Source organism: Equus quagga, chromosome 13 (genome assembly GCF_021613505.1).
Source record: "Equus quagga isolate Etosha38 chromosome 13, UCLA_HA_Equagga_1.0, whole genome shotgun sequence".
NCBI classification, from domain to species: domain Eukaryota; kingdom Metazoa; phylum Chordata; class Mammalia; order Perissodactyla; family Equidae; genus Equus; species Equus quagga.
The window spans coordinates 13,995,440-14,261,463 of NC_060279.1; the positions used below are offsets into that span (position 1 = coordinate 13,995,440).

Below are 266,024 nucleotides of genomic sequence, written 5' to 3' on the forward strand. Positions count from 1 at the left end.
TCTTTTCTGAAATGAATTTCCAGCTCTGCCTTTAAGGCATTTGGTCACTGAAACTGCTGTTCCCAAGAAATTGGCAATGGTGTTTGTGCCTTTCTTGTGAGAAAAGCCAGCTCACTCCTGCAGGTGATGGTGGACGTCCTGCTGGTGGCTGGACCTCTCCTGTGACTTGGGCCATGTGGAAGACTGGAAGCAAAGATTTTAAACTTCTGAGCCTTAAAATTAAGGAGGTTACCAGGAAGAGCCTTACGATTTTGATTTATGTCAAACCGTAATTTCCTCATTTAATCTTGTTTGGAGTTCTGAACCCATGATGTCGTATTGTTCTTCATCTGTTAGCATTCTCAAATTTCAGGTTGCTAAAACACAGGCTTAGTTCTGTGTTCTGGCAAAGCGATTTTGACATGTAAGCAGTTGCAGTAAAATATAGGGCCAGAGGACAGGCCTGGTGTGCTCGCTCCCTGTGCACTCAGAGTTGTGTGCTGCTCTCCTGCATCTTGTCTGGGTGCTCTTCCAGTTTTGTACTTATGTCAAGCAGAGACTAATATTTAAACAGTGTGGTTGAACAAATTTAATGCCAGCCATTGGAGACCAGTTTTAGGGAACCACCCTTTCAAAAACAGTTTAGAATTTATGCCCCAGTTTCCTCATATTGAAAAATAACTTAGTAACCTGTAAACTACTTTAAAATAGCATAAAATTAGGATACTTTTGTACTTCATGTGTGCATTTTGAGATGTACACAAGAATGGGCTGAGTTATAAAAAATGGTATTGAATTTAAGAAGACAGATAATTAGCACAAAACACTGAAAGAGTGTTAACAAAAGGAGGCGTTGATTCCAATTTTAAGAACACTTACTGTGTGCATCCAGGGAAACTCACAGTTGAGCTTGAGAATACCTTGGGGAGTGCTCACCCCAAAGCATCAGAGGACTGGCTGGAGGGAGACGGTGGGAAGGGTGCCAGCACTGCTCTCCTTGGTAACTGTTAGTTGAACTGAGTTATGGATTAGTGTTCTTTCAAACCCATGATACGTTTAGTATGTCAGAGTGAAATGAATAAAAACCGTTCTCAAACTGGGAACTTTATTCGTAATGTTGAAGGCAGAATATTCTGCTAAGGAAGACAGCAGGAGGGAAAGCTTTGAAAATCTCTCATCCTTTTTTCAAAAATTGCAGAAAATATATAATTTCATTCTCTTTCCCTACTATTTTAAAATTTATGATCTTAAAACATATTCAGATCTATAGTGGTTAAAGTTAGAATTATGTTAACAGAATGGTGTGACATGACACTTAGAATATAAATTTATGTTCTAAATCAGGAGTCAATTAAGCTGGAAAAGTATGTTTAGGGGAATCTTGGAAAAACACAAACATAAACTTATAGCCCTAAAATTCACAAACACTAAATTATGTTTGAAAAAAAGAGGTAGATATCTTTTTTTAGAGCTTTGTAACAATGTCCTCTTTGTGGTTTATTCATTAGAGTCTAGCACTATTATAATCAACAAGTCATTGGAAAGGTTTTTGGTCAGCTGTAAGTTGGGTGTGCCTCGCTAACATTTAAAGGTAGACATGGATACAGTTTAATATGAAACTAAGAAAATCAGAGCTGACTGCCATTTCCTGCCCACCTTCTTCCACTTCTTATATATGTTTATTCCAGAGTGGGGAAATATGGGTACAGAGGTTTCATCCTAAAATTGTTCTTTAATATGAGTCTATATTGTGGGTTTGGGCCTAAATAATTTTCTGTGCAGAACAAATAATGGACAGTATCTGATTTGCTCAGAGTACTGTTTGATAATATATTAATAAGGCATTTATGCCTGTTTGCACTCAGGATTAATATGTCAAATTAAATTTAAGGAGGAAATGGGCAATTCAGGTACATCCATTGCATATTCTTTTGGGAAAGATGAATCCTATATATGGCAGTTTTTCAATGTCACCCGAAGGCAATGTGTTCTCCCAAAGAGATCCGTCTTTTCTGGTTAAAAAAAAAAAAAAAAGGCTTTTGACCTTCCCTTTTCATCTATCATATGCCTTCAACCTCCCTTCTCGACGGTCCCTATGTTTTTGTTTGACCAGTAAATGACCACAGCTCAATGATGGCGAAACAGCATCTGTCAGTCAGCTGTCTCGTATGAGTCATCTTGTGAGCTTGAGCTTCAGGAAGCATGAGTAAAGCTATATGTATGTATATAGTCATATATGTATTCTGACAAGAAAGAAAGTATTTATTTTGACACAGGGAAACACTGATTTATGTTGAAGAACCTGAAGCTAGTAAAAGGTTCTCTTCTCAGTCTCTGAGAGTGGACCCTCAATGATGTAAGACATTCAGCAGACTCCTAGCCGCTCTGGTGTGCCCGCGCTGGCTGGGCGCACAAGGGGGGCAGGTGGACCCGACTTTGTGAGACTGTTGTACGGGAGAAGGCCAGATTCTCTCCCTGAGAGTCTTCACTTCTGGGTTGAAAAGGTAGGGGCTGGGTACTATACTGCCACAGGTGTTTAAGGAGCTAAGGTGTTAGAAATACCAAATGTTGGGGGGACCGGGAATAACCTACTGGGAAGCTGATTTATTTGCTTAAAAGGGAGGTGTAGGAACCACTACCCTCTGTCTTGATCTGCCAAGGATTTCCTCTCAGAGCTGTTGCACAAATAGAGGTTGTGCTTGGTAAGACACCAAACGAGACAAGATATGCACCTAAATTTCTAATGTGTTCTCTGGGTTTCAATTCTGAAAAACAAGAAAATGAATAAAGATTTTAATAAGTATTGATGTATCACCTTTTCCTCTTGTTTTTTCTCCCGTTTTCAGGATCCTTCCATCATTTTCTATTCCAGTTTCCTATCTGTTTTGTTAGGGGACGGAGATGCTTGCATCTCCTGCACCGACTTAACCTTCCACAGGGACTGTTCGCAGAGTCTGAGGGATGAGGCCTCACATTCCCTCCCTAGTCTTCAGCAGGCCCGTCCTAGCTTGTGACTGTACCAGAATTTCCATGGGGTAATTCTTAGGTGCTTTTTGTGTGTTTAGTAAGTTAACTCCATAGCTTCTTTAGAGGTAAAGAATTATGAATCCTAAAGAACTTGTTGTCAGCGCAATGCCATAGAGGCATGGAAGAGAAGAGCAGTTGCCCTGATTATAATTCTTAGGACACCCAGATTGTTAGCTTTTGAAATGGAAATCAGCATCGTAAACCTCAGCCAGACAACTGAGCAGAGTTCTTAAGATTTTTTACTTCATTTGCGGCATTTTTGCTTGTCCAGTTTTTGTCATTTGTACTTGAATACCGGCAGGAGGCTGAAGCCTGGTACATGTTCCTCTCTGACTCTCCACGGTCAGTCCTTTTCCAGGTGAGATTTCAGGCTCTGTTTGCTTCTCAAGCATATCAGAAGACGGGTACTAAAGCTTGAGACAGGCAGCTGGGAGTAGGGAAGGCATGGTCTGTTATGAGCTAATTTTACCCAGCATATTTGCCTATAAAAACTGATTTTTAGCAGCCTTCATTTTGTACAATAGAGATAAGAATGGTCATAACCACTGAGTTCGCATGGTGAGTTTTGTAAGGTAAGTTGCTATATAAATCCCTGGAAATAATAGTGTTGATTCACTTTGTAAAGTATCTGGTCTTTCTTCAGTAGACATTTGGGCATCGTGCTGTGAGCTGTGGATGCCATTGAGATGGTGATGACCTTCCCTCCCCTCAAAGAGCCAGTAGTCCCAGCAGAAGAGAACGGCTTGTGGAGTACTAATGCCTCAGGAATGCTGGAAATTAATTCCAGTGGAGATAAGGAGCAGGGAAGAATCATGGGGTGGGGAGGGGGAGAGGAGGGCGGGACCTGCAGTGAAGAAGGGGAGATTGAGCCGGGCTTGACCTGCGGTGTGTGGAACTCCTGCCCCCAGAGATGCAGAGCTGCAGGTTCAGAAGATGCAGCGCCGCTTGCACCTGCTCTCTGTTTGCAGTACGTGGCTCACCAGGAATATCCCTCTGGGGGTGTCCCGTGGCTTTCATCGGGTGTGCCCTGTCTCTTGAGGACAGTCTCAGTCCACTGATGCTTCCGTTGTTCTGTGACACAGATGTTAAACAAAGGAGCCACTGGTGGATTGATGAGCTGTGGAACATTCAGATTGTTTTCAGAGTTGGCTTTTTACATGCCAAGTTTATCTGGAGATAAAGACTTGATTTTTACCCAAAGATTGTTTTCAAGGCAGATGGTATTCTGACTGCTTTCAGCAGGACCTTGCAAAGCTAGGTCCCATTCAGATGACCCCAATAAAGGTGTGTTGTGCCCATTTTCTCTTAGAAAGACTTTGTTAAAATGCAGATCTTGATTGAATAGGTTTGAGGCCTGAGATTCTGCATTTCTAACAAGCTCCTGGGTGATGCCAGTGCCCCCTGTCCTTGGACCACACTCGGGGAGCCCTGATAGGGGTTTGCTTGCGGACTCATAGCTGCCTGTAGTTCTCACAGCAGCCTCTAGATGTCCCCGTCGTCCATGAGATTTTGCTGCCAGAGTTAAGCAGCAGCCTCCCAGCCCTGAGAATGCAGTGTTAGCAGCTTACTGAAACTAGAGGCTTATCTAAAAACCAGTGTTTGGATTCATTGTTTCTATGTGGGACTGACTCTGGTGACAAAAATGTTTACCTCTAATCTTTGAGGAAAAAATGTCTTCTTGAAATTAAGTGGTTTGTCCAACAACTTCCCTGCTACCTATTTTATTTACCATGAAATGCTAAATCCACATCGAAACATCCCAGAAATGAGCAGTGAGCCCTCCATGGAAGTTACAAGTAGAGGATTATTTCCATAGTCTTAAAACTTGGGTTTCTAAAAGAAACTAGTGTTAAGCTAATAATTTTATCACCACAAATTCACCTATAAACTTCACTAGTATAAATAAAACCATCCAAGGCTCCTGGTAGACATCCAGAGCCGCCTCCAGGGCGAGGCACATAAGATAATAGGAGTTAACGGGGTAACTGAATTAGCTCCTTAACCCTCATAACATCCCTAGGGAGTGACTGTTTTATTATGCCCATTTTATAGGTGGGGAAACTGAGGCCTGGGGCAGTTAAGTAACATCCAAGGTCACACACAAAATGGTAGGGGCCAGTGAGTTAATCACTATACTAGATAACCATTCATGCCCAAACTACATTTACTGAATGAGTTAATGTTTTCAATTTCCGAATAGGCATAACGGCACGTTCCTTGTTAACTGTCCTCTGAAGGGCTTCATGAGCTTGATTGCACATGCAGCACAGGTGTACTGGCCACTGCTCCCTGGAAGGTTTGGGTTCTATTTTGCCATCATGCTGAGTGGCTGAGACATACAGTATACATATACGACATTACTTTTCAATTTAACTCTCGTAGTATCCTAACTAAGGAGCTCGTCTGATTTCTGTAGCTGTTTGAACGAAAGGCAGGAGTGAATTTGATGAGCTGTTGAGGGAGGATTAGACCTGGCAGATAACAGATGAATCCATTTGCCTGTGGCATTTGTGACACATGGTACTGGAATTCACCTTACTATCTGAGCCCGACCTCAAAGCCACTGAGCCTCTGACAATCAAGTCCTATGATCTCTAGACCCCAGAAACTCAGGTGATTTTGGAAAATGTGTTAAACTCTTCTGACATCTAACAGCCTTGTTGCGAGCTCCTGCTGTGGAGAAGGGAGCCCCGAGGAAGGAGGCCCTCAGGTCTTTGGCCAGTGGTGCTCAGTCACAAGCACTTGAAAGCTGCAAACACAGTCAAGAAGGTGCACACGCTACTTAGCCGAACTTCTTTTTAGTGAGAGATGATTACCTTAACGTGAGACCTTATGATTTTCCCGTGACTTGGAGTTTCCAAAACCTAAATATCACCAGACTGGAGTCCAACAGCTTCCTCTTGCTGTTGGTAGACTCCCAGCTGTGGAAACCTGCTCGTTGCTTAATGCTGTGTTTCATTTCCCTGTGTAGAGGCGCCAGGCCCGTTCTTCTCATGGCCTCGTCCCCACTCCGCTGACTTCACTCGGCCGGCTCCCCTGGCCAACTCGCGCTCCTGGGGGAGATGGCTGCCTGCTTTCCTAACAGCTTGGTAGGAAGTTGATCTGTAGATACGGGGCAGGGCACAAATGAGTGCCCTTATTTGGTAGGCCTCAGATGGGCCACCAGAGCTGCCCGAAAGCACTAGCAGGGTGATTGACAGTGGCCGTTTCATAGCCTGACTTCACCTTCTTTGCAACCACAGTCACCCCGGAACAGTCTGCTGTCAGGAAGCGAGCCCTGGTTGGTAGGCAGCGCCCGCATCGGCCTGGGGATGCTCTCCAGGGCCCCAGCCTGGGTTTCGGTTCCCTGCGAGCGCTGGGCCGGCTCTGGGTCACGTGGGAGACGAGCTCTGCCCGCCTGCGGTTGCCGTGGCAACGCCAGTCCCCGGCCTACCCGGGCCGCGGCAGTGCCGGCGCCCACCCCGGGCTTGGAAGAGCCGGGCCGGCCATGCTTCGCCGTCCGCGGAGCCCGCTCCGCCTCCGCCTCTGCCTCTGCGTCCTGCTGCTGCTGCCGCTGCTGGGCGCGCCGGGACACGGCGGCGACGCGGGGCCGGGGCCGGAGGCCGAGAAGACGGGCTCCAGATGGGCCTGGCCGGCCTTCCAGGGCCTGCAGGAGCGGCTGAGGGCGGCCGGGACCCTCTCCAGACGGTACTGGGCGCTCTTCAGCTGCCGCGTGTGGCCCGAGCACTGCGAGGAGGACGAGGAGGCGCCGGCAGGGCCCCTGGGTAAGACCCGGTCGCCGGGGCCCCGCCTGCCCGCGCCCTGTGCGGTGGCACCGGGGCTGGGGCGCCGCTGTAATCAGGACCCCAGGGCAGGTGGCTTAGCAGCCAGCTTTGCTGCTCCGCCCAACTAATGGCGCAGGCTGAGGGCAGCGGAAACCCCATCGCTGCCCCGCAGCACCCACCTCCGCACCCCTACCCCCCGGGCGGAGCCCCTTTACGCAGTCAGATTGGCCTGGCTGCTCTCCCCCATGTCGCCTGTTCTTGACTCCTGCAGACAGCTCACACTTCCTTGCGGTCTCCCAGTCCACCCTGGCATTATTCAAGGAGCTGCTCTTTCTCACCTTCTTGATGGCTTTAAGGAAAGGCCCCGGTTGGACACAGCCGCAGTACCTTCTCTTCCTCTGCGCTTGCGGAGGCAGAGCCTGAGCTCGGAGTCCCGGACCCCGTCATCCTGGGTCCTGTAATAGCACTGTAAGGGTGATCCTGTAATGGTGCTATATACATCTTTCATTTAAATCAAAAGATTTCTAAATCCCAGTGAGTGATTTTTGTTTTGTTTTTGCTAATGCTGGGTATATTCAAATTGACATTTGACAAAACAATTTGGAGGCCCTTGGAGTTGGCCAAGATCAGATAATTTTGGAAGCCAGAGCAAGCAGGAAGAATAATAATCACCAGCTACTGTTTGTCTCCCTACTAGACTGCAGACTCCTTACAGGCAGGGTCTGGGTTTCTGCTTCTGGCACGCGGTCTCTTAAGGCGTATTTGTTGAGTAAATTGAGGCTTTGCTGGGGTTGCACCTTTAGCAAGGCCATCTACTTCCTCAAAGGTAGGAAGTGCCCACTCCTGCCCATTCCCTGGCAGGGCACAAGGCAGGCCCAGAGGAGAGCAGTAAGGGGTGGCCCTGGAGAGAGGACGAAGGAAGAGAAGAAGAACCGCTCTGCTCCATACGTCATGTGAAGTGGGCAACACAAGTTGCGCAGGGAGGCGGTGCCCAGCTCCCTCTCTGCCCTCTGCTCTGCCCCTGACCACAGCTCCTCCTTTTCCAGCCTGGGGCCGTGCCCTGCTGGGCCAGCAGTACCTGGATATCCTGACCACGTGGTACTGCAGCTTCCAGGATTGCTGTGACAGTGGGGACTGCAGGATCTCCAACAACTTCACAGGTTGGACTTCGCATGGCCCTAAGGGGCTAGGGATCTGTGGGGAGGGAGGCAGTTCAGGAGAAGTGGCTAGGGTGCAAAGGATATTTCCTCATCCTGCCCACAGCTGGCAGCATACCCTCCCTGTCTCCACTGTGGCTCCCAGGAGCCCCAGTCTCCCAACTCGGAATCTTGTGGGGGGAGAAAGTGAGGCCTCAGAGGACTTTACACACACTAGCTGCTCTCCACAGGTGTTCGCTGAACCGAATGAAAATGAGAGTATGTCCATAAAATATTTAGGGGGTCCTGAAACTTCTGGGTGGGAGCAATCTGACAGGTGTGGGGGGGTGGGGTACCTCCACCAGACAGGCTCTGCCAAGCAGTCTGGGATGTCTTCAGAAAGGATGATTCCATCCTCTCCCTAAATTCAATCTTAATTTCTCAAACTCTTCAGAAAATAGTCTTGAATCCCTTCTGCTGCAAGGTCTACCCGTGGCTTCTGAGGTCAAACAGGATGGATAAGTGATCCCACTTCAGAGATGTTCAGAGTTGCCCATTTCCCGCCCGTTGCCTGGAGGGGACCGTGTCTGTGTGCATCTCTCACCGGGGCCTCCTCTTTCCTGCCTCTAGGCCTAAAATCTGACCTGAGTGTGCGACTGCATGGCCAGCATCTGGCCCAGGAGCTGGTCCTGAGAACAGTGAGGGGATATTTAGAGCTGCCCCGGCCAGACAAGGCCCTGGTTCTGTCATTCCACGGCTGGTCTGGCACAGGCAAGAACTTCGTGGCAAGGATACTGGCAGAGAACCTCTACCGGGACGGACTGAGGAGCGACTGTGTGAAGGTGTTCATCGCCATGTTCCACTTTCCTCACCCCACGTCTGTGGACTTGTACAAGGTGAGGCCAGACAGTGCTGGGGGGCTCCGCCAGCGGGGCTGGGGCTGGAATGAGGCTTCGACAGCCCGAGGAGCAGGCCTCTGTGCCGGTAAGGAGGCCCTGAACCAGGCCTTCCTTGCGAGGGGGTGGGCCCTGGAGAAGCCTGGGTGTGGGAGTTAGAGGACAGGCCACCTTCGCGACATAACCTGTCATTCACAGAGACAGCCCTCCACACAGATGAGGCCCTGAACGTGTGGAGGGAAGACTCGTGTTCCAAAGGAGCTCTGTCTCCTTCAGCCAAACATGAGAGGCTGGCCACCGAGTTTAAACAGAGAACCCGGGGTTCCTTTTCCTCTTAGAGAAGTAGTGGACATGTCGCAGGAAATGTGCAACAGAGAAAAGCAAAAACTATCATAATCTCCCCACAGATTCAGCCACAGTTAGCATTTTGGTGTACTTCCTTTAAGCCTTTCCCCATGCTGTTTTACATCATTGTAATTACATTGGACACAAAGGTGCATATCCTGCTATTTTCTTAGAGAGGTATGTCATATCATAAGTGATCTTCCATGTCTTCCTGAAACCGCTCATTATATGCCAACAAGTGGATGGACAAAAATTGTCTTTGCTGCTCTGCTATTCTTCCATTGAGACATGTAACATTGAAAATAAGCCAGACGATGACCAAAACCCCCATGCAGCAGGACAGAAATGCCTGCGTCTCTCTGTGGCTTTCAGGTCCAGTTTGGGTGTGTGCTAACCTGTGATGCCCCGATTGCCTGAGTCATCTGGCAGTCTCAGTGCAGGCTTGGAGGGCAGCAGGAGGGTGAACTGTCCTAAGGGCAGGCGGCTGTCAGCCAGGCCTTTCCAGAGAGACCGAGCTGGCTTCCACTGTGGCGGAACTGCTGTGGATCTCAGCCTCCCCGCTGTGAAAACTGACGTGTACACACACCTCTCACACCACCCGCACAGCCTCTCACACACACGCTTGGGTGACGGGGCAGAAGTCAGAATCCAGGGAGGCTAGAGGTGGACAGTGAGAGGGGGTTCTGCTAAAACACACCCCCCCCCCCCCCCGGGGGTGGGAGTTGGCCCTGTTCTCCTGGTGAATGCTGCAAAGCAGCATCTTTTCAATTGAGGGCTTACCATTGTGCCTGAAATGGGGAACCCCAGTTGTGAGTTGGCTAGGCCCCCCAGGCTTCTCGCCTGAAGTCTCAGGCCAGCCTGATGCCAGTGAGCACTCTGCTCCTGGGAGTTCGAGACAGGGACTGTGGCTGCCTCTGGGCACTTGAGCCCGCCTCTGCCTGTCCCCCTGTATTAGACCTGACTCCCACCCCCTGGGAAGAGTAGGTTGGCTGTTAGTTCTGGGGTGGGGTCTCATCCTGGAGAGGAGGGAGCAGGTTGGCTCGGGGGCCTGGTCCCAAGGGCAGGCAGGCAAGCCCTGTCCCTCTCGTCGGGCTGGCTTCACCTAGTTGGCTTCCAAACCTCAGGATGCAGAAGAATCACCTGGGACCCCCCCTCTTCGGGTGCACGTCCCCCCAGTCCCACCCCCAGAGGTTTGGATTTGATAGTTGTAGGGTGGAACTCAGCAGCAGGTGATCCACTGCAGATGCCCTGGGGAAACCGGCCTCCTCAGGGGCCTCCTGGCTGGAGGGTGGGGAATGTGCCTCCCAGCCAGCGCTCCCCAGCAGCTCCCTGTACTCTGTGCAGGAGCAGCTGACAGGCCAGATCAGGAAGACGCAGGAGCGCTGCCACCAGACCCTGTTCATTTTCGATGAGGCCGAGAAGCTGCACCCAGGACTGCTGGAGGCCCTCAGGCCACACCTGGGCCGCCAGGCCCCCGAGAACCACAGGGCCCAGTCCCCGAGAACCATCTTTCTTTTTCTCAGGTGAGGTCTGAGGAACAAGACTGGAGGGTTGGGCGTGGGAGGAAGGGCCCTCCATCCAGGCGCTGCGTGCGAAGGCTCAGGAGCTGTAAGCCGGCAGTGAGCGGGCAGCACAGGGCTTCCACGCTCCGGGCTGCAGAGCCATTTCCACAAGGGCGACCAACCCAAACTCCAGGAGAGAAGACAGAAGGCTGGCTGCTTGGGGAACCTAAGGCTCCCCGCTCCTGCCCCAGTCCCACCTCCAAGGCCCTTGTGAAGAACTCTGACCCGCCTCGGCACAGGGCGCCTAAGGTCCTCCTGGGACCGCCCGGGGAAAAGCAGCTGTCCCTCACGCAGCCTCCCCCCAGCTCTCGTAGGATGATGGGGAGGCTCCCCTCAGACTCCCCAGTTAGTACACAGCCTCCTCAGGGGGGGACCACTCACATTGGGAGTCCCCTCTAGAAGGGCATTATGTTTTTTGTTTGTATTGAGGTACTATTGACATGTAACATTAAATTAGTTTCAGGTGTACATGATCCGATACTTGTATATATTGTGAAATGATCACAATAAGTCTAACAGCCGTCACCATATGTAGTTACAGAACTTTTTGTGTGATGAGAACTTTTAAGATCTGCTATCAGCAACTTTCAAATACACAGTACAGTATTATTAACTGTAGTCACCATGCTGTACGGACATCCCAGGACTTAGTTATTTTATAAGTGGAAGTTTGTACCTTTTGATTCCCTTTGCCCATTTCGCCCACCCCCCCCACCCCCGCCTCTGGCAACCACCATTCTGTTCTCTGTATCTATGAGCTTGGTTTTTTTGCTTTTAGATTCCACATAGAAGTGACATCCCAGGGCATTTGTCTTTCCCTGTCTGACTTATTTCACTTAGCATAATGCCCTCACGGTCCATCTGTTGTCACAAATGGCAAGATTGCCTTCTTTCTCATGGATGAATAATATCCCATTGTGTGTCTATATATATGTCTATACACATTTCTTTATCTTCCACACCAAAAAAAAGCACACCATTCTAACAGGTGTGAGGTGATACCTCATTGAGGTTTTGATTGGCATTTCCCTGATGACTAGTGATGAGCATCTTGAAGTATGAGCATCTTGAAGTGATGAGCATCTTGGCCAATCTGTATGTCTTCCTTGGAAAAATGTTTATTCAGCTCCTCTGCCCATTTTTAATGAGATTGGTTTTTTGCTATTGAGTTCTATGAGTTCTTTATATATTTTGGATATTAACCCCTCAGATAATATGATTTGCAAATATTTTCTCCCATTCCGGTGGGTGTCGTTTCATTTGTTGATGGTTTCCTCTGCTGTGCAGAAGCTTTTTAGTTTGACGTAGTCCCAGTTGTTTACCTCTGCTTTTGTTGCCTTTGCTTTTGGTATCAAATCCAAAAAAATCATTACAAAGACTAACGTCAAAGAGCTTACCGCCTGTGTCTTCTTCTAGGAGTTTTATGGTTTCTAGTCTTATATTTGAGTCTTTAATCCGTTTTGAGTTAAATTTTGTGTATGGTGTAAGATAGTGATCCAGTTTCATTCTTTTGCATGTGGCTGTCCAGTTTTCCCAACAGCATTTATTGAAGAGATCATCCTTTCCCTTTTGTATATTCTTGGCTCCTTTGTCGTAAATTAATTGACCATATATGCTTGGGTTTGTTCTGTTCCATTGATCTGTATGTCTGTTTTTATGCCAATACCATACTGCTTTGATTACTATGCTTTGTAATATAGATTAAAATGTAACTCACACACCAGGAGTCCCCTGTTAGACAGGCATTAAGTTTTCAAGTCAGCAAATTAGTTGAAAATCAAATACAAACTATAATTTCCCCTTAAATCCAAAATGGCCAGTTCTTTCTCCAACCTTGGAAGGTCTCTTTCTTCCCAGATCATAGAGGAAGTCACTGGCTTGAAATTCAGGATATAATGTGTCGAATGAAAAGCTCTCGCTGGCTCCCACCACAAGACTTGCAGCACCACCATGCAGGACTCGCTAACCACTGAACTGCAATTCCTGTTTTGTTCTGAGTGCCCCAGGCTCTGGATATGGCTTTGCAAAAAGCAAACTTAGAGATCAACTTGTCCAACCCTCTTTTTTTATGGAGGCTCTAACTGGGAATGTCTTGCCTAAGGTCTGTTTAAAAGTCAACTTTGAGTCCCTGTTGGCCCAACTTGAACACTTCACAAGCAGCTTCTTGCACTCAGAGTGGAAGCCAAACCGATTGCTCCCTCCCGTGCCGCCCTGGCCCCCTTGCCCTCACAGGCCAGTCCATGCTTGCTAGGAGATTTCCCCCAGCTTCAGGGTGGAGAAGTAGGGTGCCCAGTTTCTCGTCCAGGCTTGTAGAGTGTGAAGGAGCCACAGGACAAGAAGGAACCCATTTAAACTGTTGCCAGGTTGTGATTTCAGTGTGTTGCTGGCATGTCCTTGGGACACTAGAGTGCGTTGTGAAGGAGGGCAGGGGGCCATCATAAGGTGATTTTAAGAGAAAAGCAAAGAGTTTCTGATATGATCAGAGGGATCAGAAGCAGGTGGCGGGATGGTCAATTCGGCCCACTGACTCTCCTCCTGGGCTCCGTCCTGTTTGCTGCCTGCAGAGGCAGCCGAGGCGCAGGTCTCTTCTGTTGCACTGACTCAGGTGGGGGCTCCAAGAGGCAGAGGAGGCCGAGAAAGGAATCACCTTAGTTCCCTGAGGCTTCCCCACCTCCTCCCTGCCAGGGGGCGGGGGCTGCCAGGAGTAGGGGTCCAGGGGACCCCCAGAGCCACTGCTGCGGACACGAGTCCTTCCCACTGAGTGGAAGGGAGCCTGGTGAGCAGCGAACTCAGGCCTCCCTTTGGCTTTGGCAGGAATCCTGTGACTGCAGAGCTCCTTCCGCTCCTCTGCCCATTGCTCCTCCTTCCTCCAGCCAGGCCCAACCTGCTTCTGCCTCAGGGCCGCCCGACCTTTCCCCTACTTGGGCCCAAGTCGGCCGCCTCCAAGGCGCTGACTTTCCCACCCGGGTCTCAGCTTGGAAAACCCACACCCTCACTGCTGCCAGGATTTCCTAATGCGACCCAGGTGACCCCACTGTCTCCAGGCAAATGTTTGCCTTTGTAGTATTTTGCTCACTAACCCACAGCAGTGCCTCGACCCCTCCACCCCTGCCCTTTCCCCCAGTGACCCAGCCTTTGTGCCCTTTCCAGGGCCCTGAGGTCATGGGCGAAGGGACAGACAGCTGGGGTGGAGGCAGGGCCTGGGGAGACAGTCACCAGGGGAGAAGCCACCACGTGGGCCTACCCTAGCTGGCAGACGGGGAGGCTGCGCTGGCACAAGGAGTCTTTGAACCTTCAGGGAGGAGGACAGGGACACGAGCATGTGGCCTCCAGTTCCAGTGGCCTGTGCCCAGCCTGGGAGGGCCAGTGGTCCTCAACAGGCCTGGGCGCCCTGAGCCTGCAGGCCAGCCAGGCTGACCGTCCCCACCCTGCTCCAGGCCAGAGCATCCAGAAACGGCACTTCTAAACCCCAAAGGTTTTCAGGTTGTTAAAAAACACAAGTCAGCTGAGTAAATGTGAAGATCTAATTGGCTTTATTAAGTGATTCATGAACTGGGCAGGATCCCTTCTAGGATCTAGAAGGCCAGGGGGATGGTTGTACAAAATGGAAGGTTTTTATAAGGAGGAGGGCGGGGCAAGTGAGCTATCAGCAACAGAAAAATCACCGCTCGTGGGATTTGGGGGGAAGGGAAGGGCATGGGTTTTAGCATGCAGCGCCTTCACTGGTGCACCCCCGGAAACGTCAGATTGACTGTTGGAAGGTCACATTCCTGGGAGGGCTGGAACTGTAATTGAGTCTTGGTTTGCCGTCAAGGGGGCCATTTTTGGGCCTGTTATTTCTTTTTGTAAACAAACTATTCCACTGATGGGCGGGGGAAGATGGTATATTTGAGTGTCTGGACTTGATTTCTACAGTGACCTCCTGTGAGTAGAAAGGACTGTTGTGTTTGAAAGAAAAGCAGAGCCGATTCAAACTTCTCGTGTGAGCAAGTCACTCTAGTCTAAGGCCAGCAGCTTAATCCTAAAAAATATCCCGAACCTACTGCGTGAAGTAAGGTGCTGGTGGCTTTGCTGGCCTGCCCTGTGGTGGCATCTGATGGCAGAAGGGAGGAGGTGGCAGCTGGAGCAGGGAGTGTAGTGTGTGGGGCTGGAGCGCCCCAGCCTTTAGAGCGGAGGCTTCATCCCGGCTGGAGGAATTCAGGGCCCCCTGGCCGGGCACCGGAAAACTAACATTGACTACTTTTGCCCCTTTCTACCAAGTGAAGAAGGCTCCAGGGATGGGGTCACAGGGTGGGACAGAAGCATGGAACCCTGCAGATCAGAGCCGGGTCCTCTTCTCAGTGAAACCGTAAGTGAAGAGAGTGATTAGTAATGCCTGTTCTCTTTGGGCTGTTGTCAGGAAAAGAAGAGAAAAAGGACTTTGAAAAATTAAAAGAAGTTTACAAATGTAAATTGTTCAAGAAATCAAAGGCCTTGTATCCCAGCACATAGAAAATGCTTGTAGAAATGTGTAAACATTGACTGACCCCTGATCTAAGGTGACCTAAGGAGGGCATCTTAAAACGTCTGGTCCTCTTCTCTCGTCTTGCAAACGAGGAAACTAAGGCTCAGAGAGATTAATGGCTGAGTCCATTTGTATCTTCTTTAGGAAAGACTTGGCAGTTAGGGTTGGGGTCTGTTATCAGAGCTCCGGAGAGGCCTTTGAGTCTCCTTCCTTTGGGGTCTGGGGGCTCAGGGCTGGGGGGATTACATGTGGTCCTGCCCCAGAGCCAGGGAGAGGGCTAGTCTGTAGAGGTGCCTTTTGTCCCTTGGTCCCTTCAGGCCTCCCAGGCAGCAGGTGACCTGGGAGGATGTGGGAGAGAACCGAGGTGCTCCAGGAAGGCAACATCTGTCCAGAGGTGTGATGTCGGGGCCAGAGTGGCCGTCCCTGAGGAGCTGAGGACTAGGCGAGCGGTAGGGAACAGAGAAGGGGCCCAGGTTATGTCTTGGTGGGGGAGATAGAGCCCGTAACATGGAGGAAGAGCGTCATTGGCTGTGGGACAAAACCAGAGGAGAAATTCAGAAAGCAGGAGGAGCTAGTGTAGACAAAGGTGCAGGAATGTCCATTTATTTAGTAAACATTTATTGAGCCCCTGAGGCGCACGAGGCGCTGGCGTGACGTAAACAAATGGGCTAAGCCCTGCTCTCAAGCGCGGACACGGGGAAGGCAGCGGGCCTCTCCCGGGCTGCTGAGTGAGCCGCTCTCGCCGCCCCCTCGCCTGGACGCCTGCCCTCGCCCCGCGGGGACGGCGAGCCCAGGCCTTGCCTCAGCTGGCGCAGCTGTGCGTGAGCAGGTGCCCTGCCCGGCGGGCCTTCCTGCCGCGGGGGACGGGCAGCCGCCGGCCCAGTGCGGGCGTCGGGAACCCAGCTGAGCAGCCGAGCTCGAGCCCGGGCGCGGCTCACGGCCCCTGGGAGCTTCTGGCAGAGCGCTCACCGGCCCCCACCACGAGGCGGCGTGCCATCAGTTGGCCGCCCCGGTTCCCTGCTGGGCAGGGCAGGACGCCTGCGCCAGCCTGTCCTTTCCCGTCTGTGCAGGCAGGCCCGGCGAGAGCCGCTCGGCACCTCCCGTGCCCCGGAGCCCCGCGTGGAGCCGGCAGACGGGCGAGCTCGAGCACCTGGGAGGCGGAGCCGGCCTTCGGGGGCGAAGGGCGGGTTCGGGTCCCCACCCCTCCGCTCGCCCGCCTCTCCCCTCCTTCACTCGCACCCCTGCCCTGCGGGGCCTGAGGGAGCTGAGGAGTGTAACGCCAAGCTGTCCGCCCCACCCCGCCCCTAGGCTGCCCTTCTGTGAGGGGTGGGCAGCCGGCAGCTCCGGGCAAACGCTCGTGGTCTTTGTTGACCTCCTTTCTCTCACTTGTCACAGCCTTCAGTTGCAGGGTCCGGTCAGTTGTGCCTCCTAAACTAATTTTAAATCCTTCTCCTCCTCTCCATCGTCTCTAAACAGGGACTATTGCAAAAAGCGTCCTGACCAGCTTTCTGCGACCACCCCTGCCTCTTCAGTCCACCCCCCGTGGCCCTCGAGTGACCTTCCTAGGAAGTGAGGCCGATCACTCGCACGCGGCAGACGGGGCCCCAGCGCGCCTCGGCCCGCACCCCCCGCCCCGCCCCCCCAGGCTGGCAGCCCCCGCCCCCACAGGCCCTCTGGTCGTCCCTGCCTCCCGCCCGACCACTGCCTGTCTGCGTTTGCTCGGAAGCCTCCTCCCTGGGCCCGAGTCGCTCCTCCGTGACCCGGGCCGCGCGCGCCGCCCCTTCCACACACGCGTCGGGGAGAACCGCGTCCCAGCCCCGCCGCTGCCCGCGCCCGGCACAGGCTCAGGGTTCGTCAGAGGGGGCTGGCAGGGAGGGAAGCGGCAAAGCAGGACGGCGTCTTTTCTGTCCAGACCTTTGGGTTGTGACAGGATCTCCTGGGGGGTCGGGGGAGGCCCAGGCCCCTCAACCTCTATTCTAGTCACCAATGCAATGGCTTCGGCGGTCAGGTTCCCCACTTGGAAGCTAAACAGAAAAAGAGTCTGTTAACAAGCTCTTGTCTCTTCCAGTAACCTGGGGGGCAGTGTCATCAACGAGGTGGTCCTGCGTCTGCTTAAGGCTGGGCGGCCGCGGGAAGACGTGGCGCTGGGAGACTTGCAGCCCCGCCTCCGGGCCGCGGTGGGCGAGGCCCCAGGTAACTGACCCCGGCGCCGCAGACGCCTCGGGGAGCCGCGGGGCAGCGGGTGTGGGCCGGAAGGCGCGCCGCTGAGGTGGCCGGGATCCTCAGGGCCACAGAGGACACTGTCTGATCAGCTTGTCCACTTCAGGTAGACACAAGAAAAGTGCCAGGAAAGCTGAACTCTCTGTCTGAAATGCTTTGAAGAGACTAGTTTGCCGCAGCCGCGGAAATAGAGGCCATGGTCTGTGAGGCCCAGGAACCCTGAGGAAGCGTCTCCCTGGAGAACCTCAGAGGTTCGGGTTCCAGTCGTAGGCGGGGTCGCTCCCCCTTCTGCTTCCTGCCATTAGATGACACCGTAAAGCTGGCGGGGGCCCCCTCCCTCCCCCGCAGCACACATCCATAGTTAACCAGGGCTCTGTCCCCAAAGGGGACGCAGCTGCAGAGTCCCGCTGCAAACTTCAGACAGCCCTCCTGGAGCTGGCAGATGAGATCAGACCTAGCCAGGCCTTAGGGTTGGGGACACCTTAAAACCCCAAGTGGCTTCAGCCCCAGACTCCACGTAGCTTTGGTCTTGATTTCAGACAGTGGCTTTGGCCACAGCTGTCTTGTGAAGGAAAACCTGATTGACTTCTTCGTCCCCTTCCTGCCACTGGAGTACCGGCACGTGAGGCTGTGTGCACGCGATGCTTTCCTGAGCCAGAAGCTCCTGTATACAGAAGAGCTGCTGGATGAAATTGCCAAGATGATGGTGTATGTCCCCAAGGAGGAACAACTCTTCTCTTCTCAGGGATGCAAATCTATTTCCCAGAGAATTAACTATTTTCTGCCTTAAGACCTTGATGAACACTTCCTGAAGCTGCCTTCCTTCCACCAACAGGACCCTGGGGCCTGCCAGCACGCCGTCTGGGACTGTAAGGAGTGGGAGGGGCAGGCTGGCATCCAGCAGTCACTAACTAACACACAGTGGTGTGTAAAAGGAAGGCCTTAAATCAGAAGCAGAGCCAATTCTTAAAATCCCTTGGTGCCTTAAAGAGCCATGTCCCAAAATGTGGGCCAGGTGGTTGGAGGAAGCCACGTGGGAAATAAACAAATCCCAGGGCATATCGGCATCTCCGCTCTGGCCTGCAGATGCCTGGACTTGGGTGTTAGGCCTGAAGCTGCAGGAACCTCGGTGACAAGGAAGGGAAAAATGAACTTCTGCTTACCAGTGGCAGGGAGTCCACCTCAGCTGTGAAGGCGGGGTGGCTCAGCTTTCAAGTTGTTATTCCCAGAGGGAAGCTGAGTAGCTTCTGGGAGCAGAAGATCAGCAGAGAGCCTCAGGCTAAGGGGAAAAGTGCACAAAGGAAGAATTAAAAAAATAAAAAATCATGTCAGGGTAGGCTAAGACTTGGGGTCTGCTCTGCAGATTTAAAAAAAAAAAAATTTAAGTTAGGGGCCTTGACATGACTGTCATATGTAAAGATTAAAATTCGTATTTTTCTAAAACTCTCAGCCTACTTTCGTACTGAGACCTAGTAATTGTGCTCACTCAGCAAAATTCCAAATGCCAGGCAAAACCGATGGGGACTGGTGGAGACCAGGGCGGACGCTGGCACTCAGAGCTGACAGGGTGACTGCCTGGCCTGCCAATTTACTTCATTTGCTCTGAGATCACATCAGCTGAGCTGGGTTATTTCAACCTCTACTGAAGAGGCTTCCACAGCATATTGCTCTTATATATGAAAACGTCACTCCCGTGCTTCCAGCTTGAAAAAGTCATTTTTAAGGATTGAATGGCTACATGTACATTGTGCCTCTAGGTACACAGGAGGCGCGCAGAATGTGTTTTTCCCCTTCTCTCGGTTCTTCCCTCCTACCACACTTCTGGAATTACACACAGGGTCTTTTCTCTTATAGCTGTCATCACCTCGTGTCCCCGTATTCAAAGCCCTCCCCAGCCCTCTCACCATTAGCTCTGGTAAAATGGACACTTCCATCTCTCCCCCATGTAACACTTGATTGCACTCATTTACACAAATCACTACCTCAAGGTTGGAGAGTACCTAGCCCGAGCCACATCAGATACCCAACAAATACTCAGATGAATTAAAGGAACTTAGTTTCACAGCACTCCTGGGACAAAAGTAAGCTTGGTCTAACTGCACAATAAAATGAAGCTAGTTTTAGCTTCTGGCTCACTGTCTCAGTCCAGAGCATCTCGGGAAGACTAGGCAGGCCATCCAATCCCATGACATACCCAGCTCTACCCTCTGTAAATACACTCTTTACAAGGGACGTTCTATATCTTTAGGTCTCATAGCCACAGAACAGCTGACATCCTTCTAACACTGGGAGCATGTCTGATGACATAAATATAGGGTCTGAACCTCTTACATCTCGCGAACCAAGACAAGCAGCAGGACGTGATGGTCCAAAACACTGCTCTGGAGCTAGACTGCCCGGCTGGGGTGCCATGGCTCGGCCCCCTACCACCAAGACCACGGGAAAGCTATCAACCTCAGCTGACACTTGGTTTCCACTTTTGTGAAACTGTACTTACCTCACAGGGTTGTCGTGAAGATTAAGTGAGTTAATCTTTATAAAGTACTCAGGACACACAGCTTCAGGTGTTTAATAATAAAACAATAATCTAGTAAAACTGCTGTCAGTTTTGGCACCATACTAAAAGCCAAGGCTGGGCTGTTCCCTCCTTCTGGCTCCTGGAATCCTGGTTGGCTGAGGGTTGTTTTAGGTAACAGTTGGGAACTTACTACGTGCCCGCCCTGTGCTGAGCACTTTATAGCCGTTATCTCCTGTAATCTTGAACACTACGATGTAGGTACCCATTTCATCATCATTTAATAAATGAGAAAACGGCTCTGAGAGGCTCCATATCTTGTGCAAAGTCACAAAGCTAGTCAGTGGAGGAGGGGTCCACCCAGGCAGTCTGACTCCAGCTCGCATGCTTTAATAACTTGTTTCTACAATGGATTTCCTCAGCCAATGCCATCGCCTCAGGTGTGGAAAATGTTACAATACAAAGAGGGTGAAGATCACAATGGGAAGTTCTGCTCAGAAGACTTTAAAAAAGACTTCTAAACTAAACCAAAAATGGGTGGGAGACAAGGATTAAAGGTCAAGTGTCAGGAGGGGGACGAGCTGATGCTCAATTACCATTCTAATTGCACCTCACTTGGGCACCACTTGAAATATCCTACTCATACCTAAGTAAAACATTACTTCTAAAAGCAATGAATCCTTTTTTTAAAAAATTGAAGACTACGCCAAACAAGAATAGAGTGCTCCCTGTGAGCTTCTACACATGCCCTGTCAATACTTTGGCTCAAAACAATTTTAGAACTTATCTGGTTGTCCTCAGAATGGACTTTGAGAGAATCTCATTTTACAGTCACCTCGTGCTGGACAGATGGAAGGACACACACACACTACCCACCTCATGGACCAGCTGGACTCCAGATGCTGCCTTTGGCCATTTCCAAAACTGTAATCCATCAGGGGGTGAGTATTCACCCTCACAGAGGACATTCTAAGAAATGTGCCAGAGGGATGCTTGCTAAAATCAGCTTCTTTAACGTATAGACATCTATTTTATGTAGAGGGAGATAAACTGCTTAGTTTCCCTGTCAGTTTAAACTACGGGAGAAACACTCCAATCACAAGCCTATTTTGCCAATAAAATATTGCAACCTTTATTTAAAATAAAACACAAATTGGCAAGCCTTGTGAGACAACAGGCAGACAGCATTCCCCTTTCAGGGCCTCATTTATTTACATCAAGTTTAACACTGTTAGCAGTTCACAGTCAGACAACAAGGTGAGAGAATTAAATTAGAAAAACAAACACCGGAAAATATATTACAATAACAATTAAGAACAAATACCCGACAACACTGGTAGTGTGACCCATGATTGATGTGTTTTCAATTAAATCCCACTCTGTCTGTCCCTTAGCCCTCCAGACCTCCCCCTCTGTGCACCCACCGCGCACACACCTGCAGAGCGTGACCTTTGGTATAAACGTTAAACAAGTTTTAAAGAATCTGAATCATATGTTTTAGGACAAAGTTCTGTCAACCACCATGAAACATTCAAACTTATTTTTGCCAAGCGAGCATAAAAACTGGGGTTTCTCCACTGATAGTCATTACAGAATCAGACTGCAAAGAAGGAAAAGTGTGGGGTCTACCCAGGAGATGGAGTTCTGAGCATGCGTTAACAGCTCAGCCAGCCTGTTCATGGCAAACACACCAACCAGGGCACAGCCTCCATTCACCACAGGGAAAGATCTGATTAACTCCTCCTTCACTCACTCCCCTTTCTTAGTGAGCACAACAACAGTGTATGTACATAAGGTGGACATAATGTGTACCCTCTAGATCTGAGACGTGAGGGTTTTCAAACACATGCCCTAAAGAACTGTAAGATGAGTACCTCATTGTCCTTTTTAATTTCTGAATACTAGTTTCTCTGAAGGACAATCAGCCTAATCAAGGTGATTTCTCAAGATCTCAGAAAATTTCTCTCATAATGGAGTCCCAAGAACAGTGGCCACAGTGAAAAACGGCTTGTCAAAATGGAGGAAGACTGGTTTATCTGGTCCTCATCTACCAGAAGCATCTGTCTCTTGGCATTCTTGCCACTCACGACACATGGTATGGTACCTCTGAATTGTACTAAACAGTATTTCAGATTCACCACTCATGACCCTAAAGCATCAGAGGATCCTGCAATACCTTCTCAATCAAGCATAAATTTATTTGGCATACCTGTGTTATTACTGTGTTATAACAGCTGAAAATTAAGTATCCTTATATGTGAAAATTTTATAACCAGAAGTCCCATTCTTCAACCAAAGTTTATGGTGCTTAATTACATGATTTAAAACTCCTATCCTGAGGCTCAGAAGCAAATCTAAGCAAGTCCCAAACATGCAAACTCTCCGTATTTCCTTTTTTATAGCCTGCTAGCATTTGACAGTTTGCCTCCACTGTGTCCTAAAGAATTAACTATACTGCTCTGAGACCTCACGCCATGTGGACAGCTCAGTAGCTTGGAGTGACATGCAGGCCCAGAAACTTGCTGCTTCAAGTACCATGAAGAACAAAGAACTCACAGAACAGACACAGAGCGTGTGTACATGGTGTGGTCTGAGGACAATGCTGGGCCTAGCCTTTCGACTAAAAGGAGACATTCTTTCCCTTAGATGATCTGCAGCTCTGAAGACCTGTGCACACACCACCTGTGACCTCAGGCTGAGTTAACAGGGCCTTGCTACTGTGTTCAGGGCACGCAGCAATGGGGAGGTTAAGGGATAAAATTTTTCTAGGAGAGGTAAACAATTTCAAATTTATCATTGTACATAGGAGCAAAGAAGGAGAAGCGGGAAGGTCCAGTTAGAGCGTCCTTCCCCAGCTGAGCGAGTGGGATGGAGAATGGTGCAGCATCTGCAAACCAGCACCCCATGTGGGGAGAACGTTGCACGTGTGGCACTCTTGCTGGGGGCCTCTGAGCCACTGCCACCCATAAAGCTCATTTCTACTCCATTCTACAGAGCTCAGTTCTAGCTCCGTAATCGTGCAACATCAACCCAGCCGACAAGTCTTTCCCTTTGCAAGACGCACGAACCCATCTTTGAGGGTACAGCCCTCCAGGAGTGACCTCTCCCACTCCACATCGGCCTAGAATCAAGACGAGCTGCCTAGGCCTCCTCACCTGGGGACAAGCATGGGATCTTCTTCCCCCCGATGATCACGGGGTGAAGCCTTCCCTAATCTCCTGTCCTTTGGCTCTGGGATACTGAGTCAGAAATGAGGGAACTATTGCCTTGCTCACATGTTATCTCAACGTAGAACATACACCTTTTCACGCAGCAGCCCCAGAGCACAAACTTCTCCTTTTGGACACCATGGTAAACTTCACAGAAGACAGGCTGGAGCTCAGACCGTCACCAGGGTAGGTGCTCTGCAGCAGAGTGCAGCCCACTCCAAGGGCCTGAAAGCCACCCAGCTTCCCTGGTGACACAGGAGGGCAGGGACGGCAGTGACCTTCTGGCTGGAACAGAGCTGTAACAGTAATTGTTACTCCAGGCACTACTGACTTGTCAAAAAAAAAGCAAGTCTTGCATTGGGTTTTTTAAAGCCTGTAGTTGGAAAACTGGAACTCTATCCAAAGGATATAAATATCCTGACTGTTAAGAGTGGGACAAGTTTTAGAATGAGCCCAAGGCCTCTCCTACAGAGGCTGCAGCTAGCAGCAATTTCCCTGGGTTGTGACATGGAAGGTACAGGTGCCTTTGCCTGCCGTTGTCATAAAGGTAAAGGCTCCCTGGGAGCTGCCTTTTTCTGTCTGTCTCCTGCTCCCACATATCCCATACTGAAGCAGGCATTCACAAAAGAACTGAGCTACTGGCTGGATAGAAGCTAAGACAGAGATACAGACAGCTGGAATCTATTAACATGTAAGAAGAAACTTTCGTGCAGAGACCCACCTACATAAAGAAGACTCGTCATAACAGATGCTTAGGGCACAGAGACAGACCCCAAATCCAGGTGGTACAAGTTAATGCAAGCAAGATGATGAAACCCCCAAATCATCAAGAACAAAACACAGACAACCCTGTCAGCCCAGTGTGCCTCCTGTAGGGGCAGAGCCTGATAGTAACGATGACATCAGTAGCAAAAATGGAAGGAAGTGGGAGAGGTCAGAAGGCAGGGTAGCCATAACTCCAAAGTGGCCACCGATGCAATTTACTCTTGAGCATTTTATAATCTAATAGGTGAGTTATGTTCAGCTACTACTCTTAGAAAAAACTAAACATGGACAATGAATGTCAAGCTCATTTATAACTGGTAGGAAATCCTAGGAAAGTAATTCCCAAAGTGCACCAGTTCTACGGCCATGCAATCTCCCCCTCCACCCCCCAAAAAACAACAAAACCACGCAGGACATAGGTTTAAAAAGACACTGTCAACATCAACAGGCAATAAGTCTGCTCCCACCATATTTAGAATCCTAAATGGCTGCACATGTAGTGGATAAGTCAAGGGTAAGAGGGCCTCATTCCTCTTGAGTCAAGGTCCCTGGAAGAGCTTCTTTGTTCTGGAGTGAGTACACATTCCTACTTTTTGAAGATTATAATTAAACCAGAAGTTGGTCCCTACTTTTCTGAAGTTATCCAACATTGAGCTACAATTTTAGCAAAATGTTTACTATACCTGCACATATTCCTTTAGCAGGTTCATATTTATAAATGTGATAAATTACACAGGTGATTGTTCATATATCTGCATTTTCAGGTCCCCCACAGGTAAAAGCCTATAAGTCAATCAGCATCTAATCAACTGTTTTATCTTCTAAATAGACATTAATAATACTTTATAGTTATATTACATTTGATACTTTTCTCAAAGTGCTTTCATATACATTGTTTCATAGTCACTAAAATGATATGGAATAAAGTTTTTTTTTTAAGAAGAAGGAATGTAGGACTAGGTTTTTTAAAAACAAGTTGGTATTTCTTCATTACAAAGTGCGGACTGCCGTGTTGCTGAGGTCTGTCCAAAAGAATGACCCCGTGTGTAATAGTACGCTTTAAATTACTGAGCGCTACCAAATGCCCGCTTTGCTAGTGTTGCCATTCTCGACATTCAAGCCCCTTAAGGTCAGAGCGTGTGCTTTAGAAAGTGTGCAGCACCGTGCAGACTGATTGTCTATCTGAGCCACTTCTCTTGCAGTGTCTCACAAGGCAGCAGGAATGGGGGAAAGACTCCGCAACCAGAAAGTCAAGAGACGAGAACTCTAGCCTTGGCTCTGCCACTAACTAACTGCTCTGAGATAATGGGCAGGTAACTTAACCATCCTCTCTTCCAATTTCTTAAGCTGTAAAGAAAAGGACTCGGTAGTGACAGTGTTCAGACAGTGTCGGCTGACAGTGTTCAGACAGTGTCGGCTGTCTGAAACACCTGGAGGGATTCTTGGAAAACGCACGAAGACCCCACCCTTTTGGGAATTCTGATCTGGGGTGAGGCCGATGGAAATGGTTTTTTTGTGTTTTTTTTAAACTCCAGGAGATTTTGTTGTGCATCCCTGGCTAAGACTCACTGGACTAAGTTTAATAATAGCAGTAGTTGACACTTATGGAGTGCTCATTATGTGCTAGGCACTCAAGCTAAGTAGCTCACATACATTATCTCATTTCATCCTTACAACAACCCTGAGGTAGTCACTACTATTATCCCTGTTTTCCAATGAGGAAACTAAGGCCCAGGAAGGTTAAAATGCCTCAACTTCTAGACTGGCTTTAGAGTCTGAACTCCTAATTGCTGTCCATACCGTGTCCTTTAAACTCAAAAGCCCCATGACTTTAAATATGGGCTATGCCTTAGCAAAGTCAGCATGTTTTATTAACTGGGCACTATTTTACTAGCCAACTTTCAACTGAATTGTAAGAAAATTCTGATTTAAACCCCAAAATGCAGCTGGGAAAGGGTCTCCACTAATGACCTCAATGCACAGAGGTTATCTCAAAAAACACTGAATGAATTTCTTAGGGCCAATTTTTTTTAAGGCTGTATCTCTGAAAATCACAATGTCAGTCTGTAGGAAAATATACACATTCTAATTTTACACAAAGCCTTTTAAGAAAATATTTCATGTAAAGTACAATCAAGATGTATTCTACAAAAAACACTGCATTTTAAGGTAGGAAATCTAACCTGAAATCATAGATCTGTACATGAAAGGATTCAGCCATGGCAGTCCAAAGGTCTGCATACATATAACCACTTTAGAAAGTTTCCAACACCTTGTAGAAGGGCTTTTGCTCCTGCTACCTGCTTTGCTTTTAAACTAGATAGAATTAAACTTCTAGAAGCAGTTTTCTCTGCTTTGAATTCAAACTTTTAAATTTACATAAGGTTATTTTTTTCACTCTGGTCCTTTTCAAGTAGAAAAAGGAAAAGCCTAAGTTCTACTTTTACAGTAAGTTGACAGTGTCTCTTTAACCTGAGCCCTGAGCCCGCACCTCCTGAAGTTACGCGGTTCAAGCATCACGTGGATGGAGTGTGCCACGACAGCCAAGGCTATTCGACAGTGCTGAGGAAAATCAGCTCTCCATGACCTCACTGAGCACCTAACGCAGGCGAGACAGAGCCAGGTGCGGCCCCTGAGTAAGACACAGCCCCCACCCTCCAGACTGTTCTTCAGTGAGAAGACCAGGGAGCTGAAATACACTCAGTAGTGTTCCTCCAAGGCTTATTTTCAGAGCTCTCAAGGAAAGATCCCTTGATTTAAAAAAAAAAAAAAAAAAAAAAAAAAAAAAATCCCCTGAAAGTCAATTATAATCCCTCAACTTGCATCCCACAATGACAGGGATAAACTTAAAAAGCAGCATAGTAATATTCTAAAGTTTTAGCTTTCCCTGTCCCACCCTTAAAAGGCTAATCGCTAAAACGATTTCAAGTTTATGGAAGTGTATGATGCAGGGAAGTGGCAAAGAAGAAAGGAGGACTGTCGGTTTCTAACGCAAGTTACAGGGAGCTCTATCTTCTCCTTCAGCTGCAAGGAGATGAACGAGAGCACTAGCTGCCTGTGCTGCCTCTGTGAGTGATGGACAGACAGGGATCACCCAGCCCCCAGGAGTGCCCAGTACCGTCTCCTCCCTTCTTAGCCTTCTCTTGGCCTGGGCCTCCTCTGGAGCAGCTATGATAAGAATCAAGTTTTCCTTTCTTTTTAATGAAAACTAAATTTCCTCCTTGGTCAAAGATGCCAAACTCTGTCCAAAACATAGTTTCCCCGCCTAGTACTCTAGCCCAGTTAATGCAATCTCAGCAGTTCTAAATTTCATTGTCTACTACTGAGCAAAGAAGAGATGAAAAACCATTCAACATAACAACACTGCACTCAAGAGCTTTCTAGAGATGCTCTCAAAGGGATAGCTATACACTTATTTGGAAAACACCCTTGAGAACATGTATCATTACCTTCATTTAATAGATTAAGAGATGGAGCTGTGGCTTGACAGTGGATCGATGACAGAGCCAGGAAGAAAACTCACTGTTCATCAATGCTGAACTCCTATCTTCCTAAGTTAATATTCCTTCGGGAGGAAAAAATAATGGATTTATTTTTTTCTATTGGGTTCTTCCTGGGGGGGGCAGGTCATAAAACTTTAAAAAGAGAATAAAGTGGTAACTGGAATGAGATCTGATATCAAGAATATTAATAATATCTTACCAATTCGATTCATTTCCATGCAATCCTAATTAGCTTCCATAGTTATAACTGAATAGGGATGGAAAAGGCCTATTTTTCAAGGGCAAAATGTATTTGAGCGTTAAGTCATTAGGTTTCCAGGATCTAATTGGTGTTCTCTGGTGATGACCTGCTCCTTCAATTACACATTTTTAAAACAGAGGTGAAATGACAAAATAAATATCAAAGATTATTTCCAATATGATCTTTACAAACAAGCACAACAATGGGGCAAGGATAAGTGAGAGGAGAAAAGCATACAGGAATAATTTGGGGTAATTCATTTAAAATCCATAGAGAGTAAGAGAATGCTTCTCCCTACTCTCTACCTACACTGGGTCTCAGGTGATAAGGGAGAGGGAAGGGACAGAGCAACAACCATCAGGACCCAAGCCAGCTTCTCTCAGTCACACGCCTCTGGGCCTGGCCGTTGGGTTTCAAGAAGAGACCCTCGCCTTGGTGTTTTAGTTGATGAAGAAATACACAGCTGCTCAAGTTCTTGGCCAGTATGTCAGTGTGCAGGGGCACTGTGTCAGAAAAGGATTCTCCTGTGAGAACCTGTATATGACCACTATTTTCAAAATCAATGTTGGTTAATGCCCTGAATGCTGCCAGGAATAAGAGAAGACAGCCTGCCCAGCAAAGGGCAGCAAAGAACCGCTAAGGAGACCCCTAAGCCTATGGTTTACAGATAGGCACCAAGAAGCAGAAAGCTGATCCTGGCCCATCAGGAAATAATACACTAGACTGGGAGAACTGACTTCTGCTAATCAATGTAAGATTTTAGGAGGAGTTTTCAATCCCCCCGACTACTTCCTAGCATTCTTTACTTCCTGCACCAATGGAAAACAGGACAGGAGCATAGAGAAGGGCCACGTTTCCCAGTTTTGTATTCTAGCAAACTGATCTGCAGTTTTTGCTGTAGCAGTGACCTTGTCGAAGCAAGGCTAACAGCTGCTTCTAAGAGCCTTAAACAAAACTTCCCCTGGTACGTTCCCAGCTTTCCTTTCTTCTGCCCCACCAAATTCGTTAGGTGAGTTCGAGCATAATCACCATTAGTACCTACAGGAGCCCCGGTCAATTCCGTTCGATGGTGCAGCATGAGTGCCGCAGCCACTCCACTGTCTGGGCACGGTCACTGTGGCCCTGCCAAGAGCAGCCCCGTCTAACCACTTCCCATCATTCCAGGTAAGAACGGGCTCGATTTGGTTCTTCATGGCACGACATACCCGTCTCCTGATGTCCCAGTGCAGCTTCTAATCCTGGCCACGACCGCCCTGCCCCCATCTCATTTCCCTCTCCTATGTGTTTTGCTTTTTGTTATTTCTGAGATGAACCTGTAAACGTGAGAACTCAGAGATCTGAGGTACTTCACATAAACACACTCAAGTATCAGTCTTTCATTTTTTGAAAACAAGAACACAGGAAAACAAGTCCCTTCCATCTCCCCTCAGAAATGTGTGCATCTTCCCACCAGGCTGACAGTGGCTACCTCTGTACCACATCACTGATTTCCTGTACACATGACAATAAGTTATTAAGGACAGGGTTTGCCCCGGGCACACCGGCAGCTGCTGAAGACACCTGCAGCTCCTGCAGGCTGAGTTCCAGTTTGCTCACAGCCTCTCGGAAGGCAAATTTGTTGCGAGTTTGAGGGATGCAGTCCACGTAGCCTGAGCAGTAGTCGAGCAGCTGGTGTCCAGTGTCCACCAGTTGGCTGTTGGGCACAGGTTCCGTGATTGCACTGGACAGTAGGTCAGCACATTCTAGTAGGGCCTCTTTGCTGATTTTGTCTGCCGAGATTTTCTCGGCCGCCTGTTTGGTTTTCCTCAGAGCTACTTTAGTACCTGCTGTGCCATTGGCCATTTTCACTGGCGAGATGGAAGATGTGGGCAGAGGCACTTGAGGTGGAGGCATCACAGGCCTCCCAGCTTTCCCACTGACGGGCGCTGCCCCCGGAGCCGCCTTTTTCCCTCCTTCCTGTGTTTCTGACGTGGGCTGTCCTGTAGTCGGGGCAGTCGGCTCTTCCGTGGGGTCTGAGCATATGGACGGATTCTGCAGTAGTCTCATCACTGGTGGTGGGGGTGGGGCACACTTTGGTTTTACCCGTCGGGGTCGGTCCTTGTCTCCAGAGGATGTGACCTGATGCTCAGATAAGAGCTTGAATTTATTCCCCTGAGAGTCTGTGCCAATGAGCTGCACGTCAGCTGGAGTGTGCTTCAGAGTGGGTGAGATAAGGACTGGCACTTTGTGGTTGTGAGTGGTGGGGAGGGCTGCCGCAGCCTTGGCTGGAGAAGACCAGCCTGTCTGCTCGCCATCCTCTGGGACTCCAGCCATGCCAAGTCGTGCCCCACCATTCCTCTCCTTGGTCTTTGGGGCAGCTGCCACTCCAGCCACCCCCACCCCTGGAGAGTCTTTCTCTGCAATGGCTGGATCCCCAGAGGGCGTTCTCAGAGGAAGAGCTGTGGCTCCTCTGGGCAAAAGTTTGGCTTTTGGTCTCTCCCTGGTTGGAGCACCCTCCTCTGATTTTTTTGGAAGAATGTCATTGGCCCTGTCCACATTCTCTTCTGGCTGAGAAGAGGTGGACACTGTTCTTTCCAGCTGGAGTTTGGACCTCTGGCAGTTCCTGGGAAGGGTCATTGCCATCCTATCCTGCTCTGGAAGCCCTGAGGACATGGAAGATGTAGAGTTTGACCTTGGAAAAGGCTTGGAAGTGTCATCACTGGCTGTGGGTTTACCCGCTCGTAAGCCCAGTGTCTTTTTGATTAAGCGTGGTGTAAAGAAGCCTGTGATGCCAGACCACCCACCCCCAGCAGTGCCACTGCCCCCACCCCCACCACTGTCGTCATTACAGAGATTCCTCTGTGCAAAGCTCCCCCCATAGCACTTGGGTGGCACCAGATTCGCCTCTTGCTGGGCAGGAGTGAAAGAGAACCCATCAGCATGCTGTAGAGAAGCAACAGATGAGAAGTTACCCGTGAGTTCATATTTCTTGTGGGGCTGATTCTCCATTTCTCGGAAGGAGCTGCTGCGTTTTGGGGGTGTGGGAGCATTTCTCTTTTTCATGAAGGAGCTGAAGAAGCCTCCCTTCCTATCCCTGGTGAAGCATGTCTCTTTGGCGTCTTCCAAGAGGCTGCTGGGCGACTTGTCTCTCTGCTTTCGAGGCAGTGCTGGGGAACCGCTGGGGACCTGTGCACTTCTAATGAACCCTGAAGAGAAAGGGCCGATCAGTGATGTCAAAGACAAGAAGAGACTCCATTACACTGAGGGACTAAGGCTGGATTTAAGAGATCTTTTAAATGTCAGCTGTTAGCAGGACTCAGAGGAAACTAATAAATACATTGTCATTTCAATGGATTAATGTGCCAAATGCAATGCAGAGTATGAAAGGGAAGAAATAACCTGCTGGTTTTTACCTTGGCACTCATCTTTTCTCTAAAAACTGCAGCACAACTTGGCCTCATCTGTAAGGCTCAATGAAGAAGTTTTTGCCAAAAGTGTAAAAACAGTAACTGTTTGGAAATCAGGAGTTGAGGAAATGGAGTGGGAGGCAGGGTTGTACGGTGGACAGATAGATCAGGACTACTACCACCGGCAACGCAGAGCAAGGACTAGAGTGGCAGGTAAGACAGACACCAGCCATCCTTTCCCCAGGGATGACGGGCAGGAGGTGGAAATAAAAGCATCACACCCCATGGTTCTTAAAACAAGGCAGTCTCATTCCACCTGCCTAGGGACCATACCTGGTGCTGAACTGGAAGCAGAATTTTCTGTGGCATCTTGTGCCCCTTCGATGTTCTCCTTGTTCTCCATCTGTTTCTTCAGCGTCCGGGTCTTAGAAGGAAGTATAGGTAATCGGGGCAAGTATGGAACAACAGACGAGGACGAGGCGGCTCTCCCAAGCTCCTCAGCTACCTCTGTGAGGAAGACAAGGGGTCTGATAAAAACAGCAATTTCATGACAGAGCAAAGGAGTTTTTCTTTTCAGAAAAGGCATACAACTGAGAAAAAACTGGAGAAGAGAGTACTAAAATATATAAATGAAATCACAGAATATGTACTCTTTTATGTCTGGCTTTCTTTGCTCAGCATTATGTCTGTAGCTTCATCCACGTTGCATGTGGCAGATTTTTCCTCATTGCTATATATTGTTCAAATGTGTGAATATACCAAAATTCATCCATTCTCCTCTTGAGGGATATTTAAGTTGTTCCCAGTCTTGGGCTATTATGAATATGTTGCTAGGAACATCCTGCTACGTGTCTTTTGCTTCATAATTGTATGCACATCTGCTGGGTCACAGGGAACATGTAAATTCAGCTTTGTTGGGTCCTACCAAACTGTCTCCCAAAACAGCTGTACCAATCTACACTCCCACTAGCATTGTAAAAAACTTCTAGTTACTCTGCATGCTTGCCAATGTTATCAAGTTTTTTTGTTTGATTTTAATTTAAGCCATTCAGGGGTAGGTGCAGTGGGTTCTCGTTGTTTCATTTTGTACTTCTCTGATGAAAAGCGAGGTGGAGCATGGTCTCACATGCATATTGGTCATTTGGATACACCCATTTAAAAAGTGCTTGTTCAGAGGCTGAACGAAGCAAAAAGATGTCAGCAGATAGCTTTATTTTTAGGTTGTACTTGGCACTAAAAAGGAGGGAAGATACAATCCATTCCATTTCATGCACATAAAGCAAATGAGGCTCCTGAAAACTTATTCACACCATTAGAAAGCCTTGGCTGACTATACTTGGCCATGGGTTTTGTGGCTTTTACCAAGGCAAAGACATACTTTGCTATTCATTCCCAAACAAAAGAGCAGTATGATCAATTCAATTGTGAAATTTTTAAATTATTTTATAACTTCTCTTGATAATTATTTAAAGAAATTAACTCCCCACAAGAGGGGGTACATGGCACATAACCCAAGCCATGCCAATGAGATTCCTTTCTTCCACTGCTATACACAGCAACTGGGAGACAGACATGAGCTATAAAGATAGGACTTCGAGGATGCCAGCAACTATGTCCCATGCCACTTGGAGGATTCTGAAGATGAGATCAGTGTAGAAGCAAAAGTAAAGAGAAATTAGGTGGGAGTGGGTGTGGGAAGGAGAGAGAGGGAAAGGAGGAAGAGCTGAATTACTTGAGTCTGTGGCTTCAACTGACCCTGAGGTTAGCACCATGCCTGCTTTTCCATGGTTTGGTTATGAGCCAATACATTTTCCTCTTATTGCCTACAAAAGTTTGGGTTAGGTATCTTTAATTTACAACTGACTAAAAAACACACATTTTAAGGTAGGAACTATGTCTTATCTCTTTGCCCTCAGACCTACTATAGAGCTTGCCACAGACTATACGCTTAATAAAATGTGGGTTGAATAATGTTAAGTTTCTTGTTTAGCAATTCTGAATTGAAATTAGCTTTGAAAATTGGTAAGCGTTGATTTTCTAAAAAGATGTAACATTTTCAAGAGAAGCAGAAATATTCAACTAAGAATTCAACAGAAGTTAAAAGTTGACATAAAAGTACCAAAGAAATGAAGCCTATGACTTCTACTGCTTTGACGCCACAGGGAATAAAGCACGTAGAGGAATAAAGAGGAAAGGAGTGCTATGACGTGCAGCTGCTCCGTCGGGCCCAAAGGGCCAGCTGCGCCCTCCCAACCTGCAGAAGGTGCATACATCAAATGACTTGGAAGGAAATACTTTTCATTAAACTTAGTGTTGTACTTTTCTCTTTCTTCTTACCTAGACTTGACAAATCACTAAGGGAAGCAGACACAAATCAACTTGCCTGATTTTCTCTTCTAATATTTTTAAACTTGAACTTAAGCAGTAAGCTCTGTGTTCAATTACGAAGGAAAGGAAACATCTGAAAAATATGTATAAAATTCTGGAACTATATCCAAGTGTCTAATAGGCAAGTGTAAGTAAGAATTCTGTGTTTTTAGCTCTCTAGGAACAGTCTCTCTGCCTCTTTATAACAGGTAAGTTTATTGGTGGACTTTTGCAGGTACTTTTAGAGGCATTATATACAAAAGTAGGAAACTGCCTGTATATGTCCATATACTTGTTTTTTAGATAAGAAAAGGGTTCTCAATGCTCACAGCTTAATTTAACAGGATCATTCTAAACCCCTTTCCACGTGAATATATTTAAGAATATCATTTTAAATATTTAATTATATGGATATAATAAAACTCACTAGATATTCAAGTTGTTAATTTTTCAATATTATAAGCTACACACTCCGATGCAACATTCTTGTAGCTAAATCTTTGTTCATACCCAATTATTTCCTTAAGATCTATTTTCAGAAATGGAATTTCTGGATATTGCTTTTATGACTTGGTTCTGCCTCTGTAGCTGTGGTTTAGAGTTGGAAAATTTTTCAAGATCATTTTTCCCTTTTCTCTTCCCTACATCACGAGTGTTGATGCTTAAAGAACTATCTAACTTATTCTCTTTATGAACAGATTGAACTAATTTCTAATTAAAATATAATTTCAGTGTTAAAAATACAAAACAGGGGCTGGCCCCATGGCCTAGTTGCTAAGTTTGATGTGCTCCGCTTCAGCAGCCTGGGTTTGCTTCCTGGGTGTGGACCTACACCACTCGTCAGGGGCCATGCTGTGGCAGTGACCCACATACAAAATAGAGGAAGACTGGCACAGATGTTAGCTCAGGGCAAATCTTCCTCAGGACAAAAAAGAAAGAAAGAAAGAAAGAGACAGAAAGACCCATTAAAAATAGCAAAAAAAGCAAAACAATAATAATAAAGGCCAAGAATTAATTCAATATCCTGAAATGGAGTCCCAAATAAAAGAATCTAGGGGGCCGGCTCTGTGGCCTAGTGGTCAAGTTCACACGCTCCACTGCGGCGGCCCAGGGTTCGGATCCTGGGCGTGGACACGGCACCGCTCGTCAGGCCACGTTGAGGCGGCGCCCCACATGCCACAACTAGAAGGACCTACAACTAAGATATACAACTATGTACAGGGCTGGGGAGGCGGGGGGTGGTTTGGGAAATAAAGCAGGAAAAAAAAAAAAGATTGGCAACAGTTGTTAGCCCAGGTGCCAATCCTTAAAAAAAAAAAGAATCTATCATTTTTGAAATGTTAGTACCACCACCACCACCCAGAACTAGTCACCAACAGTAAATCACCAGATTTTCACCTTCAGAAATGCTGGAGTCATGGAACATGGTTTCAAAAGCTTGATGTGTTTCAGCAAAAGAGGGCCTGTCAGCAGGGCTCCACTTCCAGCCTATGTAACAAAAGAAGGAAATATTAAAAAGCTCCTTGCAGGAATTCAATACTCAGTGGCACAGCTCACAGTGAGTTCCAGGCATCACGCTGTGTGCTCACTAAAGCAGAGTCACAGCCTAATCACGACAGTGAGTGAGCTGCTTCTCAGTTCCAGACTCAGAGGCGTGATGAACCCACTTCCTGGGGCTGGTCCTTCTATGGAGCCTCAGCTCCTATTCCTTCTACTACAGGAACGAGGTGGGGCAGGGAGATGGTTTAGAAAACGGCAAGTTTTCTTGCACTGGATAAATAAAGGAAGTAAAATCCGTCTTCAAACTCACTCTAAACTTATAAATAATCAGCTGTACATATTCAGAAATATAACAGGATATCAGAAAGAAGGAGCTTAGAGTTCACATTTGACAAAGACAGGGCAGTAGGCAATGCCAACGCTCAACGAGAAAACAAGACGACTTATTCTCTAACACAACTGCAATTTAATTCACTACTCACTTTCCTACTTTCTCATCCTCAACAAGCAAGACGCTTTTGTTTATTCATCACAGAGGTTGCTTTCATGTATTTTCCATAGTCTTTAGCAATCATTTTCATCTAGCTGAAAGCAGCCCTCCACCTCTCTTATTATCCCAATTTCTTATTAATCATTCTTATTAATAGTTATTAATAATTCATATTAATAAACCCAACTTCTTATTATCCCATTAAGTATGCAAATGCTTTTGAGAAACTGAGTCAATATTTGGGCCATGGACAAATATTAAGATTCCAGTAAGACTCACTAGGACAGAAGACAACATGCCAACTGGCTGATCAATGACCAGCTCTTACTATGTCATCAAGGTGGATTCAATCTAACCACATTGAGAGGAAAAATGTTTCCAATTTTGTTAATCATCCTGAATTGCTGACTTAGACCTTCAAAATCAAATTAACCAAAAATACTCACATGCTCTCATAAGTTCATAAACCTTAGGGGGGCACCCTTCAGGCTGTTCCATTCGATATCCTTTTTCCAGTAGATCGTAGACCTGAGATAGGTCAATACCTGGATATGGTGACATTCCATATGTAGCAATTTCCCACAAAAGTACCCCAAAAGCTGCATAAGGGATAAAAAAAAAAAAGAGAGAGAATGTTTCTTCTCTGATTTATTTTATACTATTAGGTAACTTCTCTTTCAAATTTTTGGTAACTGTTACAACATTAGTATATTCTTCTAATTTTTACAGCATGACTTGTCCTTCTAAGATATCAGCCCCAGCAACACTTCAGGTATAACCTCAAGATGATTGTCTTTAAATTTCCCAATTTTTATTTAGATTTCCTTTGCTACAATGAGGGAGAATAAATTATGATCATATAAGAGGTCTGCAGCATAATCAAACTATTCTTAAACTAATCTATGGTCTATTTAATGAGTTTCACATTTTTTAAGTTACCTAACATTAGAGAAGTAATATAAAAATGGACTCATTTAAAACCAGATGAAAGCCACACGAGAAAAAAGAATTTGCTTGATTTTGTCACAGGTTATTTCTGAATTTGAGATTTCCAGTAAAAAGTGACTTAAATCCTACAACTATTTCTATTGGCCCACAATCCAAATTTCCAGACTTGTGCAAGCCTCTACTAAATCACATTGCTTTTCGGGGCAGTAGAAACAAGATCCGTTACAAGGACAAATTCAAGATGAAACTGCATCGTGCCTTCCCTGGAGAGGGTGCTACTCTGTGTCACAGTGCTCTGGAAATGAGCAATAAAACCGACTGTGGAAAAAGCAAGCTTTACAGAGAAAGCATCATTAGAACTCCAACGCAAAAGGAGATCTAGACAGTGAGCTCTTTCCAGGCAGGGACTTTTTTTTTTTTTTTTACTTTCTTCTTTACACTTCTTTCTGCGCTAAGTGCTTAACACAATGCTTGGCAAATAGTAGGTATTTAAAAAGTGCTTGCTGAATGACTGAAGAAGGATGGGGTAAAGGCAGAGGATAATGACCATTTAAAGAGAAGCTCTAAAGCATTAAGGGCATTTATAAAGAAAATAAAATGACACAAACAGAAAAAAGTCCCTTCCAACCTTACCCCAGACGTCAGATTTAATGGAGAAGGTATTGTAGGCAAGACTCTCTGGTGCTGTCCATTTAATAGGAAATTTGGCTCCAGCATGAGCAGTGTAAGTGTCTCCAGTCATCAATCTACTTAAGCCAAAGTCAGCCACTTTCACCACATGGTTTTCTCCCACCAGGCAATTACGAGCTGCAAGATCTCTGTGGGACAGAGAACGCTAATGTGATTCCACTCATACAGGTGAGGAAAATGGTCATGAATGCTCTATTCTCAGTTCTTTGTGCTATAAGCAGAGTTGATAAGTAAGGGCTGACAGATATAGTAGTATTTTATGATAATCACTAACATAGTAGAAAGCCACTAATTATACATCATTTGTAGAGGCAGTTATGTGATGTCAAAATAAAGCAGGCTCCAGAAATGGGTTCCTATTTATAAGTACACTGGACTAGGTTGCAGAGGTGAGCAACAGACACTTTTGTACAAGGCTTTACGTTCTTTACTAACCCAGAAAGCTATTTTTAAAGTTAAGCCACTAGATGGAGCAAAAGGATCTTGGATATAGTCCTGGGCAAAATAAAGAGCTTTCTGTTTTGAGAGGAGCAAAGACTCTTCCTTAATACTTTAATCAGAGTACAATAGGTTCATAAGTTGGAAATGACATTATAATGGGCCCTGTGAAGGAGAAAACTTTCTGAATCATCTGAAAAATTACTGGAAAGGCTGTCACATTCTTCCCTTTACTTGCATATCAAGCAAGGTAGCCTCATGGTAAATCATAGGCAATAATCAGGTTTTACACACCTATGGATGAAATTCTTCTTCTCTAAGTACTCCATGGCAGAGGAGATCTGCGTGGCCATGTAGAGCAGTACAACTGCAGTCACCTCTTCTCGGTTGCATTCTCGGAGATAATCAAGCAAGTTTCCATATGGCATGTATTCAGTCACGATGTAAAATGGTGGCTCCAAAGTACACACACCTGATAGTTCGAAATAGAGCTTATTTTACTAGTACATATTCAAACACTCCAAACTACTTTGGGAAGAATAACTGACAATTTTAAAAATCTAGTTTAGGGGCTGGCCCCGTGACTGAGTGGTTAAGTTCGCGCGCTCTGCTGCTGGTGGCCACGTGTTTCATTGGTTCGAATCCTGGGCACGGACATGGCACTGCTCATCAAACCACGCTGAGGCAGCGCCCCACATGCCACAGCTAGAAGGACCCACAACGAAGAATATACAACCATGTACCTGGGGGCTTTGGGGAGAAAAAGGAAAAAAATAAAATCTTTAAAAAAAAAAAAATCTAGTTCAGGAGTAATCCTTTCCCTTCTTGACATCACATTCTCTGAAAATAACACAGCAAAGTTAAGAAGTTGGTTGATAAGGGAGTCTCTGCTTCCATTCTATCATTCTCTGTAAATTCATAGGCATTTGAGCATTTGCCCGTTTGGACTTGTAGGGTTACTTGTATTAATTCCATAAAGGGTCAGGAAGACCAAAATTTCTAGAGTTCTGTTCATGCCTTGATTCCCATCCTCAACTGCATGCTAACGATGCTTATCCAAAAGTAACAGCAATTGTGCATATGTTGACGACTATGTCAGCCCAGTCTGTAATAATGCTTTGTAAAAAGGTTGTAAGTGTTTCCATAGTCAAAAATTTCACTAACACATGGGAGATTCCTTCTCAAGAACCAACAAGAAATTACTTCCTTTGGGATGGTTTGGTTCAATTTGAACACCCAAAGAAACCAGCCCTATTTTAAAAAGAGCACGGGGTTCAGTCACAGGTTTCTTTGTGACCAGAACAGGTGAGAAGCCATCTATCACAGCACAGCGCTTTGTTGCAAAGGTAAACTGATGAGTGTGGTCACAATTTTTAATCTGCTTCTTTTCAACAGTCTTTTGTTTAACACCTCTTTATTTTGCAAAAATACTTTGTGAGAGTTTTTGGTTTGGTATCATTTTGAATGATTCTGAACTTTCAATCTGAGGCAATCAATCCAGGCCACTGTTTCTTGGGCAATTTTTAAACACAGAGCCTGCTGATTAAAGTGACAACCACTGGTTGAAGTAGATTCGCACTTGGAGCTTCCCCCACGGTGACTCAAAAGGAGGACGTGGAGGTAACAGGGGGCCGAGGGACAAGCACCTTTGAGGAAACCCACAGTCCAGGCAAACTTCCTCACCTAACAGTTGCACCAGATTAGGATGCTTGATTTCCTTCATCACTGCAGCTTCTTTCAGGAACTCCTCTACCTCCATGGTATCTTCCTGGAAAGGAGGAAAGATAGGAAAGAAAAAGAGGAGAGGGACAAATTCCCACCTTAATCAGTGGAGTCAACTCACAATCCTAACACTTCAGCTTTAAAAGGGGCTATCTTTTGAATATTTTAGCATACTACTTCAAGAAATTTTATCAGAACCTGGTATGCTTTACAGAAGCCTGATTAAGAAAGAAAAATGTCCTGGGGGCCAGCCTGGTGGTGCAGAGGTTAAGTTCACACATTCCACTTTGGCTACCAGGGGTTTGCTGGTTCAGATCCCAGGTGCAGACATGGCACCACTTGTCATGCCATGCTGTGGTAGGCATCCCACATATAAAGTAGAGGAAGATGGGGACGGATATTAGCTCAGGGCCAGTCTTCCTCAGCAAAAAGAGGAGGATTGGCAGCAGATGTTAGCTCAGGGCTAATCTTCCTCAAAAAAAGAAAAAAAAGAAAGAAAAATGTCCTTGAATTTATCTCATATTTGAAACTGGAGTAAAAATTAGCAGGGTGTGCAAAATTCAGCAATCATGTCCTATCACAATTGAAACACGGGAGAACTTGGATGGGTAACTCAGTTCTCTGAGAGTTTACTTCCCTAGATATCTCGGCCTTTCAAAGAGGAGACAGAACAGTTTGCTGTTTACAGGTTTGTCTTCCTTAGAAATTCCTTGAGGAGCAAGCATGCTTGCAAGGTCTTGCCTAGTGTTTCACACTCAGAACATGCTTAATAAATGCTTGCTAAAAAAAGCTACTACTCATAGCTGAGGAGCAGCCGTTATGAGTGATATCCCAGAGCTACTGAGGCATTTGGGAGAATCTTTCAGAAAATGGAATGGTGACAACCTTGTAATCCGAAACCAGGAGCCTTAAAGTAGAGATTTCTGTGAATATTAAGAACAAGAAGTGATCTAATCTCATGGAGATGGGAGGAGCAAGAGGCAGGGAGATAAAGGACAGAACAAGAGAGCACCCATGATTCTCGAACAGCACATGAAGAATTCTGTCCAGCAGGGGTCGTTCTGAGGAAGCAAAATGGCTTGTTGTGCTTTTACAACATACTTTGCTTCTAACCTCCCACTAAGATCTGCGTCAACAGCCTCCAGAGACAAACCCTCCCCACACGTGGGTCTCACCGCCTTGCAATGAATCATCTGCCCCTGCCCTGTCAGCAATGGCACCGGGTTAATCATCACAATTCTCTGATGTGCTTGGCACCAGGGGGTGGAAAGTGTTTCAAAGTCAAACAAGGGCACACTGATATTTCCAAGTGTTTCAGCACAAAAGAAAAAGATGGCTGAAAACTGTAATTCTCAGCAACTCACCTTTAGTGTTTTCACAGCAACCGTAAGGCTATATTTCTTCCAGACGCCAACGTAAACCTCTCCATACTGACCACCCCCAAGTTTGTGCTTCATGGTAATATCCGTTCGCTCCATTTCCCATTTGTCATGGATGGGGGACACACCGTAGACTGTCGGCTTATTACACTTCGGGGCTGGGTAGTGCAGTGTTGTCACCAGCCCATCAGCCACAGTGGAGTGGTGGTGAACGAGCTCTGCCAAGGTGCTAAAGCGGCTCTCAGCAGTTACATACACCTGGTAAGAAAAGCAGGAGAGAAACTAAACCAACTGGAAAAAAGGTCAGAAATTTTTTTTTTAAAGCCCATTATTTCACCGGTCTGAAGATCTGAAGATAGGAGGTTATCTTATTGAGGGAAGTGAAAGAATGAAACGATGATGGCAAGGGAAAACACAGAACTTCAGTTTCATCTTCTTCAAACCACTCTTCCTCTGCTGCCTAAATTAGCTGTAGTCTCAGGAAAAAAGCTTCCAAGCTATCTCTCTGGGTCATCAAGATCACTGGTCCTCAAATATTTTTAAGCAACAAGACTGCGGAACCCAAAGATATAAGACAGATACTGAAAGAGATGCTCTGATGAAAGCAGGGACGAGGGGACTTGGCCTCCTGTAAAAGCTGATGAAATACCACCTCAGAATCTTGCAGACGTAATTTGAAAACCACCCATTTTGATTTTTTTGGTAGGGAGAGGGTACTCAAGTATCTTATAATTTTTATTTAATTGTGCTTTTGAGTGTCTACACCATTTTTTAAAAAGCTACAATTTTATTTGAGAGAGTTATTAATAAAATAGTTAATTTGTGATAAGCAAGAAGTGTAAAAAGTAAGACAGCAGTTTTCAGGCCTTATCTCCCAAGGGAGCTTGTTTTAGTTTTTAAAAAAGAAACTTTTACTGTATACAGAAAATTATACAATTAATAAATGGAGAACTGATGATTTTTACAAAGTGGACTCACCCATGTAAACATCTCCCACACCAAGAATCAAAACATCACCAGCACCCTGGAAGCCCCCGCGTGCCCTCCCAGCTTCTTACTCCTGCAGAGGTAACCACTCTGCTGACTTCTAACACCTTAGATTAGCTTTGCCTGCTTCTGAACCGTATGTAAATGGAATCATACAATATGTAGTTTTTTGTGTCTGCTTTCTTTCACTCAACTTTTTTTATTGTGATATAATTCACAGACCATAAAAGTCACTATTTTCAAGCGTACAATTCAGCAGTTTTAGTATATTCACAAGGTTGTCCAACCATCACATCTACTCCAGTACATTTTCATCACCCCATGAAGAAACCCCAGACCCATTAGCAGTCATTCCCACTGCCCTCATCCCCACCCCCTAGCAATCACTAATCCTTTCCGCCACGTGCGTGAGAGTCACTTAGGACAGGCATCAGCAAACCTCTATAAGGGCCAGACAGCAAATATTTCCAGCTTGTGGCCATAGTGTCTCTGTCACAACTACTCAAATCTGCCGTTAATAATGAGAAAGAGCCATACACAATACATAATAAACAAGTAGGTGTGGCTGTATTCCAATAAATTTGCAAAAGCAGCAGCTGGCAGGCCTGTTTTTCCCAATAGTGTCTGTGGCAGTATCATGTTCATTTCTGTTGTTGTAAGAGATTCCATTTTATGACTATACCATAATTTATTAATTCATTCAACTGTTAGACAGCTGAGCGTTTCTAGTTATGAGCTATTACAAATAGTGCCACTAGGAACATTCCTGTACATGTCTTCTGTACACACAGGCACTCATTTCTGTTGGGTATATAACCAGAAGTAGAGCTCCTGGGTCTCTCTTACATTATCACTTATCTGATTCTATTCGGTTTCATCAAGAGACAGTATGTCTGTAAGGTGGTGCAAAAGAGAAAGAGAATTAATAGTTTACTTATTTTCTACTTTGCATCAGCCATCATATTTTACAGAAATTATTTCATTTAATCCTCACAATAATCCAATAAAGTGGGATGGGAAACTGAGGCTTACTTAAGGTCACAAAGTTAATAAATAAATGGCGGAGTTACATAGCAAACCAGGTCTGCTTGCTCCAAAGCCTGTGCTTACCCCCTACTGTGCATATCACACAGAAGGAAAGAATGGAAGAAACGATTCAATCTAAACTTACTGTTCAATAGAATAACTGATAGAAACCTATGCTTTTCAGTTTATAAAGTAAAACAGTTCCATTCTAACACAACCATTCTAAAATAGTTGGTCTTCGAACACGTAAATTGCTAAACGACTGTTGATCTATTTATATTAATATACATTAATGATCAACACTGGTCTCAGAAGCCTAAATTCTTACTCTGTAGACTTTCTGATAGAGAGTATTACAATTTTCAAAGATATAAGGTTTAATTTATAAATTCTGTACAATGTATTGGATGTATATGCGTATATTTGTATACTGATGATGATTGGAACAGCTAACATATACAGCAGTTCCTTCATTCTTCACCTTCAAATCTAGCTCATCATTAAACTATTAATACTGTTTTTAATTTCCATGACCATATTCTTTTGAAAAGAGCAAGCTCTTACATGCCAAAGAGCCCAAACTCACGTCAGTGATTATTTTATTTCATGTTATACAAAAAACAATTTTCTTTAGTCATTCTGAGTATTGGTTCTAAAGAGCAGCCAGCCCACATCTAGAGGGGGTTGCCAGCCAGTCTTACCTTGCCATCTGTGGTGGTATTGATCCTGTAGTGATACACACGCCCCTCATACCTGAGCGAGATCGACAGCTGCCCAGGGCTGCTCTCACTTTCTCGCACCAGGAAACTGCCATTGATTAGACTGCTGAGCAGATACTCCGCTGCACTGCGCGACACAGGTCCGTGGTACCAGGAATGTTTTTCCAAGCTGTTCACTGGGGTGATGTAGTTGCTTGGCACCCAACCTTGGCCATTCTTAGAGCGAACTTCACTCCACTCACCATTCTGGTTGTAACCAAGGACTCGTAGCTTTTCACCTAGCCATGAGGTCATCATAGAATGAGAGAAAAGATGTTAAGACTTCATCTCAAACAGAAGCAGTCTACTGTCAAATTTAAAACTCACTGAAAAACGAATCGGGGACTTTTATGCCAACAAAATTTTTTAAAATAATGAAAACAAACTTGGCTGCTCATCATATCCTGATTAATCTCTTTAGCTTGTAACTTAAACAAAAGCGTAGTTAGAAATGGCCTTCTGGTATTCACTATAAGTTTTTAAAGGTTTTTATATCAACTAAAAAATGCCTTAGGAAACTCCATGTGTGGTAGTAAGGTGGCATACAAAGATAGAAAGGTTACTCAAATGGCTGGAAAATGACATAGTCTCACCCTTCAAAAATAAATAAATAAAACTTATTTTCTTCCTCAAAACAGTTTGTCAAGGAATGTATCTCACACATGGCTCAATGTTAACCAGAACCAAGGATTAGGCATAAGACATGTGAAACACAGTTACTTCTAAATTTAAGTTGGCACCAAGGCAACAAAACCATCAATGTAAAAAAATAAAAAAACACCAAAGAACAGACCACAGAGCTTTCACCAATGTTTTCATAAAGATAATTGTTCAGGAGGTGGGCAGATGGGCAATGAGAACTCCCAAAGCACAATCTTTACCAGGACTCAAGTTTTAAAACAGTTATAGTTTCCCTATTTCCCTCCCATTCCCCATGAAGAATTAACCACTTCTTTCTATTCCTCTACAATTGGCAGGTGGGAAGGGAAGCTGAGTCTGAAGATGGAACCCAAGATTCAAGTTACTCAGAGTATCTTTGCTATCAACTTCCATGTCCTTGATTTCTCTATTAAAGTTGTGAATATCAACTCTAGACTCCCTCAACATACATCTTACCCATATATTTGCAGCACAGACAAAACAGGGAAGGTGAAAGTGGTATCAGTAGTAATAACTGATAATCTAAAGAATCCTTATTTGGACTTAAGCCCGTTATCTCTGAGAGACGCAAGCCTTCCTATAGAGTTCACATCCACTTCTCAGTGTCAAAAAGTGGAAGAAAGCCAAATCAATCGAAAGCACACAGCCCAGCAGTTATCAGGCAAAGGGTATTGAGGAAAAACTCAAAATCATTGTTCTGACAGCCATCTAACTTTTTTCAGTGGCCTACAGAAATGTTTACCATAGGATAACTTTCTATTAGCCCCTACTATCTCACCTGAGACACCTGGATGCGAGACATTCAATGAGAACAAACTCAAGAGTATGTAGTCACACATACATACACATATATGTATATAAAATATACACACGTACAGGTAGATACATAGGAGTGTGTGTGATGTGCTGGTGGAAATGCACAAATGCACAGATAAATACTCCCGAACCATATTTTCAGGAAAAAAATCTTAGTGCTACTAGAAAAACTAAATAAAACGTATTGCTCTGTAGCTTTTCTCTATTACTCCATGAGAACCTGAAGTAAAGACTGGCACCTTACTAAGCATATTATTGTTGCTTCCTTACAAAGAACTGGTAATGGCAGGTCATCATAATTTGGATACAAACACTCTAGGTTTTTGTTTGTTTTCCTCTCTTTTTGCCAGTTAGGAGGAGATTTGAGTGCCACAGAAATTGACAGGGGTATGACTAGTAGGATATAAACAGTGGCCCTATTTACAAAGGAATCCTGGGAGAAATTTGGCTTTTAATTCAAGCAAAATATCATCCTCAAAGAGGAAGGAATTAAAGTAAGTATTATTTTGTCTTTAAAATATATTTTGCCTTTAAAAATAATAAAGCAGCTTCAGTAGCATATTTTATATTAATAAGAAGCTGATATAAAAATCTAGCAGTTCATGGGTTTGAGGGGCAATCACTGTTGGCCATAAAATAAAGGGAATCCCCTGGAGCTGCACACTCGTGGTTGCCACAACTACTAAGTGAGGAACCAACAGACGTTCTCTATCAATGTTGCCTTGGTGACTGAGCTATCTTGGAAAATAGTGACATGAAAGTCATATCTAAGAAAGAACCTTCTGAGTCATTGCTTCATAAACTTCTCCCCTGAAGTGTCAGTAAAGATAAAAGAGTGTGTTGTAGCTCAAAGAGATTATGGCACAATATAAAATTTCTCTGCAGTCCTTTGTTTTATCCTAAACCTTTGTGTAAAGTTTTCCTCCCAATGCATAAACACACACCTCCACACACACAAACATCATCACCATCTCCTGCCCGGAGAGCTACCCAAAATCTTCACGTGAACTGACGCTAGGAGACAATGCACTTCACCTTCCCTGTGCCTTTGAAACCTCCTGGCACATGCACACGCACCATTATGCCCACTCTGGCACATAGCTCAACCTCAGTTTGAGGAACTCAGTTTTAAGGATTTCTGCTTTTGATGAATCTGGCTGAATTTTAAAAAAAGATGTTCATAAAAATTTTATTTAAGGGTAACATTCCTGGAGGGGAGGACTGTCTTCTTATTTGGTATACCCACTCCCATTTAACACCTCATTCTGAACTTCACAAATAAAAGGCATGTTTCACAAATAAAGTTACAATCTCATTTAGCTAAAAATTATCCTGAAAAAAATTTTTCACAGTAGGAGGTTTTCATAGGTTCAAAAGATAAGAACAAACTTAGGCAGGGGCCAGGCCTGTGGCCGAGTAGTTGGGTTCGTGCACTCCACTTCAGTGGCCTGGGGTTTCGCCAGTTCGGATTCTGGGCGCAGACATGGCACCGCTCATCAGGCCATGCTGAGGCAGCGTCCCACATGCCACGACTAGAAGGACTTACAACTAGAACATACAACTATGTACTGGGGAGAAGACGGAGAAGAAAAAAAGGAGACAGGCAACAGATGTTAGCTCAGGTGCCAATCTTAAAAAAAAAAGAACAAGTTTAGGCAGATGAGCAATCCAATTCATGTACACAATGAGCATATCCCATAGCCCTACTTCTTTCTCATAAAAGTCCCACATTTCCTGTCCTTGTTCAAAAAACCAATAATGGATGATTTTCCTTGGTCATGTTCTTAGTGTTTCCTTTTATAAGAATTTACTACTGAAATAAACTACTACTCTCAAGAGTATTACTACAAAGAAACCCTTCCTACTACTATTCCTTTCACTAATCCTTAGAAACACAAATGAGACGTAAGTTGTCTAGGTTAGTGCTGCCCAAAGCAGGTCCACAACAAGATAAGAAGCTCACACCAGAACGTGAATCACTGGACTGTTTTCTACATGCTGGAAAGTCTTGCTCCAAAAAAAAAAGACGTCCATTGAACTAAATAATAAATAGTGTACTTAGTGATGTAGTTGGTTTACATTTGGGGTGCAAGTTCTCCATCTCATTTCAGAGTGGTAACGAACAGTTCCCAGGCAGTCCACGCACACCACTTTGAGTAGCAGTGGAGTCTGGCAACGTGACTCAGTTAGCCACAGTTCAATGAGCAGAGATGGACAGTAAACCTGACTTCTGTGGCAGACGAATGCTGGCATATTACATACAATACAGAATTCTGAGAATGAGGCAACTTTATCTATCTATTGTGTGGTGTTTTTTCTAAAGTACTTTATCTCATTTTATCCTTAATGAACCCTATAAAGTAGACAAAGTGGCATTATCCCATACACAGGTTAAAAAAAGAAAAAGGACAATGAACCAGAAGTATTTGGGCCCAAATTACCCAGCTAATGTTAGTCAGAGGCAGAATCTAGAACAGACACCTTTACTTCTTAACCACTAATGAAAACTGAAAAGTGAGAGGGCGTTACACAGAAGCTCACCTTTAGTGATGCTGAGCGTGTTATCACCACTTGCTACAAAATCATAAAGTGCAACAAAAAGATTAGGGTCACTCTCAGTGGCTCCCAGCAAGTTCTCCTTGGAACTCCACCTGATGGCTTCATTCAGTGCCTGGGGCTCAACATCACACCCATAGGGGCGGTGCAAGGCTTCTGAGAGACAGGAAAAGAGAAAGGAATTCACAGTAAGTATAACAGTTGGAAATTTACTTGAATTCAGTACATACACAGTGTGTTAGCTGCTGACATATACTGACGGCTGCAGGGTGGATCAAAGCTGTACAGCTGTGGAGAAGAATGAGCAAATGGCACTGTCTCCTAAGCATGAGAGAAGTCTCCTTGTTGAAAATACAGCAAGATAAAGAACACAAAATAAGCATTCAGCCATGACTTCTATGCACTCACCAAAATCAGAAATAAATGAATAGGAAAAGCACAGTTTTCTCAAAATGAAAAAAAAATCTCAAAAAGAAATGGCAAATCGGGACCAGCCCTGGTGGCCTAGTGGTTAAGTTCAGCGTACTCCCACTTTGGTGGTCTGGGTTCCGCTCCCAGGCGCAGACCTATACCACTCTGTTAGTAGCCATGCTGTGCTGGTGGCACACATACTGAAAAAGAGAGGAAGATTGGCAGAGATGTTAGCTCAGATTAAATCTTCCTCAGCAAAAAAACAAAAAACAAAAAACAAAAAAAAGGCAATTTGTTTTATAAAACATAACGGTTATTTTGTTTTGGTGGTGGTGGTTGTTTTAAGAAGGAACAGTTATGTATTCCAAGTCCTCCCAAACTACCCTTCTTCCCTTACTCTCTCCATATAAGACAAATTGTGGAAAAGATAACAGAGATTTTAACAAATATGTATATATTGCATAAATCCAGATCCTCCAATTACATATAGAAAAAGTATAGAAATAGTGCTTCTAGAACATCCAAAAATATCTGTTAAAACAACAGCAAAATGTTTTAATACAAAATATTCTTGGCATTCCAAATTACCTTTGCGTTACCATGCACTGTCTATAATAGCTTGCAATTGTGAACTGTTTTAATGAAAAAATGTTTATCCTATTTTCTTTTCCTAGGTGGTACATTTTTAAATACCTTAATCGAAGGCTCTAGAATATATCCCCAACAATGGACATTTACTGAGTTTCTACCAAGTGTAACGGTTGAAGCCTTCTGAGATCTGGTTTCTTCCTCAAGGCTTTACGTGTTCCTAAGTTTAGTCACACTACACGAATAGGTGAGCCCCGTACCATCCTAGTTAAAGATTACCTGCTTCTCACAGCCCAGGCTGATCATAAAAAAAATACACTGTTCTTCCAGTAGCGATTTTCTTGATCACTGGAACTGTTTTTGGTGGCTATCTGCCACTATCCAACTACTTATGTCATATAACACTTTTTTATTATGTGTCTCTCCCTCTCCCTCCACTCATTTCTAATTTAAAATTCATTTTATCATATTTGAAAAAGAAAAACCCTTGAATCAGTGGTTTTACTTCTTTTCAAATCCATTCCCTCCTCTCCATCCCTCCTGCCAACACCTTAGTTCAGAGCCCCATCATCTCACCTGGACTACTGCCTCCAGTCTTGTCTCCCTCAAATCCATCCTCCACACAGCTGGCAAAGTGATCTATTTAAAACAAAAATTTGACCATGTCACTCTTAAGATTCTTCAACAGTTCACCATCAAGCCAAAACAAAATCTCTTTAACATGGCCTTCAAGGTCTTATATCATCACATCTCCATCTACTTCTCCAGCTTCACCTCTCCCCACTACACACCTCAAATTTTAAACTTTTACACCATGACGTTTCCTACCTTTTGCCTTTGTTCACACAGTCCTGTTGAGCTGGAATGTGATCTCATCCCACCCTTTTCTGACTGGTTGACCTCTACTCATTTGGTAACACTCAGCTCCAGCACAGCCTCCCCTAGGCAGCCTCCCGTGCTCCTCCTCCCTGTGCTCTCAGAAGCATTACCCTTGCTGCAGGAACACCCTCTATCTGGATCTTTGTATTTATAATATCCTCACTTTATGTTTGTTTCCCAAACTTCACGATGTGCTCCTTGGCATAAGAACTGTATCTTTTTGCTGGCAAGAGTCCCATAATATGTGTTCAATAACTGTTGACTGAATGAATGACCAAATTACACAAAAATGTAAGTGGCTGAAAACAATGAGATGTATTTTAATCTTAAAACAGCATTAACTGATGTTTTAAAAATGGCCTCATAACTGTCTACATGATATAGACAGAAATTTTGTTGTAAGTTGGATCTAATTCTCCTAACAGTTTTAGAGTTTATTTCACATTCTTTCCTCCTCTTAAAAAGAATACATCTTTAAAATTTCACACCTAATTAATTTTTGTTTTACATTACGAATATTATGACAAACCTGAAGATATGTCAGACGTTCTGAAGAGTTAATCTGAAACAGAAGTGTTGCTCCTTGTTTAAATGCAAAGTTACCGTGAATGGCAACAGCTCTATTATATACCAAGATAACCAAGTGGGATTACCAAAACAAACAAAATACCACATTACATGAAAAATCCTTCAAACTTGTCACACATACTGTTTTTCTTTATTCTAATGAAAAATTATCTACTCTAATTGAATTTCCACTGGGTTACAAAATACCAATCCTTTTATTAAAATGAAAAGAACTGCCAAAAAGAAGTAGAAAGACTATTTATAATATTTTTTGGTTCCATACTGAATATCACATGATCCACACTGATAACTGTTTCTTGCCAGTGATGGAAGTAACATATTACAATGTTTTGTGATTATTACTCTGTGTAATGATTATCAAACAGCTCAAGTACATTTCCTTCTTTTTAAATAGAAGAAAGTCTCCCTTTTTAAAATTATAAGAGGAACAAAAATCAAGGGTAACAAGAATTTTTCTACTATCAATGACCAAGTTAGAAACAGTAATTAAGCAGACACTGACTCCAACTCTTAAACACTATCAGGCCAAAAACAGCAAGCATCATACATTTACTTTGTGAAACCCAATATATTAAAATTTAAAGTTCACAAAACTAATAAATTCTAACAAACATCTACTATACAATAGACACTGTGCTGGGCTTCAGAACATAAAGTTTATAAATCACCAATAACACAATTTGGACTTACTATAAAAACTACTCTCCATTTTTTCCCCCAATTCTGCTTCTCCCACGGAATTCCTCATCTCAGTTAATGGCAATTCCATTTTTTCACTTGCTCAAGCCAAAACCCTTGGAAGTTTGAGTACAAACTGCTGGCTGTAGGATGAATGAGTTCTGGGGATCTAATGTACAGCATAGTGATTATAGTTAATAATACTGTATTCTAGACTTGAAAGTTGCTAAGAGAGATCTTAAATGTTCTTACCACAAAAAAGAAACGGTAATTATGTGACTTGATGCAGGTATTAGCTAACTCCATGGTGGTGATCATTTTGCAATACACAAGTGTGTCAAATCAACACGCTGCAGACCTTGAACCTACACAATGTTAGATATCAATTATAAAATAAAGATGGGGGAAGAAAGCAAAACCTGGGAATCATTCATGACTCCTTTTCTGCTCTCACATACCCCCTTCCAATCCCTCAGGAAATCCTATCGGCACTGCCTTCAAAAATATATCCAGAGGCTACCTGTTTCTCACCCCCTCCACTACTACCACCCCGTCACCACCACCATTTCCCACCTGGATTATTTCAGTAGACTCCTAAGTGATCTCCATGCTTTGTCCTCGCTCTCTACTGTCTATTCTCAACACATCAGCCAGCTTGCAAAGCACAACTCAGATTGTGTTACTCCTCTGCTCGAAACTCTTCGATGGCTCCCCATCTTAGAGTAAAAGCTCAAGTCCTTACAAGGGCCTACAAAGCCGTTCACAACTCGTCTTGCCCAATTCATCTTTCTACTCCTCTTCCCTAGTTTGCCTCACTCTGGCCACTGGCTGCCCTGCTATTACTTGAACAAGGCAGGCACACTCCTGCCTCAGGACCCTTGTGCTGGCTTCTCCTTCTGCCTAAAACATTCTTCGCCAAGATATCCACATGACACTTCACTCAAATGTTATCCTCTCAGTACAGCATCCTCTGACTATCCTATTTTATTTATTTTATTTTATTTTATTTTTTGAGGAAGATTAGCCCTGAGCTAACATCCGTGCCCACCTTCCTCTCCTTTGTACGTGGGACATCTGCCACAGCATGGCTTGCCAAGCGGTGTCATGTCCGCACCCAGGATCTGAACCGGGAAACCCTCGGCCACCAAAGTGGAACGTGCGCACCTAACCGCTGCACCACCGGGCCGGCCCCTAACTATCCTATTTTAAAATGCATCTATTCCTGACAACACGCCCACATCTCCCATGTCTCCTTTCCTAATTTATTTCTCTCTATAGCTCCTATTACCACAAAATACATAATTTACTTATTTATTATTATATTCATGTATAGTATCTAACTCCTCCCACTAGAAAATCAGTTTTATGAGGATAGGGATTTTTGTCTGCTTTGTTCATTGATAAATTCCAAGCAACTTGATAAATTCCAACTGCATGTACGTAAGAGGCTCTCAAAAAAGGTTTGTTGAACAAATGAATCACATATACTGCTATATTCACAGAGGATGCTATGAGAGGGCAGAATAGAAAACAAAACTCGGGAATCAGAAAAGGTTTCAGAGAACAGAAAGCATTTAAATTGGATAAGCAGGAATTCTGCACTGACGAGAGCAGAGTGACAGACTGTCAGGTGCAAGGACACGTCTATGACATGTGGCTCATCTGTCCCGGAGAGGAACTCCATCAAGCTCAAAGGAGGACTGTCAAAGGCAAGTCAGTTTCTTAAAAACCATGTTATGTGACAAAAGGAGAAACGAGAAGGAGACCTACGGCACAATTTTATGTAAATTTAAAAGTGTTACAGGCCAAACAAAATTGTACATTTTCCAAATGTACAAAATAATCATTACAGGATAAAAGTAATTTTTGAGGCCAAGTACTACAAGAACCACAACTTGGAAAACCTTTTTATTCCCCACTCCCCCCCTTCTTCTCATCTCTGGTTTTAGTATTTTCTAGGTCAAGCCAAAATATCTATTTCCTTCCTTTCTTCCTTCTTCCCACTCAGTCTTTTGTTCTGACAGAACTAAGGGTCAATTTCCTGAACAATCCGTCTGCACAGGATATCCACTTAAACATCATCCTACTCATTAGCACCAAACAAAAGGGAAAAATTTTCAAAGACAAAAAACATCCTAACATTTTCCTGAGGCCAAGAATAAACATGTACTAAATCACAAAACGTTAAAGATCTAACTGGAAGAGAACAAGCTAAGGAATAAAGGCAAAAAAGGAAATAAAAAAAGCCTACAGGAAGAGCAAGTAAATGTCACAGTGTTATCCAGTGGGTCTAGTCTACGCCACTTCCCTCATCAGCTTAGGACAGCCACATCTGGATGATTGAGACGGACTGTCCGCCCAAACGCAAGTGTGTAGTCTGGCAATGGTTTATTTTTGAACAACGTGAAGTGATACACATTGTCACTTCATATATACAGTACCTAACATGTTATATGTTAGGTACCTTAAATAGTGAGTTAACCTTTCATTAATCACTGTTACAAAGGAAGAACAAGCACTTAAGACGAGATAAAAGAAGACTGATTTTCACTCACGGAATATAGGACCCAGATAGCAGAAACACATTACGACTATTAAGAAAAGGTAATTGTATTACCTTTTTCTACTGATACACTTACAGGCTACAGTAAAAATAAGGCAAAACATAGAAACAGTGGCTTGTACAAAGTAAATTATCAACATTAAACAAGTTAAAATCCAGAATAAAACTCACATTCAGAGATAATTCCTAAATTTAATGTTTACTTTTATTAAAAACAGTTTTCACCAGTTAGTCATTCAATAACTTTTATCAGTTTAATTAGAAATTTGTCAGGGAGTAATTGGAGAAATTAATATACAAAATTTTCAGTTTAGGCATTTCCAAGTCTTTTACAGTTATCTTGCCAGAATTCTACTTTATCTGATTTCATATTCTCTAAGAAGCAAATATTTTTAATACCGCTTTTAAAAACTATGTAATGTGATTGGGTAAATTATGCAACAGTTCTCAATACAGCTTAAATTCTTCATATCAAGTCATATGCATCTTAATACCACGAAATATTACATAGTATTCATTTATTCTTTCTTTTAATAAGTACTTATTGAGGTCCTAGTATGGAATACCAGGAAAAAAGGACATGAAACTTCACTAGCCAACAATGAAGGCGATAACAGTAGTAAAGATTAATTTTTTGAAATCTCCAGTCACGCTTGATTACTGTGATTATCTACCCTCCCCTAAACTATCACCTCTGAACCATACCTGTCAAGGTGGGTAGAGCAGTTTCTGAGGTCTCAGGGCATAGGCAGCAAAACGACATGTCCTGATCTCGGCCATAACTATTAGGTGGAAGCAGAACTGTCCCAAGGACCATTCTTCTGCCCAGAAGCACTAACGTCAAACTGTTCTTTGTTAAGAGGAAGTCTTAGAATTCCACTCGCCGACAAGCAATACCACATGCATGTGACGTTTACTCACGTACTCAGTCGCCAGAGGGAACCAACAGAAGGATAAGCATTTACAAGTCCCAAAGTGGGTGGAGAGTAACCTAAAGGAAAATGTCCAGTAACTAGCAAAAGATTGAGTCAGACTGAAGTTACCTCAAAACCTCTGGGAATATTTTGAAAAAATAAAGTAAAAACCAACACAAATATGGGTAACAAATAAGAAAATAAGTAGAGATCAGTATAGATGGGATTTCACTCCAAAGTGGATGATGAAGTGAGACTGTAGAGAAAAGTTTCCTTGGAGAAAACCTGTTTACAAATAAAACACCAAATACACTTTTAAAAGAGGGGAAACGCCTAACGAGAGTCATCTTCTGCATCACTTAAATTAGTTCAAGAAACCACAAATCCAAAGTCAAAGAAATAGTTACAATCTGATTCATAAGCACAGAAGCCAGGAAATGACTGCCTTCACTAACATTTTGGCTCCATAGCTTAACAAAAGTCTAAAACACGGCACGAAAGTGTTGAAAATTTTTGAGTGCTAAAACTTTTAAAAGCAAAAGCCTAATCTTTGTTAATATATAGAAACAAAGTAAGATAAAAAGTTAAGAACCTGAAAATGAGAGTACTTTATGAGAATTAAACTAGTAAAATCTACAAATAGTGGATGACTTTATATAATCTACAAAAATAATACAAGAATGTTTGTAACTGTACAGCTAAGAACACTCACCGATTCATTAACTATTTATTAAGCACCTACTACATGTCCAGCCACTGTGCTAGGTTCCAGGTCAATAAAGGTAACGGTAAAATTATAGGCTAGCAGGACTGAAATAGCCTTCAATAAAGTTGAAACAAAATTATAACGTAACCTTACAGGAAGAATGACTTTGATGTAGGTAATATTAATAGTTTATAAGAAACAAAGCTTCCGCTTTCTATGAAAGTAACCCTATTAAAGCCAGTACTGTTAGCATCATGGAAAAAGCAAGAGTTAAATGACTAACGGTTACCTCAGTTAATGACTCAGAATTTCAAATACCAGGGTGAATTTCTCCTTCCCTAGATTATAAAAAATATAAAGTAAAGAAGATATGTTTTATACATATCTATATTCTATACCATACGATTTACTATTTAATCAGTAAATCTGCTATTTAAAGTACCAATAATTAACAGTTACACTTTTGAATGCTCCTATACTGTAACCAGGAGTAAAGAGGGGAAGAAGAGGTAAACAAAATGTGGTACATACACAGAGTGGAATATTATTCAACTACAAAAAGCGCGACACAGATGGGTCATGAAAACATTATGCTAAATGAAATAAGCCAGACATGAAAAGACAAATACTGTATGATTTCACTTATAAGAAATATCCAGAATTTGTTCTAGTTCTGGAAATCTAGTTCTGCAAATGGATGGTTACACAATAGTGTGAATGTACTTAAAGCTACTAAATTGTACACCTAAAATTATTTTAAAAGGTAAATTTTATGTTATGTATATTTTACAATAAAAAATTTTAAATAAAAAGTACTGAAGTCTCCAAAGACCTCTGTTACATGGTTTATGTCTATCATTTACCATATTTGAAATTAAAACTGAAAAATTTTAACAGTATTAATTCTAAAATAACAATAAACCCATTATGTTAACATATTTTATTAAAAAAATAACTATTTGTCAAAAGAGAATTAAGAGATAAGTAATGTCATTTCTTGCAAAGCTCTTTAAAATCTGGCTCAAAACAAGACAGGTGAATCCTCATTCTGGATTTAATCTGTTGTAATGTATTTTTGTTGAAGTGTACGAAAATCTTATTGCACACAGACACATGAGTATAAAAGGAAGGGATATCAGATCATTATGGATATTCTTCGATACTATACCAAAAGTTGACAAGTGGTCGTTTTTTAAAGATTAGTTTTAATGTGGAATCTGAAACCACATAAATAGAATTTTCATACTCTGTCAAATTAAAATTTGTTGGTCTGTCTTGTACTTTGAATTTTTTAACATCAAGCATTGATTATCTGGAAATATTAGTTCACGAAATGTTGTTATATTTCACTATACAATATTGATACATTATATTCACTACTATCACCACCAATCTCACCAGAAAAGTTTTAAATACTGAGAAGTTGTCATCGTTACAATGGTGGTTACTAATTTTACTAAATTCTAATTTTTGCTTAAAAGCTCAAACTCCCTCATTCCCAACAAATACTGTTTTCCTTGAAGCAGCAAACTAACTTCATTCATTTTCAAGAAAATGTCTGCCAAGTTCCAATTATGAATAGTTTGTCTGTCATTCAGTCTTTTAGGTAGAAACAGTGTTCCATGAAAAAAGCAGCTAGTTCAGTTGGCAAGTCAAAACAACTGCACATGCGCTCTCCCTAAAAACCACCGTGACATTTTGGTAAGCGGTAGATTTTGTCACATGGAATATTAAAAAGACATATATCTAAAACCAAGATTTTATAAAAGTAATCATTTTTACTGCTTCATCAAGGAAATTCTTAAGCAAAACTGACGTTTTTCCTTAACTGTAAGAACGCTGCAGTGACAAATGCAACGACCACCGGGTGCAGTTTGGTGCCACTACCTTGACTCCTGTCAAGGCAGAAACAGTTTCACCCACAGTGCTTTGGCACCGTCACTGCAAACGCCAACACAGGAGTCTGTTGAACACAATCAAACTTTCAGAACAGTTGCCACTAGGAGAGGAGATACACTTAAGTCAATTTGTTTTATTTTATTTTCAGTTTTTAAGCTTTCCTTTTAAAATTGTTATTTCATTACATAAAATATTTACATGGTTCCAAAGTTGAATCTACAGAATGAGGGATACTCCCATCTACCCTATTCACTTCTTCCTTAGAGGTAAGCTAAATTTGTATGCTTTATTCTTACACTGCTTCTATATAAATGGACACATATTCACATCCCCTCCCTTTTTCTTAAACAGTAGAATATTTCACACTAACCACTTTCTTTTCTCACTTAACATATACCTGCAAGATCACTCCATAGTAGTGCACAGAAATAGTTCTCTTCCTGTGTACAGCTGCATAATATTTCATGTCAATCACCCTTAAGTGAGGACAGTTTAGAATAAATAGTAAGACGTTTTATTCTGGATTATGAATGTGAAAAAATGTCAATGTAAATTTAAATAGTTCATTCATGAATTTGGAGAACAACTAATCAGTGCTGTTTCTGTGTTCAACTCCCATTCAGGCAACCAGACATCTCCATTTATGCTATCAACTTACACACACAAACACAAATCAACAGATACTTTTTGCTAAAGCATGCTGACCTCCCTCCGAATTGCACCGCACAGAACTAAATAAGGCTCCCCTAAAAAAAATCCTCAATAGTTCAACGTTTCTCTACAAAGCCAAGTTCAGACAATAATTACATTTCTATTTATAATTTGTGGGCAAGAAAAGAACAGTCACAATAATGATAGGACATTCAGGAGCACCCTTACATTAAATACTGCGTGGCTGTGCTCACACAGCTCAAAGGAAAAAGTAAAAGAAAAAAACCCACACAACTCCCACGGTAGATATTAGACAAGGTTCAGAAAAAAGGCAAAGTCATTAAAGGCATAGAAAGGAGGCACAAAACAGCTCTGTGGGAAACGAAATTTAAGACTACAGTATCTAAGTTAGAAACCTAGACAAATTAAGAAAAGACATCATACAAGTATAATATAAAGAAAATATGAATATTCTTTTGTGATTCTTTGCTGCTTTTAACTATCTAAACCACTTAATACGTTTTAAACACTTTAGAGAATAAAATGAAAAACTACACATGAAAAACTAATCACCAAAAAATGATAAATGAGAGCATAAGATTAAATTCAACAAAATTATTAGTAAGATATGTTTTCATTTTTAAAACTGTTTTCATTTGAAATCAACAATTCAAAGAGACTTATGCACCCCTATGTTAGCGCAACATTATTCACTATAACCAAGTGCCCATCAAGTGATGATTGGATAAAGAAGATATGTGTGTATATATATATACACACACACACAATGGAATACTACTTAGCCATAAACAAAGACAAAATCGTCCCATTTGAAACAACACAGATGGACCTTGAGAGTATTACGTTAAGTGAAATAAGCCAGACAGAGAAAGACAAACATTGTACGATTTCACTCATACGTGGAAGATAAACTAACATATGGAAAAGAGAACAGTTTAGTGGTTACCAGAGGGGAAGGGGGGTGGGGAGGGACACAAGGGGTGAAGGGGCACATTTATATGGTGACTGATAAATAATGTACAACTGAAATTTCACAATGTTATAAATCATTATAACCTCAATAAAAAGATAAATAAAAATAAACTGTTTTTAGTTTATAGAAGTGATATATGCTCATTATACAAAATTTGGAAATTATATTTAAACAAAAAGACAATAACAACATACCACCCACTTCTACATCCCACTTACTAAATTATCAAAATAATATTGATGCCTTTGCATTTGGTCCTACATCCCACTTACTAAATTATCAAAATAATTTTGATACGTTTGCATTTGGTCCTTTAAACTTGCTTAATGTTTCCTTCATTCAGCCAAGATTTACTGAGTGACTACTACATGCAAAGCACTTTGCTAGGCAGGATACAGCAGGTGTTAAGCAAGAAATAAACAAAGTCCATAAGAGATAAAGAGAACAGGTTGGGGTAGGTGGGGACTTTCACTACAGTCATGCACCGCACAACAACATTTTGGTGAATGATGGACTCCATACAGGATAGTAGTCCCACTAGATTAGTAGCATAGAGCCTACACGTCTAACAGACTATACCACCTAGGTTTGTGTAAATACATTCTATGATGTTCACACAAGGATGAAATGACCTAACAATGCATTTCTCAGAACATCGCCCTGTCGTTAAGTGATGCATGACTGTACTTAAAGAAGATGACACTTAAGCTGAGGACAGAGGCAAAGAAGGACCTAAGCAGAGAGAATGTAGCAAGTGTAATAATCATGAAGTAGGAAAGAACCTGGTATGTAAAGGAAATGAAAAGTGTGGCTATCACTGAGGAAGTCAGAAGAGGAGCACGAAAAGAAGTTATAGTAAGGTAGACAGGGGCTGGCCAGACCAAGCACCTAAGGATTTAAAATTCTAGTCCAAGTACAATGGAAATCCACTGAACAGTTTGAAGCAGGGAGGTCATATGTTCTGACTATTTTGTAAAAAGACCATTCTAGCTAGTGGGTGAAAAAAATGGATTAGATGGAGAACAAAATTAGCAACAGGAAAATATGCAGCAGGTCAGGAATGCAATCATGTTGACTTGGAATAGAATGCTGTCAGTGAAGACAAAGAAAAGTGGAAGAACTTAAAATCTGATTTGGAGATGGAATTGATAGGGCCTGCAGATTACTTGGATATAAGACAACACGAGAGAGAGGAAATAAAGAATAGCTTGCAGGCTTGAGTAAGTAGGTAGATGGCCATGTAATTCACTCAAAAGCAATAGCAGTATAAACCAGAAGTTCCACCACAGACAAGTAAATTTGAGAAATATAATTAAACACCTTGATATATAAATCTGGAACTCAGAGAAGATCCTGGACTGCAGACATGAGCATATACATGGCATTTAAAACCACAGATAGGGAGAGAAGAGTCAGACAAAAGTGCAGGATCATACTTATAAGGAAACAATGATTCGAATGCTGCAGACTTCTCATTTGAATCCATGGAGGCTAGAAAGAAGCGAAAACACATTAAGTGCTGAGAGAAAAAACTGCCAACCTAAAATTCTATATCCACAGAAAATGTCCTTCAAAAATGAAGGTGAAATAAAGGCATTCTCAGCTGAAGGGAAGAACTCGTCATTAACAGACCTGCTCTAAAAGAATTGTTAAAAGAAGTTCTTCAGACAGAATGGAAATGATACTAGAAGGAAACTTTGGAACATCAGGAACAAAGAAAGAGAAAAAAAAAATGGTAAACAGAATAGATTATTCTCCTCCTCCTGAGTTCTTTAAACCATATTTGATGGTTGGAAGCAAAAAGTGTAACACCATCTGTAGGGACTCTTCCATATATGTAGATATAATACATAATAACTCTGACATAAAGAGGGAAAAGACAAGAAAACTCTGATGGTAAGGTTTCCATATTTCACTTGAAGTGGTAAGATACTGAATCTAAGTAGAGCACGACAAGTTCAATGTGTATACTGAAATCACTAGAGCAACCACTAGAAAACCTATGCAAAGAGATACAGCCAAAAACACAAGAGAAAAAATGGAATACTAAAAAATCATGTTAATAATCCAAGAGAAGACAGGAAAGGGGAAAGGGAGGAACAAACAGAAAAAAATAAAATGATAGACCTAAAGCTAAACATATAGATAATCACATTAAATGAAAATGGTCTAAACACAATTATAAAGCAGTCTGTCAGAATAGATATATAATATGATCCAACCATGGGCTATCTAAAAGAAACTTACTTCAAATATTATCATTTAAGTACGTTAAAAATAAAAGGATGAAAGCCTATGTCCCCACAAAAGCTTGCACATGAACGTTCACAGCATTATTCATAATAGCCAAAACTGGAAGAACTGAAATGTCTATCAATTAATAAATAGATAAATAAAATTATTCAGCAATAAAAAGGAATGAAGTACTAATGTATGCTATACCATAGGTGAACCTTGAAAACATTATATCAAGTGAAAAAGCCAGTTAAAAGGGACACATATTGTGTGATTCCATTTAGATGAAATGTCTAGAACTGGTAAACCCAAAGAGACAAAAAGCAGATTACTGGTAGCCTAAGGCTGGGATGTGGGGAGGAACACGGACTGACTGCTAATGGCTATGGAGTTTCCTTTTGGGGTGATGAAAACGTTCTAAGATTAGCTTGTGCTGATGGTCGAGGAACTCTGTGAATACACTAAAACCACTGAATTACATACTTTAAAGGGGTGAATTTCATATGTGGAATTATATCTCCATAAAGCATTAAAAACACTATGCTATGTGAAAGAAGCCAGATTAAAAGTCTACATAACGCAGGACTCCGTTCATACGTAATGTCCAAAACGAGCGCATGGAGACAGAAAGGAGATTAGTGGTTACCTGGGACTGCTGTAGGAATGTGACTGACTACAAACTAGTACAAGGGATCTTCTGAGTGACAGAAATGTTCTAAAACTGGAAATCTGGTGAGGGTTGCACATTTTAAAAAATCATTGAATCTGACCTCTTTTAAAACACAAGTTTTATGGAATAGAAGTCACAACTCAATAAAGCTGTTTTTAATAAAGCATAAAAGGCAAAAAACAAAAAGCAAAACTAGACTTTTGTTCTCTGAAAGATACTGTTAGAATAATTAAAAGATAAGCTATAGATGAGAGACAGTATTCGCAAATTATATAACTGACAAAGGGATATGGATCCAGAAGATATAAAGAACTCTCAAATTCAATAATATGAAAACAAACCACCCAGTTAAAAAATGGATAAAAAATTTTTTTACCAAAGAGGATACAGGAATGACAGATAAGATGTTCAACATCAGCAGCCACTGGAGAAACGCAAATTAAAACCACAATCAGATACCACGACCTGCCTATGCAAGTAAACAACATAAAAAATACTCACAACACCAAGTGCTAACCAGGATGCGAACCAACTAGAATTCAGACATTGCTGGGTGGAATGCAAAATGGTACAGCCACTCTAGAAAGCAATTTGGCAATTTCTTGTAAAGTAAAATACACACTTAACATAGGACCCAGCAATCCCACTCCTAACTATTTATCCTAGAGAAATGAAAACTTACATTCCTACAAAAGCGTGTATATAAATGTTTATGGCAGCTCTATTCATAACTGTCCCAAACTGGAAACAACCTTAAAGGCCTTCAACAGATGAATGGATAAACAAACTGGTACATCCATACAATGCAATACTAGTCAGCAATAAAAAAGAAATGAACTACTGATACACAGAACAACCTGGATGGAGCTCAAAGGCATTATGCCAAGTTTCCCAAAGAAGACAGTATCAAAAGTCTACATTCTCCAAAATACAAAAACCATTGTGGCTGTCAGGTGTTGGGGTAGAGAGGGTGTGACTACAAAGTGAGCACAAGGGGATTTTTGGCGGGTGACGTAACTATTCTGTATCCTGATTGTGGTGGTGGTTACACAAATCTACACATGGGCTAAAATTCATAGAACTGTACATCCCCCCAAAAAAGGTCAATTTTACTGTGTGTTAATTTAAAAAGTAAAAAAAGTTTCAAGTACGGAACCCTGGAGTAAGCCCTGAAGAACTCCCCTTCAGAGAGCAAACAGAAAGAAAAGGAGGCAGCAAAAGAGACTAAGAAGTCAGCAAGGAAGAGAAAACTACCAAAGGCTGAGAAGGGTTGACTGTTTGAAGAAGAAAAGAATGATCAATCGAGTCAATAGTGTTGAGATGTTAATAAATGACTACAAAAAAGTATGCATTGCTTTTTTTTTTAAGTTTTATTTTTCCTTTTTCTCCCCAAAGCCCCCTGATACACAGTTGTGTATTTTTAGTTGTGGGTCCTTCTAGTTGTGGCATGTGGGATGCCGCCTCAGCATGGCTTGATGAGCGGTGCCACATCGGCACCCAGGATCTGAACCAGCAAAACCCTGGGCCGCCAAAGCAGAGCGTGGGAACTTAACCACTCAGCCACAGGGCCGGTCCCTGCACTGCTTTTAGAAACTGAACAGTAAAAATTTCCCCATATTCTCATAAATCTTCAAAAGCTTTCTTTTTAAAGGTTATATATACATTTCATCTATATATATTCCATCTGTCACAAAAAATAAAAGCTGTAACAGCATTTTTCCCTTTCTCTGTACCAGTGTTTCTCAAGTTTTTTTTCATTATCACTACTTTAAGGATTAAAATTACATCTTGCAGAGTTACCATCATTTCTAATTTGGGTCTATTACCAAATAATACTTATATGTACTTTGTACCCCCGAATTTTTCTCTATTTAACATCACCTCATTAGGACAAATTTTCAGGTCAAAGGACATTTTTAAGACTCACGATACCTATTTCCAAACTACTTTCCAAAAAATTTTACCTCTTTATCACTCATCAACTATGTATGAATGCTCACTTCACGAGGTGTTTACATACTTTTTTTTTAATTTTAAAGGCAAACAACAGTAACTTGTTTAAATTTGCAATTCACTGGTAGTAAGGTAGAACACTTAACATTTTTTTTGCCAACTATATTTCAATTTATTCCTAGAGAGGTAAAATGCTGTTCATATTTCCTATTCTGCAAGCTGTTAGAGGCATAGGCAATAAATCGAAAGAACAAATGGAAAATACACAAAATACAACTTCTGGTGGGACTACATATGACAAAGGAGAAAGTCTGATTCTCCCCTATGTAGGCCCTCAACTTCCAACACCTCACAAATGGAGCTGTCATTTTTATAACAGCACGTATCTCTCGGACAATCACCCCAGATGAACTATCCCACAACAGACCACCTCTCCCTTTTTCATACGAGCGTGAAACAGAAAGCACTACAGAGACCTAGGCAGAGAGAGGGGCACTTCTAAGACAGGGCTCCTTTAACATTTCAGGATCTAATGGCAGACCTTAAATTATGTTCGACTCCATTGTTACTGAGATGAAGAAAGAAAACTAGCGTCAGAACCAGATGATCTCCAAGGTGGCAGCTGCCACAGCCCTGCCTGTTCTCAACCCTCACCCCTCATCCCCCACAACAGCACAGTGAGCCACGGCAGCTGACGAGAATTCTAAGGCGAAAGGAGAGCACCAATTTCACATTATGCTGCTTTACTCTCAGCATCCATCTCTTTACCTTTCCTTTTGTGAACTCAAGGCTTTAGGAACAAAAACTGGCTCCTCATTACAAAAAGACTACAATCTCTAATGTTAATAAGTTTGTAGGTTTTTCTTAATTCAAGGTTCTATATTAAGCAGCCCTGGGCTCTGCCATTCAAAAAGTAGGTGTCCTTGGTTAAGCTATGTATAAATATTTAAGTGTACAATTTTCATTTGTAAAACAAGAAAAAAAAGGTATATACTTTCTGGAGCCCTTAAATGAGGTTAAATGCATGTAAAATGCTTAGTGGAGAACTTGACACCATAATTTAAAACTTCAGTTCTTTCTGTGGTCTAAAAGGAGTGCCTTCCTACCTTGAAAATAAATCCATTAAAAGGTAAAGATCAATTTGTTGGGCTCAAGTTGGAAGATTTGTATGGTTAAGAAGAAGTCAGAAGTACAGAAATAAAAATAAGCAACTGAAGAGCCTCTAAACTTGTCTAAGATTAACTCTCTTTAGGTCAGTGCGTAACAGCCGTTAAAGGTTATCTCCCTAGTTCTGACACACTCTCCTATTTGAGAGGATTACAAAAACTCAAAAAAATCAACATGGCATTTTAATCAGGACTATGCTCACTCTCTCCCTCTGTCTACTCAAATCCTGTATTATCTCTCAAAGTAGTCCAAGTTCCCAGATTCTTCTTGAACCTGACCTCTCTGACCATTTCTGATTAAGTAAATCTCTTTGCCTAAAACAGCAACTGTTATACTAAACTGGGATATCTTCTACAGTGTATTTACTATAATTTATTACTTCCTTCTTTTATGTCTTTTTTCCTCGAAACTATTTCTACAGAAACCGTTGTGCTTCTCTGTCCAATGAAACCCAGCAAAGTGCACAAATAATATGTAATTTTTTTTCCTGCTTTTTCTCCCTGAATCCCCCCAGTACATAGTTGTATATTTTAGCTGTGGGTCCTTCTAGTTGTGGCATGTGGGACGTCACCTCAACATGGCCTGACAAGCGGTGCCATGTCCGCGCCCAGAATCTGAACCAGAGAAACCCTGGGCCGCCAAAGCGGAGTGCGCGAACTTAACCACTCAGCCACGGGGCAGCCCCTGTAATTTTTTTATAAAAAGAGTAACTCCTTCTAAAACTTCAGTAAATGTGAGACTTGTCACAAAAAATAAAAGCTATAATGGCATTTCTTCCCTTTCTCTACACCAGTGTTTCTCAAGCTTTTTTTTTCTTATCACTACTTTAAGGATTAAAATTAAATTTAACTTGAACTAATCTAAATAAATTTAATTGATTAATTTTGATTCAATTCAATTTCTCCCTAACAAGAGAAATTAAAAACTAAAAGGATGAGATTTTCATTGTGTAGCATTGAGCTTTGGAGAGGCACAAACCATTGTAAATATCTGAGTTACTGTCACCCCTGTTGACAACGCATGCTCTATACCTATCCAAATCCTCCAAACGCTTGAGGGTTCAAACAGGACTCATGTGCTCCTGTTAGAATAGGAGCTTTCGCTAATTACCAAACCACAGATCTCAACATACTTTGGACTCAAAATCTTCTAACAGAGAAATGAAGAGCACATTTTTCCAAGCAGGAAAAAAAACCCAACAACATATGAACAAAGGCATAGGAAGAAAAGGTATTAGGGCCAGGCCGGTGGCACAGTGGTTAAGTTCACACTCTGCTTCGATGGCCTGGGGTTCACTGGTTCAGACCCAGGACGCGGACCTATTCACCACTTATCAAGCCATGCTGTGGCAGGTGTCCCACATATAAAATAGAGGAAGATGCGGGGCTGGCCCCGTGGCCGAGTGGTTAAGTTCGCGCGCTCCGCTGCAGGCGTCCCAGTGTTTCGTTGGTTCTAATCCTGGGCGCGGACATGGCACTGCTCATCAAACCACGCTGAGGCAGCGTCCCACATACCACAACTAGAAGAACCCACAACGAGAAATATACAACTATGTACCAGGGGGCTTGGGGGAGAAAAAGGAAAAAAAAATCTTACAAAAAAAAAAAGCTTTATTAAAAAAAATAAAAATAAATAAATAAATAAAATAGAGGAAGATGGGCATGGATGTTAGCTCAGGGCCAGTCTTCCTCAGCAAAAAAAGGAGGATTGGCGCTAGATGTTAGTTCAGAGCTAACCTTCCTCAAAAAAACAGAAAGAAAAGGTAGTGAGTACTTTAAGTTCAAGGCCAGACCAAAACATGCGGGAACCTGGGAAGGCTAATAATTAATACATCCTCAAAACAAAACTCTTTAAATGTGTGCTCAACATTTACTCAGAAGGCTGAAGGTTGCGCTGAGGGAGGAGGGAAAGCGGAGAGGAGGAAGACTGCTGTGCTTACTGCCCCTCTGTGGTCAACAATCCATCTCTGGCCCTAACTAGGGGGGCCTGACTCAGCAGTCAGCCAGAATCATCCACTTCAGCAGGCAGTTTCACAGGCCCTTTGGTGGTCTCAAGCTCCAGCCCAAACAGCTTATGAAAATATTTCCCAAAGCCACATATAATACTCTCTCCGAGAGGATTTTTAGAAAACAGTTTTTCCACCTTGTTACATTTCCAGTGAACCTTTAGAAACTGACACACTGGAGAGGGGCACAGCTGGCCCATTCCTCAATCCAGCTCCATGAGTTTGTTGCACGAGGAACTTGGCCTGACGAGAAGAGAAGCCTGAAAATGTACGTGCATGTTAATAAAATAATGAGATATTTGTGGGCCAACTGACAGACATCCTTAACATCCAGACAAAAGAATTCAGACTGTATTGGGATACAACAGGGAAACGTGCTGGTTTTGTGAGAAGCAGTATCACACTGACTCTGCTATTTAAAGAAGACCGGTCTATAAAACTCCTGACGGACCACCTGCAGGTAAAGAGAATAAAAGTCTGCTGCAGAAAACTACGCTGAGATGATAGGGTCTGGCCATGGAATGGAGAATAACAGACAGATTCAGGAAATCTCTTGAAGACAGGATTTGATAATTATTTGTTAATAGAGGATATAGGAAAGGAAACTAATATTAAATTTCTGGTTTGGAGCAAAATTAATATAAAGTAACATTGAAACATCAAAGACAGAGTTACAAGACTAGAATCTGAGTGAGGTATGTCCACTAAGGACACACATTTAGGAGTTATCAACATGGCTCAACACTGTATATAAAAGACAAAGGAAACTATCGTATTCCATCAAAAACATTTTTTACCAATTAAAAATGTTGCAATAATTACAAATAGGAATAATCTGAAATACTCTCTAATCCAAAATAATATATTTCTGGATGGTGCCAGATAACAGAAACTTCTATCCTCATTCTTCTTTTCTTTTCATTCCATGCATCCTTCCTAAAAGTCATTCACATCCACTGCTTTTAATTATAAACTCTAGGCTATTGGCTCCTGTAGTAGTAGTTTCCTGTGGTTGCTTTAACAAATTGTCACAAACCAGATGGCTTAAAACAACAGAAATACAGTCTCTCATAGTTCTGGAGGTCAGAAGTCTGAAGTCAGTATCACTGGGACAAAATCAAGGTGTCAGCAAGGCCTCAGCTCCCTTCAGAGGCTCCAGGGGAGAATTCATTCCTTGCCTCTTCCAGTCTCTGGTGGCTACCAGCATTCTTCGGTTTGTGGCCACATCACTTCAGTTTTCAAGGCCAGCATCTTCAAATCTCTCTGGGCTCCATCTTCATGCCATCTTCTCCTCTGTGTGTATGAAATCTCCCTGTCTCACTCTTAAAAGGATACATGTGATTTCATTTGGGCTCACTTGGTTAACCCAGGATAACCTCCCCATCACATGTACAGACACTCTCCTCTCCTTCTGCCATATGAAGGGACACGCACAGGTCCCAGGGATCAGGTGATGGATGTCTTTTGAGGGGGTAGTTTTCAGCCTACCACAGCTCCCAAATCTCACCAACCTGGATCACTCTCCTGAACAACAGATCAGTTGACTCCTACAGTCTATGGATAAGGACACTGAGATATCCTAAATGAGGCAAAAATCCACTTTTTCCTACTTCTGGTTCCTTTATTGGTTTGAGGTGTGTGTGTTTTATTTTTGTTAATGGCATACCCATTCACCCTGGCATCCAACCCAGAAACCTCATTACCATTCTAGACTCCTCTTTCTTCCCTAATTCCCTCTATCACCCTATCCTACACATTCTAGTTCTCAAATATCTATCAGATCTATTCCTCTCCATCCATTACCACTGTCCTAATTCATGCCCTCTTTATTTCCTTGCGTGAGCTGCTACAATATTCATTGACCTGAGCTTCCTGACTTCAGTCTCACTCTGCTCCAATCTAATACCCACACAGCCTCTGACTTGATATTTTGAAAGAGCAAGTCTTAGGTTATGTTCCTACTTAAAACCTTTGATGAGCTCTCCACTGCACAGATAAATTAGAAATTCCTTAGCATTATATAAGAAAGCTCCGCCACGATCTGGCACTTGCTTACCTCTCCAGCCTCATCTCTCACTATTCTTTCTTATACCTCTGCTTTCCCTATGTACAGCTCCACCAGCAGTTCTCTGAATATGTCAATTTGTTCAATCTTTGTACATGTGAATTCTCTCTTCCTAAAATCCTCCTCCTTTCCTGTCACCTAGTGAACTCATCATTTTACATAATTCATATTTCATCTCTGCTGTTCAATGTTCTCAAAAGTATTTTCTCCCTCACCTAAAACAAAATTTATAAGTCTACAGTGCATTACAATCACATGGATTTTTATTATTGGTATTGTTATGTGGGGGCAAGAAATATTGCACAATATAGAAAAATACAAAGTACTATTACTTATATGTCTAACTCTAGCCTCTCCCCACTTAAGGTTACAGATTATATGTCTTATTCATATCCATTTTTGTAAAGTATGTATTTAATAAATATTTGCTGACAAATCATTTTCTTAATTATAGAAGCAATACTTGCCCATTTGCTAGAATCTAAACACACAGTAATAAGGATAATTAAAAGCAGTTATGATCGCATCACCCAGAAAAAGCTGACGGTATTTTTCGTTCATTTTTATCCAGTCTTTTCCTTAATCTTGTTCTGAAAGAAGTTCTCTAATACACACTCTTACAGCAATTTTTAGCCTTAAAGCTAAAATTACAATATAATCTACCAATTCCTATAACTTAAGATTTGGAACTTCACAATAGAAGAAATTTAGTCCATTGATCTGCTTGGGACACGTGCAAATTTGATTTATTTTATTTAGATTTTTGTTCTAGATATTCAAATCCCTAAGATCCAAGATCTATAAAAGTGATTTTTTTTTTTTTGAGGAAGATTAGCCCTGAGCTAATTACTGCCAATCCTCCTCTTTTTGCTGAGGAAGACTGGCCCTGAGCTAACATCCATGCCCATCTTCCTCTATTTTATATGTGGGATGCCTACTACCGCATGGCTTTTTGCCAAGTGGTGCCATGTCCGCACCCAGGATCTGAACCCATGAACCCCGGGCCGCCAAGAATCAGAACGTGCAAACTTAACCGCAGCGCCACCAGGCCGGCCCGAAAGTGATATGGGTTTAAGAAAGAAATTCAAAGCAAACTTTATCAGTAGGTAAATAGTTTTTATATATTTATAAAGCCTAAACAATTTTAATTTTCAAGGATGAACAAAATTTAAAATAAAATATACGTTGTGATCCATTCCTAGAGTATTTTACCCATTTTTGTGGACAAATACCAACTGTCCAAAAGTATAAATGGTCCTCACATGTTCCCAAAATCAAATAGCAAAGTTTTCAGTCCAAATATTTCAGAAATTTGTTTCAATGAGGTTATAATTTTATTTTTAAATGTCATGCTTAATTATGTATGTTCTGGTCTCTATGAAAGAGAAGTTCAAGTCTCCTCTCTCCTTTCCCAGATCTTCATTCTCCTCACAAGGTTAGAAGGGATGGTCTCTTCGTGCAACTAGAGAGGTAAGATCTATAACTCGGTCCTAGCCAACTATATTTCTTCAATTGGAGTTGAGACCAAAAGTCCTGCTGATAATAGAAAATGTTACCCTGCCTTGCTTAGTTCCACGTGAAGATGTCATTCTTGACAGATTTCATATAAAGGAGTGATATAGGATGAGACTTAGGAATTCTTCTGTTCTAAGAGAATCTCTTTAATATCATCTCCACAATAGCACCCCTTTCTCATTACTTCTTACGTCATCATCTGCCCTCTTTTTGAGGTCGAGTAGTTCTGAGATAAATCAAGCTATTTGCATTTAGGAAAGAGTCACCTAGTCATTTGAAGATAAGACTCTTTAAACACACAGCTGTTTGCATTGGACAATCTGATCACTAATTTTCCTCTATATTAATCACAGCACCTGCACATAGTAGGCACTCAGGTATTTTTAAATTAATATTCACAAAACTCCACATGAGGTTTTCATGCAAACTAAAAATTACTTAAAGCAATTCTAGCTCTCTCTACAGTATGATTATAATAATAGCTACCATTTATGGAGCATTTATTATGTACCAAGCACTTTACAACTTTAACTGACATATTATAATTTATAATATCATTACCTACAGCCCTCAAGGACAGGCATTATTATCACCAACATACAAATGCTCAGAAATGTTAAGTAATTTATTCAAGTTCCAGAGCTAATTGCTGAAGCCAGCACTCAAAATCCTAGTTTTTTTCTAACTCCAAAGCCCACCCTCCTCTCACTATTCCAGGCTGCCTCTCTTTCAATCAAGAGTGGTACAAAAAAAGTACTTTTCTTACCTTCTGGAGGAGAATTTGAAGACAGCCAGCCTCCCCAAGTAGAATGACTTTGATTCATATGTCCACACAGAGGATGGCATTTAAGAGCCAAATCTAAGAGACTAATGTGAATGATATATACGTGCTTGCCAACCAGTCCATTCCATCAAAGGAAACTGGAAATTTCTGCCATTTACTCCCAGTAGCAATTACGTATTTTCCCAAAGTTAATGCACAATAACTCCGAGAAGAGTTAAAAATTTGTATAGGTCATGCCAGAACTGAGAATGCATCCAAAAATATAACCTTTCTCTAATTAAATGGATGACTTTCATCTCTTCTTTGAATAATCTTATTTAGACCAAAATGGAATAGACTGTGTCTTTACTTTTGATTTGTTCTCAAAGAAAAGATGAGCTGAACAAAACTCCTCCCTTAATGTACGACTCATCTCACAAACATCTCACACAAAAAAGTAATGTACATATGGGTATTCATTAGGAAATACTTCTTATAGTTCTCAAGGTTCTCTAACCTACCCTATAGGACACCTGTCACTGCCCTGCAGTTAACTTAGTAACAGAATCCTTTCATGTGATGCTAAAAATCAAAAAAGCTGCTTTTTCCTGTTTCAGACCTGTGGAGCTAGTTTCCCAGTATCTACGAGGAGGCACGTCTATGTGTATATACTACACTCCCTATGCTTGGGTCCTGGCTGTAAGCTATTTCCTGCTGGCTGAACTCAGATATTTCCAATTGCCTTAACTAAGAGAAACAAAGACCTCATTCATTACCCTTATTTCAGCAGCTACTGGCTGTCCAAAGCAATGGAAGCCTCCATACAGTCTGCGTGTTATAGGTAAGAAGAAAAAAAATACTTCAAACTACAAAATTCTTTTGGTTTAGAGCTCATAATAATATCTATATTTTATTCAAATAATCTATAAAGACATACTCAGGATTTCAATCTCTGTAATTTCACTGAACTCTATATTTCTCTCCAGCTGAAAACAAGTCTACCAATGATTACAAAATTACTGAAAATTTTAATGACAAATCTTAGGTAATAAAGCTCGCTATTAAAGTTACTTTTCCTAGAACATCTGTCAGTGTCAAACTGTGAATACAGAGTACCATAAGTACTATGTGAATACTATGTACTCACATAACTATGAGTACTATGACTCATAGTAGAGAGAGGGAGAGAGGGAGAGAACAGAGGTATCCAACAAGAGAAAAACAGAGAATCCTTAAGAGCAGGAGCCAGCAGAGTTTCTTCACCAGGACAGCTGGGCCAGGTCAAGAAAGGAGTGGCTGTATTTAAACTATCCCAAAAGTAGGACTAATTTCAATTTCCCTTTTCAATTTTGCTAGATTTCCACTGATGCTATCCTGACGGTAGAAGGTCGGAATATTGTGCTCATTAATAACATTTATAGGACAGACTAAGAAAGAATGTAAATCAGACATCAAAACTCTTTCTGAATGTTAAGCCAGACTGTGGGGAAAAGGAATGAGGGACAAGGAAGAATAAGAGGTAGAAAAAAGCAATGGTGTACTAAGGCCACAGGAGCAAAACGAATTCTGGACTTTTGAGCACTGCACCATTTAGGAGCAGTTTAGAAGAAAGAAACTGGTAAAAAAATTAGCGTCTACCAGGTGTTGAGTACTTGCTTATATAAGCCAGGCACTTTACATACATTATCACTGATTCTTATCTTAACACTGACAGAAAGATACTATTATCCCATTTCTCAGATGAACAGACCATGTGCTGTAATACAGAGGGACAATTTTAGAGTACTATTTGAAATTCTGCTTCTGATACTTAGGAGCCTTAAAATCATGGGCAATTGGTAACTCTGAAAACAACTAAAGCCAATCTATTAACAGCAGGGCACAATAGAACCATAATAGTATTGCAAAAGTAAACATGCCTTATTAAATATCCTCCTATGCCAGGAATCATTTGGCCCTGGACTGCCAAAACCAGAGTGTTTAAAAGGCCTGCACAATCACCTGATTGTTTGGCTTTCTGCACTTATGTAGTGAAACTGACCCCCGACCTAAGGCTAGAAATGAGTAAAATAAGGCCTCTTTCATGATGAGGGCATAGAGGGTAGAGAATGACCTTAAAAATAAAGCCAGACAAAGATATTGCAAGAAAACTACAGACCAATATCCCTTATAAATATAGACACAAAAATCCTCAATAAATTACTAGCAAACCAATCCAGGACCACATTAAAAGGAGTATACACTATACCAAGTGGGATTTATCCCAGGAATGCAAGGTTGGTTCAACATATGAAAATCAATCAATGCAATATACCAAGTTAATAGAATAAAGGGGGAAAAATTATGATCTTCTCAATATAACTCCTATTCTTATTATGTGGGAAAAAATTTTAAAGTATTCATTCCTGATTCAGATATGTAATTTCCAGTTTTTTAAGCGAGGTTTAAAAGCCATGCTTTGTAAAACTCTTTCTAGTTGTGTTTAACAAGAATGTATGATAATAATCTCATTTATTGAGTACCTAACACATGTGAAGTGTTAGGCATATGAAATTTGATTTAATTATAACTGCCCTGCAAGGCAGCTGTTATATGGGTATAAATAGGCAATAGAACACGGTAGTTAAGAACAGAGACTCTGGAGCCAGATTCCCTGGGTTTGAATCCTAGTCTAAACATACTAACTTTGTGACTTTCATCAAGTTAACATTTCTGTGCCTCAGTTTCCTCATCCAAAAATGGACGACAGTACCTATTCTTATAGAAGTGGCATAAGAATTAAATGTTATTATATGTAAAGATCTAAAAACAGTGTCCGATATGAAATAAGGGCTGTATAAAATGTTGAGTATTTGGTTGATGAACATGAAAAGGCTGAACAGAAGAAATGTACACCAAGCCCTATCTTCAGACCTTAACAACGAAGTTTCTGCCTTTTCTATCAGACTACACTGGACGCTTAGATGAAAGCTGGTTTCAAATTAACGTGGGTAAAATGCATACTCTAAGTACAGATAATCTTTTTAATCTGGAATCCTTAGAACCTGATGTCCAAGATCAATTAATTTTCCAATTCATAGAGAAGCTCTATGATAACCCCCTCCTTCTCCACAAGTAAGGTAACACATGGTAAAGCAGTCATAGAGCACAGGAAGATTATCACATCTTGCTGGGGAAGGAGTGGTAAGTAGTCCTAGACAAGATACTGGCTCAAATGTACCAAGAGATTGTTTCATAAATTATCAGCAACAGCCGTTTATGATGGGATTTCTGGTTCAGGTGATTTCTTGATTTTCTAACCATGAATTTAAGAGATTAATCTGTTTTAAGAGAGACCTATAAAATATGCTGGGAACTGTGTTGTCCCTTCAAAATTTGCCATTTCTGGTAGTTTTTGTAGCTGAGTATCATTACCTTACAGTCTTCTTGGAATTCTGATTGAAAACCACGGATAACTACACTTTTTTATACTTGACTAACACAGACTAACATAGAATTCTTTTAATCTCTCAAATTGTCTGTATTGAATTGATGTAATGTTTTTAGATACAAACTTCTCTGAAACTGCTTGTATTGATACAAAATCATTTTCTATACAAATACTCTATCTTCTGCACCATTCCTATATATCAAAACACCACTTAAATCGAATGCTATGCTCCTGGAACATGTATCAGTATATATCTAATTATCATATTAGTATATATCTAATTATTTAATTCTCAAAATAATCCTGTCAGGTAAATAACTTATCCAAGTTCATACAGATTTGCTCCAATTTCCTTCATCTTCCGTATATGCTATATTTTATGATAAAATTCATCTCTGAAAGATAATGAGACACATATTTCTAAAATACTTATATTCTTTTTTGAGGAAGATTAGCCCTGAGCTAACTACTGCCAGTCCTCTTCTTTTTGCTGAGGAAGGCTGGCCCTGAGCTAACATCCATGCCCATCTTCCTCTACTTTATATGTGGGACACCTACCACAGCATGGCGTGCCAAGCGGTGCCATGTCCGCACCCAGGATCAGAACCGGCGAAGCCCGGGCTGCCGAGAAGCGAAACGTGTGACCTTGGCCGCTGTGCCACAGGGCTGGCCCTTAAAATACTTACATTTTTAATAACAAATTTTATGTACCTTATATGACAATTTACAATTTTTTACATGCAATGATTTAATCCAAAGTTTCTCAACTGTGACACTACTGACATCTGGGCCAGATAATTCTTTGTTTTGGGGAGCTGTCCTGTGCATCGTAGGATGTTTAGCAGCACCCATAGCCTCTACCCACTAAATGCCAGTACTACCCCATCCCAAGATGGAATAACAGAAAATGTCTCAAAAGGTTGTCAAACGTCCCCTAGAGGGGAAATCACCTCCAGTTGAGAACCACTGGTTTAATCTTTACAACAATCCTATGATAAATAGGGCTTTAACAAGTCATAACTGAGTAGCACTCAAACCCAAGTTCTCAGATTTGGAATCCAGTGCCTCTTCCTCTACGACACATCTGCTTTACCCTATATGCCCCCAACTTATAATTCACAGTAAGAAAAATACGTGACAGTGTGACCTTGCATACAAACACACACAAATGAAACAGTCATAAAACATATTTGTACTACATGTGACACATTCTTATGTTCCCTTTCCTTTCGTTCTCTACCTTCTCAACCACTGGTGGCTTCCTACTGAATTGATTTCACAACCTGAAATTGGAAAACTACTGTCAAAGACAATAAAATGAGCCAATCTGTTGTATTAGTGTTTTACAAAGTTTTTCAACATCAACAGATAGTACAAAGAGGTCTTCTGGTTAATCCTAGTCAGATCTGGATAATGGGACCTTCTTTTCTCAGATTTTTGCTGCTCTGCTAGCAAAACCCCAAACTGAATGATTTGCTAGAATGGGTTCTCCAACTTTAGCACACACAAGAATCACCTGAAGGACCTGCTGGAAAACAAAGATTAGAGGGCCTTACTCTGAGTTTCTGATTCAGCTGGCCTAGGGTGGGACCCAAGAATTTGCATTTCTAATATCACCCAGAAGTGACATTGATGCTACTGGTCTAGGGATCAAACTTTCAAACCACTGCCTAGAACTTCCTTAGAAATGGGGAAAAGGAGCCATAAAAAAAGAAAATTAAAAAAAAAAAAGAAGGATATGATAAGCTACATAACTCATCTCAAGGTAAGATCTAATATATTTTTAAATGCTTATTTTAAGATTTAAAAACCAAATGAAACAATGCATTTATATATTTGATAAATAGTGAGTATTTACCACATACTACACTATTTGGGGTAACATATTTCCCAAAGTGTGTTCCATAAAAAGTAGGCTAAGTAGGTGTCACAGGCCAAGTGTCCCACAGTTAAATAAGATTGAAAAATGCTGAATAAACAAGTCCTATGACAAAGAAACATCATGTTCACAGGAACCCTGCAAAAGGCAGCTACAGCATGTAGCGTATCTCAGGTTTCTTTGCTCAGAGTCTCTTTTCACTGAGCATCTCAAAGACTAATATTCCAGGCAGTGCACTCTGAGAAATGAATTGAGGGAAAGGAGAAAGCTTGAGATACAGCTATGTGTGAAGCACTTCATATACATCAATTAAAATTATCTAACATTCATAAAAATCCTGTCAGGTGAATAATTCGTCCAAGATCACAAGGTGACTCATAGAGTAACCCATATTTAAAACCTGGCTGCTGATCAGTCTCTGAAGTCCTATGACACTGTCTTTTAATAAGAAAATAAGAAAAGTGATAAGAACAAGAAACATCACTTACTGAGGATATACAAAGGACAAACAAAAATGGGCTGAGACAGTAAGAAAACAACCCACTAAAAAACCAGGCAAGGACTTGAAGACACTTCACCAAAGAGGTTATATGAATGGCAAATAGGCACATGAAAAGACATGGAACATTGGCAGCCATTAAGGAAATGCAAATTAAAACCACAATGAGATACTACTACATGCCTATTAGAATAGCTCATACAAAAAACACAGACAACAGCAAGAGCCAATGAGGATGCCAACCAATTAGTACTCTCATACTTTGCTGGGGGAATGCAAAATGATACAACCACTCTGGAAAACAACTGCATAGTTTATTATAAAATAAAACATACACTTACCATATCACCCAACAATCCTCCTACTTGTGAGTATTTACCCTGGAGAAAGGAAAACTTAGATTCACAAAAGCCTGTACAGAAATGTTTATGGCAGCTCTATTCATAATTGCCTCAAAATGGAAACAACCTAATGTTCTTCAACAGATGAATGGATAAACAAACTGTGTACACAGAATGTCCATTCCATCCATACAATGGAATACCACTCAGCAATAAAAAAGGAATGAACTATTGATACACAGAACAACTTGGATGAATCTCAAAGACATTATGCTGAGTTTCTGATAGAAGTGAGACTCAAAAGATTACATACTGTATGGCTCTATTTATGTGACATTCTTGAAAAGACAAAACTATAGTGATAGAGAACAGATCGGTGATTGCTCGGAGCTAGGGGAAGGGGGAAGATGTAACTACGGAGGAACCGCCCAAGAAAGTTCATTGGGATGACGTAATTGTTCTGCTGACTGTGGAGTTACACGAATCTACAGGAGTTGAAACTCACAGAACTACACAACAAACAGAGTCAAGCTTACTGTATGATAATTTAAAAAATAAAGAGAAAAAAGGCAAAAAATGGGTTGAAACACACTTTCACACCAGTTTATAAATGTAATAAAAAGTCATGCCACAAATATCACACCACAGAAAATTAAATTTTAACAATACCTACAGATGAAGAATCTAAAATTTCCACACTTATTTTAGACATAACTAAATACCCTTCTGTTTAGAAATGTGACAGAAGTTTAGAAGAAAGATCCCTCCTAAACACACAAAATTTGTGGAATTCAGCATTCTAAGATCTTCTGCATCTTAGCAGAAACACATCACTGCCTATGTCGTTTAGGCAAAAGATAACGAAACATCTCAAGGATGAAAGGAATGTGCCAGACCTCTTTTCCTCATGGAATTCCCAAAGTCAATGTAGCCAGCACCTGGTACAAGGACTTCAGTGCAGCTCAGAGCTGACATTCCTAGGGAGGGACTCACAAATAAACCTAGCTCATCCCTCAAGATCTACAATACAATCCTCTGTAATCCAAGCAGTCAGCTGTTTCACTGAGACTATGGAAGCATGCAACAACTGCTCACACACACACACACGCACACACACACACACTTCTGTGCATGGAATGTATATGAATGTGTCTGTGCACACAAAGAAACAAAATAACTTAATCCACAGGAAATTCTAGATGTCTAACTCTCAATAATAGTTCATCAACGTACTAATTATTCAAATACTTATTTAATATCCACTTTGCGCCAAACACTATAACAAGCACCAGGGATATATCAGGAAACCAGAAGATGCAATCTGGCCCTCAAGTATCGCCTCCAGTTTAAAGACACACAAGTCATTTTTATATCAACCATCTGAGATACTAAAAGTGAATGTGGATGAAGGTATCCAAGTAAAGGGTGATTAATGACAGCAACCTGCATAGTACATTCTGGAAATCGGAAAAAAAAAAATTGTATGGCCCCAGGGTTTCTGTTTGTTTCTTGTGCAGAAGAGGCGTGTGCATGAGATAAAGTGCTAAGAACATTAAGAGGGTAAGCAAGAACCAGACTTGGAGAATCCTGAATGCCACACCAATAAGTTCAGATTTATCTTCCTGGCAATTAGAAGTCATTAAAGAGCAGAAACAATTAGAAAAGTTTCTCTTTTAGAAAAATATGTATTTTGAATTTTCTGGATTACAGGGAGGGATCAAATAGTTAAACCAAGGTAACAGAAAATACAATACACACTAGGTCACTGAGATAATAGTTAAATAATGTTTCTCTAGCCTCAAAAAAACAACATATTGGGCTGGCCCTGTGGCATAGTGGTTAAGTTCTGTGTGCTCCACTTCGGTGGCCCGGGTTCCAGTTTCTGATCCAGGGCATGGACCTACACCACATGTCAGCCACCCACACAAAAGTGGAGACAGACTGGCACAGATGTTAGCTCAGGGCTAATCTTCCTCATGCAAAAAAAAAAAAAAAAGAGGAAGATTGGTAACAGATGTTAGCTCATGGCTAATCTTCCCCAGCAAAAAATAAAAAAATAAAAATTCACTTATTAACTCTTGTCTCAAGGAATTCAAAGAACTTACTGCACAATATTAATTGGCATTTGCATTAAACCTTACTATTACAAGTAATTTTTTACATACACTGCTACCATTCACATTGTTTTATAAAATTAAAGATAGAGGACATATGTAAATTGAAAAACTGCCCTTGTTCTAACATTCAAATTACATAGAAATGAGAGAATATAACCAAAGTACCCACTGGCTGAAAACAGTTCAAATCAGTTCAACATCCCTTTCTAGGCCTAATTCCACCACCTTAGCTTAGGTCGCCTTCATGCTTCACCTGCATTTTTGCAAGTCTCCTCACTGGTCTCCTAGACTCTGGTTTTATCCAATATCAATCTAACAGGCATCAACAGCCAAAGATTATTCTTTTTCTAGAACACGAGAAAATCACATCACTACTCTGTTTAAAACATGCCAATGATTTCCTCACTGCATTCAAGTTAAAGTCTAATCTCCCTCACATGGCATAAAAGCTGCTTCTGCAGGGACCCCGGCCTCACTCTCCTGCCCATTCTCTTTTTGGTAAACACCTGACCTCTCACTCCATGCTTTGGACACATTCAACTCTGTAGTTCCCTAGACCCTCTTTTATTTTAGCAAATATTGTTCCCTCAGCCCCAAATATTTTCTGCCCATTCTTCCCACCCCTACGTTGCCTAGCTAACTCCAACTCTTCAGATCTCAATTTAGGCATCTCATTCTAGTAAATAATATCCACAGACACAAGAAAAAATATCTCATTAAAAGATGCACAGGATAGGTCAAATTATTGTTCCCAATTTTTCAGTTCCTCCTCGTTGTAGAATTACACATCTATATCCTTAGCCAAAAGACCCTGCAGTTACCTACCACTAGAACGGGCAAAGTATATTCCCCGCCCCACTGATGCTGGGTGTGGTCATGTGACTTTCTCTGCTCAACAATGTGGGCAGTATGCCAATTTTGAACTGGGGCCTTAACAGGCTGCATGTGTGTGTTTCTCAGTCTTCTTGTGCTTCCACTACCTCCATGAGACGATTGAGACATGCACAGCAGACCTGTGATCTTGGAGCCAAATCCAGCTGAACCCAGTCAAGCCCAGCTGAGATCAACCAAATTCCAGATGACCCAGAGACTCATGGGGGGTGATGTGGTTTTAAGCTACTGAGCCTCTCAGATTATTTATTACATAGCATTTTTGCAGCAATAGTTGATAGGAAGCATTTCCAATAAAATTTTACTTTTGATTATCAAAAAATATATTTATATTGTTTTATGCACTAATAGGTTAAATTCCTAAATCAATCATGAAAAGCTTTAAACACGGAGAAACTAAAAAAGAAAAGGTCCAATTTCAATTTACATGCCTATCATAGGCACAAAGAATTATGATACGGTATTTGGGTAGTCAATAAAATAAAACATTAAGATAAAATTCTATGAGGGAAGTGCAACAGAAATACAAATCCAAAGAAAAACAAGAATAGTTCACAATTTTCAGCTGTTAAAAAAGAGTCTGTTCGTGTAATTTTTAAAATGGATAATGGTAATTGATACCAATCACTGTGGTACTTAGAGTCCTGGATATATTTTTTAAGTGATGTAACAGTTTTATTTTAAAATGTCATTATTCGTAACACACTGAAAATTATATAATTTGCGATTATTAAACTTGTGATAAAAGTTTTTAGATGTCACCCAAAACATGTAAAACAGAGCAGCCAGTTATTTTCTTTCTTTTGGTGTACAGTTCCATAAATTTTAATACATGTATAGATTCATGTAATCAGCACCTGTTTGTACAAGATACAGAATAGATACGTCTCCCTCATGCTACCCCTTTACAGTCATAGCCTCTTCTCACCTAGATCTGGTAGAAGTTCTCTTAGCAAAAATATGAACAACAAAGTTTGAGGAACACTGCTATATGACACTAACTAGAATGACTTAGTAATCCAGTTACTGAGGCTTCAAATTTCCAGCCAAATTCTGGTTCATTTAGTAATCTTAATAATGGCAAAAAATATCCAATAAGCAATGGTAAAATCTACTACGTGGGACAAATAATAGATTCCAGTCAATCAACACTGAGTTGGTTAATATATTTATTGACTCACAATCCATTGCAGTCAAGACTTAAGTGTCTCCACAATACTCATAGAGGATGATATAGACTAATTTCATCTGGAAACTAGTCTTATTTCTAAACAGATTTACTTGGTTATAAGGAATAGTATAAAAAGACCTCCGAGTTAGAATTTTCTCCCATTTTCTGCTTGCTTTAATTTTTCAGAAAGTTGAGACTTAGATAAATATCACTTCTAAAGAGAAATTCCAAATGAAAATTATAAAAGTATGATACAAACAAGAATAAATCCTTTTGTACACATAAAAGTTTTAACCAGCCTTTCTCAAAACACAAAGTACACATCCACTAGGACGGGCATCCAAAAGTCAAAACCAAGGGACTGTAAACAGTTATGAAAAATATAAGCAGGGAAAGTCAAATATAGGAAATAACCTAACGTAGTTCTTGTTGAATTATTTAAGAACATTATTTTAATACTATCCAACTCTATAGAAAAACCTGGTAACAAAGATGGATTATTTTAGCCATGAAGACCAAACATTAAACATCTTTCTCTAAAAAAATACACAATACAAATCCCCAATACAGTTGTATTTGAGAATAACAAAGAATTAAATGGAAAGTGGGAACTTAAATAATCTGTATTAGCATTAATTATTACAAAGAGAAATTCTCATTCCCTCAAAAACTTTTTTAATTATTCTTTTTTTTTCCCCCCTGCTTTATCTCCCCAAACCCCCCCTGTACACAGTTGTATATCTTAGTTGCCAGTCCTTCTAGTTGTGGGATGTGGGACGCCACCTCAACGTGGCCTGATGAGTGGTGCCATGTCCGCGCCCAGGATCTGAACCCTGGGCCGCCGCAGCAGAGTGTGCGAACTTAACCACTCAGCCACAGAGCCGGCCCCTCCCTCAAAAAATTTTGAACTACTCTGTTCGAGACTATAGTTCTGATATAATATGATTGGTGATTAGCCCTGTAACTACTGGCCATCTGTGCAGAACCACACTGATAATTTTACTAACCTCTTAATAACACATCACATTTTGGACCCCACTTAGAGCAGGATTTTGCTGTTAGCTAGATACTATAGGGGATACAAAGATGAAAGATCTAGAGACCACTCTCAAGGAGCTTAATGTCTAAGTTAGAGATTTGTTTAGAATAAGTTCATTTTACACTGTGATGAAGGAAAGTATAACATATACTTAATTATGCTACACCTAAGTACAAAGAAATAGAAATAAAATTCTGGAGGGAACTTTGTGAAACTTCAAAGAATTAAGTTTTCATGTTTTCATGTACCAAAAAATGTCTTGTATAATTTATTTTCTCATTTATTATCAAACCTAACTACCACTGGTCACAGATGTTCCTTCTTGATTGCTGTATGTCCCCAAGAAAAAGAAAAAATCCCAATAGGGATCACAAATAAATACCTTTCTCCTCAGTAAAACTAATCATAGAGACAGAGTTCAAAATAATTCACGGCAAAGTAAAAAGCAAATTAATTCACCTTAAAAATAATAAATAATAGGTGATCAGCATTTTCAAACAGCGAAGACCAGAATTAAAAGTTGGTACATGATACACTTCAAGAAAAGGTAACTCCTTCATCAGGTCTTGTCCTAGGGAAGATCATAAAGTAGGCCTTGATGGGCAGGTACCCTCCTCTCCTGACCTCTCTTGTGAACGCGTCTCCTCACCTCCCGAGGACTTTAACCTCTCATGATACTCCTACTATTCTCTGTATGCACATACATGAATGCACACACAGACTGTCCCAAGTCAATCTTTTTCTATCTAAAGGGCTAGAGTGCTTTTATCTTTGATTGGAGGGTGGGATTCCATTTATTTTAACTACACAGGAGCTAAGCACGTTTGCTCCTCCATGTAAGGTCTCTAGAACAATTGTGCTCTAGAGCCTTAGAATTTAATCTACAGAATTTAAAGATAATCTGATAAGTAACTTCTGAGAAAATGTTAATACACAAATAACAGCACTGAATCCCACCTCCCCCAACTTTAGCAATATTTACATCTTAATCGGTTGCACAGTTAAAAATAAAAGAAATCCCCCCCCCACCCCCCCGCAAAGAAAGAATTTTTGGCATCAACAAGTAGGCAGAGACACTGCTGGTGCTCCTCAACTCTTGCCATAAATCCCTGTTAGAAGTACATATGGGCTAGGTCTATTTTAACTCTGGCCCAAAAGCAAGCAAATCTCTTCTGAACATATTAAATTAACAGGGTCAGACAAATGTCAACTCACAATTTTATGGGGAATTTTGCATTGTAAAATATGGATAAAACAAAACCCATCTGGACATTCAGAAACTACTAAAAATCATAAGCTAACAAGAAAAGTTTTAGTCAAAAAAAAAAACTTCCATATGCATCTTCCAAAACCACCAAGAAATATTCTGAAAGCATGTTCTAGGAAATAGCTGATATAATTAGAGTAACACAGCAATACATTTTCAAGCTACAAAGGCCTTTAATGGCTTTTTAGAAATAATAACCCTTTCCCTTACGCAAGACAATATGAAGAGTGAGGGCAGACATTCCCTACAGATCAACAGAGATTTAAGATAGATAACAATTCCATTAGATACCTTACTACTAAATATTATATCGATTAATAAATATATCATTGTGATAAACAGGTCTTATCTGGATACTAATTCAAACAGACTGAAAAAGAATGACATTTGAACACTAACTGAATGTGACTATACAAAAGCAAAACAAATGTTTTTAAAGAGGAATGTTACAATGACACTCATTCTCTCAAAAACCCTGAAGCACGATGTTGTTACTTACAAGAAAAATAGTTTCAAATATACTGGTAAACTAGCATGTTTATTACAGCTTCCCCTTATTAACTGTGCTGTATCTGTTCATTTCAAATGAAAATTCCATTTTTTTATATACTGACTTGTGTATATACCTTAAAAGCAGCTGCAGAACCTCCCTTCACTCCTAACAAGTTCCCTTCCTTTGCATCCCTCCGAATTCCCGCCCCCCTCCCCTCCACGCCCTGGGAACATTTTATTCCCCATCTCCTACCTCCTCATCTCGGATCAAGGCATAAGAAGCTTACCCAACCCCTATACTTGCAAACACATGATGAATCCAAAGCCTTTCCAGTACCATAATTCCTCTTTGATATTCCTCACGGAAATTCCCTGCGACTATATGTATACCTGAGAATTAGTTCAAAATACTTTGAAATAAATATACGAATATTACTTCATTCATTCCACAGTGTAGTGTCAAAACTTTCTACAACTTTTTCCAGCCTTCAACTTTTCTACTGGTTCTAAAGCAAGAAGGAGAAGTGGAGAAATACAAAGGCAAGATTATCCCCTGACCTCTCTTAGCACCTTTACCTTTTGTTACCGCCTGTGAAATTTCTTAGAGCACTTTTTATTTCAAGAACAGGATAAAAGATACGAGATAGTTTGTTGTGGGGTTTTTTCGTTTGTTTGTTTTTGGCACAGATAGGCAAGATAGAAAACATACACGGCCACAGCAGCAAGAGGAAGTTTAGGGATGCCAAAGCCAGAAAGAGAGAAAATAAGGAGAGGCAAGACGCTAGACCAGGCTGACAGATATCCAGCTAGCTCCTTTACCAGATTCCCTGGACCCCTTTTCTTTCCCCTGTCCAGGCTCAGAAAAGAAAAGCCACCACTAGTTAACTTGCAGCTGGTAAACACCAGACTTTCATTGCCAAGAACGCTTCACAACAGTAAAAGCTTAGTAAATATTTGGTGGCTTATTCAGAATATTAGAACGGACAAGTGTGAAGCTACCCAAGGAAATAAACTAGCTATCTGAGGAGTGGGATGGGAGGGGGGAACTAATCTCCTTAAATGGATGTCCTTAAGGAATAAACATCTAGCTCTTAATTTTAGTCTCCTAGCAGACAGATATCCTAGGAGGTTTTACTACTGTCTGGCATGCCACTGTCTTGTAATTCTAATAAATGGGAATGTGAGCTCATGGCCTAAGCAATAAGACATAAAGGTCGATGAAAGGGAATGATGAAGCAAATTAATAAAGGAGATTACAGGGTAGACAAATTCTTACCACAATTTTTACAATCAAAAGAGGTTATAAAAAAAATTGATCAAAATCAATTATCACTCCTTTTTAACTACATGCATAAAAGAGTTCTTAAAGTTCTAAGGGTATTTCACTCTGGGGGATGAAGGCAAATATCTGAGATAGTTAAGTGCTATTCAAGAAAACAAAAGTAATAAGGCTGTTATTAATAGCAGCCAGTTTTAGTTTTCAGTGTTGTTCCATTTTCCTATCCTAATACAAGCAGTTGAGCATTTTGTACAAGTAAATCTCTGATTTTCATGAGCCAAATTTAGGAGTAAATCAACAGAAAAAATAAGCTTTAATTTTACACCCTAGCCTAGGGGAAGAGATGGATTAGTGAGGGACAGGTTTCTGTTCCAGACAAGAACAAGGATTAAAAACACTGTAACAGACTAAATAAAATAAACAACAAAACACTGTAAGAGGACTGAACCCTAGTTGCGAGCTGGGCTGCTACACTAAGCATCTTGAATATTCCAAAGATGCCCTGAGATCCACCCAGACCCTTCTAGCTTCTGCCAAAGAAGCACAGAAAAAGCCAACTCAAGTTCCAAGAATAGTCATGACATACCAGCCCAACTATAGTCATCCTCAAAGAGGCTGGCAGTCTTTGGGAGTATCTTACCCTGGAACTGAAGGGACAATTCAGAAGGACAATCAGTTGTTACCACTGTTTCCTTCTTTAACCAACTGAAATCCAAACAAACGGGAGAATAAGGAACCTTGAATTTAATAGCAATTACTTCACGTAATTCATTGGAGGCAGTGAAAATAGGTAAAACTGTTACCTCTTTCACAAATCTTATTTTCAGGGCCTATCTGGAAAAAAGCAGGTGCTAAAATCAACTTTTAAAATACTTTAAAAGGTGGGCCTTTTCCTCAAAGTTGGGGTACACTACACAACCATTTTAAAAGTGGCTTTTTGGTCAGGGCATAAGGACCACTCATAGTGTTCTCCCTGTTCAGTCACCAATAGCCAAGGGAAAAATTCCTAATAAAACTTCTTTTCCTTAACCCATTATGACCTATCAAGACGTCATGGTCTTCTAACAGAACGTCCATAACACAAGATCCAAGACTTCTGGCCTCCTTACTTCCTCTATGTGTAATACATTCTGGGATGTAATTGAGGTGCTATGCTACTATACCCTTGTGTGTGTGTGTGTGTGTGTGTGTGTCCATCATAAGGGATATAATTATACAGAATAGAACAAACAAATTTTGGCAATGAAAGGTTCAAGTTCCAATATGCCAAAATTCTACTAAAAGTAACTATTAAAGCTTGTACTGACTTAAGTTCTTGCTCATATGTCAACTAAACATACTTCTATTTCAAAATTTCAGTTTTTTGTTATGAGAACTACTCTTCTTTCAGTTTTTAAATTTGCAGTTGTCCTTGATTCCTTTCTCCCATTTATTTCAAGCTTTCATTAAGTGCCTAGAGCTAATTATCATTACGTAAATGGTGCTCTACTCTTTAAAATAACCTGCTTTTTATAAGTGTTAAGTATTTTATTATGCTATTCTATATGTAACTATATATAATATATAGTTATATATTATATATGTAATATGATGTTACATAATTATATAAAAATACTACATATATTTTATATATATATCCCTAATGCATAACAGTATGTAGAAAACCTTTTTTGACATAAATTATGAAAAATTTTCTACCCAAGTTACGATTTTTATAGCCAGAGTACAAATTACTAAAAGTTTAAGATATTTCGATGTAGATGCGCCTGAAAAAGTCTTCAATAAATTTTTGTAAAGTGATTTATATCTAATAAACAAGAATTAGAAAGTATTTGGAGACTTGAATACACTCATATCACCAGACATATAGAGGTTCTGCCTCCCACTGTACAAACTGCTCTTTAAAAAGAGGAGAGGACAAAAGAACTGCAAATGTGAACCTCATGGCAATTCACCGTAACGTCAGTCATAGAATTTCAGAGAGAGGGGAACCTTTATAGATTGTCTAATTCAGGCTCCACTTTTAAGGATGATGTAACTGAAATACAAAGACAGGTTAACAGACTCATTCACGGTAATATACAAGTACAGTCATGTGCCACATGACGATGGATCACATATACGACAATGGTACCACTAAGATTAGGTGTGTAAGTAGGCTATACCATCTAGGTTTATGTAAGTACACTCTATGATGTTTGCACGACAATGAAATTGCCTAATGACACATTTCTCAAAACATATCCCCATCATTAAGCGATGCTTGCTGTAGCTAAAGACCTTGTAGGGAGAATTATCTCCTAAGAATGAATCCCAGTACATCGCGGGTGGGGATGTAAAATGCTGCAGCCCCTGGGGAAAAGTTTGGTGATTTCTCAAAAAGCTAAACATAGAATTAGCATATGATCCAGGAATTCCACTCCCATATATATACTCAAAAGAACCGAAAACAGGGATTCAAACAGATATTTATATGCCAATGTTCATTGCAGCATTATTCCCAACAGCCAAAAGGTGGAAACAACCCAAACGTCCATCAAGAGAGAAATAAACAAAACGTGCTATATACATACAACAGAATATTCTTCAGCCATAAAAAGGAATGAAGTTCTGATATATGCCACAATATGGTGAACTTTGAAAACATTATGCTAAGTGAAATAAACGAAATACAAAAAGACAAATATTGTATGGTTCCACTTATATGAAATATCTAGAATAGGCAAATTCATGGAGTCAGAAATCAGATTAGAAGTTACCAGGGATTGTCAGGAGGGAGGAACTGGTGTCATTTTCTGTTCAGGGTTTTTGAAAAGGTTTGGAAATAGATGGTGGTGATGACTGCATTACATTGTGAATGTAATTAATGCCACTGAATTGTACACAAAAATGGTTAAAATGGAAAATTTTATGTTACATATATTTAACAACAATACAAAATCTTTTGTAAAAGAGTAAATCCCATAAAAGCTGATCTGCTGAAGACAGGTAGCTCTGGCATGGAAGAGCTGGCCTACACTAGGAAAAAAGAATGTAATCAGAGATGTCTTCAATCCCATACCCTAATTTTAATTTTTAACAATTATTTAAATAAATCTAAATAAATTTCAGTTTTCGCACAATTGCTCTTTAAAAAATAAATCTTTATGGTAATTAGATTCATGACAAAAAAACCAAGACACTTTAGTACACCTATAGTTTCCTTGACTATTGTTTCACCTAAATGATTTCACAACTAAAATTAGGAACAGAGTCTCAAAACTTACGGTAAGATGATTAAGATTCTGGACTCTAGAGAGGAAGAACAGCTAAAATAAAGCCTTCTCCTAGGAAGAAATGATGTATCACACACTAAGTAATTAATTCTAAGAAATACCCAGGTTACACAATTTTTGACGTCAAGAAAAGAAAAGCAACACTGATAAAAGAGAGTGGAAGCTAGGATGCATTAACAATAGTTACATCTTAAGTAGGAACAATTTAATGAGTCACCCATTTAAGACATGCAAACTCAGATGTACTGAGCTAGAACGGTAAGGCTTATGCAATCTTGTCCAACTATTTAAAGTGCTCAGATAATTCCTCCACATGAAGATGAAGTCTACAACTCTATCTTCTACCTAATATCCCACTCCCATAATAAGCGATCATACTATACTAATTATGACATGATATATACTCATTGGAATATTGATTATTTCCCAAGTCAAGTGTCTAAGTAATTTTCACCTTGGGAAAGCAAAGAAATGAAATTAAAAAGCCAGGAATATTCAATAGATAACATTACTTAATGTAAACATTAGAAAACAAGAGCCACAACTACCTTAAAGGCTTTTTGTACTAGAAAGTGCCTATGAAGAAGAGACCAAGAGCTAACGGGTACTAAGGTAAATAAGACGTGGTCCCTGGCCCTCAAGAACCTCACATACTAATGGAAAAACAAAAAAGTAAGTCAGCTATTACATACAGAGATGCAGCCTGAATGTTTTGGTATCATAGAGCAAGACTGCCTACTAGTATAGAAAAAAGCAGATTCTTGGCCTGAGTCTTGAAGGAAAGTCAAGAGTTAGCCATGGAATAAAAGTTAGCATACTAGTATGGAAAAAAGCACAACTGTGATATCTATACATACATATATATATAATCTTGAAGGAATGAAAATACATATATACACTCATTCCTTCAAGAAACATTTCTGCACCACCTACTGTGTGCCAGGCACAGACCATGTTTAGAGAACTCCATGTACTTTAGCATGGCTGCAGCCTAGAGAGCACGTATGAGACTAAGCAGGCACCAGGTTATGAAAGCCCTGGATGCTCTGCTAAAGAGGGTAGACCTCATCCTGAAGACAGCAAGAGAAAAGCTGTTGAGAAGTGACAAGATCAGAGTTGTATACTCTCTGACTCAGGCTTCCCTATACATTCTCTCTGAGGAGTTGGCATGAAGGCTCCAGAGGGAAAAGAAGGAAGGAGCGAAGGAAGGAGCTGATAAGACCCATGAGTAACAGATATTCTATGAGGCAACATCAGCTACTAAGGTCGACTACTTCTCTACCCTCTTGTTCTGTCGCCAGACTCCACTCTAACGGGGTAAAAAGTTTCAGTACCAGTAGCCGGCAGGAGATAGAGAGTGTTAACAGAGCAGAAAAGGGAGTTCCTCTGGCTAAAGCACATAAGGGTCATCCACAAGGAACCACTCATATTCTGAAGAGAATATTATATGAACAAAATAAAACTGGACTATATTAAAATATCTGATAAGATGATAAATTTTATGTTGTATTTCACCACAATTAAAAGCAATTTTTAAAAAAAGAAAAAGAAGGGGCCAGCCCGGTGGCGCAGTGGTTAAGTTCGCACGGTCCGCTTCGGCAGCCCAGGGTTCACCAGTTCGGATCCTGGGTGCGGACATGGCACTGCTTGGCAAAAGCCATGCTGTGGTAGGCGTCGCACATATAAAGTAGAGGAAGATGGGCATGGATGTTAGCTCAGGGCCAGTCTTCCTCAGCAAAAAAAGGAGGATTGGTGGCAGATGTTAGCTCAGTGCTAACCTTCCTCCAAAAAAAAAAAATCTGAAATTTAGGCATACTACTTTTCTACTCTGGCAAACATTAAAAATGGCAAATATTAGTTCATTTTATATTTAATTATAATTTCCTCATTCTTCCTTCATATTTAAAGAACTCTTCGAAGTCTACTCACCACCACAAAGCTAAATGTATAAGAACACAAAGACAGGGGCCGGCTCCGTGGCCAAGTGGTTAAGTTCGCAAGCTCTGCTATGGCAGCCCAGGGTTCGGATTCTGGGCGCGGACATGGCATCGCTCATCAGGCCACGTTGAGGTGGCGTCCCACATGCCACAACTAGAAGGACCTGCAACTAAGATATACAACTGTGTACAGGGGGGGTTTGGGGAGATAAAGCAGGAAAAAAAAAATTGGCAACAGTTATTAGCCCAGGTGCCAATCTTTAAAAAAAAAAAAAAAAAAAGAACACAAAGACAAAGGACGATAACTGCTATCTTACTGGGGGAAAGAGAAGACTCACATCCCAAACAGACATCATCCAATAGCCAACTATCTTTTCCCAGAGACTTGCAGTAGTACAAACTGCCACCATAAAGAATGTACATGGATTTGAGCAGACACATTCTAACAGCACGGCTGTCTGTCCAGGCATGCTGCTGAAAGAATAGTACCTTCCTACTTGTCCTGGCCCCCACCCACCTTAAGCCCCTTACAAAAGAGAGTTTAGACAAAACTGTCGTATTTAAGCCTCTAATGTATGTGTGTGCGTTCAGTAAGATAAGTTAGGTGATAATAGTAGCAATGAACCCTTCTAACATCATCCTTACCTCAAAGTTAGTCTTTGAAGATTCCTGAAGAGGAAAATAATTTTGTTCATGCATATTTCTCAAAAGTCTTGACTTGAGATTGTCATTTAGGTTCAAACAGAGGATAACAAGTCACTAACTTTCAGAAAATTGATAAAGTATGGTAGAGGAGTGAGTACTGAGAATCAGAGTAATAGGGTCTGAGTCCTAGGTAATCAACTTACTAGCTTTGCGACCTTGGGGAAATAAATGGTCCATCCTTTTTGAGCTTCAGTTTTTTTAATCAATAAAATATAACTAATGATGCTTACCCTATCTACATCATGAAGATCAAAGAACTAAATGTAACCCTACTTTAGCCACAGACTGCAAGGCACCCTTCTCAATAATCTCAATTTCATGCAACCCTTTTTGAATACATCTCCTATTTCACCAGCTCATTTCTTCTAGTTCATGAACGACCAACAGTGGATCCCACCAGGACCACAAGTCTACTGACTCAACTATCCTTTCACTGTCCCTCACCTCTTGAAGTCCTCTCCTCTCTCCTTACCCACTTTAAGCTCCACAATCCATCATTATAATCACTTGCTCCTCTCTGACTTGGACATCTCACTTTGCAAAACCACAAGCCTGATTAAATTTGACTCTCTTGTCTATTCTCCTACTCCTAAAATCAATATGGCTAGAGAAAAAAAGCACATAACCAAGCCAAGTGGCCTCACTTTTAACTCATGACCTTTAACCTCAAATAAGCTCTTAATTCTGCCTAGTAATCATACTGTATTTCCCTAGTCCATTCACTATCCCATTTCTCTAAATGACAGCTGCTCTCTCCTCTCTTATCAAACTTCTAATACCTTCTTTCACGTCCTTTCTCATCCTCAGCTGATGACTTTGCTTAGAAAATTAAAGCAATCAGAAGAGAATTTCCAGGAATTACCACCACATGCACCTATAGTATCAGCATCTATCTGCACCTACCTGCTCTGCCTTCCTTCTTGTTATAATACACAAACAACTATCTGTTCTCTTTTCTCTAGCCAATCCCTTCTCTTGTGCACTAGCTCCAATCCCTACTACCAACTCAATGACATCAGCTCCAGCAATTCTCCTCCTCTCTTCCGTATCATCAATTTCTCTCTCTACTAGATCACTTTCATGAGTATATGAAATACATATGAAATGGCTGTAACTTCTATCACAAAAACTGTACTAGGAGAAACATTACCAGGTCGAACTAAAAAGAACAGAGACAATATAAAATGAAAATAGGCCTTTGGATCCCCACATTTCTATAAACAGGAAACAGGCTGAAAAAATGACTCAGCTGCAAACAGAGGCTACAATTTATGGAAAAGGAAGACTCAAGAGGACTGAACAAAGAGGCTAAGAAGGGTTACATAACTTTTACAAGGTCATACAACTAAATAAGGAGCAGAACTGGGATTTGAACTCAGAAAGTCTACATCCTTAACCAGTATCCACTCCATGTCAACTACTTTACACATATTACCTCATTAAGTCCTTACAATCCTGAGAGTTTAGTACTAGTACTCTCCCCATTTTACAAATGGGTAAATTGAACCTTAGCTAAATTTAGTGACTTAAAAAACATGTACAAAAAAATTGTATTTTTTAAACATCTACATTATATTCAGAATTGAGGAGAGAAAACTTTCAAAACCAAAAAGATAAACAGGACATATATTACATTTAACAGTCATTTTCTTAAGTATGCTATTACAAGAAAATTATTGCACAAAATTTTTAAGTAAGGAACAGGAAAGAAGTCTCAAAATAAGAAAATAATAGAATTGTCTAAATTCTTAAACCATTAAAATTGCCAGCTTGAGTCTAATAATATGTGTTGATGCTAAATATGACCACTCTTCCATTAAATCTATTTACTATATAATTAACAAACAATCCTCTTTCAGTTTCAGGAATTTTTTTGATTGTATATTTGCTATGTTTTTTTTACTGGAAACTACAGGGCAATATCTTACTATATCTATTAACAATTGCAACTGATTTTTGTAGTATGCTTTCCAGTTAAAATCTCTCTCAATAAATGAGGCAGGCACAGTTATTTCTCCTACAATAAGCTTTTAAAACTCGAATTGGATATGACTAATCAAGGAACACAACTTAGTTGTGACTTTCCTGCCAATTATTTATTTTATAACCAACTGTCAGTATAGCTGGCCATGCTGGCCTGTGATTGGTATCAAACACTGCACAAGAAAGCAACTTCTTTCACAACTCTTCTGCAAAGAGCACCCTTCGGTTATAAGCAGCTTTCACTTTTTCCTCCACTTCGGCTGGAATCATTACATATACCAACTTATGTACCAAAAGGCTGCTTTAGCATTATTCACAAAAACCAAGATGTAGAAGCAACCCAAGTGCCCTTCTATCTAAAGAAGATGTGGGATATGCGTGCGTGTGTGTATGTGACACACACACGCACACATATATACACACACAGTGGAATACTATTTAGCCATAAAAAAGACAAAATTGTCCCATCTGCAACAACATGGATGGACCTTGAGGGTATGATGTTAAGCAAAATAAGCCAGACAGAGAAAGACAAATACTGCACGGTTTCATTCACATGTGGAAGATAACAAATACATGGATAAAGACAACAGATTAGTGGTCACCAGAGGGGAAGAGGGTTGGGAGGTGGGCAAAAGGGATAAAGGGGCACATATGTATGGTGATGGATAAAAATTAGACTACCAGGGGTGAGCACAAAGAAGTGTATTCAGGAATTGATAAACAATAATGTACACCTGAAATTACACAGTGTTATAAAACATTATAATCCCAACGAAATTACTTGGGAAAAAAAAAAAGGCTGCTTACAGGGTTCAAAATTTATTGGTTTTTTTTTTCTTTTTTTGAGGAAGATTAGCCCTGAGCTAACATCTGCTGCCAATCCTCCTCTTTTCTTTTGCTGAGGAAGACTGGCCCTGAGCTAACATCCATGCCCATCTTCCTCTACTTTATATGTGGGACGCCTGCCACAGCATGGCTTGACCAGTGGTGCTATGTCCACAACTGGGATCTGAACTAGCAAACCCCAGGCCGCCAAAGCAGAACATGCGCACATAACCGCTGTGCCACCAGACCAGCCCCAAAATTTATTGATATTTTAAAAGCCTCATTACCTCAACTAGAAACTGCAAATATTTTGTTAGAAATTAATAAAGTTTGTTTCTACAAATCGGTAAAAATTTGGCATGTTAAATAATGTCAACAAGATTTTAGGTATAAAGTTATTTAAAACTTAAAAATTAGTTGTGAAGATAACTTTCCATTTAATTTATTTAAACTATTAAGCAAACTAAAATGCTACTAAAAACATCCTTAGCTATTTGTTAAATCAGGCGTCCCAAGAATTCTTACCAGCAAAACCATGACAATATATTTTCCGTTATTTGTAGCTCAAAAAAATAGTGATGAATGTCCTAAAATATTCCATAAATCAGATATCCTATAAAGCCAAACTGCTCCTTCTTATTCAACTTAATAAGGCTCCATAAGCTTTTAACAGAAAAATTTCCACGTACACTTTGCATACTTAACTCTAAATAAATTTAACTATGCAAAATGTTAATTCAAATCAAAATAAATATGAAAGCCATAAACACAACTATAAAGCTGGCAATTAAGATTAAAAGGTTTAGATAACGTATTTCTAGAAATTACGGGTTGACCTCCACTTGGAGGAAGATAATCATAAGGCTGTTACCTTCTCAACACAAAGAGAGCCTCTTAAAATGTATATGCAAAGCACTCATGTTGATCAATCACAAAGCAGCATTTTAACAACAACAAAAAGATAACTCCTGTCTTTGTTAATGTACAACTGAAATAGTCAAAAATTAGAACACAAAACAAACATAAGGCAAAATACGGCAGAAGAGCACTGAACCAGAAGTCAGAAGAGCTAAGTTCTAATCTTCTCTCCAGCATAACTAGATATGAGTTATAGTTCCATTTCCTCATCTATAAAATTAAGGGGCAGGAGAAGGGATCAATGTAAGGTTATTTCCAGCTCAAAAATCTTATGATTCCATGAACCAAACTGAGATACGTCATATTTTGTTTTCTTATCTTAAATAGAAATAAAAATATATTATTATATAAATTGGAGTTAAAGGTAGCATTATACTATCTTTGACCAAAAGACAGCAGTTGTAGATAAAGACTATGGCAAGAATAAAAACCCATAAAAAGGTATAATGAGACTTTATTAATAAAAACACATACTACTTTCCCTGAATGAAGTTCCTTCTGTAAATACTAAAAAAACCTTTTTTTGAAAAATTATCTTCTAAACCATCAACTTGAAACTCTTAATAGCTACTTTATAAGTCATATTTTAGGAACCCTAGACAAGCAAATCAAATTAATAGAAATTGAGAGTGGAGAAAATTATCGGTGCCCTTCTATGTTATAACTACATAATGGGTAATATAATAGCTTTGGAATTCACGTTTACAGTTCTTTCTGAGTCTGCGTGTATGACTATGTTAGTCATTTCAATGCACTCCCTAAATCTGACTAGATCCGGTAATCCCTTATTTAAAAGTTTTCTTAAACTCTCAATACGCCATGCTTTTCCTTTAACTTTCCTTTTTCTATTCCTCTTCTCCTTCCAACACAACTTTATTTTAGTATGCTTCACAGGGTCCATTTGCTTTTCTTTTTCCTACGTCTTTATGATGCATGCCTGGTCTTTACATCTCCTTTACCCATGCTTTCATTTTTGATTCAAAGTGCCCCTAATTACCCAGTTAGATATTAAGAGTTCTGAGATCCTTAAATTTCGTATTTATTTCCTATGATGCAACTCTTTTCCACAGTACCAGACATGGCAGGTTTGCTAGCAAATTCAGACACACTCAGTCACTTGAAAGCTTAAATTTTACATATTGACACTTTTTTATTCCATTTATTTTTATCACTAGCAATCTGCTTGCTTAAAGTCTCTCTAAGCATTTTGACTTTTAAATACTTTTTTAGTATACTGATACAAGCTGGAGAAACGAAAGCAGTTTCAAATTCAAAAAATGTCACCTAGTCAAATTGGAGAGGAAAAAAACAGGACCCAATATTTAATTTGTCAAAACTTTGCAACACAGCCTTTTTTGGAAGGCCTAAGAAAAAAATTTGTTGCGTGCTGTAACTATAAAAGGTATTGGAGTTTCTTTTGGGAATTTTACCATATTTCCTCAAGATGCAAGTGATACTTGGGGGATCTATACAAACAAATTTAAATCATTACAGAGCTTAACTATAATTCCTAAAGTTACCATTTAAAAATATAAATATTCATTACAAATTCACTTTTTTCTTTTTTTTTCTTTTTAAAGATTGGCACCTGAGCTAACAACTGTTGCCAATCTTGTGTTTTTTTTCTGCTTTTTCTCCCCAAATCCTCCCAGTACATAGTTGTATACTGTAGTTGTGGGTCCTTCTGTTTGTGCTATGTCGGACGCGGCCTCAGCATGGCCTGATGAGCGGTGCCATGTCCGCGCCCAGGATCCGAACAGGCGAAACCCTGGGCCGCCGAAGTGGAGCGCGCGAACTTAACCACTCAGCCACAGGGGCGGCCCCTCACTTTTACTTCTTACCCCATTCTTTAACAGTAGGAGTCAAAACCCACAGACAAATGGTCCCTAACTACATTTGATGAAGCTCACTGTTTCCAGTACAGTGCTGCATATCTATGGCTATTTAAGACTCATAACTAGCCTCTCTGCTTTCCCCTTTTCCCCCAAGAGTTTATTTTCCACAAAGCAGACAGACAACTTTTAAATCTACACCCCCCCCCAACAGATTCCCAGCCTACTTAGAATAAAATTCTAATTCTTCCTAATGATATATAAGCCTTCTATGAACTGGCACTCAGCAATCCCCTTCAACCCACACACAACCTCTTTCTCCTTCCATATATTATCTCCTAGCATTGCCCCCCTGTGTCAGTCCTCCCTAGCCAGTCTAGCCTCCTCCACCATTCGTGAAGGATAAATACCTCTGCTTTAAAAATATTCTCCGGAATGTTGCCCTTCATGGTCCTCTCCCCAGAATGCTTTTCTCCTGAAAGCCCTAAGTCTCACTCCTTCAGATCCTTCAATTCTCTGCTGAAATGTCACCCTACCAGAGGCTTTCTGTGACCATCTATCCAAAACAGCACCTCCTACATCGCTCTGCCCTTTCACCCAGCTTTCTCTTCCTCCTACAACTTATCACTACATGACACGGTAAGTAAATAAGTATTGAGCGCCTGTCTCCACCCACCACACTGCAATCTCCATGAAGGCAGGAGTTTCATTTGTTCGCTACTCTATTCCAGTGCCCAGAAAGGCCTGGTAGGGCTCAACAACTGTTAAAGAAGTGAAAATTTTATATGTCTGACTCTAGAATCCATGCTGTCAACTTCATTCATGCATATTATTTAAAGAAACCCTTTAATTAATCAATGTTAAAAGTGTATTTGAACTGGGAATATTGATTGCCTCTAGGGAAGAGACCTGGGTGGCTAAAGGGAGAGAGATACAGGGAGATTAAATGTATACCTCTTAAATCTTAAACTACATTAAAATGTTAACACTACATTAATGTGTTAATGTTCATTAACTATATTAATGTGATAACTTAAATCCTGAACTATATTATTTTGTTAATTTTCTATTAATTTTAATAAAATTTTAAAATTTACCTTAAGAGTAACATTGATACTTGAATTACATAAACTTCCCAGTTCAATTCTGCATTTTCAAGATGTGGAATGCTAACAGCAAAAACATGACATTCTTCATGCTGTTCTGGTATGTTTTAATAAGATTCTTCGGGAATTTCTCAGAGCACAAGAAGTTATATGTTCCCTTTTTAAATGTCTCCTTACTCTTGCATCATTATTAACCAACAATCACCTTGTCACTAGGAAGCTGTTAGCTACATTCAATAGTTCATTCACATAGGGTAAAACAGGCATCAAACAGCAAGTATGATAATGCCTTTACTAACTAATTATGGGGTTGTGTGCCAACATTGTTACGAGAAACTTTGTCACCAAAGACAAGAATAACAAAGACTATTTCAGGATATGCTCCAGTATATCCAGAACTTAAAACCCTAGACCTGGTAATAAGGTTGGGTGGGAAAGGGGCTGGGAACGGGAAAGTAGAAGCAGCTACTCAGTCACTTCCCGTTATGCTTTCTAATCACAGTTAATCCCCTATTTAGACAGGAAGTCACTTCCAGTTATGGTGAAAACAGTACTCCTCTCAACTGACATGAGCACACCAAGATCACTTTCAGACTGACAAAATAATAACGTAAAACTGAAATTTCACAATGTTATAAACTATTATGACCTCAATAAAATAAAAATAAATAACAAAAAAATAGAGAAAAAAAAAAGGTCACTTTCAGAAGAGGAAACTCAACACGATGATCGTAACGAAATCCTTCACAGACCAATACAAGACCTAAGGGCCTTCCTAGTACCTTACACTTGTATTATATCACAAAGAATGAGAATTATAAAATCCTAACTTGAAAAACTAAGCACTGATTTCTGCCAGTTATAAGGTAACAAACTACTGTACTTCTTAATTTTCAAATTCAGATAAAGCTGTATACTTTTCCAACTCATGTATATTAAAATATTAGGTGTTATATTATAGTATAACAAGCTTAATCTTTCTGTGAGAAATCACTTTAACTATATACACATATTCCCCATCACTGAAATAATTTCTACTCTTATTAAAATAAAAAAAAATCACAAAGAGTTTTCCCCCAAATTACTAAGAAACAGTCTATGTAGTGTTATATGAAAGATGGAACAATTCATTAACTACTTCCTCAAATGAACTCAAAAAAGAAAAATGACAATCAGTTGGAACCTGTCACATACAAATTAATTTTGGACATAAGCAAAAGCACTATAAATGGTCTTTCTTTTGTTTTTATGTTTCTTTCCTTTAAAAAAAAAACCAACATTTTATTTCAAACAAACAAAAAAGTATAAAAGCAAAAGAGTAACTGTGACACTCTGATATTTTGCCTTTCCTCTATAGTCAAAATATAACAAAACATGAACCACCCATATTTCATGTATTGATTAGTCATTATATACCGCAGGGAACTTAATCATACTAGTTATGAACTAGTTATAGAACATGATAAATGTTCCACAGAAATACTCTGGCTCTCTATCTACCTCAGGTACATACAGCTGGCATCTTGGTCATGCTAGTCGATCTATCCAGATGCACAACTAAACGGCCTAATTCTCCCAACACTTTCTAGCTTTTTCCCTATTTTGCCAGGAAAATAAAGATAAAACAAAAAATATATTATCAGAATGTCAAATGCAATCCTTCCACCCAACACGCTTTCTCTATGATACCCTAGAAAATTATCACCCAAACTCTAATTAAAACAAACTCAGTAATTCCTATACCACTTTTATTTTTAATGGACAAATACATGTACTTGTTCTTATCCCAGACAGCCTGACTTCCCATTTTCCAAATCACACTGTCATGATGGTACATGATCTCACCCATTTGTTGTACTTAGAAACAGCAGAAATCAGGTGAACTGATGTCACCTTCTAACAAGTCACTCAATCTTTAACTATCTATGTGCCAGGCACAGAAGAATGAAATACATGCCATGCAGAAAACTCATACAATCATATCATAGATGAAATAAAAAAACAGGTTAGGAAAAATAAACAAAGAACAAATTTTTGGTTAACTGAAGTATTTTCTGAAATATTAAGTCTGATAATCTTCTCCTAATAAATACAAGAGCCTAAATTCTTTTCTTGAAACTTTGCTATTTTAAAAATGGAACTCGGGGGCTGGCCCTGTGGCCGAGTGGTTAAGTTCGCGCGCTCCTCTGCAGACGGCCCAGTGTTTCGTTGATTTGAATCCTGGGCGCGGACACGGTACTGCTCGTCAAGCCACGCTGAGGCAGCGTCCCACATGCCACAACTAGAAGGATGCACAGTGAAGAATATACAATTATGTACTGGGTGGCTTTGGGGAGAAAAAGGAAAAAATAAAATCTTTAAAAAAAAAAAAAGAGTAAGAACTTTAAAAAAAAAAAAAGAAAAGAAAAAAATGGAACTGGGGGCCGGCCCCGTGGCAGAGTGGTTGCTTCGGCAGCCCACGGTTTCACCAGTTCGAATACTGGGCGAGGACATGGCACCACTTGCCAAGCCATGCTGAGGCGGCATCCCACATGCCACAACTAGAAGGACCCACGACTAAAAATACACAACGATGTACTGAGGGGCTTTGGGAGAAAAAGGAAAAATAAAATCTTTAAAAAAAAAAATGGAACTCAACTTTTTATAACTTTTCTTTAGAGCATTAAGTAATTGTATTGTGTCTACTTAAGTTGCTAGAAAGAAACCAAGATAATATTAAACTCTTCTGAATACCTTTAATAGCAGCATGAGTCATCCTTTGCATTATGTGTATCTAAGGTCATATTGCATACTTCCCAAGAAAATGGTCAGAATAACATACATGCTATAATGGAGAAAATAAACTCAAACCAACAATCATCATTTCGGACCTTCCAAGGAAGAGCACAACTCACAAAATAAATGAGAATCATTACTTTCCTGTACTAAGGGAAAAAAAAAAAATAACCAGTTTTTCTAAAGTGCTCAAAGAAGTAAGTTTCAGGCAACACCACCAGAAAAAGTGGCCAACAATTCACACTATGAATTTCTACACTTTAAAAATGCATCAAATTCCGTGATTTCACTTACATGTGGAGTCTAAAATAGTCCAACTCAGAAGCAGAGAGTGGAATGGTGGTTGTGCCAGGCAGAGGGAGGAAATGGGGAGATGTTGGTCAAAGGGTAGAAAGTTTCAGTTATACAAGAGGAGTAAATCCTGGAGAGCTAACGTACAGCATGGTGACTACTTAACAATACTGTAGTGTATACTTGAAACTTGCTAAGAAAGTAGGTCTCAAGTGTTCTCACAAGGAAGGGAAGGGAGGGAGGAAGAAAATGATAACTATGTGAGGTGATGGATACGTTAATTAGCTTGAGTGTGGTGTTCCTTTCACAATGTATACATATATCAAATCATCATGTATGTTGTATCATCAACATACATCAAAACGTATCAAATATATAACTTGATGTTTTAATTAAAATATACAATTCCTATTTGTCAATTACACCTTAATAAAGTTAAAAAATGCTGCAATTCTTCTACAAGTTAATATTATTGTCAAATTAATAGCCCAAACCAGCCCTAAAAGTCTTTCTCTTCATGCAAGCAAACAGGAAAGTAGTTAATTTAATTAAGTGGGAGATAATTTTTAAACTAGAGCGGCAACTGGATTCTCTTCCTAAGTACTAGAGTATCCCCTAGTGGACTGGTGAGGAACAGTGTTTTGCTTATTAAACTGAACTTGGTTAAGTCTTTGATCATAACAAGTTCACTAACAATCCTACCCGAAAAGTATCTTTTTTTTTTCTATTGTCAAAGCAAAGTTAATAGTGGTTTTCATAAATTTCATAATTTTGAATTCCAATGGGGGCCCTGCAAGACAGAAACAAATCTGTTTCTTGATAAAATATTGTTTTCAATATTTTGAATATAATCTGTTCCAAGAATTTTGTTATATGAGCATGAACTTATAAATTTAAAATCAATATTCTTTAACAGTTTCCTAACAATATAATTTAAAGCAAAGGAAGTTATTACGGAAATTATTCAAACCATCTCACTGATATAAATGTCAACAATCAAATTATGAATATTAAGCAGAATGCCTTCTAAAGAGCCAGTGGTTACCAAAAATGAACTTGAGAAACTACTGATAGTGGCCTGGAAATGATGTTTACATACCATACAATTTCTGATAACGTGGAATAATAATAACTAAGAAACAATTTTTAAAGGCATCAACACCCTATACACAAAAACTAAACAATGACTATGTCATATTTTTGCAAGTAATCAAGCAAAATCTACTGAACACAAAGTATACAAAGCCTTCTCAATTTACGTGAACACACTGAAAATAATGCTACCATGCCTTCTCCATCCACATGGTCTTTACACATTCTGTTCCCTCTATCTGAAACACTCTTCCCCACTCATATCCACTGACCTATTTAATTCTCACCCATTCTTCAAATCTCAACTAAATCCACACTAACCTCCCTGACTAGGTGAAATTCCACTACTGCTTCTCACAGCACTAGGTATCTCATCTTTTACTGATTTATTTAATTAACAGCGGCTTACTAGAGGATTATTTACAGGGTTCTATGATTTTACAGGGGTACTGTGAAGATTCAGGGACACGTGTAAACCACCTAGAACAATGCCAGCCACCACGTAAACACTATTAGTATCGGCCCCATTAAACCTGTCAGAGAGAAAATGTGTTTCCGTCATCTAAGATTATTCCTTAGAGTCTTATTTTGTTGTTAAAGACCACTTTATCACCAGTATTAACACAACAGTAGAGTCATTCTAATCATTCCTCCAATCAAATTCTTTTGCTACTCCTCCCTTCAAGAGGTAGAGCTTAGTCCCTACTTTTGAGTAGAATTAGGGACGCGCTTCTAACAAATAGAATAAGACAGAAGTAAAGTTGTGTGACTCAGGGACTAGGTCATAAAAGGTAGTGTGGCATTCTGTTCACTCTCTCTAGGATTACTCGCTCCAGGGGAAATGAGTTGCTATACTGTGAGGACACTCAGAAAGCCCTAGAGAGAGGCCCATGTGGTAAGGAACTGAGGCCTCCCACGGGCAGCTATGTGAGTGAGCCATCTTGGAAAACAGATCCTCCAGCCCCAGACAAGCCTTCAGCTGACTGCAGCTCCAGCTGGCAGCTTGACTGGAACCTCACAAGACATCTGAGCTAGAAACACCCAGCTAAGAACCTTCCAGGTTTCTGACACTGAGAAATCATGAGAGATCATAAACAGTAGTTGTTTCACGCTGCTGAACTTTGGGGTGATTGGTTATTCAGCAGCAAATATAACTAATATATTGTGTTTAATATGTTTAAAGAAAAAAGAAGATAACGATAGCAAATGAACAAACAAAAGATATTATCAAAAAAGACCAACAACTCAACAACAAAATAAATCTGATTAAAAATGTGAAAAGGACTTAAGTAGACATTTCTCCAAATAAGATATACAAATGGCCAACAAGCACATGCAAAGATGCTTAACATCACTAATCATTAGGGCAATGCAAATTGAATCCACAATGAGGGGCTGGCCCATCAGGGGCTGGCCCAATGGCGCAGCGGTTAAGTTCGCATGTTCCACTTCTCAGCGGCCCAGGGTTCGCCGGTTCGGATCCCCAGTACCGACAGGGCACCACTTGGCATGCCATGCCGTGGTAGGCGTCCCACATATAAAATAGAGGAAGATGGGCACGATGTCAGCTCAGGGCCAGGCTTCCTCAGCAAAAAGAGGAGGACTGGCAGTAGTTAGCTCAGGGCGAGTCTTCCTCAAAAAAAAAAAAGAAACCACAATGAGATACCACCTCCCACCCATTAGGATGGCTACTATAAAAAAAAACAGTAGGTGTTAATTGAGGATGTGCTGAAATTGGAACCCTTATGCACTACTGGTGGGAATATAAAACAGTGCAGCCACTATGGAAAACAGTATGGCAGTTCCTCAAAAAATTAAAAATAGAATTACCATATGCTCCAACAGTTCCACTTCTGAATATATACCCCAAAGAAATTAAAGCATCGTCTCAAAGAGATATTTGTACACCTGTGTTCACAGCAGCATTATTCACAACAGTCAAAAGGGGAAGCAACCCAAGTGGTCCAACAACAGAAGAATAAACAAAACGTAGTACATGAATACAATGAAATATCATTCAGCCTTAAAAAGGAAGGACTATTCTGATACATGGTACAACATGGATGAACCTTGAGGACATCAAGTTGAAGGAAACAAGCCAATCACAAAAAGACAAATACTGTATGATTCCACTTACACGAGGTACTTAGAGCAGTCAAACTCATAGAGACAGAGAGTAGAATGGTGGTCAGGGATTGGGGGAAGGGGAAATGGGGAGCTATTGTTTAATATAGGGACAGAGTGTCAGTTCCGCAAGATGAAAAGAGTTCTGGAGATGAAAGGTGGTGACGGTTATATAATGAGAATGTGCTTAATGCCACTGAACTGTACATTTTTAAATGGTTAAAATGGTAAATTTTATATTATGTGTGTTTTACCACAATTTCAAAAACAAAAAGACCAGACATTAAAGAGAATCAAATAAAACTTGCAGAAACACAAAATATAATTGAAATCAGAAGTTCATCGAATGGATTAAATAGCAGATTAGACTAGGTATAGAGCACTCTGAAGAAATACACAAAATGTAGCATAGTGATACAACAACTGGAAAATATGGAACAGAAGTGAAGCAACATGAGGACAGAACAAAAGGTGTAACATATGTCCAAACAAAGTTCAACAAGAAACGAGTAGAGAAAATGGGAAAGAGGCAATATTTGAAAATAATTGCTGAGACTTTTCCAGAACTGCTGAAGTTTCAGGAAGCACACAGAATCACTGGCAGGATAAATAATAAGAAATCCATACCTAGTTATTTTGCAGTGAAAATGAAGAATACTAAAGACAAAAAGATTTATAAAACTACCAGAGAAATGACAGATTTTCTCCAGAAAGAATAGTTACACTGACAGCTAACTTCTCAATAGCAACAATGGAACACAGGGGATAATAAAGCAATATGCTGAAAAGGCTGAACACTAAATCAGATATCCTTCAAGGCTGTGCAACTTAGCCTACCACGATTTTGAGGGCCCCTTTGCCCCCAGCAAAAGAAAATAAACTCTATCATATTATAATGAACTCACTCTAACCTGATGTGCACATCCAAGCTGGGCGTTTGTTTTTTCTCCAGAATACACCTGCTTGGTTCAGCAGGAACACACAGGTTTTTTGTTTTTGTTTTTGTTTTTTTTTTAAACATTCTACAGGCGATTTTGATACACACTCCTGGTTAAGGAGAGGAGGAGGAGGAAATTTGATGGGAGGGAGGGAATACGATAAAACAAATGAGACAAAATATTAACAGTTGGGGAATCTGGGCAAACACTAAATGAGAGTTCTTAATGTTTTTCTTGCAACTCTTCTGTAATCTTGAAACCTGCAAAATAAAAAGTTATTAAAAAACAAAAAACACACATACCTGAACTATACAATTGCATTTTAAGATACCACTATCTTTCTCTTTTTGAAGATTGGCCCTGAGCTAACATCTGTTGCCAATCTTCCTTTTTTTTTGTCTCCCCAAAGCCCCAGTAAATAACTGTATCTTCCAGTTGTAGGTCATTCTAGTTCTTCTATGTGGGATGCCACCACAGAACAGCTTGATGAGCACTGCGTAGGTTCACACCCAAGATGTGAATCAGAGAACCCCAGGCCACCAAAGCAGAGTGTTCGAACTTAACCACTCAGCCACAGGGCAGGCCCCTGCCATTATCTTTCTAAACACTGATTCTAAAAATTCTAATAGGCTCTCATGCCCAGAAATTAGTCCAAATTGTCACATTATTACCTGGAAGTATTCATGATGAGAAAACAGAGTCTGAATGTGTTTAATCAGTTACTGAAACTTACTAACACACAGGTGTCAACTAATTCTTGACAACCTCACCATAAAGGCATAGAAAACATTCATAAAGTTTCTATGCCTCCCCTAACCCCTTCTTGACTTTGTACTTAACAATATTCTTAGTTCTTAAAATAAACTGTGAAAAGTTCCACTGGCTGATTTGGAGATAAATTTAAAATTCCATTTTCTAAAACTTAATGGTTCTTCTCTCCTCACGAACCTTCCTACACAACTTCACATCAAATCAATAAGAGAAACAAACTTCACCTTCTCTTTCTCCCCCTTTAAACAATTTGTGAGTCATTATGTGCAAGACATAGTGACAGAAGCTTTATTATACATTATCTTATTTAATTCTCAAACTACCCTATACAGCAGATATTATCATCCTCATTTTATAATGAGGAAACAAGTTCAATCAATCACATATTTAATAAACCAGAATGCTAACCCAAATCTGCCTACTCCAAAACCCCTGTCCTTTCTGTTACAGAGCCTTCTTGATTCACAGTTGTGGTCTTAGCTTCAGTCCTCCTTTCAGAATAATGTATTTCTATAAAGTACAGAACCTTGGCAGATAGTCTGACACCAAGATCCAGTTTCACAAAAATAGACCTTCGACAGAAGTTTCTCAGTCATATATTAAGACCTTGTTTTCTCTCCTACAGACCCCAACCTTACTCTTAGTTTCATTTATTCTATCTACTACCCTATTTAGACACAACTTAAACCAAAAAATGACATCTACCTATAGAATGCTTCCAGGTAGAGACTTTATATGAGCATGGTAGATTCCAGTTATAAATTTATCTGATCCACTGATGGATCGGGGGGGCTCCCAAGACCACCTCCAGGTTCAGTAATTCACTAGGAGGATTCAGAGGACTCAGCACATGGTTGTACTCATAGTAATGATTTATTAAAGTGAAAGGATACAATGCAAAATCAGCAAAGGGAAAAGGCAGATGGGGCAAAGTCCAGAGGAAACCAGACACAAGCTTCCAAGAATCTTCTCCCAGGGCAGTCACATAAGACACACTTAACTCCTCCAGCAATGAGCTATAACAACATGTGTAAATATTGTCTACAGCATAAGCTCATCAGAGATTCAGTACCCAAGGGTTTTCTTGGAGGCTGGTCACGTAGGTACCCTCTGCCTACCATGTACCAAAATTCCAGACTCCCAGAAGGAAAGCAGGTGTTCAGCACAAACCACACTGTTTATACAAACAGTTCAGGCATAGTGACCCCTCTTCTCTGTTCTGGGAATGGCGGGAACTCTCCTGAAATCGAAGTCTGCAGGGGCCAGCCAACATCGCCAACAGGCCGTTTTAAGCATATCAGTCTCAACTGCCTGCTATGTTAACTCTTTTCCAATTGACATGTTCCCTTTGGAAACAATATATTTTTGTTTTGTTTTGGTTTGGTTTTGGAAATCTTTGTTTCCTATCCAAAATATGTCCCCATTTCCTGTCATCTTAACTAAAATTTCCTTTCCTGAGATTTATATGTTTTTGGTAACTTATCAGCTACTTATGCCCAACTTTTAAAACTCTTTACAAGGTGTGGATACACTAGATACACTATGGTATGATTAAATTCTGTATCTGTCCATAATAGAATACCTGCAGGAAAAAATCCTTTCAAGACTTAAAGACAGTAAAAAATTAATCAGCACACTGGAATAAACACCATTTGACACAATAATACTGTAACAGAATAAGTAACTTACTACATTTTTAAGGAAAAGAAAAAAATGGCCTCAATTCCATTAGATTTCTACATATTACCAGTTAATATGTACATTTACAAATCAGCTGTTCACACTGTGGGAGTGCCATTCTTCTATAAATCACCATCTAAAAACTAGACAGTAAACCCACACGTCCTTCTCCAAAGAAATTAAACTACTCATGACATTTTAAAAGGAATAGAATATAATCTTGCTGTCCTCCTCCACATTTTTATTTTCAAGAGTTAACACCTCAGACTAAGTATGTTCTATTCAAAGGGTCATATAAAAAATTAACATCATAGGAATATTTTACATCAGATTTTAAATAGAGGTATACAAATTCGTACTTTCTTAGTTTCGGTTATATCAAATTAAACAATGCTGGACCATAAGTGAATTAGTGATTGATCTGTACTCTGAAATAATTGCTGGAATGTCTTCTGCTTTCTCTCCTACGACCTCTCCCATTAATGTATATCCTGTCCTTAAATAAACTTCATTGAGCTCAGTGGAATGAAGAATACAGAAGCCTTCAAGGAATTTAATCTAAGGAGGAAACAGGAATAACAGTAAAAATTGTAAGATGAAAGTATGGATGTTAAATAGTGTGAGGAGTAAATGCAAAAGAAGTTCTAAAAAGAGGGCCAAAAAACCTTTTCTCCTTTAAGATTTACAAGTTTCAAAATACATAAAATGAAAAAAGACAACTGAGAAAAAATTGCATGTATGCTTTGTATACATTTTGGTTAACAATATAAATTATATGCACGAAAGAGGGTCTAAAAGGATACACCCCAGAACTTCAATGACTGTTATCTCCGAACAGGAAGGCAAGTTTTGGGGTTTGTTTTACTTTTGTTTATGTTCTTTTTTTCCCGTAATGAAATATACTGCTTTTGTAATAAGGAAAAAATTTTTTTCTTTCCCTTTAAAGAAATGAAGGAAAAGAGTAAATAAATGGCTTCTTTTTTCTTTTATCTAGTTTAATAAAGACAAAGATCTTTGTATTTTGAGAACAAGATCTGAACTGAACAAGATCATTTTATACTTGGACAAACAATAACATAAAATACAAACATTTGACACTTGGCCATTCTTCTGTTGGCTTTGTAAGCTGTCCTCTTAAAACTTAGTGACCAAAAACAAATAAAATAAAATAAAAATAAATACTCCAGGAAAGATCTTCAAGTTAGAAAGCAGTTAATGTGCACCATCAGCCTCCCTATTAGTAATGACTGTCCTTTCACTGAGGTCCTCCTCTCAAGGTAACTGTCTTAGATCATTCTTCACTTCTATTATTTTCCCAAAGATCATCTTCCTCAAAGTAAACAGCGTTTGTTCTTTCTTTGTTCACTGAAAATAACAAAAAAATCACATTTATATTATTGCTAGAAAGCTATACACAGAAGACCACACATGAAGAGAGGCATCTTGGTAAACCGGAAAGCACAGTGACTTAGGAGTAAGTCTTACATTAGACCCCACCTCTGGTTGTACCACTTATACATTATTTAATTTAGTATAAATAAGAAATAAGAGAACTCTCTCATGGTAGGTTGTCTTAAGATATTTCTCTTTACACAATACCTGCTCACTGTAAAAAGAAAAATTCAAATAATATAATATAGACATATGTAGAGTTAAAAGTGGAAGTTCCCAAGCATCTCCACTCCCACCACCTACCAAAGAGCCTAACAAAATACTAATTAGGATGCTTTTCTAATAGACCTGCTGATAACTTATCTATTTCATTCACAGTGGACAAAAGAAACCTCCTCTGAAACGAACTAGCAGACTCTGAACATCACTCAGAGATTCTAGAGTTTGAGCTCAACACAGTTACTAGATAGAAATTTGGGTTTTCTATCTAAGGGAGCAGGTTAATGCGTTGCATATAACACAAAGAGTGACCCACTATTTAGCAACCAGCAGAGTAAACTATGGTAGTCATTACTGCTCTCCATCTAACATTTCTAGCTGCCCTCCAGGCACATAGCAAAACTGCACCTTCCCCATCCCTTTGGCATGATGTGAGGCCACAGGACTGACTTCAACCAACGAAATCTAGGAGTAAGTGATGTATTATCTCTTCTGGCTTTTAAAGTTTCCACTAGTACTTGATTCACCATTCTCTCTTTCCCTCTGCAATGGCAAGTGCTAGTATTCTAGAATGATGGTGGAAGACACTGTCAGCCTGGCTCTCTGGGTGACAAAAGATGGGCAAAGCCCCCCTCCCACCTCCTGCCAAGCCCTCCAAACACACACACACTGATCCACACTGAACAGCAGTGTTACTGTTACAAACTTTTGATGTGTTAATCCATTAAGACTTGGGTGAGGGGGAGCTGCTGTTATCAACCCACAACCCAGGCTATCCTAATCAGACAGATCAACTGACTTTAAACTTAATATAAAAAAATAAGCAAGCAAGAATAGCTAGGAATATTCTGAAAATGAAGAGGAATGAAGAACTAGCCCTACCAGATAGCAGCAATAATAAAGAGCTAATACTCATATAGCACTAACTACACGCCAAACACTGCTCTAAGCATGTTATATAAATTAATTCATTTAATCTCCATAACAACCCTAGTAGATAGGTATTATCATCTCCATTTTACAAATAAGGACAGTGAATTACAGGGATGTTAAGTAATTTGCCCAAAGTCAAACAGCTAAGGAAGTGGTGAAGATTCAAAGCAAGGTAGTTTAGCACAAAATCCTATATTCTTAACCACCATGCTATACTGCACATTATAAAAGTACTGTCATTAAAACAGTGTGATACTGGCACTTAATTAGACAGGCAAATCAACGGAACAGAAAATCCAGAAATACAATCAAATGCACACAGGATTTTAGTACACAAAAAGGTGGATAAAAGATAGTTTATTCAATAAACGGTTATTTTGAAATCCTTATATCCTTTCTGTGAGCAATTCCAATTCAAAGCATTATTCTATAGCCAACTAGCACATGTTTAAAATGATACATACAGGTTTCCCCCAATACCCAAAAGTTCGCTTTATGCCACTTCACTTTTATGAAGACCTACATTAGTATCTGTTTTCACTGACCGAAAGAAATCTAGGGGCCAGGCCCATGGCGTAGAGATTAAGTTTGGCTCGCTCTGCTTCAGTGGCCCGGGTTCACAGGTTCGGATCCGAGGCATGGACCTACACTACTCCTCAGCTATGCTGTGGCAGTGACCCACATACAAACTAGAGGAAGACTGGCACAGATGTTAACTCAGGGCTAATTTCCTTAAGCAAAAAAAAAGGAGAATTTTCAGTGGATGTTAGCTCAGGGTGGATCTTCCTCCGCAAAAAACAAAACAAAACATTTAAAAGAAAAAGACATCCAAAGAGGGTTTGTTTTTTTTTAAGAAAAAAGCAAAAACAGCATTTAGCATTTGTTTTGCAACAAGCTGTTACAGAGGCTAAGCAGGCAAACATACTGTTGTACTTCAAGGCTTCCACATCAGCCGACCAGCCTCAACCTTCAAAATCAAGGCAGGGGGACACAGAAGTAGGCGCAGACATCAGTGAGCTGCCCATCCTGATGGATTCAGATGATGTTGAGATATTCACAGACGACCCTCTCCTCTCTCTCCGACACCCCAGCCTCCTGTACCTCCCACCATCCCAGCCTCCAACAACAGCCTAACACACCATCACCACCACCACCTCTCTGTCTTCCAGTGTGCTTCTCGTCTTCCCAATTCTGGTAAGTGAAACTACACTGTACATACATTATTTCCACTTTCTAGAGGCTGTGTATAATATTCTTCCTGCTTTTACTACATGTTAGTGTTATTTTAGGTGTTACATGTTATTTGGTAACGACTTGGTAGGTTATTTTAGGGGTGGGAAAATACTCAAAAATTCTTCCTATATAAATTAACAGTAATTGCTTCTCCACTTTACACCATTTCAGCTTATGATAAGTTTCATAGGAACGCTGTACTTGCACAAAGTAGGGGAAATCTACATTAAGGTTTTTCACTGCAGCACTATTTGAAAACAACCTAATTACATAATTCATCCACACAATGAAATGCTACACATTCATTTGCTTTTCATTTTTTTAAAGCAAGTTCTTTATTTACTATCATGGAAGAATCTCCAAGGTAAATTAAGTGAAACAAGTAAGATGCAAAAAAGTATACATAAGCTTCCATTATATAATATGCTTCCACTGGTCTTAAAAAAAAAAGGACTGGAGGATATACATGCATACACACATGTAAATATATACATAATCCATCTCTGGAAATATATACAAGAAACTGGTGATTTGGACTACCAAAATTTGAATGGCCAGGAGAAAAGGGGGTGGCAGAAACACATCTGTACCATTTGAATTTTGCACCATGCAAAGGTACTGTCCATTCAATAAATAAACAAGTGATCTAAATTTTAGGAGAAAAAGACTGAGCCATTTAACAGAAGGGATAAATGCCAAAGGAATATATTGAGAGTTGTCATGATAGAGAGAAGCTGAGCAGGCATTACACTCCACAGACAAGCTGAAACTGAGAAAGCCAGCTGGAAGAAAGGAAAACTGAACAGATGTACAGAGCAACAAAGATGCCAAACCTTGAAGCCCCTGAAAGAAAAAGATGGAGTATTCAGTCTTAATTTCTAATGGCTTACCAGCTCCAGTTTCTACGAGGCCAGCTGTACAATGATTCTTATCCATGGAGTGTCATGATCCCCAGTGTGCCCACATACAATTCTCCCTTCCACCACCTTCTGGAGTTAGCTCCACTGGCTCACCATTCCTTTTTTTTTTTCTTAAGGCCCCTAAAACTAGCTTTTCTATCTATATAAGTAAGATATTTTAGGATTATTTCAAAGTGCCCTTTGTGAGGGAGGAAAGAAAGATTATGATTTACCTAAGTGCTAGAAATATCCAATCAGAATGTTGATAACTGTACCAAAACAAAACTATACGTTATATTTACCTATATATCCAGAAGCACTGAAATCTGGTAATTAAACCTAGGCACAGAATAAACCTAAATACAATATACTACCTTGTATTAAGGTCTCAAAATTATCTCAGCCTTAACATGATCATAACTATTTTTTAAATGAATTTAGAAATTTTCAAACAAGTATATTAACCAATAAAAATGTTAGAATAGCAACTTTAAAAAAAAAGATAATAGCTATTACTTTTTGAGTACCTACCATTCACCGTGCACTCTCTGGGAATTTTACATGTAACAATTATTTAATTCTCACAAGTTGTAAGGTAGGTACTATTAGCATGACTATTTCACAGATGAGGAAATAGATGCATACAAAATAAATAACTTGCCCAGGAATATATAATTTCTCAGGTCTCTTAGGGTTCTAAATTTTTTTATACCTATGTCAAGATACTAAAATCATAAATTTAATCCAGGATCTAAACCCACATAGTCTAACACCAAGAGTCCATGCTATTAACAGCAAGCTTATAAATGGTTACAGCTCTGACTGGTGTTAATAATTGAAAGCACTCAACTGGAAAACCCAAATGCTTCAAGAATTGCAAGTGTAAATAATTTGCTTACATCAAGATAAGGGAGAAAACACAAAGTCATTCCTGATAGATCAGTAATCTCTTAAATATAGTTTTTGAAAGAAATATTTTCCTGGTAATAATAATTACCTAGCTTTCTTGTAATAATATTTCTTTTAAATTCAATTCTAAAAAAATCTGAGAAAGGTACAAAAATAGTACATGAAAGCTAAGTCTCAAAATGAACAAAACTAATATTTATTAATCCTTAATAAAGTGAATTATGTTTGTTACAGTTTGCTTTTCCTTTTATTACATTACCATGAAGGCTTTGGGAAGACAGTGGAGCATCAGTGCAGGATCCCTCTTCCCTCTAGGTGCAGCACAGAATTGGGAAAATCACAAAACTTTAAGTCAAATTTTGCTTAGTTATGTGGCCCTAAGGCAGGAGACACAATCTCTCTCAGCTAAACATCTTTATCTATAAAACCAGGAAATATGTATAGTTCCCAGGGTTGTTTTCAGGATTAAATGAGATAATAAAATAAAGTGTCTGGCACACAAGCAACCAATCCTTTCCCAATGCTACGATGCTAATATTCCAGCATAACAGTTAACAGCACAGTTTCTAGAGTTAGATACATCTTATTTTGAGACCCATTTTCATCATTTATTGGCCGAGGATTAAACAACATTCACAGCACAGAGTTTGGCACATAAATGCTGAATAATTATATAACTTACACTACTAAAAGGTAAAAGGAGGTGCCAACAAAAGATAACCAGCAAGCCAACCCAGAAAAATAATAAGTTAGACTCTAATCCTTCTGTGCGTTCCTACCAAGCTGTATGTCCATGATCAACTTGTTTCATCTCTCTAAGCATTAGTTTACTCATCTGTTTCTTCCAGGTCTAAATTTTTATACCTACGTCTGTCTGGCTACCAAAATCATAAATTTTACCTTGAAACAACCACCACCCTCATACATATACACGTATTCACCCTCGGGGAAAAGGAAAAGAACAAACCAATAGGAGACTGAGAAATCTAGAGATTCAGAGAAATGGCCAAAACCAGCATGCTCTACAACTCCAGTTGAAGATTTTATCAGAAACATGTTAATGCCAAAAACTTTAAATGAGAAAATAAACATTTCAAAGGGGACACCAAACAATAATGAAAAACAGTGTTAAATTTATAGTTGCTAGCAAAAACTGAAATACTTACCAGGCGTTTCTAGTACCTGACTCTTCCTGAAATGTCCCTCTCGCATGCCAGTAGGCTCATGGCAGCCAAATACATTCTAGGTCAGTGGTTCCCAAACAAGGGCAATTTCACCCCCAAGGAGATTCTGGCATTATCTAGAGTCAGTTTGTGACTGTCACAATTAGAAAGTGAGGGCTACTCGCATTTAGTTGGTGGGGGCCAGAGATGCCATTAAACATCCCACATTGCACAGGACAGTCCCACAACAAAGAATCATTCAGCCCTAAATGTCAATATTACAGAGGTCGACAAACCCTGTTATAGGTGATCTGACCAAGAATCACAGTGACTCTCCTGGGAAACAGAACTGAGACTAAGAAATTAAAGTTTACTACAGACGGTCCTTTTGATCAGAGCAGAGATCTTTTTTAAGAAGTGTGATACGAAGTAAACGTCTAAGAGAGAAGAAAATGAGCAAACAGAAGCCAAAACAGACGTGAAATAAACATTGCCTCAGTTTCTAGCAGTCTTCCACTTCCTTCTTCTAGGCCAGCCTAGCTGCCTTCCTCTCCGCGAGCCTCCAACACCTCCATAGAAATTTTCGATGTATTACATAAAGTAGACTTGGTTTCTATTATTTGTAACCAAGAGTCCTACGCACACACATTACCCACAGAAAACTGCTAAGGTAGAAGAATCATCTACAGCAGAATATGCAATAGTTCAACACAAGTAAATCAAAATAAATTTGGTGAAATTTTATAATAATGAAAAACCAATGGTGAGGCATGGAAAAAAGATCAGTAAAAACTAATCTATAATATAAGGACATCAGAGGATACAGAAAAGGCAAATAATGCGGAAACAAGGGAAAGTGTCAAAATTTCCTAAACCAGAAGGACAACCAAAATCAAAGGAAATAGGTGATAAATTATGTAAATGTTAAGAAATAATCCTTTAAGAAAGACTTGTCAAACATCTACCTATCAAGCTCTTAAGCTTTATGAGGAAGAATTTTATACAACTCGATAGCACAAGAACAAATTATAAAATGGACAGAAATGGTAATTATGTGACCTGATGGAGGTGTCAGCTAACGCTATGGTGGCAATCACGTTGCAATATATAAATGTATCAAACCAACAGTTGTCCACCTTAAACTTAACACAATCGTGGTATGTCAATTACATCTCAATAAAGATGGAGAAAAAAGAGAGGAAGAATTTTATAGTATAAAAATAAAAAATTTTTATATGCTGCCAAGAAGAAAGAAATATATAAATATAAAAGGATATGCATGACCAGACTTGAGAAAAGAACAGCTTGATAGAAAATTTGCCCAGAGCTGAAGCCATCTTGACACAGCCCATGGCCAAGATGACTTTTCTCTTTGAAAATAGTTAATAATTTCAAGAAACAGAAAACTGGAAATAATTAGATGAAAGAAGTTATAAATACATTAGAATTTTTCCAAACAGTAGGGTTAATGACAGAACAAAAGAAAATAGAAAATGAAAGATATAGAGAGAGAAGATTTCATAAGGTTTTCATACTAAGATTTAAAAGTGCAGGTAAGCTAAAACTAGGGTTATAAAAGGGAAAACATAAATACACTGGATAATAAAGCCAAATTTAGAGTAACTTTTTGCCCATCCATAACTGCAAAGAAAACTCAGGTTAGTTCAAAGCATCTTTATGGACTAACCTCTGCATTGCAACCTGCCAGGTATAATATCTCTCAGCAAACAATGAAGAAACTACTTTCTCCCTATGTGCTGAACGCATCAACTCGTTTAAATATTTATTGAGCGTCAATTTGGTGCCTGTCACTGTCAAAGGCACAAGAATTCTACCAGTGAACAAGATCAAGTTCCTGCTCTCACAGAGCTTATCATGTAAAGCAGCACTGTCCAAGAGAAATAACGTGAGCTACATATCATTTTACAGATTCCAGTAGGTACATTAAATTTTTTAGATTTGTAAAATTAATTTTAATCTATTTTATTTAATCTGATATGACTAAAACAGGTCAACATGTAATCAATACAAAAATATTCATGTGATATTTTACATTCATTTTTTCATACTAAGTTTTGAAATACAGTGTGTATTTTCACACAGCTCTTCTATATTACGACAAAGGATATTTACTCATTAGCTGCCACATTGGACAGTGCCAATCAAGGAAGGGAGATAGACAGGAGCTACTAATTCTTTTCATTTCAAATCTTGTCATATTCTTTCACTGTTTAACTGTCTGCATGTATTTCTCTGATAAAAATAACCAAAAAGAGTTTTCCACTCAGAGCAAATAGCAACTCCAAGTATTTATTTTACACAAAACTAGAAACAATCTATTATCAATAGGAAAAATTCTGAACAAACTGTGGTATAGTTATACAACGGAATACTGACCTATATTATTTCAACATGGATATCTCAAAGACACACAATATAGAAAAAACGTTGCAAGATGATACATCTGGTATAGAATTTATGTAAATCTTTCAAACATACAAAGTTACAAACTGTGACACACACGCACACACACTACTGACAATTACAAGTGGAACAAAATGCAACTACTCAGAGGAGAAGGAGAAACATCATCAGGGTAGCATTAACCTGATACTTCAGGGTACTGCTTCAGGGTAGTACTCCCTGATACAGGGAAGGGAGAAGAATGGGTTTGAGAAGAATGTCTGCAATAAGTATTCAACTATCTCTATAATGTCTTATTTCTTTTTTAAAAAATGTGATTAAAACATTAACGTTTGATAAATCTGGTGGGTATCTAGACATTCTTCTATGTTATTTGCTGTATTTTTCTGTATGTGTGAAATATCTCCTTTTGAAAATATGCTTTATTCACACACTAAGAACAGACTGCAGAGTTTATTGGTATCAGAAACTTCTGATAAATAAACATTTTTATAAAAGAAAATATTCTTTCTAGAGACCTCCTTAAAACTTAAATATCAGTTTGACAGAATTAATCATTCCATACTGAATCTGGCCCTGGAGTTAGTTGTTGATTATCAGCAGAGTTATAAAAATATATTGATTCAAAAGCTAAACCCAAGTCCAGATACAATCTGAAGAGAATCTAGAACTCCTCTACAGTATCCATAGAAACTCCTCTACAGTATCCATAGAATATATCTTTTCTCAAAGCTAAAAGGTTTATATTTACCTAAAGCTATGCTCAGAGGTCTCAACGGCTGATGCAGCACCATGACTATGAACTGTCAACATTAGGAATGTATTTACCAAACTTAACATTCTGCTCAGTGTAAAAACATAAAGGAATCAGTAATCGTACACTTTATTCTAGACGCTAACCACAAATAATGGCATTTCTTTATGCAAAATGTGGACGAACAGCAATTTCTCTAGTTGCCCTATTAAAATACAGTACAGCAGCAAATCTCTCAAGATATATTTATAATATATATAACATATATGTGTATATACACATTTATTATATATACTTTAGATATAGGTACTATATATACTTTTGATATTTTACAGAAAGCAAATGGACAAAACATGTGTTATTACTACTACTATAATAGCCAGAATTCATTAAGAAACAAGGGTAGATGATCTCTCCCCCCTGCAACCCACCTCTACCTCTACCACACCTCCTCCAACCAAATGCCTTAGAGTAGATTATGTATCACAGAAATGTGATCAGGATGGATAGTAATGATAGCCTGAACCCTCCTTCAGAATAAACCTTATAAAAAAAAGCTCTGTTAGAATATCAGTTTTAAGAAAATAAAAATGTTGATAGAAAGTTATTACTACAGAAAATATGACTGCCTATCTAGAAAGAGAATTAAAGGAAAAATTATTAGATGTAATACAAGTACAGTAAGGCAACCAGACCCAAGACTGACACACAAAAATCACTAGTCTTCCTGTATACCAGCAATAAGCAATTAGGAAATGCAATGCAGAAAGATTACATTTACAACAAAAATTATTAAATGACCACGAATAAGCCTAACAAGAAATGTCCAAAACAATACGAAGAAAATGAAAAATCCTTCACTTAAGGACATAAAAGATGACCTAGACTGGCAAAGGGACACCACATTCTTGGATCTAAGGACACCCTAATGCTGCACTGTCAATTCACCTCCAAATTAACCTATAATTCAATACAATCACTAGGAAAATCCCATCAAGATTTCTAAATCTTAACAACCTGATCCTAAGGATCTTTGGAAGATATAATATGCAATAACATCCAAATAAACTTTGAAAAAGAACACAATAATGGGAAGCTACACAGATAAACATACGCTTTAAGTTTATAATTAAATTATATTATAATTAAAGTAATATGTTAACAATGTTCAGGAAGCGAAAGATCAATGGAACCATGGAGAGAGTTTTAAAAGATCAGTGTAAATCTGAGAATTTAATATATGAGAAACATGACTCCTCAAAACAGTGGGAATTGATGAACTACTCACTAATTAGTATCAGTACAACGGAAACACATTATTTCCAACCTCAAATACATACATTCATATACATAAACATACATATAAATTTTAGATAAGTTCAAGCTGGTAATGTAAGGACAAAAAATACCAAAAGAAAAAAACAGGAGATTTTTTAATAATCTTGTAAACAAATATTCATCAATAAGAAAATGGTTACTATCTAAACAAAATGGTTAAATATATATCTAAAGTATGGAACACTATAAAGCTGTTGAAAGAAGGAGAAACCTACACATACTAGCAAAGAAATGTCTTCCAGACATATTAAGCACAAAAAACAAATTTAAAAGGAAAAAATTCATATAGTATAATGCCATTTACAAAATGTCAAGAGAAGTATTAAGATGTACACTCATATATATGTAAACACACAGACAAGTTTTGGGAAAATACACAAACAATAAGCAGTAGTTTCCTCTAATAAAGGAATACGGATTGTGGGTAGGAATATCAAAGGTGACTCTGAGGTCTATACGCTTCCGTACTGACTTGTGTGTGTGTGCGCGTGCGTGCGTGTGTGTGTGTGTGTGTGTGTGTAAGATTGGCCCTGAGCTAACATCTATGCCAATCTTCATCTATTTTGTATGTGGGACACCTCCATCCAAAAACAGCTTGATGAGCAGTGTGTAGGTCCACGCCCAGGATTCGAACCCATGAACCCGGGGCAGCCAAAGTGGAACACCTGAACTTAACCACTACACCACCGGGCCAGCCCCTGTACTGATTTCCTTTTTACACTGAAATACCTCTTCCTATCTTTTTATGCAATTAAAAAATACAAACTTCAAAATTAATAAAAGAAAGCTACTATAACAAAAACTTTCACGTTATCAACTTTTCTTTCCTCTAAGAAACAGACGAGTGATACGAATTGTACCTGTTGGTATTGCTAGTTTTAGGAAAGTGTTTTCTTAATAACTGTCTGGAACCACAAAATGCTAAGTGGCAATCTTCAGTCCTAACTCAGTATTGTTATTTTAATTTGCTGGAATTAGAAGAGAGGGGAACGTGCTAACCAAATTGCATATGTTCATATTCTATATTATATTAAGCCACAAAACATTTCCTTTGACCACATCAAGCAAAAGGTTTCTAAACCCTCCCTCTCCTTGGAAAGCAAACCAGGGAATATAAATTGCCTGGGCCTGCTGAGCTTTGTGTTCTGCTGGATTAAAAGCCAATACTGGCAGAGTTCACCATGGAGGAGCAGGCAGTACCACCACCACCACAGACTCAGCACGCTTACAATATGAAGCAGAGGGCTAAAAAGCTCAATGTAGTTATTTTTTTAAGCAACCAAAGCTAAATTTGGCATAGTATTATATTTAATATGTATTAATCTATGCATTTGAGTAAAAGTTCAACTGAAAATAATACTGAGAAATTTTTCTAATTAGTATAATGACAAGTTTACATACTGATATTATGCACTCAATCCAAAAATGCAGAGATTACTAACCAATAGCTATTGTACAAAATATCACACTTCCGCAGATAAAGACACACAAAACAAGACTAATTTTTTTAGCTGTTTCATGAGGGTGTTCATCAACATCTATTTAAGCAGCATCATTCACTCGGACAGCAGTTCTAAATTATACCTAAAAACTCTCTCGGAGACATTAACATAGGCAATTACTGTAGAATAAGTGAATAAAGAAACACAGAAAACACTCTTTCTGTTAAGCTAAAAATTTTTCTTAATTCTGCCGTATTACATAAAAAAGAAAAAAAGGTTATTCTAAGTTGCATACTGCAATAATAAACTAAATATATCACTTTAAGTGGTTACACAGATTCTAATTCAAGATCATTGGAGGACTCCATTTTAAATATTAACATTCTATAAGATAATGCCCCCCTAAAGTTATGTTTAGCCTCAAAACAAACACCCTAGCATATAAGCTCCTACATCTGGATATTCCATACATCTGGATGTACACTAGGATACAGAGAAAAAAATAGCTACCTACACAGTTTTATCAAGCAAAACTATTACTAATCAGACATGTTGTCATTTAAAATGTTTTTAATTGACAATGACTATTATAGAAATATAGAAAAGGATGTAGAATAAGAAAAAATTATTCCACAATTACTCAGAAACACCTACTATGTGGCAAGTATTGTGTGTAAAGGATACAAGGTAAAGAAATCAATTTTTACAACCCAATATCTTAGAATCCAAGAGTCATTTACACAAATATTTACGCAATCAGTATACAATATTGTCAGTCAGTAGTTTTCTAAAGATCTTCTACCAGTATGGTCTAATAAATCAATTACAAATATTAGAGGGTATATATAGCTAATATTTTATACTCTTTTCCACATTCATAAAGAAACATGGCTTAGTACATTCATCCTCTTATAGTAGCTCAATACACTATCACTGATACCTGTTAAATCTTCTTGACAATTTCTAAAAAGCCAAGAGGAGAAAAGAAGAGTTGTAATCTATCAACAGGGGTGGGGAAGAGGGGGCAGGGGGAGTGCAGGGGGGATATAAAATGCTTTAAATAAGAAATATTAGAAACACTAAGGCTAGAGGTTAAGACAGTAGTTCAATGTTACTGTGAAATTCCAAATAGCATTGTTGACTGCCTACTGCTCCCTTCATTAGATCACAATAACATCTAAGTCTCAATCCACAGCCACAGAGGACATAGATCTAACCCCGGCCTACTATCCTGAAAATCTCATCACAGGTCTCAAGGGAGATGGGGTAAAGAAGCCTAAAGATCTTTGCATATACACACATATACATAGGTACACATACACATACCCAAGAAGGTTAACTACACACCATCATATACCAAAACTACAGAATTACAAATAGGTATCCCAATTTCTTTGGTCTCTAGTCTTTTTCAATTTGGGTAAGTATGGTTTTCTGAGGTTCAAATGAAAAAACAGATATTAAGTACTTAGCACACGCATGGCACACAGCACTCAATAGGTGGCAATTATATCTTCACCACTTCTTCCAGGAACTGAGGCCCATCCTAAGTCCATCAGCAGAACCCCGTGTGTCCTACCTGCCTTTTCCCTGACACTCAAGATTCTTTCAAAAGCATGTCTCTCAACAGACCTTCAACATATGAATACTTAAAAAAAGAGAGATAAAAAAACAAAAAGATTTTTTTAAAAAGTTGAGGCCAAAGCAAAAAGACATCATCTCTTCCTGCCATCAAAAGATGGCACAAGACAAGGGCCGGCCCGGTGGCACAGCAGTTAAATTCTCACATTCCACTTCAGTGGCCCACGGTTCGCTGGTCCAGATCCTGGGTGCAGACATGGCACCACTTGGCAAGCCATGCTGTGGTAGGTATCCCACATATAAAGTAGAGGAAGGTGGGCACAGATGTTAGCTCAGAGCCAGTCTTCCTCAGCAAAAAGAGGAGGATTGGCAGCAGATGTTAGCTCAGGGCTGATCTTCCTCACAAAAAATAAAATAAAAAATAAAAAGATGGTACAAGACAGTGGACACTTGCCTGTGGACCAAGTCTAGCGGACACTAGACTAGGAATAAAGGGACTTTTGAACCACTTCCAAGAAAAGAGTCATATACAGTATGTTTTCTGACACAACTGACAATTGTTGAATCACCTTTAATCCATAACTCTTCTTAACGTCACATTACCAACAGTTCTCAAAGTGTGGCCCCCAACCAGCAGCATCAGCAACACCTGGAAATTTGTCAGAAATGCAAGTTCTCGAATCCCATCTCAGACCTGAATCAGAAACTCGGGGGGTGGGACCCAGCAACAAGCTCTCCACACTAAAGTTCGAGAATGACTGTTGTATATGATTTGGTGAAGTATCCAGAGAGAAACTCCAAATTCACCTACTCTAGAAGAAATCTGTTACGATTGATGAGGTTAACATTCTGAAGTATACTGAAATCTCATGTGTGTGGTACATGAGAAAAAGCCCAATTTGGTCACAAAATCAAGAGTATAAAAGTCCTACTAAAACATGCTTTTAACAAGATACTTTATAACGAGAGGTAGAAATAATACAGGGAGGCACAAAAAGGTCTTAGAGAAGATGTCAGATGAAGGAGGTTATAATAGAAAAAGTCATTAAATATTAACCAGCAAACAAATGTGCCAGCTTAGAATGAGGTCTCTATCTAAACTTTACATTTGCATTGGCCTGTGTTTCTGGTTCAGCTTCTCTGAAGGAAGAAACATCCGAACGAACAGTGAGTGAAAAAGAACCATGGGCTGTGTTGTCCTCTGACTGACACCCAGTCTCTTAAGGCAAATCTTCCTGAGAGGATAACATTTACCTTCAGAGGAAGGTAGGACTAATGTGACTTCATTCTCCTATGATTTCAGATCCCCAAATTTCTCTCTTATTTGCTGCTTCCTAAAAGTCCTTTAACAATCAAGAGTCACTTGAGAGAAAAACAGACTGGAGAGAATATAGAGACAAAATGTAAACGCTAAGACAATCCTACACTTTTAGCATGCCATCATGATGACAATAGCAGTGTTTTAGATAGTTTACAAAACATTCTCACATACTACTCATATAATCTTCACAACCATCTTGAGGTAAATAACAATGACAACAAAATTGCTAACTTTCGAGGACTTAGTGCTTGGCACTTCGTGAAGAGCCTTACATAATTTTATTATTTAATTCAACAATCTGCTGAGGCTGGAATCATAACCATTTACTAATGTCAAACATGAGGCAGGATTTGAATCCAATTCTATCTAATTCTAAAACCCATGTTCTCTAAATTTCTAGACTATGGCAAGATTTGGAGATAAAGGCTCGAGTTTCAGTCCCATAATTTACCAGCTATATGACCTTGGGAAATCACTTAACTCTCCTGACTCTTCATCTATAAAATGGGAGGATGAATACTCGCCCTCCCCTACTTCAGAGTAGTTGTAAAGATCAAATGAGATAAAGGACATAAAAGGTCTTCATAAACTTTAAAAAAAACTACACAAATGTAAATTATCATCATCATTCCTGATTTTGATAGAGAAAGAGAGGGGACAGGAAAAAAACCAACATAGAATGTGGGCTGGAGAGGGAAAGATGCTGGTTTTTCTTTTGTTTGGCTTTCGTTTTCTTTTTAAAGCATGCCGAAGAACCTCAAGGAGAAACATCAGACTTCATAATGTACCTGGGACCTTACTGTCAATTAGGCTGCAATAACAGAATCTGTACCACAGCTTATTCTGTCACTTTGTTAAAAACACAGATACAGGGTGCCTGCCACAGGGTCCTTAGTGGTTAAGTTTGCGCACTCCGCTTCAGCGGCCCAGGGTTTCGCCGGTTCGGATCCTGGGCACGGACATGGCACCGCTCATCAGGCCATGCTGAGGCGACACCCCACACGCCACAACTAGAAGGAGTCACAACTAAAAAAAATATACAACTATGTACTGGGGGGATGTGGGGAGAAAAAGCAGGGGAAAAAAAAATACAGATACAGCTACATATCTGTAACTTACCCAGATTTGGACGTTAATAAAAATATAACAGCTGACTTTTTAAAAGTTTAGCTCTCATAAGAATCAGTGACCTCTATACTAGGTCACAAAATTAAAATTTCCTTACAATAGCCTTCCTGCTCTTTTCTACAGTATCATCTTCAACCTGGGGTGCCTACATCTTTCATTCTGCAAAGATTAAAACATGAAGTATAGACCCACGTTTTAAAGGAAGATAAATAAGACCACTTAAAATGATGAGTTTAAGGGAAAATTTTTATTATTCAAAACTTCACAATTTAAGGTTATTTTTTAATAGTATTTTCAGCAAATGAGTGAGAGAAGGAAGTAAAATTGAAGTGAAATCACTCAACTGTTGTGAAGTATGTCAGATATTAAAAAGACAAGAAAGTATTCAACCCTAGATTACTGGTCACAAAACATCAGCTCACCCAAAGGGTACAAGAGCAGAGTTCAGAAACATCACCCAGTACTCACCCCTTTCATACCCAAAACAGCCCCATTATTTTTATTCCTTCTAAATTACATTCACAAAAATCACTTTTGGCAAGGCAAATTATTATAACAATCTACCCACATATTAACAATAAAAAAACACTATCCTCATTTTCAATGAGAAAATACCATTTCTTCTTTCTACAGAAGAAAAATCATGGATTCTGATAAACCATTTCTATAACATACGCACATTTTTACTAACTACTTAACAACACTTGATCTACATTTAAACCTACAGGTGAACTCAACTCCCCGTCAGATCTAACTTTCACACATGAAATTATGTGCTAATACTTCAACACTGAAACTCAAAACAGCGGTTTGTACACTAGTTCTAGGATCCAGATTTTTGTGTCAAACATCAAATGATATGAAGAGCTTTTGAATCTAATGCATTTATTCATTCTATTCAGAATCTACCACATGTTTCTAAGCAGCGGTTCTCAACTAGGGGCAATTTTAAATGTCCCCACCCCAGGGGACATTTAGCAGCGTCTGAAAACATTTCTGGTTGTCACAGCTTGGGGGAAGGGTTGCCAGAAAGGGGTGCTACTGGCATCTAGTGAATAGAGGCCAGGGATGCTGCCAAAGATCTTACAAAGCACGGGACAGCCCCCTACAATAAAGAATTATCCACCCCAAAATGTCAATCCTGCCAAGGTTGAAAAACTCTGATCTACAGAAAATTTATAAGCACTCATCTGTCTAAAAACAGTACTCACTCCACCTTTGTTTCCTATATTATTTGCTAATTGCATTCTTTTCATACTAGTCTTTGGCAACAAACTGAGCATATTTCCATCCTTTCAATCGACTTCTAACTTCCAAACTTGTCAAGAATAATCATCATCTTAGCCACTTTCAAAACCTGACAGTCTTTGACTCATTCTTATTTTCAAGAATAATAGTGGCAGTAGTAGTAGGGGCAGCAGCTAACACATATTCAGCTCTTTCTAAGTGCCTGGCACATATTAACTCATTAATCTAGGTACTATTATTACTAGGTACTCTTATTATCCCCATTTTACAAATGGAGAATCCAAGGCGCTGAAAGAACTTGCCCAAGGTCATACAGATAATAAACCACCAAGCAAGGTTTCAAATCCTGACAGAATGGCTCCAGAGTTTACACCCTTAATAAATATTCCAAAGTGATCTCTCCTTTTTCATCCTCTATATCAAATCATGAAGTCCTTTAAGTTCCATAAGGACAGGGACTCTTGTTATGTTCACAGCAACATCCCCAGTATGTAACAGGTGCTCAAAATACTTCTGTTTGTTGAATGAATGAAACATCCCTAGAATTTACCCCTCCTATTTCCACTGCCTCCACTCAAGGCCAGCCTTTCAGCATTTCATTCTTGGGTTTGTTGATGCATCCTGTAAACTAATCAATGAGGTAAACCGATACAGACTCATTTTCCATAACCTAGCCCCATCCAACGTCTTCAAAGTTTTCTTCCCACTGCTTCTCAATTAGAATCACAAAATCTTAGAGTGAGAACGTACCTTAGAGTAATCTAGTCCAACATTTTAAAGATAAAGAAACCAAAGATGGCAAGTGACTAAATCACCCAGCCAGGTGAGCCAGGACCAGAACTTGATTCTTGCCATTTTGCTCTAGGATTCACTCCTGGAGGATTTGCTTCATTCCTGACAGATGTCTCCTCACTATCCCATGCACAAATTATGTTCATTCCCACTGTTCATGCTCAAGTTGTTTCTCCTGCCCAGTCTGCCCTCTTTTTCTTGCTCCACAGATCCAAATCCTATCCATCCTTCAAAATCTCTTCTCATTCCATTTTCCACGACTTCCTCCTTCTCTGAAAATCTTATGTCCTGAATGAGATGCTAGAGGAAAAGGATCACCGTTGCCTAATGGGCCAAGTTTAATGCAAACTAACACTTCCTACAAAGCAAAGTGACTTGGATGATTTCTTCCCTGAAAACTATTCACTCATTCTTTCCTCCTGTGTTTTAGGAAGTGATGTCAATAAGATTAACCCATATAGTGCCTTCATAAAATCTTCATATATGTGAAAGAGCAGCTCACTCACATCTTTAACAGCAGACATGTAATGCCTAAATGGCCCCAAATCACTTATAGCTCCTTCATTAAGAAATAACTCAGCTTATTCACAAAGTCCAAACCCAGAACCCTCTGATACTACTCACCTAGCAGCTACAGCTCCTTGGTTCATCTCTTTCTTTGCATACTACCATCGATCATTATTTCCTCTAAAACTCCATTTCTAACGAATGGTTCACACTTCTTTTTCTTCCTCCTCTTCCCTACATTGTGCAGTATAAAACATCCTGTCTCTTTTACCTTTCATTATTTCCTATATGCCTCTTCAGTGAAACTCCACTTTGCTACCTCTCATCCAACCTCAACTATCCATATCCAGTCCTTTAGACAGAAGTCACATCTATCTTTTCCGTCTCTCTCAGGTCCTAGTGTATCTCAACCCCACGAAGGTCAATTCTGTTTTTCCCCCCTTCTCCACTCTTCCTTCCTCTAGAAAAGTGGTCTCAAAAGTGGTGTGGCTGCAGCTCAGGGAAACTGCAAAAGGATCCACTGGGCTGCAGGAAAAAAAATATATTAGAACTCTTATAATACTTATTTTTTCATCTCATCCTTTCTTAAACTCTATTTCTGTGTACATTTATAAGTTACATAACATATTAGTACAGTAGGACTAGTAATTAATAAAAATACATAAATTCTTGGAGTAAACGCTCTTTCACTGACAAGAGTGTATGATTAAAAGAGTTTGGAGACAACCATTCTAAAAATACCTTGCAAATGAGGTCAAAGTAATGGTTCCAGACTACACAGAGGAGGTATTATTTATGTATGTATACATACACATATACGGTAGGAAGAAAAACGCTTGTTCATATCTAAAGTCCTAACCATGCCCACCAACCTCTCACCTCCGCCAGCCATCTCAGAATGGTGTCCTACTCAAAAGAGCAGAACAGAGGATGGTTTGGCAAAGCCCTTCATTTCCAGTTTGAAAAAAAAGAAATATTCAACAGCGCTGGGATACCTTATCTTTCCCATAGAAGGGTATTTCAGGGCACTGCTTACTATCCTGACACTGCTCATGGCCTTATACATACACTTTTTACGCCACTATCTCCCGAGATTCAGTTCCTATTTCCCAGTCCCTCAAGGCACAACTCACGTTCCCTTCGCTCAAGACCGATGTATACTAACACCTCCTGGAGTGAGCTCACACCTCCCTTCATCCTTCCCTCCCCTGGGGATACTGTCCACGTCCTCCCCGAGACGCACAGTCCCGTCCCAGGATAGAGGACAGTCCATCCACGGTCCCTAAGACCACTTCTCTTTCCTCCTCCGCCCTCGGGAGCTGCCAGCCAGGCTGGAGTCGGGAGGGGGGAGGGGTGTGACTCGTCTCCCGTGACTGGCCCAGATGGCAGCCGATTCCGCCCCCACTCCTGGGCACCCCTCGAACCCCCAGGGCTGCCTGTCGGCCTCGCACCCCGCCCCAACCCCACGCCCGGCCTCCCCCACGCCCTCACGCCGGCTCCCGGCCGCACTCACCATGCTGGGTGAAGATATTGAAGCCGGCCTCCGCGGTGCGTCCCGCCAGGTCCCGCCTGCGGCCGGAGGGCCTGGCTGCACTGCTGCCCCGGATCCCGCGGGGCTGCGGCTGCTGAAGCCCCGGAGCCTCCCCGACGCGGCCCACCTGCTGCCCCATCCCTGCGCTCGCGTACTCCCGCGCCCCCGCCGACCCCCGGTCACATTCCTCCTCGGCTCCGGCCTCGGGCTCTTGGCGCTGCTCCGGCCTCTCCTTCCCACTCCAGGCCCCGGCCCTGAACGGCCGAGCCGCCGGCAGCTCCGCACCCGGTCTCCTCACAGCAGCCGCCGCGCCGCCTCTCCGCGACTCACAGATTCTCCTTTTCCCTCCCCCGCCCGCGGCTCCGCGCCCCCAACGCTGCCGCTGCCGCCGCCGCCATCTTTAAACCACCGAGCGCCGGGAGAGCGTGGGACAGAGCGCCTCCCGCCCCCCCGCCCGACCAGTCACCTCCGCTGCTCGGAGGGAGGGCGGCCCGCGGCCCCGCCCCAGCCCCGCCCCGCCCGCGCCGCCCCCGCCTCCTCGCTGGGTGGGTCCCCCAGCGCTCACCTTGTCGGCACATCTACCGCAGCTTCAGGTTTTTCGGCGTATGCGTTTCTTCGCGGCGCCTCGGTCTCCCACGTCTGGAGCCGACTTAGCCGACCCATCCCACGTTCGGCTCCACATGCTACCGCCTTTTGGGGTTGGTCAGTCTAAAGCCTTCTCTGTCCCACCTCCACCTGTCAATCGATCCGTCGGCCTGAGCGGCCCAGGTGCACAGCTCGTTAGTAGGCACAGTTGGGAGAAAAGCACAAGGCATTTGGTGCTTGCCATCCGGGTGATGATCCCTAAAAATGCCCAGAAGAATCCCTTTAAACACCCTTGTCAGCGGCCTAGAGTCAAAATTAAAATTATACAAAATTTACGTGAAGGTAGTAAATTATTTCATGACGAAATTATTTCATGATGTTAAATTGCGCTCGCCTTGATTGTCTGCACTCTTCAGTCTCATTGGAGAAGCACTTGTGGCCCCAATCCTCATATTACATTACCATGAATTCCTCTTGAACTTTACCATCTAACCACATGTGTGTTTCTGTTACCCTTACAATGCTTGACAGTATGGAAAACTAATCTTCCCACTGGCATGCTTTATATACCGTGCACGTGGTCAGGTCTTCTTTTGATGACAAAGAAGCAGAAAAATCTATCTTTGACCCTGTTTCTGAGTCAGAACTTACGCGTCTTTAACTTATATTGTCTAAAGAGAGTGACTCAAGCAGAAAAGTGTTTCTTGTACGCGCAAACACATACATATATATATATATAAATATTCACCTATCATCTTCCCCACTGCACATTCTTGCATCTTAATATTGATCCAGTTTCTTAAATTCTCAAAGAACTTGATAATTATCCTCCTGCTATTCCTTTGGCTTCCCTGTTTTCTTTATAAAAAGTATCAGTTATTGGAGGTAACACGCTGAGAATTTACTTAAAATTAAAGCAGAGAGGATGGGCACCATTGCAAAGAAGCATTAGAACAACCACTGGGATAGGTTTTGGGAGGAAAGTGGATGCAGCTCTCCTTTACAAGTCTTTCATGGAACCAGGCTAACCTTAGATGAACCAGCCACTGACGCTGATAGTCACTACTATAAGAGCATTATGAAATTATTCCATTGCTATCCAGGGCGTGGCCAGAAATAACTGAAATTGCCCCCGAAATGGGAACAGAAACACTGTGCTCTAGCCTTGGATAGAATATGAATTTTCCGTTTGGATCAAAGTTTTCCTGTGCTTAAAATACTTTTTTTTTTTACTTTTAATTCCCAAAATGTTTGCAACTACTGAAAAAAAAGTCATTCACAAGTGATAAAGGTGATCATAGAGCCAGAATTTGGTTTGCTGTTTGATTATCCTGGAGAATTCTAACTTGGGGATAACAGTCTGCTAATTCATGCATGGTATATAAAAGATAAGTCTATACTATACTATACTATGAGTATAGTGCAGTGGTTAAGGGCAGGGACGTTGAAGCCAAATTGCTTGAGTCCAAAACTGGGCTCTGATACTTACTAGCTATTTGCTCTTGTGTAAATACTTAACCTTTTTGTGCATCAGTTGTTTATCTGTGAAGAGGTGGTAACAATAGTACCTACCTTAGAGGGCTCTTGTGAGAATTAAATTGGTTAATATATATAAAGCACTTAAAACAGCATATAGCATATAACGTGTCATACAAGCACTATTAGTACCAAAAATATGAAGTTTTCAGAAGTCCATCAACTTTTGCAAGCGTAATTTCTTCAAGTGTTCTATATTTAGATTATGGAACAAATTGTACGGTATCTATTCAGGTGAGCCCCCCTCTACCACCTGCCACCTTGCATTTAACTAAAAAACACCAATCAACCAATAAAAACATATAGAATCATATATCACTTTATTAGTCATTCCTACCTGATTATCACCAGCTACCTGCATATGTAACTATTACATAATACCTTTGTTTTGCATGTGAAGATTCCTCTACCCTTGATTCTTAAGATCCTATACAGAGTAAAGCAAATATCTTCTAAGTGGAGACTTAGGATACATGCATTATCTTGTGGATATTTTCCATTCTTTCGTTTTCAAAGTGAAATAAGAACTTTCAGAATTGGGAGGGTAGTGATAGGCTAGAGAGAAACCTAATTAATTAGGTGTGGGAAACTATTTATCTCAATATACCAAGCCCAAGTGATTTGCCTGAGAATTTCATTTAAACATGTAAAACATGAAAACAATCCCAAGTAGTACCATCTCAGACTAACTGAGGGCAGCTGTGAACTCCAGGCAGGGAAGGAAAGCAGGTGAAAAAAGTAGCAGGGATGCTGCACAGTAGCACAGGGACGGCTTCAGCTGAAAGATGGCCAGGGGCTAGCATGAAAGATCAGACACATCACCAGCAACAAGGCACACTGAAGACAGAGATGCTCACCGTCTGTACCTTCCCTGTAATAAGAGCAAGGGGCTTGTGAGCAACACTTCACTGGTCCTTGTCTTTACTAGACGGCAGTTCCAGGCTACTGCCACGTTCTTACGTTATGTCCCGTATCGACTTCCTTTTCTACCTCTGTGGACACAGTCTTCATTTAGACTCAGGCCACCTCTCTGTCAGACTCTCCTGCTACTTGCCTTTTCTTCCTGGGTTCCTCACCTCTAGCACCAGGGAATATAGGAAAACAAAGATATTTCTTCCTCTCGTTGCTTTGACCGTATTCCCCCTCCCCTTCATCAATTCTAAATTTTTCACCTAATGTTTCAAAATTATCTTCCAGGATACCTTGGATTATAATTGTCTAATGCTCATCATCTCCTGTTCTTCAAACCCCCAACCCTTCTATGGGAGGCATATATGTTTTATCCAATTAGTCTCTTTCTGAGATATCTTCTTTTAGCTACGACTTTGAAAACAATCGTATTATCTCCAGAGTGGCTCCCGAGCGACTCCTCTTACAGTATTCAGGATTCTGCTCAGACGCTGCCTCCTTCATTAGAGAATTTCAGACTCATCCATAGAGACCTCACAGCTTCCCTGGACTCAACTTGGTCCAGACCTAAAACAACCACAGCTGTTAACAATTCTTTGCTTATAAAATTCAATCACCTTCCTCTACATCCCTCAAATGTGTTTAATTTTGACACGTGGCTCAGTCTCACAGGGTTGGAAAGAACCTTAGAGATCATCTAGGCTAATCTCCTGGAATTCCCTCTATGACAACTCCAGTCAGGGGGCCCGTTTATTCTGAAGGGTTCTAATTGTTAAAAAGTTCTTCCTAAAGATAAACTGACACATGCCTCCCTGAAACTTCCACCTGTTTCACTCCTGGTCCAGTTCTATTCAGTAGCGACACAGAACAAATCGAACCTTTCTTCTACACAACAGCCCTACGAATATTTGAGAGCTGTCATGTTTTCCCAAATCTTTCCTTTTACTTGAATACATGCATATGCTTGTATAGTTAGGTTTATCTCTGTCTATATTATCTACGTGGGCTGAAAATGTTTATGTAGGTAAACTGGAAGAAAAAAGGTTGTCATTTCATATGTAGTATCTTTCTTTTTTTCCCAACTTTATTAAGATATAAACGACGTAGAACATTGTATAAGTTTAAGGTGTACCACATATTGATTCGATATAGTTGTATACTGCAAAATGATTACCACCATAAGTTAGCTAACACCGCCATCATGTCACATAATTACCATTTCTTTTCGGGGGTAAGAGCATTTAAATACTACACTGTCAGCAACCTTCAAGTATATAATATAGCATTGTTAACTACAGTCACCATGCTGTACGTTAGATTCCCGGAACTTATTCATCTTACAACTGGAAGTTCGTGTTCTTTGACTAACATCTCCTCATTTCCCCTGTCCTCAGCTCCTGCTGGCCACCACTCTACTCTCTCTTTCTATAAGTTTGGCTTTTTCAGGTTCCACATTTAAGCGATATCATACAGTATTTGTCTTTCTCTCTCTGACTTATTTCACTTAGCATAATGCCTTCCATGTCAATTTATGTTGTTGCAAATGGCAGGACTTCCTTCTTTGTCATGGCTGAATAATATTCCATTGTAGATAGATAGATAGATAGATGTGAGATATATATATATGTGAGATATATGTATATATCTCACATCTTGCTTTTCCACTATTTTTAAGCTGTTTGTGCACACAGTACTTTGGATTTTGTTTGTCTCTGCATTGTTGTATTAAGTCTTTAAAGGCCTATAAAGTGCCAAATACAGTTCCATTTACAGGCTGACACTTTACAAGTCTTCTTGGATGATCATGAGGAGGAGAATGGTTCTTATCTGGCTGTGATAGAATAAGCCATTCTCTTTGAAGATAAGGAGATGGATTAAATGAACTCTTGTTGTTCCTTTTAGCCCCAAGGGACTATGATTCAATATTTCTTTGATTAAAAAACTTTATAAATTATTAAGAGACCATTTCAAACAATTGGCAAAGTGCTATATAAATGTTACCAGTAGCAATAATAACATCTATTCATTTTAAATTAATAAATTAGTACTCAATCCTTTTCTATGGTAATAATGAAATAGCTGATTAAACAATCCATTTAACATGTATCCATCACTAACTACAGTGTAGTGAAATTGGGCCTGGTTTAGAATTTATGTGAAATGGGATTGTTTCAGTTATCTATTGCTGCATAACAAACTATCCCAAAACCAGCGGCTTAAAACAACAGTGACTTATTACTTCCTGCAATTGTATAGAGAGGCTGGGCAGTTCTTCTGCTGATCCCAACTAGGCTCACTCATGTAACAGCATTCAGCTGGAGGGTCCACTGAGCTGGGAGGTTCACAATGGCCTCACTCGCATATCTGGCAGTTGGTGCTGGTATCGATTAGGGTGTCTCGATTCTCCTCCATATGGCCTCTTGTTATAGGCTGAATTGTGTTCCCCCAAACTCATATGTGAAAGCCCTAACCCCCAGTACCTCACAATGTGACTGTATTTGAAGATAGGGTCTTTAAAGAGGTGATTACGTTAACATGAGGTCATTAGGGTAAGCCCTAATCCAATAGTCATGGTGTACTTAGAAGAAATTTGAACAGAGACACATGCAGAGGGAAGACCGTGTGAACACACAGGGAGAAGACAGCCATCTACAAACCAAGGAGAGGCCTCAGAACAAAGCAAACCTGCTGACACCTGCTCTCAGACGTGCAGCCTCCAGAACTTTGAAAAAAATAAATTTCTGTTGTTTAACTCACTGGGTCTGTGGTACTTTGTTATGGCAGCTCTAGCAAACTGATACAAACAATCTAACCTATTGGAGAATGAATGAGAGGCGTATTAGTTTGCTAGGGCTGCCAAAACAAAGTACCACAGATGGGGGGAGTTAAACAACAGAAATTGATTTCCTCACAGTTCTGGAGGCTAGAACTCAGAGACCATGGTGTCAGCAGAGCGATTCCTTCTGAGGGTCGTGAGGAAGAATCTGTTCTCTGCCTCTCTCCTAGCTTCTCCTGATTTGCTAGTAACCTTTGGTGCTCCTTAGTTTGTAGAATTGTCACTCCTATTTCTACTTCATCTTCACATGATGTTCTCCCTGTGTATATATCTGTGTCTAAATTTCCCCTTTTTATAAGGACGTCAGTCCTATGGGATTAAGACCCACCCTGATGACCTCATTTCAGCCTGATTACCTCTGTAAATGCCCTATTTCCAAATAAGGTCATAATGTGAAGTACTGGGAGTTAAGACTTTAACATGTGAATTTTGGGGAACAAATTCAACCCATAACGCTTAGCTTGCTCACAGCATGGTGGTCTCAGGATTTAAGACAGCAAGAACAGAAGCTGCAAGATCTCTTGAGACCCAGGCTCCAAGACTCTCACAACATTACTTCTACCACATTCTATTAATCAAAGCAAGCGACAAGGCCAGCCTAGATTTAAAGAATGGAGAAGCAGACTTCACCCCTTAATAGAAAGGCCAGCAAAATAGTATGTCCATGTTTTCAGTCTTCCACAGGGTCATATCCTTTTTTATAATTAACTAGCTACCTGGCCTTGGGCTAATCATAAAAGCGTAGATTCTTAGAATCAGAAGGGACCCCAGCCAATCTTATTCCCACTATTGAATAAATTTCCTCTGCCCCCTTCCCACTCTCAAGCTTCCCTTCTTGGGCTATTCCCGGGAGAACTCATCAAGCCTCTGTGTCTGTTCTTACGCTTGTTCCTCTGCCTTGAAAGCCACTACGCCCCTTTTTTTTATTTCCGTCTTTTTCCTGAAGCATAATGTTCATATAGAAAAGTGTACGTGCGCGCGTGTGTATGTGTGTGTGTGTGTGTACACTGCTTGATGAATTTCATAAACGAAACGCAACCATGTCATCAGCATGCAGGTCCAAAAGCAAAACATTACCAGCACCCTAGAAGCCTTCTCCACACTCTCTTCCAGTCTCTACCCATTTCCTCCCCAATCCCCAAAGGTAACAGCTATTCTGACTTTGATAGTATACATTAATTTTTGCATGCTTTTGTACTTTATATAATAGAATAATACAGTATATGATCTGATGAGGATTTTTAGGCTGGTTAATTTTAAAACGGTTTATGATGAGGATTTTAGGCTGGTTAATTTAAAAAAACTGCAGATGAGAAGCAAGCTCCTAGGATTGGAATTTGCTTGCTCTTTGAGAGATATTTGCATTTGTGAAGGAAGGGGAGATGACCTTGTAGGGACCTGAAATTGGCCACCCCAGGATATGTCTCTTTGGCATCGGGATTGTTTGGACTGATTGCTTTCGATAAACTGGGACAGGGAAGGAGGTTCTGGGGAATGGAACTTGCCTTGTTGGGACACATTTACATTTGTAAGGCAAATCTCTATCTGTAAAAGGTGCCTCCCTCTCTGTACCGGGAAGAAGAAGAGAGATGACCTTATCCCTAGAAACTCTTAATGGGGAGGGCAAGAACTTAAGTTGGTTGCCGTCTGGCAAGCTCATGTAACTGATTTAGGGTGGTGGCTTCTGACCTTTACTTAATCCGATTTGATTCTTGTCTAAAAGTCATGGGATCACCCAACGACCAGACCCCACCTGCACTGATACCATTTTAACTTTTTTTCATGTTCTTTCCTTTGTCTTGTAAAGAGATGACTCACATACCTATGCCTTAAATTTAGCCCTAACCCTCAACTCAGGGGAGCAGCAGGAGCTCTGCCTGCCCGTGGGTCCTGTCCCCACGCACCAGCTCTGCCTGCCCATGGGACCTGTCCCCATGCCAGTGGGGGTAGCAGAAGTGGCAGCAGCAGAAGCTCTGACTGCCCATGGGTCCTGTCCCCATGCTATTCTATTCTCTAAATAAAAGAGCACTACTGCCAGATCTTGAGAGTCCAAGAAGTTTTTCTTTCGACTCCTCGGCTCACCGACCCCGCATCATGATCTTTTGTGTCTGACTTCTTTTACTCAATATTATGTGTGTAAGATTCATTCATAATTTTGCTTATAGTTGTAGATAATTTGTTTTCACTGCTATATAGTATTCCATTGTATGAAGATATACTTTACTTATCCATTCTACTGCTGATCAACATTAGGGTGGTTTTCATTTGAGGCTATTGCAAATAATAGAGTTATGAATACCCTAGTACATGTCTTCTGGTGACCATAGATATGCATTTTCTTAGGTATTTACCTAGAGCATAGGGTGTGTGATATTTGGCTTTAGTAAACACTATCTGATAGTTTTCCAAACTGGCTTTACCAATTATACTCCCACAAGTAGTGTAGAAGAGTTTGGGTTGCTCTAAAATCTCACTAACACTAGATATTTTCCATCCTTTAAAATTTTAATCCATTTCACACTTCTTTTACTGCCTAAATTCTATTTGTCTTTTTAAGACTCACCCTAGGAGTCATCTCCTCCAAGAAGCCTTAACTGATAGGCTGGATTAGGTGTCCTTCTCTGGTCCCACATTAACCCTTGTCTATACCCCAGTGTTTGGAAGTTCTCTGTTTAGAGTTGCTGAGGGTAGCACAAAGAAGGACAAACTGGCCCATGTGTAAGTTGGAACACATCTTTGGTGGGCAATTAAGCAGCATCTATCAATACATATATCCAGTACATGTGCACAGTATATCAATTCATATATTCTTTTACCTAGAAATTCCTACAAATTACTTTTAGATTTACACAAAGGTACATGTTCAAGTATGGTCACAGTACTGTTTTTAATAGCGAAAAATTGAAAGCAAGCTAACTGCCTGCCAATATAAGAATAGTTAATGTAATACTAAGCACTGGCTTAAAAAAAAGGAATGAAATAGGTATGTATGTAAGGACTTAGAAAGATCTCCAAAGTGTACTGAAGAAAACAAGTCACAGAAAAATGTGCAAGTTTCTCTGGATCGGGTAATGGGGAACCGTTCTCAGAGAAGGGGGGGGGTGGGGTACCAGGCATGCTACCATCTTGTCTGGGCAAACTTCAGCTTTTGCTACTATGTTTATGCCTTCCTTCTGAACACTCCTGTCTCAGTTTCCTTATATATGAGGTTAATATTAATGTCTACCTTCAAGGGTTGGATGAGAAGTTAATATATGTGAAGCTCTTAGAACAGCACAAAATTACCTCACTCCCCACCTCCAGCCACAAGTGAATAGTCTAGGGATGGTCAGTTGACCCAAACTTGACCAATTACAGTCCTTCCCTGGAAGCTTTGGAGTTGGAATTGAGAGAGGCCAGCCCCTCTTTGAGAGCCTGGACTGTGAGATGTAAAGTGCAAGGTATTTTGGCAGCCATGTTTCCCTTCATTTGAGTAAAGAAGAAAAGGGAATTGGTGTGTAGGGAGAAAACCAAGCATTTATATTTATAATCTATTTTTTGCTTAAGCTAGTTTGAGCTGATTTCCTGTCATAATCCTAGTCAATGCAATCAATACAACCAATGCAATCAATACAAATGCTCGCTGCCACCATGTTTATTTACTGCAAATTACTCATACATAAACGGTAAATTGGAGAAGGATGTCAGAAGAACAAGTAAGCTGTGCTACGTTATTTAGGCCTTTCCCAGCATGTTAATATTTTGAAGTGATCAGCAATAAACTTTCTCATAATTAAAGAGAAACCTTTAGCAATAAAGACCAAAAAAAGCTGAAAATCCTGCAGAAGTGACATCCTTTATTGCGAATATAAGTGCCTTCTTTTAGTGAATAAGTGACTAGTTTAGTGGCTTCAGGAACTCCTATATTTTCCATTGAGCGATCTAGAAAAGCAGCAAGTGCAAAGACATTTTCCCATATTTTCCTGGCTTGCCAGAACTTCCTCGGCTTCCTTGCTTCTTCTCCAGTTTCATGACTATATCTCATGTGACTGCTTTCTGCAAATGAGGCAAGCTGAATTTATTTCTCAGTGCTCCCTCCGCCTAAAACGCAATTGCCGTTTCAGGTTTCCTCTATTTTTTGTGCGTGGGTCGCTGCCACAGGATGGCTTTGATGAGTGGTGTAGGTCCAACACTGGGATCAATCCTGTGAACCCTGGGCCGCCAAAGCAGAGCGTGCCAAACTTAAGCACCAGGCCAGCCCCACAAAATACTTTTTAATAAGTACTTACCAACAAAGAGACGCTGTACAATGGAGAAGACTGACACACACCATCTTCATCAAGTGATCAAAATAAACAACATTACCATGGGACTAATCAAAACCGTGCTCCAGCTGATAGGAAATAACGTGGATATCCCTACCAAAGATGGGCAATCTGAATCTAATCATGAGGAAACATTGAAACCCAAAATCAGAGGCATTCTCCAAAATAACTGTTCTCTGATAGGCAAAAGTGTATCATGAAAGTCAGGAAAAGACTGGGGGAATGTTTCAGAATGAAAGAGACTAAAGACTGTGGAAACTAATAAACAGAAAGCTCATTAAAGTGGAGTCCCTAGGCCACAAGGGGGAGCTCTCATGTCCCACATCCAAAGCAGAGCCCAAGAGGAAGGAGAAAGACTTCCTCTTCTTGACCATGAAGCAGCTCAGCTAATGAGAATATCACAACTCAGCCAACAAAGAGCCATTATACTTCAGACTCCCAGTCTCCTTCAGCAGACTCTGTTGACAATAGCCCGCCCAACTTCTTCCTCTCTATAAAATGTTTTTTCCTCCCTTTACTGCTGAGGACTTGCATGTGGTTTGCCGTGGTTGTAGATCCCAAATTGCAATTCTTTGCTGATCCTGAATAAACTCATTTTTGCCAGAGAAATAACTGTCTATTTGTTTAAGGTCAACAAGAGGCATCACAACCTAAACACAACACGTGGTCCTGGACAGATGTTTATTCTAAGGGACATTTGGCAAAACTTGAATGGGATCTGAAGGTTAAAAGGTACCAATGTATGACTGTCATTTTCTGATTTTGATGGTTGTATTTTGATTATTTAGGAGAATGTTTATAGAAAATGCACACTAATGTATTAAAGGATAATGGCTTGTCACATTGGCAACTTAATCTCAAATAGTTCAAATCCCTTACAAAAAAACACAAGATATGTAAACCTATAATATTCCCCTAATAACTGATCTAATAACCTTATCAAGAAAAGAAACAAGATTACTTTAGAATTACTTCCCCTTAATGAACATTGGCTGTCTGTCTTCAGGGGTTACTGCTTTTTTTGATATATGCTGACAACTTATCTATTAATTCACTTTTGGTTACAGATTGATATCAAGTCTCAAAGGGACGTATTTCTGAACATTGAGCTTTGCCAGCCTCTTTGCTCATGTCCCTCTGATATTTTAGTGATTGCCGCCGGTGCTAGAGTGATCAGTCTTCCCAGTTTGCAGGGTCTGTCCCGGTTTTAGCACTGAAAATCCCAAGTGGTGGGAAATCCCTCACAGGATGTGAAAAGTCCCAATTTCCCTACGGGTGCAGTAGGTGGGGGGAAGCGTGCAAAAGCCATGTGGCAGCCCACAAAAACAGAGACTGAAAGCAACACTATCTTTAGTGCCAAATGGCTCCGACACAAACTATCCACCTTCTGTAGTCGCTGGTTGTTGTCCTCCCTGCCCCCTAGGCTGATTCTGACAACTTTGGTCAGCCGTTCACAGTAACGGATCATCATGGTTGCCTTACCTCGAGTGATGCAACTTAAGTGGGCAAATTAAATGCCTACAACAATCCATATTTGGCTTCGCCTGTGGATCAACTATAGTGCTTTGTATCACGGTAGTGCTGATTTAATTTTTTTAACATTGTGAATATTGTGACCCTATTTTCTAAGAATTCAGATAATGAAAAAGAACAGTTATATCTACACCAGCATGACCTACACATCACTGAGAAAGAAAGCTAAACAACTGTGTTCTTTTAATGAGAGTTAGATAGAAGCACGCATACAACAGGATTAAGGAGGTAAATAACCAAAACAGAGCATGCTGAACAATTTGCAGAAAAGAATTTGTGATTGAACAAGGTGAAGGGGAAGCGAAAGCACTGACTTTGAGAATGTCAGAAATCTAGGATAAGAAAGGCAAGTACTTCTAAGTCAATCAAAAGTTTTTTCATCTTCTCAAATGACACCAATACTCAGTCTAAAATAGTTGGTGCTGAATTAGCTTTGTCGTACCAAACCAGCCAGTGTAGATGAACGTGTATTATTCTGTCTTTTCTGTGATTGTTCTGTGAAACTGAGTAAAGTTATATTTCCTAAATCAGAGGTTGCAACTGAAACGTCTTTTTGGCAAACAAAAGGGAAAATTTTGATAACAGATGTGTTGGCCTCTTGCAGTGTAGAGCTGATTCTGACAGGTCCTACCAACAATCATGCTTTCTACATTATATCAAGAGAGGCCTCAAATCACAGGAACAACAACAAAATGCTCTCTCTAGCTCTTAGGAATTTTGATTTTAAGAAAGCAGTTTCAAATCACCTTTCTGTAAATGAAGTACAAAAATAAATGAAGATTTTAATGAAGCAACAGAATATATAAAATAAAAAATTGTTTATATCTCATCCAAATACAAACCACACTTTGGCCATCTATCTCTGTATTCAGCAGACAGTATAAATGTAAATGTTGGCAAATTCGATTCAGTCTATACACTGAAATGAAAAAAATCTTACCTGCTAAATATTCTGCGTTCCATCCTTTGTAGACAGCACTGCAAAAAAGAAGTGTGATTTGTTTACCTGTGATATTGAGGCTTTTATAATAAAACTGTTTGACAACTTCAGTTTCCTTAAAACAAGCAAGAGCACTGAATGAGATATTTGACTTTGTAGAAATGGAAAGAGATGCTGTCTTTAGACATATGCCTTCAAGATGACTGTCATTGTTGCCTGCCATAGAAAAGATGTTGGCCTGCTGTAACATCATATTTTCAAAGTGTGGGACAACAAGAAGGTCATTCTCCAATTTGGAAATACACACATTAAGGATGAGACTGGAGAAAAGGATTATAGTACAACAGAGATTTACATGCTGTTTTTCCAAAACGGTTTGATGATCTTTAAAAAGGTCATAAGGAGCCTAAAAACCAAAAAAGGATAAACTGACTACCCCTGAGTTGTTCACTGTTATGTGTAGGCTGCAACCAAAAAAATCACACAGTAAAAAAATGGCTCTTTCTTTTGGAAACAGAAATGCTTCAGAACAGCAAAAAAGTCACCAGAAAAGGATAGCCGAGTTAAACAAGACTTTGTCACTTTCGCTGCTTAAACTATAACTTATTTGGAATCCAACTTAGATTTCACAGCTTTAAATTACCTATGTACTTTAAATGTACCCGTGTACCTTTTTTCTAAGAAGAAAAGGATTAACTGGTGATGACATCCAATGTGCTTCAGAGTGTATAGTCAATTTCCCTTCTCCTTGAATCTGGGCTGGTCCTATGGTTTACTTTGACCAATGGATATGGCAGAGTTGACTCTGATTTCTGAGGTAGACCATGACATCTTGCATCATCTACCCTCAACACCTGGAATGATCCCTCTTGAAAGGCAGGTGAAAGATGTTAAAACCAGAAAGAGCCAAGTGTAAAATTTAGGAAGGGAAAATTGATCACCAATTTCACAATTATTTCCTCAAGTAATTAACACAATTAGCATAATAATCTAAGTTAGTATATAGAAATCTCACATTGAAATATAAGATAGAAACGAAGAAATTGATGAGGAAATAAGTAATCCTAAGAAGTTAGGGAAGTTAGCAAGAAAAAAGGGACTACGGAATGCAAATAACTAATTTTATTTTCTGGATATAATTGTGTATTTAAAAATTAGAATCATTTAAAAATTTTCTGATATGTTAATTAGCTTGACTGTGCTAATCATTTCACAATGTATATGTATATCAAAACATCATGTTGTACACCTTAATATATATAATTTTTACTTGTCAATTATATCTGAATAAAGCTGTAAAAAAGTTTATGCCATAATTGGCATAAATTCTCCTACCAAATAAAGGAAGGTAATGTGGAACTATGTGACCTTTTAGGCATCAGGCAATCTCACTGGGACTCAGTTTCTTGTACTGTAAAATGAAGGATGGGTTAGATAGCTAGAATGTATGTACTGTAGGAAAGTTTAACTACAGTCCTGAGTATCATTACCAAAAAGTGCCTTTCCAAGCATGAGAAGGGAAAATACATGATCACCAGCCTCAGGAAAAAGAACACACGTTACCTGAGGATCTGGAGGCTGATAAAGCTTCCCCACCCGTATACCACTGGCAAAGTCTTTGTGTACTACAAAGGTATGTGTGTGTCAATTTGAAGACCATTATTCTAGATAATGTAATAAAATAGGAAATGGAATGGTGTAAATATTGGGAAATTGATTATTTGTAGCTATGATTATATATGTAAAAAATCCAGGGTGCTCAATTAGTGAGTTTTAAAATTGATGCAGCAAGTTAAAACGGCTAGATAGAAGTAAAGGTATACAAACTTAGCAACCTTTTTAAAAAAATTATTTTATTGAGGTTTTATTGGTTTATAATTAGTAGCTTTCTTTATAGGAGCAATAGCAAGTTAGAAATAGGATTGTAAATAAATATATACACACACACATATGTGTATGTATGTGAAATAAGTTGATCAGAAATGTGTTAAATGGGAAATAAGTATAAAACTATAATAAAGAATATGAAGATTAACTCAATAAGTAGAGAGTTCTTCCTGAGGAAGAAGACTTAGTACTACAAAATATATAACTTCTTTCTAAGAAATTGTTTTACCGCAATTCTAATAAAAACCTCTTTGATATAAAGTAAACACCCATGCTTCATATTTTATATCAAATTCACACACACGTACACATATTTGAGAAGGAGGGGAGTCTGGTATGGCTGTGTTCCAGTTTGGCTTGCTAAAAAGTTGGTCACCCTATCATTGGCCATTCATTCACTAAATATTTATTAAGTTCTTACTATATGCCAGATACTGTGTCAGGGCCTAAGGTTACAGCTGTAAGGTTACATCAATTTTGCAAACAAAATTCCCTTCTCAAGAAACTATGGTCTAGTGGGGTACTCAGTCTAGATAACAGATGTTATAACGTACTGTGTGGTAAGTGCTAAGGCGGGAAATGACCTAAGAGCACAAGGATGGGAATCTGGAGGATGCATGTGAGTCAGCCAGAGGAAGCTGGGGGTGGGGAGAAGGGCAGAAGCAAGCATCCTCCAGGCCCTAAGTCAGGCCAGGGAGGGCACCGCACAAGTGAAGGTTAAATTTCAACCCAAGAACAAAACAGCACAAGAGCTGTCACAACTACTGAGATACAAATTCAGTTAACATTTTAAGTGACTTAGCACAATGCTTTTACATTCTAATTTGTTTATTTTGAAAAAAATTTGTGCAGAAAAGTTGAAAGAACAATGTAATGAATATCCACTTTCCTCCCCACCTAGATTCGCCTCCGGTTGACATCATGCCTCACTGCTTTGTCTCTCTCCATATGTGTACCCACACTTCCCTTTTGCCAAAATATCTGAAAGTAGGTTTCAGATAGCCTCCTACATAACCTTTAAATATGTCAGCCTGCATCTCCCAAGAACAGGAACATTTTCCTACACAAGCACAACACCTAAGAAAATCAACATTAACTCGATCACATCAATCAAAATTCAGTCAACACTCAAATTTCCCCAACTGTCCCCAAAATGTCCTTGGTAACTGTTCCCCCCACTTATCACATTTAAAAGTTCCTCTGTACCCTGTAATGCACTTCTACTGTGCCTGGAAAATATTTATAACCTCTTTAGGTCTGTTTCCTCCCTTGAAGATTAGCTATACGTTAACATGTATTCTAGTTCGAGTTGCTGGATCTGTGATTTATGATTTATGATTGCATCTATGAAGAAAACAATTCGGAAAGCATTTCAGGATTGGCTACCCCATCACAAGTGGCCTCTAGGTGTCCTCCTTGGATAGAGGATACTTGCCACCGAGGACTTTTCCAGAGAAGTCACTATTTGAAGAGATACATTTTTCTCTAGTCAACACAGGTCAAAGAGGCTAACAAATGTCTCAGAATTCTAGACAGAACATAACTAAGCTCAATTTCTATAGTCCTACAAACATTTATCATATATGAACAAAGTTGCAAGCTGGGAGGGTGTAAGGATAATAAACAAAGTGACAGGGCAAAAATAGACCAGTGTAAGTATTCCCAGACTTGTTTCTCCTACTTCTGTCCCTTTTCTTTCTTTCTTTCTTTTTTTTCTGTGGAAGATTTGCCCTGACCTAACATCTGTGCCAGTCTTCCTCTATTTTGTATGTGGGATGCCGCCACAGTGTGGCTTGAGAGTGGTGTAGTTTTGTGCCCAGGATCTGAACCTGCGAACCCCAGGTTGCCAAAGTGGAGTACGCTGAACTTAACCACTACGCCACGCGGCCAGCCCAATTCTGTCCCTTTTTAAAGGCCCTTTTTATTGCTCAATATTGTGTCTTTTTTATACTCCTCAATTAAATGGGTAGAGAAATAGAACAGAACGAGCCTAAGTAAGAAGCCGTATGGGAGATACCTGATGGGAGTGATTTAGGAGATGAACAGAAGGGACCTGGAAACGGTGAGAGTTTCCAAAAAGAAAAGAGTAATTTGGGGGGCTAGCTGCTATGATGAGTGGGGCTTTGGGGAGGGATTTGTAGGGGACTGTGAGAGATTTTGCTGTGTGCTGTATCGCTTTAACGTCTTTCTTCAGGTTTATTCCAGTTATGATAGTAGTTATTTACTGAATACTAATTACTGTGTGTCAGGCACATGCTAAGCACTTTGCACACATAATCTCATATAATCCTAATACCAAACCTGTGAACTGTTATTATCCCTATTTTACAAATAAGAAAACTTATGCTTGGAGAAGTCAAGTAGATTGTCCAAGTTGGCGTAGTAGTCAACGGCAGAGCCAGCAGAGCCGGGATTCTGGTCTTGTCTGACTCCAGAACCTTTGTTCTTCTGTGTTCTGCTATAACATCAATCATGCGCCACTCTCGTGTGCAGTATGACAGCATATATGCGAAAGCATAAAGTGGCCATGCAGCCCACTTCTGGGTTCTGCATCCCTGCTTGCCAAAATTCTACTTGTCTTGGGAGTTGCTGCTGTGACTTCAATGCCACCACATCCTTAACGTGGCAGGGTTTTAGACAGTCCTTGCAAGTTCTCAGAGGGTGGCCATTCCCATCACCACTTCTCATTCGTATAAGTCAAACGGTATACTTCTTTCTCTCTGTCTTTCTCTCTTAAAGACAACGCACTTTAGGTTGCCCACTGCTATTCTTTGGGAAAAGAGCATCAGTGAGAAAATGGCATATATTTCAGTGTATGATTCAGAGAAATGTGTTCACTACAACTGCGACCAACTCCTTCCCCAGAGTACTAGGCGAATAATGCCTCCCTCCCCAAAGATGCCCATGCCATAGTCTCTGGGACCTGTGAACATGTTACCTTACATGGTGAAAAGGATTTTGCAGATGTGATTAAACTAAGGATCCTGAGATGGAAGATTATCTTGTATTATCCAAATAGGCCCAAAATAGTCACAAAGGTCTTATAAGGGAGAGACAGGAGAGTCCGAGTAGGAGATGTGATGATGGAAGCAGAGATTGGAATATTGCGGGGCCACAAGCCAAGGAATATGGGCAGCCTCAGAAGATGGAAAAGGCCAGAAAACAGATTTTCCCCTGGAGCCTCAGGAATTTATTTCAGCAGCAATAGGAGACTAATACATCCAGTGTAGTGTTGCATGAAGTCATGCTTGATGCCCTGTGTACTTCAGACTGACCCACGGACACATTTAGAGCAAAGTTGACTCTTTGCTCATAACAAACCCAGTCATAGCACAGCCTGATTGGTGGCAGAGTTCTCTTCCTAAGAAGGTCAACTCCTACATATGTAGAGGAAAGAAGAGTTTCCTGGATCTTTAGTGATGGTAAAAATTCATACTGTTCGCATCCCGTGCCAGGCAATGATCTAAGAGTTTGTGTCTATTATATCATTGAATTCTCACAGCAGATGAGGAAATTGAAGCACAGAGTGATTAGGCTCTTCGTAGCCCTGCACCCTTGCTTTGTCTTTCTCCATAGCACATATTTTATCCTAGTTTCCCCAGAAAATAGCCAGAGGCAAGAATTAAGTGTCGATGTTTTCTCTGGGACAGGAAAGCCAAAGAAGCCAAGGGGAGAAGGAAGGAAAGCGGAGGAAATGTGAAATCATGCATTACGTGCTGGCTACCACTTTTTGCTCCACAGACACAGCAGGTCACCAGGCCCAAGATCAGACAGCTGGGCAGTGGGGGAGCTGGGATGGGAGGTAGTCGTCCGGCTCCAGAGACCTTGGACATGACCACTATTTTATGCTATGCTGTCTTTCTTGAAAAGGTATCCTTAAATATCACTTTTCTGGGGCCAGCCTGGTGGCACAGCAGTTAAGTTCACATGCTCTGTTTCGGCAGCCCAGGGTTCACTGGTTCAGATCCCGGGTGCAGACCTACACACTGCTTATCAAGCCATGCTGTGGCAGGCGTCCCACATATAAAGTAGAGGAAGATGGGTGCGGATGTTAGGTCAGGGCCAATCTTCCTCAGCAAAAGAAGAGGAGGATTTGTGGCAGATGTTAGTTCAGGGCTAATCTTCCTCAAAAAAAAAAAAATCACTTTTCTTTTTCTTTTTTGGTTGCTCTCAGTGTTCTTTATCCTCATGTTCTATCTTCTCTGTATCCTCCATTCAAGTCTCTCGTGGTCCTTGGGGAAAGGAGGAGGCTTGGACAAGTAGAGGACACTTGTCACATGGTGCTGGTATTTGTTTATCTCATTTCTGTTGGTTGAAGAAGCACACATTGTCCTTTTATTTATTTATTTAATTTATTTTATTTTATTATTTTGTTTTATTTATATTTTATATATTATATATTATTTTATTTTATTTATTTATTTTTATTTATTATTATTTAATTATGTGCCCATAGTCAATAGTTGGAAACGTTATGCATTTTTTAAAATGATTTTTACTGACAATCTCCTTCTGCTTAATGGTTAGGCATAAACAATGCTTTGAGTTCTTTAGATATAAATGCCTGTATAAGTGTAGGACGATCATGGAACAGAATCGTAGGTTGTGAGAGAACTCCTGAGGTGGTAGGATGGCTTCTGACCTTCCGGTACCAATGCCCTCCTCCAGGCTCTCACACATCTAAATTAGTATAAGGAATTTTGCGTTTTCTATCCTGCTTCTGAAATGCTTACAAAAGGGTATTTGGCAATGTCTCATTTAATCCACTTTAGGGATTTTAATTTTTAACTTTTTCATTCAAGAAACATTTATATAAGGCTTACTATGTACCAGGCAGTATTCAAAGTCCTTTACAAATATTAACTTATTTAATCTTTGTAACAACCCTGTAAGGTATGTAGTGTTATTACCACCCGTGTTTGACAGGTAAGAGAATGGAGGCACAGAGAAATTAAATTACTCACTCAAAGGTCACATACCCAACAAGTAGCAGAGCTGGGTTTTGAACCCAGGTTGTTTGGCTCCAGAGTCCATGTAACGATGCTATCGAGCTATTATAAAATAATGAGCTCATCTTCAAATGTCATCATTCTTTTTCTGCAAAGGGATGCTTCTTGCAACAGGATTATAATGTGGGAATAAAGCAGCATGAGAGGTCATTTAATCTTCAAGTGCTGGATAAATACAAACCATTTGAGTGCATTTTAGAATTTCCCTCCCTAAGTCGGTAAAACTTCATGCCACTGTATATGAGCCTGAACATTTTAAGGTTCTTACTTAAAACAGAGTTGATCCCCAAATCTGAAGTTGGTCCTGGAACCACCCCCAGCTTTTTAATGAGGTGGAAGCAGGCAGGATCCCAGGGCTCAGTAGGGCTCCTGCACCAGCTCACTGAGGAAAGGACTCCAGGGAAGGAGGAAAGAAGGGGCTTGGACTGACGCAGAGTGGGTTGAACTGTCATTTATCTGCCTGAGTTCATTCCCTTACTGATGAAAATATTTTAAAGTCCCAAAGTAAAAGTTAAATTTACTGTACTTAAAGTCAAAGTAAAATAAATTACTTTGATCTCCATTTCTTTTTTAGAGGAAAAGAGGATAGGTAGCCTTCAGGACTGGATCAGTTCCAATTCTTATCCCCCTCCCTTTCCCACACATTTCTCACTTAGACTATAGTCCTGTCAGCTCATTTCTAGAACATTCTGAATATGTCACAGACAGAATCATTTTCTTCCTGGAGGAAGGATGTCAGTATCCATTATTTACAAGGAAGCGTACAGTCATGTAGACATTTTCATCCCACACTTAACACTACCAATGCTTTCATTCATTCATTCCACAAATATTTATTCTCTGATTACTATGTACCCAAGCACTGTTCCAGGTGACTGGGATGTCCCATCAGTAAACAAAACAAAGATCCTTGCTTTTATAGAATCTATATATTGTTTCATGAGCTCCAGTTACATTTCTGAGTCCCTAGAATTCATATAATTTTTCTCTGGTTGTTTCTTTCAAGTATAAATGGAAAATGTGTCTTTCTTTAAAGCATGTATCTAAAATGTGTCTCTAGTGAGGTGGTATTAAGCTGTGCTTGGTTTTGTTTTTATCTATGGCTTTCATAACCATTTCCAGCCTTGTTCTGATGTAGTGCTTCTCAACCGAGAGCGACTTTGCCCTCCAGGTAGGGTTGCCAGATCTAGAAAATAAAAATACAGGATATCCGGTTAAATTTGATTTCAGATAAACAATGATTATTTTTTCAGTATGAGTATGTCCCACATATTACACATGTCCTACATACGGTAGTTTTTCTGGCAACCCTATCTCCATGTTTGGCAATGTCTGGAGACATTTTTGATTGTCATACTGAGGGAATTGTACTATTGGCATGAGTGGAGGCCAGGGATGCTGCTAAACAGCCTACAACGCATGGGCTAGCCCCCCACAACAAAGAATTATCTGGCCTGAAATGTCAATATTGTGGAGGTTGAGAAATCCTGCTCTAAAATGATGATTTCCAAAAGAAAAGGGATGGATCAAAATTATCTGAAAGGTTTTTCTCAAAATATCCATTACCACTCCTCCCCCACTCGGGGCATATCAGTGGGGGATTTGTGCTTCAAGAAAAATCTCCTCCATTTAAGTTAGATATGTACCCCAGGCCCACCATTGAAAATCAGTGCTCTGAATGAGTCCTAAGGAAATCAAGGGAAGAAGAAATCCTTATCTTTCCTTTTCCTGAACTCTCATTGTATATAATTCATACAACAGTTAGCATTCTACCTTGTGTTATAAAGTTGGGGTACATATCAGATCCTCTACTAGGCTTAAATATGGAGAAGATGTTTAATCAGAAAATGTGGGTCCTTTCCCCTCCTCCCCTCCTATAGTGAGGTAAGCGCTAGAAAGTTACCTTGATCACCTTTGTCCATTGATCCTTAAAGTGTTCCCCCTCCCAGCAATCAAACATCCACAAAAAGAGGTGTGCAGAGACCCCCGGGAGGCAATCAGGCATCTGGCTTCAAAGGTGAGTAGATCAATTATCCAGAAAAGAAAGTGTAAGTAGGACTTTTGTGTTTGGGATTTGAAAATAAGTTGCCTACCTGCTGAGCTGTGGATCTCCCTTGTGAGAGAAAAAGTTCTGGGTCACAAGTGGTGAACATTTCAACCCATGCTGACTAAGGTGACCAAACATCCCAGATTGCCTGGGACTGGGGGGTTTCCTAGGACAAGAGACTGTCAGTGCTAAAACAAGGAAAGTCCCGGCAAACTAGGTCAAATGCTCCTGTGGCATTTGGTCTATGAGGTGATGGATCTGGGAAAACCAAGCACCAATAGAACCCCTTTGAAAAGCAACCTCAGATGAGCTTATCACTAAGTGCAAAGGACCATCCTCCCTCCAGGTTCTACCACGGCCTGTGCTGAGATCAGCCTCAGGAGTGTACCAATATCTTCTGGCAGTAGAGTTAGACCAATAGTCAAGAGTATCACCTTGGATCAGTGAGGAACAATAGGAATGGGAGGCTGACCAACTTTAGGGGCTGCCTTCTTGGATATTCCATTAGTTAACACTAGCTGGTTTCCTATATTTGTTAACACCAGCTGTTTCCTTAGCTCAGCAGTTCTCAATCTTCAGTGTACATCAGGATCACCTGGAGGGCTTGCTGGGCCTCACCCTCCTAGTTTCTGATTCAATAGATCTGGAGAGGAAACTGAAAATTTGGATTGGTAACAAATTGCCAGGTGATACTGATGTTGCTGGTCTTGGGGCCACACTTTGAAAGCCACTGTCTTAGATGAATTCTCAAAGTCTCAGGGGTTTTAACTGTCCAAAATGTGTGTTTGTGGTCAGGTGGTTCTCTTAGGCTGCTCTCCTGTGAGTGGTGATTCAGGTCCCCAAGTTCCATCAAGTGGTTCTGCCATCGTCAATATATGTTCCCAAGGTTGTTCTGGGGACCGATCATCTTCCAGCCATCCAAAAGGGGGGACAAACATGAAGGGTCACTCCTGGGAGGTTTTTATGGATCAGGCCAAGAAGTTATTGTATCACTCAGACACATGACTCTACCTAAGTGCAAAGGAGGCTAAGAAATGTTTAGCTATGTGCCCAAAGAAGAGACCATGGGCTTGGTCTCTGCCACAGTCGCTCTTCTGGTCATCAAATATGCATTTCAGCCTTTTTACCACACAGAGAACACAATCCTCTTTTTCCACCAAGGGAAGAACCCACTGAGAAGAACAACTCTTCTGGACATCACACCAAGCTCAAAATCCACGATCCCTGGGGGGCCAGCCCTGTGGTGTAGCGGTTAAGTCTGCCTACTCCGCTTTGGTGTTCTGGGGTTCACAGGCCTGGATCCCGGGTGTGGACCTAGTGCCACTCATCAAGCCACACTGTGGTGGCATCCCACATAAAATAGAGGAGGATTGGCACAGATATTAGCTCACTAACAATCTTCCTCACGCACACACACAGACAAATCCAGGATCTCTGGGTGACATAGTCTTCTCCATCAGGTCTGGATATGGCTCTTCCTGGTCTAATGACTTTTGAATTAGGAAAACGAGTTTTCTATAAATTGTCCTTCTCCCCTCACCTACATACAGTGGCGGAGCTAGGACAGACTATCCACAATAAAACAAACAAACAAACAAAAACTCCTATTCAGTAAAAGGAAGAACAGGAGATACACACAGTTGCTAGTCCTTAGAAATTGTGAAAACCAGCTAGGCAGGCATTGCGAAGACCTCTATCTTGGGGTGGGAAAATTTCCTTGATTAGACTATGGTTCTACACTTTGGGAAGAATTTCTGTCATCATTTTTCTCTGTAGCCCCTGGCTCCATCTTCGGAGAGTCTCTTCCTTTTTCATTCTCCTTCATGGCCACATCTGAAGTCAGCATTGGAGAGCATGTCATCTTTAGGGGCTGTCATAGTGTGCTTCCTGTCTGGACAAATTTGGAGGCTTAAGCATTATTTTTAAGTTTCCTGGATGGGCAAAAGCTTTTATAGACTAGATTTGTGCTTTCTTCATCAATACAATTCCCTCAAAAACTTGGATGTTTCTCATCTATTTGCTTTTAGAAAGACTTGGGTGGCTGGAGCTACTCTCAAAGACATTTTTTAGACCTTGGTTGCCAGATGCAATATTAGGTGTTGTATTTTTATTTGCTAAACTTAGCAACCATATCTAAATCCAGTTCTCAAGGCTGTCTGTCTTCTCTGTTTCTTTATCCCATGATTTGCTCTTTCACCTGAAAGGTGGTTACCTCAAGGCTTGGCAGAGAAGGCAATGTGCTTAATTTAATTGCTACACAGCTGTCATTCTGTTTCTTTAGAAATCTTACTAAGTCTTCGTCACCCAAGGTTTTTAATGTCTTATCGTTTACTATAGGGGAGTATAGAAATTATATTCTAGCCTAGGTTCATCTCTCTCTTAATAATGATAACTTACTGAGAGCAGAAAGTTAAACTCCATCACACTAGCATTCAAACTCTTTCCAAACACTTCCCCTAGAGCAGGGATTCTTGACCTTGTGTTTCTGTAGCTTGGATGGTGTATTAAGTCAAGTCCTTTGGAAACAGATCCTGAAATGAGGATTCATGCGCCAAGTGTTTTATTAAGGAGGAACTGGGAATGAAAGAAAAGCAAAATAATGATAGGATGCAATTTTAGGCAAAGTCCCAACCTCAGCTTGATCCCACAGGGGAACTCTGGAGCATAAGTTTTACTGCAGTTTTGTTCCACCTTAAGGCAAAAAAGGTGGGTTTTCACATGTCCTGACCAGTCAGTCATTGGCTGTGGCCTACCCTTTGAGGACTTAAACACCCATGCACTCCAACTTTCCTCATCTGTAGATAGACGGCCTGTAGTAGCCCAAGGGTAGTCCTTTGAAATAAGTCTTACGTGAGAACTGGTAAAGCAAAGGTAATAGAAACTGTGGGATTAGCACATGGAACCCCTAAAAAGGATCTGAGGGGATCAGGCAGAGCACCAACAGTGTCCACCAACATGGGGAATAAATGACATCTTTATTTTCACTAATCCACAATTGAAATTAGCATCTCCTTTATTCAGTTATGAATGTAGGCAACAAATCACCGTAGTATTAGCAGTTCCTGTGACTATGTCACAGGTATTGTCATATCATCTCATAGTTGTTGCACACATGTTGCAACATATCTCAAGATGTTGTTTATACTCATACACTCATCACTACTTTGAAATTATGATAGTGCAAAGATCTGCAGCCAGCAAGCTGGAGGCCCAGGAGAGCTAATGGCATAGTTCTAGTCTAGTTCTAATCTCAGTGGCTTAACACAATGAAAATGTGTTTCTTACTCAAAAACAGTTCTTGCAGTGTTTGTGAGACATGGCTTTCTGTGTGATTCTCCTGGGCATCTCCCACTCAAGTGATCATCTAGGTACTAAGGCTCCTTCCGTCTTCTGGCTTCATTGACTTTACCACATGGATTCCCTAGCCAACTAGAATGAAAAAGTGCTAGGAGGACTGTACTTGAGAAGTTTTTATGGCTAGAACTCAGTCACATAACCACACCTAACTGCAAGAGAAGCTGGGAAATACAGTATAGCTATATGCCCAGAGAGAAGGAATGGGTTTGATGTAGGGTTGCCTGATAAAATATAGGACACTCAGTTAAATTTAAATTTCAGATAAACAACAAATAACTTTTATAGTACAAGTATGTCCCAAGTAATATTTTGGCATCCTGTATTTTTAGATCCTAAATCTAGCAATCTTAGTTTGGTGATCAACTAGCAATCTCTGTCACAGGAAGGATGTCAGACTGACACTTTTGAACTGCTTAAGGCCTTGAATGAATTGAAAATTCGGCAGAGGAGGGGCCCTAAAGAGGGAGATACTAGACTTCCTGACAAATGGGATTGGGACTAGTGCCATTTATTTAGGAAGATAAAGAGATGGGACAGTCTTTGTGTCATGTGTTCATGGGAGCAATACATTACATTACCAGGGGACTTACGCCAGGATTTGAATAAATTCCCATCTAGGACACACTTGTATTATGGATGAATCGAAATTCCCAAAGTGGTAAGTATTTGATATTTTTTAGACAATGGCTATGATGCTGCTGACAGGCTAGAGCACATGGGTGGGTGTAGATACATAAAAGTCTCTGCTAATATTGGCGATGGAGACTAGTGGTCCGTGGTGAGCCTGAGCTTGAAAGGATTCTACACTATCTGCTTTAAAACTAGGCAGATACAGAGTAGTTGGCGAAATATGCAGGAGAGAAGACATGATGGTGTTAATTTCTTGTTTGTGATCTCCATCCCTGGAGAGTTTTGTGTAAGGCAGACGTATAGAAGGTAGTTTCTAAAGTTCCTAACTCAGACTCTAAACATGTTTATAAATACCAGCACACTTCTTGAAGCATGGACCGTGGCAAGTCTTGGTGTACAAGAAAACCCTAATGACCCCAAGTCTGGACAAGCCATTGGAGACCTGCCCAACCTGTTATGTTGTAATAGTCTGTGGGAAAGGCTGTTCAGCCTATAATGGAAATAATGATTTCTGGCATCTGAGGGTATTACCTCTCCACCTCCAGGAAAGAAACAAATAAAATTTAGTTAGGACAAATTGCTGAAGTTCTACAAAGAGGTAGACATTAGAAGGGAACAACTAGACATCAACACAGTGCTCTGGTGGTGGTGCCCTAAAACGTATTGATGACCCCTGGGTAGAAAATGCCTTTATGAATGTGGTGAAGTGTTTGTAGGTCCTTAAAAGTGTTTGGGCAAAATAGTTTTTTCCATTTTTTAAAATTATGATTATACATAGTAAAACTCATTCTTTGCTAAAACTGTACACTAAGTACAGCTCTGTGAGTTTTGAGTCATTCAACTAACACCAAAATCAGGGTATGGAACAATTCTATCTCCCCCAGAAAATTGTCCTATCTCCTTTTAATCAACCCCCACCCCTCCCCAGTCCCTGGCATCCACTGATCTATTTTCTGTCCCTATATTTTGCCTTTTCCAGCACGTTGTATAAATGGAACCAGGTAGTATGTTACAGGTTTGAGAGTCTAGCTTGTTTCGCTTAGGATAATGCTTCTGAGATTCACCTATGTTGTTGCATGTATTAGGACTTGGGACATTAAAACTTCAAAAAAATTTTATTTTGAGACTACAGAGAATTAGCAGACCTGTCTGGTTAAAAATTTTAAGACCAGATGCTAGAGAAAGGAGAATCAAAAAATTTGAAAATATTAAGACATCATACACATTTAGAAGCTTTGCTCCAAAAACTTATTCCCTGTGGATGCCATTGAAAGATCAAGTCATCAGAGACACTGCTCTTAATGAAGGTCAAAGATGTAGGCTAAAGCTGTGAAAACTGCCTCCAGGATTTCTGGAATTAAGGAGGCTAATTCTGAAAGAAGGGAAGAAGAACTAATCCTTTTGAAAGAGACATCAAGACTCACCCTAGGGTCTTAGTAGCCAATTGGGAATGTTAACTGCAGTTCACAGCTTTGTTTGGGAGTACTAATCATAGACGACTCTTAAAGCCGGAGGAACTGTCCAGCTATATCCATGCTTTTATTTGCTCTGGAAAAGATGGGTATTTATAGACGGCTGCACAAAGGAGAACCATGAAAGTTAAGGCACGTTTTGGAGTTTTCAGGAAACAAGGGTGAACCCAGAGAAAAGACTATCCCAAGGCTGATACCAGTTCTCCCTCTCTTCATAGGTAGCAAAGGATCCAAGATGGAGAGAAGGTGGAGGCTGGAATGCTCACAAAATAATAGAAAATAGGCATTATGGGGGCTGTCCACACCCAAGCTAGTTCCTCTCCTACTTGGCTGCCAGAAAGGTAGCTACTGTCCATTCTTTGGCAGGAACCAAGGAAAGTATGGGAAGGAAGGCCCATAAATATAAATAAGGAGCTGTTTCTTCCCTTCTGTGGGGTCCAGAGACTTAGGGGATGGTCATAATTCTGATGATGAAGTCTTGGCTAGATAGTCAAGCTAGAAAATCAATGTATCTTTCTGTTTGGAGCCAAATTAGAAAGTAATCTGCCAGGATCCCAAAGAGGTAAAGGGAAAAATTAGCCAGAGACTTGGGTCCATAAGACGGCAGATAGCTGAGCACATCCTGATTCTGGGTCCAGGGCCAGCTTATGATCCATAAGGCAGCAGTGCATGTGGATGGAGGAGAGTGTTAAGAACAAGCACCCTGCCGGTGCCTTTCCAGAAGCCAGAACAGAGGACCAGTCCAGCACTGTCTGGACTGTCTGTACAGGCCAGCCACCATTTTGCTGTCAGCATTTCATCTCATGATAGGAGCAAGAAATTCCGTGCACTGGTTTCCCTGGATACTCCAAGAGTCCTAGACTGCAGGGATCCAGTATCTAATCTGGGCAAAAACTAGGGCGTGAGTAAACCCCAAGCTTGGGGACTAGGGAAGTGGAGTCTCTAGTTACATATGCTTTTATAAAACGTGGCCATATGTAGCTCTTGTACCCCTCACAATGCTTTCTTTAGTTTCTCATTTAGTTAAATCCTTACTGAGTGCCTGTTATGTACAAAGCACTGTTGGGGGAAGTCAAGTTCACATATGAATCCCCTTTGCCCTAGGAACTTGAAACACCAATACTATCAATAGACACACTTATGAAATACTAATCACAATGATCTGTCCAACAAACCATTCCACACTTTCTTTGGAAATTATTCAGCAAAGATTTAACAAGATCCTGTGTAGTAAGTGCCAGGCACTGAACTAGGCTCAGAGGCTTGAAAAGTGAACAGGCAGTCTTTTACATCAAGGAGTATGGCCCAATGGATATATCTCATACGGCATTATATTCATATGTACATATATGAAATTTAGAGCCTTGATTGTAAACAGTGTAAACACCCGATTGGCTTTATAAAAGGGAGGAATGTCTATAGTAAGAATAATGAAATGTGCTCATGCACATTTGAAACCACATAGCCCAGTGCCTGACACATGGTAGGCACTCAGTAAATATTCATTCCTCTATCAAATGATTGTATTTGAAGATATTCTGGTAAAAAAAAATGTATTAGAGGGGTGCTGGCCTGGTGGTGTAGTGGTTAAGGTTGCACACTCTGCTTTGGCGGCCTGAGGATTGCAGGTTTGGATCCTAGGCGAGGACCTACACACCGCTCGTCAAGCTATGCTGCGGCAGCCTCCCACATGAAAAAAATAGAGGAAGATTGGAACAGAGGTTAGCTCAGGGACAATCTTCCTCAAGCAAAAAGAGGAAGACTGGCAACAGATCTTAGCTCAGGACCAATCTTCCTCACCAGAAAAAAGAAAGAAAGAAAGAAAAGATATATTAGAGGGATGTTTGCTGGTTATTTAAAAGAAAGGGGGGGGAGCACAGATTTCAACATACTATGGTCTGGCTCTCATGCTGAAGGGATTTATTTTACGCTATTTCATCTTTGACCTGTAAAAGATTTTACATATGCTATTAGAAAGAGGAATTCTCATTTATATATATATAATTATGGGGGAAATTTTTATAGAGGCAGCATAGGAGATTGGGTTGGCAACCGAGTGTCTATGTGGTGAGATTTCTTTGGAAACCAACTGCCCGCTCCAAAATGCCCTGATCACAGAGCTACCAATGTCCCAGTAGAATCTTGGCTTTGGATAAGATGCTAGTTCAAAAAGTTCCCAGAGTGCAGTTCTTTTTTTTTTTAAAGGTTGTCACCTGAGCTAACATCTATTGCCAATCTTCTTTTTTTTTTCCCTTCTCCCCAAAGCCCCCCAGTACGTAGTTATATATTCTAGTTGTAGGTCCTTCCAGCTCTGCTACGTGAGATACCGCCTCAGCATGGCCTGATGAGCGGTGCTAGCTGGGCGCCCAGGATCCAAACTGGCGAAACCTGAGGCCAACAAAGCAGAGTGCGCAAACTTAACCACTCGGGCTATGGGGCCAGCTTTGGATAAGATGCTATTTCAAAAGTCCCCAGAGTGCAATTCTATTAGAGAACTCATTGATAAGTCCATACTTGTTAAAATATTAGCAGTGATTAATTTATTAGATCACTTTATAAGAAAATTAAATATCTCCGAAGGGCAGGGGCAGGAAAATGAGAGGCTCTTGGGGAAGCTTTCACTTCTCAGGGGCAAGCACCAAAAAAGAAGGGAGGCAATGCTAAAGACAAGTTAGATCCTTCATGATTTGGTTTGGGACTGCTCCATTATTGAAGGAAGCACAGAGTTCTATGTAAAGTTTATCAAGAATTACTACTGCTCATGTTCTTCGTTGCTATGAAGCAGCATTTTAAACTTGGCTTGACTTTTTTTTCCTGATCTGTAAGGAATTTGAGTGAATGGAAAATACATCTTTCTCTCCTAATTTCCTTTTCCAAAGAACCATTGCCAAAAAGATATTTTAGAATTTGAATATTGTTTTCACAACGATCTTATTTATTTTTTTCCCCCAACCCTAGGAGACAGTTACTATTACTAGCCTCAGCTTTGAGGTGAAAACATTTAGGCACGAAGAGGAATTTGCCCAAGATGACAAAGCTAGCAAGCAGTTGAGCCCAGATTTGAACCCAGACGCTGTAGCTACAGAGATCATGCTCTGAACCCCTGAAGTGCAGTTTATCTGCCTCCCAGTACCCCTGGAATCTGGTTTTTCAGAAGCGCAAACTAAAGAGAGGATGCTGTTTCATTTACGCAGACACATTTTAGAGATTGGTAGTCTCCCAATGTGATCCTCAAATGAAAACGAAGATTTTATGTGCCAAGTGGCTTAGTTCCTAACACCAACTGTTTGTTTCCTATCACATTTCTTTTCAGAGCTCCTTTTCTCGATGTCCAAACCATCCTTCTAAATCAGGGCAAGAGTCTCAATTAGTTAACAGTGTCTTGCTTCCTGGGTTTAGGATTGAAGATCTGGAGCTGTGTTGTCCAATACAGTAGCCGCAGGCCATGTATCTGTTCATAAACAGATAAAAAAATAATTTAAAATCAGCCAGAAAACAAATACTATAACTTAAAAAAACCCATATCTTCCCTATTTTGTTTCTTTACTGAGACTCTTAAGTTTAAATGTTATTTCTAAACCAGCTCTTTACATCACTTACATGCACCACCGTGACCCCAGCTATCTAACTGGATTTTCTGGTCTCTTTGTGAAGTTGTCAAAGGTCAGTAGCTCTTTAATGCCTGGCCGTAGCTTATCTGTATTAAATTAAGGGATTTCAAGTGATAATGCTACAATATTGACCTTCACAATCTGTTCATTTTATGGTATAATCCCCAGGTTTATTAACATACTGCGGACATTCTCTTCTAGGATCCTGGAAAAAACCCCTACTCTCTATTTGTATGTATATTCTACAATATATTTATTTCACATTTAGCAAGAAATATAATGTAAAGATCATGATCTTGGCTCATAAGAGGATTTGTTCCTTCACTTTGGTGGGGAAAGCTGGAAGACTGGGACATTTCTCTCCTGGTAATTTCTCATCATTCAATAGCTAGCTGAAGCTTCTTTACATGGCAGCTTTGTACCCAAAGAGCAAAGACAGAAGCTACGAGCATCTTAAGGCACAGGCTCCAGAACTCACACAACATCGCTTCCACCACATTCTATTGGTCAAAGCAAGTCATAAGGCCCATCCAGATTCTAGCAAAAGAACTAGAGATTCTAGAGCCAAGAATTCTAAATTCTAGAACTAAGGGAAATAATCTGTAAAATTAGTGTCTCTGGTTTTTTGTCTTTTAAATTATTCAAGAAAATGTTAATAATAAATCCAATTTCTTTCATTAGCATAAAACATATCCCTGAGCCGACCTGAACCATTTTCACTGTATCTGGAAAGCAAAACTGAAAGTTCATCTAGAAATTGGCAAGAACTCTACATTTTGCTTTTCCATTTGAACTGCGTGTCTAATATGTAGGATTCCTGGGGACTGAACCCTCCACATTACATATAAGCACTATTCAAAAGCTGATTAAAGGGAACACTTATCACAGAGAGAAAAGAAGTGATTTTTATCTTTTATGAGGCAAAAATAGTATGAATTCTAAACACAATAAATTTTCCTCAGATCTCCTCTTTTTTTTTTATTGAACACTTTGGCTCATCCTATGCTTTGTGATTTCTTAGGAAACAATACATGTATCTGTATTGAGATGCTGATGAATTTCAGTGTGAGCAATATTTATAGTTTCTCTTCTTAATTATCCCAGCACCTGCAGATATGTACAATATGATTATTTTCTTTATTCATACTCGCCTTAATCTGCAGTGGGGCACTATTGAGTTCTGCGTAGCAAATTCTGTTTCAAGATGTCTTTACTCGGCTAAAGCTAAATTCCTGAAAAAAAGTGAAAATGGTCTTTGCATTAAATGGTTTTAAAATTATCCGGAAATTTATAAGGATTATAGGGATGTGATAAACATGGACTACAATAACTGGGATATTTCTCTGGGCTCTGGACTCTGACTTCTTTTTCTTTCTTATGGTGTCTGTAGGTTTTATTTTTTCCTTTCTTTATTTCCATCAATGGCAGGATATTAAGTATATGAGAGCACAAGGATTGATTTCATTATCTACAAAGTGCAAGTTTGTACTATGTAATCTCTGTGATTCTATGACTTTATTTGCTATCATGGGAAATATCTGTGACTCATCCAGGCTACCTTTGACTCTAATATTGACTCCAAAGGATGTTTTATGAGTCATTTTCTTTCCTAACTTCAACTACAAGAAGGTCATGAGATACTAATTATGGGGTTCAAATTCTCTTATTAACTCTTTAAGAATATCATGAAGTAAATTTCTTTTAACTTATTCAAGAAAATTCTTTTAAATAAATCCTACTTCCTCCATCAGCATAAACTATATCCCTAAGCCAAATTGAACTATTTTATTGTACCTGGAAAGCAAAATCGAAAGTTCACCTTGAAATTCGCGAGAACTCTGCATATTTCTTTTCCATTTGTTTTCTGTGTCTGAAATGTAGGATCCTTAGGGATCAGACTCTGAACTATAAGTACTATTTGAAAACTAATGAAAGGGAGAAAGCTAAACAAAGAGAGAAAAGAAGTGACAAATCTTCGTAAGTGACATGAAGTAACAAATCTTCCATGAAGTGATAAATCTTCCTAAGGTTTCTATGACACTATAGTTGTAATGCCAGAATAGTCTGTTCTCTAATTAGTGTGATTTCAGGGGTTCTGGAAAGCTCTACTGAAACAATGCTTTCTTGCTCTCTGCTGTCACCAGCAGCTGATAACACCAGAGACCTCACCTTTTTGGCACTCTTCATTAGAGTAGCACTGAGGGATAAGATCCAAATTGTTTTGGAAAATACAATAAGCTGAGTTAAAATTCTCATTGGCTTGCAAAGTTTTGGTATCATCATGCCTTTTTTTATTTTGTAAGTATATCTTATTTTTTAAACAAATATTTTTTGTATTATTTTATTGAGGGCACAATAGTTTATAACATTGTAAAATTTCAGTTGTACATTGTTGTCAGTCGTCATATATATGTGCTCCTTCACCCCTAATGCCCACCTGCCAACCCCTTTCCCCTCTGGTAACCATTAATCTCTTTTCTCTTTGTCCATGGATTTGTTTATCTTCCACATATGAGTGAAATCATGCAGTGTTTGTCTTTCTCTGTCTGGCTTATTTCACTTAACATAATACCCTTAAGGTCCACCCATGTTGTTGCAAATGGGACAATTTTGTCTTTTTTATGGCTGAGTAGTATTCCATTGTATGTATATACATATACCACATCTTTATCCATTCATCCGTTGATGGGCACTTGGGTTGCTTCCACGTCTTGGCCATTGTGAATAATGCTGCAATGAACACAGGGGTGCATAAGTCTCTTTGAATTGCTGGTTTCAGGTTCTTTGGATAAGTACCCATTAGTGGGATAGCTGGGTCATATGGTATTTCTATTTTTAATTTTTTGAGAAATCTCCATACTGTTTTCCACAGTGGCTGCACCAGTTTGCATTCCCACCAGCAGTGTTTGAAGATTTCCTTTTCTCCACATCCTCTCCAATATATATATTTTTTTCTGTCTTGGTAATTATAGTAACTCTAACAAGTGTAAGGTGATATCTTATTGTAGTTTTGATTTGCATTTCCCTAATGATTAGTGATGTTGAACATCTTTTCATTTGCCTATTAGCCATCTGTATATCTTCTTAGGAAAAATGTCTGTTCATATCCTCTGCCCATTTTTTGATCAGGTTGTTTGTTTTTCTTGTTGTTGAGTTGCATGAGTTCTTCACATACTTTGGAAATTAAACCCTGGTCAGATATATGATTTGAAAATATTTTCTCCCAGTTGGTGTGTTGTCTTTTCATTTTGTTCTTGGTTTCCTTTGCCTTGAAGAAGCTCTTTATTTATTTTTATTTATTATTTTTATTTTTTATTGAGTTAATGATAGGTTACAATCTTGTGAAATTTCAGTTGTACATTACTGTCTGTCAGTCGTGTTGTAGGTGCACCCCTTCACCCTTTGTGCCCACCCCCCACCCCTCCTTTCCCCTGGTAGCCACTAATCTGTTCTCTTTGTCCACATGTTTAAATTCCTCATATGAGTGGAGTCATACAGAGATTGTCCTTCTCTATCTGGCTTATTTCACTTAACATAATTCCTTCAAGGTCCATCCATGTTGTTGCAAATGGGATGATTTTGTTCTTTTTTATGACTGAGTAGTATTCCATTGTATGTATATACCACATCTTCTTTATCCAATCGCCTTTTGATGGGCATTTAGGTTGCTTCCATGTCTTGGCTACTGTAAATAATGCTGCAATGAACATAGAGGTGTGTGGGACTTTTGGAATTCCTGATTTCAGGTTCTTTGGATAGATACCCAGTAGTGGGATAGCTGGATCGTATGGTAGTTCTATTTTTAATTTTTTGAGGAATCTCCATACTGATTTCCATAGTGGCTGCACCAGTTTGCATTCCCACCAGCAGTGTATGAGGGTTCCTTTTTCTCCACAGCCTCTCCAACATTTGTTAGTATTTGTTTTAGTTATTTTTGTCATTCTAATGGGTGTAAGGTGATATCTTAGTGTAGTTTTGATCTGCATTTCCCTGATGCACAGCCATGATGAACATCTTTTCATGTGCCTATTGGCCATCCGTATATCTTTGGAGAAATGTCTGTTCATGTCTCCTGCCCATTTTTTGATAGGGTTGTTTGACTTTTTGTTGTTGAGTTGTGTGAGTTCTTTATATATTATGGATATTAAGCCTTTGTCAGATGTATGACTTGCAAACATTTTTTCCCATTTAGTGGGCTATTTTTTGTTTCAATCCTGTTTTCCTTTGCCTTGAAGAAGCTCTTTAGTCTGATGAAGTCCCATTTGTTTATTCTTTCTATTGTTTCCCTTGTCTGAGAAGACATGGTGTCCAAAAAGATCCTTTTAATACTGATGTCAAAGAGTGTACTGCCTACGTTTTCTTCTAGAAACCTTATGGTTTCAAGTCTCAGCTTTAGGTCTTTGATCCATTTTGAGTTTATTTTGGTGAATGGTGAAAAAGAATGGTCAATTTTCATTCTTTTACATGTGGCTTTCCAGTTTTCCCAGCACCATTTGTTGAAAAGACTTTCTTTTCTCCATTGTATTCCCTCAGCTCCTTTGTTGAAGATTAGCTGTCCATAGATGTGTGGTTTTATTTCTGGGCTTTCAATTCTGTTCCATTGATCTGTGCACCTGTTTTTGTACCAGTACCATGCTGTTTTGATTACTGTAGCTTTGTAGTATGTTTTGAAGTCAGGGATTGTGATGCCTCTAGCTGTGTTCTTTTTTCTCAGGATTGCTTTAGTAATTCGGGATCTTTTGTTGCCCCATATGAATTTTAGGATTCTTTGTTCTATTTCCTTACAGAAGCTCTTTAGTCTGATGAAGTCCCATTTGTTTATTTTTTCTTTTGTTTCTCTTGCCTGAGTAGACATGGTGGATTGTCCCTTTTATCATTATATACTGCCCCTCTGTCTCTCATAGCCTTTTTTATCTTGAAGTCTACATTTTCTGGTTAAGTACAGCAACGCCTGCTTTCTTTTGTTTGCCATTAGCTTGGAGTATCATCTTCCATCCCTTAACTATGAGCCTGTGTTTATCTTTAGAGCTGATGTGTTTCCTGGAGGTGGCATATTGTTGGGTCTTTTTTAAAAAAAATAATTTATTTGCTTTATCAAGGACATTTTTTTTTGGCTGAGGAATATATACTCTGACCTAACATCTGTTGCCAATCTTCCTTTTTTTGCTTGAGGAAGATTTGCCTTGAGGTAATATCTGTGCCAATTTTCCACTATTTTGTATGTGAGTCACTGCCACAGCATGGCCACTGGTGAGCGGTATAGGTCCATGCCCAGGGACCAAACTCATGATGCCAAAGCAGAGCATGCCAAAATTAACCCCTTGGCCATGGTGCTGGCCCCTTTTGGGTCTTGTTTTTTAACCCATCCAGCCACACTGTGTCTCTTGATCGGAAAATTCAATCCACGTACATTTAGAGTGATTATTGATATCTGAGGGCTTAATACTGCCATTTTATCACTTGTTTTCTCATTATTCTGTATTTTCCTTGTTTCTTGTCCTGTGTATTCCCAACTGCCAATTTGGTTTGGTGTTTCTCTATGATGATTTTCTCAGTTTTCTCTTTATTTATCATTTACATTTCTGTTCCGATTTTTTCTTTAGTGGTTACCATGAGGTTTGTATAAAAGATCTCATAGATGAAACAGCCCATTTTCTGACAGCCTCTTGTTTCCTTAGTCTAAGCAGTTTCCATCCCTTTCCTCTTTCCTAAGTTATTGTTGTCACAACTTATTCCATTTTGTGTTGTGAGTTTTTGATTAAAATGAAGCATTTATAGTTATTTTTGATGCTTTCCTTCCCTTTATCTTTAATATTATAAAGTGTTTGCTAACCTGTTCTGATAGAAAGTCGCAATTTTCTGATTTCGTCTGTCTATTTATCTCCTTGCTCAAGGTTTTGTAAACATTTTCTCTTATTTTTCAGACATGAGGTCCTTCTTGATCATTTCTTGTGGTGGGGGGGAGGAGGTCTTGTGGTGATGAACTCCCTCAGCTATTGTTTATCTGGGAAAGTTTCTATTTCTCCATCATATCTGAAGGATAGTTTTGCTGGGTAGAGTATTCCTGGCTGAAAGTTTTTGTCTTGCAGCATTGTGAATATATTATTCCACTCTCTCCTATCCTGCAGGATTTCTGCTGAGAAATCTGCTGAAAGCCTGATAGGGGTTCCTTTGTAGGTGACTTTCTTCTGCCTTGCTGCCCTTAATATTTTTTCTTTGTCATTGTCTTTTGCCAGTTTTACTAATATACCTTGAAGAAGATCCTTTTACGTTGGTGTAATTAGGAGTTCTGTTAGCTTCATATACATGTAATTCCAGCTCCTTCTCCAGGTTTGGGAAGTTCTCAGCTATTATTTCTTTGAACAAGCTCTCTACTCTTTTCTTCCTCCCTTCTCCCTCTGGAATACCTATAATTCTTTTTTTTTTTTTTTTAAGATTTTATTTTTCCTTTTTCTTCCCAAATCTCTCTGGCACACAGCTGCATATTTTTTAGTTGTGGGTCCTTCTAACTGTGGCATGTGGGACGCCACCCCAGCGTGGCCTGATGAGTGGTGCCATGTCCGCACCCAGAATCCGAACTGGCAAAACCCTGGGCTGCTGCAGCTGAGCGTGTGAACTTAACCACTCGGCCATGGGGCTGGCCCCATGGAATACCTATAATTCTTATGTTTCGTTTCCTAATTGAGTTGGATATTTCTCAGAGAATTTCTTCATTTCTTTTTAGTCTTAGTTCTCTCTCCTCCTGCATCTTCAGCATTTCTATATTTACGTCCTCTAAATTACTAATTCTGTCCTCCATAATATCAGCTGTGTTTTTTAAGGATTCCAGATTTTTCTTTATTTCCTTCATGGTGTTCCTCTTCTCCCACATTTCTGATTGGTTTTTTAAAATAGCTCCATTCTCTTTTGTGAAGAATTCCCTCTGTTCATTAATTTTAATCCTCACTTCATTGAACTGACTTTCTGGGTTTCCTTGTAACTCACTGAGTATCTTTATGATAGCTATTTTGAATTCTCTGTCATTTAGAATGTAAATTTCTGTGACTTCAAGGTTGATTTTTGGGTACTTGTCATTTTCCTTCTGGTCTGGAGTGTTAATATACCTCTTCCTACTATTTGATGGGGTGTTTTGTCATTGCAAAGTGGTAGTATCTGGTCACAGATTCCACCTGCCACCACTGGGGGCTGGGGCTGAAGCTGTTTTCTGAGCCTGCTGTGGCCCCTGGCAGTTGTGCCTGTCCATTGGAAGCTGCACTGACATGGTCTGTCTGCATTTGCCCACTGGCCCCTGCTGCTTTACACACTTAGGTGCAAGCACACTGGCAGGGATCCCATGCTGTGGCCAACTGGTCAAGCTGGTGTGCCAAGCAGAGGCAGGGGACAGTTTCATTTGCATGCATAACCCCATTGGCACTCACTGTCTCCTCACCTGGGCTGCTTGGCTTGGTGGGGATGCCCTTGTGATTGCTTAGCCACTTGGGTATGGAGCATTCCTGTGGGCTGGGAGGCAACTCCGAGAGTGAAAGCATTCCCACAAAGGCCTGACTTTTCCCCCTTCTCCTCTCAGAGTTGCACACTGGCCGCCATACAAGGTCCTGCACCCTAGATAGCTGACCACTGCTACTGGACAGGGAGAGGAGCTCCATTTACCTCCTTCCACTGCTGCTGGACAGGGAGAGGAGCTCCATTTACCTCCTTCCACCACCTCCCAGGTTAGTCCAGGTCCCCCACCTGCCGATGCATGGCTGCGTGGACCTCTCAGGTGTCTATTGTGTTGTGTGATAGCCTCTGTTAGTTTATGAATGTGTTTTTTGTTGTATCTTAGTGAAGAGAGACTAAGGGAAGAGCTCACTCTGCCATGATGCTGACATCACTCCTCCCATAATGCATTTTTGATAAGGGGGAAGATGGAGCCTGGGAAGACAACGCAGTGGTCTGTGCCACTTCTAGTGATGAATTTCATGGCTTTATGACCTGCATGGTGAAGTAGTATTACCTTTCATTTGTTTAATATTTACCTTCCAGGTGCTTCAAGGTATGTCATGGCCAAGTAGGCAAAGCTGGCAGGTGGGGTAAAGTCAGATATCGACTCACAGGTATATCTCATTTGGCTCTAACTTCTTTTTTCACATCTGCCTTTGGCTACCCAGATCCAGACGTGGAGTATGTGTATAGGAGGTGGAGGAATTTCAGATGAAACCCAGGCTTACTTACAGGATAGGAGAATAGGTTTTATTGTTTTAGCAAAAGGAGGGCTCTTGGTGACACCTGGAATACATTCAGAAAATAAATGGCTTTATCTCCATTTTGGCCTTATATATAATAAATTGTATGGGTCTCCTAGAAATGAAAACAGACCCCATTAAAAAAAAAGAGTCCTTGACACAAGGATTTGTAAACAAAAAGGAAAGAAAAAATAAAGGACAAATTAAAAAGTAAAAAAAAAAAAAAAAACCATGGAAATTAGTCAAAATGAGTTGAACCACTAAGCACAAGGATCATTAAGCACAAAAATGTTTCTGTACATTAAAAAAACTTGTTGAGGGGCCAGCCCAGTGGCACAGCAGTTAAGTTCGCACGTTCTGCTTCTCGGCGGCCCAGGGTTCACTGGTTTGGATCCCGGGTGCAGACATGGCACTGCTTGTCAAGCCATGCATATGTGGTAGGTGTCCCACGTATAAAGTAGAGGAAGATGGGCATGGATGTTAGCTCAGGGCCAGTCTTCCTCAGCAAAAAGAGGAGGATTGGCAGTAGTTATCTCAGGGCTAATCTTCCTCAAAAAAAAAAAAAAAATCATTGAAACTAAAATATGAAGCCTTTTGGGAAATGCTAACCTGGGTTTTCAAACTAGTATATAGTATTACAGAAAGCACTCGGTCAAAGTCAAGAGTCCTGGTATTCAAGTCCAAGGTATTTCATTAACTACCTGAATGAAGCTGAGCAATTCAGTTAAACCTAGTTGCTTCCAGTTTCCTCATTCACAGAATAAAAAGGGTAGGGGATCCCTGACTCATTTAAGCACTATCATTCTGTGTTGTCAGTCACCAGTCGGTCATACATTTAACTCTAAATCCTGTCTCAGAATTTTTAATTTATGAAAAGACATTTCCTACAGTCTCAACTAGCCTGAGTATTTAGTTAAAGACTTCTTGCATTTCACAACTGCATAAGCAAATTAAGACAATCTTTACTTACATATAACAAGTGTCATATCTTTCTGTAAAAAGAAAGGAATAGACCTGCTGTTTTTGTTAGGATCAGGTTTCCTTAGACTGGCCCAAGGCAAGCTTTTAAAACTATGAGATTTGTTATAGGTAGCCTCTCACCTCTCTTTCTCTTTCTTCACCTCCTCCTACTTCCTAACTTTGCCTTGAGCCCAACCCCAGGTGTCTCTGCTTTCACAACACCCTGCAGCTGCCCAGCTCCCATCTAACCTCCTCTTGCCCCACTTTTATGTTTATTCATCCTTTAATACGCTGACTCATTATTAAAATTCTTTCTTACCCACAAAAATTAATGTCCATTTTTAAAATTCCTAATTAGACAGATACAATGAGGAAAACTATCTGCTTGAAGGAGTTAGTATTAAGTTGTGGAAAAGTCTGCAACTTGTTTCAGAAAAGTAGAATTGGTGGCATTTCAGATTTAACAGCAAAGTAGAGGTATTTTAGGGAGTAAAAGGAAATTTGAGAGAGTGCAAGTGGCAGATAGGGCCTTTCGGCTTTATCACCTTGCTACTCAAAGTATGGTCCTAGGACCAGTATCAAAAAACCAGCTGGGAGCTTGTCAGAGATGCAGAATCTCAGGCCTTCCCAGACCTATGAGTTAATATTTTTTTTTTCTTGAGGAAGATTAGCCTTCAGCTAACATCTGCCACCAATCCTCCTCTTTTCGATGAGGAAGACTGGCCCTGAGCAAACATCTGTGCACATCTTCCTCCACTTTATAAGTGGGATGCCTGCCAGAGCATGGCTTGACAAGTGGTGTGTAGGTCTGTGCCTGGGATGTGAACCGGAGAACCCCAGGCTGCCAAAGCAGAATGTACAAACTTAACCGCTGTCCCACCAGGCAGGCCCCCAGCCCTATGAGTTAGAATCTGCATTTTTAACACAATAAGGGGAGGTGGTGGTAGTTTGTATGCACATTAAAGTTTGAGAAGCTCTGGTTTAAAGTATTCCATGTAAGTGAATGCCTTCTCCTCTCTCTAATTTAAAGTTGGCCAATTGTTGCTCACGAGAATCTGTATTCAAATAAAGACCCATTTTATATTTCTAAGCAGGCTTCCTCCTAATTGTTGACCCAAGGACTTAACTGCCACAAATAAAGACTCCATTGTAATTTAATACCTTTGGAGAGGAGAAAGGCATTACAAAGAACTTTCATTTAACACAGCATTGCAGAGAAGTATAGCAATCTCGGAAATTACAAAACTGTAAGCTACACAGGTGTAGTAGTGAAGGTAGAAGCCAGTGGTTGAGTAAAAGATTTCAATTCATCTGAAAATCAAAAGAAAGTACTCACAGGAATGGAATAACTGCACAATTGTCAGGACAGCTATTGATAAGAGTGGGTAAGGGTGTTAGGTTGTATATATGTTAAAAGTCTTAATTAATGAAGGCAGCCAATCCAATCCAGCAAATTCTACAAGGTCCTTTTCAACCTCCATCTCCTGTCCTCTGTGAGGCCTTCTCTGATTCTCCCTACATCCTTGCCTTTATTAAAGTGATCAACTGTCCTGTTTGCCCAGGACTATCCTGGTTTTTTCACTGAACTATCTGCCTCCCAGGAAGCCTGTCAGTCCTGGGCAAACCAGGACAGTTGGTCGCCCTATGCCCACTCCAAGCTGGAAGTACTGCTTCTTCCTTTGAACTTCTTTAGCTCTCTGAACTCTCACCGTGTATTTGGCACTTGCCATGTTTTGCTTTACATGGTAATTATTTGCATGCAAGAAATGTTTCCCAGGTTCACTTGTAAATTACTTCAGGGCAAAACTTGTTTCTCATGATTTCTTTTTAAATTGTAATTGATATGTTAGCTTTAGGTGGACATCGCAGTGATTCAATATTTGTATACATTCTGAAATGATCACCATGCTAAGTCTAGTTACCTTCTGTCACTATGCAAAGTTATTACAACATGATATACAGCGTGAACCTAGTGTCACGCACATGAATCACTTAATAGTTTTAATGAAAGAACCTATTTGAAAACAATAACTATTGCCAACTGGAAGTACGTCTGCTGTGGAATTTCAACCTATTGGATCACAAAAATGACAATATGAAAATCCAAATATTCCTATTTTTGCATTTAAGACTGTTTTAAATATGACCTCAACTTAACTTTTCAATCTAATCTTCTACTCCTCCACTGTGCTCCTTGCGTCATGATTGATGCAAGAATGTCCAGGGGGTAAAAGAAGTCACAGAATGAAAATGGTGCATTTTCCCAGAGACTAGTGTTTACTTAAAGATTTTTTTGAGAGTGGGGGTGGGATGGGGAGTGTGAACTTCTGCACAATATGCCTTGTCAGATTTTTCATTTGGGACATCACGGAAGATTACATATTATGTGTATATATATATACACACACACACACAAAGCTTTAAAATGTATGGCTAAATTGGTAAGAAAACTTGTAATCAGCAATGCAGTCAGATGTTGATGTTTACTTTGGGGACATCTGTCTACATGGGTGCCCTAAAGCTCTCATGGGCACTGTGATCAGGGGAGAAAATTAAGACTTGTCCCCTTATGGTAGAAGATTGGATAGAAACCCCTATGTGGGAATGGGAACGCCCCAAAAGATACTTTACTTCAGCATATCAACTAAGGGGGAAAAAAACACCATACAAAAGAATTTGTCAGTGACTCTCATCTGTCTCAACCTAAGCTTTGTTGGAGGAAAAACATGACTCGTGCAAAATTTCCCGACCATGCAAAAACAAAATGAACAAAAGACTCTAGCTAAAAACGTAGTTTAAAGTGGTTTTGGATTGGTACTGCTCCACCTGCCAGAAGTACCTAGCAGAATAAATTCAAACAATCTCCAAGAGAATGCACTTTAAACCTGGGCCTCAGTAGCTCCATGCTTAACTTGAGGAACTGCCAAACTGTTTCCAAAGGGGCTACACCATTTTCCATTCCTACCAACAACGTAGGGTGGTTCCAATTTCTCTACATCCTCACTAATACTTGTTATTATTTGTCTTTTTTATTATAGACATCATGGTGGGTTTGAAATAGTATCTCATTGTGCTTTTGATTTGCATTTCCATAGTTACTAATGATGTCGAGCATTGTTTGATGTGCTATTGGCTATTTGATCTTTGGAGAAATGTCTATTCAAATTGCTAGCCTGTTTTTAAATTGGGTTGTTTGTCTTTTTGTTGTTGAATTGAGTTCTTTATATATTCTGAGTACTATTACCTTCTAATAAAGTACAATTTATCTATTTTTTCTATTGTTGCTTGTGCTTTTGGTGTCATATCTGAGAAACCATTGCCTAATGTGAGAGGTAACAGAGGTTTAGGCCTACGTTTTTTTAAAGAGTTTTATAGTTTTAGCTCTTACATTTAGGTTTTGATCCATTTTAAGGATTTTTCTTGTATATGGTGTGAGGTAGATGTTCAACTTCATTCTTTTGCACATGGATGTCCAGTTGTCTCAGCATCATTTGTTGAAAAAGACTATTTTTTCCCCATTTAAGTGATTTGGCACCCTTCTTGAAACCAATTGACCATAAATGTAGAATTTATTTCTGGACTCTCAGTTGTATTCCATTGGTCTATATGTCTAAACTTATGTCATAAAATCTTTTATAACCTAATCTAATGACATATCATCACTTCTGCCATGTTCTATTAATTACACAGATCATCTCCAGCACAATTTGAAAGGAACCACATAACTGTGTGAATAAGAGGAGGTGAGAATCATTTCAGGCCATCTTGGAGGCTAGGTATCACATAACAATAACCATAAATTACCTAGATATATAGAGAAAAAAATATGCTCTTAGTAATTTAGTAATACAAGAGGACTTCTAAATCTGATAAAGACTAGTTTCAAAATACTTATCGAAAACATCATGTTTACTCGTGAAATATTGAAAGCATTCCCTTTAAAACCAGGAATAAGAAATGCCCACTTCCCCATTCTTTTTTTTCTTTTAAAGATTGGCACCTGAGCTAACAACTGTTGCCAATCTTCTTCGTTTTTTTTTTTTTTTTGGCTTTTTCTCCCCAAATCCCCCTGGTACATAGTTGTATATTTTAGTTGTGGGTCCTTCTAGTTGTGACATATGGGACGTCGCCTCAACGTGGCCTGATGAGCGCTGCCATGTCCGCGTCGGGGATCTGAACCGGTGAAACCCTGGGCTGCCAAAGTGGAGTGCGCAACTTAAAACCACTTGGCCAGGGGCCGGCCCAGTGGCACAGCGGTTAAGTTTGCACGCTCCACTTCTTGGTGACCTGGGGTTCGCCAGTTTGGATCCCTGGTGCAGACATGGCACCACTTGGCAAGCCATGCTGTGGTAGGCGTCCCACATATAAAGTAGAGGAAGATGGGCACAGACGTTAACTCAGGGCCAGCCTTCCTCAGCAAAAAGAGGAGGATTGGCAGCAGTTAGCTCAGGGCTAATCTTTCTCAAAAAAAACCCCAAAAAACAAAACCGCTCGGCCACGGGGCCGGCCCCTCCCCATTCTTATTCAGTATTGCATATATATAGGCTTTAGCCAGTGGAATAAGGCAAGGTAAGGAATAAAATATATAAGAATTTGAGAGGAAGATGTGACTCTGTAATTCTTTGAAGATAATATGATTTTTCTATATGAAAAACTGAAAAAGAATCTATAAACAATGTAATAAGAGCAATTAGTAAGATTTCTGGAAATAAGATTATACCAGCAACAAATAAAGAAATTTATTTTAGAATGATAGCCTTATTATAGCAAGAAACAGTGTAGAATATTCAGGAATAAATCTGGCAAAAATGTACAAGATCTTGGTGGAGAAATTTATAAAAGTTTGTTGAAAGACATTAAGGAAGACTAAATAAGTAAGAAGAAATAGTCTATTTGTGAATAAGAAAACTCAGGCAAGAGGGCCTTGCCCTACTAGATTAAAAAAACTTATCATTTAGTTGTAATAATTGAACCAGTGTGGTATTGACAAAAGGATTGATGAATAAACCAAGAGAACTGACAAGACAGCACAGAAACAGGGGCTGGTGCGGTGGCTCAGCGGTTAAGTTCACACGCTCCTCTTCTCAGCGGCCCGGGGTTCGCCGGTCTGGATCCCGGGTGCAGACACGGCACCGGTTGGCACGCCATGCTGTGGTAGGCGTTCCACAAATAAAATAGAGGAAGATGGGCACAGATGTTAGCTAAGGGTCAGCCTTCCGCAGCAAAAAGAGGAGGACTGGCAGTAGTTAGCTCAGGGCTAATCTTCCTCAAAAAAAAAAAAAAAAAAAAAAAAAGAGAGGGGGAAAAAAAAAAAGAAAACACAGAAACAGACCATGCTGTGGGACAGGATATACAACAGAGTTTTCAGTTGAGAAAAGATGCTCAATTGGACCCATTTAAAAAAATTTACTTCCTGTCAAACAAAAATAAATTCCAAATGGATGATTAAAGACTTAAATGTGAAAAACAAAACTTGTAAAACTTTTAAAATAAATTATAAGAGATCTTCTCTGTGCTCCCATGGTGGAAGAATTTAAGACAGAAGAAACTCAAACCATAAAGAAAAATACTGCTACCTTCTGTTAATCAAAATATACTATAAAAAGAATGAAAAGGTAAGAAACGACCTAGAAGAGATATTTGTAATGTATATAACTGACAAAGTATTAGTACTCAAAATATTTTTAAATCCTACAAAGAAAATATAATGGAAATACAAGCAAAAGTTTTGATGTTATGAAAGAAAAAACACAAATAGCCACTACATAAATGAAAATGCTCAAAGGCACTTATAATCAGAGAAATTCAAACAAAACCGTAATCATATTTAATATCACATGTACCAGACAGGCAAAAACTAAAGGGTGGCGAAGATGCAGAAGAGTAGGTGCTCCCATTCACTACCAGCGAAAGTTGGTACAACCACTTTGGGAGAAAATTTGGTATTTTTCTGCTGTTCTGCTGCTGCATACAAACCACCCCAAACTTAGTAACTTAAAATAGTACTTCATAGTTTCTACGTCAGCACACTGGAAAGGGCTTAGCTGGGCAGCTCTGGAATCATTCCTTCAGTCACAGTGGGACATCCAGGCGTTGGGGCCACTGGGAGCAGGCTGGGGTCTCTCTTCATGCTGTCTCAGGGCCCCTCCTTGTGATCTTTCCACATGGGTGGCTAGGTTGAGCTCACAGCATGGTGGCCTCAGGCCTCAGAGTGGTCAGAGTGCTTATAAGGAAGCTAAAGTCTTTTAAGAGCAAGTATTTGAGCTAACAAAGTAGAAGACATATGAACTAGCCTTGAAAGTCACGTAGAGTAACTTCTGCCACACTCCATTGGTTGAAACAGTTACAAAAGCCCACCCACTATCAAAGGAAGGGGACACAGGTTCCACATCTCAATGAAAAGTGTGTCAAAGTCACATCATAAAAAGAGCATGTGGATGGAAGATATTTTTGTGGCCATAAAATATTATCTGGAATAGGCACTATTTACTAAAATTGAAGATGTATATACCTTATGACTTGCAATTTCACTCCTGGATATTTACCCTAGGGAAATTCTCTCTCCCATGTTCGTCGGGAGACATAACACTTTGTAATCACAAAAAACTGAAAACAATCAAAATATCCAGCAACACTGGAATGGATAAATATAAAGAGATATTCTTTGTAAGTGAGAATGAATGAACTTTAGCCACATACATTTGTGTGGATGAATCACAAAAACAATGTAGAACTGAAAAAACAAATTATAGAATACATATATCATTTATATCAAGATCCACAAGTAAGCAAAGCTGTTTATGCTACTTTATGTTATGTTGCTTAGGAATATCTACATTTGTGGTAAACTAGTAAATTGTAGAGAAAAACAAAAGAATGATTAACATAAAATCCAAAATAGAGGTTTCAATAAGGTAGACCAAGTAGAAGGAAACAATCTGGGAGGGGCATACTGGGAGTTTCAAGGTCCTGGGATGTTCTGTATCTTAAGCTGAGTGGTAGTTACTTAGCATTCAGTTTATTATTAATCTGCAAAATATATCCATATCTTGCATCTATATGATAATTTTCACAAAATTTGAAAAATATGCATTTATATAAAAGGCTTTGTCATATGTATGATGGAGTAAAAACAGTAGGAACCTGTTTTTCCAAGGAAGTCTATTAGCCAAGGACAGAAATAGAAAACTTGTTTTCTCCTGTGACAACAGATCTTTAAAATGTTATTTTTATATATGATACCATTGATATGATAGACTGGTATGAAAATTTGCATTCATTTTAAAGATAAAACATAAGACTTTAAAGACATTGGATGGGGATATGGGACAAACGCCTAAATTTCTTGGTAAGTGGGGCGTTCAGGTTTATTCTATCTCCGTAAAGAGATATTTTGGCAGAAAAGTTTGAGAAGCACTGGGTCTCTTGGCCCAACTTGATTACTCATTATTTCCTGAACACGTGCTGTGTCTTCTGACTTCCCTGCTTTTGTTCCTGGCATTATCTCCAATGCAAATCTTTCGAGTTACAAAATTTACTTCATAGGATGGAGTGGGTGAAAAGGCAACTAGTTCTTGCCTAGAACCAGCACGATTTTGATCTACATCGTGTTCCCACAGAAGGGAGAAAATCCTCTAAGATTTGTGCAAGTCTGCCTTATGACCTGAAAGTCAAGACCGGGATCCACTGTTTCATACTGATCCTGCAACAATACAGACTCAGCCAAAGAAGGCAGTTGTTTTCAGTTGGCAGCTCTTTGGTGAAATTAATTGTTGTTTAATATTATTTTTGTTTCTTAAAATCCAATCAGCCTTGAGACCTGTTAGGAAATCTGAGTCAAATTCCTAATAGATGATTATTCCTTATATTGGTAAAACGAACACAATTATTACCTGAATTTTACTGGTAATTTCTACAGAGTTAGGTTCCAGTGGAAATAAAAGGTGGACTGGTAGAATATTGCATAGAGGATCTTCTACAGTTCTAGAGAGTGGCTTTTTATCCCTGAGTATGAAGTTTAATGTCTTTCTATCTCTCCTAAAATAACGTACCAAGAAGACATACGTCTCATTAGCACACATTGGCCAGCCCAATTCTGAATCAGTAAATCTCTCATCTATATATATTGTGCTGGGTGCTTCTGGAATGCATACACAAGACAGGATTCCAGCTCTCCAAGTGTTTTTAGGGGCATACTAATCAAGGTTGTCTCAATGTCCTTGTCTTAGTCACAAAATCTCAAGTCTAGATGAGTCTGTGTTTTTCACTATGCCTGAGTGCCAATGGAGAAATTATGCATACTTGAAATGGGATAAAGACTTATTGTTTGTTTGGTATCATTAAAAGAGATGTGACCCTCTGGAGAACTGAGATGTTTGTGGGTTGTTTTTTTTTTATGGGTGTGGTTTTTGTTTGTTTGTTTTTTGAGGAAGATTAGCCCTGAGCTAACATCTGCTGCCAATCCTCCTCTTTTTGCTGAGGAAGACCGGCCCTGAGCTAACATCCGTGCCCATCTTCCTCTACTTTATATGTGGGATGCCTACAACAGCATGGCTTGCCAAGTGGTGCCATGAGTGCACCCGGGATCTGAACCGGCGAACCACAGGCCACCGAAGTGGAATATGTGCACTTAACAGCTGCGCCACCGGGCCAGCCCCAGATGTTTGTGTTTTAAAACCTGATGTGGTTTTTTTTCAGCTTCCCTTTCTGACTCCCTGTAGTACCCAGTGCCTTCTTGCAATAGGGCTCAGTCCTCAGGCTTGGGCCATTGTTCTTCTCCTTCTCCACATCAAAATTTACCTGAATCGCTAGGTGGTAGGACATTAGAGGGCTTTTATCTTTGTGCTTCTCTGTATTTCGTTTTATTTTCTGCAATAAGTATGCATTATTGACATAACCAGCCAAAAAATGTTAAAGCTATTTTATCATAAAACCAAACAAAACTTGATTGTTTCGTGTTCATTTCCTTTAGATCTCAGTAGGAGGTGGACTAGTTTAGCCTACATATTAACTCAAGGAAAGCTTATTCTTGCTTATTCTCCAGGATGTATTTTTTTGCCTCAGTCAGCATAACTCCAGCTATCCAGACTGCTAAGCCAGAAATCATGGATAGACCCTTAACTCCCACATCCAGACATTCTCTAATACTGTGAATTGTCTCTTTAAATATCTCTCAAATATATTCCCTTCTTTCCATTCCACTTGCTACTGCCCTAGTTTAGGCCTTTATCATCTCTCACCTATATTCCTCTAGAGCCTTTCTAATTGATCTCTCCATCTCTATTTGCATCTCCCTCCAGTACAGTCTCCTAAATTATGCCTCTTCCCTACTTAACATCCTTCACTGGCTCCCCACTGTCTATGGGAGTCTGAGTCAGAAAGGCTCAGCATGGGCTACAAACTTCTTAAGCCCTGACACCAACTTTATCTCTTGCCACTTCTCAGTGAATATGCGAGACTTTAACAATACTGAACTACCTTCCTGTCTCCTACATGGTTTGGCTCCCTCTTGTCTTGTTGGCCTTCGAGATTGTTTTTCCTTTGGACTGTTCCTCCTCCCTTGCTGACCAACTGAATTCCTCCTACTGGTTCAGAAAGCTGGAGTCAGTTAGCCTTCCTCCATTCAACCTTCTCTCTCCTAAAGTAGCAGGCAGTGATAATCATTCCATCTGGTCCCCCTGTATCCAGAAGATAATAACATCAACAATAATGATGAACCTCAATGTAGAAAAGTGTAAAATAACTGTTAACACTTATTCAGCACTTTTTTATGCCAATGTCTGTACTTGGAGCTTTGTAGGCATTAACTTATTTAATCCTTACAATGACCCTGTTAGGTAGGTAATTATATTATCTGTTTTTATTGTAACACTTATCCTTTGTCTTGAAATGGCTTAGTTACTATCTATCTCCCCACTAGAAAGTTATTCTTATTCATCTTTATATCCCTAGCTGCTAGTACAAGTTCTGTATTGTGTTTTTTGGAATATGAGGGAGCCAGTATTTGCCTTGAACCAAACCTTGATCCCAAGGATTGAGTGACATGAGATTTTCGGGCCAGTGGTGGGAGAGCTTTGGAGTTTGGGCAGAGGCATTCAGGGTCCCTCCAATCACGTGAAATAGTCTTCTGCCTTGAACTAAATGCCATTGACATCCTCTCACTTGCTTAAGAAAACAACCTGAGAGTCACCTTGTTTATTACCTTTCTTCACACTTGCACCTCAGGAAAACATCCTCTTCGACTTCTATTTTCATAGCAACCACCCTAATCCAGGTCACCATTATCTATCCCATGGACCTATCCAATAGCTTCCTATCCTTCTCTGGCTTCTCCCTGTTCCATTTCTGCTCTCTTCTGTCAGCCTTAAAAATAAAACGGCCAGTTATCTTTACCAGCAAAACGAGTTTCTTCAGGAACAGGCAAAGAATGGCAATTTGGGATGTGCATGCTATGGCAGACAGTAGGCAATCCAACAATCAAAGGAGAGGAACGCTATTTTATAGGGAAAAAGGAGGAAATTGGGAGGGGTTGTTCTGAAGGAAAGTCCATTGGAGAAAAGCAAGAGTTCAGAGTGGTGATGGCTTTTCATTGGCTGAGTTGCCGGGGTAGTCACTTCTGTTTGGGATGCAATGTACATTTCTTCAACAAATTGGCTTTCCTGAAATTGACATCTTGAGTGGTACTGCTTGGGAGCTCCCCCTTGTGGCCTCCTAACTCCATTTTAAATGAGGATTCCCTTTATTAATTTTCACACCTCCAAGTCATTCTCTACAAAATAGACTGACTTAAAAACAGGACAAAACTTAGAAACAAAAAGATCCAAACATGATTAAGTTCCTGCTTAACTCTCTAACCTCAATCTCATACCCTCCATATAAGGTGTTTCAAGCTTCCTGGCCTTCTGTTCTTCAAACAAGCCAAACTTGTTCAACATCAGCACCTTCACATCCACTGTCTTCTGTCTATAATCTCTTCTTCCCCATGGTTGGCATAGCTGGCTCCTTCTCCTCGTTTAAGTCTTAGCTCAGATCACCTCCTCAAAAAGTCCTTCCCTGACACTTTGTTTTTTCTGAATACTTACCACTACCTGCAATTATCTTATGTATTATTTATCTTCTTCACTAGAAACAGAAACTTCTAAGTGCAGGGGGTTCTTCTGTTTTCTTCCTCGACCCTCTAGGAACAAAATACCACTAAGAAGCAGCCTTGTCATGGGATGCTTTAATGCTTTGTAGACTGAACTTGACTCTGTCCTTCAGCACAGACAAACTAGACAAGGACACAGTAAGATACATGCAATAATGGGGCAATTAAGTAATTCAAAAGGGGACTTCATAATCAAAGAAAAATTGATGCAAAGATTTAGGACATAGATTAAGAGACAACAGTTAATCGCTTAGATTTTACGAAGGCAAAGGGGTAGGTGAATTTAAAGGTAGGTGAAAAGGGAATGAAGAGGGCAGCACAGACAGTATTGCAAACCAGTATGAGCTAAGCTAGCCTGCCTAATCACTCCCACCCTTATCCGGACAGGTTGAGGAGCCACCCGTGACTCAGTCAGTCTGCTCTGAATGAACGGATCAGGTTTGCCTGAACTCTGTGGTCTCTGCCGACCTTTCAACAAAGAGGGTTTGCACAAGTTGCCCTGGCCACCCAGAGCAGGCAGCACCAGCACCGTTCACCCTAAGGCAGCCCTGGCCTCAGCACTCAGTCATTCAGTCCTCCTGGTCATTGGCAGATCTACCCAGTTTGCTTCTTCCACAACTGTGATAACTTCTGCCAGCTGATGACAACAGCGTCTAGCAGATCCTAACGGTTTTCGTGCTTCACCTCTCCCCTCCCACCAGTTAAAGAGCAATAGGAACACAGGGACTCATTTCTATTGAGACTCTGCTGGCCACCTTATATATACAACAAGAAGACTCCTGTCTTCTCCTTCGTTTCATTAATTCATTCAAAAAATATTGATCATGTTTTCTTAAGCTAGAGACCAGAGAGTTCAGGCAAACCTGATTCATTTATTCAGGGCTGCCTGACTGAGTCACGCGTGGCTTCTCAACTTGTCCGGATAAGGGTGGGAGTGATTAGGCAGGCTAGCTTAGCTCGTACTGGTTTGCAATACTGTCTGTGCTGCCCTCTTCATTCCCTTTTCACCTACCTTTAAATTCACCTACCCCTTTGCCTTCGTAAAATCTAAGCGATTAACTGTTGTCTCTAATCTATGTCCTAAATCTCTGCATCACTTTTTCTTTGATTATGAAGTCCCCTTTTGAATTACTTAATTGCCCCATTATTGCACTTATCTTACTGTGTCCTTATTAGTTTGTCTATGCTGAAGGACAGAGTCAAGTTCAGTCTACAAAGCATCAAAGCGTCCCATGACAAAGCTGCTTGTTACTGGTATTTTGTTCCTAGAGGGTCGGTTCAAACTGAAATGATCCACAGTTCCACAAGCGGCTCTTGGAGCCTCTAGAAAAGGCACCACACTCGCCAGTCCCGTGCTACCAGGCAGGGTGCCGTTTCGGGCTTGCAGAAAGTTGTCTCGGTCCCCTGTCTGCCCCACACGGAACCGCTGGGGAAGAAACGGAAAGCAAGCAGGCGGGGTCCCGACTTGCCCGCGCGAAGCGCCCCTCCCCGGGCGCCAAGGCCAGCGGGCGCTCCAGCCGCGCGAAGGGGCGGGGCGGCCTTGGGCGGCCACCAATGAAATCGGGAGCCGGCGCGGGCCGTGCGCGTGACGCAGCGTAGCGGGCTGCGAGGCCGGGGGCGGAGGGGCCGGGCAGTCGGGCGCTTTATTTGCGTCTGCGGGGCGCTGGCTGCGCTGCGAGTCTTGGGCGTCCGGAGAGCGATCGGGAGGCGACCTCGCTGCCCGCCGCGCGCTGCTGCTTCCCGGCTTTACCCTCCTGGCCGAGGTACCCGCTGCCGGGCTGCGGCCCCAGGTAAAGCCCACGCTCCCCGAGCCCCTCACTTCCCGCCTGGGTCCGCCCGCCTCAGCCGGAGAGGAAGGGGACAGAGGCGGCGGCCGCGCCTCGGGCCCGGTTGGCCTGGCCGCGTCCTGGGCTGAGGAGCTGGGGAGGCGGCCGGCGGCCGCCGAGGGCGAGGCTCCCCCGTCCTGGCGAGTTTGGGGGATGGGGAGGGCGAGGAAGTTACCTTCGGGCGCCCAGAACGCGGCAGCCTTTTAAACCTTGGAGGTTTTTTCAGTGTCTCCCAGATCCTGTGGCGTCTCTCAAGCCGGTAGTAAAGAAAGTTAGGAATTAGAAGCCATTTAATGGCTTAAAAAACGGAACCAAAAATGCACTCAGGAAGTCATCTTCTAATTGATGTGGGAAGAAAGTGTGTTGTGACGGGATGGATGGCGCTTCAGGACATCCAAATCTGCGTGGGCACCAAAGCCTTGAATCAAGCTCGTATTTTATTTGTACCTCTTAGGATGTAATTACGTTTCTGTCCTTCTTAAATGTTAATGGCCGTGCGCTTTAAATGACATATCTATTTAAAAGTTATTTGTAAGCGAGAAGCAGCTGTAAACTCTGTTCTCCATATTTACATATAGATTAAATTCATTGGTCGCTTATTATTTAAGTGGTTGCCGTCTCTTTAAACTACCTTTTTTCAGAGTGTTTGCTTTTCCCTTGACGTAGACTTCAGCTTGAAGCTTTTTTTTTTTTTTTTTTTTTGCTTTAAGTTGGGCCGCATCGGTGAATGACTTTTAAGGGAGTTTGAGTGTTGTCTAGGCCAGAGAATGGATTTGCGAAGGGGCCCCCCAGGCGTTCAAGAGTAATCGTTTAAAAATGCACGTGTCTCAGTGCATCACGAGCTTAGAACTCTCAAAGAGTTTGCGTTCTTTTAGGATAAATATCAAAATACTGCTGCCACTCTTTCTATCTCCAGTTCATCATCGGCCATCTTCCTCCCTCCTGTCTGGGCACAAGCCACACAGGTTTTTATTTTTGTTCTAAGAAGGCCTCTTTGCTGTCTCCTGGTGTCTAGGCGTTTCTTCCACCTCTGACGCCTTATTCTCTCCCTGCCCCCAACGCCTATGCGTTCCTGGATTATCAGCCCACATCACATATGACTTCCTCAAGAAGCCCGTCGTATCCCTGTGAAGCCCTCCTAGCACTTTGCTTTCCTTAGCAGCAGTAAATCATCAATTGTATGAGTTGTTAAAGTTACTTAGATGCTTCCGTTGGTGGCTCTGCTATCATGTACATTTCATGAAGGCTAGACTAGTCCATCTTATTTATGTCTTAATTATCAGAGTCTCGCCCAGCCCTTGGCACAATGAAAGAATGAAGGATTTGGAGGGCAGAGGAGGGAACTTTTGAGTGGGAAATATTAACTAGGGAAGAGTGCCTGATGGCTTTGGAAAGGAAATGGAAAAAGTTTTAAACAAAGTCCAGTTAACAAAATTTATTTTTGGAATTTATCACCTTGGATAAATGATTATACTGACAATACAGATGTAAATAGAATTTGTCTGTGTTCTTTAGTTTTGCTAATTGATTGGATGACCCAGCTCTTTGATATATAAATATTGTAGGGTTGTACTAGGGTGAACCATTGTTTGGAAGGAAGAGGGAGAAATTTTATGTTTTAGATTGTAAATTTGTTTGTGGTTGTCTCTCTTTCCCCCCACTGAACTTGGGAGTGATCGAGCAAAATTCTTCACCGAGAGCAGCTGCTCAATATTTATTTGTTTTATAGATTTATAGGTTCTTTTAAAAGCTTTATTAATAGGAACACTGCAAGCAGGCTCAAGCGGGACACTTGTTTCCCATATGGTTCATTTGTTTCTCAAACGGGTTCTTTCTGTTTTGCTTTCTTAGGATAAGTTAGATACTGTCACACTGAACATTACAAAACCAGTGTACAGATTGGATTCTTAAATAGTTGTTCAATCACTGTGTTGTTTTTCAAATAGCTGTTTAGTCAGCTTTGCGTCACCTTAGGTATAAATTCCAACAAATTTTTAAATTTGGAAACTCAGTTTCCACTGTCGCTTACTGGCTATGTGAGTTTTAACAAGTTTCATAGTATTTCCGAATTTAGAGTGGAAATGTGAAATGAGATGTGTGATGCCCCCACCCTGGCGCCCAGCACTGTAAATGTTACTGGCTTAGTAAACATTAGCACCTGGTGGTTTTACTGCTGAACGACTGGAGAGACTAGTCTTATGATCACTTTTCTACTTCCTCAATTCATTTTGCAACCCCATCCAGTATATTTCTTTGTACTTCTTCCCCAAACTGATTGTACAAGTAAGTCGTAGCTGTTAATGTTCTCAAATTGTGAAAATATCCCGTGTTACGCTCTCCCCTTTTTTTCTCCCTTTTTTTTGGTCCTGCTTGAATTTTCCATGATATACCATAGATTACCTCTTGAATCCTGACTTGATTTTGAACATTGCCTGCTCCTGATTCTCTTCTAATCTCTCCTAGGCCTTGCTTTTTTACTGTTAGTTAACTGCCTTGTAATACTGGGAAAATTACTTAACCACTTGTAAAATGGAATAATAGTATCTACTGCATAGGTTGTTGTGAGGTTAAATGAGCCATAGTAAGTACTAGGTAAATGTTAGCTTTATATTATTTCCTAGGTAACCTCTTTTCTTGATTTATGGTCTCTAACTGGGAGAGTTCCTTCCTGTGCCTTGGCCTTAGCTGCTGCCAGTACACTGATGAATCCAGATTCCTGTCTTCAGGGCACACTTGCATATTCATCTGCCTATTGGTCATCATCACTTGGCTGACCCACAGGCACATCATATTGAGTTCACCTACTCCTTTCTCTTCTCCTGTAGTTACTTAGTTTAATGCCACACCACAGCCTTAGTCAGCTGAATTAGAAATCTCGCTTGGGATCTGTTATTTCCAACTGAGGCCACCTGGATAGTTCATAGATGCCTCAGCTTAATGTTTATAAATTTCTCTTATCTCCCTTAATGTTGTCTTCATGAAATCATTTGTTCATTTAATAAACGCATGTCACCTGAGGCTTACTTCAAGGCTTTTTCGTTTTTTGTGTGATCTCATTGTTCTCCCTGCCAGTCTCTCCTTTCTCCAGCACATCCTCCATAAGGTTGCTTGAGTTATCTTACTCTAAGACAAATAGCAAGTCACCATCCTGTTGAAAAACCTCTGCCAGCTTGTTTATGTGTTAAGTTCCAAACTCCTTAAGGGCCCTTGACCTTTTGTCCTTGCCCTTCCTGTACCCTGTGCTCCAGCCTTAGTCCTTCTCTTCAAGATTAATTAACTCAGATTTTACCTTCTTCAGAGAAGGCTTCCTAATTGCCCCTCAGTGCTGTTGGGCACCAGGCCTGTTTTCCTTTGATACTCTACATGCATCTCAATTACTGTTCTGTAATACCACTAGATGTTATAATTATATTTTTATGTCTTTCGTCCACTAGATTTTCACTCCTTGAGGGCACTAACAGTTGTAGTTATCTTTGCATCCCAGGGCCTGGCATGTTGTAGACCTCAATAAAATGTTTGAAATAATGAATCTGTCACCAAGGTCTGTACTTTTTTCATCTTTTTTGTAGACTGCTCTCCCTCCCATCCTGTTTTGATGCTTAGCAAACTTCTATTCCTGTTTTGAACTCTGGCTCTAATGTCACCTCCTCCATGAGGACTTGTTTGACTTCCCTAAGTGGTTAGTTATGCCTTCTCCTGATAGAGTTTGTGCGTGTGTGTGTGTGTGTGTGTGAATACAATGAGATAGACCTCTGTATTATTAAAACACATTTATCCAACATGATTGTAGAAAGAGAAGCTTTATAGACATGACTTTTCAGATAATTGGCACATATCTTTTAAGTGTCAGAACTTAAAAAAGAATAATTTCAATGCAAATTAAAAATTTTTTCTTTGCCTTCTATGTTTAAACTACCATAGCCCTTTTCAGATGTGCCATGGTTGTTAAAGCGTGAACTTCAGCTGAGGTCTGCTTTGATACAGTGATGTATTGGGGGCTCATCAGAAACAACACGTTTGGTCCTGCACTAAAAGACCTATGCTTGCTCTCTTTCTTTTTTAATGTTGATTTCTACTTTTAAAGTTTTCTATCTTTACTGTTATCTATAGTTATGCTTCTGGCAGTCACTCCTTTTTCTCTTTGAAAATGGGAACAAGGTTACCTACCTCATAGGGTTAGTCTTAGGATTAAAGGAGGTAATAATGTGCACGAGGTCCTATCAGAGTATAGCAATTCTAATAATGTTTATTCTAACTATTTGAATTTGTTTCAGAACAGTCTCTGAAGTTTGAGAGATTTTCCGGTGGAGTAAGGGGCATGGCATTTGTCAGCAAATTGTTTTTCAGTCTCCTAGACTACCTAAGTTTAGAATTGGGTCCTGAATGGTAGATGTTATTGAAAAGCCTTAAGCTCTAGAGCGGATCATTTTTATGTATAGATACACACAACTTGAATCTCAAACTAGGTAAATGTCTTCACTAACTGTGTTGTATTTATTTTTTAGTATTGACAGGCAAAGTTAGAAATAAAAGCAAACATCAGTTCCAATTCTCTTACTAGCCTATTAATGATTGTTTCATGAACATGTGAATGGCAATTTTTTATTTCCTTAATGTATGTGAAAATGCTTGGTAACTATTAATTCATTTTCAATGTGTGTTAAGTGCAGACTGTGTTCTAGGCACAGTTGTAGATACTTGGATAAAATGATGAACAAGACAACTCCACTTTTCATGGGGCTTTACAGTCTTGTGGGGTAGACAGACAATAAATGCTGTAATGTATTGGGCAGTAAGTACTCTGAAGAAAAATAAAGCAGCATATAAGGGATAAGAGTAACAGGGTGCGAGAGTATTTAGTTAGAGTAGACTTAGGAGTCCCTGAGGAGGGGACATTTGAGCAGAGAATTTGAATGAGGTGAAGGAGAAAGCCCTGAGGGTACCTGAAGGAGATGTTCCAGACAGAGGAAGTATCAAAGAACTTGAAATGGGAGTGAATTTAGCTTGTTCAAGAAACACAGAAGGCCAGAACAGAGCTAGTGAGAGAACTGAGGAGGTTCAGGGTGCTGGGGTAGGGCTTGGGGAAGCGAGTGGCAGATCATGGAGGAGTTAGAACAAAATCCTAGACAATGGTGAGAACTTAGAACAAAATCTGATGTTTGAAGGATTTTGAGCAGGGGAGTACCTTGCTCTGACTTACTCTTTAGAAGGATTACTCTGGGTGCTGTGTTAAAAAATAGACCAGAAGGGAGAAAATGAAGAGAGTCTAGTTAGGAGGCTACTGCAGTGAGAGCTGAGAGAGGTATGGTGAAGGTGGTGGATGTGGCGAGAAGAGGTTAGAATTGGATATGTGTTTTGAAGGCTGAGTGAAATAGACTTGCTGTTGGATTGGATAAGGGATAGTAAAGAATCAAGAGTGACTTCTAGGGTTTTCTTTTTTCTTTTGATCTGGACAAAGAGTGACTGTTAGTCTTAACTGAGGTGGGGAAGACAGTGAGAAGAATGGAATTGGAAGGAGCGTTGGTAGTTCAGTTTTGGTCATGGTAAGTTTGAGATGCCTATAAGACATCTATGTGAAAGTGTCAGGTAAGCCTTTGGAGGTGAGTCTGGAGCTCAGGGAAGTGTGGGCCTGTTGGGAGGAGAAGGGTATTAGAGAATTGATGGGGAGGTATTCGAGTAAGTGAACTGGTGGTGTTCAGAGGGTTAGATGCTGGAAATCAGAATTTTGGACCTGGTGCAGTTATTAGTAACTAAGTTCTAGGGGAAGGAGTGACTGGGACGTAAGAACAGTTTGTTGGAGACAAGTAGTAGTCAAGGAGCCTGGAGGCCAGGGCGTTGGATGGACCAAAGTACATGAATGTTGAAGTGAAAGAAGTGTGGAAGGATTAGTGGTAGAGTGGGGGCAGTGAGTGAGGTGTTCACATCCTCAATGAGTGAGGGCAGTGACCAGGAAGATAGTACATACTTGCAATGAGGAGAGGTACCAGGTATAAGAATCCGGCTGAGGTATTTCAGGAAGGGAAGGAGGAACTGTGACCTGAAATTAATGGGAAACAAGGAGGATAACTCTCCCTCCAGGTCCTGTCTTAATGAGAGGTCAAGAAAAAACCATGGTACACTTCACATATAAGGGCAGTGATCCATGTTAGCGCTTAGAAACCATTTAGCATTAATTACTGTTTGAATGTTGGACTTTATGACAGCTGAAGTAGTTTGCCTAGCTAGTGTTTAGGTTGATAAGGGGATAGATTCACAGTCCTCTTTTAGATGAGTGGTCAAAAAATTCAGCTGTCCTTCATCTCTCACCTGGACAATTGCAGTAGTCTGTTAACTGGTCCCTAACTTACGCTCTCGCCCTCGTTGTGGTCTGCTCTCCACACAGAGGCCAAAATGATCCATCTGTCTATAGAGAAGGAACAATTGAGCTGAGCATTACTCCGATTTGCCTCTGTTTTCTGCAATACCAGCCATGTACTATTAACTGACATGCATGGCAGGAGGAGCTCAATTCAGACATCATCTCTTAATCTTATGATTTATATGATCCGAGGATTTGGTCAAAATTGAGGTGAGCCATTTTCAGTAAGAGTTCTCCTTCCTAACATCTGTATGTATGACAGTGATAAAATTTGTTAATATTTTCTTGGAAACCATATGATGTTTGAGCTGCATTTGAGAAAGTATATAATTATGGTACTTTATTTACCCTCATCTAGTACATCTTTTTTTTTTTTTAATTATTAGTTTTTTTTTAAGATTGGCACCTGAGCTAACAATTGTTGCCATTTTTTTTTCTTCTCCTCAAAGCCCCCCAGTATGTACTTGTATATTCTCGTTGTAGGTCCTTCTGATTGTGTTATGTGGGACGCTGCCTCAGCATGGCCTGATGAGCGGTGCCATGTCTGCACCCAGGATCCAAACTGGGAAACCCTGGGCCGCCGCAGCGGAGTGCATGAAATTAACCACTTGGCCAGGGGGCCGGCCCATCTAGTACATCTTAAAAGCAAACACAAGTAAAATTTGAGGGATGATATGACTTAATGTTTGTGTCATTTAGCATATAGAGTTAGCTATGTAGGTATCAGGTCACTTAGTTAATTTTTTAAAGTTGGTGGTTAATAATATAATGTTGGCACTTGAGTGTATATTATCTTTTTTTGTTGTCGTGGTTCTCTGCAGTAGTATTTACCTTTAATTTCTAGAAGAAGAAACAGATTCAGAGGGGATGCGGGTTTACCTGAGGACACAGTGCTATGATGGAGCAGGGATGTAAACCACCTCTTGGTGTTCTGATTCCAAATCCTGTGCCTTTCCACTGTATTACACTTCTCCCTTCCTGCTAAGTAGAGGAAATTGAGACCAAAGATATAAGTACAGACTATGATAGAAAGATTTTTGTTAAAGAAGAGTTAATGTTTTCTTCTTTGGCTCACTTCTAAAATGAGTAGATTAAACTCTGTGTAATTGTGCAAACTCAGTAGTTCCTGTGTTTTAGCTTTGGAAGTCTTTGTTCTCTAAAGTAGACTGATGGTTCCTAATCTCATCACTAAGGACTCCTTTAATTTTTTCATTGTTGTGCAGGGTACTCAGCTGTAAATTTTTTCCTTTTGTCCTGTTAAACAGCATTTATTTGTCTCTGAAATTTGGTTTCTTAAGTACTATTTTCACCTCTTAATTAGTGCTTTTAATCATCATAACTGATTTTTCACTGGGTTGATAATAGATTCAGCCAAAACGGAAGTAATGTGTTGCTTGTTTTGTGTGATAAGTGTATAATTGTTTATTTCAGTTATTGAAATGTTTGAAGTCGTTTTTGCATACCTATAGGAGTCCTGAGTCTAGGGGGGCCCCCAACCCCAATTAAGAACAATCGTTGTAGATGTTGTTGTTGAGTAGGGTGTATAAGGCTGTTACCAGTAACGATGATGCTCGTTGGCATCCTCCTGGCATATGTTTTCCTCTTGATTCTCTTAAGTTTAGAGCAGTGTCCTATTAGAATAATGGGTTGTGGTATTAACTGAGATTCACTTTCTGTACTAATGCACGCCTCTTGTGCTCCAGATACTCCCCACTAGATTTTGGGGATTCAAAGGGAAAATACCATATGGTCCCTGTTTTTGAGAAGCTTATGCTCAGTGTCAGAGGCAGATAGTATTGCTGTCTGAGTATGGTAGCGTGAATCCGAGGCAAGGCCATCTGGTGATTACTGGGTAGGCTGTGGGATCCAGTAGTTCTGGTTTTGAATCGCAGTTCTGCTGTTGGAGAATTATATGATTTGGGGCAAGTTAAATCACCTCCGTAAACTATATTTTTCTCATCTGTAAAATGAGGATAATACCTACTTTCCAAGATTGTAAAGACTGAATAAGAAAATATAAAGGACTTGGCAGCACAGTGCCTGGTGGGTACATAATGGCTGGTCATTAAGTCAAAGCTGCTGCTGTTCCTGCTGCTGTGACTCTTACTTTGAAGGGTGAGTAGGGTTAGCTAGGTAAAGAAAGGGCAGAGGAGAACCAGCTTTCTCGAGATTGGAAAGAGTATATTAGAAGACATGATGACCAAAGACAATAGTTGGGGAATAATAATAGTACCTAATTTAAAGATTAGATTGAGATTAAAATGTGTAATACATGTAAAGCACAGAACACTCAAAAGTAGAGTCCCTGTTTTTATTTCCACATTATTCCCTGTGTTATCCTTCCTTTTTGAAACGTCTTGGCTCTTTTTGCATCTTTCTATTGTTTCTCCCCTGATTTCTTTTCTCCTTCTTCCTGTCTTACTTTGAGGGCATCCCTCATAGTTGGTTGTCAGTTCTCACTTCTCTAATCTTTTCTGTTGGAGAGTTAGATGCTCTGCTGGCTTCCTCTGTCACTGTTAGACAAATGACTTTCAAATTTATCAGTTGCCCTGACCTCCTTCCTAGGTTCCTTTTAATTGAATCTTATTGATCTACTAAAATTTTAGCAACTTAAAAAAAGAAGTTCAAATAGTAGTGTTTGTAGTTTGGATCTGACACAGGTTGCAGAGTTATGAAGATTCAATGAGAAAACTTAAAGCCCCCAGCAGTGTCGTTACACTTAATAGATACTCAACAAGAGCCTCTTTGTTGTCCTCTGGTAAAGGAGTCTGATCAGTCACGCACCCCTGGACAGGGCTTATTAAGGACTTTGTTTTAACCCTTTCTCACCCATGGAGTGCTCTCTTCTCATCCTTCAAGACTCAGTTCAAATAACTTCTTTTCTGTGAAACTCTTTACATCTCTTAATAATCTCTTCTGTCTCTGAACTTCAGGTATTCATTATTTTTACCATTGACGTGACTATTGATCATACTACTTTGTGGCATCTTTGTACTTTCTTTTTGTTGTTCTTAATTTTTCATATATTTATGCCTTTTTTATTTAACTAAATTGTTCTTTAAGAATGGGGGCCATGCTTAAATAAGGGTCTTAAACCAACCAATTACTTATAAGGACTAATTTCTTCAAATTTGTCATAGTATTTTGTGCTCAGAAACTGCTTAAACATGACTAAAGTAAAACAAAAGGAAGAGAATGTATCATTTTTCACCTTCCCTAAATATGGTGATATTGTGAAATTCACCTAAGCCAGATACTTAGTTCAAAGCTTTTTATGTCTTCTTTCCTAGACAACAATGGTGGGTGAAGAGAAAATGTGTCTAAGAAAACGGCTGTCAAAGTCCGATGAAAATCTTGAGGAAAGTGAAGAGGAGAGAAACTCTTCAGAGGAGTCCCTAGAGACACCTAGTAATGGTGAGGCTTTTAATTTTTTTGAGGTGAATTAATGAAATAGAGAACAAATGTATGTTCTAGAACAGGGATTGACATCTCTTTAACTCTGTTTATTATAAATGAATATGTTGTGAGGCACTGTGTAAAGGTATAGAAGAGAACAATATGTTGAAAGGAGCACTTTGGTTGAAGTGCCAGTCACAGCCGCCTTAGATACTACTGGTGACACTGATGTGTGACTTGCTGCACATCTCATAGAAGTGAGCTTTGTTGATGTATGTGGAGTTGGCAATGTATATTTTAATTTAGGATTTATATTACATAGAGTTTTACATATCTGGTAAAGAAGAAATTAGGAAATAAGCCCTTTCTTTTTAATTAATTCAACAGACGTGTTTTGGGTATCTACTATTTTAGATACCATACATTCATTCATTCCTTCAGCCACCTAACTTATCAATAATTACCGATGCCCTGCTAGGTGCTGCGGCTACAGAGTGATCAATATGGTTCGTACAGTACGATGTGTTTGCCTTCATGGAGCTCTAAGTGAGCGAGTGAAATGAATGAGAACACCCACCCCCCAACGTAATTAGATTATTATGAATAAGTGCTACTAATTACTCTTCTACTAGATGTAATGAGCATAATGAGAGTAATTAGCAGACCACCTAACTTAATTCAGTAGTACGCTATCAATCTTGGGTGAGAAAGAGATTAGGGAGTTTTATTAGTTCTTCTATCCAAGTTTTCTTAATGCATCGATACAGATAAGAGTATGACACAATGCTTGTTGTTAAGGTCAAGGTTGTGCTTAAGATCGATAGACCTGTAAACACAGCTCCAACTGATGTCATCTGTTGCCTCAGGATGTTTGCTTTTGCAATGACATTTGTATAGATTTGATTTCAACAAGGATTTGAAATTTGAAGCTTTTTTGGCTAGCAGATAGGGGTGGAAGTTTCTGAGACAGGTTGTCTTTGGCATCCTGAGACTTCTTTCATACAGAAATGTTCTTTTGTTTTTCCTGTGTAAAATTTAATTAGAAAAATAGCAGCTGGATCCCACCAGAAATATAAGTGTTGCTGCTTAAATTTGCATAATGAAGGTTATTGATTTTTAGACTTTTAATTAGCTATTTATGAAATATTTATATTGCATATGGGCTAGTTTTAGTGTGATCTAAAATGTAAAATTTGTGCAAAGGTTATAAGCCAACATTGGGTAGAGACCTACCCCTTCCATGATTTAGGGACTGAGTAATAATAATCTGGGTTGTCTGTCTTGGAGACAGAAAAATTACTTTTCTTTGAAACTTGCTGTCACTAGATTCACTTTTCTCTTTATGTCCCAGTTTTATTTTTTTTTTGTGAGGAAGATTAACCGTAAGCTAACATCTGTTGCCAATCTTCCTCTTTTTGCTTGAGGGAGGTGGTCCCTGAGCTAACATCTGTGCCAGTCTTGTTCTACTTTTTGTCCGTGGACGCCACTACAGCATGGCTTGATGAGCAGCGTGTAGGTCTGTGCTCAGGATCCAAACCTACGAACGCAGGGCCACTGAAGCAGAGCACACGAACTTAACCCAGTATGCCACTGGGCTGGCCCCTGTATGTCCCAGTTTTTAAAAATCTTTTAAAAATTATTCTAATTTCTACATATTTTCATTACTCCTTATTGTGTTAGTTCATTGTTTTAATCATTCCAGGTTTTAAGGCAGATATTAAAAATTGAATTGTTTAGCCAAAAACAAGAAGTATGAGCGCCCCCTTGATTTAATATACGCGATGCTGATCTGAAAATAGAATATGTTTCTTCGCTTGAACATTTGTTCACTTTGGGGAATAAGCAGACAGGTAAAATACGGCCTTTGAGTAGCAAGGGCTTCAAGGACACCAAGCCATGCCAGTCAATCAGTGTGGCCCACCAGCCAGAACCAGGGGCATCTGCACTGCCTGGGAGCTTGTTAGAAATGCCCCACCTCACATTTATTGAATAAAAATTTCATTTTAATAAGGTTCCAAGGTGATTCATATGCAGGTTAAAGTTTGAGACACAGTTCTTAGTGGCAGTTCTCAATTGGGGTGTGTTAGAATCCTTCAGAGAAACAGAACCAATAGGATATATACAGATATATAGGAAGATTTATTATGAGGGTTTGGCTCTGTCTGCCATCTGCATGTTAGATGCCCAGGGAAGCCAATGGTGCAGTTCCAGTCCAAACCCAAAATCTTCAAAGACCTGAGAATCAGGGATGTGATGGTGTAAGTCCCCAGTCTGAAGGCCGGAGAACTAGGGTGGGAGAAGATGGATGTCCCAGTCCAAGCAAGAGTGCAAATTCGGGGCCGGCCTGGTGGCGCAGCTGTTAAGTTCGCACGTTGTGCTTCGGTGGCCTGGGGTTTGCTGGTTCGCATCCTGGGTGCGGACATGGCACCACTTGGTAAGCCATGCTGTGGTAGGCATCTCACATAGAAAGTAGAGGAAGATGGGCACGGATGTTGGCTCAGGGCCAGTCTTCCTCAGCAAAAAGGAGGATTGGCAGCAGTTAGCTCAGGGCTAATCTTCCTCAAAAAAAAAAAAAAAAAAATTTGCCAGACCTCTGCTTTTTGTTCTACTCAGGCCCTGCTGTGTTGGGGAGGGTCTACTGATTCAAATGCCCGTCTCTTCTGGAAACACCCTCACAGGCACAGGCAGAAATAATGTTTTACCAGCTGTCTGGGCATCCCTTAGCCCAGTCAAGTTGACACATAAAATTAACCATCAGAGGTTGTGCACAAATCCCTGTAGAAAGAAAAGAAATCATCCAACAAACCAGAACAGTTTCTTGGACCCCATTATAGATCTACTGAATCTGAATCTCAGTGCGAGGCTGCAGGAATGTTAAGTTTGGAAACCTTGCTGGATAATACTGATTGGCATCACAAGTTAAGGAGCAGTACCGGCAAGAGCTCTGAGACCTAACTGTCTTGTGATATGTCACTTTGACGTAGCTCATGACATAGTCCAAACGATGTTTTTCATTGAACTTGTGTAATTCTTGAATTCTTATTCTCTGGTTCCTAAATCTAGTAACCTATGGGTAGGATGATTTTATGTCTGAATTTGCTCAGGTTAGTCTCAGTTTTCCCTGTGTCCAGTGTAATTCTGTGTGTTGCCTCCTTGCATTCTCAGAAGTGTCCCAGTTTGTTTGATAAATTATATGGTCACCCAGCCTTTAGGTTATTGAATTACATTTTCATAAGAGTATCTTTAATTTATCTAGTGCCTATTAGGTGAAATTATAATTAATTAGCTTTCTTGTAGTTTGTGACATTTGTTTGAAATAAGACCAGTTCTGAAGACAACCTTTTGTCTAAATTGAAAGTAATGTTATCATTACCTGATTTTTTTTTTTGAGGAAGATCAGCCCTGAGCTAACTGCTGCCAATCCTCCTCTTTTTGCTGAGGAAGACTGGCCCTGAGCTAACATCCATGCCCATCTTCTTCTACTTTATATGTGGGACGCCTAACACAGCATGGCGTGCCAAGCGGTGCCATGTCCACACCTGGGATCCGAACTGGCCAATCCTGGGCCATGGAAGCGGGATGTGCGCACTTAACCGCTGTGCCACTGGGGCGGCCCCTCCTTACCTGATTTTAAAAGTAATACATGCTTATGTAAAAAAGTTTTTATTGTGCTATGATGTACATGCACTATTCAGTTAATTCCAAATATGCAGAAAAGGATAAAAAAGAAAGCAGGGGGCCAGCCTGGTGGTGCAGCAGTTAATTTTGCACATTCCGCTTCGGTGGCCCAGGGTTTACCAGTTTGGATCCCGGGTGCAGACTTGTCAAGCCATGCTGTGGCAGGCATCCCATATATAAAGTAGAGGAAGATGGGCATGGATGTTAGCTCAGGGCCAGTCTTCCTCAGCAAAAAGAGGAGGATTGGTGGCAGATGTTAGTTCAGGACTAATCTTCCTCAAAAAACAAAAAATTTTAATTTAAAAAAATTAAAAAGAAAGCAGAAAAGGCTCGAAATTCTGTCATTTGAGAAATGAATATGCGTCCTTCCAGATATGTTTCATTCCCATGAACTTATTAACATTTTACATAAATAGAATATTTTATATCTTCTTTAGTAACTCAGGTCTCTAACACATTGTGGACATCTTTCCAGTGTTAAGTAGTAGATAATTCGCTACAAAGTATTTTATTTTGTATCTGTCATATACAATTTAATTGTTTTTCTGATGAATATTTAAGTTGTTTCTGTTTTTTTCTGCTATAAACAAATGGTAATGAACTTCTTTACAGATTTGTCAGATGCCTAAAGAGGGATTGCAGGGTCAGAGGATTTTTTCCAAAAATATTTATTTTGAGATATAGTACTGGATTGCAACGTTTACCTTATACTCTATAAACTTACCACTTCGTGTTTTTGTTGTTACTATGCCTGTTTAAATTTTAAAAATCTTATTTCTTCCTCACTGCCTCTTTGCATGACAGTGTACCTGCCTGTCCTTTCTGCTTTTCCTTTCTGATTTGCATCTCTTGTAATAGGCTGTGGAATGGTCCGCTTCTAGGAGAAGTAAATAGAAGTTAGGGCTCTGCAATTTAACAGGAAAAGCTAAACTTTATTCTTCTCTAGACCCAGTATTCTGCCACTTACCACTTCTATCTTTATGCTAGATATGGAAGTATAATTTAAGTAGAGATTGGTTTAGGCATTTTTTTTCTTCTTCCCCTCCTTGTTTTCTTTTCTCCTCTTGTTCTTCTTTTTTCTCCTCCCTTCTCTCCCTTTGGCCCCTTCTCCTTTTCCTCTTTTTTACTCCCATTCCTCCTCATTTTTTTAATTGATTTTATTCACATAGTATAAAATTTGTCATTTTAAGATGTAGAATTCAGTGGTTGCCAGTATACATCATTACTTTTAATTGCACAACATTTTTATCACCCCAAAAAGGAACCCCATGCCCATTCATTGTCACTTTCCATGCTCCCTTTCTCCCAGCCCTGGCAACTACTAAGCTGCTTCCTGTCATTTTGGATTTGCCTGTTCTGGGCATTTTATATAAGGGGAATCATAGAATATGTGGTCTTTGCTATCTGGCTTCTTTTACTTAGCATAATGTTTTCCATGTTTTAGTATCTGTCCTTCATTCTTTTTTATGGCTGAACAATATTCCGTTGTATGGATATACCACATTTTGTTTATTCCTTAGTTGATGAACATTTAGTTATTTGAGTTATTTACAATTTTTGGCTATTAGGAGTAATGCTGTTGTGAAAAGCTTTGTGTGAATGTAGGTTTTCACTGCTGTTGGGTATATATGTAGAAGTGGAGTTGTTGAGTCATATGGTAAATCTGTGTGTGTTTTTTTTTTTTTTACACTCCCAAACTTTATTTATCTTATAACTGGAAGTTTGTACCTTTTTTTTTTTTATTAATGTTATGATAGATTACAACCTTGTGAGATTTCAGTTGTACATTTTTGTTAGTCATGTTGTGGGTATACCACTTCCCCCTTTGTGCCCTCCCCCCACCCCCCCTTTTCCCTGGTAACCACCGATCAGATCTCCTTGTCAATATACTGACTTCCACCTATGAGTGGAGTCATACAGGGTTCGTCTTTCTCAGTCTGGCTTATTTCGCTCAACATAATACCCTCAAGGTCTATCCATGTTGTTGTGAATGGGACGACTTAGTCCTTTTTTATGGCTGAGTAGTATTCCATTGTGTATATATATATACCACATCTTCTTTATCCAGTCATCAGTTGCTGGGCACTGAGGTTGGTTCCATGACTTGGCTATTGTGAATAATGCTGCGATGAAGATAGGGGTGCATGGAACTTTTGGAATTGCTGATTTCAGATTCTTAGGATAGATACCCAGTAGTGGAATGGCTGGGTCATAAGGTATATCTATTCTTAACTTTTTGAGGAATCTCCATACTGTTTTCCATAGTGGCTGCACCAGTTTGCATTCCCACCAATAGTGTGTGAGGGTTCCCTTTTCTCCACAGCCTCTCCAACATTTGTCACTCCTGGTTTTGGATATTTTTTTGCCATTCTAACAGGTGTAAGGTGATATCTTAGTGTAGTTTTGATTCGCATTTCCCTGATGATTAGTGATGATGAGCATCTTTTCATGTGTCTATTGGCCATCCGTATATTTTCTTTGGAGAAATGTCTGTTCATGTCCTCTGCCCATTTTGTAATTGGGTTGTTTGATTTTTTTATTGTTGAGTTGTGTGAGTTCTTTGTATGTTATGGAGATTAACCCTTTGTCGGATAAATAACTTGTGAATATTTTTTCCCAGTTAGTGGGCTGTTTTTTTGTTTCAATCCTGTTTTCCCTTGCCTTGAAGAAGCTCTTTAGTCTGATGAAGTCCCATTTGTTTCTTCTTTCTATTGTTTCCCTCATCTGAGGGGTTATGGTGTCCGAAAAGATTCTTTTGAAGCTGATGTCAAAGAGTGTACTGCCATATTCTCTTCTAGAAGACTTATTGTTTCAGGCCTAATCTTTAGGTCTTTGATCCATTTTGAGTTTATTTTAGTAAATGGTGAAAGAGAATGGTTGATTTTCATTCTTTTATGTGTGGCTGTCCAGTTTTCCCAGCACCATTTGTTGAAGAGACTTTCTTTCCTCCGTTGTATGCCCTCAGCTCCTTTGTCAAAGATTAGCTGTCCGTAGATGTGTGGTTTTATTTCTGGGCTTTCAATTCTGTTCCATTGATCTGTGTACCTGTTTTTGTACCAGTACCATGCTGTTTTGATTACTGTAGCTTTGTAGTATGTTTTGAAGTCAGGGATTGTGATGCCTCCAGCTTTGTTGTTCTTTCTCAGGATTGCTTTAGCAATTCGGGGTCTTTTGTTGCCCCATATGAATTTTAGGATTCTTTGTTCAATTTCTGTAAGAATGACATTGGAATTCTGATTGGGATAGCATTGAATCTGTAGATTGCTTTAGGTAGTATGGACATTTTAACTATGTTTATTCTTTCAATCCATGTGCATGGAATGTCGTTCCATCTCTTTATGTCGTTGTCGATTTCTTTCAAGAAGGTCTTGTAGTTTTCGTTGTATAGATCTTTCACTTCCTTGGTTAAATTTATCCCAAGGTATTTTATTCTTTTCGTTGCGATCGTGAATGGGATTGAGTTCTTGAGATCCTTTTCTGTTAGTTCATTGTTAGCATATAGAAATGCTACTGATTCATGTATGTTGATTTTATACCCTGCAACTTTGCTGTAGTTGTTGATTGTTTCTGATAGTTTTTCTATGGCTTCTTTGGGGTTTTCTATATATAAGATCATGTCGTCTGCAAACAGTGAGAGTTTTACTTCTTCGTTGCCTATTTGGATTCCTTTTATTTCTTTTTCCTGCCGAATTGCTCTGGCCAAAACCTCCAGTACTATGTTGAATAAGAGTGGTGAAAGTGGGCACCCTTGTCTTGTTCCTGTTCTGAGAGGGATGGGTTTCAGTTTTTGTCCGTTGAGTATGATGTTGGCTGTGGGTTTGTCATATATGGCCTTTATTATGTTGAGGCACTTTCTATACCTATTTTATTGAGAGTTTTTATCATAAATGGATGTTGGATCTTGTCAAATGCTTTCTCTGCATCTATTGAGATGATCATGTGGTTTTTGTTTCTCATTTTGTTAATGTAGTGAATCACGTTGATTGACTTGCGGATGTTGAACCATCCCTGTGTCCCTGGTATAAATCCTACTTGATCATGGTGTATGATCTTTTTGATGTATTGCTGTATTCGGTTTGCCAAAATTTTGTTGAGGATTTTTGCGTCTGTGTTCATCAGTGATATTGGCTTGTAGTCTTCCTCCTTTGTGTTGTCCTTGTCAGGTTTGGGGATCAGGGTGAAGTTGGCTTCGTAGAATGTATTAGGGAGTGCTCCATCTTCCTCTATTTTCTGGAATAGTTTGAGAAGGATAGGTATTAAATCTTCTTTGAATGTTTGGTAGAATTCTCCAGAGAAGCCGTCTGGTCCTGGACTCTTATTTTTGGGGAGGTTTTTGATTACTGTTTCTATTTCTTTACTTGTGATTGGTCTTTTCTGATTCTCTATTTCTTCCTGATTCAGTTTGGGTAGGTTGTATGAGTCTAGGAATTTATCCATTTCTTCTAGGTTGTTCAATTTGTTGGCATATAGTTTTTCATAGTATTCTCTTATGATCCTTTATATTTCTTTGGTATCTGTTGTGATTTCTCCTCTCTCGTTTCTAATTTTATTTATTTGAGACTTCTCTCTCTTTTTTTTTTTTTTTTAGTGAGTCTGGCTAAGGGTTTGTCGATTTTGTTAATTTTTTTGAAGAACCAACTCTTTGTTTCATTGATCCTTTCCACTGTCTTTTTTGTTTCAATATCATTTATTTCTGCTCTAGTTTTTATTATTTCCCTCCTTCTACTGACTTTGGGCTTTGTTTGTTCTTCTTTTTCTAATTTCGCTAGGTGTTGTTTGAGGTTGTTTATGTAAGATTTTTCTTGCTTATTGAGGTGAGCCTGTATTGCAATAAATTTCCCTCTTAGGACTGCCTTTGCTGCGTCCCAAATCATTTGGTACGGTGTGTTTTCATTTTCACTTGTCTCCAGATGATATTTGATTTCTTCTTTAATTTCTTCAATAATCCATTGTTTGTTCAGTAGCATGTTGTTTAGTCTCCACATTTTTGGCCCTTTCCCAGCTTTGTTCTTGTAGTTGATTTCTAGTTTCATAGCATTATGATCAGAAAAGATGCTTGATATTATTTCAACCCTCTTGAACTTATTGATGCTTGCTTTGTTTCCCAAGATATGGTCTATCCTCGAGAATGTTCCAAGAGCGCTTGAGAAGAATGTGTAACCTGCTGTTTTTGGATGAAGTGTCCTATATATATCTATTAGGTCCATCTGATCTAATTTTTCGTTTAATTCTATAATTTCCTTGTTGATTTTCTGTCTGGATGATCTGTCCATTGGTGGTGTTAAGGTCCCCTACTATTATTGTATTGCTGTTGATGTCTCTTTTTAGTTTTAACAGTTTCTTTACGAATTTTGGTGCCCCTGTGTTAGGTGCGTATATATTTATAAGTGTTATGCCATCTTGGTGGAGCGTCCCTTTTATCATTATATACTGCCCCTCTTTGTCTTTCTTTATCTGTTTTGCTTTGAAGTCTACTTTGTCTGATATAAGTATGGCAACACCTGCTTTCTTTTGTTCATTATTAGCTTGGAGTATTGTCTTCCATCCCTTCCCTTTGAGTCTGTGTTTGTCTTTGCAGCTGAGGTGTGTTTCCTGGAGGCAGCATATTGTTGGATCTTGTTCTTTGATCCATCTTGCCACTCTGTGCCTTTTGATTGGAGAGTTCAATCCATTTACGTTTAGAGTGATTATTGAAACCTGGGGACGTACTGTTGCCATTTTATCACTTGTTTTCCAGTTCTTTTGCATTTTGTCTTGAGGGAGAGCTGTTACTTTGTCTTATTGTCCTTCTGCTTATCTCCTTTGTTCTGGATTTTGTAACCCCTTTCCTTTTTTTGATTTTTCAGGAATGAGGTTCTTCCTGAGCATTTCTTGAAGAGGAGGTTTTGTGGCAATGAACTCCCTTAACTTTTGTTTATCTGGGAAAGTTTTTATTTCTCCATTGTATTTGAAGGATATTTTCGCTGGGTAGAGTATTCTTGGCTGCAGGTTTTTGTCCTTCAGAGTTTTGAATATTTCATTCCAATCTCTTCTAGCCGGTAAGGTCTCTCCTGAGAAATCTGCTGATAGCCTTATGGGGTTTCCTTTGTAAGTTATTTTTTTATGCCTGGCTGCCCTTAGTATTTTCTCTTTGTCATTGACTTTTGCTAGTTTCACTACTATATGTCTTGGGGTTGGTCTTCTTGCGTTAATAAAGTTTGGAGATCTATTGGCTTCTGTCACATGAAGTTCCATCTCTCTTCCCAAGTTTGGAGAGTTCTCAGCTATTATTTCTTTGAACAGGCCTTCTGCCCCCTTCTCCTTCTCTTCTCCCTCTGGTATACCTATAATCGTTATGTTGCATCTCCTAACTGAGTCGGATAATTCTCGGAGAATTTCTTCATTTCTTTTTAATCTTAGTTCTCTCTCCTCCCCTGTCTGCAGCATTTCTATATTCCTGTCCTCCAAATTGCTAATTCTTTCCTCCATAATACTGACCCTAGTGTTCAGAGAGTCCAGATTTTTCTTAATCTCCTCCATTGTGTTCTTCATCTCCAGTATTTCTAATTGGTTCTTCTTTATAGTGTCAAGCTCTTTTGTGACATAGCTCCTGAACTCATTGAGTTGTCTATCTGAATTCTATTTTAACTCGTTAAGTTTTTTAATAATGGCAGTTTTGAAATCATCATCATTTAGGTTATAGATTTCATTGTCTTTGGGATTGTTTTCTGGGTGCTTATCATTTTCCTTCTGTTCTGGAGATTTAATATATTTTTTTGTACTGCTTGATGGCGTGGATTTGTGCCACCACATAGAGATAGAGTTTAGTCGCTGCTTCTACTTGTTGCGACTGGTGTGGGGGGGGGGCGGCTGTTTAGACTGCACCAACCAGGAACCCTGTCAGCTGTTACTGACTGGACTTGTACCCCTCCTCGTAGTCACAGTGGTCCTCTGGGGTCCCTCATCGATTGTGGGGGCAATCGCAAGGGGGCCTCAGGCTACTGGTGCCTACTGTTGCAGCCCACTTAGACGCGCTCCCTCCTTGTGGTCTGCAGCAGTGTTGTGGGCTTTCCCAGTAGCCAGGAGCAGGATCACCTATAATCGCCGCTTTGTCCCTAACAGAGCTCACAAGATCACACTTCTCCACTATAGGTCCCAGCAGAGCTACGGGTATCTTCTGCAGTCTGTCGTTAGCTCACCTAGCTGTGCTACTTTTGCCCCAGGGCCTTCCTGCCTTGCGATTGCCAGTCAGGACCTCTCCACTAGTGCTGTGCAGAAGCTTTTGCTGAGGCTGCTGTAGGAACCTGGAGTTCCCCCCTGGGCTATGTAGCCGTTTCACCAGAAACGGCTCCACTCTGCCCCACTCCACTCTCATGGGATCTCTGGGAGCCCCTTGCCTCGTCTGGGACACGGCCAGAGTCTGTGGGCCTGGCGGTGGCTTGTAAGCTGCTGCCTTGTGGGGAATGCTGCTCTAGGGAGCTTCCTGGTGTTCCGAACGCTGGGCAGGGCCTCCCTGCTAATCGCGAGCAGAGGACCTCCCTGCCGGTGGGTGCGGGACCCTGGGGATTCCCCCGGGCTTAGGTGTAATCGCGGGGGGCTTGGGTAGGGCTGTTGTCACCTTTTCCACCGTTGCTCTGCTGGTGAGTGCACACTCCTGCCCTTGGTGTGTGGCGATGCTATGGGGGAGTCTGCTGGAAGAGAGCCTCCTGCAGGAACTAGGCTGTCTGGAGGTCGGGGGTCAGGGGTTGGAGAGTTTTCACCTATTTCCACCTCCTCCCAGGGGGAAGTCCATCCGCCTTCAGATGTATAGTAGCATGAGATTCTTAGGCGTCTTGAGATACTATCTGGTTATCCTTTGTTACTCAGTGAATGTCCAATTAGTTGTAGATTCGACGGGGGAGAGACAAGACCACTCACTCCGCCATCTTGGTCCCACTCTCTATTATGTTTTAAATTTTTAGTGGTAAGAACATACATAGCAGTTTACCATCTTAACTATTTTTAAGTGCACAGTTCAGTAGCATTAAGCATATTCACTTTGTTGTGCAGCAGATCTCCCGAAGTTTTTCATCTTGTAAAACCAAAACTGTATCCGTTAAACAAATCCTTATTTCCCCCAGCCGCTGGTAACCACCATTCTGTTTTCTGTTTCTATGAATTTGACTACTGTAGATACCTTACATAAGTGGAATCTTACAGTATTTGTCTTTTTGTGACTGGCTTAATTCACTTAGCATAATATCTTCTTCAAGGTTCATCTGTGTTGTAGCATGTGACAAGATTTCCTTTCTGTTTAAGTCTGAAATATTTCATTATATGTATATACCACATTTTCTTTCTTTTTTTAAAGATTGGCACCTGAGCTAACGTCTGTTGTCAATCTTCTCTTTTTTCTTCTTCTTCTTCTCCCCAAACCCCCCCAGTACATAGTTGGATATTCTAGTTGTGAGTGCCTCTGGTTGTGCTATGTGGAATGCCGCCTCCGCATGGCCTGATGAGTGGCGTCATGTCCATGCCCAGGATCTGAACCAGTAGATCATTTTAAATCCCACCAGTGGTGCACAAGGGTTCCAGTTTCACCACATCCTCACCAGTACTTGTTATTTTCTGTTTTGTTTTTGTTTTTTAAATAGTAGTCATCCTAATGAGTTTGGGGTGATACCTCATGGTGGTTTTGATTTGCATTTCTCTAATAATTAGTGATATTGAGCAGCTTTTCATATACCTGTTGCCCATTTGTGTATCTTTTTTGGAGAAATGTCTATTCATGTCCTTTGGCCATTTTTTAGTTGGGTTGGTTTTTTGTTGAGTTGTAGGAGATCTTGAGTTGAGTTTTGGGGTTATATTCTGGAAATTAACCACTTGTCAGATAGATGATTTACAAATATTTTCCCGCATTCCTTAGGTTGCCTTTTCACTCTGTTGATTGTGTCCTTTGATGCACAGAAGTTTTTAAGTTTGATATGATCACATTTGTCTGTTTTTGCATTTGTTGCCTGTGCTTTTGGTGTCATATCCAGGAAATCATTGCCAAGCCCAATGTCATGAAGCTTTCCTCCTATGTTTTCTTCTAGGAGTTTTATAGTTTTGAGTCTTACATTTAGGTCAGTAATCCATTTTTAGTTAATTTTCATATATGTATAAGATAAGGCTTCAACTTCATTCTTTTGCATATGGATAGCCACATCAGTTTCAGGAGTTTTGGCATCTGTGGCAAGCTGAAAATGCCCCCCCTGCCAAAAGGTCATAAAACCTGGAACCTGTGAATACTTTATATGGCAGGAAAAGGGGCAGAGGGGTCTTTGCAGATATAATTAAGTTGAAAATCTTGAGGTGAAATTGTCCTGAATATCCACATGGGCCCTAAATGCAGTCACATATGTCATAAGTAGGAGGCAGAGGGAGATTAGACCACAAACACAACAGAAAGTGATGTGAAGATGGAGCTGAGAGAGATTTGTAGATTCTGGCCTGAAAATTAGAGTGCTATGGCCAGAAGCCAAGGAATGCTGGCAGCTACCAGAAGCTGAAAAGCTGAAAAGAACCAGATCTCCCTAGAGTCTCCAGAGGGAGTGTGGCCCTTCTGTGACACGTTGATTTCAGCTCAGCCTCCAGAACTGTGAGAGAATGAATTTCTGTCGTTTTAGGCCACCAAGTTTGTGGTAATATGTTACAACAACCACAGGAAACTAATATACCATCTTAACAATATTAAGTCTTTCAATCCGTGAACACTGGATGTCTTTCCATTTACCGAGGTCGTCTTTAATTTCTTTCAACAATGTTTTATAGCTTTTAGAATATGTTTTATACTTTTTTGTTAAATTTATTCCTAAATATCTTGTTCCTTTTGATGCTATTGTAAATGGAATTATTTGTTAATTTCATTTTCCAATTGTTGCTACTGTGTAGAAATGCAGCTGGTTTTTGTATATTGAAATTATATCCTGCAACCTTACTGAATTCATTTATTAACTCTAATAGTTTTTTTGTGTGAGTTTTGTGTTATTTTCTATGTATAAGATCATGCCACCTGCAAATAAGAGTTAGTTTTACTTTTTCATTTCCAATCTGCATGCCTTTCCGTTCATTTTCTTGACTAATTGCACTTGCTAGAATTCAGGTAGAGTGTTGAATAGAATTGGCAAGAGTGGACATCCTTGTCTTATTTCTGATTGTGGGGAGAAAGCTTTCAGTCCTTCCATTAATTATGTTAGCTGTGGGGTTTGGTAGATGCCTTTTATCAGGTTGAGGAAGTTCCCTACCTTTCTCTAATTTGCAGATAGTACTTATTCTTGACTGCCTTTTATTTTGCTGCTTTGTTCATTTGATAGCTTGTTAGTTAATATAATACTAATAACAACCACTAACATAGATTTATCATTGCCAGGCACTGTTTGAAGTGTTTCACCAATATTAACTAAATCAATATACTTTATTCAATATCAGTGTTCTTTGGGATATGTACATAAATCTGAACATAGAGAACAACAGTCCTTTTGTAACAAATTTTGAGTCTCTTGGCAAAAATATAGGAAAAAAGTTAATATCATTTTTATCCTGTAATCTTGCTCCTTCACCCAATATAAGCATCTAATCATAAAACTGGCCAGTCCACATAGAGCCTTAATCAACTGAATAAGTTGAGAGTACATTTTTTTTCTTACTATGAAGGCAAAACATGTTTATTTTAGAAAAGGCAGATAAGCAAAAGTTCAAGCATTTATGGTTTTTTCTTGGATACATTCCTAGAAATTGTTTTTAGGTCAAGGGGAATGCATATTTATAAGAGTTTTTGGGTAAGTATTGCCAAATTGCCTTTTGGAAGTTGTGCACTCCCAGTAGCAGTATGAGAGTGCCTGTTACCTCCAACTTTTTTTCATTCGTGGATCATGTGACCTTTTGAATAAACTATATGGCATTTCAAGAGAGAAGAAATTCCACTTGCTTGAAAAATGCTTTGTAGAATGAGACATGATATAATTACTAGCAGCAATAAAGTTATTGAATATTAATTAGTACTTTTTATAGCTTTTAAGGTCAAAAGATTGAGTTTGAATATCTTAGTTCATTAGAGGAAGATTAGTCACAAGAAGTGGAAGATTCTAGCTGATACTTTCTTTGACAGCTTTCTAACTTTTTTTAAAAAAAATAATTGTGCTCAAACATAATCTTGAAAATGTTTCAGATTCTAAGAAGGCAAACAAAATATTGTCAATGATTTTTTTTTCTGGGGTGTAATGTATTTGAGGCAAATTTGTGTTTTAGGAGAATTGCTGAAAATTATTTGAATATAATTTTGCCCAGATGTAATGGGTATATTTGTTTTTAAATAATGGGATGTGAAGCATAACTTGATTGACTATTTTGAAAGAAAAGGAGGCCTATTTGCCTTTGGCTTCTAATGAGATATTCTTCCTGGTTTTCTCTCTATATGTTGCCAAGCTCTGGAGCAGGAATGTAACCACACATAAAAGTGTTCTACTGGGGAAAATATTAGACAATCAATTTTATTCTCTTTTTTCTTTTTTTTTTTTTTAAAGATTGGCACCTGAGCTAACATCTGTTCCCAATCTTCTTTTTCCCCTGTTTCTTCTCCCCAAAGTCCCCCAGTACGTAGTTGTGTATTCTAGTTGTAGGTCCTTATGGTTGTGCTATGTGGGATGCCACCTCAGCATGGCCTGATGAGCAGTGCTAGGTCCGTGCCCAGGATCTGAACCAGTGAAACCCTGGGCCACTAAAGCAGAGCACCCAAACTTAACCACTCGACCATGGGGCTGACCCCAATTTTATGATTTTTTTTAAGGGGTAATTGCTAGAAAAATTTAGGCGGGAAAATTTGATGGAAGAGCTTGTTTTTTTTAGATTTTTAAAAAGTTTTTCCTTTTTCTCCCCAAAGCCCCCCTGTACATGGTTGTATATTTTTTGTTGTGGGTCCTTCTAGTTGTGGCATGTGGGATGCCGCCTCAGCATGGCTTGATGAGTGGTGCCATGTCCGTGCCCAGGATCCAAACCGGCTGCTGCAGCAGAGTGCGCAAACCATGGGGCCAGCCTGAGCTTGTACTTTTTTAATCTTTTCTTCTTAGCAAGAACATTCTGGAATCTAGTTTTAATAATTTTATCAAAAGTTTAATCTTGGAATTCTAGGTTCTTAGAATAAGAATTGCTTGGGGCCAGCCCCATCGCCTAGTGGTTGAGTTCGGTGCACTCCACTTCAGCGGCCTGGGTTTGGTTCCCAGGCGTGGACCTACACCACTCGTCAGTGGCCATGGTGTGTCGGCGATCAGCATACAAAATAGAGCATTGGCACAGATGATAGCTCAGGGAGAATCTCCTCAACAACAACAAAACGACTTGCTCTTAGTAGTCATTTAATTGTGCCTTTACATGCAACACTGAGATTAAACCCCTTTGATCTATATATAAGGCAGTGTATTAGGTTTGCTAGTAGGGAGGTTCAGATGAATAAGATACTGAAACAGAAGACAGTCCCATGTTATAAATAGGAGTTAGGTAAATTATAGTAACTAAATGGTGTAGGAGTCCAACGCGGTCGGGAGTACTTGCTTTAGAATGGAAGAAGGTGTCTCACAGAAGAAGTAGGATTTCAGTTTAGCCTTTGAAGAAGAGACTGGGAGAGAGCTTTCAAGCCAGGGGAAAGGTCTGAGTTTGCAAAGCTATGGAGTTAAGATAGTACAGTGTTACGTGTACGGCATTTTGTTTGCTTTTAGAGGAGGCTATTCAGGGAGGTAGCACAGATGGATTTGTGGTTTGTTTTCACGGATAGGAAGACAAAATTGGAAAGGCAGGAGGAAGTCAGAAGATGGGGCTTACTGTGTGTAGTCATTGACTGACTACCTCCCTGTGTGGATGACTGTATCCTATCAGTGCTTAGATTTCCTCTTGTGCAAAACCCAGGAGAGCAAATCTGAAAGCACAGTTTATGGCTATATAGCACTAGGTTCATTAAGCTATTTTATCTTCTTGTTAATGGTGCTGGCAACTTTTCTGTCCCCTATCCTAAGAGAGCTTTACAGTTCCCCGCTATATAATAGATCACCTGAGAATTATAATCTACATGAAATCTAATATTTCTACCAAAAATGATCTCTTTTGATTTTAAAATAAGATTATATGATGATGTAAAAGTCTGATGGTAATAGGCTAATTCTTTTATTGCATTTATGGGTAACCAACACAGTTGATACAGGGATGGCGATAAAAGAAAAATAGACCAATAAAAAAAAGTTAAAATTATACTTCCTGGATTATTTTGATTATGGAATAGAAATTTATTTATTGCTTTAAAAGAGTTATAGACTAATCGTGATTTGTATGTCCATTTATTGCCTTTGTAGATTTCCCATAATACACCTTTAAAAATCTCAGTCTTTTGTCCTCATGCTAAATAAGTTGGGGCTGTTTCCTCTTCCATTAGTCCTTGCTCAAGAAATACAAGATAGTTTGGTTTCATTAAAAAGCACATTGCTGAAATTTGATTATAAACTTTTTAAAGTAATATATACTCATTGAAAAATTCAAACACTGTAGAAATTCATAAAATAATAATTCTTCCCTTAAATAATCAAGCTTTTTTCCTACTTGTGGGATCATATTTGGGATATCTTCTGCAATTTGCTTTCTCTAAATTTAGTAAATCTTAGACATCTTTTTATTCAGTGTATGTAAGTATAATTCTTTTAAAAGTATTTGTGTAGTGTTTCTGTTGCACAAATGCTTGGTAATTTATCTAACTTGTCCCTTATTGATAGGCGTTTAGATTGTTTCCAGAGTTTCAATATTATAAACAGTGCTGCGGAGAACAACCTTGAAACACTATCTTTGTCTACTTGTGCCTAGTATACTTGTAGGATACATTCCCAAAAATGAGATTGCTGGGTCAGAGTTTCTGTATTTAAAATTTAGATATTACTAAATTTCCTTTTAAAAATGTTACACCAGTTTACACTCCTGTCTATATTTTTTCCCTATACTCTTGCCAATATGTGTTACCAATCCTTTTTTTTTGCTGAGGAAGATTTGCCCTGAGCTAACATCTGCTGCCGATCTTCCTCTTTTTTTTCTTTTTGCTTGAGGAAGATTAGCCCTGAGGTAACATCTGTGCCAGTCTTCCTCTATTTTATATGTGGGTTGCTGCCACAGCGTGGCTGATGAGTGGTGTAGGTCTGTGTCCGAGATCTGGACCCAGGCCACTGAAGTGGAGTGCACTGAACTTAACCACTACACCATGGGGCCAGCCCCCAATCTTTTTTTAAACTTGCTAATTTGATGGGTGAAAACCAGTATAGCATATAGCATAAATTTTTTCTCATAAATAATAAATGAGGTGAAGAACTTTTTACATATATTTATTGACTATGTGTTTTTTCTTTAAAGGCCTTGTTCGTATCCTTTGCCCATTTTTGTTCCTTATCTGGTCTCTATTATTTTTCTTTTATTTTTTTTAAAGAGCTCTTTCTATAGTAAGGAAATTAATCCTTTGACTATCATGTGCTGCGAATATTTTTTAACTAGCTAATTGTCTTTTGACTTTGCTTATGGTGCACCTTGCCACGTTTAGTTTTTATGTAATCAAGTATTCTTTTACTGCATTTAGATTTCTTTTCCTGCTTAGAAATCATCCAAAATTATGAAAAAGGAAAACAGATGAAGTTTTTACTTACTTTTAGGGTTTTTTATATTCAAATTTTTGACTCATCTGAAATTTATTTATTTTTTTTCCTCCTGAAATCCCCCCAGTACATAGTTGTATATTTTAGTTGTGGGTCCTTCTAGTTGTGGCATGTGGGATGCTGCCTCAGCATGGCCTGATGAGCAGTGCCATGTCTGCGCCCAGGATCTGACCTGGCGAAACCCTGGGCCACCAAAGTGGAGCACTCGAACTTAACCACTCAGCCGTGTGGCTGGCCCCTGAAATTTATTTTGAATAATAAATGTTAGGGATCTAATTTTATAGTTTTCCAAAATGGCTAGCCAGTTGTTTGAATGTTATCTATTAAATCTCCTTTCCGTATGAATGTTTATGTACTCATTTCCAGTTCAGATTCCATTTTCCACAGTAGTGCATACGTGTGATTAGTTGAGAATTTTGAAAGGTGTTTGAGGTCTGGTAGAGCAAAGCGAGGCCAGGATGTGGGTCTTCTAAGGCATGGTCAATGAGAGTTTTTAGAAAATAATCAGGATTTTAAGATGAGTTTGAACTTCTTTAGAGGATAAAAACCTATGCTATGTCAGTGCCAATTAGCAATTAGCCAATTCTATACTTGCCACTGGGAGAGAAAGAAAATGTTCATTAAAAGAACTGAAACTTGGGGCCGGCCCTGTGGCTGAGTGGTTAAGTCTGTGTGCTCTGCTGTGGCAGCCCAGTGTTCTGTTGGTTCAAATCCTGGGCGTGGTCATGGCACTGCTCATTGGGCCGTGCTGAGCTGGCATCCCACATGCCACAACTAGAAGGACCCACAACTAAGGTACAGGGGGGCTTTGGGGAGAAAAAAAAGGAAAAAATTAAAAAAAAAGAACTGAAACTTGAAAAAATGGTTGCTAGTCACTGCTTAGTACTCCTTAGTCATCTTTAGGAATTTAGTCATTATAAGTAGGCCTTGATTTCTTTTTAATTTTTATTTTTTATGTTGCATGGCTAAGTGGTCAGAAGACAGGTTTTAGTTCAGGCTCAATTACCTGCCATGTGACTGTGGGCAAGATATTAATTTCTTTGAATTTTAGTTTCTTTACTTTTAAAATAGAAATAGTATCAACTATCTTGCTTTTCTTGATACTGAACCTGTTAATCTCAAGTTCCTGTGCCTGATGTGCAGTCAGCCAATCACTGAGACATGGGTGCTTGGAGATGGAGAAAGGTTTATTTGAATCGGCCGGAATGAGAAGGTGAGAGGATAAGTTCTCTCAAATTCGCCTTAAGGAAAGCAGAAAGCAGGGGGTCTTTATAGAGCTAAGGGGCTTGGGAAGAGGAGTTTGGAGAAACAAAGGGGAGTTCTCTTTGGCTTTCCTTAACCGTTTCTCTCCTTTGCCCTTTTTGCTTTCCTGATGTTTGTTACTAGCTCCAGAATTCCACACCATCCTTTGTTGCTTTTCTTAAACTCTGCCCACACTTTTACAGAAAGGCCCTCTTTAAACTCTTCTCAGTAAACCAGCTTGACTGGGTCATCTTTGTGCTGCCAATGCTCATGCCCATTCTTAAATTAATCTCTGCAAGGGAAATGAAACACATGCCCTTGTTAGGGAAGCAACCAACAGTGTTCACCATAGTTATGTTAGATTATAAAAAATCATGTGTATGTTCATGTCAGTTTTATTTGTCAGGCAGATTTACAGTAAAGTCAGCCATCCAGAACAGGAGTTGGCAAACACAGCCACATTCATTTGTTTATGTTTGTAGTGCTTTTGGACCATATGGCCCCCAAAGCCTAAAATACTGTCTGGTTCTTTACAGAAGAAATGTGCTGACTCCTGATTCACTGGCTACACTGTTCAGTATGGTAGGCACTGGAACTACCCTCTTCAGTATGGTCCTGTTGAGCACTTGAAATGTGGCTAATTTGAATTGAGATAACAGTGTAATTGTAGAGCACGTATTACATTTCAAAGACTCAGTTGCACCTGTTTCTATTACTTTTAATGTGGCTCCTAGGAAATTTAAAATTATATAGGTGGCTCACATTATATTTCTGTTGAATAGCCCTGATCTAGAAAGTAACTGGTAACTTAGAAAATAAGTAGATAAAAGCTGCCATTAGGCAAAAGCCTAGTAAGTACAGTATTATAAAACAGAGAGCTTGGCACCTGGAGGCATTTGACCCAGGTTCAAGTCCCAGCAAACCCAAGTCCTTACAAGTCTCCATGCTATAATCTTTCTTTCCAGCACCTGTTCACCATGATTTTTCTTTATCATTTGAGATTCAGCTCAAATATTGACTTCTTTTGCAAAAGCTCCCTCCACCCCCATGCTCCCACAGCCCTCTGTGTATTGTAATTATCTGTGTTTGCATGTTTCTCCTGCGATCCTAAGTGAAGGGTTTGGAATACGTGCCTAGTACCCTGTATATCATTGGATCCTCAGTGGGTTTTTATTTAGTGAATGATGAGGATATAATTGAATGAATAAATGAGTTGCCAATTTAACATACTTGGTTATTGGTCTCTTCTTGTGGATAACATTAGCAGTAGATTTGGCATAGTAGTATAAAAATAGCATTGTTACGGGAAGAGATTTGGTGAACCATGAAGAAGCAACCCAAGTAGAAAGGCATAACTCTGGCGCTGTTTAATGTGGGCCTCAATGCTCTCATTTCAGATTTACTAAAGGTATCACTATAATAGTGCAGTACAATGGATGATCCTTTTATTTGACATGAAGATTGTGTATGGTACAGTCTCTTTTTTTAAGGTGGTAAAGCATGTAATGATTTTAGATCTTAATTAAAACTGGTTAAAATAAGATTTTTGATACATCAAGGAGTAAATTTTAAATATTCCAATTAAATCTAGTAGACTTTACAACTGTTAGGTAGTGTTCATGAAGATAAATATTGCAAGTCTGATGTTTTGGAGGTCAGAGGCTTAGGATAAAAACAATCTAGAGTAGCTTTCCTTAAGGATTTGTCCTTGGGTCTACTAATTAGATATGAGCAGTTAATGCTTAGTTATCAGTTAGTGATATTTCAGAAATTGCATAACCCTTGGTCCCGGCTTATCACTATTTCAGGGTCAATGTTTTAGAAATTTAGAAGCCTTGACTTGACTTATGTGGTTGGATGTCTGTACATAGTTCTTTAAATCATTGCATGTTAGCTTTTAGGGCATTATTCTTTTGGCTTTTTGACATTGAGTTTTTTAACTCTTGGGTAGGAAGAAAGTAAAGAAATTTTCTTTTGACTATTGTATGAAGTTAATTTTAAGGCAAAGGAAAATGAATTGGGTTTTAACATATTTTTCTTCTATTTACATAACTTTACTGTCATTTTGAGTGGGGCCTTCAGAGACTCTAGTCTAAATGTGAGCAAAAACTCCCTTTCCCTATTTCCTAGCCCCTGACTCGTAAAAGCCAATGTGTAACAGTGGTTACGTTATTTATGGAGAGACAGGTTCCTTTTGGAAGTGATGCACAGGAGGGAGAAGTAATCTTTTGCAATGTCTTCTTCCTCATCCCCCCATGGTAATTGAGTTAGTTGAAGGGAAGAAGCTTATGTATTCATTTATATATGAAATAATGGCGTATTTATGAAACTATGGTCTGATCGTAGATAGTAGAGAATTAAATTAAAAATGTATTCTTACAATTCATAGAAAAATCAAATATTTGTCTTATCCTTATATTTCTTATCTAATCAGTTACCAGTTTGTGAATATCTTCAAAATTTATCCTCTCCTGTCCATTCTCATTGCCATTGTGATTTTTGACAACATCGTTTCTTGTCTGGATTTATTGCATTTCTCTCTGTGGTCTTTCTCATCCTCTCCTGCCAGAGTGGGCTTTCCAATATCAGATCAGTTACTTTCCTGCTTAAAATTCTTAGTTTCCTCGAAGCCTTTGTTATGATACATACAGGTTCTTCATGATAGGACCTCTAGCCTCCTTGCCAGTCGTAAACACCACCACTGCCCACAACTGCAGATACTATTCTACTGTCTGCTGGCTTCTACTGTGGGTGTTGATAAGTCAGGCACCCAGCATAATTGCAGTTCTCTTGTAGGTGATATTTTCTTTCTGGTTGTTTTTAAGAGGTGTTTTTTGTTGTTGTTTTAAATAAACTTCTGTATTACTCAGTTTCACTATGATGTCTCTAGTATGTAAGTGTAGATTTTTATTTACCTTTCTTAGGATTCTGTGACCTTACTTTGAGGATTGGCTTCTTTCAACAGTTCTGGAAAGTTCTCAGCCATTGTCACTTCAAATTTTGTCCGTCTTTATAGACCTTTCATTAGATGCATTTTGGACCTTCTCATTCTCCATGCCCTTTTTCCAGGTGAAGTATTGTGAAAAGATATAAGTAGTCTAAATGTCCAATAGAGGATTAAATAAATTATATCTCAGTCATAAAAAGAAAACAATAGGCCAGTAAAAATGATGTAGCAGGAGGCATAGTGACATGGAAGGATGTTCGTGAGTTATTAAGTGAAAAAAGGTAACAAAATAATATGTATAATGAGTCCATTTTTATAATATGTATATTTATAGTATGTATATTTGCCAAAGTAAAGGGACAAATGATATTTACCAAAATATTAATGTTAGTTACTTGAACACCATAGGATAACGGGTGAACCTTTTTTGGGGAAGGGGGTTTGGGTTTTTAATTTTCTGTAACGAACATTGCTTTTAGAATAAGGAGAAGAGGGGCTGGCCCAGTGGCGCAGAAGTTAAGTATCGCACATTCTGCTTCGGTGGTCTGGGGTTTGCCGGTTCAGATCCCAGGTGCAGATATGGCACTGCTTGGCAAGCCATGCTGTGGTAGGCATCCCACATATAAAGTAGAGGAAGATGGGCACAGATGTTCGCTCAGGGCCAGTCTTCCTCAGCAAAAAAAGGAGGATTGGCTGCAGATGTTAGCTCAGGGCTAATCTTCCTTAAAAAAAAAACAAAAAGAGAAGAGAGGGTTATTAAATTTAAATTACCCCACATGCACCCCCCCAAAGTTCATTCTGGCAAAGTAAATATTTCTGGAAAATTACATATCTTATAAATTTGAGTGCCCTTCACTCTTCCTTTTAGGCATAATGCACAATAGCAATTGTTATATTGAAACAAAAATACTCAAATTATTACCACAAAGAGCAGATGAGAAAATATAAATACTCATTAAAAAATATACTACTGAAATGATACGAAGTTACGTTATCATAGTTTTTGGCAAAGACAAAGATAGCAAACTAGAAGTTGTAGTCCTCTGCTTCATGTGTCAACACTTGTTCTGTTCTCTTTCATTCATGTATCTGTGCAGAAGGTCTGTACCCATGATGATATCTGATATTTATTGGTTCCCATAGTAGAAGAGGTAACTTGACATTTCACTTGAAAAGGAAAAATAAGGACATTTACTATCAGATCATAAAATTCTTTTTCTGTAAGAAGATACTATAGTATTTGAGGATATGCTTTGAAAAAAATATAGGAACTAAAGAGGTACTATTTCAAGATGACTAAGTCTATATTAAACTTAAGTAAATTCTGATAAAACTCTAACTCAAAGACAAATCTGACCTTAACAAGAAGTTCCAGTAATTAAGACTTTTAGCAAGCAGAATGAGCGGTGTAAGCAACGTTAGTGGGCCCCAAGTTTAGTAGGGTGGACATTAACTTTTGCATTAACACTTAGTTTTTGTTATCTTAAAAATGTTGCTTTAAGCTATGAATGTTTTGCCAAAGAAGAACTTTAAAAATTTTTAATAAATTCATCAAAAGCTAAAATATAGCTAGGTTATTATGCAAGATATTATATGTGAAGACAAACTATTAATGAATAAAGGCAAACTGCATTCAAAATGAACTCTACCCGTAATTTATTAAAAGGGCAGACGTTGATTACTCTGGCTGCTTACTTAAATTATAATAGTACTGTGGTTTAGTATGAAAATTAAAAACTGTGTGCAAATCTGTGGCAGTAATAAATCACAATATACAATACATATGGAAGTCATACAGACCAACAAATTCTCATAAAAATATTTTAATAGCTTTAAAATCCAATTTTTCTTTAATATCATGAAAAAAAGATTATCAAGTCAGATTAATTAAGGATTCCTTAATTATTACCTCAATTAGTCAAATTAAACAAACTATGTTACTGTGACTTAATATGTAGAAAGGAATCTTTGAGAACACGGAAGTTAAAATGAAATGAATTTTAGAATATTTTCATCATTCCCCACTCCCCCCCCCCCGCCGCGCAAAAAAACCCTTGTACCCATTAGCAGTCATTCCGCTTTCCCACCACTCCCATCATCCCTGGGCAACTATCAGTCTTTTGTCTGTCTCTAGAGTTGTCTGTTCTGGACATTTCGTGTGAATGGAATCAAGCAATATATAGTCTTTTGTGACTGACTTCTTCCAGTTAGCATAATGTTTGCAAGTTTCATCCATGTTATAGCATCTATCAGCGTTTCTTTCCTGTTATTGCTGGGTAGTATTCCATTATATGGATAGACCACATTCTATTAATCTGTTTATCAGTTGATGGATATTTGAGTTGTTTTCACTTTCTTTTATTATGAATAATGCTGCTGTAAGCATTCACGTACAGATTTTTGGGTGGGCATGTTTTCATTTCTCTTGTTTATATACCTAGGAGTGGAATTTCTGGGTCATATAGTAGCTCTGTGTTTAGCCTTTTGAGGAACTTCCAGTCTGTTTTTTAAAAGCACTGCATCATTTTACATTCCTACCAGCAATGTCAGGGGGTTTTAATTTCTCCACATTCTGACCAACAGTTTTTCCCCCCAGTTAAACTATTCGTACCAAGTGGGTACCACTCTTATAAACATCATTGTTACAGGTGTTTATAAACACTTCTCTAATTGCATTGCCGAAGAACCATCATACCCAATCCCCAAAGTAACAGTTTTCTCAAAGTTTCCTGCATGTACAACTTTTATCCCCCCCTGGCTTTTTTGAGATATAGCTGACGCATAACTTTGTTGAAGTTTCAGGTGTAACATGGCCAACACTTGTTATGTGTTTTTGATTATAGCCATCCTAGGTGGTTGTGAAGTGATATTTCACTGTGGTTTTGATTTACATTTCCCTTATGGTCAGTGATGTTGAACATCTTTTCATGTGGTCTTGGCCATTTGTATATCTTTTTTGGGGAAATGTCTGTTCAGATACTTTGCCTATGTTTAAATTATTTGTTTATTACTGAGTTGTAAAAGTTCTTTATATATTCTGGATATAAGTTCCTGACCAGATTTGCAAATATTTTTTCCCATCCTGAGGGTTTGTCTTTTGACTTTCTTAGTGGTGTCCTTTGCAGCAGAAAAGTCTTTTGAAAATTTTGATGAAGTCCAATTTATTTGTTGTTGCTTGTGCATTTTAGTAGTCAGAGTTGCAGGATCCATTCAGAGAATCAAATTTTCCATGCTGTCAGAATTGGATGTTACAGCATCATATTATTAATATAGTTGTAATTATTGTGTGTACATATAGGAATTTTCTTTTTTCTACATAGCATTTTTATGTATATGTTTCCTTCTATTTATATTGCCCATGCTTCATTTTTTTTTAGATGTTATTTTTCCTTTTTCTCCCAAAGCCCCCCGGTACATAGTTGTGTATTTTTAGTTGTGGATCCTTCTAGTTGTGGCATGTGGGATGCCGCCTCAGCATGGCTTGATGAGCGGTGCCATGTCCGCGCCCAGGATTCGAACGGGCGAAACCCTGGGCCGCTGAAGCAGAGCGCACAAACTTAACCACTCAGCCACGGGGCCAGTCCCAACCCATGCTTCATTTTTAAGAACTGTGTTGTGTTTTGTGGCTGTACCATAGTTTACATAGTCATCCTTTTTTGCTTGTTTGTTTTTCAGCTTTATGATTTAGATAATGCTGGTAGGTAGCTGTATCCATCAACTTAAGAGTTACATTTTTTTCTTTCCTTAGGTCAGATTGACATAAAACAGTTGATAGCAAAGAAGATACAGTTGACGGCAGAGGCAGAGGTAAGTAACTCCCTCTTCCAGAAACAGAAATAAAGAGTTTTAGGGTAGAGTTTTGTTCAGTAAAATTTTTAATGCTAAATTGCTTAAATAATTGTTCACCTTTCCTATCAGTTGACATCATGCTGCTGTGGATCAGGAAAATAAGGTCTGCCACCTTGTCACCCTACATAAGAACCAGTTTGCCTTTTTCTCTCCCATCTCATCCTGTCACTTTCATTTTCTGGCTTTTACCAGCAAAACTCGGTTTTAGTAAACCATGATCCAGTTGAATGTTTGTATGAATGTGTAAATGCTTTGTGAAAGTATCTATCATGGTTCACAGTAAGGAATAGATCTCCAATAAATGTTGAATCTGAATCTAGAAGTAGACTCCCTGTTAGGGACGTAGAAGAAATACCAACTCAAAAACAACAACGTGGAGCCATTTCAAAAGGGGCAAACAGTTCTACAAGTCAGAATTCAGCAGTGCCCTCAGGAAATTCTAGAGGACAAAGAACAGGTTTTTTTTTAATAATCCAATACTGTGTGTGTCTGAATGTAAATTGACTTCAAATCCAAGGCAGCCTCCCTTTTCCCCAGTGAGAAAATTGCTTCCAAAATTTATTGACCAAACATCCAAAGATGAAGATGAAATAGCCTTGTTTTTATTTATTAATTTAGTCACATGTGCATGCATGCATACGTGCATTTATAGAGAATAATTTAAATTTCAATATTTTTACAGGCATATTTCACAGAACAGTAAATACAAGATTATTTATATTCACTTTGATATTAGTGTCTTCATAATGATCAGAGCTAGCTTTTCAGTATTTTCCAATCCTGGGGTACAACATTTTCACTTTCATCTCATTTGTTGGAGATACAGCACTTTTTGAGTCCAGAGATGATGCTCTCACTAGAAGTTTTAGTACAAGTACCCGTTTGCTTAACATTGAGATCTACCCCCAATTCATCCAATAAATATATTTCTGATTTTTACATGTAACCACTTATTGTATTGCTTTATAAAATGGTATTCAAAAGGTGTATTTATTTACTATACTTGAAGCTGTGAGTCTAGACCCCTAGTTAATAGTGTGTTAAATTTTATTTATTTTTCTTGATTGCCTTAGAATACATGTGTAAGCCTTTAAAACTATAATGGTGAAGGTCATTTCTGGTGAATGTCTTTTTCCAATTAGTAATTTGTTCTTTCATTGTAAGAGACTTTTTAAAGACTTGATTATTAGATAACTTCCACTTATCTGAGGGGTAATTTATAATTTTGTCTAACAAAAGAAAAATATTTAATATATAGGCATGTGTGCTGTTTTTAAGGGCCCGTTCTTGCAAATTTAGTGATTAGAATAAAAGAATTTTGTTTTTATGGCTTAACTAGAGTATTTCTAACCCTCGTTCCTCTAGACAGGCTGGGCTCCAGGTTGATCTTCTATTCCTTATCAAATTCCCCTTCCGTTCCTCTTTTGCTCCTTCTCTCCTCAGCATGAACACAAAGCCTTTATTGTGTCCTGTTTGTCAAAGTTTCAAATAGGTGAAAGGACAGTCCGTCCCTGCTATTGTTGCTGTTTATCAAAAAAATCTAAAATGGGAGGGAAACTTAGTTTTATGCAGAATCACAAACTCAAGGAGGAAAGGGTGTGTGGAGTAGGAAGTAGAGGTGGGGGAGAGAGGGACTAGAGGAAGATTAGAGGGAATGTTTCACATATTTAAGTAGAAACTTTGTGGGTTTTTTTGAGGATGATTAGCCCTGAGCTCAGATCTGCCACCAATCCTCTTCTTTTTGCTGAAGAAGATTGGCTCTGAGCTAACATCTGTGCCCATCTTCCTCTACTTTATATATGGGACACCTGCCACAGCATGGCTTGAAAAGCGGTGTGTAGGTCCATTCCTGGGATGTGAACCGGTGAACCCTGAACTGCCGAAGCGGAATGTGCAAACTTAACTGCTGCGCCACTGGGCCAGCCCTGAAACTTTGTTTTTAAAGATAGTTTTCTCCTTATCTGTTTTGTATATTAATCAGTGAATACACTTATATTCTTTAGTTTGGTCAGTTAGGAGTGTTTGAAGGAGAGGGAAATAAATGAATGTTACATAAGGGAGAAGAAGCTGAGGGAAACGGGGACATTGGTTTAATTAATGTTGTCGTTACTCTGTATTATGCAAATGATATGAGGGTCACAGAGCCCTCAAGACTTGTTCCCTGTTGTTAAGGGAAAGCTTGGCCTGCTCAGCTTGGCTTGAGCAGAGGTTTGGAGGTAGGAATCTTACATTGTATCTTGGAAATGACACTTGAATCGTGTCTGCGCCCCTATTGGGGCACAATAGAAAGAAAAATACAGTTGGAAAATTGGGGCTAGATGGTAAAGCACTTTTTCCTCTACCTTTATGCCCTTGTTCATGAAGCTCTGTCTACTTGAAATTTCCTTTAACTTCTTACTTTCACCAACCGAAACACTGTATATCCTTCAAATTCTAGCTCAAAAGCTACTACTTCTACGGTAAATACCCGAACTTGAAATCATGTCCTCCCTACTTTATACTTCTAAGTACTTAGTTTATACCCTTAGAATATACTCTGTGTTTATTACAGAGTGTTTTTGTTCTGAATGAATCACCAAAATTCTTTTGGTGAACTTGTAGGGGGACTTAGGAATATTTTCATTGGCAATTTGACATCAAATGAATTGAATATCTTGCCGTTGTTTACTAACTGAAATGTTTTTGAGGGCAATATATTAGGAATGCTATTCTGATATCAAAGTTGGGGATAATTTATAGTTTGGAGACAGTGAGACCAAGTACGAAGCTATTGTAACACTGTAGTGTTCTAAACTGAGGAACCAGGGGCTGGGAGGGGAAGGGCCTTACACCAGGTGCTTTATATACATACCCTTATTTACTTAAATTATTCCATTTTGTAAGAGTGATCTCTAACTGGTTTCATTTTGTTGTTGTTTTGCTTTATTGGTTGAAGCAAATTGGTTCATTTAATAACATGAAATGACTGTCAAGGTGACGGGTGTAGGAATATTGTTTGGAGCTATGAAATTTATTTGTTCTTTCACATGCTAATTCCTTTTTTCTTCCGGGTTTTTAGAAATAATTTTTAAAACAAATGAAAATCAGGAATCTCTCTTGTCATTTGTAGTTGGGTCTCATGTTCCAACCCAGTTGTCACTCATTGTCATTGGACAGTCTTCCTCTGATCTTTAAAAGTAAGAACACTGGACTAGCCATCTCCAGGGTCCCCGTCAGCTCTAACAGTCTGTGTCATTATTGTGTAGCTAACTTCAACTTTTGCTTCTAATTCACTATTTCCTGTTATGTAAAGAGAATGGGTAGCCTATAGGTCTTATTGGCTAACTCTTTCGGCTCCACAAAACTAGAGTTTTCAGATAAAATACAGTCTGTCTAGTTAAATTTGAATTTCAGATAAACAAATAGTTTTGTAGTCATCATGCAATATTTGAGACATATTTAGACTAAAAAACTTATTTGTTGTTTATCAAATTCAAATTTAACTGGGTGTCCTATATTTTTACTTGCTAAATCTGGCAACCTTCAAAGAACTCGCTGTAAAAATTTAGATATATAGATAGAGGAGGTCATATTAAGGAAGAGTGAAGAAAATTGTCAAGAACTAAGCAAGCTCTTTAGTCTGAAGGGAAGAGGGATGGTGGAGGTGATGACATTAGTGGGTTGAAATTAGAGGATTGAACTGATTGAATCTCTTAAAGTCACTTGTAGGTCTAAATGCTGTCTTAAGAAGTTTTAAGTGCTTAATTAAAAAAAAAAATGTGCTAGTCGGGTAATACGTTGTGTGACCCTGAGTCATGGCCTTTTGAAATCCTTTGAATTGTGTTGTAACAAGACTTAAAAGATCTTGGAACAGTCCAGAGGAGATTGAAGTGATTAAGTGCCAACTAATTTACATTAATAGATAAGTTAGGTTTGTTTTAACATTGTGTTAGTTAAATTGTTTCTTTTAGTTGCAAATAACAGAAACCTACTTTGGTTTATTTAAGCGTAAAAAGAGATGTATTTGAAAAATATTAATATATCTCATAGAATTCTAGGAGAAGCTGAATACTCATGCTTTGGAAAGGGAAAGGATTTTAGTAGCAAGAGTTAAGATAGTTATGAAATTTTCAATTAATAAGATTTCCTGGGGCTGGCCCCATGGCTGAGTTGTTAGGTTCACGCGCTCCGCTTCAGCAGCCCAGGGTTTCGCTGGTTTGGATCCTGGGCGCGGACGTAGCACCGCTCTTCAGGCCATGCTGAGGCAGCGCCCCACATGCCACAACTGGAAGGGCCCACAACTAAAAATACACAACTGTGTACTGGGGGGCTTTGGGAGAAAAAGGAAAAATAAAATCTTTAAAAAAAAAAAGATTTCCTCTCAGTCTTTCTAAACTCAGAGTTTCAGATTTCTGAGCGAGAGGATTGGATTTTGGCCAGAAGGGCGGGGCCATTTAGTACAGCCCTGTCCTGGAGACTGGGTGCCTGCTCTCACCTTTGAGGACAGTTTCCAGAGAAAAGGAAATATGTTGAAAAAAGAAAAGAGAGTGTCTTTACTCTCAATATTTGTAGAACTTTTATTAATGTATACAATTTTATAAAGAGAATGTTAGGTCTAATGTGAAAATTAAAGGGATGAAAAATTACTTTCTATTTCCACTTCTTAAAAATACATATTTGTCGCAACATGTTTTCTTTGCTTCTTATATAGTGTTGCAAGTATTTTTCACATCAATACCTTATGCTATTGCCCAACCATTAAATAAGCAAACTGTGATGAGTAAGACTCAGATGGCATGTCTGCAATGAGGACTTCTCTTCATGGTTTATTAGTCATTCGAGTAACCTCTTCTAAAATTTGATTTCTTGGCAGACTGCTGGAGAGATAAGTCTAAGTAATTTCTGCCCAGAAATTTTTTGATTGTTATATAAGGTGAGATTAGGTTGTGCTGTGATAGTAACACAAGAGGAACACAAGTAATTGTCTCTTAAACAAGATTAGAAGTATATTTCTCTCTCATGTTAGTGATCCAGAGTTGGGAAGTCCACAACTAGTATGGTGACTCCATGGGGCTCAGGGACCCTGTTCCTTTTACCTCCCTGTCTCATAGGCTGTGATCCTCCTTCTCATTGTCCCAGTGGCTCCGGCCATTTCATGAGTTCCAAGGAGTAGAACTGAGGTAGGGAAAGAAGGAGGTAAAGGAACAGATAGCAGCTATTTTTTAAGGAAGTTTTCTCGAGGTTTTATCAAGCTAATCCTGCCTGTATCTCATTGGCAAGCACTTAGTCATGTGGCCACATAGGTGCAAAAGGAGACTGGGAAATTTATTTATTCTGAGCAGTCATGTACCCAGGACAAAGTCAGGGATTCTAGTACTAAGGAAGAGGGTGAGGGATGATAGGTTGACAGCTAACACCTCTGCTACAACTGTCTGTTTTACTTTCCTGCCCCTGATTGTCTGGTCAAATCTTAGCTTCTTTTGGCTATGTAAGTGTGACTATATTGTTCTAATATTTCACTTTCTGCCTTTTCTCATTTACCTACCTTTGAAAGCTGTAAAATGATGTCAGTGTAAGTTGATATTTGTGATAAGAAATTACATGATTTTAGAGCTCTATCGAAGACCTTAGAGATGATAGTTACTCTCTATTTTACAGTTAATGAGAATCCAAAACGTCAAAACTAGTCACATTACTGGTAATATTCTGCATATCATTGGTTGAACACATTTTTTTCTATTATTTTAATATCTCTGAAAATGAGAAAACACTGTGCTATTTAGTGTAATTCACTTGGCAGCTTTTTTCTTTCTTAGTACCAAACAAAAATCAGTGGCATCTTAGATGAATACATTCTTTAAAAAAATATGGCCAAGGTTTGTTAACATTTTATTTTAATGTTGTGCTACCATATAGGATTGCTTTAAGAAGAGGAGGGATATATTTTCTTACATAAAGTAGCTTTTTTCTGATTATAGAAGTAGTACAGGCTCATTGCAGAAAATTTATAAGAGACAAGTATAAAAAGGAAACAGTCATCACCCATATGCCTGCCCCTTGGAGATAACATTTTGGTTTATTTTCTCCCAATAATTTGTTTTCCTTTTCCATCACACACAGATCCATGTAGACACATACGGGCATGTGCATCATAGATACATTAGCAAAATCAGCATCAGTTTATATGTTCAGTTTGTATATTTTTCTTAACATTATTTTGTGTTTTTTTGGTGTTGAAATATTCTTTGAAAATGTTGTTTAAAAAAGTGACTTCATGTTAGTCATTTGTATGGATGTATCATTTGTTAACTGTTAGGACTGTATTTTTACTACTTTCTGGTTTCTAGCATTTAACAGTGGCTAATAAAGAAGTGAAGGAGGGGGTTGGCCTGGTGACATAGTGATTAAGTTCACACGCTCTGCTTTGGCGGCCTGGGGTTTGCAGGTTCAGATCCTGGCTGCAGACCTACACACCGCTCATCAAGCCATGCTGTGGTGTCTCACATACAAAACAGAGGAAGATTGGCACAGGTGTTAGCTCAGGTACAATCCTCTCAAGCAAAAAGAAGATTGGCAACAGTTGTCAGCTCAGGGACAATCTTCCTCACCAAAAAAAAAAAGAAGTCAAGGACGTAGGTAAAGATGATGAGAAACGGTAAAATATACCATTTGAATAGTTAAGATGAGGGAGCTACCTAAGTAGATTAAAGTAAATAAATGTATTTCAGCTGATTAAAAATGTGATATCCAGAATATTATAATCTAGTTTAAATTGGGAGACAGCCCAGGATGAATTTTATTTTTAATAAAAAGGGATTATAATTCAGAGCTCTAATTTTATTAGTTACTGGTTTATCTTGAACCTTTGGCTTCCTATATTAAGGATTATGTAATAATTATGCTCAAGACTTAACTTCCCTACAAGTTCTGATTTTTAAATATGGAGGAGGAGTTTATTACAATGCACTGTTTAGGACTATAAACTTCTGCATTGCTGCTTTCAAATGCACTGTTTGCAGTAGAACTAAGCTAAACACCTTTTTATTAGATTACCATTTTCAGGTTACATGTACCTCATTGACTTTTTTTTTTAGGTTTTTCTCTTTTGGCTTGTGCTAATCAGATAGAAAATATTTCAGATAAAGTACAGTGGAAAGCAGTATAATGTCATGTGAACTCGGAGGTCGTGTAGACCTGATCCTGGTTCTACAGCTTACAAGTTCTGTGACTTTGGGCAAGCCACATCACTTTATTTGTTCAAGCCGAGATCTCCTAATATGTAAAATAGGAATTATATTGTCTACTTCAGAGATTATTTTAAGACTAGAAATAAAATAGAAAAGCCCCTAAGAGAGTATCTAGCATATAGCAGTCATACAATAAATAACAGCCATTACCAACAATAGCAACAATAGTGATTTGCAGTCTCTTTCCCTTCATGGCTTCTAGAAAGAAATCAGGGCTAGGTGGTTTTTTAAGATAATTACCTTCTGCTTTATCAGACATTGGATACAGCCAGTGGTGTTATGAGTAGGAGTTTTCATGCCAGAGGTTGGTTTCAAAAGCTGTTGGGAAATATATTTAACACCTGCAGTCTTGCCGGTTGCTTTGCTGAGAGCTGGATGTACAGTGGTTAACAAAAAGACATGGTGTTTAAAGTCAGATTGGGGAAGCAGATATTAAGAGACCAAAAAATTGAAATATATAGAATTTCAAATTGTATTAAGTGCAATGAAGGAAAAGGATAAGGTGCAGTAACTTGAGAGCGAATTGTCAGGGGAGACTCCTCTTTAGGAGTCAATTTAGTGTAAGACCTAAACACTGTACACACGTGTCGCTTCACGATGGGCACAGGTTCTGAGAATTGCGCCCTTAGGTGATTTGGTCATTGTGCGAACATCATAGAGTGTACTTACACAAACCTAGATGATACAGCCTACCACACCCAGGCTGTATGGTACTAATCTTAAGGGACCACCGTCGTATATGCAGTCCTTCATTGACTGAAATGTCATTATGCGGTGTATGGCTGGATTACCTATTCTCTTAGCTGTTTTGCTCAAAAAGGTCAGATTCCTGGTTCCATGCCACTGTGAGGTTAAAAGATTTCTCTGTGGAAAGCCAGGTAGTGAGTCAGAGAAACAAGTAATTCATGGACTGGCAATATGATCTTGTGTAGTCAGATTATAATTTTGTTTTTGAGGAAGATTAGCTCTGAACTAACATCTGCAGCCAATCCGCTTTTTTTTTTTTTGATGAGGAAGACTGGCGCTGAGCTAACATCCATGCTCATCTTCCTCTACTTTATATGTGGGACGCCTGCCACAGTGTGGCTTGACAAGCGGTGCGTAGGTCTGTGCCCAGGATCTGCACCGGTGAACCCTGGGCCACCAAAGTGGAAAGTGCGCACTTAACTGCTGTGCCACCTGGCTGGCCCCTCAGGATAATTTTTTATACTCTGTACTCAGTATACATTTTTACTTTGTGTTTCTTTCTCTGAGCCTGCTTTTTTATTTTTTCATGCCTCTTTGCCTTTGAAAGGATTGTTTATCTATCAGTAAATGACCCTGCTCTTTTCTCGTTTTAAGACTGAGTCCAAAGTAACCTCTGCTTAGAAGCCTTTTTAGAAGAGTTACCTTTCGGGGCCGGCTCCGTGGCCGAATGGTTAAGTTTGCGCGCTCCGCTGCGGCGGCCCAGGGTTCGGATCCTGGGCGCGCACATGGCACCGCTCGTCAGGCCCCATTGAGGCAGCGTCCCATGTCCCACAACTAGAAGGACCTGCAACTAAGATATACAACTGTGTACGGGGAGAGTTTGGGGAAATAAAGCAGGGAAAAAAAAAAAAAAAAGATTGGCAACAGTTGTTAGCCCAGGTGCCAATCTTTAAAAAAAAAAAAGAAAAAAAGAGTTATCTTTCTAAAATGCAAATCTGAAAATGTTTACAAACCTTGTGCTTAAAACATTGGTTTCCAGTTGCCCTTAGGATAAAATGAAGAATTCGTACAATGGCTTGAAGGCCTGTCATGATCTAGCCCCTGTTTGCTTCTCTAGCCTCATCTCTGATCACTCATGCGTGCCTTCAGTGTGTGTTCCAACTGTAGGGTCTCTGCTTCGTGGTTGTTGTTCCCCATTCTTAGAATCTTAAAGGTTGTGTAGTTCAGCTGCTTATTTAAAAAATGAGGTTTATTTGCGTGCTAAAATATGGTGATTCTGTTTAATGTATTATCTAAGCACCCAGCTTTTCTAGTTTCTAGTTAACTATCTGCCTCCTCCTTCCGTCATCCTTCTTTCCATCTCTCATTGTGCTGTGACAATCATAGTCCATGGGCTGGATGAAATTAATAGAGACGAGATTGAGAAGATAAGCAAATTAGAAAACTTAATAACCTTCAACCTCCTTTTCAGGTTACTGATATTAGACATTATTCAGATTTATTGTGATCATATTTTGAAGTTCTAATTAATGCCAGTTTCAGGTTATAGAAGAACTCAGAAGAAGGTAGAAGTGGAGCACGTCTTGTACTATATTCTTCTATATTCCCTCTTAGAAAGGGAATGATAGTAATAAGCAGTCTTTTTTTTTTTTGTTGCTGAGGAAGATTCACCCTGAGCTAACATCTGTTGCCAGTCTTCCTCTTTTTTAGCTTGAGGAAGATTAGCCCTGAGCTAACATCTGTGCCAGTTTTCCTCTATTTTGTATGTGGGCTGCTGTCACAGCATGGCTGATGAGTGGTGCAGGTCCATGCCTGGGATGGAACCTGCAAACCTGGGCTGCCAAAGCAGAGTGCATGGAACTTTAACACTCAGCCATGGGGCCAGCGCAAAGCAGTAACTCTTTATTTTCCTCAGTCCTTGGATACATGAAAGGAGAAGGCTGAGGAGACGGAGTGGTGTCAACAACAGAGTTCTTCCTTGTGTCTACCAGTAGAGCAGCTTCTATCAACTTTAATTCCTCAGAGAAAGAAGAGAAAGCCAATGAGAAATAAACATTAGGCATCTAGGTAGTATAATACTGTGTATAGGAATGTGGTAGGTTTAAATAGTTAACCTTCTAATAGTAATAGCACTAAATGATAGAATTTACTTAAATTGTAGTTTTTATTGTACATTGTTTTATTGTTTTTTTCTTCATAGGTTAGCTCTGACAGTGGGCGGGGGCAGAGTAACAAATATCTGCAGAGTGATAACTGTGTTAGATACTGTGCTATGCGTTTTTGCAGGTTTTTTTGTTTTGGGGCCTTTTTTTAGAGTTGATAGAACAGTTTAGCAAGTTAGATGTTATTCATTTAAATTTTTCACATAAGTAACTGCTCAGAAAAGTGAAATAGCCTGCCTGAGGCCACACTCAAGTGGTAGAGGTAGAATTTGAACCCAGGTCTGCCTGGCTGGAAGCTTATATATTTCTTTTACTAGTTCTTATCAGCACTAAAGATGTCTTTTTCCTTAATATTGTACTAGCTCGAGTATGGATTCCTGAACTACCCACATATACAAGTTTTACTGCAGGAAAAGAAGACATGAATTAATCATTAAAATAGGGACCTTTTTGCTCAGCATGCCAAAGCAGTGTTCTGTTCTGTCTGAGGTGTCACAGTTTGGAGTCATAGATTGGGGGATGGGGAGGGAGTTGTGAAAGAAACTTTCGAGGAGACTTGACATCTGTCACCACCTTATACTGGCCCTCACACTATTGAGATGCCTGTGATATTTATTCTTAGACTTTCTCTTTTCTCTCTCTGTTCTCCTATCACTCTGAACTGGTTTTTCCTTGTGGCATTCACTGCACCATTAATAACTAATGTCTTTCCTCACTGATGGACAGTGAGCTCAGTGAGAGCAAGGCTGCATGTGTCTTGTTCACCAGCACAGGTGCTGAATAGTAGAAGTACTGCTTGTTATCCAGATCTCTTTGGTCCCTGAGATCAGATAGCAGGTTGGGATAACAAGGGATCCCCTTAGTTCTGGAGTGAGTGTGCAAGCAGAGAAGGTAGGAGTTTTGGAGTATGGGAAGGAAAGGAAGGGAATAGGAGGAAGGGGGAAAAAGGGTACAATTGATAAGCAGGGTGAAGGTAAGGAGATTGTCGTAGAAGTTTCAAGTTCTTTGGAATGTACGGCAAAGCCTTGTCTGTGGGCAAGTAGTGAGTAAGGCACAAGAGCTTGTGCCGTGAGAAGTTGACTGCTCTATTTAACTTGAGCTGGGTGGATTAGGACCTGATTTCAGCAGCTTTTCTGACATTTGTATAACGTTCATCGTGGTTTTTTTCATGCTTCTGGTCTACTCGACCCAGTACTTAATTGGAAAGGGGACTGGTTCCAGAGTATGAGGAATCCTAGCTAAAAGAAATGGCTTGGTTCCCTTTGCCACGTCTCAAGATTGCAGGCTTCCTTTTTAATGTTGAGTGAAATTTCCGTAGACTGATGTGAGTAGGGGTGAAGTGTTGGTTTAGCCCCCTCCCGCCATCCCTCGCTTCTTTTCTGACCTTAACTCTTATTACTCTTTTACTTCAGCTAGGACATCCTATTTCCTTGCTTTTTCTCAAATATATATATAGCTCTGCTTTACTCCCACGGGAATTGTAAGTTCCATAGAGACAAGGATTTGGTTTTGTTCATTGTATCTCCAGCGCCTAGAACTGTGCCCAGAACTGTACCTAGCACTTAGTGGAGTGAACAGATTCTTTCTTTTCTTGCCTTTTAGTATATTTCTATGTGGGACAACAGTTTTGTAACTGGAAAAAACCTTTACTTGTTATTCAGTCTAATTCTAGAGATGAAATGAGAAAAGAATCTTTTTTCTTTTTGTTATTTTTTTTTTTGGATTTGTTTTGTCTTTGGTTGGGGAAGCATCCTATTGAAGAATTTCAAAATGAAGATGGACGTATAATTGAAATGGAACAAGGAAAAGGAACCAAAATAAAATATAGATAACCTTAATATGAAAAAATAATTCTATAAAAACTCTTTATTTCTTCCAGGGAACATAGGTCCTCTACATTTTGTCCTTAAAACCAACCTCCCTCATTCACACTTTCTGTTGGCTAATCCTTTCCTGTCTTGCTGCTTTTCATCACTTTTTCTCCTTCTGCCACTTTTCATTTAATCTTAAATCCTACTGGTCCTTTGAGGTTTCAATTCCCAGCTCAAAAAATACATTTCCAATCATCTTATCCTTGCTTTCTTTGTTTGCTAAACTCTTATATGTTCTTTGAGTCTTTATCCATGGTTATATTGCTCAGATGATACTTAGGTACTCTAGTCTATATTTTTTATATGTATGTATCTTATATTTTCCATCTCCATCAGCTGTCTGGTGAGAGCTGGGAACTTATATTCTCACTGCCCAGGACCCAAAAGGCATTTAGGAATTGTGGGAAACAGAGCAGTTTGAAAAGCCTTCCTAAATTGCATTGATATTTTTAGGCTTTACTTTTTTTTTTTATTGTGGTCATAATAGTTTATAACGTTGTAAAATTTCAGTTGTTCATTATTATTTGTCAGTCACTATAGAAATGTGCCCACCCTCAACCCCCTTCCCCTCGTAACCACTAAATTGTTCTCTTTGTCTGTATCTTAGTTTATCTTCCACATATGAGTGAAATTGTATGGTATTTGTCTTTGTCTGGCTTGTTTCACTTAACATAATACCATCAAGGTCCATCCATGTTGTTTCAAATGGGACGATTTTGTTTTTGTTTTTTTTTATGGCTGAGTAGTATTCCATTGTATATATAGACCATATCTTTATCCAGTCATTACTCAATGGGCACTTGGGCTGCTTCCACTTCTTGGCTATTGTGAATAATGCTGCAGTGAACATAGGGGTGCATAAGTCTCTTTGAATTGTTGATTTCAGGTTCTTTGGCTGAATACTCAGTAGTGGAATTGCTGGGTTGTATGGTATTTCTATTTTTAATTTATTGAGAAATCTTCATACTGCTTTTCCATAGTGGCTGCACCAGTTTGCATTCCCATCAGCACTGTATGAGGGTTCCCTTTTCTCCACATCCTCTCCAACATTTGTTATTTTTTGTCATTTTTTGTCTTGGTAATTATAGCCATTCTAACGGGTATAAGATGATATCTTATTGTAGTTTTGATTTACATTTCACTGATGATTAGTGATGTTGAACATCTTTTCATGTGCCTGCTGGCCATCTGTATATCTTTGGAAAAATGTCTGTTCATATCCTCTGCCCATTTTTTGATCAGGTTGTTTTGTTGTTGTTGTTGAGTTGCATGAAGGGACTTCCCTTTTGCCGTTGTATGTTCTTGGCTCCTTTGTTGAAGATTGGCTGCCCCTAGATCTGTGGTTTTAATTCTGGGCTTTCAGTTCTGTTCCATTGATCTGTGTGTCTGTTTTTGTACTAGTACCATGCTGTTTTGTTTACTATAAAAAATAGTAGTATTTTTTGAAGTCAGAGATTGTAATGCCTCCAGCTTTGTTGTTTTTCCTCAGAATTGCTTTAGCTATTTAGGGTCTTTTGTTGCCCCATGTGAATTTTAGGATTCTTTGTTCTATTTCTGTGAAGATGTCATTGAGATTTTGATTGGGATTGCATTGAATCTGTAGATTGTTCTAGGTAATATGGACATTTTAGCTGTATTTATTCTTCCAATCCATGTGCATGGAATATCTTTCCATTGCTTTATGTCATCATCGATTTCTTTCAGTAATGTCTTATACTTTTCATTGTATAGGTCTTTCTCCTCCTTGGTTAAATTTAATCCTAGATATTTTATTCTTTTTGTTGTAATTGTAAATGGTATTGTATTGTTGAGTTCTCTTTCTGTTAGTTCGTTATTAGAGTATGAAAATGCAACTGATTTTGATAAGTTGATTTTGTACCCTGCAAGTTTGCTGTAGTTGTTGATTATTTCTAATAGTTTTCTGATGGATTCTTTAGGTTTTTTCTATATATAAAATCATGTCATCTACAAACAGCAAGATTTTTGCATCTATGCTCATCAGTGAAATTGGCCTGTAATTTTCCTGTTTTGTGTTGTCCTTGTCAGGCTTTGGGATCAGGGTGATGTTAGCCTCCTAAAATGTGTTAGGAAGTGTTCCATCTTTTTCAACTTTTTGGAATAGTTTGAGAAGGATAGGTACTAAGTCTTCTTTGAATGTTTGGTAGAATTCTCCAGAGAAGCCATCTGGTCCTGGAATTTTATTTTATGAGAGGTTTTTGATTACTGTTTCAATCCCTTTGTTTGTGATTAGTATGTTCAGCTTCTCTATTTGTTCTTGATTCAGTTTTGGAAGTTTGTATGAATCTTGAGAATTTACCATTTCTTCTAGATTGTCCAATTTGTTGGCGTGTAGTTTTTCATAGCCTTCTCTTATAAGTCTTTGTATTTTTGTGGTATCATTTGTAATTTCTCCTCTTTCGTTTCTAATTTTATTTATTTGAGGCTTCTCTCTTTTTTTCTTAGTGAGTCTGGCTAGGGATTTGTCCATTTTGTTTATCTTCTCAAAGAACCAGCTCTTAGTTTCGTTGATCCTTTCTACTGTTTTTTGGCTTCAATTTCATTTATTTTTGCTCTAATTTTTATTTTTCTCCTTCTGCTGACTTCAGGCTTTGTTTTTTCTTCTTTTCCCAGTTCTGTTAGGTGTAGTTTAAGATTGTTTGTTTGAGGTTTTTCTTTTTTTAAGGTGGGCCTGTATTACTATGAATTTCCCTCTTAGGACAGCTTTTGCTGCATCCCATATGAATTGGTATGGTGTATTTTCATTTTCATGTGTCTCCAGATACTTTTTGAGTCTTCCTTTAATTTCCTCATTGAACTATTTGTTGTTCAGTAGCATGTTGTGTAGTCTCCACATATTTGTCCCTTTCTCAGCTTTTTTCTTGTAGTTGATTCTAGTTTCATAGCATTATGGTTGGAAAAGATGCTTGATATGATTTCACTCTTTTTAAGTTTATTGAGGTTTACCTTGTTCCCCAACATATGGTCTATCTTTGAGAATGTTCCATGTGCACTTGAGAAGAATGTCTCTTCTACTGCTTTTGGATGCTGGCTTCTATAAATATATCTGTTAAGTCCGTCTGGTCTAGTTTTTCTTTTAAAGCCACTGTTTCCTTGTTGACTTTCTGTCTGGATGATCTATCCATTGATGTAAGTGGGGTGTTAAGGGTCCCCTACTATTGTCTTGCTGTTAATATCTCCTTTAGTTCACTTAATAGTTGATTTATGTACTTTGGTGCTCCTCTGTTGGGTACATATATAAGTGTTATGTTCTCTTGGTGGAATGTCCCTTTTCTCCTTAGATACTGCCCCTCTTTGTCTCTCATTTCCTTTTTTATCTTGAACTCTTTGTCTGATAATAAGTGTGGCAAAGCCTGCTCTCTTTTGTTTGCCATCAGCTTGGAGTATCTTCTTCAGTCCCTTCATTCTGAGCCTGTGTTTGTCTTTAGAGCTGAGATGTGTTTCCTCGAGGCAGCGTATTGTTGGATCTTGTTTTTTAACCCATCCCACCACTCCATGTCTTTTGATTGGAGAATTCAATCCATTTACATTTGGAGTGATTATTGATACATGGGGGCTTAATGTTGCCATTGTATGACTCATTTTTCCAGTTGTTTTTATTTCCTTTGTTTCTCATCCCATGTATTTCAGACTACCCATTCAGTTTGGTGGCTCTCTGTGATGGTTTTCTCTTTATTTATTATTTGTGTCTCTTCTCTGACTATTTGCTTGGTGGTTACCATGAGGTTTGTTTTAAAATCTCGTAGGTGAGATAGTCTGTTTTCTGATAGCCTCTTATTTCCTTAGTCTAAGCTGATTCCATTCCTTTCCTCTTCCTCTTCTAAGTTGTTGTCACAACTTTTCCGTCTTGTCTTGTGAGTTTGTGGTTAAAATGATGAGATTATTTTTGATGTTTTCCTCCCCTTTATCTTTAATGTTATAATGATGTGTTTGCTAACCTGTTCTGATAGAGAGCTGTGCTTTTCTGATTTTGTCTGCCTATTTATCTCCTTGCTCCAGGCTTTGTAAACCCTTTCATTTTTTCTTCAGGTGTGATGATCTTGATCACTTCTTGGGGCGGGGGGTATCTTGTGGTGATGAACTCCCTCAGCTTTTGTTTATCTGGGAAAGTTTTTATTACTCCATCATATCTGAAGGATATTTTTGTTAGAGTATTCTTGGCCAAAAGTTTTTGTCTTTCAGAATTTTGAATATATCATTCCACTGTCTCAGCCTGTGAGGTTTCTGCTGAGAAATCCACCCAAAGCCTGATAGGGGTCCCTTGATAGGTTATTTTTTTCTGTCTTGCTGCCCTTTACATTTTTTCTCTGTCATTGACTTTGCTGGTTCTACCAATACATGCCTTGGATAAAGTCTTTTTACATTGGTATAATTAGGAGTTCTTTTAACTTCTTTTACTTGTATTTCCAGCTCCTTCCCCAGGTTTGGGAAGTTCTCAGCTGTTATTTCTTTGAGGAAGCTTTCTGCTCCATTTCCCTCTCTTCTCCTCTGGAATACGTATAATTCTTATGTTGCATTTCCTAATTGAGTTGGATATTTCTTCATTTCTCTCTCTCTCTCTCTTTTTTTTTTTTTAGGAAGATTAACCCTGAGCTAACTACTGCCAATCCTCCTCATTTTGCTGAGGAAGGCTGGCCCTGAGCTAACATCCATGCCCATCTTCCTCCACTTTATATGTGGGATACCTACCACAGCATGGCATGCTAAGTAGTGACACATCTGCCCCTGGGATCCGAACTGGTGAACCCCAGGCTGCTGAAGCGGAATGTGTGCACTTAACCGCTGCACCACCGGGCTGGCCCCTCTTCATTTCTTTTTAGTCTTAATTCTCTCTCGTCCTCCATCTATAGCTTTTCTATATTTCTGTCCTCCAGACTGCTAAGTCTATCCTCCACTATATCAGCTCTGTTATTCAGGGATTCTAGATTTTTCTTTATCTCATCCATTGTGTTTTTCCTTTCCAACATATCTGATTGGTTTTTTTGTATTGTTTCAATCTCTTTTGTGAAGAATTCCCTCTGTTCATTAATTTTGTTCCTGATTTCATTGAATGGTTTATCTGTGTTTTCTTGTAACTCACTGACTTTTTTTATGGTTGCTATTTTGAGTTCTCTGTCATTTAGATTGTAAATTTCTCTGCCTTCAGGATTGATTTCTGGGTGCTTGTCATTTTCCTTCTGGTTTGGAGTAGTAATGTATTTTTTCATACTGTTTGATGGCATGGAGTTGTGCCTTTGCATAGTCACAGATTCCACCTACTGTCACTGGGGGTGGGTCAGGGGCTGTGTATTCTGAGCTTGCCACAATCGCTGGCATCTGAGCCTGCTCTTAGAATCTACGCTGACAGCCTTGTCTGTAATTGCCGGCTAGCTCGCTCAATGCTGCTGCTTTTCTAATGTATTTATGGGCATTCTGGCCGACTGGCTGAACTGGAGCGATGGGCAGGGGGTATGGGTGCTTTCTTTCACGTGCATATTCCCGGGGGCTTTCTCACTCTGCCCTCACTCTCTGCTTTCTTGGGGTGCTGGCTTAATGAAGACACTCCCTCAATAGCTTAGCCACCTTTGTGTGGGCCTTTCCCACTGGCTGTGAGGGAATGTGGAGAGCAAAGGTGTTCCTGTGGAGAGCTGCTCCTCCCCTCTCTCTTCTCAGAGCCACGCACGTTCCCGTGCCCTGGTGTGCTGCTGTTCGGGAGGAAGAGGGGATCTTCTTACCTTCCCCCACTTCCTTTCAGGAGGTGCAGCATCTCCACCTTCACATGTATGATTCCGTGGTTCTCTCAGATGTCTTCTGTGTTCTGTGAATGTTCTCTGTTAGTTTATGAATGTCATTTTCATTATATCTTAGGAGGAAGAGTCTAAGGAAAGAGCTCACTCTGCCATGATGCTGACCCACTCCTCTTTAGGCATTACTCTTTTTTCTTGGTGAGGAAGATTAGCCCTGAGCTAACATTTGTGTCAGTCTTCTATTTTTTTTATGTAGGATGCTGTCACAGTGTGGCTTGATGAGCAGTGCTATGTCTGCACCCAGGATCTGAACCTGCGAACCCTGGGCTGCTGAAGTGGAGAGCATGAGCTTAACCACTATGCAACTGGGCCGGCCCCTTTAGGCTTTACTTTTAAAGGACTTGGTGAAACTTGTGATAAAACAGAACCTGGAAAAATGCTACTTGAGATATTTTAGGTTCAATCTAAATAATTTAGTTGGAGCAAAAGGCACTTTTTTTTTTCTTAAGGAATTTGTAAGTAACACTTGCTTTCTTTATATAGATGGGCCCTATCAGTTTAAAAATATCCAAATTTATAATTTGAGCATCCACAGTAGGTCATCTGTTATTATCTGAAGAAACTTTTTTTGCTTAATACTTCTCAAAAACTTGTGGATATGTAAGTTTTAAGATGTTGAAGATTGTCTGGGACCAAAATGTATAACAATTTTATATTATGAAATTATGTGTGTTTTGGTGAGATAAATATATAGCTATGGAGGTAGGAATAAACATTATTTTGTAAATGTTGGTGTCATACAGTAATGACATGATATAAAATATAAATATTTTTTTATATTGGGGGTCAAGGTATTGCTTGAGAAGAAAGGGGACTTAAAATTAATGGTGATCTGATACTGGTTTTTACTTATTTTCTTTTAAAGATTTTATTATTTTTTCCTTTTTCTCCCCAAAGCCCCCCCGTACATAGTTGTATATTCTTCATTGTGGGCCCTTCTAGTTGTGGCATGTGGGATGCCACCTCAGCGTGGCTTGATGAGCAGTGCCATGTCTGCGCCCACGATTCGAACCAATGAAACACTGGGCTGCCTGCAGCGGAACGCGTGAACTTAACTACCCGGCCACGGGGCCAACCCCCTGGTTTTTACTTTTTATTGTTTTCCAGATAAAACTTGATGAGAAAAAAATAGACTATCATTTTTATCATTTCTGTTATTCTGCTTTTGTATATCATTCGTAGGAGTTCATTTAGTAGGTGATTGTTTTGATATCTTGATTTATGCTTAAAAGGTTATAAATCTTTAAAAATACATAAATCATCATGTTGCTTTTCCAGTAGCCATTTCTGAAACTAAGGTTAGCAATAGAAGTCATTTTTGTGTTTTTACTCTGAACTCACTTAACATGGATTTCTTTTGATCCAGCTCTGTTAAAGAGAACCCTTTAGAAAAATGGTAATAACTCATCAGCATTTGTTAGTTCCTAATATTTTCCTTTATTTGTTTTAAAATTCTAGGAATTAAAGCCATTTTTTATGAAGGAAGTTGGCAGTCACTTTGATGATTTTGTGACCAATCTCATTGAAAAATCAGCATCATTAGACAATGGTGGATGTGCTGTCACAACCTTTTCTGTTCTTAAAGGAGAGAACAACCATAGAGCTAAGTAAGTATGAGTATTAGTTCTTTTAATGCAAACATCTACTCTTCTATAGCTCAGTGGACAGAATTGCCATAAAAATGCCTAGATTCACCTCCTAGCACCACTTTTTCTTATCTGTGTGTTGACTTAGGCAAATTATTTAAATATTTGAAGGGCAAGCTTCTTCATCTTAATGTGTGCATTATAATAAACATGCATACCTCATTTAAGACTACACTAATAAAATAATAGAGCCCACACTTGTTGGATACTTTACATTTAAACCAAACAAGGACTCTGTGAGGTAGACACTGTAACTGTCTGCATATTACATATCAGGAACTGAAGCAGAGAGCAGTTAACTGTTGTCCAGGAATACACAGCTGGAATTTGAATTCAGAGTCTGTGCTTTTCAGCACATCATTATACTGACTCTGTATTGTGCTCTATACAATACTTGTAATAAAGTACAGTTCAATTAGTATATGTGTTTCCAATTGGTCAGTCATCCAGAGCAGTAGAGGGATGGCTGTCAAAGGCCAGTGTGTACTAATTTGCCATTCCGTGCTTTCCTTGGGTTTATGCTTCTGTGGTCTCTGTCAGTCTCTCCCATTCTGGAGGACAGTTTTAACCAGAAATAGTCGAAAGAAGTGCTGGCAGTAGTGCAAAAAGCCTTAAAGAAGATGATAATGCTAGATGTTAAGATGCGTGATTTTAGTAACTAGAGGCAACCTTTAAGATCAGTAGGCTTTTGAGGGTTGTTGGAAGTCTTTTGAAATTAGGGAGGGAATCTTAAACATCATGCAGATTTGGAGGACTGACCAATAACAGTATGTCAACTGAAGTAAAGTATGGCTGGGGGCCTGTCTGACCTCCTGGATATCTAGGAGAAGGTGGAATGGTGTTCAGTGTGTGTTGCCAGGAATGCATTTCCATAGGTGGGCTATGGGGCCCCTTTGAATGCTGCTCTAGTTAGGTGTGCCTCGCGTCTCTTCCAAACCAGATTTGCGTGTACCTATCTCATAGCATGTTCAGAAGGAGTAAATGAGGTAACACGCGTAAAACCCTTAACACAGTACCTGGATCATAGTGAGAAGGCTGTTGATGTTACATGCTATAGTTGGTAACATTCTTTCTCTTATCCGTAGGTTTAAATTTCTTATCATACTTGAGGTACTTATATTTTGTTTTAATTTTTTGCTCTTCTCAGAGATCTGAGAGCACCTCCAGAACATGGAAAGATTTTTGTTGTAAGGCAGTCTCTCTTAGAGTGAGTATTTTTTGTTGCTTTTGTTAATTATTAGCTTGAATTAAAAAAAAATAAAACTATTCTGATTGTTAGAATCACTGCTTAATCTATGAATGTTTAATGAGTTTGTTCTATATGCCTATAAATTATTAGTTTTGATACTTCTTTTTGTACATTTGTCTCTTGCTTCTTCTCTCTGATCTTCTGGTTCTGTATCTTGTTGCAAAGGAAGATTTAGAGATAAGAACAGTTATCTGTCCTCTGATAAATGCCTTGAAGTTGTGCTGCAGAGAATTGGTTACCCAAAGAACTAGAACAGAAGTTTTATAATTTGGTAAACCACTTTGAGAGAGTTTTGGTGTTGCTACCTTCTTGATATACAGGCATACCTTGGAGATATTGCAGGTTCAGTTCCAGAACACTGTTAACGAAGTGAGTATCACAATAAAGTGAGTCACACGAACTTTTTTGGTTTCCTGTAATATTAAATGTAATATAAAAGTTACATTTATACTATACTATAGTCTGTTAATCATATAACAGCATTATGTTTAAAAAAAATCTATGTACCTTAATTTAAAAATACTTTACTACTAAAAAATGCTAACCATCATCTGAGCCTTCAGTGAGTCATAATCTTTTTGCTGGTGGAGGGTCTTGCCTCCATGTTGATGGTCCCTGACTCAGCAGGCTGGTGGTTGCTGAAGGCTGGAGTGGCTGTGGCAGTTTCTTAAAATAGCACCACAGTGAAATTTGCCCTGTCCGTTGACTTTTCCTTTTATGAACGTTTTCTCTGTAGCATGTGATGCTGTTTCATAGTATTTTATGCACAATAGAACTTCTTTCAGAATTGGCGTCAGTTCTCTCAAACCCTGCTGCTGCTTTATCAACTAATTTGATGTCATATTCTAAACTCTTTGTTTCAACAGTCTTCACAGCATCTTCACCAGGAGAAGATTCCATCTTAAGAAACCACTTTCTTTGCTCATCCATTAAAGTTTTATCATGAGATGGCAACAATTCAGTGGTATCTTCAGGCTCTACTTCTGATTCTAGTTCTCTTGCTATTTCCACCACATCTGCAGTTACTTCCTCCACTGAAGTCTAGAACAACTCCAAGTCAACCATGAGAGTTGGAATAAACTTCTTCCAAATTCCCGTTGATGTTGACATTTTGACCTCTTCCCAGGCATCACAAGTGTTCTTAATGGTATTTAGAATGGTGAATCCTTTTCAGAAGGTTTTCAATTTACCTTGCCCAGATCTGTCAGAGGAATCACTATCTATGGCAGCGCTGTAGTCTTATGAAGTTTATTTCTTAAATAATAAGATTTCGAAGTTGAAATTGCTCCATGATCCATGGGCAGCAGAACGGATGTTGTGTTAGCAGGCGTGAAAACAACACTGATCTCATTGTGCATCTCCATCAGAGCTCTTGAGGGACCAGGTGCATTGTCAATGAGCAGTAATATTTTGAAAGGAATCTTTTTTTTTCTGAGCAGTAGGTCTCAATGGTGGGCTTAAAATATTCCGTAAACCATGTTGTAAACAAATGTGCTGTCATCCAGGCTTTGTTGTTCCATTTACAGAGCACAGGCAGAGTAGATTTAGTATAATTCTTATGGGCCTTAGGATTTTCAGAACAGTAGATGAGCACTGACTTCAGCTTTAAGTCACCAGCTGCATTAGCTGCTAACAAGAGAATCAACCTGTGGTTTGAAGCTTTGAAACCAGGCAGTGACTCATGAAAGTCCTAGATGACATCTTCCAATATCAGACTGTTTCGTCTGCATAAAAAATCTGTTGTTTAGCCCCTTCATTAGTTACCTTAGCTAGATCTTCTGGATAACTTGCTGCGGCTTCTACATGAGCACTTCGCTCTGAGCACTTCACCTTGCACTTTTATGTTTTGAAGATGGCTTCTTTCCTTAAACCTCATGAACCAACCTCTTCCAACTTCAGACTTTTCTTCTACAGCTTCCTCACTTCTCTCAGGTTTCACAGAATTGAAGAGAGTTAGGGCCTTGCTCTGGATTAGGCTTTGGTTGAGAGAATGTTGTGACTGGTGTGATCTTCTATCCAGACCACTAAAACTTTCTCCAGATCAGCAATAAGGCTGTTTCACTTTCTTATTTGTATGTTCAGTGGAGTAGCACTTTTAATTTTCTTCAAGAACCTTTCCTTTGCATTTACAACTTGGCTAACTGTTTGGTGCAAGAGGCCTAGTTTTTGTCTTATTTTGGCTTCAACATACCTTCCTCAGTCAGCTTTATCATTTCTAGCTTTCGATTAAAAGTGTAAGACTGCAACTTTTCCTTTCACTTGAACACTGAGAGGCCATTGAATGCTTATCAGTTGGCCTAATTTCAATAGCATTGTGTCTCAGGGAATAGGGAGGCCTGGGACAGGGGGAGAGACAGGGAATGGCCGGTTGGTGGATCAGATCAGTCAGATCGGTCGATTACGTTTGTAATCTTCTATGGGCATGGTTCGTGGCATCCCAAAACGATTACAATAGTAACATCAAAGATCACTGATCTCAGATTACCATAACAAATATAATAATGATGAAAAAGTTTGCACTATTGTGAGAATTACCAAAATGTGACACAGAGACATGAAGTGAGCAAATGTTAGAAAAGTGTCAGTGAAAAATTTGCTTGCCACAAGGTTGCCACAAACCTTCAATTTGTAAAAAAACCCCGCAATATATGTTAAGCACAATAAAGCAAAGCACAATAAAATGAGATATGCCTGTGTAAATTTTTGTCGTCTCTTCTTTGGCTAGCAGTTTAGAGACTTCATAGTTTTCTCAGATTTACTTATTTTAGACTGCTGATTGTATGGATTTCATGAAAAAATTAGTAGGCAATGAAAATTAATTTTGGTGACCTCATTTGTGAACTGAAAATTAAAGGTACACTTTGGGTGGGTAATGAATATTTGCTTTGCCATGCTTTGTGAGTAGATTATTTATTTACTCATTCATTCATTTATTAGAATATTGCTGTAATTTAACCTGTGTTAGTGTAGGTCATCTGAAATAGCTTTGTAAAAAATTATCTAAGTGTCTTAATATTCTTATCTTTAAAAATGCATCTTATGCTTGCTAGAGCTCACTTTCTGTGAGCCAATTCACCTGTTTTACTTAACTTTGATGAGAAGGCCAAAGTTTTTTGAATATGTAACGTAGAATACCATTTCAGTATTTTGTGACATTATTGTTTGAAGAGATTTATATTTTAAAATCTGTATTTGGGGGGATATGTGGGCTTTTCACATAAAAGGTAATATAAAACAATTACTTGGAACACTATAATTAAGATTTTAATGATAGAATTGTACTATATGAAAAATAAACAAAATTAAAATACCATTTAATTAGAAAATGTTTTTAACCAAGAAAATGAAACACATTCTATGGCTTAGGTGGGCTTTTAGTAGAATTTGAAGATCCTTAATCTAGAGATTTAATAGTATTTTAGATTCTTCAGAAAGTTATTTAGAAGATTAGCATATATTTTTCTAAAAACAAAGCTAAAAATCTTTAGTCAAATATAAAAACTTATTTAGAAAAAGTCATCTAGAAAGTCGTTGTTACACTTTAAAAGAAAAGTAGCTCAGTCTTAGTCAAATAAAAACATCTATGAGGATAGAAAGTAAAAGCATTTGTAAATGGTGAAGTTTATAGACACACAGGTGGTAGTTGGTTATCATCAACAATATAGAAATGCATATGTGAATACTTCTTGGAAATAGATATATTTCCTGTATATTAGTTAAGTGTAGAGAGTGGAATGTAAGAAGGATTTTTTCAAAACTTTTTAGCATTTGAAATAGTTTCTGTGTTCCCTGTTTTCAGTGAATGGCCTTTTGTCTACCTTTGAAAGCTACTGTTCCTGGCAGGTTTTCAAGAATGCACACCATTTGTTTTAAGTGTTTGATATCCATGCTGTGTTCTAGGGGGCAGTATCATTTTATTGGAAAGAGCCTTGTTCTAAGCTCTTCCTTAAGTTTTTACATTGGTCATTTCATTTACTCTTTCTACCTCAGGTTTAATATTCTCTGATTACTGTTTGAGATGTTTTTGGAGGTTGGATTAAGCATCTTCTGAGCAGCTTTAAAGTAAAGTCTTTATGGTGTTTTAAGATTAAATATAGATTATTAATTTTATTTGTTTGGACTACATTTACAGTGAGCTGTTTGAGGTGGACCACATCAGAACAATATATCACATGTTTATTGCTCTCCTCATTCTCTTTATCCTCAGCACAGTTGTCGTAGATTACATTGATGAAGGAAGGTAAGACAAGAAAGAAAAAGGTGTTTGGACAGTTGATGCATGGGGTATTGGGAGTTTTCACTATATTTAAATTTTGGTAAAGGGTGATTTGGTTAAATTTGCTTCAGAAAACCCCAAAGCAGCTGATTTGAGGATGAGATTCCTCTCTCCTAAAAAATACAACTAATGAGAATATTAGAGGGCTGGCTCTGTGGCCTAGTGGTTAAGTTTGGTGTGCTTTACTTTGGCAGCCTGGGTTCAGTTCTCAGGCTCACACTACACCGCTCGTTGGTGGCCATGCTGTGGTGGCATCCCACATACAAAAAAAGATGAAGATTGGCACAGGTGTTAGCTCAGGGCAAATTTTTTCTTCAAGCAGAAAAAAAAAAGTTTCATTACTTTTGTTTTTTAAAATGGTCTATTTTAATAGACTGTAATTGGTAGTTACTAGGTCATTTTCCTAAATTGGAGAATTTTGTGTATATGATTTGCCAGTTTTTCTACTATGGTATGCATTTCAGGTTGTTAAAATAGCTTATTGGAATTTAACCTTTAAAATACAATATATTTCTTTTTAATATAAAAATCAAATTGTAACTTTAAAAATCTCAGTGTGGTAATCAGACATTGATTTATGTGCTTTATTAGAAAATTAAATTTTAAGATAATGGTATAATAGTATATTAATAAATTTTGGAATTTCCCCGTTTCCCTCTGAAAAATCGTCCTTTGTACATAACAGCAATTGCTGATTAAATACTTTAAGTATTAACTTTGCCATAGAATATTGTAGAGTTTAAAATTTATTAATACGAGAATCTAATCTTTGAGAAGTTCAAAGTCTTATTATTCTAGGTTATCTTAGGTATCTTTTCTTTATGAGGAAGATCAGCCCTGAACTAACATCTGCCAATCCTCGTCTTTTTGCTGAGGAAGACTAGCCCTGAGCTAACATCTGTGCCCATCTTCCTCTACTTTGTATGTGGGATGCCTGCCACAGCCTGGCTTGATGAGTGGTGCCATGTCCGCACCTGCGATCCAAACTGGTGAACCCCAGGCTGCCGAAGCAGAATGTGAGCGCTTAACCGCTGTGCCACCCGGCCGGCCCCTATCTTAGGTATCTTATGTTCAAAGGCCATATTATCTTAGCACTTTTAGAAAATTTATTGTTGAGATACGTTGTAAAGCCGAGACTTAGAAGTGGTTCTCTATCTAGGACAACTGTTACATCCATTACTTCAATGTATTAATGTTGTTGTATTTCCTAAGTTTGAGAGTTTTGGGTCTGAGTTGAATTCTGTGAATCAATGCCTATAAAAAAATTTACTTATGTGTTCTCTCTGTGCTTTTTCTTCCTAGGCTGGTGCTTGAGTTCAGTCTCATATCTTATGCTTTTGGCAAACTTTCTATTGTTATGTGGACGTGGTGGACCATGTTCTTGTGCACACTTTCAATTCCCTATTTCCTCTTTCAACGTTGGGCCAGAGGCTATAGCAAGAGTTCTCATCCAGTGATCCATTCTCTCTTCCATTGCTTACTTTTCATGGTCTTCCAGATGGGGATTCTGGGTTTGGGACCAACATATGTCGTATTAGCATATACACTGCCACCAGCTTCCCGGTGCATCGTTATATTTGAACAGGTAAGGTTTTGAGTGTTGCCCAATGCAGTGCTATTATTAACTAAAATAATAGTAATACTAATATTCTGTTATTTTTAGTTGCATTAGTTGGATAAATTTTCATATCTGGTTCTTTGTGCTATTATCTGTAAAATTAAAGTGTTAAACTAGATCATCTCATCTCTTAAAATTTGTTCTAGCTTCAGTGTTATTTGATTCTTGATAATTGAAATAAATTATATTGAAATGTTCTGGATTAATTCAAATTTTATTCTTGAACACTTTTTGTAGAAGTCATCTAAATTATAAAATATTTTTGTAATTAAAAACTCTGCTTTTGAAATGTCAGATTCATTTAAATAAAGGATTTATTTTGTTTATACACCCTTCAGAATTTTCTGACTGATAATTGGCTGTCTGTAATGCTTTATTTGACTAATGGAAAGGAACGTTCCCAACTTTCTTTGAACCAGCTTTTAATTTCTTAATTTGTAATATACCTGTAATAGATAATGCTATTACATGCAAAATGATTTGAGTAATGACTTGTCCCTTAGAGTTTGTTTTTCATTTGCTTTACTTTATAAAAGTGACCTTGAGTTGGCGTATGCAAAATTAAGAAGTTCTTTATGTGACTGTAATCTAGTGTTGTTCTGGGGTTGCTTATAGGAGATGACAATAATACAAAATTAATCTTTTTTTCCCTCTCCTTTTGTAGATTCGCTTGATAATGAAGGCCCATTCATTTGTCAGAGAGAATGTGCCTCGGGTACTAAATTCAGCTAAGAAGAAATCAAGTATGTAATTCCATTAGGTCAAAGGATTATTCTTAGGGTATTTCAGCCTTTGGTGTGTACTGGGATGGCATATTACATTCTGTAGATGTTCTGTTTGATTTTAAATATATAGGATCCATACTGGTTTGGAAGACTATCTCACTATTTACTGATTGTTGCTGTTTTGCCTTTGTACCTACAATTTACCCAAAACATTGATCATTAGACTCTTGTAACGTTGCATTATTTTTTAGAATCTATAGACTCATCACACCCATGTATGCTTAACCTTTTTGAGTTGCTGCTTCAAACTTTAGAGGTTATCTCTGAGTCACAGCAATAACTTACTTTAGAGGGATTGGTAATATTCAATTAATATAAGAATGAGAAGCCCTCATGTTGGGAAGAAACAGGAGGAGTTAAGAGAGGTGGTTTTATGCTTCCTTATTCTGTGCTTCCTTATTTTTGCCTTTTAGTTTTGCTGAGAGAAATTGAAGTGCCTCTGATATAAGCCTAGTTTTCCTTTTCCAGGAACTGTTCCAGTACCCACAGTCAACCAGTATTTGTACTTCTTATTTGCTCCTACCCTCATCTACCGCGACAACTATCCCAGGTACTGGCACCATGAAGTGGACATGTGGTGAGCACCAGAAGTGTGGTGTGAGTGAGGTGAGATAGGTAGGCAAGGGCCAGTTCATGGAGGGCTACAGAGAATATAGAATGAGTTTTAATTTTCTTGCTGGCATGGGAAGCCCCAAATGGTGATTCTAGCAATCCAATTTGATTACACTAGTTCTTGACAGAATTATATAAGGATTTCATCTGTCAAAAATGATGTTCTGTCTGGGAAAAGATTGTGAGGATCTTTATTAAAGTTAAATTATTTACTTTATTTACAAAGCTTATTTTGTTTCTTTTTAGGACTCCCACTGTAAGATGGAGTTATGTTGCTATGCAGTTTGCACAGGTAAATTTTTTCTTATCTGCCTTAGGTTTGTAGAGTGGTGGGAAATAATAATATAATCTGTTTAAAGTGATGGTAAATTCATGTCTACTGGGATCTCTAGAACTCTTTCTGAAGTCTTTTAAACTATTTCCAGTGCAGTAAATGGTGTTTGCTTTGTCAACATCTAAAGTGATTTTCCTCAATGAAAGTATTTATTTGAATTAAAGTAATTCCATTTGGTTGCTTAAGCGTCTACATTAATTTCCCCCTCCCCTCCTGGTTTTTTAGTTTTGGATATTGTATTGTGTGGGTGTGGTCTGACACCCCCCCCCCCCACTCCTTCCCCAACCCCTATCAGAATCATAAATTCTTATCTCAATCAAATACCCATTTATGAAGTAAATTCTTTTCTTATAGGTTTCATGCAGCCAGAAAAGCAGGTTCTAAGAGTCTGATCTTCTGAAAATGCCCTTTGATCAAGTGTTGGAAAAAGATGTGGTAGAAATTAGGCTTGAGTAATATCTCTGAAGGACCACAGTTTGGCAGTCTTACAGACTAGTGTTAAATGGAATCTATATATAAACAATAGTTTAAGGGTCATATGTATTTTATTTTGAAGGAAAAAAATCACCTTCTGTCTTTCCTTATCAAGCCATCATTATTGTAATTATATCTTTGTTATGTTCCAGGTTTTGGGTTGCCTTTTTTATGTGTACTACATCTTTGAAAGGCTCTGCGTCCCCTTGTTTCGGAATATCAAACAGGAGCCCTTCAGCGCCCGTGTTCTGGTCCTATGTGTATTTAATTCCATCTTGCCAGGTAACGTGAATACTGGTTAATTTGGCCATTCATAAAGTTGCAAGGAAAATGGAAAGCAATTGCATATGAGCCCCTTTCATTTTCCTGCTTGTCACTATAAACTCACCTACATGTCTATACCCATCTTGACCTCTTTCCATCAATGTAATAAATGAGGTAAACTGTGGTCTCAGATCAGTCTTTTCATTTGTCCTCTGTCACTCAAGTTTTGCTTCCTCTGACTGTAGATAGTTCATGTTTATGCTTTATCTTCCTGTTTACTATTCATTTCACTGCAATCTTGCTCCTAATCCAGCCAGGCCACTGAAATGGCTCCCCCCCCAACCCCCCAAGATTGGCACCTGAGCTAACAACTGTTGCCAATCTTTTTTTCTCCTTTTTTTCCTGCTTTTTCTCCCCAAATCCCCCCAGTGCATAGTTGTATATTTTTTTAGTTGTGGGTCCTTCTAGTTATGGCATGTGGGATGCCACTTCAATATGGCCTGACGAGTGGTGCCATGTCCGCGCCCAGGATCTGAAAACCGTGGGCTGCCAAAGTGGAGCACATGAGCTTAACCACTTGGCCATTGGGCCAGCCCCTGAAATGGCCTTTTTTTAATCACTAGAATCTCCTGATTCTAAATCCAGTAGATGGTTTAGCCCTCATTTTGTTTGATCTCCATGAAGCATTGGATGTTGCTGACCACATTTGACATCTCTCTTGCTGCTCTTTCTTATTCTCTGGTTTTTCCAGCCATACCTCAATATCCTAACTTCATTCATTCCACTTACGGGTTTTTTTTTTGGCCTAAACAGTAAGGAAACTTTATTTCTCTTATAAATAGAAGTCCAGAACTAGGGTGAGTAATTTATGCTCAGTGATGGCATCAAAGACCCAGGTTTTCTCCATCTTTCTGTTCATTCATCCTTGTTCACCTCATGGTGGCAAAATGGCTGCAGTAGCTCCAGACACATGTTCAAACAACGTCTACAGGCCTGAAGAGAGTGGGCTCCTTCCTCCTGCTGCTCCATTTAAAAAAAATTTCATTTATTAATTTTTTTATTGAGTTCATAATAGTTTACAACATTGTGAAACTTCATTTGTATGTTATTGCTTGTCTGTCACCATATAGGTGTTCCCTTTCACCCCCTGTGCCCTCACCCCACCCCCTTCCCCTCGTAACTACTTAACTGTTCTCTTTGTCCATGTGTTTTTTTTTATCTTCCACATATGACTGAAATCATCTGGTGTTTGTCTTTCTCCATCTGGCTTATTTTGCTTAACATAATACCCTCCAGGTCCATCTATGTTGTTGCAAATAGGAAGATTTTGTCTTTTATTATGGTTGAGTAGTATTCCATTGTATATATAGACCACATCTTCTTTATCCAGTCATCAGTCGACGGGCACTTGGGTTGCTTGCATGTCTTGGCTATTGTAAATAATGCCGGAGTGAACATAGGGGTGCATAAGCCACTTTAAATTGTTGATTTCAAGTTCTTTGGATAGATACCCAGTAATGGGATACGTTGGTCATATAGTGTTTCTATTTTGAGTTTTTTGAGAAATCTCCACACTGTTTTCCAAAGTGGCTGTACCAGTTTGCATTCCCACCAGCAGTGAATGAGGCTTCCCTCTTCTCCACATCCTCTCCAAAATTTGCTATTTTTTGTTTTAATGATTATAGCCATTTCAACGGGTGTAAGGTAGTATCTTAATGTAGTTTTGATTTGCGTTTCCCTGATGATTAGTGAAGTCGGGCAACTTTTCATGTGCCTATTGGCCATCTGTATATCTTCTTTGGAGAAAGGTCTCTTCATATTCTCTGCCAATTTTTGATTAGGTGGTTTGTTTTTTTGTTGTTCAGTTGTGTGAGTTCTTTATATATAATGAAATATATATATGATTTTTATATATACCTTTATATATACCTTGTCAGATATATGATTTGCAAATATTTTCTCACAGTTTGTGGGTTGTCTTTTTGTTTTGATTCTGGTTTTCTTTGCCTAACAAAAGCTCCTTAGTCTGAAGATTTCCCACTTGTTTATTTTTTCTTTTATTTCCCTTATCCCAGAAGACAGGGTATCCAATAAGACCCTTTTAAGATCGATGTCAGAGTGTAGTACCTATATTTTCTTCCGGAAGTTTTATGGTTTCAGATCTTACTGTCAAGACTTCGATCCATTTTGAGTTAACTTTTGTCTGTGGCATAAAGTAGTGGTCTACTTTCATTCTTTTGTGTGTGGCTGCCTGATTTTCCCAACACCATTTACTGAAGAGACTGTCTTTTCTCCATTGTATGTTCTTAGCCTCTTTGCTGAAGATTAGTTGTCCATAGATGTGTGGTTTTATTTCTGGGCTTTCAGTTCTTTTCCATTGATCTGTGTTGCCTGGTTTTGTACTAGTACCATGCTGTTTTGATTATTATGGCTTTGTAGTACATTTTGAAGTCAGGGATTGTGATGCCTTCAGCATTATTCTTTTTTTCTCAGGATTGCTTTAGCTATTTGGAGTCTTTGGTTGCCCCATATGAATTTTAGGATTCTTTGTTCTATTTCTGTGAAGAAAGTCATTGGGATTCTGATTGGGATTGCACTGAATCTGTAGATTGCTTTGGGTAGCATGGACATTTTAACTATGTTTATTCTTCCAATCCATGTGCATGGAATATCTTTCCATTTCTCTATGTCATCATTGATTTCTTTTAATAATGTTTTATACTTTTCATTGTATAGGTCTTTCACCTCCTTGGTTAAATTTATTCCTAGATGGGGCCAGCCTGGTGGTGCAGTGGTTAAGTTCGCATGTTCCGCTTCTTGGCGGCCCGGGGTTTGCCGGTTTGCATCCTGGGTGCAGACATGGCATCGCTTGGCATGCCATGCTGTGGTAGGCGTTCCACATATAAAGTAGAGGAAGATGGGCACAGATGTTAGCTCAGGGCCAGGCTTCTTCGGCAAAAAAGAGGAGGACTGGCAGTAGTTAGCTCAGGGCTAATCTTCCTCAAAAAAAAGATAAATAAAATAAATTTATTCCTAGATGTTTTGTTCTTTTTGTTGTAATTGTAGATGGTATTATATTGTTGAGTTCTCTTTCTGTTAGTTCGTTATTAAAGTATCAAAATGTAACTGATTTTTATAAGTTGAGTTTGTACCCTGCAACTTTACTGTAGTTGTTCATTATTTCTAATAGTTTTCCAGTGGATTCTTTTGGGTTTTCTATATATAAGATCATGTCGTCTGCAAACAGTGAGAGTTTCACTTCTTCATTTCCTATTTGGATTCTTTTTATTCCTTTCTCTAGCTTAATTGCACTGGCCAAAACCTCCAGTACTATTTTGAATAAGAGTGGCGAGAGTGGGCGCTCTTGTCTTATTCCTGTTCTCAGAGGGATGGCTTTCAGTTTTTCCCTATTGAGTATGATGTTGGCTGTGGGTTTGTCATATATGACCTTTATTATGTTGAGGTAATTTCCTTTTATCCCCATTTTGTTAAGAGTTTTTTTTTCATAAATGGCTGTTGGATCTTGTCAAATGCTTTCTCTGTGTCTATTGAGATGGTGGTTTTTAGTCCTCATTCTGTTAATATGGTGTATTACATGGATTGATTTGTAAATGTTAAACCATCTCTGTGTCCCTGGTGTAAATCCCACTTGATCGTGGTATATGGTCTTTTTCATATATTGCTGTATTCGGGTTGCCAATATTTTGTTGAGGATTTTTGCATCTATGTCTATCAGCGATATTGGCCTGTAGTTCTCCTTTTTGTGTTGTCCTTGTCAGGCTTTGGTATCAGGGTGATGTTGGCTTTTTAGAATGTGTTAGGAAGTGTTCTGTCTTCCCTGATTTTTTTGAAATAGTTTGAGAAGGATAGGTATTAAATCTTCTTTGAATGTTTGGTAGAATTCACCAGGTAAGCCGTCTGGTTCTGGACTTTTGTTTTTTGGGATGTTTTTGATTACTGTTTCAATCTTTTTACTTGTGATTGTTCTATTCAGATTATCTATTTCTTCTTGATTCAGCTTGGGAGGTTGTAAGAGTCTAAGAATTTATCTATTTTATCTAGATTGTCCAGTTTGTTGGCATATAGTTTTTCATAGTATTCTCTTATAATAATTTGTATTTCTGTGGTATCTGTTGTAATTTGTCCTCGTTTATTTCTAATTTTATCCAAGCTTTCTCCCTTTTTTTCTTTGCAAGTCTGGCTAGGAGTTTCTCAGTTTTGTTTATCTTGTCAAAGAATGAACTCGTGGTTTCTTTGATAATTTCTACTCTCCTTTTTGTTTCCGTTGCATTTATTTCTTCCTTGATTTTTATTATTTCCCTCTTTCTGCTGACTTTGGGCTTTGTTTGTTCTTTTTGTAATTCTGTTAGGTATAGTTTAAGATTGCTTATTTGAGATTTTTCTTGTTTGTTAAGATGGGCCTATATTGCTCTGAATTTCCCTCTTAGGACTGCTTTTTCTGCATCCCATATGAGTTGATATGGATGTTTTCATTTTCATTTGTGTCCAGGTATTTTTTGATTTCTCCTTTAATTTCTTCAGTGGTCCATTGGTTGTTCAGTAGCATGTTGTTTAGTCTCCACATCTTTCCTTTTCTCAGCTTTTTTCTTGTAGTTAATTTCTAGTTTCATAGCATTGTGTTTCAAAAGATGCTTGTTATTATTTCAATCTTCTTAAATTGATTGAGGCTTGCCTTGTTTCCCAACATATGGTCAGTCATTGAAAATGTTTCGTGTGTGCTTGAGAACAATGTGTATTCTGCTGTTTTTGGATGGAGTGTTCTATATATATCTATTAAGTCCATCTGGTGTAGCTTTTCATTTAATTCCACTGTTTCCTTGTTGACTTTTTGTCTGGATGATGAGTGTTGAGGTCCCCTACTATTATTGTTTGTTGTTAATATCTCCTTTTAGGTTTGTTAATAGTTGGTGTATGTACTTTGGTGCTCCTCTGTTGAGTGCGTAGATATTTATAAGTGTTATGTCTTGTTGGTAGAGTGTCCCTTTGATCATTATATACTGCCCATCTTTGTCTGTCTTTACCTGTCTTATCTTGAAGTCTACTCTGTCTAAGTATTGCAACACCTGCTTTCTTTTGTTTGCCATTAGCTTATCTCCCGTCCCTTGACTCTGAGCCTGTGTTTGTTGTTGGAGCTGAGATGTATTTCCTGGAGGCAGCATATTGTTGGGTCTTGTTCTTTAATCCATCTTGCCACTCTGTGTCTTTTTATTGGAGGGTTCAGTATGTTTACATTTAGAGTGATTATTGATATATGAAGACTTAATGCTGCCATTTTATCACTCGTTTTCCAGTTGTCCTGTATTTTCTTTGTTTCTTGTCCCATGTATTTCAGACTACCAACTTGGTTAAGTAGTTTGCTTATGCTAGATTTCTTAGTTTTCTCCTTGTTTAGTATTTGTGATTCTGATCTACTTTTTGTTTAGTGGTTACCATGAAGTTTGTATGCAAAATCTTGTAGATGAAATAGTCTGTTTTCTCATGACCTCTAATTTCCTTAGATTAAGCTGATTCAGTCCCTTTCCTTTTTCTCGTCCTAAGTTATTTTTGTCACATCTTATTCCATTTTGTGTTGTGAGTTGGTGGTTAAAATGACAAGATTGTTTGTTTTTGGTGTTTTCCTTCGCTTTATCTCTAATGTTCTACATGAATATGTGCTAACCTGTTATTCTGGGTAGGTCCAATTTTCTGATTTTGTCTACCTACTTACCTCCTTATTCAGGGTTTTGTAACCGCTTTCTTCTTTTTTTTTAGGTATTTGGGCCTTCTTGAGGATTTCTTGCAGGGGTGATCTTGTGGCCGTGAACTCCGTTAGCTTTTGTTTATCTGGAAACATTTTTATTTCACCATCATAACTGAAGGATATTTTCCCTGGATAGAGTATTCTTGGCTGAAAGTTTCTGTCTTTCAAAGATTTGGGTATAGCTTTCCACTCTCTCCTAGCCTATAAGGTTTCTGCAGAGAAATCCGCTGAAAGCCTTATAGGGGCTCCTTTGTAAGTTATTTTCTTCTGCCTTGCTGCCCTTATTATTTTTCCTTTGTCATTTATTTTTGACAGTTTCACTAGTATATGTCTTGCAGTAGGTCTTTTTGCATTGACAAAGTTAGGAGATCTGGTGGTCTATTTCACATAGATTTCCATCCCCTTCCCCAGGTTTAAGAAGTTCTCTGCTATTATTTCTTTGAATAAGCTTTCTGTTCCATCCTCCTTCTCTTCTCCTTCCCAAATACCTACTGTAATCCTTATGATGCATTTCCTTATTGAGTCAGATAATTCTCCGAGACTTTCTTCATTTCTTTTTAGTCTTAGTTCTTTCAACTCCTCCACCTGAAACATTTCTATATTTCTGTCCTTGATCATGCTGATTCATTCCTCGATGATATAACATCTACTGTTCAGGGAATCTGTATTCTGCTTTATCCTGTCTATTGTGTTTTTCATCTTCAGTGTTTCTCTTTGACTCTTCTTTATAGTTTCAGTCTCTTTTGTGAAGTAGCTTCTGAACTTGTTGAATTGTCTATCTGCATTCTCTTTTAAGTCGTTGAGGTTTTAAGTGATAGCTATTTTGAATCCTGTGTCATTTAGGTTATAGATTTCTGTGTCTTCAGGATTGATTTCTTGGTAGTTGGCATTTTCCTTCTGGTCTGGAGATTTAATATATTTTTTCATGCTGCTAGATGGCGTAGATTTGTGCCTCCACATTGTGTTAGTATTTGATTGCCACTTCCACCTTTCACCATAGGTGGGCACCAAGAGCTGCAGTTTTTGAGCCTGCTGGAAACCAAGGGGACAGCTCCAAGGTGCTGGGCTATGCCACTGGGGCCACAGTGGTGGGGGAGGGGCTCTTTCTTCTCCTGTGTGATCTCCGGGGCTTCTTGCTGTGCCCTCACTATCTGATCTCCTGGTGTGTTGGCTTGATGCTGACACCCCCATAATAGCTAGTCCCCTCTGTGAGGGGCTTTTCCCTGGGCTGTGAGGGACTTCAGGGATCTATGGTGTTCCCTCAGAGGGCCACTGCTCCCTACTCACCTTCCTCCCTGAGTCTGTGCATAGTCCCCGAGTCACTGTCCTTCCATCAGGAAGAGAAGCATTCTCTTATCTCAGTCAACTTCCTGGGGTAGGGGTGGGGCTCCAGCACCCCTACCTTCTACTGTGTGGCTGCATGGGTCTCTCAGATGTCTTTTGTGTTGTGTGGATGTCCTCTGTTGGGGTATGAATGTCCTTTTTGTTGTATCTTTGCAGGGAGAGTTTACTGGGAGAGCTCACTCTGCCGTTATGCTCCATTCCACTTATTTTTTCTAGAGATATATGAGTACCTGTTCTATGCCAGGTACTGAGGATGTTGCAGGGAACAAGACAAGACGTATCTACTCTTTACTCTGTGGAAGCTTGCAGTTTCACTATGTTTATAGTTTCCCTTTTGTACTCTTTCTCTTTGCTCTACCCATTAAAAGTTGATATTGTTTTCTGTTATCACCTTCTCTCTTCTTTAACCTCTCTCCCAGGCTTCTGCTAGTAACTCTTCCTGATATCCCCCAAGATTTACTCCAATAAACTGTTTTTTCTGTCCCTCTAAAGGATATGTGGTTTCCTCATTTGGCTACAAATTCCTGGAGATGAGTGATTGTGTCTTATACTCAGTCAGCCAGTGTTAGTCTCTCCTATATTGTCTAATACATAATAGATGCTCTGTAAATATTTTTTGAATAAACAAGTGAATGAAAGGCTTGGGGATGTAAATGGCTATTTTACAGTATAGTGTAATATATACTGCATAGGTAGGATAAACAAAGTGCTGATGAATTTTGTTTCATATTGGAGATGACATTTAACGTTGAATATTGAAAAATAGATAGGTGTTTGCCTGGCAAAGAAGTGGTGGAAAGGTGCTTCCAGGTAGTGCGATGGATACAAAAGCATGGAGTATTTACAACATCAGAAGTCCAGTCATGGATGAGGTTTATGACACTGGGAATAGAGTCAGAGATAAGTTAACCTTTTCACTATTGACAATTTGGGCTGGATAATTCTTTGTTTTGAGGGGCTGTCTTGTGCGTCGTAGGATATTTAGCAACATCCTGGCCTCTCAGAACTAGATACCAGTAGCCCAACCCCTACCCTTTAAGTTGTGACAAACAAAAATGTCTCCAGAATTGCCAAATGTCCCCTGGGGGGCAAAACCTTCCCCAGTTTTAAACAACTGGTTTAGAGGAATGTGTAAGGGCCACATTTTAAAAGGCCATGGGTACCAAGTTGAGCCATACTTATAGGCATTTTTATTATAAACAGACTGGGTCCTTTGTCATCTGTAAAACCCATTTGGAAGGAAGTTAATGCTTTACCAAATTAAAATAAATAACTTTCAAAAGGATATTGTATCATCTCTGGGTAAGCTGGAATAATAACTTTTATTTTACAAAGTAATTCCAGCTAAGGAAATAATGACTAGAATTAACTTCTTGGTATGTGAGCTATTTGGAAAGACTCTTAATATTGTTAATCTTATCTTTAGGTGTGCTGATACTGTTGCTTATTTTTTTTGCCTTTTTGCACTGCTGGCTTAATGCCTTTGCTGAGATGTTACGCTTTGGCGACAGGATGTTTTATAAGGTAATGTATACTTGGACTCATGTTTCTTTTCATAGTTATGTCCTCATTGTTAAGTATTTGAACCACGTTAGTTACTAGCTGTTTAACATAAACATTGTGAAATAATTTTTTTTCTGCAAGTTTTATCAACATCAAGTCCAAAATTCTGACATTGATATAATTAACATAGCTTTATCTTTTCTTCTACCCTTAATATTTGCTCTCTTAATACAGAATATGGTTTCTCTTGTATCCTGTATTGGGGACTACAGTAGGAAAGTATGTGTCCAGAGGACATTATGAGATTTTGCTGATGGTTCATTCATTTGAAATTGGCTGTCTGGTGCTGTGATCTGAGTTCTCCTCTCAGCAAATTACTCCATTTAAGATTGTTGAACAGTTTGTGAAGGAAATAAATTTTCCCTCCTTTATTTCGAAAGGCATTAATTCTGCTTACAATAGTATTATTACACTTCCAAAGTTGGAATTAAGTTCTAGACTAGAGCTAGAATGGATCATAGTATTCTATAATTCCACCTAAAGTCCTCTATCGATTTGTTTGTTGTCTTGGTAACACTCCAAGCCTTTCACTCATTTCTTAAAGAAGTAGTTAATGTGGGTTGCAGGTTTTACATGTCTGATTCCATTGGTCTGATCTCAAAGTAGGGAGCAAGAGAGATATGAAGGAGTGTCAGGACTTGCAGGTAGCCACCATCCTACTCCTTGCACAACTTAAATGTTGCCATTTATAATACCAGCTGACAGCTCTTTAGGGTTAGCATGCTATCTAAGTCTGTGTGACCTTACAATTCTCTCATTGTGTTTTAGAAAGATAAGGCAGATTTACCAATTGCTATTTAGATGAATATTGAATTTAATGATTCTGTATGTTCTATATCTTCTATCATGACTTGTTGGATAATGAGACAAAATGCACCTAGGGATGTAATCATATGTAGAACTAGAATTAATGTCGTTGAACACAATAACCAAAATAGTTTTAAGATTTTTCTGACATCTCTGTATGGACTAACAATTTATCATAACGCTCTAGGTATTATGTTATATGTGTATGTTCTTTGGGAATATTTGGGGGGTTGCTTTGACTTTTGTGTGTATGTGTGGTTTTATACTTTTACCTTTTTCCTCAGGATTGGTGGAACTCTACATCTTACTCCAACTATTACAGGACCTGGAATGTGGTAGTCCATGACTGGCTATATTACTATGCTTACAAGGACTTTCTCTGGGTAAGCAGTGGGATTTAGTTGATGTTGTTCAAGAAATGGAGATTCTTTTCTAGAAAGTATTAGCGTTGTGCAGCTGGAAGAAGTTATACTTGGTTGTCTTCAATTCTCTTGTGAGACATTTATGTCTAAGAAACCTTCTGCTTTGAATAGTACTCCTTAGAGACCAGTATGTACAGTTACTAGGTCTAATGCCATCCTTTTGCTCTGGATTTTATTTTGCATGATTACAAAGTAAGAATGCCTGGAGGTTTTTGGAAGAGTTGAAATGATCCACCAATAATGGGTGATTTCTTATGAATCTCATTGCTAACAAATAATCACCCTTTAGTTTTTTTCATTTGTTTTTTGTTTTTGTTTCTTTGTTAAAAGTGGAGAAACACTTGTGTTTGGATTTCTGTCTCTCCAATTCGTGATATCTGTCTGTGAGACATTCTTTAGAGCAGAATGTATTTAGACTGATGAAATGTAATCTTGAATTACGTGGTTGATAAATGCTGGTCTTTCTGGATTGCACGTTTTCATTGTTAAGTAAGGGCAGTATTTGGCTAACTGATAGCATGTTGTGGTGCAGATAGCACTGTATTGAGGGTTCTTCATTTATAAGTGTAGTTTCACTTATGGATGAGGCAAAGCCCTTCTTTCTAAAACTTAGTTTTGTGACCTGTAAAAATGAAGATGTCTGTCCTATCTACCATACCATCTTATTCCAAAGGTTGAGATTTGATGTGTGTGTTTATATATGAAAACAATAGGGTTTGTTTTGGTTTTTTTGTGAGGGAGATTATCCCTGAGCTAACGTCTGCTGCCAATCCTCCTCTTTTTGTTGAGGAAGACTGGCCCTGAGCTAACATCTATGCCCATCTTCCTCTACTTTATATGTGGGACGCCTGCCACAGCATGGCTTGCTAAGCGGTGCCACGTCCGCACCTGCTGTCCGAACCGGCAAACCCTGGGCTGCCGAAGTGGAACGTGCAAACTTTACTGCTGTGCCACCAGGCCAGCCCCTGAAAACAATGTTTTTTCAGTCATAGTGACTTAACAAATGTTACTATTAATGTTTTTGAAAATATTCCCAGATCTTTCAACTAATGTTTTTGAAAATGCCTCATTTTAGTAAAATACAGATTTTTTTTTTTTTGAGGAAGATTAGCCCTGAGCTAACTACTACCAGTCTTCCTCTTTTTTGCTGAGGAAGCCTGGCCCTGAGCTAACCTCCATGCCCATCTTCCTCTACTTTTTATATGTGGGACGCCTACCACAGCGTCGTGTGCCAAGGGGTGCATTTCTGCACCTGGGATCCAAACCGGCGAACCCTGGGCACCTGAGAAGCAGAACGTGCGAACTTAACCACTGCACCACCGGGCCGGCCCCAGAGACAGATTTTTAAGCATAGTTGTTTTTTGTAATTATTTTTATACATTTGGTTTAATCCAAGGGAATAGACTTGGAAAATCAAATATAAATAATTAAATAGGTGTCTTTAGTGTGTGATAATTATAAGTCGTATATAGTTCATGCTTAATTACTTAGTTTTTAAAAATTACTTTTCAATATTTTCCTTTACGCTAGGTTTTCACGAAGAAGTTCAGAGCGGCTGCCATGTTAGCTGTCTTTGCTGTGTCTGCTGTAGTGCACGAATATGCCTTGGCTCTTTGCTTGAACTTTTTCTATCCAGTGCTCTTCGTGCTCTTCATGTTCTTTGGAAGTAAGTATTTCTTGGCACGCCATGAGTACTGAGTATTATGCTAAAAGAGAAAGTTAGAGAATAAAGTATAAAATCAACATAGAAAACTAGATAGTAAATAGTAATGCCATTTCATGGCAGTATTTGTTTATCAGATTTTGAGTAATTATACACAACTCTGTTTCAAGATGGTTACACCTTGAAGGAAGGAAATGAACTAAATAACCTCTTGACAACTTTGTAACTGTTCACAACATATTCATTTGGTAGGTCATGAAAACTATAAACAACTTCTTTATTCTTAAACTCTCAGTGTTCACTCCCTGAAGAAACTGACCATTTTTTAAAGTGGATGGAGAGGGACAAGTTAGAATATGAATGATTCCATGGAATATATTTTCGCCTGTCCAGAATACTCTCTGATTTCCAATTAATCGCTGATTAACACATTTAAACACTGAAGCCTCATTTTTCTTTCTTTTTTTTTTTTTTTTTTTGAGAAAGATTAGCCCTGAGCTAACTACTGCCAGTCCTCCTCTTTTTGACTGAGGAAGAGTGGCCCTGAGCTAACACCTGGCCCATCTTCCTCTACTTTCTATGTGGGACGCCTACTACAGCATGGCCAAGCGGTGCCATGTCTGCACCGGGGATCCGAATGGCAAACCCCAGGCTGCTGAGAAGCGGAAGGTGTGCACGTAACCGCTGTGCCACCGGCCGGCCCCAGAAGCCTCATTTTTATTTATACGACCAGTGGCCAGAATAGAACATGTATAGACACAGTTGATACTCATTGTGATAGTTAAATGATTACAGCAGGTATCAGAGGCCCTTCATCTCCTGATAGACTATTTCGATAACTGTGTATTTTCTTTTATCTTCCTAACTTTAGTGGCTTTCAACTTCGTTGTCAATGATAGTCGGAAAAGGCCAATTTGGAATGTTATGATGTGGACTTCCCTTTTTGCGGGCAATGGAGTTATCCTGTGCTTTTATTCTCAAGAGTGGTATGCACGTCAGCACTGTCCTCTGAAAAATGTGAGTCATTAGCCAGCCTGGCGTGGAAAATAACCTATTTGTCCCTGATTGTGGGGGTTGGCGGGCAAAAGGGGAGGGAGAGTAGTGGAGATTATGATGAATTAGGGTTAAGGGGAGGGAAATAACGGAGTAAAAGCATTAACTTAGTATCTGATCTTACGCACTGTCCTTGAAATTTTTCTTTTCTTTGGTTTTCTTCACATTGTACTCTTCTAGTTCTTTTTTTCCTCCTCTTTTACTGCTTTTTCTTTAGCTCCTTCTAATTTTCTTCCTGTGTCTTGAAAATGTAGGTGTTCTCCAGGGTTTTCCCAATGACATGTGTATAGCCCCACCTAAACATATGTATTTTTTACCTATTTCTCCCCAAAGTAATAAACTCTTTGTAAAAATACCCACCTATGCTCATATGCCTAGGATCCCATTTCCCTTGATTCTTTGTTATTTTTCATTTCTTTTTTGTAATTATGTAAGAATCTCATTCTTACAGCTTTAGCTTTTAGCTGCATATGGGTAACTCCCAAATATTGAGGAGCTGCCTTCCTGAAATACCTGCCTGGGTATTTCTCACGGGCATCTATAACTGAAGATGCCCACACTCAAATTAATCAGTTTCTCTCCCAAAGCTTCTCCTACTGTCTCCTGTGTTTTTGTTACCCTGCCCTCCCTCCTGCTCCCACCTCACTTCCTGTTGATCCCCTTTGTGCGTCTGAACAAACTGCTCTGCTTTCTGGCCTCTATGCCTGGCCACGCTGCTCTTTACGCTCAGATTCCACCTTTCAGATTTTATTTGATCAGAATCCAGTTTGGATGCAGCGTCTCCCCTGAAATCTTTTCAGAGTCTCACTCTGTCTCTTTCCACTTTCCTTTCCTGCTGCTTTAGTAGTTCTTCATCTGTTCCCATTTAGGTAATTCAGTGATTTTAAACCTTGAATTATAGTAATTTGTGTATATATTTTATCATCCTTAACCTACCACCATTTAGATTTCAGGCTACTAAAAGTAGGGCTGTGCTAAAATAAAATGCAAGATCCAGAAAGAGGTAGTCACTATTTGGAATTTGGTCAGAAGTCCATTCAATTTTGTAGAGTTTACTGGCCTTTAAAAGCTTCATGTAAAGCTGCTAATTGAATAAATCTGTGCTGTAGATAAAAATAATGAACATCTTTTGAATTAGTGAGCTGTTTATAGCTTAAAGGTTACTGACATGCTGGGAGGCATTTTGGAGATGTACAATATATAACATTAACACCCCCGATCTGTCCCCACACCTCATACACACAAGTAAATATTCTTTCATTCTTTTCTTCCCCTTGAAGCCCACATTTCTGGATTATATCCAGCCACGTTCCTGGACTTGTCGTTACATGTTTTAGAAGTTTGGACTTTGTTTCCTTCCTTGACACTGAAGATTGGATATTCTGCCTGATGTGGGGCCAACATCTGTTTCCAGCTGTTACTGAAGTTATCTGATTATTTGGACAACTCCAGGCTTACAGATGGCTCACTCCGTTCCTAGCTCACCTGAAGCCGAGCTGTTGGAAATTTACTGGAATCTTTTACACTTAAGCAGGACTTTGTTTTTTTTCCTATGTGGGAGAAGGGAGACTTGAGGCTGCCGTAATTACAGATTTTTGCTGGGTCATATCAGCTCAAGCCTCAGAAGTTATATCTTTTTTGTTTTGGACTCTATCTAATTAGACGCTAAACTTATGTTTTCTTGGCTACTAAATTAGCCAAAACACTTACGAAGAAATCATTTAAATACCTCTGGCTTAGAAATTTTTTCATGCACACAATTGGAATGTATGCTAATTGACCATGCAACTGGGAAAGAAAAGAAAATAATGTGGAACGGTTTGCTATTTCTAGAAGAAAGGAAATACTGTTTTCCAAAGATAATCTTGTTATACATCCTAATTTGTATTTTTTTGAAAAAAGTTCAGTTCTACTCAGTTTTTACCTTGTTTTTGCTATACAGTGTAGGTCATGATTTCTGTGAGGCAAAATTATACTTTTCACCTTGAATTCTTTAATTTGCATCCATAATATATATTGAGAGGAACAGAAGTAGGAAGGGAAAAAAGAAAGTGGCACAGGACAAAGAAAAATATTTCCTCTTATAACTTCCAAAGTAATTTTTTTTTTTAAAGATTTTATTTTTCCTTTTTCTCCCAAAGCCCCCCCAGTGCATAGTTGTGTACTTTTAGTTGTGGGTCCTTCCAGTTGTGGCATGTGGCATGCCACCTTAGCATAGCTTGATGAGCGCTGCCATGTGCACACCCAGGACTCGAACTGGCGAAACCCTGGGCCACCAAAGCAGAGCACGCAAACTCAACCACTCAACCACAGGGCCGGCCCCCAAAGTAATTTTTTAACGTGACTTGCGGAATCAATCATGTATTTAAATTACTTTATCATGGAACTTATATGGAAAATAACTCTTTTTTGTTTAAACTTTAAGGTAATAACTTCTTTGAAGTTATTTAGAAGTATCCTTTGGTACAGTTATTTTATTGTCTAATTAATACTGACTTGAATTATTTTGCAGACTAGTAAGTCTGTAACATAAGTATTAATCACCTCTGTTAAAGTGATTATTAAAAGATCCAGATGCTGGTTTCTGCATTTGCTCAATTATACTTTTCATGGTGATATACTTTAGGTGAAACTAATTAACATGTGATCATTTTCAAGAAAATGTACTCTATTAGGTGATGTTCCTGTGTTATTAGATGCCCATTGTTAATACAGTGTGGTGTGTAGGAATTATTTTATTTGTATGTATGCGGTGTGATGCTGGTCATAAAACTCGAGCATTGGAAGGGGTAGCAGAGACCATGGAGTTCAGCTTTCCACTCAAGGAAGTGAGACTTATGAATTACCCAAAAGACTGTTGTTATTTGGAGCAGCCAACTTGAGAGGCTATCTTGGTATTCTAACAGCCCTGCCACTATCCTAAAAAATTTTGGGGAATCTTTTTCAAATTATTTTAAAGTCAGTTTGAGTTTCACAAGAAGGTAAACAGAGTTTCTTCATAATCACAACTTAATTTGTACTCTGAGTACCCAGCGTAGTCACCGATTTTCTTCCCCATGCCTTTGATCCACATGAGTTTAGGCAGTTTTCAAACATCAGATCCAACTCCAGTGGACAAAAGTGCACCTCAAAGGAGGTGATTTTTTTAAAAGGTTTCCACATGTTCCCAAGCAGGAATTATCTGTATGGTGGTATTGTAATTGTACTGGAACCATAACCTCTAAACAAGACTGCTTTAATATGGCTTGTAATTTCTGGCATTTTTATTAAAAATTAAAATGAGTCAATCACTTGAATTTATAACTACATTTTAAATATGATGAGGGAACTGACAAAAACAGATTGGTCTAAGACTTGGTTATGAATAAGCCAGTCTCTTGCAGTGTGAGAATGGAACTCTTAGGTCTGTATTTCTAAGTGCTGTAAATGTGCACCGTCATTGAGGGGATTTTGTTGCTCTGTACTGATTCCAAATACTGTATTTGTTGGACTGAACGAGGCTATTTTAAAAAAACAAACTCTCATCTTCTGTTTGTTTGTTAGTGATTTTTTTTCTGCCCAAGATTAAGTGACAACAAATAATATGTGTATAATTATAGACTCTTTTGAATGATAAAACTGTCCTAAGAAATTTTCAGAAACAAAAGAATAGCCACTTTCTCTGAAAGAAACCAGTTTGATAGCCATGGTCTTATTGCTAGCTGCTTTTAGCAAGTCTTTTCTTTAAACCACTATCTACACTCTTTAAACAAATAGTTAAAACTAAAACTTCTTACTAATGTGTTTCAGGAAGATTTATTGATTCCCCCCCCTCTTTTGCTAATAGGGGTGAAAATTATTTTCAGTTACAGGATGGCAGTGTTTTCCTTCTGAAAACTGAGTTTAAAATTTGTTTGCTGTAAGAAGTATTAATGATCGTAACCATTACTAAATTTATTAGATGCTTTTCACAATCTTGGATAGTGAAGGAAAACTGAGGTTTTTTTGGTTTTGATGGATTAATCTGCAATTGCCTAGGTAAAGTTGCTTGCTTTGTTAGAAATTAATTAGCCAGCTGAGGCTGCTTTTATTCTGTCCGTAACTACAAAGTTTGGAAGCAAAAGGAGTGGGGGAAATGTTTTTTCCTTTTTTGGTAGTTGCAAGGTAAAAGAGGGTGATATTGGCAGGTCAAGAAAGTGTGGTGTGTAAGTATTCTATATTTGCAAATACAGATTATTGTTGTAGAAGGAATTCATTTAGTATAGGCAATTTTCATTGTGATTTTGAAACTATACTTCCCTGAAAAATGGAATCCTGAAGTCTGTAGAAAACAGAACATTGTGTGTTTAAAAGTTTGTCATGTGGGCTATGTAGCCTAAAAAGACAGAATTCATGAATTGTTGAAGTCTTTTATGCAAAAAGATATCTTTGCTTTGTATGGCCATAAGTAATTCAGAATAAAGTTCATTGTTTTGTCTGGTGAAAAACAGTGAAGGTAAACCGATAGAACTGTACTAACCAGATGGCCTGATGTAGGGCAGTAGTTTAAATGTTTGTTTTAGTTCTGAAACCATTCTAAACAATAAATTGTTACACTTAAGCCCAGCATATAAAACAGATAAAATATAGCTGCTTCTGGTTGAGATAGGGATGGGGGGCTGGAGCCCTTCTTGTTTAGACCCATTTTCTCCTACTCCAAATACCCAGTTTGAAAACTACTGGTGCAGAAGAAAGAGCACGCATGGACTTTTGATTTAGATAGCTCCATACTTACTAGCAGTGTGACCTTGGGCAAAGTTTAGTTTATCAGAGCTACAGTTTTCCTCATCTGTAAAATGGGGATAATAATAACTACCTCATAGAGTTGTTGCAAAGCACTAGCCCTGGCAGAAACAGGGCCTCATTATGTTCTTACCCTCCGTAAATTCTAAACCTAAGTCATTATTTCGTTGGAATCCTTTAAAAATGTAAATGTTTCAAATGCTGCACGCTTCCAAGAATATATGCTTTTCTGTTAAATAGACTCTCCGGATGATGGGAATGGCATTGCACCTTGATCAGGGGACGCTCCCATAATGGGATTGACAAGAACTGACCGCGATTGTTCAAGGCACTCACTCATGTCTCCACCTCTCCACAATCCCTTTCAGATTTATGTGTTTATTAGCATTAGGGTAGGGCAGCACTTCCTTTCTCCAAAAAGAAATGCACTTCTACTTTTACCAGGGTATGTAAGTTAAGGTTTAGAACTTGTGTGTATACTTTATACTTAAGTTTTAGAATTTGTGGAGATGAAGGAAACTAATGAGGGCTTACTTCTGCCAGTTTAAAGAGTAGTTATTTTAGAAGGCAGAATAAATTTCTTAATGGAAGATAGTTAATAAAGTTTAAGTGACTTTCCTACTAATCTTGTGCAAAATTTCATGTAACTTAGGTAGTTTATAATAGTTTTAATATACATATATGCGTGTATATATATTTTTACTATCAGAGAAAGATCTGTCTTGGACATTGTTTCACATATCCTATCTCTAGGCTTTATGTTTATGGCGAGGAAATAGAAGAAACTGGGACATAAATATTTTGAGGAACAAAATGAGTCTTATTAGTGGAGCTTATATAAGTATTTGGTTAGTTTCTAACATTACTAAAGTTTCTATCAGGTAGTCGAGTGTTGGAATCCAGTTTATAAAGGAGATAAAATATGGCTACTCTGGTTGAAACAGGAGTGGAGCCCTTCTTGCTTGGTCTGCCCATGCTCTTTCCATCCTAAATTTAATGCCCAGTTTGAAAATCAATAAATAATGATAAAATTGAGAAGTTTTAGGTTAGTAGAAAAGCTGTACAATTTATACAATTTACTAAATCCTTAATAAAGTTTCCTTTTTTTTTTTTGTAAAGTATGAAGACTTTAATAGCTGATTTGGATTTGAGAAAAAGAAAAGGTTAATTTCAGAAGTGGTATAGTTATTAAAAAATCTAAAAACTGCCTCTGTACTCCTTTTTTCCTACGTTTTCTTCCTTATTTCTACATTATTACATTTACGTTTCTGCTGTCAGTGTGCCCTTCCTAACGGAGTGCTAGCCTTTAAGCCAGCAGATACTTCACCATGCTTTGTAGTGTTTGTTGTTTTTCTTAATGAAGTGGTGGGTGTACTTTCTCTTTGCTTTAAATAACTTGGAAACATGAGGCAGGTCATGCCCCAGCCGTTGAGAGATACAGTTTGAATTCCCATGTGCAGATGTGCCAATCTTCGGAGGGGAGGAGAGCTCAAGCCCCAGGCAAGCCCCTGCTGTGGGGCCCCGGCAGCTGCCTCCTCCCTGTGCCTGTACCGCTCCAGCTTGTGCGTTAAACCCGTAGCATTCTAGGAGCAGAAGGAGGATCGTGGAAATCTGAGGTTGGTTTAAAGGTTTTTCTCTAATTAAAGATGTCTTTTCTATTTCATTCTTATTTGCTCTTTTCTTAAATTCCTGTTTCCTTTTCTCCCCTAAATCCTTGGTTGTCTAATCACTGGTGCTGTCACTTTGTTTCATATGCATTGTATTTGCATTAACTTAAAAAATTTTAAACTTTATATGCAAACACAAAAAAATGGCAAAATATTGTATATGTGAAGAATGTGGTAAATAAATATATTTGGAAAAAACTTAGTCTCTGTTGTTTTAAAAGTAACTTCTAGTTTATTTAATATTCTATATTTATTTCATATTCATAAATGCTTTTCATGTTAATATCAAGTAGCTTTATATGCTGAATATAGTCAAAGAGAAGGCAAATGACAGAACTTTCTTATGCAGGATAATGGAGGGGGAGCCATGTTATAGATTATAAAGAAAAAATAATGGGGCCTGGTTGTGACTACGTATTTGCATCAAGAAAAGCAGTGATGAATTCTTGAGCTTCCTCTTCATCATGGTCATTGTTTGTTGCTTGATTCCTTTTGCTGTTGGCCTTTTAAAATTTGTGAATGAATATTTCTAAAAATGCCCACCCCCCTCGCCCCTAATGAGCAGAAATGGTCTTAGGTTTTTAGTGAAAGCTGAAAATCCGTTGGCTAGGAAGTGGGCCTTTTCAGACAAGACGTGGGGAAACCAATTTTGGAGGAAGATAGTTTGCTTGCCTTCCCTCAAAGAATCTTATTCTTTCCATAGAAGCATGTGTCACAGTAAGAGTTAAGAAGTACTCTCTAGTTACCCTCTATGGTCTGGCTCTACCCACCAGCCTCTGCAGTGTCAAAGGAGTGGGAAGGGGGAAGGCCCTTCAGAAATTATACGTGCCCCTGTTTCTTGGACCAAGTGACTGTTTCTTGCTTCTAGGGACAAAGCCTCAGTGTGGCAATTTTCTTGATGAATTTGTTAAAC

General features: G+C 39.5%; 4 protein-coding genes across 12 annotated transcripts in view; 3 read left to right on the forward strand and 1 right to left on the reverse strand.

Annotated features, from left to right (window-relative positions):
- Positions 1-2,782, forward strand: part of FAM20B (FAM20B glycosaminoglycan xylosylkinase) — a 44,441-nt gene extending 41,659 nt beyond the window's left edge. For both annotated transcript variants that reach the window (XM_046680674.1, XM_046680672.1), the window contains exon 8: positions 1-2,782. This exon is cut by the window's left edge and continues 1,183 nt beyond it. The gene's annotated coding sequence lies outside the window, so the exon portion shown is untranslated.
- A 2,243-nt stretch (positions 2,783-5,025) lies between these two features.
- Positions 5,026-46,301, forward strand: TOR3A (torsin family 3 member A). 3 transcript variants are annotated; one of them, XM_046680675.1, is made up of 8 exons: positions 5,041-6,770; positions 7,817-7,930; positions 8,537-8,802; positions 10,492-10,670; positions 17,282-17,406; positions 17,973-20,889; positions 37,154-37,215; positions 44,335-44,450. In XM_046680675.1, the coding sequence occupies exons 1-6, from the start codon at positions 6,494-6,496 to the stop codon at positions 18,221-18,223; spliced, it is 1,212 nt and encodes a 403-aa protein (XP_046536631.1). In that variant the 5' UTR covers positions 5,041-6,493; the 3' UTR covers positions 18,224-20,889; positions 37,154-37,215; positions 44,335-44,450. The 3 variants fall into 3 exon arrangements, with proteins under 3 accessions (XP_046536633.1, XP_046536631.1, XP_046536632.1); XM_046680676.1 differs by lacking the exon at positions 37,154-37,215; XM_046680677.1 differs by lacking the exons at positions 17,282-17,406; positions 17,973-20,889; positions 37,154-37,215 and having other exon boundaries at positions 5,026-6,770; positions 44,335-46,301.
- On the reverse strand, positions 25,323-128,535 carry ABL2 (ABL proto-oncogene 2, non-receptor tyrosine kinase). Of its 6 annotated transcripts, none has more exons than XM_046680669.1 (13): positions 128,090-128,535; positions 48,965-49,027; positions 47,375-47,545; positions 43,301-43,596; positions 40,572-40,844; positions 39,169-39,253; positions 37,780-37,957; positions 36,991-37,175; positions 35,856-36,008; positions 34,818-34,907; positions 31,386-31,559; positions 30,618-30,851; positions 25,323-30,308 (listed from the first exon to the last, which is right to left on the reverse strand). In XM_046680669.1, the coding sequence occupies exons 1-13, from the start codon at positions 128,244-128,246 to the stop codon at positions 29,131-29,133; spliced, it is 3,237 nt and encodes a 1,078-aa protein (XP_046536625.1). In that variant the 5' UTR covers positions 128,247-128,535; the 3' UTR covers positions 25,323-29,130. The 6 variants fall into 6 exon arrangements, with proteins under 6 accessions (XP_046536625.1, XP_046536626.1, XP_046536622.1 ...); XM_046680670.1 differs by lacking the exon at positions 128,090-128,535 and adding an exon at positions 53,802-53,919; XM_046680666.1 differs by having other exon boundaries at positions 25,323-30,851.
- A 52,191-nt stretch (positions 128,536-180,726) lies between these two features.
- Positions 180,727-260,821, forward strand: SOAT1 (sterol O-acyltransferase 1). The gene is made up of 16 exons (XM_046682951.1): positions 180,727-180,884; positions 190,569-190,692; positions 216,962-217,020; positions 236,271-236,419; positions 237,606-237,665; positions 241,840-241,947; positions 243,286-243,568; positions 244,266-244,344; positions 244,855-244,936; positions 245,245-245,290; positions 245,959-246,088; positions 254,602-254,699; positions 255,830-255,928; positions 257,498-257,633; positions 258,502-258,647; positions 259,964-260,821. Exons 2-16 carry the CDS (start codon positions 190,575-190,577, stop codon positions 260,018-260,020), a joined length of 1,650 nt encoding a protein of 549 aa, XP_046538907.1. The 5' UTR covers positions 180,727-180,884; positions 190,569-190,574; the 3' UTR covers positions 260,021-260,821.
- Positions 260,822-266,024: the final 5,203 nt, after the last annotated feature.

Coding starts and splice junctions, on each gene's coding strand:
- TOR3A (XM_046680675.1), top strand. CDS start 6,494: ATGCTTCGCCGTCCGCGGAGCCCGCTCCGCCTCCGCCTCTGCCTCTGC. Junction 7,931..8,536: donor GATCTCCAACAACTTCACAG/GTTGGACTTCGC, acceptor TCCTGCCTCTAG/GCCTAAAATCTGACCTGAGT. Junction 17,407..17,972: donor CGCGGTGGGCGAGGCCCCAG/GTAACTGACCCC, acceptor TCTTGATTTCAG/ACAGTGGCTTTGGCCACAGC.
- ABL2 (XM_046680666.1), bottom strand. CDS start 128,246: ATGGGGCAGCAGGTGGGCCGCGTCGGGGAGGCTCCGGGGCTTCAGCAG. Junction 49,028..128,089: donor CAATATCTTCACCCAGCATG/GTGAGTGCGGCC, acceptor TGTTTTAAATAG/ATCACTTTGCCAGCTGTGTG. Junction 37,176..37,779: donor AAGAAGAATTTCATCCATAG/GTGTGTAAAACC, acceptor TCTGTCCCACAG/AGATCTTGCAGCTCGTAATT.
- SOAT1 (XM_046682951.1), top strand. CDS start 190,575: ATGGTGGGTGAAGAGAAAATGTGTCTAAGAAAACGGCTGTCAAAGTCC. Junction 236,420..237,605: donor GAGAACAACCATAGAGCTAA/GTAAGTATGAGT, acceptor TGCTCTTCTCAG/AGATCTGAGAGCACCTCCAG. Junction 245,291..245,958: donor TTGCTATGCAGTTTGCACAG/GTAAATTTTTTC, acceptor GTTATGTTCCAG/GTTTTGGGTTGCCTTTTTTA.